The 288,358-nt window shown below is 42.9% G+C and overlaps 2 protein-coding genes across 7 annotated transcripts; both read right to left on the reverse strand.

Annotated features, from left to right (window-relative positions):
• Positions 1–1,201: 1,201 nt before the first annotated feature.
• On the reverse strand, positions 1,202–139,938 carry MPP6 (membrane palmitoylated protein 6). 5 transcript variants are annotated; one of them, XM_033930831.1, is made up of 14 exons: positions 139,486–139,938; positions 138,523–138,619; positions 138,252–138,298; positions 128,301–128,419; positions 111,240–111,392; positions 106,272–106,424; positions 101,267–101,494; positions 88,176–88,307; positions 42,449–42,548; positions 41,354–41,422; positions 28,220–28,381; positions 23,745–23,947; positions 14,220–14,348; positions 1,202–2,428 (listed from the first exon to the last, which is right to left on the reverse strand). In XM_033930831.1, the coding sequence occupies exons 4-14, from the start codon at positions 128,415–128,417 to the stop codon at positions 2,252–2,254; spliced, it is 1,623 nt and encodes a 540-aa protein (XP_033786722.1). In that variant the 5' UTR covers positions 128,418–128,419; positions 138,252–138,298; positions 138,523–138,619; positions 139,486–139,938; the 3' UTR covers positions 1,202–2,251. The 5 variants fall into 5 exon arrangements, with proteins under 5 accessions (XP_033786722.1, XP_033786721.1, XP_033786720.1 ...); XM_033930830.1 differs by having other exon boundaries at positions 128,301–128,422; XM_033930829.1 differs by lacking the exon at positions 138,252–138,298.
• Positions 139,939–221,729: 81,791 nt separating this feature from the next.
• NPY (neuropeptide Y) lies at positions 221,730–267,896 on the reverse strand. 2 transcript variants are annotated; one of them, XM_033935202.1, is made up of 4 exons: positions 267,812–267,896; positions 266,446–266,633; positions 240,596–240,676; positions 221,730–222,086 (listed from the first exon to the last, which is right to left on the reverse strand). In XM_033935202.1, the coding sequence occupies exons 2-4, from the start codon at positions 266,631–266,633 to the stop codon at positions 222,062–222,064; spliced, it is 294 nt and encodes a 97-aa protein (XP_033791093.1). In that variant the 5' UTR covers positions 267,812–267,896; the 3' UTR covers positions 221,730–222,061. The 2 variants fall into 2 exon arrangements, with proteins under 2 accessions (XP_033791093.1, XP_033791094.1); XM_033935203.1 differs by lacking the exon at positions 221,730–222,086 and having other exon boundaries at positions 240,592–240,676.
• Between the last annotated feature and the right edge of the window lie 20,462 nt (positions 267,897–288,358).

A 288,358-nucleotide genomic window follows, 5' to 3' on the forward strand; every position in this document is an offset into this window, starting at 1 on the left:
TGTGTCCTCTCCATTTGCTGGTTGACAGACAAATCCCTCAGATTCTGGATTAGTCTGGTCTGGATGCCAAGGACATACTGAGTAGTGGAAAACATGCTGAAATGAGAAATCATTGGGGAAATCCTGAAAACCCAACTGGGTTGCAGCCCTCAAGAACCAAAGTTGCCTATTCCTGATCTAACTTGTACGGATATGTTCAGTCTTATATCCCACTGAATCCTCACAAATCAGAGTTCTAGGCAGGTTACAAGCAGCATAATACTACACAGAGTACTATGTAGGATAAAACCTAGAAGAATATAGAACATCTATCTTTTATATAACAGGACCAAAGATCTGGAATGCATTGCTCTCCTCTAAGATCGATGAGGAATTTGGAAATAATTTAACCTTGAAAACTTGGTTTGGCATATTGATTCTGAAACTATGGTGAATTTGATAAATTAATGATACTATGATGTATTTAGTTTTCATGTATTTATAAAGGAATTAAAAATAAAGCAAGTAGCAGTTGTTCTAAGTAAAATGTGAGCCACTTACTTGCATGAGTAAGAAATATTTAAACATTGATTTTTTTTTTATAAAGATATAATAATGTTTATAACAATATAGGAGGTTTTTTTGACTAATGATAATAGCTAATACTAAGAAATTATTTCCTGAGTACTAAGGTCATTTTTTCCTGAAGTTAGTTCCAACAGCCAGCTATTAGATTAAAATCATAAACTTCAAATGTCATATAAAAAACTACAAGAGCTATAGTAGTTGATTCAAATACATGGGGGAGGGTGTTCATAGATAACTGAACAGAAATGCCATATTAGAAAGTGCAGGTCTGCGAACTCGTATTCTGATAAGTGACCATTAAATTGTTTTATAATTAAACAAAATAGTAATATTCATTCATCCAACCAAAAGGTGAAATTACGGGCATTACATGGCATGATGTGAAATTTCTCTTCCTTTATATCTTCTGTATTTTAGACCTGTTCACTAAAACCTTACATATCTTTAAATTTGGTTTCATTTTCCATGTAAACAATTGCAGAAAAGAGTTCTGACTTTTCTTCTATCACCGAAGCAGAATTTACATTTGAAGTGATGAAAAATATAGGATCTAAGAGGAGTTTTGCTATATGGAAACCCAGCACAATAAAATATTCTGATTATTAAAATATACAAATGTGTTCTAAAACAGGAAAAAAGAATACATAACATCACATTTATAGTATATAACAAAAAAACTTAAAAAGTTTCACAAAGAAAATACAGTTTTAACATCTGTGGCAAAAGACATTTTTTCTATATTACACTTCAACAGAGCAGAGCACTTACAAAGGAAGAGTAAGAGCTTCATATTGACAGGCGCTGAAGTCATGGAATATATAAATACAGATCCATGTCATAATAAAAAGGTCATTAAAGTTGTTTTTTTATATATTTATTTCCTTTCACTTGTGAAAACTGTGTTCTAGTTCCCTTAATCCTTACTGCAAGGCTGTCAGTTATAAGACTACTTTGCCTTAGGTTCAACCATAACATATAAACTTATTTAAAATCTGTTCCTCATTGTAATGTATTTAAAGGCTGGATCCCAAGGCATGTTTAATGAAGGTACAATGTATTGCTTTAACACTCCTTTAGTAGATGCTTTACACATTTGTGTAAAATCAGATTTTTTTTTTAAGTCAAACTTTAGTAATATACGTACAACATGGTACAGTAATAAAATTTGGAAGTAGTGGTGCAATGTGTGGGTTGCAGCATTCAATTTTACTGCCAGCAAGCACTGAATTTCAATGTTTATCAAGACTACAGTAATGTTTCTCTAATATGTATGTATATTTAATCAACTCCTTAATATAATACACTGAACAACTTTATGCAAATGATTCAAGTATCTTTTAAATCACAGTGAATGTTTAAGATCAAAATGCAAATGTTAAAAACCAAGGACGAAGACTAGTTCTTGGATGAAAAAGGCAAAGGTACTAAATCAAGATATACATAAAATGCTTCAACGCATTTCCTTCATATATATGATAGACTCATCATCTGTAAAAAGTTAGAAAAATTATAATAAATTACATTTTAAAGTATACTTGCCCTTCAAAAATTTTATATAAAATTCATAACAGTGTACCATTAACTCAAACTACCCAGAGTAAAAAGACTTGTTGTGGCAGATGCCTTTCCTCTGTCCATGTGGCTGAACCAGTTGAAAGCTTGTTTCCTTTCATTATTCATGGTTTCAGTATACCCAGTTTATGGGGACCCACTGCTGTTCCCGCCTCAGTTTCTCTATAGCGGTTTGCAGTTTTTCAAAAGCTTTGTCCAGGTTATCATTTACAATGCTCAGATCAAAGTAGTGGTTGTAAGCTCTCTGAATCCGAATACTTTCATCTACTGTTTTTTTCAAGTCCATGTCCTGTTGAAAAGATGAAAAGAAAAAACCCCAAAACAAACAATTTTAGGCTTTACCACATGGCTTTCCAAATCTGTCTTGGTAAGCTCACAATCAGTGAGATTTTCCAAAAAACAATCAAGAAAAATTCACATACATGAAAATTAAAACTTCTCTTGTATATTTTCATACTTTCCCCGCCGAAAACGGGGAAGAAAACTAGCAGTCGCTGCAGTGACGGGGACAAGGCCATTCACCGCCCGCGGGGCGGTGAATGGTCTTGTTCCCCGCAGTGAGGCATGAAGGATCGCGCGGTCCCCGCAGCTCACACCCGCCTGCCCAATCGATTCTAGTGTTTAGCCAGCTCTCTCCCTTCTCCTCACCTTAATTTGTAGATTTTCTTTTTCGGCGACCCGCTCGCTATCAGAGAGCCGCGCACCCGCTGCTGCTCAGTTTCATCTTCTGCTCTGACGCAACCGGAAACAGGAAGTTGCAGCAGAGCAGAAGATTGAACACTGAGCAGCTGCGTGTGCGCGGCTCTTTGGGAAAGCGTGCAGGTCGCCGAAAAAGAAAACCTATAAACTAAGGTGAGGAGAAGGGAGAGAGCTGGCTAAACACTAGGATCGATTGGGCAGGCAGGCAGGTAGTGGCTGCGGGGACCGTGCGATCGCTAGTGTTCCCGGCTCAAATTGGAAGGAGGGAGTGAAAGGATTCTGGGCCAAGGGGATGAAGTCGGAAAGAAAAACCCACAGCAGGAAAGAAAGGGAAGGACTGGCAGGTGAGTAATAGTACTAAGGCTTATATGGATGCAGCGGGGACGGTGACGGGGCGGTGAAGGGAACGGCGGTGACGGGGCGGTGCAGAGGATGGTGGGCCGGTGACGGGGCGGTGACGGGGACAGATTTTTTCCACGTGTCATTCTCTACACAGTTCCTCATAGAAGACTCTTGAACAAACTTAAACAGGCTGAAGTTAGGAACCAAAGTAGTGAACTGGATTAGAAACTGGTTGATGGACAGATGCCAGAGGGTGGTGATTAATGGAATTCACTCAGACGAAGGAAAGGTGAGTAGTGGAGTCCCTCAGAGTTCGGTGCTGGAGATGATCCTGTTCAATATGTTTGTGAGTGACATTGCTAAAGGGTTAGAAGGAAAAGTTTGCCTTTTTGCGGATGATACCAAGATTTGTAACAGAGTAGACACCAAGGAGAGAGTGGAAAACATGAAAAGGATCTGCAAAAGTTAGAGGAATGGTCTAATATCTGGTAAATAAAATTCAATGCAAAGAAATGCATTTGGGGATTAGTAATTGGAAGGAGCTATATGTGCTGAGAGGTTGATATGCATAGATGGGGAGAGGACCTTGGAGTGATAGTATCCGAAGATCTAAAGGCAAAGAAACAGTGTGACAAGGCTGTGGCTGTTGCCAGAAGGATGCTAGGCTGTATAAAGAGAGGCATAACCAGTAGGTGTTGTTGCCCCTCTACATATCGTTTGTAAGGCCCCACTTGAGTAATTGTGTTCAGTTTTGGAGACCGTATCTGGCAAAGGACATAAGATGACTTAGAAAAATGATGGCAGTCTGTCCATCCGCAGTAACCATTATCTCTTCCTCTCTCTAAGACAGGGGTGTCAAAGTCCCTCCTCGAGGGCCGTAATCCAGTCGGGTTTTCAGGATTTCCCCAATGAATATGCATTGAAAGCAGTGCATGCACATAGATCTCATGCATATTCATTGGGGAAATCCTGAAAACCCGACTGGATTCCGGCCCTCGAGGACCGACTTTGACACCTGTGCTCTAAGAGATCCCACTTACCTATCCCAGACTTTCTTGAATTCAGACACAGTCTATGTCTCCACTACCTCTTCTGAGAGACTGTTCCACGCATCTACCACCCTTTCTGTAAAAAACTATTTCCTTAGAATACTCCTGAGCCTATCACATCTTAACGTCATCCTATGCCCTCTCATTCCAGAGCTTCCTTTCAAATGAAAAACTTGACTCGAGCACATTTACATCATGTATTTAAACATCTCTATCATATCTCCCCTCTCATGTCTTTCCTCCAAAATATACAGATTGAGATCTTTAAGTATGTCTCCTTACGCCTTATAACAAAGACCACACACCATTTTAAGTAGCCTTCCTCTGGACCGACTCCATTCTTTTTATATCTTTTTGAAGATGCGGCCTCCAGAATTGAAATGGTCCAGAGGAGGACGATGAAAATGGTAGGAGGTTTGCACCAAAAGATGTAAGAGGAGAGACTGGAAGCCCTGAATATGTAAAACCTAGAAGAAAGGAGGGACAGGGGAGATATGATTCAGACGTTCAAATACTTGAAAGGTATTAACGGAGAACAAAATCTTTTCCAGAGAAAGGAAAATGGGAAAACCAGAGGGCATAATTTGAGGTTGAGGGGTGGTAGACTCAAGAGTAATATAAGGAAATTCTTCTTTACAGAGAGGGCGGTGGATGCACTCCTGAGGGAGGTAGTGGAGAGGAAAATGGTGACAGAGTTCAAAAAAGCGAGGGATGAACACAGAGGATCTCGAATCAGAAAATAATGGTAATATTGAAGGTTAGTACTGGGCAGACTTACACAGTCTGTTTCCATATATGGCCATTTGATTGAGGATGGGCTGGGGAGGGCTTCGACGGCGGTGATGGTTTATATAGTCTGGAGTGAGCTTTGACGGAGACTTCAGTAGATGGAACCTAAGCACAGTACCGGGCAGATGTTTGGGTCCTCCCTCCATCCCTGTCAGGCTCTGCACTCAGCCCCCCTCTCAATGTCCTGCAGGCCTCCACTGAACCTGTTATATGACCTGGTAGGCCGGAACTGGAGGGATCCCTCCTGTCTATTGTCCCGGCCAACTATCAATTTTTTTCAACCTCCCTCCTGCCTCCCCCCATGTACCTTTTTGAATCCCTGGTTGTTCAACAGTGTACTGGGTAGAAGCAAGCTTTCTGTGCTCCTGTCCCATGCTGAGCCCATCCCTGAATGGCCACTTCAAGTTCTTGCGGCACAGTGGTGTGCTGGGCATGAGTAAAGCTTTCCTCGCTTCTGCCCGGTGCTGAGCCACTCGCTGAATGGCTGCCGTGACTTCTCATGAGTCCTGCAACTCCTCACAGCAGCCATTCAGTGTGCGGCTCATGCCTGGTACACCGCTCGTATACTGGTCTAATTTTTATCTAACTCTGTACCATGCAGAGGCTGTGTCATATTCTGTTCACCCTACAGATTCACAAAAAATAATTTGCCCAGATTGCCTCAACCTTTGCTCACAGTTGTACCTAGAAACAGTATATGTAAAAGCTCTTTTTAATAAAGCTTGCCATAAATTTAGTGTAAGCTCTTCAAATTATGCCTACTACTACTTATCACTATATAGCGCTGAAAGGCGTATGTAGCACTGTACATTTTGACATTTATAGACAGTCTCTGCTCGGAAGAACTTACAATCTAACTTGGACAGACAGATACAACATATAGGGTTGGGGATGCAGAACCCAAGGTGAAAGGAGTTGAGTTGAAGAGATGGGCTTTTAACTGGGCCTTGAACACTGCCAGAGACAGAGCACACCGTAGGGATTCGGGCAGCTTGTTCCAAGCATATGGTGCAGCAAGGCAGAAGGGATGGAGTCTGAAGGTGGCAGTTGAAAAGAAGGGAAAAGATAGGAGGGGCTTACCAGCTGAGCAGAGCTCACAGGGGGGATCATAGGGGGAGATAAGTGAAGACAGATAGTGAGGGGCAGCTGAGTGAGTGCATTTGTAGGTCATTAAGAGGAGTTTGAATTAGGGTACAGTTCAAAGCTTGGGGACTGCTGTGTTAGTCCACTTAATATGTGAAACTAAGTAAGAATAAAATAGATAAAGGTGATTCCTTCTTATGGGACTAACCTAATGTGTTAATTCAGTAATAAGGCATCACACCTATAGATACTTTTTTTTTACCTCTTATTTCTATATTTGTTAAAGTGAACAAGTTTTAAAAGCACCCAAATAACAATAAAGTATATGGGTACTTTGCACTAAGTTTCAAAGTAAAAGTATGCATATACTTTGAAAATAGCATAATAAGAAAGTACACACAATACCACAAACCTTTTTCTGAAAATACTTTTTTTCTAACCAGTAATACACATGTTATTTTAGTCCCTCTCCTAACCCCACCCCAAGAATGCACCCTTAATTGAAAGTAGATCACATCTTGTTACAGAGGACATTTCTGAAAAGTTGTAAACGGTCCACCGTAAAGCCAATCTTGAAAAAGAAAGGTTTGGATCTTTCTTTGTCTGCTAGTTATCGACCAATCTCGATTGTACCTTTTTTTGGTAATGTGTCAGAGAAAATCATTATGAAGCAACTAGATGCTTTTGTTCAGGAAGTAGGATACTTGGATTCCATGCAGTTTGGTTTCAGAATGGCTCATAGTGTGGAATTATCATTAACTTCAGTTGTTGAGACTTTGAGGGTGGATCTCGATAAAAAAAAATTTCATATTGTGTTGTTTCTCTGGATGTGCCAGGGGCTTTCGAGTTTCGATACAGTAGATGTAAATTTGTTACTGCTGAAACTATTCAATCTTGGTTTGAGAGGGGAGGTTTATTCTTGGTTTGCTTCTTATTTATATGGGCGTTCTTTTCATTGTTCAGCATGGTCAGCAATTGTCCACAGAGAAAATAATGAAGAAAGGGGTGCCTCAGGGTTCTGCACTGTTTTAATTGATGTTTAATATATATATGATTACTTTGGGAAAGTTATTTTGTTCCTTAGGAGTAGAATACTGCCTGTATGCAGATGACATCTTGTTCTTTTTCCCCATAGGGAATTTGCAGGAAACGGAGATAAATTTGAATAGCTATATGCATGAAATAACAATGTGGATGGGGCAGCATGGCCTACAGTTAAATATGAAAAAATTTGAGGTTTTGATTGTGGGGGATATTGGGATTGCAGGTAGTCCTACAATTTCTCACAATACTCCCTTGAAAAGAGAAAACTGAGAGGGAACTAGACTTCTAGCAAATAATGTCAGGAGAGGACTAGATCGGGCTTTAAACTGAGAGGAAGGGGAAAGCCGACAGTCGACCAAGCGTCGACGATTCGGAAGAAGGTATCCCATGAAGATACTGAGGGGAAACAGGAGTCGACTAACCCAGAAGAAGAGGTTAGAAAGATTGTAGTAAAAGAGAAGACACTAAAGACCACAGCACAGGGAAAGGATATGAAGACAACAAAATACCAGGATCTAAATTGCATATATACTAATGCAAGGAGCCTAAGAAATAAAATGGGGGAATTAGAAGCCATGGCCAATGCAGAGGACATAGACATCATTGGAATCTCTGAAACATGGTGGAATGAGGAAAGCAAATGGGATACAGCACTGCCGGGGTACAAGCTCTATCGCCAGGATAGGTCAGAGCAAAAAGGAGGTGGAATAGCCCTATACATAAAAGAAAGCATACAATCGACAAGAATGGACACAGCAGAGACGACAAACAGGCTGGAATCACTATGGGTTAAAATACCGGGAAGGAAAGGGCCTGAAATAAAGTTGGGCCTATACTATCGTCCACCCGGGCAAACCGGAGATATCGATGAAGAAATGGAAGCCGAGATGAAGCGAGAATGCAAAAGCGGTAACACAGTTATTATGGGAGACTTCAACTACCCCAGGATAGACTGGAGTCTTGGAAGATCAAAATGCGCTAGGGAGACAGAATTCCTGGAGGCTACAAAAGATGGCTTCTTGGAGCAGCTTGTTAGGGAACCGACGAGAGGAAATGCCACTCTGGATCTAATCCTAAATGGGTTAGAGGGACCTGCAAAGGAAGTAGAAGTAGTGGGACCGTTGGGAAACAGCGATCATAACATGATCTAGTTCAAGGTTGAGGTAGGAATACCGAAAGGGAAGAGAACCATAGTGACAACTTTTAACTTCAGGAAAGGAAACTATGAAGCAATGAGGGATATGGTAAGGAAGAAACTTAGGAAAACTTCCAAAAAATGGCAAACGGTAGAACATGCCTGGTCTTTTTTCAAGGACACGGTGAGCGAGGCGCAAAATCTGTATATCCCCAGATTCAGAAAGGGGTGCAAAAAGAGTCGAACAAAAGACCCGGCATGGATAACTAAAATAGTGAAGGAAGCGATAGGCAATAAGAAAAATTCATTCAGAAAATGGAAAAAGGACAAAACTGAGGGGAACTGGAATGAGCACAGGAAGTATCAAAAAGAATGTCACCGTGTGGTTCGAAAAGCCAAAAGAGAGTATGAAGAGAGACTAGCCAGGGAAGCACGAAATTTCAAACCGTTCTTTAGATATGTTAAAGGGAAGCAGCCGGCTAGGGAGGAGGTAGGGCCGCTGGACGACGGAGAAAGGAAGGGAGTGGTGAAGGAGGAGAAAGAAATTGCAGAAAGACTAAACACGTTCTTTTCATCTGTATTTACAAACGAAGACACAACCAGCATACCGGAACCTGAGCAATTCTTCAATGGAGATCAAGCAGAAAAATTAACATCCATGGAAGTGAGCCTTGAAGATGTGCTCAGGCAGATAGAAAAACTAAAAACTGACAAATCCCCGGGTCCGGATAGAATCCATCCAAGGGTTCTGAAGGAATTAAAGGAGGAGATAGCGGAACTACTGTGGCAAATTTGCAACCTATCCCTGAAAGCAGGCATGATCTCAGAGGATTGGAAGATAGCCAACGTTACGCCCATTTTTAAAAAGGGATCAAGAGGTGACCCGGGAAACTACAGACCGGTGAGTCTGACCTCGGTTCCGGGGAAAATGGCGGAAGCACTGATAAAAGAAAGCATCGATGAACATTTTGAAAGAAGCGAACTTCTGATAACCAGCCAACATGGTTTCTGCAAGGGGAGATCGTGCCTAACTAACTTATTGCACTTTTTTGAAGGAATTAACAAACGGATGGACAGAGGAGACCCCATAGACATCACATACCTGGATTTCCAAAAAGCCTTTGACAAGGTGCCTCATGAACGTCTACTCCGGAAACTGAAGAACCATGGGGTGGACAGAGACGTGCATAGATGGATCAGAAACTGGTTAGAAGGTAGGAAACAGAGGGTAGGGATGAAGGGCCACTACTCGGACTGGAGGAAGGTCACGAGTGGTGTTCCGCAGGGCTCGGTGCTCGGGCCGCTGCTATTTAATATATTCATAAATGATCTAGAAACAGGGACGAAGTGTGAGATAATAAAATTTGCAGACGACACCAAACTATTTAGTGGAGCTCGGACAAAGGAGGACTGCGAAGACTTGCAGAGGGACTTGAACAAACTAGGGGAATGGGCGACAAGATGGCAGATGAAGTTCAACATTGAAAAATGTAAAGTATTACATGTGGGAAGTAGAAACCCGAGATACAACTATACGTTGGGAGGGATGTTATTGAATGAGAGTACCCAAGAAAGGGACTTGGGGGTAATGGTGGACATGACAATGAAGCGGCCGCTAAGAAGGCAAATAGAATGCTAGGCATAATCAAGAAGGGTATTACAACCAGAATGAAAGAAGTTATCCTGCCGTTGTATCGGGCGATGGTGCATCCGCATCTGGAGTACTGCGTCCAATATTGGTCGCCATACCTTAAGAAGGATATGGCGTTACTCGAAAGAGGAGAGCGACGCGTCTGATAAAAGGGATGGAAAACCTTTTGTACGCTGAGAGATTGGAGAAATTGGGTCTCTTTTCCCTGGAGAAGAGGAGACTTAGAGGGGATATGATAGAAAATTACAAGATCATGAAGGGCATAGAGAGAGTAGAGAAGGACCGATTCTTCAAACTTTCAAAGAATAAAAGAACAAGAGGGCATTCGGAAAAGTTGAAAGGGGACAGATTCAAAACAAATGGGTAAAGAAGAACTTCCTGGCAACGTGTGATGGACACCTGGAATTTGCTTCCAGAGGACATAATAGGGCAGAGCACGGTACTGGGGTTTAAGAAAGGATTGGACAGCTTCCTGCTGGAAAAGGGGATAGAGGGGTATAGATAGAGGATTACTGCAAAGGTTCTGGACCTGTTGGGCTGCCGCGTGCGCGGACTGCTGGGCACGAAGGACCTCGGGTCTGACCCAGCGGAGGCATTGCTTATGTTCTTATGAAATGATCAAAACATTCAAGATATTGAAGGGAATTGACTTAGTAGAGAAAGAGAGATTGTTCACCCTCTGCAAGGTGAAGAGAATGAGAAGGCACTCGCTAAAGTTAGAAGGAAAAAGATTCCGTACAAACGTAAGGAAGTTCTTCTTCACCCAGAGAGTGGTAGAAATCTGGAACGTTCTTCCAGAGGCTGTTATAGGGGAAAGCACCCTTCAGGGATTCAAGACATACGCACAGTAAGGCTAGACTCAAATAGGGTACTGGTCATTGACCAAAGAGCCACTACGTGAGCGGACTGCTGGGCACGATGGACCACTAGTCTGACCCAGCAGCTGCAATCTTATGTTCTAATTCTGGGCACACAATTACTGGTAAATACTGAGATGTTGGTTCTTGGGGTATGGTTAGATTCTCAGCTTTCTATAAAACAACACATAGTTAAAGTGGTACAAGGAGGATATGCACAACTTCACATCTTATTTAGAACCGCTGCTCCTGCCTGTAGATTTTCGCTCTGTTGTTCAAGCGTTATTGCTACCTCAAATTGATTACTGCAATCTTCTGTATCTTGGATTGTCAAAGAAAACATGTAAACCTGTGCAACTTCTAATGAATTCGGCGACTAAATTGATAATGGGTATTCCAAGGATTGCCCATATTACCTCGATCTTAAAAGCTCTACACTGGTTACCTGTTAAGCAGATAATTTGCTATAAAGCTCTGTCAGTTGTTCATCAAATATTGTACTCCTCTTCTCCTACTTGCTTTCAAAACTTGTGGGAAGTCTATCAACCTGCAAGATGTTTGAGATCTGAGTGGGGGATGTTGCTCAATAATTTAAAAGAAAATGGGATTCGCTATGTAAAATCTAGAATATCTATTTTCTCAATTGCCGGTAAGAATCTCTGGAATTCAATTCCATGTATAATGAGATTATGCAAAGATCGTATGTCTTTCAAGAAATTGTTGCTTTTCTCTAACTCTGTGATCATTATATGCCTCAGATTTGAATAAATCTGTATTAGGGAAATTTTGTGGGGGAGATTGACTGATTTATTTGTTTACTGCATTTTATGTTTGTGTTTGAAACTGTGGATGTAAATGTTTTTGTGCATTGCTTAGATTTAAGCGATTCATAAATTTTAAAAATAAATAAATAAATAAATACCGTATTTTTCACTCCATAAGATGCACTCTAGATTTAGAGGAGGAAAAACCAAGAAAAAAATATTCTGAACCAAATTGTGCCTCTGGATCCAAACCCTCTAGAAAAATAGACAAATATACTGCAGCAGACAGATTTTGATCACAAAATTGAAATACTACCTTTGTTGTCTGGTGATTTCTGGTTGCACTAGATAGCTTTCTTTCTTTCCTTCCTTACTTCCTCAGACCCAACAATTGTCTCTTTCTATTCTCTCCCTCCCTTCTTCCTTCCTATGTCCTGAGTTCTTGCCCCTCCCCCTCCCTGCCTTTGTCCTTCCTCCCTCCTGCATCGAAGCCTGCCTGCCTGCCTTCCTCCCTGCCAAGCTGATTCCTCCTCCCTGGTCCACCGCTCGCCATAACTTCACGAAGCCTGCCTTCCTCCCTGCCGCACAGATTCCTCCTCCCTAGTCTGCCAACAGGCACTGCCACCGCTGCAAAATGACCCCTCCCTCCCCTGGAACCAGACTTTTTAGCAGGCGCCATAAGCACAAAAAAACCCTTTACCAAACCCTGGTAAACCGCAACCTACCAACATCCTATTACCCCAAATAACCAGAGGCTCACCTCCCAGGCCCTGCCCCACAAGTGCCACTAGCACATCCGCACCAAGCTACACCCCCCCCCCCACTGAACACACACAAACCCCCCCCCCCAAACTTGCCACAGGAATGAGCTGTCACGATCCTCAAGGCCACATTGCAGGAACTGGAGCACTACTGACGTCTCAGGAGCCTGAAGATCCCTCGACGGAAGTCCAAAAAGCCAGCTTCTCTAACTAAAACAAGGCTCCTGCACTCCTGGACCACAGCGCACCTAACGCACACACCCAACGCCGCTGCTGACATGGCAAAGCGGCTGACTCCTGCTGCCGCAACTCCACGAAGGGCCGGCGGCATGCAATTGGGCTAGCGAATGCTGGCCTGGACCTTTTCTCCGATGTCAGAATTGACACTGGGGCAAGATTTGTGGACCCGATTACACGCCGCCGGACCTTCTCTTCCTTTCCTGTGGCATCGAGCAGGTAAGAGGGCGGCGAGCAGCACCAGCGGTGGGTCGGGGGGGGGGGGGAGACCGACGAGCAGCAGCAGAATGCCGGAGGGCGGAGGTGTGGCTTATGGAGCGAAAAATATGATAAATTTATTCGCTATAGTGTGGGCAATTTTTCCCTATGGAAATCACTTTGAAAACTGCCCGACCCTTAGACATCTCTGCTGGATGCATTATTCAGTCAGCATCCTTAATTAACATGTACCATATTTGGATTTTAAGCTTGCTTGGATAGGGAAAAATTATCAGGTATCTGACCTGGATTGGCCACTGTTGGAAACAGGATACTAGGCTTGATGGACCTTCAGTCCATCTCAGTATGGCAACTCATGTTCTTAACTCTCATTGAGTTTAGATTTAGAAAGGTATGTAATTAAAACTAAAATCCAAAAACATTCTATATTACACAGGAAACACAATTTACATATATCGTAAATACTCAAATATAAACAAAAAAAATGGCCCAAAAATAGGTGTCTCTTTATATTTGGGTCCTCAGGTCTGTGTGCTCCCCTGCCCCTCACCCGGACCCACTGCACGCCTCCCCCGGGCCTGCCTTATGCCCTGGTGGTCCAGTAGTGAGCTGGGACAGGAGCGATCCTTCCTTCGTCCTGTCCGGCCAACTGTTAACTACCCCACTTCCTTCCCATCTCCCTCTACAACATGACCTTTGAACCCTGGTGGTCTAGTGGTGAAGTGGGGCAGAAGCAATCTTCCTTCGTTCCTGCTCTGTGCATAGCTGCAATCAGAAATGGCTACTGCAAGTTCCCAGGACAGTCTCATGAAACTGTGAGAATCTGCGAGATTGCTGCAGGAACTCCCAGCAGCCATTTCTGATTGCGGCTCTGCATAGGATAGGAGTGAAGGAAGATCACTCCTGCCCTGCTTCACCGCTAGACCACCAGGGTTAAAAGGTATGTTGTAGAGGGGTCCGGGAGGCAGGAGGGAGGTGTGGTGGTTAACAGTTGGCTGGGACAAGACACAGTAAGATTGTTCCTGTCCTGGCTCATTGCTGGACCACCAGGGCTTAAAGTAGGTCTGCGGGAAGCTTGCAACGGGTCCGGGAGACAGGTGGGGTGGTTAACATTTGGCCAGGATAGGATGCGGGGAAGGATCACTCCTGACTCGGTTCACCACTGGACCACCAGGGCTTAAGGGAGGCCTACAGTGGGAATCGAAGGCTAGGTACACAGCAGGGCAGGAAGGGAAGGAGGTATGGAAAGAAGGGCTGGGTGCAAGAAGGGCAACTGAATATATTACCCCCCCCCCTCCCCAGTTTATATTAGAGTGAACCTTTTTCCCCCCTTTTTGGGGGGAGGAGGAGAGGTTAGTTCGGTTTATAATCAGGTCGGTTTATATTCAAGTATATATGGTATCAACTAATTTTTTCTACAAAAGAAGACACAGATAAAAAAGGTACTTACTGTCAGAAGCTTGGTTGTAATTCCAGCATCCACAACAGCCTTATGCATGGCACGCAGTGTGTCTAGCTCTGGAGCAGCAATAAATACTACATAGGGCATAAACTCTGATGTCCTTAATACTTTCAATGCCTGTATTAAAAATGACCAAAGTATAGGGTCTGTAGTTTCTACAAGAACACATTTTCACATTTTATTCATCAAATCTTGAAACAGTCCATCAGATCTAATTTTGGATGGGCTGTTTGTTCCAACTATCTTTTAATTAAAAGTATTCCACAGTATAATATATACAGGCTCTTTTAACATAATAGGCATTTCCAGTGCCCCTCTCTGTTGGATTTGCTTTGTTTCGAAACTTGGTACCTTCTCTTTCCCTATTAATATTTGAAGGCATAGACAACCACTCCATTCCTACACTTCACAAAATCACTCTATTTAGAGTGGTTGCAAAACAGCAGAGTAGAATTGGCAGAGTCTGACATCAGTATTATAAGGAAGTATCAAATGGTAGAGATACACCTGTTGAAAATGATTAAAGTGAGTAACCTGAAAAACATAGGTAAATAACACATTTTCACTATTAGAAGAATTACCTCAGGCACTATCTTTATAACCAAAAACAGCAAATAAAGATCTTCCCTAAAGCTCTCAAAGGGCAAACAGGAAGACTTTATTAAATGCAAATTTGAAGATCGTGCTTCATTCTCCAAGGCCTCCACCCAAGTACTTTATTTACAAAAGCTGTAAGACTGAAAAAAAATATACTGCATTTACGATGGGTGAGGATCAAGTCGGTTTTGTGAAGGGCCGTCAGGCGGGACATAATGTTCATAAGTTGTTACTGGCTAGGCCCATTGTGATTTCCACCTTCTCTGGTCATCAGTTTTGACTCAGAGAAGGCATTTGATCGGGCCTTTCTCTTTCCTTTGTTAGAACGTTATAGGATTACGGGGTAATTTCTGCATGCTGTGCAAACCTTATATTTTAATCCTGCGGCTGCGATACTGGTCAATGGTCATGTTTCTCCAGTATTTCGGTTGGGGGAGGGGGACGCAGCAGGGTTGCCCGCTCTCCCCTTTACTGCATATATTGTTTTTAGAACCAACCATTATTGATACAGATTCGACAGCATCCCGACTTGCTGGGGATGACGGTGGGTGAGTCTTCGATCCGCTGCTTGGCCTTTGCGGATGATATAATGATGCTTATCACTCGACCAGAGGGTGCTTTGTCCGTCTTATTGGATCTGTTTCATAGCTTTGGTGAGGTCTCTGGTTTAAAGCTCAATGTTTCTAAATCGGAAGCTATGTCTCTGCATCTTACCATACCCACAGTTTGGCCTAGCTTCCCTTTGAAGGAGGCGCCCATTCAGGTTAACTATTTGGGTTCTTACCCAAATAGTTAACCTTCGGACCTGGGGAAGTTATACGAGTATAATGTGGGTCCGTTACTCAAAAAGTCTATAGAAAGCATGCGGCTTTGGGGCTCTCTTCCTATATCGTTGGCAGGTCATATTTATCTCTATGATATGATGCTGGTTTTCCGCTGGTTATATCTATTTCAGACCTTGCCTCTATGGCTAAGACGGCATGATCTGGACACCTTATATAAAGAACTTTGTATGTTTCTTTGGGGGATTGTAAATGGTCCCAGTTGTCTTTACAAGTGATGATGCTCCCTGTGACTAGGAGGGGGTTCGGTCTTTTGGACCTTCAGATCTATAATTTAGCTTGTGGACTGCAGGTGTTGCAAGACTGGTGCCTTGAAACATCTGTTGCACTCAATTTCTCACTTGAAAGGGATTTGTTGGTGCCACTTTTGGGGTTATATATTCTTCATGTTCCATCTTCTCACTTGTCTGCCTTTCTGAAAGACCATGTTGTTTGGTCTTATATGCGTTGGGGCCGGAAATTGTTGTGTAAGGCCTTACAGGTGAATTTTAATGTGTCCCCTTTTCTACCCCTTGTGGGGAACCCGGATTTTGTTCCGGGGAGCGAAACTCATACTTTTCAAGTTTGGCATGCTAAGGGTATTAAACGGGTGGGTGATATGCTACATGAACACGGCCATATTCTCACTCCTTTGGAGCTTATGTCCATGTATCATCTGGATTCTTTGGATATGTTTGGGAATCTACAGCTTCAACATTATGTGTCTGGCCTGGCTTGTTCTGCTCTGACGACCACTATTTCTGAACGGCTGGGACAGTGTTTGACGATGTGGGAGCCGGCTGCTCCTCAGTTATGTTATTATACATCTTTTCTTTTGACCCTTAGTCCTGATACTCAGACCCATAAGTAGGCATGGGCTTGGAGTTTGGATTTAAATGTTGCTGTAGAGCCCGCTGCGCTCTCTCAAGAGTTTGTGTAAGTTGCAGTGGTGTCCTGTAGTAAGGCTCCTATGAGCAGGAATATAAGTATTTCATAGAGCTTTTATATCACCTTGGCGGACGTTTAAGGCTGGGTTTGCTGAGCAAGATGCTTGTCTCAAGTGTGGTCAAAGCCATGCCACGTTGAGGCATCTGTTTTGGACCTGCCCTAAAATACAACTTTTCTGGGTTAGGGTATGGACTTTTCTTGTGTACTTGTTGCCCTCCTTGCCTGTCTGTTTGCCTCAGCTTGCTCTTTTTTATGTTGAGAGTGACCTAGGTGGTTTGCCTGGTGGTCACCGACTCTTGGTATTCAAGGCATTCTCGCATTTTGGCCCTTTTATTTTATCAATAATTCGAAGTAGTTTACTTACCTCTACAGTTCCACCACAATGGAAATCTGCCACAATTACTCCAATAGTTAAAGATCATAAAATCAGTATTAACGAGTTATCCAATTACCGCCCAATATCTAACCTACCATTTCTTGCAAAACTTACAGAAAAATTGATCTTCAACCAACTATCTGATTTCATCGAAAAAACTAACGCTCTACACCCAAATCAAACGGGATTCAGAAAATTTCACAACACTGAATACTCATTAATAGGTTTAACTTCCAATATACAATACTTTCTAGACCATCATAAATCTGTAATCCTTTTTTCCTTAGATATCTCAGCAGCTTTCGACACCATAGACCATGACTTGCTTTTAAATAGACTGGAAGAAAAAGGAATAAACGGGAATGTTTTAGATTGGTTCAAATCTTACTTTACCAATCGTACTTCCTCTGTAAGATTCAACAATGAGGAATCCACTGCTAACACTTCAACATTTGGTATCCCACAAGGTTCCATTTTATCCCCCTTATTATTTAATAACTTCCTATCACCATTACTAGAAATCTGTCAGGCCATAGGATTTATCCCATTTTCATACGCGGACGACATACAATTGATCCATCCTTTGGATCCCGAAAGTAATACCGATATCTGTTCTATAAATCAAAAATTGGATCAAATACTAAACTGGTTGAACACAAATAAATTGGCCTTAAACATTAACAAGACCAAATCAATCCTTTTTAATTGGAAAAAAGATATTTCACTCATAAATCCGTTTTTCTTTAATAACACAATAATAAGTATGGTACCTTCAACTAAAATTCTTGGAGTAGTAATAGATGATAAGCTAACTTACCACGAACATATTTCTTCTATTGTTAAAAACTGCTTTTTCAAACTACGGCAGATACGATCAATTGCCAAATTTCTTTACCCATCATCTTTAAAAATATTGATTCACTCCTTTATTATAGCTAAAATCGATTACTGCAATGCTTTATTTTTAAACATTACCCAAAAAGAAAAAAGGAGACTTCAAATTATCCAGAATACAGCCATCAAACTGATTTATAATGCAAAAAAATTCGATCACGTTTCCCCATTATTGATAGATGCACACTGGCTTCCGATTAGCCATAGGATTTTATATAAACTTATGTTTTTAATTTTCAAGACCCTTTCCTCAAGCGAACCGCAATTTATATCAAAATCTTTGATCCCTTATAAAACTCAACGATCTCTGCGTTCTTCTGAACAAAGTTTATTAACAGTTCCTTCATTAAGGATTATAGGAACACGTAGGGCTGACATGTTTACTGTCGCGGGGCCACAATGGTGGAATACTCTCCCCCAATACATCAGAACAGAACAAGATATGGCAAAGTTTAAAATCTTTTTAAAAACTTACTTATTTAAGGATGCTTTTAATCTCTAAATAATAGATGATTAATTATTGTTTACGAATTGTGCTTTGGTAAATTTTATACCCCTCCTTATGTACTTCCCTTTTTTCACCATACCCAAAAATGTAACTTTACCTGCCTCCCTATTACTCATGTCAGTCAGAATTAGAAAACATTGTTATTTTACTAAGTTTCTTCATTGTATTTTATTGTACATCGCTTAGAAACTGAAATAGGCGATTAATCAAAAACAGAAATAAACTTGAAACTTGGCTAAAAAGGTGATCTTGGTGTACTGGCGAGTGGCAGCTACTCCTTCTGTGGGCCAATGGAAACAGTTTCTTTTTGAACTGGCTCTGCTTGAGCATAGCCCTGTCTCGGGTAGGTTGATGTGTGGATGGGAGAAATTCCAGGATATTTGGGAGGTGTACTGGGCTTCTTTACACCTTAGGAAGGAGTCTTCTCCTTCATTCGTATCTATTTTTTTTTTGGGGGGGGGGGGTTTGGACTTTTGTTCTTTTTTTCTTTCTTGTTCCTAGGTTAGGCCTCACACCTAACCTAAGTGTATTGTATTGCAAACCAATACACTTCCAGTGTCACACTTGGGGGGGGAGGAGTTGGGTTGGGATGGGGAGTTTGGTTGGATCTAGGTGGAAAACTGAAAAACTGATGTTGGACAATTTTTGTTTTGCACTCATCTTTATTTGCACAGTTGTGTGTGATGAACTGTGTTGATCATACTTGTTCTGTTTATGTGGCATAGTGCGATATACTATTGCATATTTATTGTGTATTTCCTTTTGAGCCTTTTGTGCTTGCTATGAGTGCTGCTATTGCTTGTTGTTTTACTTTTGCTCAATAAAGAGATTATTGGAAAAAAATGCATTTGCATAATCAAGAGGTAGTTACAATTTGTGGGGTATGTGAAAGAAGACAGAATGTATGAGTATACCAGAGATTGGGTGAGTATGCATGCCAAAGGGACTATAATATGCTTACATATTCCTGACAATTTCCATTCAATTCTTTTTTTTATAGTTTACCAGCAAAACCTTTCTTATTGGTCAGTTTACATGTATCAGTTTGACGGGATAGGAAAAATACATGCTTATGTTGACTCTGGCATAGAAATGGGCAACATTTTGTTGTATTTGTACAATTATATGAACATAAAAGAGAAGAAAATATCCCAAGGGAAGAAGGTAGAAGAAACATCAGGGATGACCAAAACAGGGAATGCGAAGAGACCAAATTTCTTAAGTCAAAATTCCTTTATCAAATCCAACAGAAGATTCTTAGGACTCAACATGGGTCATGTTCTAATCTAATCTTTGATGTTTTTATACCGATTCATCCAACAGGCGTGCTCGACTAGGTTAAAAAAATATTAATAAAATTATACAGGAGATTAGAACAGAAACTATATCTTTTAGGCCATAATTTTATCTTTTATGATTGATTATTTGAAGGATCATTAGTAAATTATATTATATATATATATAATTATGATTGATTATATTAAGGATCATTAGTAAATTTCTGAAATAAATATGTCTTCAGTGCTTTACGAAAAGTGGGTAGATGAGAGAGAACTCTACTTTTAGATCATTCCAAACTTTTACAAATAAAAAAAGAAAATGATCGACAAAAATTGGCCATAGTTTTTATTCCTTTAACAGTAGGAAAGCCAAGTTTATATTTCTGAGAGCTCCTAGAATTAGAGATTTCTTGTGAATTAAATGAGACAGGAACCAAAGGAGAGAAAATACCATACAGGAAGCCAGTGAAGGGATCTCAGTAAAAGTATGACATGATCATATTTATGTTTACCGTGAAAATGCCTTCATCAGGAACCCAAAATTCTTATGGAATGTATAAACCAACTACTGTATATACTCAAATATAAACCAAGATTCTGGGGCCAAACAAATGGCCTAAAAATAGGGATCTCGGTTTATATTTGAGCTTCCTTTAGATGATGGTACTTTTTTCCTCCCCTCCCCACCCGATGACCAATAATGCTATTTTCAACCCCTCCAGATGCCCAACACTGCTATCCCCCACCCCCCTCCTGATGACCAGCACTGCTATCCCCACTGATGACCATTGCTATTTCCTCCTCCCACCCCCGATGACCAGTACTCCTATTCCCCCTCCCCCCTCGACAGGCACTCTTATCCTCCACTACCCGCTCCCCTCTGCCCCAGACTGACATCGCACTTATAGTCCCGATGCTCCGGAAGCAGACACCAACGCTCTGTGTTGGGCTGAAGGGCCTTGAACATCTACACATGCTCAACGCCTACTGGCTCCCGCCTTCTCTGGGATTCTCGAAGGGAGTCTTTCTTTAAAAAATTAATTCTTCTGTTTTTTAAACTCCTTGATATTTTCTCTCTCCCATTTCTCTTCTTTTATTGTGGTCTAATTGGTAGTTTATGCCTATTTTATTTTTCCTTTTTGTATTTCTGGAAGTTTCTTCCTAAATCAAATTCTTGTGCTGCTTTGACAAGATTATCTTTTGTGCAGAATTGTTATTTAGTATAAATAAAAAGAGGAGAGAGATGATTAAATCTAGTTAGCAAAACCTACAATTTGGGTGACCTATAGAGAACATAATAGGTAAGATGGAAGCTCTAAATATAGGGGCCCTTGTACTAAAGCCATGGTAATGTGCAAAAGTCTTTGCTGAAAACTTGAGCAGTTGGAACCCAAGCTCAGTACTGGGTAGAGCTTTGAATTCTTGCCCAGAAATAGCTAAGAAGAAAATTTTAAAAATTTAAATTGAATCAGGTTGGGCAGACTGGATGGACCATTTGGGTTTTTATCTGCCGTCATCTACTATGTTACCATGTAAATAGGCTGATTTTCCAATTTTCCTAATTAATTTTGCTATTAGCATACGGCCATTGCAAAAAAATGACCAGTGTGCCCCTACTGCCACCTATTTTGTAGGCGGTAAAGGCCCCCACAATAATCAATTAGCATGTGGCAATGCTTCACATGCCGATTAGCACTGTCATACCCACTCTCCACCCTTCACTCTCTAACAGAAAGTTTAAAATATTTTTAACACAAAGTGTGCACGCATGCATATTGGCCATTTTACTATGAGAGGCCTGCACATGTCTTATGGTAAGCCTTTTTAATGTATGGTAGATGCGTACTAGAGCTTACCACAGTTTAGTAAAAGAACCCCATAACAAAACACAACATACTCCCTATAAGAGTTTTAAAACTTTCAGGTAATAGTAGGTCCTTAAGTCTTATAATCATTCTTAGTTTATTGAAAATATTTTGGATGGTAACTTTAAAACTGTGACCATGGAGATAAGAAAGACTGAACTAGGACACCAAGATGATATTAAAATTTTTAACATTAGAAAAATGCGTTATCAATTACTGATTTTCTCAGGAAAATTAGATGATGGTTGTCCTGAAAGGAATAATACTTGCGTCTGATATGTTTAATCTGAACCTATGTGCAATCATTCAGGTTTTAATTGATCTTAAACAAGCAAGAAATCTATTGTAGCTGATGTTGTACTAAAATATGAAATAAGAATTGTATGCCAGACATGTACAACCTATATGGAACATCAAAACAGGCTACTAACTGACAAACAGGAATCAAATCAAGATATTAAACAAGATGTATGACAGAATTTTCTAATGAGGAGGATATTATTCAGTGCTTGAAACAGTGAAGTGGTCCCTGTCTAGAGATATCATCTGGTAAGATAATGGGAGGAATTTTGTTTTTAGCCAAGTAGCACAAATCAGATCTCTTTCAGTGCAAACACTATCATCTTCATTTTGTCTCTTGGACATCTTCCCTCTCCTTTGTTGACTATCAAGGGCTACAGAAGCATCCTGTTTGATGGAACTAAAAATGGAATCAGAGTAATGACTGAGCCAGTGCCCTGAGATAAAAGAGGCATGGAATCTGACTTCCAACTCAGCCACTCTGGGTCTGAGTGGTCGCTGGTACTGGCAACTGGATCACTTGCCCCCGGAAGTGAAGACACTCCCTGGAAACACTGTGGCGCTCTGTCTGCACAGCATGGCCTAGGTCCATTAAAAATGCTCTCCACATGAGATGGACATATTCTGGGGAGAATCCATGTACAGGGGTAATCACCGACTCCTGACAGACCTCTGGCGTGGCTTTCATGGGTTCCAGTTTTGGGTGCTATCACCAGTTTTGGGTGCAAAGCGGGACTTTCCATCTTCCAGAGCCAGGAAGGTTCCCCAGCCCTGGAAGACCCGGAAGCTTCCTCCAACGTCAGAGGCTTGTGGGTCAGCTGTGGGCCGCACCAAGGAGCTGCTACCCATGACTTTGTGAAGAAAAGCGACTGCTGCTGGAAGAAGGGAGCCGTCCAAAATGCACCTGCGGGCAGGAGGCATGAACTTGGGAAACAGAATGGAGGGAGGAGAGGGGTGCATTGGGACTCAGGAGGGAGCACAAACTTCAGACAAAAGATGGAAGGAAAGAGGGAGGGGGCATGAACATGGGACACAGAATGGAGGGCGGGCAGCATGAACTTGGGCCAAAGGATGTAAGAATGGAGGAGTGAGGGAAAGAGATGCTGAGGTGGAGGAGGGAAAAGAAAGGGAGAATTGGGTGTCTGAGTGAGAGGGAAGGAGAGATGGTGCACATGGGGAAATGAAGAAAGAGAAGAACTGTTGGGCATAGGGAGGGAGAGAGAATTACTGGACATGGTGGTGGGACAGTGGTGAGGTAGAAATGCATGAGGAAGAGGGGGAGAAATGTTGGATATGGTGGTGGAGGGGAAACAGTGGTATGGGATAGAAAGGGATGCAAGAGGGGCCTTAAGGAGGTGGAGAAGGTGGGAAGAATACTAGGATCCGAGTTACACACAAATTCAACTTAAGAATGGTTTTAAAAACGGAACTCATTCTTAACCTTGGGACTGCCTGAAGTTTCTAGAACTGATGAAGGTATAGAGATTGTTCAAAATGGAAGATGCATGGCTTGAAATTAAATAGGGATAAAACAAAATAATTGAGTCTGAGTAATTCTTTCATTGTTATTCCAGAAGCTGTTAATTTATCAACAAACTATACTGCAAGTTGAACGATTTCCTACCCAAAGTGATGGGTAGGTAACCAAATCTAAAACAGCCTCATTGCAAATCCTAGAAGCAGAATTGTAGAAACCTGTGCATAATTCTTAAACTAGGATTCATGTAACTAATACTCACAGTTTCCTCATTATCATGGGCTATTCTCAGTAATGTTCTCGACAGTTCACCAATAAAATGCTTACTGTTGTTCAGCACTTTAATTAGCCATGGCAACTAACTTTGCAGCACTATCAATGTACAAACGCATGACTAGTTAGACCGCAATATCTTTCACACATTATTCAAGCTGTTCAAAAAGTTACCTGTGGGTTCACATCTAAGATGCATGTCCTTCCAGTTTGAACTACTTCATGGATCGAGTCTATTTTGGTACCATAGAGATTTCCTTCATATTCTCCATGTTCCAAGTACCTGCCTGCTTTAATGTCTGTCTCCATTTCTGTTCTTGAAACAAATCTGTATGCTTGTCCATCTTTTTCATCTTCTTTTGGTTTTCGTGATGTAACTATAGAAAATAATTTTGAAGAAATTGAACAGTATACCCACCTGGAATTTTGGGGAGAGGAGGGAAGAGTGGTAGGGAGTCTACAGAAGGCTTTCTACACAATACTATACAACAATGGTGTACCAAGGGGGGGGAGGGTGCAGTGCAGCCCAGTTGCAGCACATAAGGGGGTGCTCCAATGACTCCTTTGAGGGCTAGCGCCGGCATCAAGAACTTCTTCCTGGCAGCAACAACATTCACAATTCACTGCTCTTGCGAAGACAGAACACGGCAGAGAGGAAGGCCCGACGCTGGGAAGAGCAGTGAATTGTGAATGTTGTGCTGCCAACTGCAGGGTGACAAAGGGAAGGAGGAAGGGGAGGGCGAGAGAAAAGTTGCACCCGATTGGGGAGAGGGAGGGAGGGAGGAAGATCAGGAAAGGGAGAGGAGACGAAAGAGATGCCAGACCTTGGGGAAGGAAAGGAAGGAAAGAAAGGAGATGCCAGGCCATGGTGGGGGAGGAAAAGTTACCAGGCATGTGGGGAAGGGAAGGTGACAGAAATGCCAGACCAGAGAGGAAGGAGGGAGGGAGGAAAAGAGAGGAGATACCAGAGCATGGAGGGGAAGGGAGAGATGGAAGGGAACGCAAGGAGAGAGAGATGCCAGGGCATGTGGGGAGAAAACGGAAGGAGATACATGCCAGACTATCGGGAAGAAAGGGAGAGAGGGAAAGGCGATACCCAAAGCATGGAAGAAGAGGGTGAGATGGAAGGGGGAAAAAGATCGCAGGGCACATGGGAAACGAAGCAGATGCCAGACCATGGGGTAATTGAGGTGGGAAGGTGGGAAGGAAAGGAGAAGGGAGAGATGCCAGAGCATGGGGGAGGGAGTGGAGTCAGAAAGAGAAAAATGGAAGGGACAGAGAAAGACGGTGCATGCTGGATGGACGGAGAGTGAAAAGAAGATGAGGAAAGCAGAAACCAGAGATGACAAAAGGTAGAAAAAAAATTGGGGTGGGGGTTTCTTTAGAATAAAGTAGTATTGTAACTGTATTGATAAACATTTATAAACAGAAAATGGAAATAAGGTAATCTTTTTATTGGACTAATTTTAATACATTTTTTACTAGCTTTTGAAGACCAAACTCCCCCACCTCAGGTAGTAGCATACCAAGGGTAGGGGAGAAGGGTAGGGCAGGAGACAAGGCAGCCAGTCCACCCCAGGTGCAGTTCCTAGGCAGTGATCCTACAACCCTTTTTTATATTGAGGGGGTGGGGTGGTAAAAAAAATGATCAGCCCCGGGTGTTACATACCCTAGGTATGCCACTGCTATACAATATGGGGCTCATAATTAAAAAAAACCCCAAACATCTAAAAAGTGGCCTAAATGGCTACTTGGACAATCAAAAAGCCTGATCTTTCAAGTACCCATAATCAAAGCTGGTTTTAGACATATCTAAAACCAGCTTAGGCCTTTCCTCTGCCTCTAAACGCACAGAGAGAAAAGAGGCGGAGGGTGGGAGGTGGGCCGACCTAGACCTAGGCTTGCAGCAGGTATAACCAAAACTTTAGGCAGGTTGCCTAGTTGGCATTTATACGTTTTGACTTAGACCAAGTCAAAACAGGTATAAGTGCCGAAAAGGGGCCACTGCGATCAGCTCAGTGGCCCCAGCAACCTGCCTACCCCCTACAGCAATGATCGCGGCAGGAGAGATGGCTCATCTCCCCTGCCACGATCCACCCTTCCCCCCCAACAATCAGGGCAGGAGGGAGCCCAAGCCCTCTTGCCCCGCGGCACCCCGAACCTTCCCGACTACGTTCGGGGCAAAAGGGAGCCCAAGCCCTCTTGCCCAAGCGATACCCCGAACCTTCCCGGCCCATGTGCTTAAGGCCCCACCCACAGGAGGCGCCTAAGGCTCCTGGGCCTATTCTGGTTGGCCCAGGCGCCTCAGGCCCCACCTGTGGGCGGGGTTTGAGCCGCCTGGGCCAATCCGGCCCCATTCCGGAGCCGGCTGGCCTGCTGGACGGGCTTGGCACCTGTCCGTCCGGCCACCGTTTTCAAGGTATGGGGTGTGGGATTGGGCATGGGGGTGGGTTGTGGAGGTCACGGGTCGGCGGGGGGGGGAAGGGGGTGGTCGATTCGAGGGCAGGAGGGCCTGGGATCCCTTCTGCCTGTATTTTAGTGGGGGTGGGGGGTCCACCTGGGCAGGAGGGGTTGGGCTCCCTCCTGCCCTATCTTGTAGGGGGTGGGGGGTCGCGTGGCCAGGAGGGCTTGGGCTCCCTCCTGGCCGGATCGTGGGGGGGGTAAGGGGGGTTGGAAAGTGCAGGGCCAGGAGGGCTGGGGTTCCCTCCTGGCCCCATCGGACTCGGAGGGATTGGGGATCACGGGGCAGGAGGGCTTGGGCTCCCTCTTGCCCCAATCATTGTTGGCGGGCTCAGGAGGGCTTGGGCTCTCTCCTGGCCCGATCATTGTAGTGGGGAGGTGGATTCTGTAACCGGTATTGTTTTTGACAGATACCAGTTACAGAATCTAGCTTTTAGGCAAAGAACTGGCTCCTCCTTCGCCTAAAAGCCCTTGTTTTGGACGTTTGGGGCTTAGGCTTTTTTTAGGTTGATTATAGGGTATAAGTTTAGACGTGGTGGTGGTCTGGGCATTTAAACAGCTGAATGTAGAGGCAGGCCATTATTTTAAAAAAAACCTCTTTTTGGACTTTTTTTTGATAATGGACATTTTTCCTGCTTCTACTTTCAACGTTTAAGGCCTTAGGCCAAAAGGGGACTTAGACAGGGATTATGACAAACCTCCGCACGAACCAATTGTATGCAATCTTTTTGGTAGATCGATCGCTCTTCTACAATTAGCCAACAGTGATCAAATTGGTATTAGTGATTATGTTTAGTGCATTCAGGCCTGTCAAAAGTCAGCATCAGTGACCGGGTGAAATAAAAATTCACTGCTAAACAGGGTAGTTAAAAAAACAACAAAAAACCCTTAAAAGTGTGCTAGAATTTATGGCACTTCAAATTGAAAGTTTAGCACTTTTTTTGCACACTAAAAATGACTTCCCATTTCTGATTGGGAAGTCATTTAGCGCGCCAGAAATGTACACTAATCTTGAAGTAAATCAGTGCACTAATATAGTGCACTTTATTAAACTGTTATGCTATATGACTATCCCCCTCTTCTACGAAACCGCACTAGCAGTTTCTAGCGCGGGAAGAAGCGCTGAATGGCCTGTGCTGCTCCTGATGCTCACAGGAACTCAATGAGCGTCAGGAGCAGCGTGGGCCATTCAGCGCGGCTCTCTGCGCTAAAAACCGCTAGCACAGTTTCATAGAAGAGGGGGTATATACTTATATGGAGTACTATTTGAGCTTCTCCTTTTCTTATTTTTAAATTTGTTGTTTAAATGCTTTGTGTAATCAGCTGATGTGAATGTTTCATTACTGGTAGGAGAAAAACATGACAAAAATAAAATAACAAGTTGTACAAAATTTATATTTTGATATTGCTATATAATTTTTCCTGGTTTATTTGAAGACATTTTTAGTTTTGTTACAATGCATGAGGATGTTATTTTCTTTCACAAGAAAAACAGAATCCTGTAGACTTAAGACTGAAAATTAATCTTTCGAAACTTAGTCTTATTCTTTATGGTTTTTATTTGTTAAGTTAACTATTGTAAACCGAGTCGAGCTTTCTTGGAATGCTATCTCGGTATATAAAGCCAAGCCTTAGATTAGATTAAGCATAGAGCACTATCACAGGGTGGTTGAGGATCTATTGTTCCCTTTTCTAAAAATTTATTCAGATACATTCTTTTATCTCTGTATGCCCTAATTCTTATACTTTTTCTGCTCATTCTATACAGTCTGAAGAACAACCAAGATTCAGATAAAGTTCAACACAGCAATGACCTTTTTAAAATTCATATTGGTGGGCATAGCTAATTAATGGGAGCTTTTAAAAATGAAACGAGGAAGATGACAAAAATATAATACAAATTGGATTAAAAATTATTTTCTATAAACACATATTTGTACTAACATTTTTTTCCAAGAACTGCAGCTTTAAAATGATCACAATTTATATTAAAAATATACTGTAGTCAAAATAAATAGATTTAAAATGGTAGAGATTGTGATCTTCAACTGAACAAAACCTGAACCTTTTTTAGCTGTAACCAGTGTAATAGACTTCAGTTTGCAAATTTATATTAAAAAATGCACTCCATTGTATTAACCAGATAATTGCTGAAGATTAGACTGCATTATCATTAATAAAGAACTTACATGGTATGGTTGTTCCAAATTTAGAAGGGTAAAGTACTATAAGCCTGTTTTTCAAACTTCTTCGACCAACTCCCTGGGCACCAATTAATACTAGTGTCTTCCTCTGAAAGGGAGGCATCCGCGCTACCTCCTCATATATCTGAATTTCATGGCGATCAAATTCTGTATAAAAAGAAGTGCAAGCATTAAAACATAGCTGAAGTCACTACAAATACTAATTATAATGCACAAAATGAAAAAAAATGATGTGTGCTTTTTGATTGCTATATGAAAATCAGCTTCATCCTACTTTCTACCCAAACTCGTGAACTCTTAAGGTAAGGATGACAAACATGGATGAATTGGCAGTGTGTCCACAGATAGGAGCTAGTTTCCCAATTCTCTGAATAACATTGCAAAAGGGAGGTCAATTCACAGTGACAAGATATTTCAGCTTACAGGAAGCAAAAATGTCTCCCATTATTCTCTAAATTTTACTGAGTTTAGCCATCACTGCTTGGAGTAAAATGATTACATTAGGTTCAAAGGCTGTTAGAATAAGGACAGACAAGACTAGGTTCAAATCCTAAGGATAGAAGACTGGATGATGATTAATCAATTTTACTGCTCTGAAAAATACCCCAGCATTCTAGTGGGAGAATAAACTCCTACCTTGCTTTAGTCCTTTGAAACATGCTAAAGCTGCCACTTGTACCTTAAAGAAAGCGAGAACTAATCCCTCATCCAGTACATCCTGCAAGAATTCCAAAATGTCAGAAATGGACGAATGGAAAAACTAGACTCTTTTCTGCACACCAGACTTTAAAACAGGGGTGCCCAACACGTCGATCGCGATCGACAGGTTGCTCGCTCAGGCGACCCCAGTCGATCGCAGAGCGGGTTCCCTTCTTCCCTTCGCTTTTTTCCCCTCCTGACTGGCCTGCTCCTGAATTCTGCTGCTGCCTCCGCTGTTCAATATTTTAAAAAAAAACAAAAAACCGGCTTGGAGAATTTATGCTCCGGGGGCTAACGTGTGCTTGTACCGGCTTCCCTTCTCTTCCCTCTGAAACCGGAAGTTATGTCCGGGGGAGGGGGGGAGAGAAGGGAAGCCGGCACGCACATGTTAGAGCCCCATTCACCGGGCTAAAGCGGGAGACAGGCTGTGAAGCTTGCGATTTACTCTTCTTGCTGCCAGGTCCTGCCTACTTTCTGTTTCCTCAAAGGCAGGACCCGGCAGCATTTCTCCCAATAGGTCGATCTTGGGCCGATCAGCCTTCCTCTCCCCGATGTCAATTCTGCCGTTGGAGAGGAAGTTCTGGCCAGCGGAACTTCCTCTCCGACGGCAAAATTGACGTCGGGGAGAGGAATGCTGGTGGGCCCGAAGCAAGGAGAGCTTGGCCGGCGGCGGGCGGCTTTGGGGGCCTGTTATCCGATGGCAGCGGCAGTGGCTTGGGGGAGGGCAGGCAGGGAGACAGAAGGAAAGAAGAGAAACAGAAAAAAAGAAAGGGGGCATGAAGAGAGAAAGAAAGAGAGGGCAGGGAGAGAAGAAGAAAACGTTGGGGGGGGGGGGAGAATGAGGTCAGGAGGAGAGGAAGCATACAGGCTAAAAGAAGGGAAGAAAGATTGGATGCACAGTCAGAAGAAAGTGCAACCAGAGACTCATGAAATCACCAGACAAGGTAGGAAAAATGATTTTATTTTAAATTTAGTGATCAAAATGTGTCTGAATTTATATCTGCTCTCTATATTTTACAATATGGTCCCCTTTTACTAAACCACAATAGAGGTTTTTAGCGCAGGGAGCCTATGAGCGTCGAGAGCAGCGCTGGGCATTCAGCGCAGCTCCCTGCGCTAAAAACTGCTATCGTGGTTTAGTAAAAAGGGAGGGGGTGGGTATTTGTCTATTTTTGTATGGTTGTTACTGAGGTGACAGTGCATAGAGTCATCTGCTTTGACCTCTTTGAAAAAACCTTGGAATAGGAATGATAATTAACAATTCTATGCGTACAGTGTGCGTTGTGTTTTTTTAAAATTTTATTGTTGGTAGATCATTTTGACTTGGTCATTTTAAAAGTAGCTCGCAAGCCCAAAAAGTGTGGGCACCCCTGCTTTAAAAGTTCTCCATTTTTTAACGTATGCAAAAGTAGTGGACCTCTTTCTGAAAGACAAAAGGGTTAAGATCACTCTTCTTGAGAAACATTTCTTCTCTTAACCATGCCTTCTCAGGAGCCAAGACAAAATGGAACTGTGTCCTCCACGCAGAATGGATTTTGTACCAAGAAGGAAGTCTTGATGGAAAATATCAGGAACTCTTTCATATTTATCCTACCCATATCTATTTTCTCTAATTAGAAAACAAATGGTATAAATTAAAGAACTAAGGCCGGTATTGAACAGACTCATATAGGATGATTCAATGTAGGATGGGCTAGGGAGGGCATCAATGGGAACTCCACTAACGTGGAACACGAGGACATTGCTGACCAGACTTTACAATAGATATCCTGCAAACAATGTGATGGTTGGATAGGCTGGAGTGAGCTTAGATGGCAACTTCAGCAGTTGGAACCTAGGACAATACCAGGTGGACTCTACAGTCAATGACCCAGAAATATCAAAGGAGAAGCAAGTATGTATTTTTGATGAGAATAACTAATGAATTGGATGGACTGTTCAGGTGTTTATCTGCCGTCATTTACTAGGTTACTACATCTTCATACCAAGGTCTCCAGGGCCAGTTTGGAGACATATGAATTGCCAGTCCTGAATGCTTTTGTAATACCATGCCTATCAAAAACCATGGGAGAAAAGACATACGAAAGATCTGTCCATGATCAGGGTTGAATCAAAGCATATATCTCTGATGATTTTGGATCCTTTCTGCAATTGAAGAATGCTAGTACCTTTGTATTTTGTGATGCTGCCATTGAGGACTGGCAGGCCCCGGTGGTATACTTCTTGAGGAAAGGCCTCCTCTGAGACTCCATTCTCACAGATCCACTATATTTCTGCTGAGGAAGTCCACTTGCACATTTTGGATTTCTGCTACATGAGTCAACTGAAACTTATTCTTTCCTACCTATTCCATCAATAGTTTTACCTCTTCTGCAACTTGATGACTTCTTATTCCTCCTGGTTTACATATGCCATTGCATTGTCCTATAGAATTCTGACTTGCCCTGCAATATATTAGTTTAGTTTTCACAAAGGCTAAGTACTTTCTCTACTTCCCTCTTGACCAGCAGCAGCAGCAAAACAAACAGGTGCAGAGAATGTGCTGTTGGCTCCAACAGATCGTTGCCCCTTTTGATGTCAATTCTGTTCTGAAGCAACGGACCAAATGAAAAGAAACCAACAACAGCTGCAGTAGAAATAGCAACACAAAAGCAAATACAAAACTGCAGAAAATGTACAAGGTGAAGGAATTTATTCAAATAAAAATGTAAAAATCACTAAAAACAATCATGATAAAAATAATAAAAATCCAGACATGAGTTCTTGAAATAGAACATACCGGACCCAACACGGTCCATGTTTCAAAAAACACTTCTTTCTCAGGGGTCCTTTAAGGGAATTTAATGCGTGAGTTCACATTTGAATGAAATGAGGACTAAAGTATGAATGAATTTAAGATCAAAGGTGAAAAGTGTGGTGTGATGCTGGTGATATCAATGGAGTATCAATGGTGCAGATAAAGAACGTGTCAGTGTAAAGTGTCACTAGTGAATGACGTTTAAGTGAGCAAAATCTCAGGACCCAGCTTATCTTTGCTAAAAGTAAATTTGATCACGTCTCTCCACTCCTTTCCAAGCTTCACTGGCTTCCGATAACTTCCAGAGTCCACTTCAAATGCATCAGCCTAACCTTCAAGATCCTCCACGGCATCCTTCCTCCATTAATTCCACTTTCCTGGAATTCCTCAAATCTTAGTACCTCCAGACCTACCCAAAAATCGAAACTATCCTTCCCCTCACTAAAAGGCATTTCCCACCCAGGAAAACTGGGGATTTCCCTCCTCTTCAGATTCACCGAGCTCTGGAATAACCTCACCTCCCCCCTTCGGAACCTGAGTGCTCTCCAACCCTTCCGCAAACATCTGAAAACCTGGCTTTTCTCTAAAATCTAACTTCTCCCTCCTCTCTGACATCCTAGCTCTCTAACATTCTTCTTCCCTCCGATCTTCATCTAACCCTTTCCCTGGAGTTCCTTTCTTATTACAATCCCTGTAAACCGTGCCGAGCTCCACGACCATGGAGATGGCGTGGTATAAAAACCTAAGGTTTAGTTTAGTTTAATAACCTCCCCAACCCTGAAATGTCCTGTCTAAATTAGATTGTAAGCTCTTCTGAGCAGGGAATGTCTATTATATGTTAAAATGTACAGTGCTGCATACGCCTTTCAGCGCTATAGAAATAATAAATAGTAGTAGTAGTAGTAGGATGTGACTAAAATGAATTGGAATGAGTAATAGTGAAGGTAGAAAGCCAAGTGGATGAGAAAAAATACGAGGCATGTGCCATGAAGAGAATGCCTAGGACTCGAGAACAAAAAAGTGAAGAAAGATGTGCCTCCAGAGAAAATATACTGAGAAATACATAGAGAACATACATACCAAGTAATTCAGTATATTAATATTCAAGAACCGTTGGATAAAAATGACAAGGAATCTATAAGCAAAACATCAGTAAAGAGAATAAACTAAAATGATAAACATGATAAAAAAAACAACAACATATGCAGTATGGATAAAAACGTAAAACTACAGGTTCCTAGGGCCAAAATTAAAAGGGGATAATGTGTACCACACGTACTATGAAATGAGATCAAATTGACCGGATGTGAGAAAGGAGCAGGAGTTACATTGTAATGTATGCTGAAGGGCAGGATATATAAAAAGCCGCTAAACTGCATGGCATTATAAAAAGACAACCTGACAAACTATAACATAAATATATATGAATTACCGTATTTTTCGCTCCATAAGACGCACTCTAGATTTAGAGCAGCAAAACAAGAAAAAAACATTCTGAGCCAAATTCTCCCTGCCAGGCTCTCTACCCAACCCCACACTCCTTGCCAGGCTCTGCACCCTGTCCCCCCTCTGGTGGTCTAATGGTAGGCTGGGACAGGTCATAGATGTCAAGGCAGATGACTTTTTAAAATATGCAATGTCACCTCAGTAACAACTATAGAAAAATAGACAAATATAGTGCAAAATATAGACAGCAGATATAAATTCTCAATACTGACACATTTTGATTACTAAATTGAAAATAAAATCATTTTTCTTACCTTTATTGTCTGGCGATTTCTTTCTTTCTTTCCTTTCTCAACAATTGTCCCTTCCTCCCTCCTTCCTATGTCCCCCTCAATGCCTTACATAAGAACATAAGCAGTGCCTCCGCCGGGTCAGACCATAGGTCCATCCTGCCCGGCAGTCCGCTCCCGCGGCGGCCCAAACAGGTCACGACCTGTCTGAATCACCAGAAGGGGCTCCCTTGCCACCTTGGTTTCTCATTGAAGTCCTATCTTCCCATCGTAGTCCTAACCCTCCGGTCTTGCACATGCACGACCTGTTGGGTTTCTATACTTATTACCTGGTTAGCTTTCTATACTTGTGTTACATCCCAGCTCCTCCCTCAGTATCCCACGATCCCTTTATCCCTCAGGAATCCGTCCAATCCCTGTTTAAATCCCTGTACCGTACTCTGCCTGATCACTTCCTCCGGTAGCGCATTCCAAGTGTCCACGACCCTTTGGGTGAAAAAAAACTTCCTTGCATTTGTTTTGAACCTATCTCCCTTCAGTTTCTCCGAATGCCCCCTCGTACTTGTTGTCCCCTTCAGTCTGAAGAATCTGTCCCTATCCACCCTCTCTACGCCCCTCATGATCTTGAAGGTCTCTATCATATCTCCCCTGAGCCTCCTTTTTTCCAGAGAGAAGAGCCCCAGCCTATCCAACCTCTCGGCGTATGGGCAGTGTTCCAGCCCTTTTACCAGTTTGGTTGCTCTCCTTTGGACTCTCTCAAGTACCGCCATGTCCTTCTTGAGGTGTGGCGACCAATACTGAACGCAGTATTCCAGATGTGGACGCACCATCGCTCGATACAATGGCATGATGACTTCCCGCGTCCTGGTTGTTATGCCCCTCTTTATGATGCCCAGCATCCTGTTGGCTTTTTTCGAGGCTGCTGCGCACTGTGCAGATGGCTTCAGTGATGCATCCACCAGCACACCCAAGTCTCTCTCAAGTCTGCTGTCTCCCAACAATGCCCCCCCCCAATTTGTAGTTGAACAACGGGTTCTTTTTCCCTATATGCATGACCTTGCATTTTTCCACGTTAAAGCGCATTTGCCATTTGTTTGCCCAGTCTTCCAGCTTGTCCAGGTCCCTTTGCAGGTCTTCACACTCCTCCCTGGACCTAACTCTACCGCACAGTTTGGTATCGTCTGCAAATTTTATAACCTCGCACTTTGCCTCCTTTTCCAGGTCATTGATAAATATGTTGAAGAGTAATGGCCCCAGCACCGATCCCTGTGGCACACCGCTCGTGACTCCCCGCCAGTCAGAATATTGGCCCTTCACTCCGACCCTCTGCAGTCTACCCGACAACCAGTGCTTGATCCATCTGTGCACATCCCCTCCCACCCCGTGGTTCCACAGCTTCCTAAGCAGCCTTTCATGTGGCACCTTGTCGAAAGCCTTTTGAAAATCGAGGTAAATGATGTCTATGGGTTCCTCATTGTCCACCCGACTGCTTTTTCCCTCAAAGAAGTACAGAAGGTTCGTTAGGCACGACCTTCCCTTCCAGCCTTTGTTCTCTTCCTCCCCCCGTTCTCTGGTGATTTATTTCTTTCTTTCCTTCTTCAGGCCGAACAATTGTCCCTTCTTCCCTTCCTTCCTCCTATGTTCCCCTCACTGCCTTCCAGCCTCTGTCCTCTTCCGCCCCCCCCCCCCCCCCTCAAGCCTGCCTATCCAATTTAATTACCTCCCGCTGCTGCTGCTATGGGGACACGTTGATGAAGCAGCAACAGCGGCCGGGGGGGGGGGGGGGAGATTCCTGGCTCAGCAATACGGCACTGAAACTGAAGAAACGGAAGGAATTGATGGGAAGGGCCAGGTGGATACAGCAATTGCATGCCGCTGGCCCAGAAGCCTTAACCCCGATGCCAATTCTGACATCGGAGAGAAGTTCCGGGCCAGCCATTGATGTCGGGGGTAAGGCTTCTGGGCCAGCGGCATGTAATCGTTGCACTCGCCTGGCCTTTCCCTTCCTCTACTTTCTAACGACCATCAGCGGCGGGCGAGGGGCGGACTAAATAAGGTAACGGGGGGGGGAGAGGATTTGGGTATTCGCTCCATAGGACGCACCCTTTTTTCCACCCACATTTTTGGGAGAAAAAAGTGTGTCTTATGTAGCGAAAAATACAGTATAATGACTTGGCGAACCATGTGCACAAAAATACAAATATTACGAAAGTAGGGCATAAACAAGGATAAAAAGCTAGTTGACAGAGGCATGGATCAAAGTGCCATAGAATCGTGAAGACAAAGCGACAGGGCTGAAAGTAAGTGCAACTAATCCACTGGAATAAATTAAACGTTGGGTTAAAAACCACCCGCTACGCTTCTTCCTACTGTAGCCTTAGCATCGGATAAAAACTGGTTGCTTAGGCTATTCTTTAAAAATAAACAAAAATAATTTCTGGGATTTAAAATCTTAATGTTTCCAGATCTGGCACGGGACACACAAAAATGTAGATGTGAATTTTTGCTTTTAAAACCCGGGGTTATTGCTTTAGGGGTGACATTCTTCTTGTGTCATCCATGTAAATGTGTAATACATTATCGTATGAGAACATATATTTTCTTTGATCCTTGCCAACTAACAACCTTTTTGTCAGTATCACGCATGGAAGAGGGATAAACATGAGTGCTATTGAGGATATCAGCGCTCAGTTAATTAGTCCTTTGCTTTCCTTTGTTGAATCTTCTTAACTATCGGTCTCTTTTACAAAGCTGCGCTAGTGGCTGCCGCACGGCAACAGCCCTGAAGCCCTTTAAATCTCTATGGGCTTCGGGGCCATTAGCACAATGCGGCTTGGTAAAAGAGGCCGTATAACTCGCTAATTCTACTACTTGGATCCCTATTTGAGGACTTGAGCTGAATTTAAGCAAAATTTTTTCTTGTGATTTAATTTGTTTAGGGTGACTTATTCTTATGGTATTATATGAAATTTTGATAAATTGATTACTTGTTTTATTTTCAGCTTTCTGTACAAGTGGATTCTTGAAATGTAATTAGAAAATTCATAAATAAATAAATAACAAAAAAAAGCACACCCGAGGGAAACAAGGGAAAACCAAAATTCATGGAATGCATACAAAATAGCCTACACTATGGGCTCCTTTTACTAAGGTGCGTTAGGGCCTTAACGCGTGGAATAGCGTGCACTAAATTGCCATGCGTGCTAGACCTTAACGCCAACATTGAGCTGGTGTTATTCTAGAAGCACACCGTACAGTTTAGCGCGTGGTAATTTTGTGTGCGCGCTAAAAACTCTAGCGCATCTTAGTAAAAGGAGCCCTATAGAAAGCCGTTAAACTGTCCGGAAAGGGACCAGCAGAAATAATAGCACCCGACTGAACACTGCAGCCCTGCACCTGCTTGTTACTTTTCCACTGCTGGTTGGAAGAAGCAGTAGCGGCAGCATGGAACAGAAGATGCTGAACATTATTCCACCCTAATTAAAAAAAAAAAAACCCCTTGGAAAATAAGGTGATACCTTTTTATTGGACTAACTTAATACATTTCTTTTACTAGCTTTCAGAGACCAAAACCTCCATCAGGTCAAGATAGTATACCTTAACAGCAGCATATTGTCCTGATCTGTAGAAGGTGGTTTGGATTCTGAAATCTAGTTAAAAAAAAAAAAAAAAAAGTATCTTTAAGATTTTTGGAGTTCATGCAAATCAATGTTGGTATGAATGTGGACAAATTGATATTACATTACATTACATTAGGGATTTCTATTCCGCCTGTGCCTTGCGGTTCTAGGCGGATTACAATATAGAAAATATCTGGGACATTCCAGTAGAGTTACATTTCAGGATAAGAGTAAGTTACAGGAACAGTAATGAGTTATGATACTACAATTTCATAGAAGATAATACTTATTACAGAAGATAATACATATAACAGAAGATAATGCATTTTACAGAGGTAATACATGGTGATATGCACCATGTGTGGTGGACTTGCTCTAAAGTGCAGATTTTTTGAACAGTGATAATACAAAAATTAGACAAATTCTACTTGTTATTTATTTGGTGAAGGCAGAATATTTCTTATCGCACTTTAAGCCTTATGGGGGCGAGACCAGATCATCATACATTAGTCACCCATCTATTTACGGCTGGTCGGATACCTCTATAAGCAGCATGTAAACAACCTTGAACACCCACAATAGATATGGTTCTTAGTAGAATGGAATACTATTCAGAATGGTCAATTGTTTATCGTTTGCAAAATATGGAAACCTTATCATAACTGGAGGACAGCAGCTTCGAATGGACTGGTTACTATATTATGGATGATTGGCTTTTTTTGCAGGATCAAAATGAAACCTTTGCATCCCATATGTATTTCTTCAATCCCAATTCACTTTGTACCAAATATTTAAATTCTAGGAGTGATCCTTGACAACATATTATCCTTTAAATTTCAGATCAGCTCAGTGGTACAAAAATGTTTCTTTAAATTAAAAATTAGATCCCTCAGATCACTATTCAACCCTAATTCAATTTACATTCTTATCTATTCGTTAGTAATCTCAACCTTGGATTACTGCAATTTACTTTACCAAGGCATCACTCAAAAAGAGATTAGGAGATTATCTTAACTCTCTAGTAAAAAAATGCTTTTTTAGCCTCCATATGTTGAGGAAAGTTCAGATCCTGTTTCCACCAACAACATTTCGCTGTCTTTGTTCAATCAATCATTCTCTAGAGGTTGGACTACTGCAACTCGGTCTATTTAAGTCTGACCAAGAAAAGTCTTCAGCAGATCCAGTTAAGTGCAGCTAGGCTGATCTTTGCAAAGAGCAAATTTGACCATGTTTTGCCGCTCTGGCACCCAGTATTTCCAGGGTCTACTTTAAATGTGCCTGCCTAACTTTCAAGATCCTCCATGGCATTCTTCCCCCTTTAATTCCTCTATCTTGGAATGCTGCAAGATCTGACATCACCAGATCTATCCAAAAACTTAAATTATCTTTCCCCTCACTAAAAGACATTACCTATATTGGAAAACTAGGGAAATCTCTTCACTTCAAAACTACAGAGCTCTGGAATAAGTTCCCTGCCCAGCTGCGCAACCTGGGCTCTTTCCAACTATTCCGTAGACACCTGAAAACTTGGCTATTTTCAAAAATGTAAATTTCCTTTCCCCCTTCCACCAACTCCCACTGTACTTCCCTGTTAATTTTTGTAAACCATGTCAAGCTCTATATTTATAGAGAAGATGCGGTATATAAGCTTAAGGTTTAGTTTAGAGATTACAAGTCATTCAAAACACTGCTGTAAAAATTATCTTTAATGCTAAGAAATTTGACCATGTTAACCCTCTCCTCAGAAAAGCTCACTGGTGACCTATTTCACATAGGATTACTTTCAAAATATTACTTCTTGCTTTCAAAGTCCAATCTAATCATATTCCCTCATTCATAGACAGATTATTGATCCCCTATGATTCTCATAGGACACTACGTTCTTCCCAACAATATCTTTTAGCAGTTCCCTCAGTTTGTCAGTTATTTTATGGCACAACACGTAAAACAATCTTTTCAATAATTGCACCTACCACTGACCCTGAGACAAGAAAAAAAACGTACAACTTTAAGGGCTTTTACTAAGCTGCGTTAAGGCATTAACGCACGGAATAGCGTGTGCTACAATGCCATGCACGCTAGATGCTAATGCCAGCATTGAGCTGGCGTTAGTTCTAGCCGCATAGCGCAGGGTTAGCATGTGCTAATCTGCTGCAAGCGCTAAAAACGCTAACGCACCTTAGTAAAAGGAGCCCTAAATCTAATCTCAAAACATTTCTTTTTAGAGATGTTTTTGAGATTTATACTTAGCTTTCCTTATTAAAAAAACTCAAGACATTAGGCCTTATTTTAAAGATCCCCTTTACTCCTTTTGTATTCTGCCTCCCCTTTCTTTTATTTTAAGCAATGTATCCTCTCCATCTGCCCATATGTATCATGTTGTGTCTCTACTGTAATTGTGAATTTGTTCCCTCTATTTTATATTTTTTAAAAACTTCTAAATAATTTGTATAAATTGGAAACCACTATGTTTATAAAAGAAGTATATCAAGACCTAAATAAACTTGAACTTGAATAATGTTTTATTCAATTGTTGCAGGATTTCCTGCTATCTTTACTGATTTACTGGGCCATGTCTGTTTTAGGAAGAGAGAGGGTAGTGGGTTGTTCACTTTGACTATACTGTTGAGATATTTGAAGATCTATTTCTTTGGCTTGTATTAGTATGCTTTGTATTCTCTATTATATTATAAAAATAGGAAATAAAAAAAACCAAACAAGCGAGTCTTGCTTCTGTTGTTACTGGAATCCAGTCCAGTGTCACCAGATATTTCTTTGAGAACTGAAACTCTTCAACCACCAAATGAAAATTACCTGAGGTAATGGCAATACTCAAGGGCTCCTTTTACGAAGCCGTGTTAGCGGCTTTATCGCAAGCGACATTTTATCATGCGCTAGCCGAAAAACTACCGCCTGCTCAAGAGGAGACGGTAGTGGCTAGCGCGGCCGGCAGTTTAGCGTGTGCTATTACGCGCGTTAAACCGCTAACGCGGCTTCGTAAAAGGAGCCCTCAATTGAAATCCTGTGACTAAGGAGACCAGAAATCATAGCAAGGGGTACAAGTACATCCTGGCCCATGGCATAAATCCCAACATATGTAAGTAGTACCACATGGTTAGTTGGTGTCAGATTTCTGATTTGCGACTAGAATTTCCTCATTTTTTTCGAGAGGGAGAAACACTCTGCCAAAGATGGTGTTGAACCTGACTCCTAAATTTATAGCAAGATCAACTCGGATGTGTGAAAATTCAATAATGCTCAGATGTACACTTTCACCAGAAAGATACAAGAAATGTCATATAAGTGAACAGTGCTGCTGTAGTTTAAATAAAAGGAGTATCAAAAAAATGGAGGAAAAGCCTCAGACTGGAACCCTCCCACCACCACAATGGTGGTCCAAGGTGGTTGGGCGATCACCTCACTGGCAAAGAACCTCCATTTACTCTCCCACAATATAAAAACTTTAAGCAGGGCTGTTTGTGCAAAAATGCTAGAAGAAACTTTCAATTTATCTTCTAGCATTTTTGCACAAACAGCCCTGCTTAAAGTTTTTATATTGTGGGAGAGTAAATGGAGGTTTTTTTGCAAGTGAGGTGATTGCCCAACCACCTTGGACCACCACTGTGGTGGTGGGAGGGTTCCAGTCTGAGGCTTTTCCTCCATTTTTTTGATACTCCTTTTATTTAAACTACAGCAGCACTGTTCACTTATATGACATTTCTTGTATCTTTCTGGTGAAAGTGTACATCTGAGTTGAGCCTGACTCCTACATATTCAAGAGTCTGAGAAGTAAAAATGTTGATGTTGGAAAAACTCACTACTCAGCCTAAGACCTGCAGTAACTGCTTTGATTTTTCTTGGGATTGTGCACGGATTAACCAATCTTCTAAACAAGGATGATATACAGTAGATAGTTAAATAGCTTAGTAGTATAAATGTCCAGGAGGTGGGCCTATTTGAATTTAAAGAAAGCTCTAGAATGAGGAGTGATAGGATGAAAGTGAAAAGGACAGATTCAGGAATAATCTATGGAAAAATTTCTTTATGAAAAGGTGGTGCATATGTGGAATGGCCTCCTGGTTGAGGTATCGGAGAGGAGGATTATATCTGAATTCAAGAAAATATGGAACAAGCATGGAGGAAAGCTTATAGAGTTTAGTTGGTAAGAAATGACAAATCAGATAGGCTGTATAAATGCCATCATTTTCTATTTTTCTGCATACAAAATACACCATTGTGATACATGCAACTTCAAAACAAATGTTACCTGCATTTCTTGTTGTAAGATACATCATCTTTTTCTTTTTTTTATTAGCTATGGTTCCACAAAATGGCCCTGGATTTAAAAAAAAAAATAAAATAAGTATTTGGCCAGCACACATATTTACCCATATTAGGTTAACATAAGGTTTCAGTATAAAAAAAATATTACCACTGAAGTAAAGAATGTCTCCTAAAAGGGTTGGTTTATTTCTACAGTTTTCATTAATATTTGATTCTATAACAATACCAAGAGGTGAAAAAATGAGCAAAAAATTATATGTACATCTTTATTTTAAGAAATATTCAGTTCATCTCCACTCTCCACTGATGTTGTGGAATCAATATCTCTCTTCTGTAATCATTAATATTTACTTGATCAATGTTAAAAATAGTATGTTACAAAATAAAGTTGTATGTGAATAAAAAGCATTCTAACTTGCCAGTACAAGGAAAAAGTTATGATTGTGCTAAGGGGCAATTAAAAAAACAAATAAACCCTACACTGTAGTTAATATAACCAGGTAAATCTTCTCAATTATCTTTCAGCATATATTTAACTAAATCTCAAAATGCATCTGCCCAAAATAAGTATTTTAAGACAGTTATTAGAGCTGTTGTGGATACCCAATTAAGTTTAGCACTGAATACTACAAGTTTTCCAATCTTGCTAAACTTGAATTATCATCTGAACAAATCCAGCTATATTTTTAACCAAGTAAATTTACTCATGAAAATGTTTGAATATCGAGCCCTAAGAAAAACTTTAAATTTTCTTGAATTAAACAATATATTTGCTTTGAATATAACATCATAAGAATTTCCATACTGGGAGAGACTGAAGGTCCATCAAGCCCAGTATCCTGTTTCCAACAGTGGCCAACCCAGGTCCTAAGCACCTACTGTAACTAGATCCTGAGTAATAAAACAGATTTTATTGCTGCTTATCCTAGGAATAAGCAGTGGATTTCCCCAAGCCATTTCAATAATGGTCAACGGACTTCTCTTTTAGAGAAAATTATCCTCCCTAATGTCTTAATTTACATCATGTGGAAATGCTAAAAAGCAATTATTTATGAAAAGTGAACACATCCTTTGTTACCTGAATAATCCCAGTCTCTCCTGACGAAAGCTTTTCTCTTTTCTTCTAAGAATTGACTAGGAATAAGACCTGCACTTCCACCTTCTTTTACATGGCTGGCCTAAAATCAATTGATAAAAGTTTTCTATAAAGCAAATACATGTCTTATTCAATAAACAACCAAACAGTACGCCATCAAACAGATACTTGTCAGAAAATACACAGAATATAAATGATTTCCAATCTATGCCAAATGAAATATGTATATGACAGAAATGCTACTAGGATTCTGAAATAGACGCTTTCCAGAAAATTGGTCTTAAGCACTTGAAGGGCCATTCTATAAATAGGCACATGCAAGGGCTGCCTTAACCACTACCCACACAAGAGTATTACACACCATTCTATAAGACAGTGCATAAGTGCCATGGCACATAACTGCAAGGAGGGGGGGGTGTACTGGGAGCAACACATGTGCAGGTTATGGGCTTGGTGGAAGAGTAACCTCATAATTACTGCAGTGGGCTAAGAACCTGAGAAACCAGGTTTGATTCCCACTGTAGCTCCTTGTAACCCTGGACAAGTCACCTCCATTGCCTTGGGTACCAAAAACAACAGATTGTGAGCCTTCTAGGGACAGAGAAAGTACCTTCATATAATATGTGTGAAACTGCTTTGGTTGTATCCACAGAAAGGTGGTATATCAAATCCATGACCCCTAAGCATGTAACTTTATAGAATATTCTAAGTCAGTGGTTCCCAACCCTATCCTGGAGGACCACAGCCAGTCAGGTTTTCAAGATAGCCCTAATGAATATGCATGGAGCAGATTTGCATGCCTTTCACCTCCATTGTATGCAAATCTCTCTCATTCATATTCATTAGGGCTATCCCAAAAACCCGACTGGCTGGTGGTCCTCCAGGACAGGGTTGGGAACCACTGTTCTAAGTTATTCATATCACATGGTGTACTTGGACGCACTCACTTATGCATAATATTGGCCTGCCTTATGAGTGTGCCACTGTTTGCATTAGTATCCTGTAATGGCTTAGGTGTTCCCAAATGCTATTATAGAATTGGTGCTAGCACACATTATTGTTGCGCATAAAGTGAGGTGCCAAGCTACAGAATTGCCCCCTTGGTATCTCAGATATAATACAAATGGAATAAATATTGTCAAAAGAAGGTAAATTAATATCTCTTAATCAAATAATTAGATATAATTTTATACCACTTTGCGGCCTGGTGACCCAGAAAATCTGCCTGGAAACATAAGAATTCTAAGCTGTAATGATCATTTAAAGATTTCCATTCAGGGAACCCCACCTGAATAGCCTGCTTCAATTGCAACCACTTATAATTTTGTTTTTTATTCAGACCATATTTATGTTGCAATTGTGAAAATTCAAGCATCTTACCATTATCAATTACTTCCGTTAATGATCTTATACCTGCTTTAATCCAATCTTTCCAGACAACCTTAAACCCGCCTATTTGTATCTTGGAGTTTACCCAAATAGTCTGTTGTTTCGATTTTAAAATAGAATCAGTAGTTAATTTGTCTACAAACCTTAATGTTTTCCAAGTATCCATTAATACTCTATTGTCCTTACGTATTCTAGGCACTTTTATACCAAGCAAAAGATCAAGCCTAAGTGGAAAGATAAGTGATCTCTCCACCCTTAACCAATCTGGTAATTGTTCCAAAAGCTCTGGGAGGACCCAATACATACCTTGGCGCATGATATAGGCCTGATGATACCTATAAAAATTGGGAAAATTTACCCCACCCTCCTCAATTGGTCTTTGCAAAGACACTAAAGCCACTCTTGCAATTTTACCCAGCCAAATAAATTTAAACAGAATACTATTTAATTTTTTATAGAAAGACCCCTGAAAAAACACTGGTATCATTCCCAATTGATAGCAAACCAGAGGCAAAATCATCATTTTAACAGTTTGTACTCTTCCCCACCAGGACAAATGTAAAGGATTCCATTGCTCACACAACTCTGTAACTTTTTGTAATAAAAATTTTTCATTTATTCTCATTGTCTCTTCAAGTGTTTTATTCAGCCAAATACCTAAGTACTTTATTCCATCCTCTTTCCATATAAAAGGGAAAGAATCAAGTATACTTTAAGAGATATTTGGAGCATTGAGATTAAGCATCAGATTAATGCATCTCAATGGCCACGTATTTGGTCTTGGAGAATTAAAGGTAAGATGTCAGCATCTATTAGGCAAACATGGTTTTTTTTGTTGCATAGAGCATTCTGGACCCCTACTAGATTACAAAAATTAGATTGCTCTAAGTCTAATAGATGCTGGCATTGTAAAATTGAAGTTGGAACTCTAGACCATCTTTTATTTTATTGTCCATGTATTCAGGCATTTTGGATATCAATATGGGATCAAGTTAATATGTTGATGGAGAGTCATGTGGCTTTATCCTATGACACAGTGATTTTTGGAATGTGAATGAGGGCCAAATGCCAAATATCTGCAGCAAACAATAAATTATTGTTGATTCTTACGGGAGTGGGAATTCAACAGATAACAACTAATTGGAAAGACTGTTCTAGATTTAATTGTAATTTTTGGTGGAACTCAGTTTGTCATATGTATAAGATGGAAAGATTTCTTGCGATACAGAGGGGGTATTTTAAAAGATTTCAAGAGGTGTGGAGGCCATTAATTGAATATTATAACGAGTAAAGTTTATTCTTTTTCCTTAGGGGATAATATATAGAAATGGGATGGGATGGGATGGGAGGGATAGGGAGGGAAAAATATTGGAAATATGTTGTTATGAAAAATAAGGAGATATATGTAATAGGATGGGATATTTATTGTTGTGCATTACTGGGTATAATAAAAATGTTTAAAGTGTTTGAGGAAGAAGGATGGGGGAGGGACAGATTTCATGTCAGATTAATTGTATTATCAAAAAGGGATGTATAATTATATATAAATTTGGAAGGAATATTTTATTGATATGGAAAAGGGTGGGAGGTGGGGGGGGAATAAAAACATGTATAATAATATTATTTAAGAATGCCAAGTGTGTTATGTAAATTAATTGTAATAATACTGTACACTTGTTGAAAGAAATAAAAAGGAATAAAGATTTAAAAAAAAAAAAAAGAAGGTAAATTAATAACCTGAAATTGTCTCTAACAATAGTTCAATAACTTCTCAGGTATGAGGCAAAAGATGATGAAGAAGGGAAGACAAGTTAGATGGAAGGCTAACAAGTGGTTCTTATTAGCTGGTTTTTCCTGAAAGAACAATGGATGTCTATATACCGTATATACTCAAATATAAACTAGGATTTGGGGGGTTCCGAGTTTATATTCGTGCCAGCACCCTCTCCTAGAATTATTGCATGCCGCCGCCAGGCTCTGCACCCCGTCCCCTCTCCCTGCCCTGTCCTCATACCTCCTCTGCCGATCCCTGGTGGTCCAGAGATGCAGCAGGCAGGAGCGAGGTTTCCATGCTCCTGTCCCACTGCTAACCCAGTCGGTGGTGGCTGCCATGAGATCGGATTTCTTCAGTCACTGAGCGTCACCAAGCAGGAGCGCGCTTTGGTGCTGCTGCTCGGTGCCGAGCGGCTTCCTGACTGGCTCCCGCAAATTCTTGCAAGAATTTGTGGGAGCCAGTCAGGAAGCCTCTCCTCTCGGTGCCGCTCAGTAGCTGAAAAAACCCGATCTCGTGGCAGCCACCACCAACTGGGTTAGCAGCGGGGCAGGAGTGTGGAAAGCTTGCTCCTGCCCACTGCACTTCTGGACCACCAGGGATTGGCAGAAGAGGTACGAGGACAGGACAGGTAGTGGGGATGGGGTGCAGAGCCTGGCGGCGGCCTGCAATAATTCTAGGAGAGGGTGCCTGGAAACACGAAATTGTGCGACAGGTAAATCGGGGATGAACCCATTAAGGTTTTGAAGCAAAGGCAGGAGAACTTGAAGATGGCCCTTGCCTCCATTGGCAGCCAGTGAAGTTTTCTGTAAAACGTGCTTACATGATTTGACTTTTTGAGACCATAAATGACGGCAGTATTCTGAATGATTCTCAGGCGCTTGATGGTTTTCTTGAAAGATCCCAAATATATGATATTGCAATAGTCTAAGGTGCTTAAGATTAGAGACTAAACCAGCAATCGGAAGGAGAGGAAGTCAAAGTAGTGTTTAATGGTATGGAGTTTCCAGAGGGTGCAAAAGCATTTTTTAACCTGGGCATTGGTATCGTCTTCAAAAGTCAGGCATCAGTCCAGGATGACTCCAAGGATTTTAATGGTGGAATTGATTGAGTAAGTTAGCCCGTTTAATTTCAGAGAGGTATTCGTTAGTTTGTAGTTGGGGCTTGCGAGGAAAAGTTTAGTTTTTTCTGGATTTAATTTTAGTTTGAATTGTATAGTCCATTGCTCTACCATAGTGAGAACAGATGAGGTGAGTTGTTCAGTCTCTTGTGTCAGTGAGGTTATGGGGATGATAATTGTAATGTCATCTGCATATATGTATGATTTCAATTTTAAGTCGGATAACTTATATCCCAGTGATGCCATGTAGATGTTTAACAGAGAAGGAGAGAGAGGGGAGCCCTCAGGGGAACTCCGCAGGGAAAAGGTTCCATCACTGTGGACCTGGTAGGCGCGGTTTATTAGGAAGCCTGTGAACCAAGTTAGTACCTGTCCCGAAATGCCAATAGAATCGAGGCATCTGATCAGAATGTCATGGTCGACAAGGTCAAACACTGCTTAAGTCAAACTGAAGTACCAGTGCGCTTTTTCCCATAGAAAACAGATGGAAGAGGTGATCTGTTAACCATGCTAAGACAGTTTCCGTACTGTAGTTTGTGCGAAATCCTGACTGAGAGTCGTGTAGAATGTTAAACTTCTCTAGGTATGTCATGAGGTCAAGATTAACTAGACCTTCCATTAGTTTGAGGAAGAGAGGTATGTTGGCAATGGGTCTTTAATTGGAAACCGAAGAGACTGGTTCCTTAGTGTTTTTGATAATATGAGTCACTAGAATGTGGCTGAGTTCTAACGGGAAGTAGCCGCTAGACAGGCAAAGAAAGACCCAGGTGAAGAGTTCGGCCTTGAATGGGGAGGAGGCTGTTTTCATGATAATCGGAGGACAGTTGTCTAGTAGGCAGTTGGATTTTGCATATTTGGAGTAGAGCTTAAGGAATTGGTTCCAGTCTGGGTTTTCAAAATGATTCCAGATCATGTCAGCAGTTGAGCCTTCATTACCTAGAGTGGGTAGATTGATTGATAGGTCTGTGCTAGTAGCTACAAGAGACGTTTTCAAGTTGAGAATTTTTGTGGCGAAATGGTCAGCTAGGTTTGCTGTAGAGGGTGGGAGATCTGTATGGGAGCGTTTATGTAGGTTAATATCAAATAAGGAATTGACTATTTTGAAGAGTTCTTTGCTATTCAGTGAGGGAGAATTAATTGATTGGGAGTAGTGTTTACTGCGCTTATCTTTAATCATTGTTTTGTACTCTTTGACTTTTAGTCACCAAGTGTATCTGTCATCTTTTCCTGATTTACACCATATTCTTTCTAGTTTACGTACTTCTCATTTTAGTGCTAATAGATCTGCATCAAACCAGCTAGCTGATATACGGTGTCTTTTCCTACAGGCTTTCAATGGTGCAATATCATTTAGAAGCTGATTGCTGAAATTTTTCCAGCCTAGGATGAAATCTGGGTCTAAGTCAGGGATGGATATTAAGCTGTAGTGTGACCAGAATTCTGCAGGGTTTAGCTGTCCTCTTGTCCATATCATTTTCTCTTTAAGGGTGGTCCTTGGTTTCTTTTTGGGTTGTTTTTTGAGCCAGTGTAATTCAAAGTTGCATAGAAGGTGATCTGACCAGGGGGTGTTAGCCCAGGTTTCACTTTTAAAACTTACACTGGGGGTAGTTGGGGCATTGGAAAGAAATGTGAACAGATCTAAGTGGTGACCTTTTCTGTGAGTTTTGGTCGGAAGTGGTTTGGAAAAGCCTAGAGATGTAAGGAAGGAAAGTAGATCTGCAACCTTGGAATTCTCTTCCTGCTCAAGGTATAGATCGACATCACCGGCTAGAAGATTGTAGGGGCCGGTTGCCAAATTTGTAAAGAGGAATTCGTAGAGATCTTCTTTAGCTAGGTTCCATTTGTTAGGGGGTATGTAAAATACTGTAGCGATCAAATTATCTTTACAGTCCTCTTTGGATATTTTGCAGGTGAGGATTTCCAGGTCATTGTTTAGTTTAGAGTCAAGGATTTGAAACTGAAAATGATCTCGGAGGATTATTGCTAAACCACCTCCTCTCTTTGAGTTTCTTGATAGGGGAATAATTTTGTAATTTGGAGGTAATAGATCACCAATGATAGCATCCTGGTCGGAGATTAGCCATGTTTCGGTTAAGAATAGGATATCTAGGTGGGTTTCTTCTAGCCAATCTTTGACCAATTAGGCTTTGTTCCTAACCGAACGAATGTTCAGATAAGCACCGGAAATAGTGTGATGTTCCGAAGGTATTGAGGGCTCAGCACATTGTATGGTTTTTAGGAGTCATTTTCTTTTGTGCGATGATCTAGAGGAGTGGTGAGTGGCATTAACCACGGAGATAGGGAAGGGGCCAGATTCCCTGTCCTGGGTTTTTTTTTCATAAGTGCGCTGACTGGGCTGAATGAAGAGTTACAATTCGGTAATTTTAATGCAACATTCTAACGCAATTAGTAAAAGAAAAAAAAAAAAAGACTGAGTGCTCAAGATGTTACAAATTATATACTAGTGGCTTCTATTCCACTACTAACCAAGATAAAGCAAGACTGGGTTACTATGAAGCTAATGGATTATTTAGAGTAATTTGATCTATTACACCCAATACAATTAGGATTTAGATCTGGCTTCTGTACAGAAACTGATTTGTTCCCTGCAAAGGCGAAGTCATTTCTTAGGCAAGATCAATATGCTATATTAATTCAATTTGACTTATCAAGCACATTTGACTTCACTGACCATAGCTTACTTAAGCAAATTCTACAAGAATAGGGTATATAGATGGCCAGGGTATTTATAGGCCTGCCATATCTGAGGGTGCCATAAATGGTTTTCTTTTTGTCAAAATATTCACACAGAGTGAAGATGGATTACAGTCATCTATATAGAATACTGAACATGGCATTTCTCAGGGGCCACCCATCTCCCCTATATTATTTAATACTGTGACACAGTCTTTAGGGAAAGAATTGGAGAAATGCAATGCGTGTAGTTATATCTATGCAGATATTAGCATCCTTATTCCCGACTTGAAAAGCTTGATGTTTATATCCTGATGTACTGGAATATTTGGCAATTGCTCAAACTGAAAAATAAGATAAAACCACATTTCTATAGACAGGTCCTCAGAATAAGATCTGAAGTGATCTGTTACCTTTGGGAAACATCTGCTATAAACTTGATATTCAAGCATGGGTCTTGGGTATGCAACTAGACAATCTATTATTAAAGGATCATTAGATTAATAAAGTCATTGGTTTATTAAGAAAGCTCAGAGTTCTTTGTAGATATTTTGAAGAGCCAATCTTTGTGTTGTTAGTACAGTTATCAATACATTCCCATTCAGATAATTCTATTGTAATCTATTTGGGGTGTTCCAAATATCTTATGAAGAGACTACAAACAGTACCAAATTTGAAAACAGAAATTATTCTTATAGCAATGACCAATTGTTTATTTATTTTTAGTATTTATATACTACTTATAGCCTAAGTGGTTTACATTCAGGTACTCAAGCATTTTTCTATATCTGTACTGGTGGGCCCACAATATCTAATGTACCTGGGGCAATGGGGGATTAAGTGACTTGCCCAGGGTCACAAGGCACAACATGGGAGTTGAACCCACAAACTCAGGGCACTAAGGCTGTAGCTCTAACCACTGCGCCACACAAACTCTTTCCAAATTTGATAGAATTATTATTAGTACGCTTTTCAATCTTTCCCTAAGCAAGGGAAAAGTCCCCTTGGACTGGAAAACTGCTAATGTCATTCCACTCCACAAAAAGGGATGCAGGTCAGAGGCTGAAAATTACAGACCGGTGAGTCTCACATCAATAGTGTGTAAACTTATGGAAATGTTGATTAAAAACAGATTGGATACGATTCTGGATGATGAGAAGCTGAGGGACCCTCAGCAGCATGGGTTCACGAAGGGAAGGTCTTGCCAAAACAATCTGATAAGCTTCTTTGACTGGGTAACGAAACAACTGGACAGGGGGGAATCTCTGGATATCGTGTATTTAGACTTCAGTAAGGTTTTTGATAGTGTCCCACACTGTAGGTTATTAAACAAGATGAAAGCGATGGGATTAGGAGAAACTTTGACTGCATGGGTTAAAGACTGGCTCAGTGGTAGACTTCAGAGGGTGGTCTTGTCAATCCAATCTGATAAGCTTCTTTCACTGGGTAATGAAACAACTGGATAAGGGAGAATCTCTGGATATCATGTATTTGGACTTCAGTAAGCTTTTGACAGTGTCCCACACCGTAGGTTATTGAATAAGATGAAAACGATGTGACTAGGAGAAACATTGATGGCATGGGTTAAAGTCTGGCTCAGTGGTAGACTTCAGAGGGTGGTGATAAATGGTACCCCCTCAGAAACGTCGGAAGTAACCAGTGGAGTGCTGCAGAGCTCGGTCTTGGGTCCAATACTGTTTAATATCTTTGTATGAGACCTGCCTCAGGGACTTCGAGGTAAAATTACACTATTCGCCAATGACGCTAAGCTATGCAAAGTGGTCGACAGAGCAACCGTGCCCGACACTATGAGGCAGGACCTACTTTTACTGGAACAATGGTCTAATACTTGGCAACTGAGTTTTAATCCCAAAAAGTGTAAGGTTATGCACCTTGGTAGCGGTAACCCCAGCAGAACATACACCCTAAATGGTGAAACCTTAACAAGAACTGTCATAGAATGGGACCTGGGTGTAATCATTAGCGAAGATATGAAGACTGCCACTCAAGTGAAGAAAGCTTCGGCCAAGGCTAGACAAATGCTGGGTTGCATCCGAAGAAGTTTTGTCAGCCGAAAGCCTGAAGTCATAATGCCGTTGTACAGGTCCATGGTGAGACCTCATTTGGAGTACTGTGTTCAGTTTTGGAGGCCACATTATCAAAAGGATGTGAAGAGAATGGAATCGGTTCAGCGATATGAAGAACGTCTAAGCAGACTGCAGTTATATTCTCTTGAAGAATGCAGAGAGAGGGGAGACATGATAGAGATGTTCAAATATCTTACAGGTACCGAGGTGGAGGAAGATATCCTTTTTCTTACGAGTCCTACGGCAACAAGAGGGCATCCACTCAAACTCAAGGGTAGGAGATTTCATGGTGACATCAGGAAGTACTTCTTCACAGAAAGGGTGGTTGACCATTGGAATGGCCTTCCACGTCAGGTAGTTGAGGCCAGCAACGTGCTCGACTTCAAGAAACGATGGGATAAACATGTGGGTTCACTTTGGGGAATTGCTTAGAGGGAGTGTTCTTTTAAGGGGAGGGTTCTTTTGAGTGGACAGACGTGTTGGGCCGAAGGCCCTTTTCTGCCGTCATACTCTATGTTTCTATGGTTACCAGTAAATGCTAGAATTCAGTATAAACTGGGTGTCCAATATATGTACTATCACATAATAAATTTTCATCTGTAAAATCAATCAAACAATATAGTCAAAGGTGTTCATCTTTTTTTTAATATCTAGCTCCTTCTGATTGGAAGAATCTTCCTTTGATAAGTCAAAGTTGAAGACTTTTCTTTTTAAAGATGCTTTTGATGTATAACTTGTACAATTCTAATTCTAAAACCATTGGGGCCTCCCTCCTATTGTTCAAACCTTATCATGTTTTCTCTGTTCTGTCTAAAAATGGAGTTCATTCCCTTATCCCTACCTGATCCTGTACGTTAAAATGTGTCATTTGAGTATGTCTTTCCCCTAGAAATTTGATAGGCAGAATAACAAATCTTAAATAAACTCGAAAGCAATTAAATGCTATTCTGAAAGGTCTTGAAAATTTTTCTATTTAAGAAATTTGTGTTCGCAAATTAGGATAAAATTTCTGATATACAAACCGTTACCTATAGTTGAATAATGTGAGATTTGCAATTTTTGTTTAACTGGGTTTGATCTCAATAGATCAAAGTCTTTATTGTAATCAGCTATGAACTTAATTTTTGTAAAAGCAGAATATAAATCTTTATTGTAACGTAATATGTCAAAGGGGAACACAACAAAATAATTCAGCAGCAAAACTAATGAATTGTAATGTCTGAAAGGGAGAGAATACTTTTTCTTCTTAAGTCTTGCTGAGTACTTTCATATGGTGACCCTGTCGTATAATATTTATACCAAAGCTCAATAAGGTGACGCTACTATAAAATATGATAAAAAGGAAAAAGAGATACATATTAGCCACATGTCGCCCAGGATAAAGTGTGCCTACCTCTGGCTCATGCACTAGGGCTAATGATGATAATTATGCAAAACCTTCAGGGGAAAGTAACAAACCTGATGCAGTCACAGGCCATGTTGAACTTGTTTACGGATTCCACAACGGAGAACGACACAAAGTCCCCACGAAGATGCAAACCACAAACAAGAAAAGTGGGAATGAACAAGATGCTTCCATATGGGGTCTTTATTGATAGAGAATCATTCAGTGGTAAGACAACACTGCCAGTGTTTTGGTACATAAAAACAGTATCTTCCTCAGGAGTCTACAAACAAATCAGGGATTAAATTTTCATGTAAAATAAACACATTCTCCAGAAAGAACAGTAAGAGTATCATTGTAGAGAGTATATTGAATCGAAGAACAAAAGCAAAGACTGCAGTAATGGTGTACAAGACGCCAAGTCTTTAATGATCAAGCATAAATATAAATATATTCCTAAGACAGTTTATCCAAAAGGGTTGATGAAACAGGACCCGACATGTCCGTGTTTCAAAGAAACATTCCTTCCTCAGGGGTCCTAAAGTTTATCATATACAAGGACCTGATGGTTAACAACTGGAATCTTCAGTGTTGGTGAACAACTGAGCAAACTGTGTGAGCTCCTACATTATATAAATATTTTAATCAACAGAATTGAGACAAAATGTAAATACACACACATATATATAGTATAGGAAACAAGCCAGCCGGCAAAGGGAGGGTAGGGCTAATGATTACAGGATTTCCAAATCATTTTTGATGGAACTTGCCACTTTGATGTTGCAAAAACATTTTTTTGAAGTTGAAGGTGTTTTTTTTTCTCCAAACACATGGGGTAGCCATGGGCACTGCCATGGCTCCCAGTGTTGCTAATCTTTACGTAACAGCTTTTGAAGAAAAATTTCTATATCCATCTAGGTGGATGGCCTCTGTCTCATTGTGGTTGCGTTATATTGATGATATTTTTCTAATTTGGTCAGATTCTGTGGAAAAATTTCATGACTTTTTAAAATAGCTTAATTCGTTGGATATGCACCTTAAATTTTCGGCTGTGGTGGAGGAGTGTGTGGCGCAGTGGTTGGATCTACAGCCTCAGCACCCTGGGGTTGTGGGTTCAAACCCTGCACTGTTCCTTGTGACTCTGGGCAAGTCACTCAGTCCTCTATAGCCCCAGGTACGTTAGATAGATTGTGAGCCCACCGGGACAGATAGGGAAAATGCTTGAGTACCTGATTGTAAAAACCGCTTAGATAACCTTGATAAGCGGTATATCAAATCCTAATAAACTTGAAACTTGAACAGCCAAAAAGTTACGTATCTGGATACTGTGGTCAGTAAAAATGCTCATAAGCTGACTACTTCTGTTTATCGAAAATCCACTGATCGTAATACTTACCTCCACTACTCCAGCTGTCATCCTACTAAACTGAAAACCAGTCTATACCCATCAGCCAATTCCTTAGAATTCGGTGGATTTGTTCCACCATCGCCAAATTCAAGGTTCGAGCTAAATTTTTAACTCACCGCTTCAAGGACAGAGGCTACCCCGATTGGGTAATCAAACGTGCATATTACAGAGCACATTATGCTAATCCTGATTTATTGTTAGACTCTCACAATACATCGTCTGATGATCGTCAAGTGTGTGTGATTTCTTTTTCGAATCAAGCTCAAGATGTAGCTAACATCATCAGGAAATATTGGCACATTTTGAATATACATGACAGTTTTAAAGATGTTCCAAGAATTGCCTTTTCTCGCCCTAAGAATTTGGGCAACTTGCTGAGTCAAGCGTATGGTAATAACCCGCAGATGCGGGGGAGTCACAAACCTTGTGGTCATTGCAATGTATGCTTCAACTCTCTGTCTATTTCCACCTGGTGTCATCCCATCTCTCAGCGTCAGTACAAGTTAAGACCTGCTTGTCTCAATGGGTGGTTTACATTATTATTTGCCCGTGTGACCTGGTGTACGTGGGACGGACTAGCCGCAAAGTAAAAAACTAGACTGTCAGAACATAAGAGCCGGCTAAATACTTCTACCACCTCTGCCCCCATGGTTCCCCATTGTTTGGATAAGGGCCATGGGTTTGCTGATTTCACCTGGTTCATTATTGAACTCCCTTTGGATTTTAAAGGGGACAGACTTGCACGTATCCAGCTACGAGAATAATTTTGGATCTTTGAACTCAACACGGTTCACCCTTATGGCCTTAACGAAGGCACTGAACGGAACACTATTGTCTAGCTGATTGGCCAATTTTTCCGATTCTATGATTGGCTGTCCTTTTCCTTTTCAGTTTTTAGGTGCGTTTTGCCTGTCGCTCTGTTAGCTCCACTGTTAGCTTTGCCGGCTGGCTTGTTTCCTGCGCCGTTCATGGCCTTATGATTTATGTCCATCTAATGCTACAGGTTCCTGAGGAAGGGACCCAGAGTCTCCGAAACTGGGCTTGGTAGAACCTGATGTGGCAGCGGGTCTTGTAGCCCTGTCCTTATCTTCCGGACCATGTCTTCAAGCTAAGTCTGCTTTTTTTGATCTAGGAGTCGGTTGGGGGACCTTCAGTGTGTCCCACTCTGTCTTTATATTAGCACTTTAAATTTGTGATTTACTTTATCACTGTATTAATTTTCTCACCAGTTATTGAGTTGAGCACACAAGAGGGATTCGGTGATGGTGTGCAGGTGGAAGTTATTATATCTTCACCAGTATATGTAAGCGCTGGAGAATGTTCTCCCTTTGCTTTTCCTTCACACTGAGAATCCCTCTCACACATTTATTATTATAATTGTTATTTAGTTGAGTGCTTGAGACAGACTGGGTCACTCGGAAAGTCCAATAGACTTTTACTGCTTTTTGTGGTTGCTATTTAGTATATTTTTGCAGTTTTTGTTTTTGGAGTTATTTTTTGCTTTAAAAAAGGACTGCATAATGAAGGATAAACAACCCTTAAATATAATATTTGGGATGTAAACCATTGAAGAAATAAATAAATAAATAAAAACACAGACAAATGTAAGCTAAAGATAAAAATTAAAAAAAGTACATAATATAAACCAAGAAAGTATACTGTATATAATAATCATGTACATATAACCACACTGTATAAAGAATTACAAAATGTAAAAGAGAAAAATGTCCAATAATCATTTCAAGTCATACAATTCATAAAAATGGATTAAAATATATTTCAAGATTCAGACCTTTAGATGTAACAAAGTCTAAATTAAAGATAGTTTACTGTTCTTCTTGAAGAAGAATTCACTCTATGTGCCCACCTCTTTGTCTCCGTTTAATAAACTTAAAAACCAGGAATCTCAGATCAGATGTATTGTGGCTTGTCTGGTTCCAATGTTCAACAAGGGATGCAGAAGTGATATTCCTATTAATACAGCTATGGTATTCAATGATCCTAGTTCTACTGTATATACTCAAATATAAACAGACCCGAATATAAACTGAGGTAACCTTTCCCCCCCCCAAAAAAAAAAGGAGGAAAAAAGGTTGACTCAAATATAAACCGTGTGTGTGTTAATATTCAAGTGCAGTACCATGCCAGCCTCTGTACTCTGTTTCCCCTCACTCACTGCTCTGCCAGCCCCCTCATTCACTCCCTCCCCTGCCAGTCTCTGCACCCAGCCTCACTCCCTCCCTGCCAGGTTGTGTACCCTGTCCCCCCTCTGCTGACTTGCAGGCCTCCACCGGGCCTGCTGAGACCTGATAGTCCAGCGATGCCTGGGACAGAAGGGATCCCTTTTGCCTCAGCTGATTCTAAGAATTTTTGCCCGCTTCCTCTGCGTACCTTTAGTGTCCCAGGTGGTTCGGCGGTGATCATGGTAGGAGTGACCTTCCTTCGCGCTTACCCACACAGAGCCACTATCTGATTAGCTGACGTAAGTTCTCGTGGGAACGTGAGAACTCACGGCAGCAAATCAGCTAAAGGCTCTGTGCGGGCAGGAGCGAAGGAAGGTCGCTCCTGCCACGATTCACCACTGGATCACCAGGGATACTAAAAGGTACACGGGGGAGGTGGGAGGGAGGTAAAAAAATCCTTAGAATCAGCTGGGACAGGATGCGAGAGGGATTCTTCCTATCTCAGCTATCACTGGACCACAAGGTTTCATGGCAGGCCCGGCAGAGGCCTGCAACAGATTTGAAAGGCAGGGGGGGGGGGAGGCAGCGCTGACCTGAATATAAACAGACCCCCCTATTTTGGAGCCATTTTTTGGCCCCAAAATCTCGGTTTATATTTGAGTATATATGGCAATCATCCTTTAAGTTTTTCCTACATAGATGAGCTGACATGTGAACTATATGATATAGATAACTTTACTGGTATTACAGTCAGAACTATGTTTCAAAGCATATTCTTTGTGAGTGTGTGGATGAATAAAGATCTTATTGGACTGGTGGAATAGGTAACATTAAATGGACCAAAATATCTTTCAAATTCTTCTCTCTAGTATATTCAACTATTAATTGTTTATCTTTGAAATATTCATGGTTTTCCAAGACCTGCCAGACCTTTTAAATAATTTTTTTTATTATCTCTTGCCAAATATGAGAATCTCAAGTTGCAGGTGATGCCTTATTTATATATTTTTTAATAATAGTTTTCTATTTCTATTTGCAGTCTTATTGAAATTTTTTTGAAGACATTCACATGGGTAGCCCCTTGACTGGAATCTATGTGACATTTCTTTAGCTCGTGTTTGAAATTCCGTGTAGTCTGTACACAGTCTTTTCAATATAAGAAATTGACTATAAGGCAAATTTTCTTTTAGAGAGGTGTTGTACAACTCTCTTTCCAGATTCGTGGTTTCACTACTTGCGAATTTGATTATTTGCGATTTTTTGCAGGCTATCCAAACCTCCCCGGGCTACTTTTTGCAGGCTGCCCGAACCTCACCTGGTAGTCTAGCAGTGACGCAGGGCAGGAGCGATCTTCCTATACTCCTGCCCCGTGCAGAGCCGTCATCAAAATGGCTGCTGTGAGTTCCCATTGTAGCCCTTGATTTATTGATAAAATATCCCTTTGAAAATAAAATAATTGCTTAAGGCTATAGTCGTAAAGGCCATTATCAAGTAATTTGGTATTTTACGACTGATGGTTCTATTGTCCAGTGTATTCTCAACTACAGTTAATGCTTTTACTTGCGGAATATTAATATATAATGAGTCATCTAGAGTTACTAATACGGTGTCAGCTAGATCACCCTCAAATTCTTCCAATACATTAATCATATGCATGGAATCTCTGATGTATGACTCAATTTTAGGCATGTAAGGACGCAAAAAATGGTCAACAAAGATACACAAGACTTCCAAAATAGAGTCATTTTCTGACACTGAAGGTCTACCTGGGGGATTAACCAATGATTTATGTATTTTGGATAGTGCATACAGTGTGGGAATTATAGCATGTATAATACTGAGAAATTCAGTAATTTTCTCCATACATTTTTTGTTCTTGTTATCTGGCACCCATGAGGATTGGTGGATGCTGGATAATAATAGTTTCTGGTTGTTCAAGGCTTACTCTAAAAATAGTTTTGTCTCTCTTCTCACCTCACTCTCTTCCTCTCTCTATCATTCCCCCACCCCCACTTGTAGGTCAAGCATCTGTTTCTCCCTTCGGTCTAAGTCACTTTCTCTCCTCCCCTTCTTCCCCCACTTATGGGTCCAGCATCCATTCATCCATCTCCCCTGCACCCTGATGGATCTCCCCCCACTTCAGGCCCACCTCTCCCCTCCCCGGTCTTTCCTCCCATCCTCCACATGGGTCTGGCTTCCTGGACTCCCTTCACTTACCGAAGCAGCAGAGGAAGTGCTGTAAGCAGGTTGTTTGTGGTAACCAAAACAAAGAAATTGACCCTGGGAAATCCACAGAGATGAAAATCCAAGAGAAACAAAACAAAAAAAAAACCTCTGTGGAGTGACGATGTTCCTGAAATGGACTTTATTGAAACTTTCAATAAAGTCCATTTCGGGAACATTGTCACTCCACAGAGTTTTTTTGGTTTCTCAGCAGGTTGTTCGTGGCTGGAAGGAGGGAAGAAGGTTGGCAGCTAAGGACTGCTGCTGGAGGGATGTTGGTGGCTCAGGAACACTACTCTTTGGAAACTGGAGGAAGGACAATTTCTTTTTTTGCCAGCAAAGGGTGAGTGTGCCAGTTTTCTTGAGTACCGGTTAATTATATATTTAGATTTTGTCTCATTTCTGTTGATTGTAATATTTATATAATGTTTATTTTAATTTTTTTAATATGTTTTTGATATACTCTCTATAAAATGTTACTCTTACTATTCTTTCTCAAGAGTATTTTACATGTAAATTTAATGCCTGATTTATTTGTAGACTCCTGAGGAAGGTACTGTTTTTATGTACTGAAACACTGGTAGTGTGAGTCTTACCACTCAGTGATTCTCTATCAATAAAGGTTCCATATGAAGTATCTTGTTCATTCCCACTCTTCTTGGTTTATGAACTTGTTAAAGAACTCACTGCAGCAAGAGAGAAACCACAGAAACCACTGAAAAAGTTGAGAGGACTAAAAAGAGATTAGGTTCTTACCTTGCTAACATCTTTTCTAGTAGATAGGAGTTTCCTTCTGGACAATATTCTCTCCATGCTCACAAGTCATGCAGAAGGAATCCACTCTAGGTTTTCAAATCCTCCTCCTTCTACCGAAGGTTCTGCAGCCTTCTTCAGTTTATACTAAAGCAGACGATAGCCCTATATAGAGACATTTAAGAAGGAGCAGTACAGGGAGACTCCCCAAAATACAGTGCTGTTCTGCTCTGAAAGTATAACAAACATGTTAAATATTTCAATGGAACAGTCCAAACTTCGGAATAAATATACCAATCAGAAACATTTATGGAGTTCAAACATTCTCCAATGTGCTACAGCATTACATTATTCTTCATACTCTTGAGGGCTGAGTGGCATCAAAATTTTAGTAGGCATGCAGAAAAATAACTGAAAGGGCGGGGCTCCAGAATGACACACCTATCTACTAGAAAAGATATTAGCAAGGTAAAAACCTAATCTCTTTTTCTAGTGCAATAGGTGTGTTATTCTGGACAGTAGGGACATATAAAAGCAGTTCCCCAAAATCTAGGGTGGGACTGCTCGTAACACTGGGGACCTAAATACGGTGTCTTCCTGTGATGCCATGTCCACCCTATAGAACTTGGAAAATGTATGCAGAATGGACCAGGTCACTGCCCTATAAATCCCCTCAGGCAAAATCATTTGAGCTTCCGCCCACAAAGCCATCTCACTTCTTGTTGAATGTGCTTCCAAAGAGATCAGTGATTGCTTGCCACAGGCAATATATGCTGTTGAGATGGCCATGCAAATCCATCTTGAAACAGTACCCTTGGACGTCAGTCTACTGTGTCTAGCCTGACTGTTGAGCACAAACAGATAATCTGACACTTGGAACTCATTAGTAACCTCTAGTTACTGTAAGAGAACTCTCCTCACATCCAGCTTTCTCAGAGTCTGATCCTTTATTGTTGACCTTGTGGTATGGAACGCTAGTAATCTTACTTTTGACATGAAACGCTGAAATAATCTTCGTCAAAAAGGATGGGACTGTGCTTAGGAAACCTCCAGCCTCCGTGATCTTGAGGAAGGGCTCCCTGCATGACAGCCCTTGCAGCTCCAAGACTTCTCACTGATGTAATGACCACGAGGAAAATGATCTTGATGGTAAGGTCTTGAATAGACTTGCACAAAGCTTAACCGAGGCCGTGTAGAACCATGTTAGGGTTCTATGACAGACATGGCTGCTTTACCAGTTGTCTGAGCCTTAGCGCCCCTTTTAGGAATCTGGCTATGTCTGGATGAGAAGCCATGGGAGCTTTGCATTCTCAAACTCTGAAACATGAGAGGCCTACCACTTGGACCCTGAGCGATGCCACCTCAAGGCCTTTGACTAGACCTGCTTGGAGGAAAGCTAGCACCATTGAGATTGGAGCACTAAATGGATCCACCTTTTCTGTTGTGCGCCAGTGCTGAAAAGTCTCCCATACCTTAAAGTCCAAGTTTCCAAGTTTATTAAAATTTTTGATAAAACGCAAATCAAGATTTCTAAGCGTTTTACAAATTGTATTAAAATAAGGGGAAAACACTGAACATATAAATACTGACTAAACAATATATCACAAACGTGAAACGATAGGAAAGTGTGTGTGTGTGTGGGGGGGGGGAACTACAGTTTAAAAGTAAAGAGAACATAAGGGGTAAACTACAATCGGGAAGTAGGAGAATGAAGATTGATAACCTTGGCTATTTCTAAGTCTATTTAGCAGTTGTAAGCATCTCGGAAGAGGTAGCTCTTTAGGTTTCCCTTAAATTTGTCTAAATTTTTTTCCGCCCTAATATGAAGTGGCAGGGAATTTCATATTGTAGGGGCCTTAATTGCAAATGAAGTGGCCTGACACGTGCTGATGATTTTCAGCGATGGTGTATAAAAAAAGATGTTGAGATGAGGATCTTAAGACTCTTGAAGGTTCGTGTGGAATAAGGAGCTTGTGAATAAAGGCCGGTTCATTAGTGTTTGGGAATTGAAGGAAGAATAGCTATTTTATATAAAATTTGATGTGGGATTGGTAGCCAATGTGCACTTTTAAGCAGAGGAGTAACATGGTCAAATTTCTTCCTATTAGTAGTAATTTTTATGGCAGTGTTTTGTATCAGTTGTAATCGGCGGATATCTTTTTGGCAGATACCTTTATATAATGTATTACAGTAGTCAAGTTTGGATATAATAAGACAGTGAATAAGAATGTTGAGAGATTGGGGATCCAGAACGTTCGCGAGAGATCTTATCATCCTAAGTCTAATGAAACAGTTCTTTACCACTAAGCTGATTTGTGGACGGTAGGTGAGTTTGCTATCTATAATTACTCCTAGGACTGTAATAGCATTTACAGAAATAATGGTGGTATCATTTATGGCGATAGAGGATATGAGTTGTAAGTCTTCTTTCCATGGTAATAGTATGCATTTGGTTTTTGATAAGCATGTTTTCATGAAGACATTGACTTATTTTGTCTAATTTAGAATTGAGTAAACTAATATCGACAGAACTGGAAGCATCGATAGGGTAAATAATCTGGTATAATCTGTGTACGCTTAAGCAGTAAGGCCAATAGATTGGCAGAGTGTCAACAGGGGGGGCCAAATAAGTATTGAACAATAAAGGAGACAGTATGGATCCTTGGGGATGCCGAAACTATTTTAGATAATTGATGATGTAGAATTATTGAATGAGACAACGGAGGTACGGTTAGTGAAAAGAACTAAACCATTCAAGAACCTGTTCAGAGATTCCTGCCTCAGCTAGCCTTAGAAGTAAGCAGAAACTGTCGCCGCTTCTTGGCTCTGAGGAGAGTAGAAAATAACTACCTCTGAATATCCTTTGTGCTCTAACGTCATGTGCTCAAGAGCCATGCCGTAAGACCAATGTCATCAGAATCTTCTATGACCACTGGTCCCTGAGAAAGAAGATTGGTCTGAATCTGCAGTCTGAGACCTTTGTCCCTCTGAAGACGCACTAGGTGTGCATAACCATGGCCTGCGCTGCTAATCCAGAGCCATGAGGACCATTCTCCCTGTGCGGTTTGCTATTTTGTAGAGTATCCTTGGAGAAAACAAGAGCTAGTTCATTGGCCAAGACTGAACTAGAGCGCTCAAACCTGTGCCTCCAGGCTCGGATCTTAAACTGAAGAAATGGTCTGCCTTCTTATTCCTTGTCATAGCCATCAGATCACAAACTGGGTGGCCCCAGTGAAGAATGATGGATTGGAACACTGCTGCAGACAACATCCATTCTCCTGGGTCTAAGGTCTACCGGCTAAGGTAATTGGCCTGGATATTGCCCACTCCTACTACATGCGATGTGGAAATTGCTTGTAGGTGTATTTCTGCCCAGTGGAACAATAAATGAGTCTCTCAACTTAGCTGTGAACTTTAGGTACCTACTTGGCAATTTCCATAAGCCACCGCTGTAGCATTGTTCGGGAAGATTCAGACAGCCTGGCCTTCCAGAATCTTCTCCAACTTCTGTAAAGCCAACCGAATGGACTACTTTCTCTGGGAGGCCAACCACTTTCCCAAGAATGGACAACCATTGCAGTGGTCTCCCCAGCAGAACAGGCTGGCATTCTTTGTGAGAATCACCCACAAAGCTATTCTGAGGAAAATGCCTCGTAATAATGACTGAGGATGAAGCCACCAACTCAAACTGCTTCGGGAATCCGGAGTCCATGGGAGTGTCATTTGAAAGCAGTGCGAGCCTTTGCCCAAGAAACCACATCTATAGTAGCTGCCATGGACCCCAGCATTTGGAGGCAGTGCCACGCTGACAGAGCTGGCTTGGCCATCGTGTCCAAAATTTGAGTGCAAAACTTCTTGTTTGCATGCCTCCGGAAGATAGACACGGCCTTCCACTGTGCTGAATAGAACTCCAAGGTATTCCAATGATTGTGACTGAACCAATTAGCCCTTTCAAAAATTTACAATACAGCCCAGGCTCTATAAGACCTGGACCACTTGAATCACTGCCTGCTCTCCTTCTAAGAATGACAGAGCTCTGAGCAGCCAGTCATTCAAGTATGGATGCACTTGCAATCCTGCCCTGCGGAGATGCACTGCTACCACCTTGGTGAATGTGCAGGGTACCGCTGCCAGACCAAAAGGAAGCGCCGAGAACTGATAATGTCTCTCCAGCACGTGGAATCTCAGGAACCTCCTGTGCTCCTGAAAAGGAGAATATTCAGATAGGTTTCCGTCAAGTCTAGGGAAGCTAAAAAAAATTCCCCTGGAGCGACCACTCCAAATACTGACCGCACTGTTTCCATGTAAAAGTGAAACTTTCAGGGCCTCTTTGATGTGTGTGAGATCTAAGATGGGTCTCCAATCTTCTGAGCTTTTCTTGGGCACTATGAAGTATAAAGAGCATCTGCCTGAGCCTGATTTTTCTGGTGGCACTGGTTCTATGACCTGAATTTCTACAAATCTCTGCATGCCTTTTCTGGGTACTCCAACCAGGGAGTCCACAAACCAGTCTGAAAAGGGATAGGCAAAACTCCCAAATGATCTCCAGCACCCAACGGTGCGACGAGATCTGAGCCCAGACCTCTGCATACGCCAAAAGCCTTCAGTCTATTCTCATGGTGAAGGCTTTGGCCCTAGCATCATTGTGCTTTGTGGAGGTTGAAGCGGGAGAAGAACCAAAGGCTTGGCTTCACCTAGGTCCTGTGAATCTCTGCAGTGATCCCTGATAGCATCTCTGAGCTGAGGCTCCTCCTGAGTACTGTTGAAGATGCCTGAAATTACAAACATTAAACCACCCAGAACCACTAGAGGCTTGTAGTCTGCTATCAGGCAGAGATTTGGGCCAGCGATCTGCCATGCTGGCCTTTAGATTGTCAAGACCCTTTCCAAACAACATTTGTTCTTTGAAAGGGAGCCTGCTGAGGTTAGCCTTGGAAGTAGAATCTCCTGCCCACTGCCTGATCAAGAGTATTCTGCGGGCTGAAATACAATAAGCTGAGACTTTACTCATGACTCTGATGATGTAGAGAGCATCGTCCACATAATCCACCACTGCTAGCATAGTTAGGTACCATCGACTCATGTTCAAGTCCTAGCGACTTGATAAATTACAGCTCTAAAGAGAGATCGGTTTTGTGCTAGACTACTACTTATCATTTATATAGTGCTGAAAGGCATAAGCAGCGCTGTACATTTTTACATTTATAAATGGCCCCTGCTCGGAAGAGCTTACAGTCTAACTTGGAGACAGACAGACATGATATATAGGGTTGGGGATGCAGAACCCAAGGTGAGAGGAGATAGGAGTCAAAAGTACTCTCAAAGAGGTGGGCTTTTGACTGGGCCTTGAACACTGCCAGAAATGGAGCCCACCCATAGGGATTTGAGCAGCTTGTTTCAAGCATAGTCCAGGAAGGTTTTCCAGTGTCATCCCCCATGGTTGTTTTCAATGTGCCAGTCATTTAATTGCAGGTTGCCCTCTTCACCTGGTTCCTTCGATCTTCCAAACATGATATCCTTCTCCAATGATTTCTCTTTTGGACAGTGCGACCAAAATAAGACAGTTGTAACTTCCATCATTTGGGCTTTCAGTGACATAGCAAGTTTTATCTCCCAGAATTGATTTGTTAATTCTTCTGGCGGTCCATGGCATGCATAAAACCCTTTTCCAGCACCAAAGCTCAAATGAGTCAATCTTCTTTCTGTCTTGTTTTTGTTGTATCCAGCTTTTGCAGTCATAATTGACCACTAAGAATATGTGTGGACATGTCTGATCTTCATTTGGAGTGTTATTTCCTTGTCTGTGAAAACTTTGTCAAGAGCCTTCACTGAAGAGTGACCCAGTGCTATTCTGCAGAGTATTTCTTCCCTGCTAATTGCTTTTTTATTTACAAAAGAGCCCAGGAGACTAAAATCCTTTACAACTTCTATTCTATTGCCTTCAAGCTCAAAATCTTCATCATTTTCTGTATTCATGATCTTTGTCTTATGTTCAGCTCTAATCCCATGTTATAACGTTTGGCTTTGACTTTTCTCAGTAGATACAGCATGTCGTCTTTGCTGCTGATGACAAGCATTGTATCATCTACATAGCGCAGGCTGTTTATATTTCAGCCATCAACTTTGAAACAAATTCTCTCTTCTTTCATAAAGGTTGAACAGGTAAGGTGAAAAGATGCAAACTTGTCTGCTAGTATAAGATAAGGCAAAAGCTCGCCCTCTGCCAGGGTGAGTCCCTGCATCTTGGCATGCCACAAACGAGGCTGCTGTAGCTGCTTTGATTCCTAAAGCTAAAGCTTCAAATTACTTTTTAGGACTATATCCACTTTGTGATCCTGCGTATCCTTTAATACCACCACATCTCCAGCAATTGGTTACTTGAACTACCAAGGAATCCACCTTAGGCTGAGCGAACATCTGTTAACATTCCTGTGCCATAGGATACAGCCAAGGCATTGTTTTGGCTACCTTTAAAGATCTCTTAGGAGCATCCCAGTGTTCCGTGACTAAACATGGATGCCAGAGAAAAGACATGGGCTGTGCTCTCACTGCATTAAGGATAGACCACTAAATGGAAGGAGCCTGCTGGGAGTCTAACCGTAACTCCTGCAGAAAATTGATATTGATCTCTAATAGTGCCAAAGGCTTGAACAGCCGATGTAAAGTGGGATCTTCCTCTTAGTAGGAAGCCCTCACTGCATCCTGTGTACTCACTCCTAAATGTGACACTATATCTTCCAATAGGGAAAACTCGCTCTGTGAGAGCAAAAGCATACAGGCTGACCCCTTACCTTCTGAATCTGTCAGAAAGGTCCACAGGATCCTGATCAGCATTTGGCAATGCCATGGATGCACCCTAGCAGCCCAAACTCCCTTGCCCAACCTCTGGCTTGCTGCCAGACTTCATATGAGTATCCTGGCTAGGAAAATAAGCTCTCCACATCAAATTAACGAATTTAGAAGAAAAGGCTTTACTAGGCTGTTACCCTCTAGGTAACTCCATCTTATGTCTCTTGGGCTCCGTGGCTTCCAAGCTCTTACGCTTAGGTACCCTGCTGTTTCAGGGCTCCGGAAGGAATTTTCTCCTGGCTGACTGGCCCCCCAACTGTTTCTCAGCCCTAGAGACAAAGGGGAGGCTAAGCCAGATGCTCCCATGCCCCCCCCCCCAATGCTGCATGGCATGTGGTGCAAAGGCATTCTTCAAGCGACCATCTAGTGCAAATCTAGTATGAATTAGCCTGAGGATGCCATCCCTGCTAGTTTTGAGGTAAAACGAGGTGATTTCAAGGTTCTGGAGAACTTTGAAAAAAAATCAGGAAACCCAAAATGGCTACTGCAGCAATGTTTTAGCGCCAAAAAAAATCTCAAAAATGACTTAACTAAAAGTAACACCCCCCCACTCCCCCCTGACAACACGATTTTAGAGGTGGGGGGAGCCTATAGGAATTAAAAACAGGGTTTCAGAACCCCCTATTTTACCCATGTGCTCTGAAGGTGCTACAGCCTGCCACAGCTCTAAGCAGTAGCTGAATTTAGGAGAAGAATTTATGCCTCAATCAGCTAGTCCTCAAATGCCGAGATATTTGGGCTGCAAGTCGGACTGAAGTTGGACTGATCTTGAACACGAAGGGGGAGGTGCGGGATGAAATTATACCCGACACCATGAAGAGCCTGACTGAGCCCCCTGCAGATGCCTAACAGCCTGCGCTCAAGCCTCTGAAGTTCAGCAGGCGAGCTAAGCTACTAGGGTACAGATCCTGAGCTCCACAAAGATTTCTGCAGGCTGACTAAACAGGTTCCCAAGGGATTAACCTACTAGTTGTAGACCCAATTCTGCTTTTTCTCCAAGCAGGCATTCCCCCCCCCCTCACTGGGGAGCTCTGGTGCACCAGTAGCCACAAAAAATGTGGAAAAATACCAAAAATAATATAAAGAGCAGATTCGTATGCAGAAGGAAAAAAAAACTTAAAGGGGCAGCAGAGCCCTCAGCAGAAGGAGGAGGAGTTAAAACCTGGAGTGGATTCTTTCTGTATGGCTTGTGAACATGGGGAGAATACCCTGTCCAGAATGGCACATCTATTCCGCTAGAAAAACTGTTAGCTGGACTTGAAGATACAAAAGGAGATAATGTGCTATGGCTATTACACTATAACTTCTGTACATGATTATAGAAGGTGTACAGAAAATAGAGGCAACGATCTGCCACAAAGCTAAGCACAAAAATCAAGAAACAGAGCAGTCCTAATAAAAGAAGTCCAATTTATTTATATCAATCAGACAACATTGCCATTTTTTGCCTACAGGCTGTGTCAGGGGTAACAATTATAAACATAAAAGAATCACAATAAAACCAAATTCAAAACCATGAATCAAATCATAAATAATTTTAAACAAATAAATATACAAATACATAATTAAAATCAAAATCATGCATTAAAATATACACTGAACTTCTTTATAAAAGTGTAAAACGTGCTCACGGATAAATAGCAAAAATAGTAAACAGATAGTTAAAAAAGTAGTGACATGCTCAAGTGATTTATTTAGGCAGCGAGCTTAGGCCGTCTTTTACTAAGCCGCGGTAGAGGTTTCTACCGTGGCTCAGAGTGCTAAATGCTCCAATAATCATAGGAATTCTATGAACATCGGAGCATTTAGTGCTACGGGCCGTGGTAGAAACCTCTACTGCAGCTTAGTAAAAAAAAGGGGGGGGAGTTAATTAGGTATAAGTACAACAGTATATCTTTAGTGAACAAGCTGATAACATATATCATGCAGTCTCGTATGGCAAGTCTAAAAAAATGTGACATTGTGCAGGAGTTACAGACTACAGATAACTACTAAGCAAAATTTCATGCTTATTCAATCCATTTGCATAGGCAAACACATACCTGCAGTGGGAAGATATAGCACCTGCCCCTGCTAGTCAGCACTTCTAATCCACAATTCCTAAGGATCAAAATGTAAAACTCAAAAAAGCTCAGTAGAAATATGCCTGACTACCAAAGAAGTTCAAAAGGCAATTTCAAAAAAACAGAAAAGCAATTACACATAAATCAGTGCTTTTTCCTTTAGACTGGCAGCATTTCTTGCTCAAAGACATTGAAAAGAAGTAAGACAAATGTGTCCATATCAACGGATGACTAAATGACTTAGCTGAGGTCAGAGGTCAAAGGTAAAATTACAGAAACACTCAGTTTTTACAGAAAAGTTTTATAAATTGGTATTTCTACTGGGCAAACTTAAAAAGAAATTCTACTAAAAAATAAAAAGGAACTTGTAAAAAGTGTAATTAAACTTTTTCTAAATCATGACTGCTCTAAAAAAAAAATCACAATCTTTTTAAATTATTTAAAGATTTATGGCATACCGCATGATGTATGTTATTAGCTTGTTCACTAGAAGAGATATGTACTTATGCCTAACTAAGTTTACTGCCTATGTAAATCACTTGAGCATGTTACTTATTTATCTGCTTACTATTTATCTGCGAGCACATGTTTTACCATTTTATCTGGAAGTACAGTATATGTAAGTATTTTAATGCATGATTTCCATTTCAATTTAATTATGTATTTGTTTATATTTATTTATGATTTGATTCATGTTTTTGACTTTGGTTTTATTGTGATTCTTTTATGTTTATACCCCCGATGCAGCCTTTGGGTGATGACAATGTCGAGTCATTAATATAAATAAATCAGATTTATTTTATTCATTCAGGCTGATCTTCTTCTTGGTTTTGTGCTATGATTACAGAGGGTACACAAAGAGAGCTCTCTAGAAAATGGAGAAAAGAGGAAACATATCAAAGGAAAGGCTGCAAAAGGCAACCAATGCCAATCTAAAATCCCCAAGTGGACAAATTAAAGAATGGCAAAAAGATACAGAAATACTTCCATCATTTGGATGCCACTGGCTTAATAGCAAAACATAGAAAAATGAAGACAGAAAAAGATGACATGGTCTATCTATTCTGCCCAACCATGCCATCCACTATCCCCTCCTCTCCCTTAGAGATCCAAAGTACTTGTCCCAATCTTTCTTGAATTCAGATACACTCCTGTCTCCTCTACCTCCACCGGAAAGTCATTCCAAGCACACACCACCCTTTCTGTGAAAAAGTATTTTCTGAGGTTACTTCTGGATCTATCTCCTTTCACCTTCATTCTACGACCCTCATTCCAAGATTCCTCTCAGTTGAAAGAGACTTGCCTCGTGTATTTATGCTACTTAGATATTTAAACATCTCTATCATATCTTCCCTCTCCAACCTTTCCTTCAAAGTATACATATTGAGATCTTAAAGTCTGTCTCCATATGCTTTATGCTGAAGACCCCCGACAAGTTCAAGTTCAATTTATTTAATATACCATAAATATAAAACCAGAAGGGAAATCTAAGCGGTTTATAATAAAAACTAAAAATTAAATAAGGTAATAACAGAAAGAAGACAAAACATAAAGGAAAACAACTGAGAACATGGGGAAAGAGGGAATCAGGAATTACAATAAAAATAAAAAGGTTAGGGAAAGGGATGAACAGTATGGTAAGGGAGGGAACAAAGAATTTAAATCTGTCCACACACAAGAAAAGTAGCCATCAGGAAGGAAGTTAAGAGCTAAAGGTCAAAGAGAAATAGTATGCCTTTAATTGTGCCTTGAAGGTTACAAAAGGTAAAAAGGCAAAGAATTCCAGAGAGTAGGAGCCATAACACAGAATGAAGAATTTCTATGGAAATCCAGAAAAAGTTGTCTAAATGAGGGAATGACTAACAATGTTGTGAAGAGTGTAACGTTCTTTGAGGCAAATATGGGACCAAAGACTATATAAAAATGAGGGAAGACCACTCGAGAGAATCTGGTGGGAAAGGATATTATATTTAAAGGGGATGCAATCTGACACCGGAAGCATGTGGTCTGATCTTAGAAGCGGTGAGATGTGATCGAACTTAGAACAGTGATGCAGTATTCTGGACTAACTGCAGACGATGTACAGTCAAATTTTGGATTGCAAGACAAGCAAAACAATTTATTACATTTTAACAATATACAAGCAATGTCTTGCAATACAAGTACATACAGTATACATGTGTTACACATTATCACAACTGCAAGAACGTAGTGACTGTTCTAAACAAGCAAAGTCTTGCAATACGAGTACATACAGTATACACATCACAACTGAGCCGATGGTTCTTCTCTCTGACGCTGCAGGAGTGTAGTGACTGTTCTAAATGAGAGATCTTGCAATACAAGTATGTATTTTGAATTAAAGTTTTTGGGTTGTGGAACGAATCGTCCGAGTTTCCATTATTTCCAATGGGGAAATTCGCTTTGATATATACAAGTGCTTAGGATTACAAGCATGCTTCTGGAACGAATTATGCTCACAAACCAAGGTTTTATTGTAATTGGTATTTCAGGAGTCCAATGAAAACAGAATTGCAATAATCAAGTTTGCTCAAAACAGGAGAATGTATTAGAATACGGACTGAACTTTGTTGAACAAATTAATGAATAGATCGAATAGATGAGGAAACCAACTTAGTAGCATAGTAGATGATGGCAGATAAAGACCCGAATGGTCCATCCAGTCTGCCCAACCTGATTCAATTAAAATTTTTTTTCTCTTCTTAGCTATTTTTGGGCAAGAATCCAAAGCTCTACCATGTACTGTGCTTGGGTTCTAACTGCTGAAGTCTCCATCAAAGCTCACTCTAGCCCATCTACACCCTCCCATACATTGAAGCCCTCCCTAGCCCATCCTCAACCAAAAGGCCATATACAGACACATACCGTGTAAGTCTGCCCAGTACTGGCCTTAGTTCTTCAATATTTACTATTATTTTATGATTCTAGATCCTCTGTGCTCATACCATGCTTCTTTGAACTCTGTCATCGCTTTCCTCTTTACAACCTCTCTCGGGAGCGCATTCCAGGCATCCACCACCCTCTCCGTAAAGTAGAATTACCTTACACTGCTCTTAAATCTACCACCCATCAACCTCAAATTATGTCCTCTGGTTTTACCATTTTCCTTTCTCTGGAAAAGATTTTGTTCTACATTAATACCTTTCAAGTATTTGAACGTCTGAATCATATCTCTCCTGCCCCTCCATTCCTCTAGGGCAGGGGTGTCAAAGTCCCTCCTCGAGGGTCACAATCCAGTCGGGTTTTCCGGATTTCCCCAATGAATATGCATGAGATCTATTAGCATACAATGAAAGCAGTGCATGCAAATAGATCTCATGCATATTCATTGGGGAAATCCTGAAAACTCGACTGGATTGTGGCCCTCACAGAGGGCCCTTGACACCCCTGCTCTAGAGTATACATATTCAGGGCTTCCAGTCGCTCCTCATACATCTTCTGATGCAAACCTCCTATCATTTTTGTCACCCTCCTCTGGACCACGTCAAGTCTTTTTATGTCCTTTGCCAGATACAGTCTCCAAAAACTGAACACAATATTCCAAGTGGGACCTTACCAACGCCCTGTATAGGGGCATCAACACCTTCTTCTTTCTACTGGCTACGTCTCTCTCTTTATACAGCCCAGCATCCTTCTGGCAGCAGCCACCACCTTGTCACACTGTTTTTTCGCCTTTAGATCTTCGGACACTATCACCCTCAAGGTCCCTCTCCCCATCCATGCATATCTGCCTCTTACCTCCCAGCATATACGGTTCCTTCCAATTATTAATCCCCAAATGCATTACTCTGAAAGCTTAGGTTATTATTTATTGTTACACCTAGAATTGTTTTAGATGAGAATTGTAAGGGGACTCCTTTCATAGTGAAATGTGAAGTATTTTCAGATAAATTCTTTGAAGAGAAAAACCTTCCTGTGGACCAACTCCATCCTGTTTATATTTTTGAAGGTGCAGGCTCCAGAACTGTACACAGTATTCTATATGAGTTATCACCAGTCTTACACAGGGGTATCAAGTCCTCCTTTTTCCTACTGGCCATGCCTCTCCCTGTGCACCCAAGCATCCTAGTTTTAGCCATCACCTTTTCAATCTGTTTGGCCACCTTAAGATCATCACATGCTTTCATTTCACCCCCTAAACTGTATTATTCCCTTGGGTTTTGGCTGCCCAAACGCATGACCTTGCATTTCTTAGCAATTCTGCGATCTCCTGCTGAACGATGTCCTGAAGGGTGAATCTGCAGCACCAGGACAAGACCCACATCAAATACTAAATTTAATATACTAAAAGTTAGGAAAATAAAACAAGAGCAGAAGAGATGAGCTCCTACAGTATGGCTATAGGAAAAAAAATGATCTTCAAGGAGCATGTCACAGAAGATGGACCTAGGGGGTGGGGCTCAAAGATGTTAATTGAGTTCCCTACAGATTATGGCTGGATAAGATACATAACCCTACCATACAGACTACAGATGTATTGTACAAGAATATTGGTATAAATGGCTTTTTGCCTGGCAGTCACTATTAAAGGGAAAATTCTGCAGGTAAGAACCACAGATGGTGCTGTGAAAGGGGTTGGGAGGTAGGGGTCATACAATATTACTGGAAGGACCAAAAAGGCAGTCATCAGTAAAGGTGGCCTTGGCTAAGTGACAAAGAGCGATTAAAGAGCTAGGGAAGTATCTTTTGTACCTATCAAAGGGAATCATGATGGGAGAAGTGTGCCCTTAGTGGAATCAGTGCCATAAGAAGACTAAGGTATATACTTCTTCCCTGAACAGGTAATGAATTCATGGCACAACCTCCTGGTGAGGACAAATAATGTAACCAAATTCAAGAAAGCTTGGGGCAGGCACATAGGATCTCTAGGGAAGAAGGGATAGTAGATGACACAGATGAGCAGAGTGGATAGGCCATGCAGGCTTTTTCCATCTTGATTTATGGCTTTCTTTATCTGTCTTCATTTTTTCTATGTGATTTCTAAAATCTCATAGATTTAATTTTCAGACTAAAAGTCTAAACTAGAGGTTCTCAATCCAGACCTCAGGACATATGAAGCCAGTCTGGCTTTCAAGATATCTACAATGAATATGCATGAGATAGATTTGCATATAATGGAGGTAACGCATTTAAATATCTCTCATGTATATTCATTGTGGATATCTTGAAAGCCAGACTGGCTTCATATGTCCTGAGGACTGGATTGAGAACCTCTAATTTAGACTGTTAGTCTGACAAATCTATGGGATTTTAGAAATCTGGTCTGTTCATTCATGCCATACACTGGATTAGGGATAAAACAAATAATTACAGAGAACAAAAGATTAGGTTCTTACCTTTGCTAATCCTCTTTCTTGTAAATCCATGCTCTATTCCTGGACAAGCGGGTTATGCATCATCCCATGCCGCAAGACTGCTTGTAGTAAGCCTCATCTACATAATTTTTTAGACCTTCCCTCTTATCTCAGTTCATATAAAAGCAGTCAAACAAAAGGGAAGGGCATGGGGAAACTCCCCGACACCTCAAGTCTAATCTGCTCATAACATGAAATATAACAATCAAACAATTTAAACAGGTTATTAAACAGTACTGTATAAACGAAAGAAACCGTGTGACCTCACCTGGAGTATTGCGTTCAATTCTGGTCCTTATCTCAAGAAAGAATTAGCGGCATTAGAAAAAGTTCACAGAAGAGTGACCAAGATGATAAAGGAGATAGTATGCCTCTCTTATGAGGAAAGATTAAAAAGCTTGGAAAAGAGACTGCTGAGGGGATATATGACTGAAGTCTGCAAAATCCTAAATAGCACAGTTACTTACCGTAACAGGTGTTATCCAGGGACAGCAGGCAGATATTCTTGACTGATGGGTGACGGCACCGACGGAGCCCCGGTACGGACAATTTTAGAGTGATTGCACTCTAAGAACTTGGAAAGTTCTAGCAGGTCGCACCGCGCACGCGCGAGTGCCTTCCCGCCCGACGGAGGCGCGCGGTCCCCAGTTAGGATAAGCCAGCTAAGAAGCCAACCCGGGGAGGTGGGAGGGATGCAAGAATATCTGCCTGCTGTCCCTGGATAACACCTGTTACGGTAAGTAACTGTGCTTTATCCCAGGACAAGCAGGCAGCATATTCTTGACTGATGGGTGACCTCTAAGCTAACAAAAAAGAGGGATGGAGGGAAGGTTGGCCATTAGGAAAACAAATTTTGCAAAACAGATTGGCCGAAGTGTCCATCCCGTCTGGAGAATGCATCCAGACAATAGTGAGATGTAAAAGTATGAACTGAGGACCAAGTAGCAGCTTTGCAGATTTCCTCAATAGGAGTGGAACGGAGGAAAGCTACAGATGCTGCCATAGCTCGAACACTATGGGCCGTGACAGAACCTTCCAGTGTCAGTCCGGTCTGAGCATAACAGAATGAAATGCACGCTGCCAGCCAATTAGACAACGTACATTTAGAAACAGGACGTCCCAATTTATTCGGATCAAAGGACAGAAAGAGTTGGGGAGCTGATCTGTGGGGTTTAGTATGCTCTAGATAGTAAGCTAGAGCCCTCTTACAGTCCAAAGTATGCAGAGCCTGTTCACCAGAATGAGAGTGAGGTTTCGGAAAGAAGACAGGCAGAACAATGGATTGGTTGAGATGGAATTCAGAGACAACCTTAGGGAGAAACTTTGGATGTGTACGCAGAACCACCTTGTCATGATGAAAGACCGTAAAAGGTGGATCTGCAACTAGTGCATGTAGCTCACTGACCCTCCTGGCAGAGGTAAGAGCAATAAGGAAAAGTACCTTCCAAGTGAGAAACTTGAAAGGAGTGGTAGCCAAAGGTTCAAATGGAGGCTTCATTAAGGCGGAAAGAACCACATTGAGATCCCAGATTACAGGAGGGGCTTTAAGAGGTGGTTTCACATTGAAAAGACCCTGCATGAACCTGGACACCAAGGGATGAGCTGAGAGAAGTTTTCCATGAACCGGCTCATGAAAAGCAGCAATAGCACTGAGGTGGACTCTGATGGAAGTAGACTTAAGACCAGAGTCAGACAAAGAAAGCAGATAATCCAACAATGTCTCAACTGCCAGGGAAGTGGGATCAAGATGATGAAGAAGACACCAGAAAGAAAATCGTGTCCACTTCTGATGGTAACATTGCAGAGTGGCTGGTTTCCTGGAGGCATCTAGAATGGAACGAACGGGCTGAGACAAAAGAGTATCATGAGAAGTCAGCCCGAGAGATACCAAGCTGTCAGGTGCAGAGACTGGAGGTTGGGATGTAGAAGGGTCTCCTGATGCTGTGTAAGCAGAGAAGGAAACAGTGGAAGAAGAAAAGGTTCCCTGGAACTGAGTTGAAGTAGAAGGGAGAACCAATGTTGCCTGGGCCACCGTGGAGCAATCAGAATCATGGTGGCTCGTTCCCCCTTGAGCTTGAACAAAGTCCTTAACATGAGAGGCAGAGGAGGGAAAGCGTACAGGAACAGATTGGACCAGTCGAGGAGAAATGCATCCGCTGCCAGACGGTGAGGAGAGTAGAGTCTGGAGCAGAATAGGGGCAGCTGGTGATTGTGAGGAGCTGCAAAGCACAGTTACTTACCGTAACAGGTGTTATCCAGGGACAGCAGGCATATATTCTCACATGTGGGTGACGTCATCTACGGAGCCCCGATGCGGAAGCATTTTCAAGCAAACTTGATTGAAGATTTAAGTTTGCTCTGCTGCTCCACGCATGCGTGCCTTCCTACTCCACTAGGGGGTGCATCCCCTCGTGGTCTCCAGTTCACTTAACTAGCCAAGAAGCCAACCTCGGGGAGGTGGGCGGTTTGTGAGAATATATGCCTGCTGTCCCTGGATAACACCTGTTACGGTAAGTAACTGTGCTTTATCCCAGGACAAGCAGGCATGATATTCTCACATGTGGGTGACCTCCAAGCTAACTGAAAAGGGGTGGAGGGAAGTTGGCAATTTAAGCAAATAGATTTCGCAATACCGATTGGCCAAACCGGCCATCGCTTCTGGACAGTGAGTCCAGACAGTAGTGGGAGGTGAAGGTATGAACCGAAGACCACGTGGCAGCCTTGCAGATTTCCTCGATAGGTGTGGACCTGAGGAAAGCTACGGAGGCTGCCATCGCTCGGACTTTGTGTCCCGTTACTCGACCATGCAGCGCGAGACCAGCCTGAGCGTAGCAAAAGGAGATGCAATCGGCCAACCAGTTGGACAAGGTGCGTTTGGAAACTGGGTGACCTAACCGGTTTGGGTCGAAGGACAAAAACAGTTGTGGGACTTTCCGGTGTGACTGAGTACGTTGGAGGTAAAAGGCCAACGCTCTCTTGCAGTAAAGAGTGTGGAGCGCCACTTCTCCGGGGTGAGAGTGGGGCTTGGGGAAAAACACAGGTAAGACAATGGACTGATTGAGATGGAAATCAGACACTACTTAGGTAAGAACTTCGGGTGGGTGCGGAGTACCACCTTGTCGTTATGGAATACCGTGAAGGGTGGGTCCGCTACCAGAGCTTGTAGCTCACTAACCCGCCGGGAAGTGAGCGCGAGTAGGAAAATTACCTTCCAAGTGAGGAATTTTGGATGGCATTTGTCTAGGGGCTCAAATGGAGGTTTCATTAGTTGAGCCAGAACCACGTTAAGGTCCCAAACCACCGGGGGAGGTTTGAGAGGGGGGTGGACGTTCAGCAGACCCTTCATGAAGCGAGAGACTAAGGGATGGAGCGAGAGGGCTTTCCCTTCCAGGGGCTGATGAAAGGCCGCAATCGCACTGAGGTGTACTCGAATGGAGTTGGTCTTTAGGCCGGAATGAGATAATTGAAGTAGATAGTCCAGGACCAGGGGGACGGGGACCGACACCGGGTCCTGGCTGTGGGAGGAGCACCATGTTGAGAATCTGGTCCATTTTTGGGAGTAGCAGGTTCTCGTCGAGGTCTTTCTAGAGGCCTCCAATATCTCCTTGACTGATTGAGACACGGGGAGAGCAGTCAGGGGGAGAGAAACCAAGCATTCAGATGAAGAGATTGAAGATTGGGATGTAACAGTGAACCCTGACCCTGTGATAGTAGAGAGGGAAACCAAGGCAGAGGTAGTGGATCTCTGACGCTGAGTTGAAGTAGAAGGGAAAACCAAGGCTGGCGTGGCCAGCGAGGAGCAATCAGGATCAGGGTGGCTTGCACCGTTTTCAGGTGGACCAGCGTCCGCAGGATCAGGGGGAACGGTGGAAACGCGTACAGAAACCTTCCCTCCCAGTCGAGGAGGAAGGCGTCGGCCTCGAGTCAGTCCAGGGAGTAGATCCGGGAGCAGAAGAGAGGCAGCTTGTGGTTGTGAGGGGATGCGAACAGATCTATTTGAGGCGTCCCCCACCGTTCGAACACCCATCGTAGGGTCTGAGAGTGTAGTGACCACTCGTGTGGCTGGAGGAGGCGGCTGAGTCTGTCCGCCAGACAGTTTTGTTCTCCTTGTATGTACACCGCTCGAAGGAAGGTGTTGTTGGAGATTGCCCATTTCCAGAGGCGCAGGGCTTCCCGACAAAGGGACCAAGACCCTGTCCCCCCCTGTTTGTTTACATAGTACATCGCTACCTGGTTGTCGGTTCGGATGAGAACCACTCAGTCGTGGAGCAGATGTTGGAAGGCTACAGCTGCGAGATAGATGGCCCGAAGCTCTAGCACGTTGATGTGGCAGCGACGGTCTTCTGCTGACCACATCCCTTGGGTGCGTAGGCCGTCCAGATGGGCTCCCCAAGCGTACTCCAACGAGTCCGTGGTGAGTACCTTGCTGTGGGGTGGGGTGAGGAAGAGCAAACCTTTGGAAAGATTTGAAGAGTCGGCCCACCAGCGGAGCGATCGTTGCAATGAAGGAGTCACTGTCACGGGACGGTCGATCGGGTCCCGGTCTTGACGCCATTGAGAGGCCAGGGTCCATTGAGGGATTCTCAGATGGAGGCGGGCGAAGGGTGTGACATGGACGGTGGAGGCCATGTGGCCCAGGAGAGTCATCATCTGTCGAGCTGATACCGAGGTCAGCAGGGAGATCCTTCGACTCAGACTTACTAACGCCTCTAGGCGCGGAGGGGGGAGGAAGGAGCGGAGGCGAACCGTGTCCAGCGCAGCCCCGATGAACTGTAGGGACTGCGAGGGGCATAGTTGGGATTTTGGGAAGTTTATTTCGAACCCCAGACTTTGTAGGTAGGTAATAGTCTGTTGGGTCGCTGAGATAACCCCTTCCCTGGACGGGGCTTTGATTAGCCAGTCGTCCAGGTAGGGGAATACCTGGAGGCCCTGGGAACGTAAGGTTGCTGCGACCACCACGAGGCACTTGGTGAAGACCCGGGGTGATGATGCTAGGCCGAAGGGGAGGACTCGGTATTGTAGGTGCCAGTCCCCTACCTGAAAACGCAAGAACTTGCGGTGAGCGGGGTGCACTGGGACATGTGTGTACGCCTCCTTCAGATCGAGGGAGCAGAGCCAGTCGCCCACGTCGATCAGGGGGTAGAGGGTCGGTAGGGAAAGCATCCGAAATTTTTCCCGTACCAGAAATTTGTTGAGGCGTCTCAAGTCTAGTATTGGGCGTAAGTCTCCCGTTTTTTTCGGTACCAGGAAGTAACGGGAGTAGAAGCCCTTTCCCCGTTGGTCGGGGGGAACCTCCTCCACTGCTCTTAGGCGAAGGAGGTCTCGAGCTTCGGAGAGGAGCAGGGGTAGCTGCCTCCGGTTCGGCGGGCAATTCCTTGGAGGGTTGTCTGGAGGAATGGCCCGAAAGTTGAGAGAGTATCCTGATGAGATCACGCCAAGGACCCATGCGTCCGACGTGACTTGTTTCCAGCGAGGGTAAAAGGCTTTTAGGCGACCCCCGATGGGAAGGGGGCTTGGGACTATGGCGGAGGGGGCTCGCCCCCTTCCGCGCATCTCGTCAAAAGGACGGGGATGGTTTGGTGGTCGCAGGCGGTTGGGACTTGGGTAGAGCCCGATGGTGGGCCTGCGGGCGCCTGGGTGGAGGCCGCGAGAAGGCGGGAGTGGATTTTTGTGGGTATCGGCGCGGAGGGGCCTTGAACGGCCTGGACGCGGTCGATTTAGGCTTTTGCCGGATGAGGGAGGCGAACGAGCGTTCGTGTTCGGAGAGGCGTTTTGTAGCTGCCTCGATAGTGTCATCGAACAGTTCTTTTCCCACGCAGGGGAGGTTAGCCAACCGGTCCTGTAAGTTGGGGTCCATGTCGACCAGGCGCAGCCAAGCTAGTCGGCGCATGGCGATAGCAAAGGCTGCCTCTCTGGAGGAGAGTTCGAAGCCATCGTAGGCCGCGTGGAATAGATGGAGGCGCAGGTTGGAGAGGGACTCTAAAAGCAGGCCAAACGCTCCTTGCCGGGAGGCCGGTAGGTCAGTCTCAAAGGCTCTCAAAAGTCCAATGAGGTGTTTGAGGTAGGATGTGAAGGTGAAAGTGTAGCTTTGCACCCTAGAGGCCATCATTGCGTTTTGATATAGTCTCCTGCCGAACTTGTCCAGGGTTCGGCCTTCTCGGCCTGGGGGGACCGCTGCTGAGACCCGGGATGGGTGAGCCTTTTTCAAGGAGGATTCTACTAGCAGCGATTGGTGGGAGAGCTGTGGTTGCTCGAATCCCGGGTAGGGTACTGTGCGGTACTTGGCCTCCATTTTGGAGGGTACGGCTGTGACCATGTAGGGGGTCTCCAGGTTCCTGAAGAAGGCCTGTTGGAGTACCGGGTTAGGTGGTAAGCGAAGGGACTCTCTGGGCAGTGATGGCATATCCAGCTCCGCCAGGTACTCCTTAGAGTATTTGGAGTCGGACTGGAGGTCTAAGTCCAAAGCGTGGCCCATGTCCTGGACAAAGCGAGTGAAGGATGGGCGAGATGTTCCCGGGGCCCTGTGCGGGGTCGGTGAACGAGACCTTCGTCGGGTGGAGAAGGATGGGGAGGCTTCCCTTGAGTATCGAGGTTCCTGCTCCGATCCATGCTCCGAGGCCGGGGAAGCACTGTGAGAGTGTTCCGGGGTTGTCGATCTTCGGCGTCTCGAGGAGCCCCTCGGAGACGATGCCGGGGTTCGGGGTACTGATTGATGTCGAATCGGTGACCTCGACCCGGACTCCCTCGGAGAATACCTGCGACCTCGGGTCGGGGTCCCGGTCCGAGGGGGAGTTCGGAGGATGCGCGGGTTGGAGAGTGATAACTCAGCCACCCTTAGTGGTCCCGTACGAGGTGTGGGAGAACGGCCTCGTAGAGTTGGTGAACCTCGGGCCTTCTTGGAGGTACGGCGGTTCGAGGTTTCTGTCGTTTTAGCACGACGTTTTGCCCCTCGGCGGTCTGCGGAGGGAGAGTGTCTCGGGCGCCTCGGCGAGGAGTCCGAGGAGGATGGGATGCGGCGAGGATTGCGCACTTTTCCCCGAGGTTGCTCGATGCGAGGTTCAGGCTGGTCTGGCACATGCGGGGTCGAGGTGGAGGCCGATTGAAACTGGGCCATTGCAGCGGACAGCTCTGATGAGATCATCGCTCGGAGTAGGTCCTGGAAGACGGGCACGGACAGCATCGAAGGCATGTCCACTGCCTCGGTGCACTCCACCGGGGGCGACCTCGTATCAGAGTATTCCCGTGTGGTGGAGGCACGGCCCGAAGGCTTGGAGGGCTTAGCCGGGGCTGTAAGCATGGGGCTTCCGCCATGCGTCGACATTGTCCCCGAGGCTGGCTTCTTCGATGTTACGGAACCTGAAGAGGGAAGAGGGGACTTACCCGGGGTGGAGGCTTTCTGTTGTCCCGAGGACTTCGGAGTCGAGTCTCGAGGCGATGCCGAGGTATTCGGGGCCGAGGTCAAGGCCGGGGCCGAGGCCGGGGCCAACCTCGAGGCCGAGGTGGAGGGTTGGTCCGGGGTGAAGAGGTCCGCCATGCGGGCTTTTCTTCGACGGAGGGCCCGGTTCTGGAAAGTAGCGCACTGGGGGCAGGAGTCGGTTGGATGAGCTGCCCCCAGGCAGAGGATGCACCGGCGATGCGGATCTGTGAGGGAAAGAAGCCGCTCACACCGGGTGCACTTTTTAAAGCCGGTCAAAGGCCGGGACATTAAATCGAAAGTAGCCGCGGCTCGATTAGCCACGCGGCCACGGGGACCCGGAAGCCTCCGGGTCGTCAAAAACGAAGCAGGAATCAAGTTAAAAGGTAAAGAATTCGCGCATAGCGACTTAATCGAGGAAAAAACAAGAAAAAATCGCGGTGCTAGAAGGCAGTTGGGGCAGAGCCTGAAAAACACGACTTCTAGGCTCAGCGGAAAATTTTGAACTGGAGACCACGAGGGGATGCACCCCCTAGTGGAGCAGGAAGGCACGCATGCGTGGAGCAGCAGAGCAACTTAAATCTTCAATCAAGTTTGTTTGAAAATGCTTCCGCATCGGGGCTCCGTAGATGACGTCACCCACATGTGAGAATATCATGCCTGCTTGTCCTGGGATAAAGAGATCTATCTGAGGAGTGCCCCACTGAGCGAAGATGGATTGTAGAGTGAAATGGTCGAGTGTCCACTCGTGAGGCTGGAGAATTCTGCTGAGCTTGTCCGCCAAGGAATTCTGTTTTCCCTGAATGTAGATAGCTTTCAGGAATAGATGGTGATCTATGGCCCAAGCACAAATCTTCTGGGCTTCCTGGCACAAGAGGCGAGAGCCTGTCCCACCCTGCTTGTTGATGTAGTACATCGCAACTTGATTGTCTGTGCACAGCAAGAGGACTTGAGGAAAGAGAAGATGTTGGAAGGCCTTGAGGGCATAAAACATCGCTCTGAGTTCCAGGAAATTGATGTGATGCTTCATTTCCTGGGCTGTCCAAAGTCCTTGAGTTTGGAATTCGTTCAAATGAGCTCCCCAGGCGTAAGGGGAGGCGTCGGTGGTGATGATAAGGTGATGAGGAGGTAGATGGAACAGAAGACCTCTGGAGAGATTTGAGGATATCAACCACCATTGTAGAGACTGACGAAGAGACGATGTCACAGATATGTGTCGTGAGCAGGGATCCGTCGCTTGGGACCACTGGGTAGCTAGGGTCCATTGAGGAGTGCGCAGGTGAAGACGTGCGAAGGGTGTGACATGAACTGTGGAGGCCATGTGACCCAAGAGTATCATCATTTGCTTGGCAGAGATGGAACGTTGTGGAAGCACCTGCTGACATAGAGACTGAAGAGTTTGAAGATGGTTGGACGGCAGGAACGCTCTCATGAGGACTGTGTCCAGTACCGCTCCAATGAATTGAAGTCTCTGAGTGGGGATGAGATGAGATTTGGGTAGATTGATCTCGAACCCCAAAAGTTGTAGAAACAGGATGGTTTGGTTGGTGGCCAGGAGTACTGTCTGAGATGAATTGGTCTTTATCAACCAATCGTCCAGGTAAGGAAACACCTGAAGGTGGTGGGAACGTAGAAAGGCAGCCACCACAATCAGACATTTGGTAAACACTCTTGGAGAGGAGGCAAGACCGAAGGGTAGCACCTTGTACTGGTAATGACAACGATTGATCATGAAGCGTAGGTATTGTCTGGAGGCCAGATTGACCGGTATATGAGTGTATGCTTCTTTGAGATCGAGGGAACATAGCCAGTCGCCTTGATTGAGAAGAGGGTAAAGAGTGGCCAGAGAAAGCATTCTGAATTTTTCTTTGACCAAGCATTTGTTGAGATCGCGAAGATCTAAAATGGGTCTGAGATCTCCTGTTTTTTTGGGAACTAGAAAATAACGGGAGTAGAATCCCTGCCCCTTTTGATCTAGAGGAACTTCCTCTATGGCGTTCAGAAGGAGGAGGGATTGAAGCTCTTGAAGAAGGAGGGAAGACTGAGGAGTGTTCAAAGCAGACTCTTTTGGTAGACTTTGGGCAGGAAGAGTCTGAAAGTTGAGAGAGTAGCCGTGGCGGATGATGTTGAGGACCCACTGATCCGAGGTGATGGTTTCCCAACGGCTTATAAAATGAGTAAGGTGTCCTCCTATAGGCAGCGGAAGATGGGCAGATGGAGGGATACTGGCTATGTCCTGGAGAACCAAGTCAAAAGGGTTGTGAGGATTTTTGTGGAGGAGGTGGCTTCACCTGTTGCTGCTGCTGTGTCGGTCTATTGTTTTGCCTCTGCTGTTACCTCTGACGCCTGGGCTGTTGAGGTGCCGGTGGCAAAGGACGAGCCACAAATCGACGTTGGTATGCCGATTGCTGACGAAAGGGCCTGGTAGGTGGGGTCTTCTATTTTGTTTTGAGGAGAGTATCCCACCTAGTCTCATGAGCTGAAAGCTTTTGGGTAGTGGAGTCCATGGATTCTCCAAACAGCTCATCCCCCAGGCAAGGTGCATTAGCCAGTCGATCCTGATGATTGACATCAAGTTCTGAAACTCTGAGCCAGGCCAGTCGACGCATGGCCACCGACATAGCCGTGGCCCGAGAGGTCAGCTCAAAGGTGTCATAGATCGATCTGACCATGAACTTACGAAGTTGTAAGAGCGATGAAGAAGTTTGGCGAAAGGCAGATCTTTTACGGTCAGGGAGGTATTTTTCAAAAGATGACAAAGTTTGAATGAGATGCTTAAGGTAGAAAGAAAAATGGAAAGCATAGTTCCCTGATCTATTAGCAAGCATCGCATTCTGATATAACCTCTTGCCAAACTTATCCATGGCTTTACCTTCTCTGCCAGGAGGGACAGAGGCGTACACACTAGCCCCCGTAGATTTCTTTAAAGTGGATTCCACCAATAAAGATTCATGAGGGAGTTGCGGTTTGTCAAAACCTGGAATAGGTATGACCTTATATAAGGAGTCCAGTTTTCGAGGAGCTCCTGGAATGGTCAAGGGCGTCTCTAGATTTTTGTAGAAAGTTTCTCGCAAAATATCATGGAGAGGTAACTTTAGGAATTCCCTTGGAGGCTGGTCAAAGTCCAGTGCATCGAGAAATGCCTTGGATTTTTTAGATTCAGCCTCCAAGGGAATAGAGAGAGAGTCACACATCTCTTTGAGAAAAGAGGTAAAAGAAGTTGCATCAGGTTTGGAGGACGGATCTAAACCAGAAGGATCCTCGTCCCCTGACGAACACTCTCCCTCAGAGAGGAAAGGCTCCTCTGAATCACCCCACAGATCAGGGTCCCTCACTTGAAAGCTGCGGTCCCGTGTCTCCGGTGTGGAGGGTTCCAGGTGTTGAGTTTTGTGAGTCGACTTACCAGATCTCTGTGAAATGGTATCGGGAGATGTTGTAGGGTGTGCCGGTGCCGAAGTATGTACGGCCTGGTGTAAGGACCTCGGTTCCGGTGCTAAGATCGGCATGGATGCTGATGAAGCCGTATGTACCGGTACCGACAAAGTGGATACCGATAAAAGAGGTTGCTCCACTGCCGGTACCAGTGGCTCAGACTGGACCGGGACTGGAAGGCTCGGAGTCAAAAGAGCAGGAAGGAGCTGTTGTAATTGCTCCTTGAGCTGCACTTGCAGGACGGCGGCAATTCGCTCGTCCAGCGAAGGCACCGGTACCGCTTTTTTCTTCTGCGGTACCTTTGGTGCCGCTCTACACTCCGAAGAGGAACCCGATGTCGAGGGGCTCACCTCAATCGGAGCGGAGCGCTTTCGTGGGCGCCTCGAGGTCGGCAGGATTGGGCTCGCTGCCACTGAGACCGGAGGGCGCTCCAGCGGGGAAGGCTTCTTAGCCGGCTTACCTGAGGGATGCGACGCCGGCGCGGTGTGGCGCGGCATCGATGAGGTAGGTGCCGACTGTGTCGGGGCCGAAGTCGGGGCCGGTGCTGCCGAATCCGACTTCTCGGTACCAAATAAAAGCCGCTGTTGAATCTGGCGGTTTTTTAAAGTTCTCTTTTTTAGAGTGGCACAGCGGGTGCAGGTGGACGCCCGATGGTCAGGACCCAGGCACTGTAAGCACCAGTTGTGCGGGTCGGTGAGGGAAATGGGCCTTGCGCACCGCTGGCACTTCTTAAAACCGGGTTGGGGGGCATGAACGTAAAAACGGCATCTGCCAAATCGAAGGCCGAGGCCTCGATGGTGGCAGCAGGCCCCGCCGGGGCGAACCCGAAAAAAAGAAGAAAAAAAGAAAAGAAAATTCTTTTTTTTTAAGAAAATAAGAAAAAGAAGGGAAATAATTCCGAAAAGGTTTACGCGAGCGGGAAGGCGTTTGAGAAAAAAATTTTCAACAGCCGTTGAAAGTTGCGTCTTCTTAGCTCCGCGGAAACTAAGAAACTGGGGACCGCGTGCCTCCGTCGGGCGGGAAGGCACTTGCGCATGCGCAGTGTGGCCTGCTAGAACTTTCCAAGTTCTTAGAGTGCAATCACTCTAAAATTGTCCGTACCAGGGCTCCGTCGGTGCCGTCACCCATCAGTCAAGAATATGCTGCCTGCTTGTCCTGGGATAAAGAGTAGAATGGGTACAAGTGAATCGATTATTCACTCCGTCAAAAATGACAAAGACTCTCGATGGGGACACTCGATGAAGTTACAGGGAAATACTTTTAAAACCAATAGGAGGAAATATTTTTTCATTCAGAGAATAGTTAAAGCTCTGGAACGCACTGTCAAAGGTTGTGGTAAAAGCGGAGAGCGTAGCTGGTTTTAAGAAAGGTTTGGACAATTTCCTGGAGGAAAAGTCCATAGTGCATTTTTTGGACCCAAAATTAATATGTCACTGTCTTATTTTCAGGGAAACATGGTAGATAAAAAACCCAAAATGAAATTTAAAACAAACATGAGCACAAATTACACAGACTCCTTGGTGTTATGGGGAGTTGGGTCTCCTGAATGTCTGTTATCTGATTGCAGCTTGTGCTATGAGGCACATTACTGATTGGTATAGAAATGCACAGGATTTTACAGTTACTCCTATTGAATTGTCCTTGATCAGCCCTTGGAATTTTAGTTGTTATTTTACATGTGATGGGACTCGCTCTGCCTCCTACACTTCGGAGTTCCGGTATTTTGCTGCAGCAGTCTTTACATGGCGCTGGCTCTGCAAGAGGCAAGGCTTTTCTTCACTGGTAACCCCCTATCTTACTATTTGTGGTAATCCAGCTTTTTTGCCGGGTAAGACTGGGTCTATGTTTCACCACTGGAAAGTTAAAGGTATACATTATTTGTTTCATGTGCTTACTTAGGAGGGCAAACTGAAGTCTTTCAACAGTCTTCGTGAGGAGTTCTCCTTGGCTCCAAGAGATATATTTTCTTATCTGCAACTTCAACATTATGTTCGAAGTCTCCTGTGGGAGGACTTGACCGAGGATGAATTGATCACTTGCTACACCTTGGGGGCGCAGCTCAGAGTACCCTTGTGGTTTCAACATTGCTATTTACAGAATTCCTCTACTGAACTTTATTATCCCAAGTATGTTGAGGCCTGGAATGAAGACCTTCATATTGCTTGTCCCATCAGGATTATAAAACCTGTGTGTTGACTTTTATTAAAGTCTCTGACAATGTATTGCATTGGGAACAAAACTATAAATTTGCGCTCCGTCTTTACATATCGCCTAAATGGGCTCTTCATATGGGCATGTCTTCTGATGGTGAATGTCCCAAATGTGGATTTTTGCTTGCCTCCATAGGGCATCTGTTTTGGCACTGCCCCCTTGTTTTGGCTTTTTGGAAGACTCTCCTTGCTTACATATCATCTTTATGGACCAGTGGAATCAAGTTGGATGCTCTTCTGTTGTTTGATATATATTCGTTGCAGATTCCTGTGCCAAAAGGGTTTCGCAATTTTTTGCGGAAGGCATTACATATGGGGAAAAAAGTGATCTTGCTTAAATGGCTTAGTGGGAGCCTGCCTTCTCTTAGTGAATGGAGGATGCAAATGATCACCTTGCTTAAAATGGAGCGGACTCAGATTAAGGATTTGACTTCTTTACAGGGGCATCAATTTAAGAGAACTTGGAGTGTCTTTTGGGATTCTTTAACCCCACGGGTACGGAGTTGTCTTTTGAATACGTAGCTTGTATCATATGCCTCCTTTCATTCTATGGCTGTATATTGCACTATGTTGGAGGGTGGGGAGGGGTGGGAGGAGGGATGGGATTCTGTTGTATCTGTTCAATGTTTGCTGTGATGTGTATTGTATTTTCAATAAAAAGATTATTCTCAAAATAACAAGCTCCTACCATCTCGCATGTAGAGAGTAAAACTGAGGTATAACAGGACAGCCCAGAGGGATGGGAGGTGAAGCATAAAAATGTTAGAGGCTCTCTACACAGGATCTCAACCACAGATAAACAACCCAAGTGTTCTAGAATGATGTGCCTATTGCACTAAAAATATTATTGCATATATGGTGGAACTGTTTAATCAGTAGTGAGAGCAAATCAGCAGTATAGGAAAGAAATGCTGCAGAAAGCCATACAGTCTCACTGTATGTGCTGCATTAACCAATAATCAGATTTTCCCAATAAGAATTAACTGGTAGCTTTTTGTCATACAGTTGTGCTGTCAAAGTGGTGTACATGCTTGGCAAGAAAAGTGGTATATAGCAAATTCATAATAAACTATAATTCAAACGTTTAGTCAGGCAATGTATGAATTTTGAAGTCACATGCATGAAAAGGATTTACAGTAGATCAAAAAATATGCTCATCAGTCAAAGTCAGGAACATTCCTGTGTTTGTAGAAGTGCACACTAGAGATCAGACAAAAGCCCTTCCAAACTAAAGAAAGTGAAGCAAGCCAGAAGCAGGGTAATAGATCCAACCCAATAAAATGTAAAAGTGATTTGTTTTATGTTCATACTTCAACATGCTCTTTTAAATGAAAAGTTGCCAATTGATACACACCTGCCACCAGTTTGGATCTTCTCTATTTACGATTTGAAGAACTTCTCCTTTCTGAAATTTCAATCCTGCTTCCTTGCATGGAATCAAGTTGTCATTGTATGGGTCATAATCAAAATGGCACTTTAAAAATACCTAAAACAAATTATGGAAGGCACAAACTGTCAATGCACTGAGCACTACAAAGAAAAAAAAATCTTAAAAGGAAAGTGGATATTAGTCTTTCTTATCTACAATAGTAGCACGGAGGACAATTATATTAAGAGGGCACCTATTCTATAAAAGGAAAGTAGATATAGGTACCGCCTTTCCTATATAGAATACCAGGGTAATAGGGCATAGGGCACATGTGCATGTGGGTTAGGCACACTTATGCCAACTAAAGAACTGATATAAATTGTTGCATCTAAATACTGGAGATATGTGTGAAACATAATATTGTATAAATTATGCATGGTAATGTGCATCCCACCCACAAATATACCTACCTGTAAAACAAACATTATATAAAATATACTAGTGTTTTAGCCCGTTACATTAACGGGTGCTAGTAAAGCCTCCTTCCCTCACATGTCCCCTATTTTCAGCCCCAAACCCATTTTTACCCCCCAGCTCCCTACTTAAGCAGTCAAAATTACCCCCCTTTTTTGTTCTTTCCTTTTATGTTTTTTCTTCTCTCCTATCCAAACATTGTAACTTTTTCCCCACTTACCCACACAATTCTTGTGAGTTTTAACCCATAACAAAAGTTATTTTATATGTATGTATTTTGTATGTTAAGTTTTAACCCATAACAAAAGTTATTTTTGTTAACACCTATATTTTATTTGTATATTTTATTATGTTGTACATCGCCTAGCAATTTAAATAGGCGATTCATTAAGAACAAATAAACTTGAACTTCTCCCATCTGTTCTCTTTCAGCCCGAGCCCCCTTTTCTCACCAGCAGCATTTCCCTCCCAACTCCACTTTCCTGTCCAGTAGCACCTCTTCCCTGCTCCCCCTGTCCCTCTTCATTGCTCCCCCGACCCAGTAGCATCTCTTCCCTGCTCTGCCAAAAACACCTCAACACCAGAGCCTACACCAATTCAAACCCAACCCCCTCCCTGGCCACTGCACTGAATCTTTGGGCAGGTTGCCCATCCCCAGCCCTTTACCCTGATGGACCCTCCACACACTCGCACCTGGTCCACCATCCTCACAGGTCTCTCCTCCCTCCACTTCGATCTGTTTGCTTGTCCATTATTTTGTCGCATTTCGTTGAGCAGCCAAGGAGGAAGCGTTGAAGTGGCTAGTGTGCAGCTGCCTATTTCGGGAGTCGGTCATCCTGCCCTGCTCACACAATGTCTGCCTTCCGTGCGCCCCCACCATCGCATTGCAGACCCCAGATGCCCGGCCAGACAAAGTTCATTTTTTAGTTCAAAGCCGACGCTGCGTCTCCTCTCTCGATCCCCGCCAGAGTCGGAAGTCTTGTCACATAGGGATCATTTTTTAATAGCACATATTAATACCATTAGCACACATGTGCCACAAAGCCTATTTGGGCCTTACAGAAAATAGTGTGTTAATGGTGTTAGTGTGCACTGTTAATAAATAACCCTGATGAAAAATATCCTATAAAAACTGGCTCTACATTTTTCCAATTTATTCCTCAGATTGTTACAATATAAACAGACTACCAACCTATAAATGTTTGGAATTTTAATAAGTGAAGAAAGCTGATTAGCTAAGAATTAGCATTCTTTTATGCCAAGATTGCTAAAAGTGTTTGATATTCTATTGTACCTTGCCAAAAATGGAAACAATGTGCCTCACTTAACACAATGGTCCCTTCAAACTGGGATTTCTCTATTTTAGCTATCAGTGGAAATGTATTTCATTTTCTAATAAAAATTTGCCTTGCATAACCTCACGACATTCCATGTGTTTACAAAGTTCTAGAAGTTTCTTACATTTGATTAAAACACTTTGGTCACAACCTAAACGTATAATATCAATACCTTAAATATGTTTTGGTATTATAGTACTTTGCCAACTGTATCACAAGAAACAGAAAACTCCATGCATTGGTCCTTTGGGAGGCGCAGGAGGAAGGGGGTTCTCTTAAACGCCGCTGATATTTTTTGCCTCTCTGGGACTCTTATTTCTGCTCTTTGTCTCCTAGGGGACGCAGTCTTATACTCAACACCCTTGTTTAATGGCTGAATGCACCTTGGTTTGTGTTCTGGATCTTCGTATCTCTCTGCTCTGGGGGGCTGGGGGAGGGGCATGGAGGGGTTGTTTATAGGCAGGAGTGCCCAGACCTGGTGTGTGCCCTAGTTCATCAGAGTCCAGACCCTGGGGGAACGACCATGTTTCTTCTTCTTTTCCTTTTATCCTAGGACTGGCTTGTCTGGTCCTGTCTTGAGTTCTCCATGCTCAGGTCACCGGACTCCCGGGCGTTACAGTGACAATCTTACTCTCCCCCCCCCCCAGGGGGAGGGGGGCTTTCTGGGATACATGGGTGGTTATAACTGACATGTGACTTTGCATTGTTTTGCCTTGTTCTAACGGATTTCCCACCACTGTTTGTTGTCTTTTATATTTTGCTGTTTTCTTATGATACCGCCTTTTTTTCAGTCAATAAAAATTATTTACAATCTAACTTTCATTAAAAAAAAAAACAGTACCTTATTTTTCACTCCATAAGACACACTTTTTTTCCACCCTACATTTCAAGTGCCTAGGGCAACTTAAGCTCACCCAAGGATACTTCCGGGTGAAATCATGCCCAGCCTTGGGCAAGCTTAAGTGTCCCTACGTGTCTCCCTCAACTGTGAGAGATGCCTACAGTGTAGGTGGCCTGCCTCTGGGTGGTTTTTGGTTTGTTTTTTTTAAACATGCGTCCCAATTGGCTAGTTAGACAGCAGTAGGACGCCTACCGCCACCTACAATCGGGACGCTGCTTGTAGAATTTGGCCCTTAGTGTATGCTCTGATGGATCCTCCTCCACTGTTATACCACTATCGGTCAGTGTACCCCAGGAATCTTGTCTTGGGTCCTCTTTTTTTCCATCTACATCTATTCCTTCGGTGCTCTGATCTCATCCTATGATTTTCAGGATCACCTGTATGCTGATGTCTCACAGATTTACATTTCTACACCAGACATTTCTAGAGGAATCCAGGCCCGAATCTCAGCCTGTGTGTCCGACATCACTGCCTAGATGTCTTGCCGCTATTTAAAACTAAACATGGCCAAGATTTAGCTTATCTTTCCTCCTAAACCTACCTCTTCTCCCATTCTCTATTCCTGTGGGTAACACTCATCCTCCCTCGTCATCAACTCACAACCTCGGTGTCATCTTTGACTCATCTCTCTCCTTCTCCTGCACAAATCCAACATACAGCTAAAGCCTGTTGTTTTTTTCTCTAAAATATTGCCAAAATCCAACCTTTCCTGTCTGATATCCCTCTCATACTCCCCTGGGGTAAATATCTCCTAACCGTACCCTTATCCTCTACTGACAACTCTAGAATCCATCCCTTCAATCTTGCTGCCCTGTATACCTGGAACAGACTGCCTGAGTCAGTACATTAAGCTCCGTCTCTGGCAATATTCATATCCAAGCTAAAAGCCCACTTTTTCAATGTTGCTTTTAACTCCTAACTCCAACCCACTTGTAAAGTACCCCACATCTATTTTGTCAAGCCCTTTGTAGTTTCCTACCACAATTGTGTTTGTCTGATTAGATTGTAAGCTCTCTTCAGCAGGGATGGTCTCTTCATGGTCAATGTAAAGCACAGTTACTTACCATAACAGGTGTTATCCAGGGACAGCAGGCAGATATTCTCACGTATGGGTGACATCACTGACGAAGCCCCAGTACGGACCACTTTAAAAGTGCATCGCCACTTTAAGATCTTGGAAAGTTCGCGATAGCCTGAACCGAGCATGCGCGAGTACCTTCCTGCCCGACGTAGGGTGCGCGGTCCATCAGTTAAGATAAGCCAGCTAAGAAGCCAACCCAGGGAGGTGGGTGGATTGTAAGAATATCAGCCTGATGTCCCTGGATAACACCTGTTATGGTAAGTAACTGTGCTTTATCCCAGGACAAGCAGGCAGCATATTCTCATGTATGGTGACCTCCAAGCTAACAGAAAAGGGATGGTGGGAGAGTTGGCCTTAAGAAAATAAATGTTGTAATACAGTTTGGCCAAAGTGCCCATCCGGTCTGGAAAAAGATTCCAGACAACAGTGAGAAGTGAATATATGAACTGAGGACCACGTGGCAGCTTTACAGATTTCCTCAATAGGAGTAGATCTGAGGAAAGCCATAGAAGCTGCTATAGCTCTAATTTTGTGGACTGTAATACGACTCTCTAGTGCCAGGCTAGTCTGACCATAAGAGAACGAGATCTGAAGAATTGGGGAGATGTTCGATGAGGCTTTGTCCAGTCAATGTAATAGGCTAAAGCTCATTTACAGTCCAAAGTATGCAAAGCGGTTTCTCCAGGATGAGAATGAGGCTTAGGAAAAAACATTGGTAGAACAATTGACTGATTGAGATGAAAGTAAGTGACAACTTTTGGAAGAAACTTAGGATGTGTATGCAAAACCACTTTGTCATGATGAAAAATAGTGAACGGTGGATCTGCTACTAATGCTTGTAACTCACCTTGTGGCAGAGGTGAGAGCAATAAGGAATACCACTTTCCAGGTAATAAACTTAAGATGAGCTGTGGCCAATGGTTCAAATGGTAGCTTTATTAAACTGGAAAGGATTAAATTAAGGTTCCAGACGACAGGTGGAGGTTTGAGAGGTGGTTTCATACTGAAAAGTCACTTCATGAATCTGGAAACCAAAGGATGAGCAGTAAGAGGTTTACCCTTGATTGGCGCGTGAAAAGCTGTAACAGCGCTGAGATAGATTCTGACAGATGTAGATTTGAGGCCAGAATCAGAGAGATGAGGCAGATAATCCAATACCAAATCCACTGATAATGAAGTTGGATCATGATGATGAAGAAGACACCAGGAAGAGAACAGAGTCCACTTTTGTTGATAACATTGCTGAGAGGCTGGTTTCCTGGATGCATCAAGAATTTGACGAACAGGCTGAGAAAGATGTAAGTGAGATGGATTCAGCCCGAGAGAAACCAAGATGTCAGGCGTAGAGATTGCAGGTTGGGATATAGAAGTGATTCCTGATTCTGAGTAAGCAGAGTAGGAAATACGGGAAGAGGTAAGGGCTCCCTGGAGCCGAGTTGAAATAGAAGGGAGAACCAATGTTGCCTGGGCCACTGTGGAGCAATGAGAATCATGGTGGCTGCTTCTCTCTTGAGCTTGAACAGAGTTCTCAACATGAGAGGAATTGGAGGGAATGCATATACAAACAGGCCCGTCCAATCCAGGAGAAAAGCATCTGCTTCCAGACGGAGAGGAAAGTCTGGAGCAAAACTGGGGCAACTGGCAATTGTGAGGAGCTGCAAAAAAGTCTATTTGAGGAGTGCCCCATTGAGCAAAGATGGACTGGAGAGTTGCAGAGTTGAGAGTCCATTCGTGAGGCTAAAGAAAATCCTGCTGAGGTTGTCTGCTAGGGAATTCTTCTCCCCTTGAATGTAGACAGCCTTCAAGAACAGATTGCGAGCTGTCGCCCAAGTCCAAATTTTTTGGGCCTCCTGACACAACAGGAGAGAGCCCGTGCCTCCTTGCTACTTGATTGTGCGAAGGAGGAGGACTTGAGGGCAGAGTAGATGATGAAAAGCCTTGAGGGCATAAAACATTGCTCTGAGTTCCAAGAAATTGATGTGAAATTTCCGCTCCCTGGCAGTCCAAAGACCTTGAGTCTGAAGATCGTCCATATGAGCCCCCCCCCAAGCATAAGGGGATGCGTCTGTTGTGATGACCTTGTGATGAGGGGGTAAGTGAAAAAGGAGCCCTCTGGAGAGATTGGAAGAGGTCATCCACCAGTGAAGCGACAGCAGAAGAGATGATGTCACAGATATATGTTGAGAGAGACGATTCATCGCTTGAGACCACTGAGAAGCAAGGGTCCACAGAGCAGTGCGAAGATCCAGTTGAGGCCATGTGGCCTAAAAGAACCATCATGGGTCTCGCAGAGATAGATTGAAGAGGAAGCAATTGCTGACACAGACAGATGAGAGTTTGAAGTCGATCTTGAGGAAGAAACACTCTCATGAGAGTGGTGTCTAGGATTGCCCCAATGAACTGCAGACATCGAGTCGGAATGAGATATGATTTGGGGAAGTTGACTTCGAATCCTAGAACCTGAAGAAAAGAAATGGTCCGAGATGTTGATTGGACCACTTCCTGAGATGAGACAGCTTTGATTAACAAGTCGACCAGATAAGGAAAGACTTGAAGGCTGTGTGATCGGAGAGATGCAGCTACAACAATCAGACTCTGGAAGAAGATGCCAGGCTGAAGGGAATGGCATCGATTGATAATGGCATCGATTGAGTTGAAAACGAAGGTACTTCCTGGAAGCCGGATGAATTGGAATATGTGTGTAGGCTTCCTTTAGCATAGCCAGTCGCTCTGATTGAGGAGAGGATAAAGCAGTGCGAGGGATAGCATCCTGAATTTCTCCTTGACTAGAAATTTGTTGAGAGCTCTGAGATCCAGGATGGGACGGAGTCCTCTAGTCTTCTTGGGAACCAAGAAGTAACGGGAGTAGAATCCCTGATTCTGCTGATTGAGGGGAACTTCTTCGATGGCACTCAGGAGAAGGGATTGAATCTCCTGTAGAAGAAGGGAGGACTGTGCAGGGTCCAAAACAGACTTGCTTGGCGGATGGTCTGGTGGTAGGGTTTGAAAATTGAGAGGATAACCCTGAGGAATGATATCGAGGACCCAGAAGTCGGAGGTGATGAGCTCCCATCGAGCTATGAAAAACTGAAGACGGCCTCCGATTGGCTGAAGCAAAGGATGCAAAGTGGTGACACTGACTATGCTCCGAAGAAATACGTCAAAAAAGCTGTGTGGATTTTGGAGGGGCAGCCTGTTTCTGTTGTTGCTGACATGCTTGTTGCTGTTGTGGCTGCTGCCTCCTAGGTTGAAACACAGTTGGAGTCATAAATCGTCTCTGGTAGGAGGATTGTCTGAAAGTACGAGAAGGGATAGGTTTTTTTCTTAGGTTTTACAAGAGTATCCCATCTAGTCTCATGGGCCAATAATTTTTGGATAGTTGTGTCCAAAGAGGCTCCAAAAAGCTCATCCCCTAAGCAAAGAGCATTAGCCAACCGATCTTGATGGTTGACATCATGCTCCGAAACTCAGAGCCAGACTAGGCGTTGCATGGCCACTGACATGGCTGCAGCAAGTGAGGAGAGTTCAAAGGTATCATAAATGGAGCAGACAAGGTACTTATGAAGTTAAAGTAAGTCAGAGATGAAATGCTGAAAAGCAGGGAGTTTGCAGTCAGGCAAATATTTATGAAATTTAGCAACTTGGTTAACTAAGTGCTTTAAATAAAAAGAGAAATGAAAAGCATAGATTGCCAGACCAGTTGGCCAGCATAGTGTTCTGAAACAGTCTTTTGCCAAACTTGTCCATGGTCTTACCTTCTCTGCCAGGAGGTACTGTGGCATAGACGCTGGCTCCCACAGATTTATTCAGGGCTGATTCCACCAGTAGTGATTCATGCGGAAGTTGGGATTCGTCAAAGACTGCAATGGGAACCACCCTATAAAGTGAATCAAGTTTACGAGGAGCCACTGGGATGGTTAAAGGAGTTTCAAGATTTTTATAAAAAGTCACTCTTAAGATGTCGTGAAGAGGTAGCTTGAGGAACTCCTTAGGTGGCTGGTCATAATCTAAGGCATCTAAAAACTGCTTAGACTTTTTGGAATCAGCTTCAAGTGGAATAGAAAGAGACTCAGACATTTCTTTCAAAAATCTCGAAAAGAATGTGTCAGATTTGAAAGTAGGCTCCTGAAAAGATGATAAATGAGAATTCTCATCCGAAGAAACCTCATCATCAGATACTAGAGGTTCTTGATCAGAATCATCCCAGAGATCTAAATCTCGGGTTGGTGGAGGTCGGTGCCGAGAACTGGGTGCCAAGGCCTGGAGATGTTTCATTTTTGTTAATATAAGTTGGGCATGCCCTAGGATATTGCAGGAAAGTTAACTCCCTAGACTCCACCAAAAATATATAAACCTCAAATCTAAATTTTTAAGATAAGGAGTACCCTCAGTGTGAGTTTGAAAGCTTTAAAGAGCGATTCAAAGAGTAGCTCTGGTGCTTAAAATAGCAAAGCCAGCAAACACTGAGTAGAGAGTACCACTCACTGCCAGCCGCACACCATCATCTGGGTGCTCCTGGGTGCTTTAAAGTGCAAGTCAAGTGCAAACAGTGCGTAATAAATAAATATATATAAAAGTGGAAGACAAAAAGTTCACTGTCCTGCAATGCCCCGAATGTCCTCAAGTGCAAAACCAAGGAAACCTGAAGAATTAGCTCATGAAGCTCATTATGCTGAAAAATGCGCACCACAGACGTATCTTCGCCAGCTTGGGAACGCTCAAACCCCTCGCTGGCAGAATCCGACCCCCCAAGAGGAATCTGGAAATCTCCCCAAGGGTCCAGGACCTCCTCAAAAACATCTTGCTCCTCTGGGCAAAAATCCTCATCCCAAGAGACTCTCGGGTGTTTGGATGAGAGAGGAGTAGAAGGGGGCAAAACCGCCACTGTGTGGGGCTGTGCCGCCAGCACATAAGCTTTACAAAGTGCTAACATAAATTCAGGGGGAAAGACCCCCAGCAGCCCCAAGGGACTCCCTGCCCCTGCAGGGGACCCTGCCATACCTTGCCCCTGCAATTTCAGAACAGGAGGAAGGTCACCTGAGGTAACTGAGATGAAGGAGGAGGTTCCCGACGAAATTGGACCCCAAACCGCCAAAATTGGAGCTCCTGCGGCCTGCCGCATCTGAAAAGCTTGGAACTTTCCTGATACTGAGGCCGAGGAACCGACCAATGCGAAAAGGGAATCCTCAGCCGCTCCGGCGGCAAGGGAATCCTTTTCTCTCTGACCGTCGGCGGCTGAGGAACCCTCCATGTGGGCATCAGGGGAAGCTCAGGCTTCCCCGCGATCCGAAGTCGACTCACAAGGCACCATCAGCGGGGTGCACTGGCTGCCGGCATCCGATGCCGATGAGGCTGCCCCACTGCTCCAGCCTGCACAATGCTTGCATAGGCCAGCCATGAGTACCTCACGTCTGGAGCACAATGAGCACTTTTTCCCTTTAAAAGTGCTCATTATGCCGGAAAACACCCTAGCTGAAAGAAAAAAGTGCCGGTTAATTGAGAAAACACAGAAAAACAGGCAGTTTTACAGGGAAATGAGCCCTGCAGACCAGCACACCTCAGGATTTTTTATTTATTTTTTTTGCTAAGTCAGAACAGACTCCACGGCTCTCAAAGCTAGAGGGCTGACCAACCAGGGGGCCAGGCCGCCTGCTGAGGCACCTCTACAAAAATATGGAGAGGTGGAGGAAGGTTGGGGGAGGGACTCAGCACGAGACCCGCCGGGTTTAACACCCCCGAGGTCGGACGGATCCCCAAACAGGACCCGTCCAAGCTCTATTGGGCACAAAAAGGGGAACCCAAGAGTCCAAAACAAAGTTCTAACAGTGCTAAGAAGGGAGCCGAAAAACCTTACCACCTGCTTTGGAGACTGAGATAGACTGGATTTCTAGTGGGGAAGCTATACTGATATACAAGTTTGTTCTCAGTCTCCACCTGCTGGTAGCAGTGAGATATATAACCCATTCGTAAAGACTATACCAGTCTACCAGGAGCTACAGTAATGCAAATATGTGTCAACAATGTCAAAGTACAGTAACAGAAAAATACAGCAAATATATCAAGACAAACCAGTTTTTATTTTCACCTCACCCCTTCCACCCCATCCCCTCCATCCTCTAGAGTCCAAGTGTATTCTCGCTTGCTGTGATAGAAATACTAGATTGTTGGTTAATGTTACAAGTTTAGTAATCTGCTTCAGGCAGTCGGTGTTAGTGAATTCCAAAAAGGCCTCCTATTAAACCGTAACTGTCTGTCACCTGAAGTGTCTAAGTTGGATATTCTCCACCATTCCATTTGTAAATGCTGTATAAGAAGTGCACTCTATTGTGCCAAAGTAGGAGTCTCTGGGATTAGCTATTGCAATAGTATAGCTTTAAAGCTCAGGAGAAAAGATATTTAGGCCCTTAAGTACCGGTGTGATTATCGAACATTGGGAAAACATTATCAGAGGGGTTAAGATACAACACACCTGCCACAGGATAAAGATATGCTGTAATATCTTTTTCTAAAAACACTGGACAACTGGGTAAAGGTAATACAGGGTAGCATTGGAGTTAACACATTTCAGACACTTGGAGTCAGTATGTAGGGTCATGGCAAAGTCTTGTGTTTTATGTCAAAGGGTACCTGCATCATCTCAAAACACCAGAATATATGTAGTACTCTGCCAGGTTTTTATAATCCTGACCAGTAATCTTCCTGGTCTATTACCAAATCGGTAAAAATTATATTTTTCATGCAATAGTTGCTTTTTCGTACGCTCATGGATCATAGCATTTAATGCCACTTTGGTGGCTAAGTAATTTTCTCTAGTAAGATTAGAAGGATTACAGAGATATTGATATTTCGCTTTTTGAAGTTGCTTCTCCAATTATATAATACCTTGGGAGAGACAACAGACTCGGGCAATCATGTATTGTATAATATCCCCTCTTATAACCACTTTCAGAGTCTCTCAATATAGGGTGGAATTATCCTTATGCTGGTCATTATGAAGGGCGTATTCATCATGCTTAAGATTGTAAATAATAATAACTTTATTCTTCTATACTGCCACAGTCGAAAGACTTCTAGGTGGTTCACATCGAAGAAGGCTGGACAATCAGCAAATTACAGAATGCGAGAAGTGAGGGTACAACTTATTACATAAGAAATAGATAAAAGGACAGCATATTACAACGAGATTGATAAAGTAAGTGGTAAGGCTTCTGTTTAGGAAGTGGTGAAAGCTTGAAAATGCTTGACTGATAGATGTAGACAGTATTTTAAGTAGTTTTTGTGTGGAATAGACAAAAGGAATTCTTCCATTTAAACCCATAAGACCTTCTAGTGGAGTCTCTCCTAGAAGCCACAAAAGATTTGTGACATATCAGGCAGACTCAAACTGAACATCACCCTTTCAACATTCAGGCAGTGGATGGCTGGGGGCTTAATGCTAGAATGTAGCAGAAATGGTAAGTAGTAGTAACAGAATTCCCCATTTCTGTACGATTAAGGCTGGGGAAGATCAAATGTCTGCTTCTATCATTATGCTGATACATTGCCTGCACTTTCAGGTCTTCAGCTTCTGAAATACGAAAATAAATATATCTGAAGCCAAAAATAAAAATGACTAAGGGGCTCATAATCGAAAGAGAAAAACGTCCAAAAACCGGTCTAAGTCGGCACTTGGATGAACATTTCCCAAATACATCCAAGTGCCGATACTAAAAACAGATTTTGGACGTATTTTTAACAACCTAGGCCTTCATAGTGCCGCTGAATGACCAAAGCTAAACAGGGCGTTTCGGGAGGAGTGTCGAAGGCGGAACGTGGGCCAGTTTACAGCCCCCAGGGTTGTACAGCAGGAATAACCGAAAATTATACAGCCTACGATAGACGGAACATGGATGTTGTGACTTAGACCATGGAATGTAAAACATGGTCTAAGTCACAAAAACCCACCTAAGTCACCAGATAAGCACTGCAAACACTTAAAACAGACCCCCCCCCACACAAACTACCCCAGTGATCCATGACCCCCCCCAAAAAATATTAATCACACCTTTAAAATTCAGCCTCCAGACTATCATCATCTGGCCACCTGGCATCGGAAAGCCTAGTCGTCCAGCACAGAGGCAGCTTAAGTCATCTTGGGGGTGGGTTAGGGACCCATAGAGAGAAGGACCCATACCCATAAGCCCCTGCAATCACTGCATTGATACTGAAACATGTGCACTCTCCTATACACCCCCCAAACCCTTTTGTACTGGCATATAAGTGGCTCCTGCAGCCATAAGGGCTATTGGGGTGGTAGATAAGTGGGTCTAGGGGATTCTGGAAGTGGTTTGGGGGGCTCACCGTGACCTATAAGGGAGCTGTAGTGAGGAGAAGACATGGCACCCTATTTGTGAAGTTCACAGCAGTGCCCTGTAAGGTACCCCACTATTTAGGTGGCATGTCTGGGTGTTTAGTCCATCACTTTGCAGACCCCTCCCACGTCCAACAGGGCTTGTTCTAGGCGTTTTGGACTTGGACGAAAAGTTGGACGGAAATGTGGTATAAAGATGGACGCTTTAGCGACTTGGACAATCAGAACGGCAGGATGTATAATTAGACGATTTCCGAAAGTAAAAAAATTTTGGACATATTTTTCTAAAATGTGTCCTAGGCTGTTTTTTAATTTGGACGACTTGCAAGTTGGACGTAAACGGATTTAGACGTCCCTTTCGATTATGCACCTCCATGTGTTTAAAAAGGTTACATCCTTGTGTGATACACCTTGTAAATCATGCAATGAATCAACAAAAACACTAACACTTATGGAAACACCTAACTAGGAACTTTCTAAGGGGAGAAAATGAAATGAAACTGTGGTGAACAAACCTTATTATAATTTGGTCAAAGACCTGCAAAAAAAATGGCAATTGTTGGTCTCCAATTCTGGGTGCCGTTGGTACTAAACAAGAGACTAGAACAAAGCAACTATTTGGTTGTCTGAATTTCTCTCCTCTGTATGATGTAACATTTTCTGTTAATTTTTGCTTATTATTCTCTTTCAATTTTATTTAATCTAGCATTGTAAACTGCTCAGATGTATATAGCAATGAGCAGTATATAAAAACACTGAATAAACCTTAAACTTGACATGAAAGACCTGAGGTAGCCCCATATGATGCTGACAGGAGAAATCTCACAGTGTGCAATGCACTGCTCTAGAAATCTCAGGGCCCTATGTTTACATTTCTGCAACACAGTATTCAACAGAGACATTCAACTATTTGTGATGACTGCATATACCAACCTGTTGAGGTGTAGTTGGCTCTTTATAGCTAGGAAGAATTTTCAAAGTGACGCTACCACTAAAGCTTTTCAATAAGTCTTGCAGCTCCTTTGGATGGTTTCCAACTTCATGGCCATTGACTTCTTTAATGATGTCTCCTACATGAAGAAGACCCTGCCGATCTATCATTCCCCCATGAAGAATTCGAGTTATCACCAGATCATTCTTCTCAACCCTAAATGTCACACCCTAAGATAAGTAAAATTAAAGTTAGTTTACCTTATTTGATTATCTTCTCTCCAAACCATATACCATAATCATGTGCCTACACGAATACAAACAAAAGATACTTATGTCATGTACCCTAATAAAATAATGTAAACGCTGAACATGACCAGGCTCTTCTAAATTGTAATTGTCTTAGAAATCCATAAATACTAATGCAATGTAATATAATGTTCCTTATTTTACTACTAATTTTAGATAGATAACCAAAACATTTCAGTCATATCTACCGTATTTTCATGCATATAACGCGCGCATTATACACGATTTTACAAACCGAGTATAACCATGCGCGTTATATGTGTGAGCGTGTTATACAAATTTTTTTTTTTCAGTGCGATCCAGCATCCCCCCCTGCGATCCTACATCCCCCCCAGCACCGCAAAGACATCGGTCGCTTACCCGATTGGGCACCGGCACCAGCACCAATGCACAGGACATGCCAATGTCAGTGCCCGAAGATCCTCCCTCATTGGGCTGGGCTGGGCTGGGCGGTGCGAGGGAGATCCTTCCTCTTCCCTGTGCCGGGCTGGACTGGGCTTTGAGCATTTGCGCATGCTCAAAGCCTTCTGGTCTCACTCTCTCCGAGATTCTCAGAATCTTCGGGCACTGGCACGTCCTGTGCATTGGTGCCGGTGCCCAATCGGGTAAGCGACCGATGTCTTTGCGGTGCTGGGGGGGATGTAGGATCGCAGGGGAGGGGGGGTGATGTGAGCGGGGGGGGGGAGGATGCTGGTTCGCAGGCCAGAAGAGGGAGTGGCGGGAGGAGGTTATAGCAGCATGCAGGGTATACGCGTGTGCGTGCTATATAAAATTTTTTTTACACAAATGGTTTTGACCTGCGTGTTATACACGTATGCGCGTTATATGCGTGAAAATACGGTACTCAAGTTATGTTTTGTCTAAGTTACTAGTCAAAGTTTGGACTTCAAATCATGCCTAATGTTAAATGAAGATTTGTACTTAAAAATAGAAAGGAAGGAGAGAAGACGACAGACCTGTTAGTACATATTTTGGCAAAATTTAGCAACTACTGATCTTTGATCTTTTTTCAGTTTTTTTCCTTTTTATTTTCTATTTGTGTTTGCTCTTCTACCAGTAATGAATTAAATGAGATTATGCAATGTTATAAATATGTGGAAAAGATGATTTTGCTTGGTTTTACAGTATTTGTACAACTTATTTAATTTATTTTGTATTGTTTGTTTCTCTTTTGAAATTTTCTATAAATATTACAGTTTTAAAAATTTAGCTACAGATACAAATGAATTCTTGCTCATTTATTAGAGGTTGCTAGAGGTTGGGCATAATCATAGGTGTGTTGCAAGCTATGGCACAACATGTAAAATATCTAATTATAAAATAAAAGCCTTTTTATACAGTAGTCAGATTTAAAAGGGTCTCTGATCCCTGGTGGGTAGTGGACTTGAAGGCCTACTTCTGTCCCTCCCATTTGTAGAAAGCCCTGCCCCTTGCTTATGTTTCTCAGCATTTTGTGCTTTTCTACATAAAGACTTCACAAAAATATGCATATCATGCTTAGGTACATAAGGCCCTAAGGACTGATTTTTTTTAAATTTTTGATTGAGGCATTAGAATTAAAATTACTTTAGCTAGCTTAGCTGGGCATCCAAGTGGCAGATGAAATTTAATGTGGACAAATGCAAAGTGATGCTTATTGGGACGAATAACCCAAATCACAGTTACTGAGTGCTAGGGTCCACCTTGGGGGTTAGCGCCCAAGAAAGGAATCTGGGTGTAATTGTAGAAACACAATGAAACCTTCCGCCTAATGTGTGGCGGCAGCCAAAAAAAGCAAACAAGATGCTAGGAATTTTTAATAAAGGGATGGTTAACAAAACTAAAGATATTATAATACCTCTGTATTGCTCCATGGTGCGACCTCACCTGGAGTATTGCATTCAATTCTGGTCTCCTTATCTCAAGAAAGATATAGTGATACTAGAAAAGGTTCAAAGAAGAGCGATCAAGATGATAAAAGGGATGGAATTCCTCTCGTATGAGGAAAGACTAAAAAGGTTAGGGCTCTTCAGCTTGGAAAAGAGAAGGCCGAGGAGAGATATGATTAAAGTCTACAAAATCCTGAGTGGAGTAGAACGGGTACAAGTGGATTGATTTTTCACTCCGACAAAAATTACAAAGACTAGGGGACACTTGATGAAACTGCAGGGAAATACTTTTAAAACCTATAGGAGGAAATATTTTTTCACTCAGAGAATAGTTAAGCTCTGGAACGCGTTGCCAGAGGATGTGGTAAAGATGGATAGCATAGCTGGTTTTAAGAAAGTTTTGGACAAATTCCTGGAAGAAAAGTCTATAGTCTGTTATTAAGACATGGGGGAAGCCTCTGCTTGCCCTGGATCGGTAGCATAGAATTTTGCTACTATTTGGGTTTTGGCCAGGTACTAGTGACCTGGATTGGCCACCGTGAGAACGGGCTTGATGGACCACTGGTCTGACCCAGTAAGGCTATTCTTATGTTCATAGTGTTTTGTCTAAACTGTTTCATTAATATTTACAAAAAGGAAACTTCTTGCAATATGAATACATGAATATACAAGGGTAAATCAAAAAGTAAAGGTAAAATACATTTAATGGCTTTAATGGAAATAAAACTGTGAGCAACTGAACATATCACTTTTCCACAAGGACTCTGAGGAAGAAGTTTTATTTGAAACACACAGACCGTGTCTTACAAGAGCACTTATCTCATTAAGTTTCACAATAGGACTCCTGAGGAAGAAGTGTTATTCAAAATACAGACCGTGTCTTACAGGAGAACTTCGCCACCTGTTTCCATCAAATTTTATTTTCCACTCTTAAATTATACATGGATCTTGGCACATGAAACATAGAACATCTTGGACCCCTGAGGAAGAAGTGTTATTCGAAACACGCCCCGTGTCGAGTCCCGTTTTCTAACCAATGAGAACCATCCTCTGGAAAGCAACATTGTAATCGAGTTCTGTGAAATCCTGGGCATGTATTCTGTATATAGTGTATTTTTCTGGAAGCAACTTGTACTAATAGAGGAAACTTCCAGTTCTTAAATAAAGTATCCTTCATGACTTTGTATAATAGCACTTTAATTCATTTGGTGGAGTTTCCAAAGTCAGCAACTTCAAACAGCTCAGATCAAGGTTCCTTCTGTTTCTAGCTTGATGGATAGCCGTCCAGCAGGAGAGTGCGCTGGACTACCGCAACTTTAAAAAGGTACCGGGGGGCTACGGGCGGGCTCCTTCAGCTGTGAGTGGGCTGCTTCAGGCTTCGCAACACCAGACCACCAGACGCACCCCCCTGTAGAGGAAATTTTTTTTCCTTGGTTTTTCCTCCTCTACAGGGCGATGCATCTTATGGACGGGTGAGTGTTATAGAACGAAAAATACAGTACCACTTAAAGCCTAAAGGTTTATATTCAGGTACTCAATCATTTTTCCCTAACAGTCATGGTGGGCTCCTTGGGTTTTGGCCAGGTACTAGTGACCTGGATTGGCCACCGTGAGAATGGGCTACTGGGCTTGATGGACCATTGGTCTGACCCAGTATGACTATTCTTATCTAACATATACGGGGCACTGGGGATTAAGTGACTTGTCCAGGGTCACAAGGAGCAGTATGGGATTTGAACCCACAACTTCAGGGTGCAGAGGCTGTAACCACTGTGCCACATACTCCCCACTCTTCAAAATCTTGCATACCTCTGGTTGCATTTGAACATATTGCTTGCCTTTTTTGTTTGGTTGTTACATACATACAAGATTTCTTCCTCTCTTTGCCTAGCATCATCCACATGTGAAAATATAATACCTGCTTGTCCTCAGTGAAACCACAATTACCAGAAACCTTGTTTATTGAAGTTTACAAAAAGCAAGACAATTAGATTTGGAATCATCACAATCATTACTTAAATATATAAAAGGCATAAAATATAAACATATATAAAATTATTTACTCAGAAATTCAGAGAAAAGTTATTAACTCTTGATGGAAGTTCAAGTAGTTAAAATCACTGTTTGGATGGATGATAAGAACCGCAATAACTTCTTTGGTATCTTATGCCCTTTGAGGAGGAGACATGGAAAGTCAATCTCCCCGATGAAAACATTTTGTTGCTGAGGACTGAAACACTATTTTGGACATGTCAGAGCAGAACCATAGAGAATTCTAAATATTAAAGTGCACAATTTGAATTTAATTCATGCCTACATTAGCAACTAATAGCTAGCTCTCATGTTTTGCAAAGTCTGTAACCATTTCAATGACTTATTGGAGTAACTGGCATATGATGTTACAGTGGTTCAACTAGGAGAGAATAATGATTTCAGTTATCATTTGGAAATGACAAAAAAGGAAATATTTTCTGATTCAATTTAATTGACCAAGTTTCCAAAATGTTTTCTTTGTTAGACTGATATGAGTATCAAAGGACAGAGAGAGTCAAGAGTTACTTGCAGAACCTTTAAGGATGATTTCATCTTTAAGAGCTATTGAGTTAGAAGCATCCAAGCCATAGCTAACGAGTTAGGAGAGCATCCTAGCCATAACATCTTCGTTTTGTCAATATTTAATTTCAGGAGATGTGTAGAAGCTCAGGTTTCTACTGCTGTGACATAATCATGGACAGTGGCTGGAATATTGTTAGAAAACAGGAATGAGCAAACAAAAGGAGTTTGAAAAGAGATAAAGCTCCAGTTCATAGAAACCGTAGTTCCTTACTTACCAGGGGCTCTCCTGCTCTTTTATGAATACCAACCATACGAATGGCATCAAAGGGTGCTATTTGGTTGTTCACTGAAGTATTATTAATCTCTGGGCTAGCAGGTGGAGCATCATAACACTTTGATGCCACAATGTCATGCGTTTCCAAGAGTGACTTTAAAAAGGAAAAAAGTATTACAATGTCATTTTCTGGAAAACCAAACTGATTAAATGTTTATTCAAAGATGAAAGGTGCTTTCTTGTTTCTCATTTTCTTGGTGACCATGTGTATGCAGAGGACAGACAGGATTATGAGAATGCTAAAGTGGCATATAGGATACATCTATGACCTATTTCTTATCATTTCTATAGCACTGCCAGATATATGTAGCACTATAATGTAAGAGAGCCCCTGCTCCATAAATTCTTACACAAGAAGAACATATTAGACTACTATATAGAGAATGACACGGTGGCTGTTACCCGTGGCTAGCACGCCAAAACGGTGGGGAAAAAACTGTGTTCACCGTGGCTATGGGGACAAGGCCATTCACCGCCCCGTGGAGTGGTGAATGGCCTTGTCCCCGCAGTTAAGGGAGGGAATGCGCACGTTGACCTATCGCGCTCCCTCCCTCCTTACTGATTGCTGCTGCTGCTGCCGCCGCCCAGTCCCAATATCTCCCTACTCCCTCCCTGCCCCTTAGCTTTGTGGCTGCGATTTCTAAACAGCCTTCTAAACCGGAAGTTGCATCAGAGACGACCTTTCCAGCAGCCATATGCAACTTTAACGCTCCGGCTGCTGTAAGAAGGCAGTTTAGAAATCGCTGGCCATGAAGGTAAGGGGCAAGGAGGTTTATCGGCACAGTTGTGCGTTGCAAGCAGGAAACACTACTTCTGCCTGTAGGACCAGGGCCTGTTATCCGGGGGGTGGCGGGTGCATGGCGGAAGCGGCTAAGAGGTATTCTCCCTGCAAGGGGGGGGTGAAAGCACCACGAAGGTAAGGGGCAGGGAGGATAGGTGGGGTGGAGAGGAACAGATGCTGAAGGGAAATGGGGAAGAGAGAGTGGGGAAGAAGATGCTGAAGGGAAATGGGGAAGAAAACGCTGAAGGGAAATGGGGAAGAGAGAGTGGGGAAGAAGACGCTGAAGGGAAATGGGGAAGAGAGAGTGGGGAAGAAGACGCTGAAGGGAAATGGGGAAGAGAGAGTAGGGAGAAGATGTTGGCAGGGAAGAAGACAGAGATGTCAGACTATGGGGGGAGCGGAGGGAAGAAGATAGGTGCCAGACCAATTGGGAGGGGGGAGAGGCACATAACAGAGCAAATGGAAGACGCAGAGAGAAGAGAGACAGTGGATGGAAGGAATTGAATGAGAAGATGAGGAAAGCAGAAACCAGATAACAAAGGTAGAAAAAAAAATTCTATTTATTTTTCTTTCTTTTTTTTTTTTTTTTGCTTTAGGATAAAGTAGTATATTAGTTGTATTGATAAAAATTTATAAACAAAGCCCTGCCAGCTGAACATCTCTTTCGCTAGTTCAGCAGCCAGAACTTTGATTTATAAGGAAGGAATAAGCTAAACATTGCAGTACTGAGGCTTGTATGGATGCTGCGGGGACGGGGCGGTAAAGGGGTCAGCGGGGTGGAGACAGGGCAGTGAAGGGGATGGCGGGGACGGGGCGGTGAAGGGGATGGTGGTCCAGGGATGGGGCAGTGACGGGGACAGATTTTTCCCCCGTGTCAATCTCTACTACCATATACCATACCAGTCATTAAGTTTAACCAATTTTATCTATCTTTACAGCAATCTTTTACATTAGAAAAAAAAAGTTCCCCTCAGAAAAATCACCTTGTAGCAGAAGCCACAAAACTTCTAAAGTTGTCAAATCTGGACTGAGGCATAATCAAAGTAGACATGTGCCTGGGTCCCAAAAGTTTAGGACTCAGTAAGTTAGATTTCCAACCATCTTGATTTTTTCCAGCATTTCACAGGTTAGTAACTATCTGGAAGACAGAAGGTTGGCTGAAGTGTTTTGATATTTTTCAGAGATTAGCCCTCTACAGCTCTCCAATGCTCCATCCTCCTTTCAGTGCAGAGACTATGGCAAGGTCAAGCCATTGGAAAAATTGCTCTAGTCGGGGGGGGGGGAGGGGCGCGGTTGGAGTAAGCTGCAAGTGCTGGGGGAGATTAAGCTGTGCAATGGACTTTCCAGAAAGCCACTAGAACTAGCAAGTATCCTGGGTGGAAAGAGGTAAGGCAAGAGGAATTTAGAAGAGGGGCAGAAGTATAAGGTGGCTAATACAGGCTGAATTATACAAAATAATCGGTTAAGCTGTCTAGGGATGGGGCACTGAATGAATGAGCCCATAAACAGCAGCACAGAGAATGTGTGTGTGCACATGTCTCAAGAACAACAGTGTCTGGTAGGAACATTCTCATAAGTTTCCCTTAGAAAATCTGGGCTGGTGTGGAGAAGTCCGCTGTATCCCTAGCAGACTAGGTACTTTAAGGCTCTTATGTGGATGTTTTACTTTTATGTGGATGGAATTATTTTATGTGGATGATTTTAGTGTACCTTTGGAACTTTGATACTTTCAAATAAAGTCCATTTGGGAACATCGTCACTCCACAGAGTTTTTTTGGAAGTTCGCTGGTATAAATGTACCTGTGCACATATTAATTATTTTGAAAACTGTCCCAGCACTGCCTCCACTCTGCTATATTCTTCCAGAAGCACCAAAGAAAGCTAAATATGTTGTTTGCTTATTCCATTTGTGAAGCTTTCTTTACATAGACACTTTGTAAATGTACTGTATACCTCAGACACACTGCATGTAAATCTCAATCTTTGAGGCAGTCTATCCTTGGCATCTCTGGTTTGTACAAAGGCAGTGGAGGGTGAAAATAACTTGTCCAGTATTCCTGGTTCTCATCCTATTGCTCCAAAAATACCAAGTTGTTAAGTTCAAAGAGGGAGATTTTGGGGCCAGCCCTATTTTTGAACTTGCATCCCACTTCAGTGTGCTACCGTGTTTCCCTGAAAATAAGATAGTATCATATTAATTTTGGGTCCAAAAAATGCACTAGTGCTTATTTTTAGGGGATGTCTTATTTTTTTCATATACAATGATCATCTCTCCCTTCCTCTTCTCTACCCCAATTCCTCCTCTTCCTTTCTTTCCTCCACTTGTGCAGCATCTTTCCTCCCCTCTTACCCATCCCCTTGTGCCTTCCCTCTGCAGCATCTCCCAGAATGCACTGGGAGATGGGCCTAAAATTCCAGTTGGCCCAGGTGCCTAAGGCCCCTCCTACAAGGAGGGGCTTTAAGCACCTAGGCCAATCATGCCCTTAGGCCCCTTCCCGGTGCATCCCAAGATGAACTGGGAAGGGGAAGGCTCGCCATTCCTTCAAAGGCAGGCTTGCTGGCCTGACGCAGACAGGAGCTGTTCAGCCAGCCAACCAAATGAGGTTAGGAGGGGGTCCGGGTAGGGTCCTGGTGGAGGTTCGATTGAACTTTCTTGGGGGTGTTGGCAGGAGGGACTGGGCATCCCTCCTGCTGCCGATCATTGGGGGGGGTTTGGGGGGTGTCAGCAGGAGCAATTAGGCATCCCTCCTACCAAGAAACATTGCGGGAGGGTTCAGGGGATTGCAGCAGGAGGGATTGGGCATCCCTCTTGCCAGCGATCATTATAAGGGTGAGGGGACGGGTTGCCTGGGCCACTGAGCTGACTGCGGCAGCCGCGATCAGCTCAGCAGCCTGATCCAAACTTATACCTGTTTTGACTTGTTGTAAGTCAAAACGTATAAATTCCGTCCAGGCAACCTGTCAAATTTTTTGATTATGGCCACTAGACGACTAAGTGTAGGTCGGCCCACATCCCGCCCACCTCCCGCCTTACCCACTCCTCCAAAAATGCCCCTGTTCAATTATTGGTACTTGGATGACATGTCTTTTTGATCGTCTAAGTGCCGATTTAGGTGGGTTTTTAGACTTTTAAAAAAATTATTATTATCAGCCCCTTAGTGTGTGCTAGGCAGACTATTATATATATGGGCGTTTTAGAATTTAGTGTGTACTAAGCTTTTGTAAAAGAGCCCCCAAGGATATGTTCTTAAGACAAATTTCATTTTGAGGAGGCCTTTCAGATCCAAAATATAGCTCTTATTTGTATCTATAATTTTATTGTAAGTTGTATTATGATTTGTGGGATATCAAAAATTAATAAACGTGAAACTCTCTAGTCACTCTGTAATAAAGACAATAATCAGCAGGCATTTCTTGCAATCTTCAGGTATATCAACCTGAAGCATTTCTTAATATTAAAGTTCCCCCCTGTATTCTGAATGGTGAACATTTTGAATCCCTCATGAAGACAACAAATGCTAACGAGAGACTTCTGAAAAGCCACAAAAGAAACTGGCAGGATTTTTTTTTTTTTTTAAAAGGTGTTACTTGATAGTGTTAGATGGCAGGGAGTTAACCCCATAATACTCCAGTTCTCAATCATTTGATTGAGACTGAGAGGTAGGGATAGTATTAGGTTTGACTCAAAGCTTATATTTCCACTATAGCCAGAGACTATAAAGCAAGTCATGGTGCTGGACCCTAGGTGAAATGGAATATTAAGTTTCAGAACTCTGAAATTTTAAAAGTCTATGAAAAGTAACTACGCTACTACACCCATTGACTGATCAGGGTGAATAAATGGAAAACTGATTTGTAGAATAGTTGTTATGGTAGCAAAAACTCAATTTCCATTTTAGTTATGATTTTTTCTATCAGACTAAAAATATTTATTGATCTCTCTCTCAAATCAACTGATTTCCAAATAAACTTTAAAGCATAAAATCAATACTGGAATAAAATATTCCCTTGCATGTGTTTCTTCCCTAAACTTTAAATGGTGTCAGATTTCAGAAACCGAAACATGAAAAAAAAAAACCCCAAAAACCCCACACCTGCACTTTGTATGTTTCAAACAGAAAATATTACCTGAAAATGAGGTTCCTTTAGTATGCCAACCAGCTCTGCAATATTCTCATTTGCATTTACTAAAGGTCCAATGTCCTCAAGTATTTCATTCACTAGCTCCACATTGTTTTCACTTACAGCCTCTAGTTTAGTATCTTCCAGTCGTTCATGTGCCTGCAATACATTCAACAGTAATTCAATATGGAAAAAACAGTAAATGATGGCAGATAAAGACCTGAATGGACCATCCAGTCTGCCCAATAGTTACACTCAACAATACACTCAATAAATATGCCTAAAATCCTATAATAGTAACAACAAAGAGGCACAACCAGTCACAACAGGGTTTGGATGGGGGACGCTCAGAATGAGTAATAGTACTAGCCTGAAGCAACTCCACTGAAGAAGTAAAGGGCGCTCTCAGTGTGAACCATCAGCAATGGGAGCAAAAGCTCCGATGCTTCACTTCCGGGCTGAGGCGGGAAGCCTCCACCACCACACCATCATTGAGCCCCCTATGTGTATGTAATAATGAAAACACCTACAATAAGGCCCTAAATAAATAATATAATCCAAACAAACCCGTGAGCAATTTAAACTCAAACGGTGGAGATACAAACTGAGCGACCCCCACACAAACCCTGCCAGCCGAGACCCGCCAAGCTAACTACAAAGCAATATCAAGTCCTAATTAAACTAAATCAAAATTATACTTATCAAACCAAACTGCCACAATGAAAGCGCCAGGAGCCGAAGTTCAACCAAGCTGGTTTCGGGGAGGAGCCCTTCTTCAGGAACCAAGCCCCCGACCACAAACCAAAAAATGAAAAAAACGCCGAAAACGAAGCGGGACGGCTGGAGGGAGGGTTTACTGAATAGTCTTTTTTTCTTTTATGTTAATCATGTTCCAAATTACTGGAGTTCATGTCGAAGACTTCCCCAGCCCATCCTAAACCAAATTGCTATATAAGGGAACACAGAGCATTTGAGTAACATTCGTTGCGCGAGACAGACCGCCCCCTTGGTTAATAATAGTTTATTTTTATATACAGTGGTGCCTCGCATAACGGCCGCCTCGCACAGCGAACGCTGCGCACAACGAACTTCTTGTCTTGATCCGTACAACGGACTTCGTTTCACACAACGAAGTCGCCCGAGCTGCATCGCTTAACTGGCGCTACATATTTTAAACCTCCCCCCGCCGCCACCGCATATTTTTAAACCTCCCCCTGCCGCCACCGCATATGTTTAAACCTCCCCCCGCCGCCACCGCATATTTTTAAACCTCCCCCCCGCCGCCTGGGCCTGCGCTGATCTCTGAATGGCTGCAGTCAGCTCTCGCGGGACTCACAAGAACTAACTGCAGCCAGCTCTCGCGGGACTCACAAGAACTAACTGCAGCCATTCGGAGATCGGCATGGGCCCACACAGGCGTGCAGAGGAATTGCTCCTGATCTCTGCGCTTCTGGCCTGTACGCCACTGGCTGGGAAAGATGGGAGGAATTAAAAAAGGTACTGGGGAGTATGTGGGGGGTGATTATAATACACAGCAAGGATCAACAAAACCCCTGTCTCCCCTCCCCTTCACATATATCCCCTCTATATCATGCTAACAGCTCTAACAAGGTAAATTTATCTTTTTTTATGTCATCTTAGCATATTTTATGCTACAGAACAAATTATTTTTTTTTACATGTATTGTTATGGGAAAATGCGTTTCACATAACGAACTTTTCGCATAACAAACTTGCTCCTGGAACGAATTAAGTTCGTTGTGTGAGGCACCACTGTACTGCCAAACCATCAGTTCATGGTGGTTCACAATAATAATGCACTGGGCATTAAGGCCCGGATTCTGTATAGGATGCCCGGGAGGGGCATCCTAAACAGAATTGAGCCTACACTAACCCCGATTCTGTAACCGGCATCCATGTTACAGACGCCGGTTACAGAATCGGGTTAGAGTAGACTTGGCCACTACACTTATCGCGGCATAGGATCTCCCTGCTTCAAGAGGTATAGCGGCCACAGCCGCCAGTTCCCTCCACCCCAGATTGCTGGCAGGAGAGTACCCAATCCCTCCTGCCAGATTGCCACCCACCCAAAACCCCCAAATGCTGGGAGGTGGGTGCCCAACCCCTCCTGCCGGAGTACGCCCCCCCTCTGGACCCCCCCCCCACGCTAACACCTCCTGATGACCCCCCTAACCTTCCTCCCCAACTAACCTCTAATTGTTGGCTGGCCAGGTCTTGCTGCCATCTGTCTGGCAGACCGGCCTCGTCGAAATGAGGCGGGCCTGCCCCTTTCCAGCCCATCCCCGCTAAGCCTAAGTCCTGATTGGCCCAAGCTCTAGGAGCCTGGACCAATCAGGCCTTAGGCTTATCGGGTCCGCCCATCCCCACTAAGCCTAAGGCCTGATTGGCCCAAACTCTATCACTTGAGGTTTCGTTGTGGGTCTGAGCTTTTCACATTAACATACACGTCTTGTATTTATTTGGATTTTTCAAGGTGAATATATATATATATATATCTGCGGAAAATGAAGAACTGAGGTACCACAAGTGGGCATCAGGCAGGAAAGCACTCACGGATGCATGGTGCAGGCAATCGCAAAGTTTCTTAAAATTTAAAGTAACAGTACACTTTTCATACTGTCCATACCAGGCTCCGTGGAAGACGTCACCCATATGTGAGAATATGCTGCCTGGTTGTCCTAGGATACATTTTGATACGTTTTTATATTTGAACAACCCTCCAACTGACATAAAACAGTCTAACAAAATGTCCCACTCTATGAGTTCTAAAGAACAAACCATAATGCCACCCCCCCCCCCCAGCAATTCCAAATGTCAGTAGGAGTCACTTGATCCAACCAGCTCAAAATATTGTCCCAGAGAGAGACAAATGAGGCGAGTTCCAGTGTTGCAAAGAGGTAAGTCTCTCCGTATCCACTAGCAATTGAAAACAAGATTTCCAGGCATCCAATGGTGGAGAAACAGCTTGCTTCCAAAATTTAGCAATAATACATTTAGCAGCTCCCAATACTAGGTGCTTGACTTTCTGCTAGTAAAATGTACACCAGCATTGTTAAGTTCCAATAAGCAAGTGAGGGTTGATAACAGTCGTTCAACATTTTGGAAAGCATCACCCCCACCTGCCCCCAAAAGTGTTGTATTAAAGTACAGGACCACCAAACATGTAGGAAAGTACCTCTCTCAGCTTCATACTGCCAACACATATCAGACACTGAAGGAAATATTTGCTGCAATCGAACAGGAGTACCATTGTGTGACTATTTTATAAGCATTTTCTTGGACCAGCACACACACACAGGCTTTCTTGATTTCCAAAAAAATTGTGGACCTGTCTTGTGCACTAAGAACTACTCTCCAAAGCCTGATTCCAGTAAGCTATATAGGCCAGCCAAACAACATCCAAGCCTCTAATATATCTATACAGTATAGAAGTGGATCTAGGCATTCTCCCTAGGACTACTCACATATTCTCCAAAATGTTCCAGAGACACCAGATTAGCCGTCAGCCAGCCCTGGGAGGATATAAAGTGTCTCAATTTGGAGGTAGGGATAATAGTTGGCTTCCCATAAGAAGTAACAATCTCTTAAATAATGAAATTCCCCCAGGCTTCCCTCCAGAAAGCAGCAAAACCTACTAAGGCCTTTCTCCACCCACCTTTTAAAAACTGGGTGCTCATAACCCACCTGAGAGGCTCACTTGCAATCCCTGATAAAGTAGAGACCTTCCCACCCAAACCCCACCTTTTTTGAAATACTCCCCAAAGTAGTTTTAAATGCTGTTTAATCTCTATTATGCCTGTCCTGGATATAGCCCACAAACACCAAATCAAGATTCACTCCTTTGCCAATATTTGTCCAACTATACCTACTGCTAGGAGACAACCGCGATTCCCAGATTACAAAACTCCAAAAGTCTTAGTAATCAAAATCTGGATGTCCGCAAATAACTGAACACCTTTGGATCCGTTGGACAAAAACTGAACTCCTTTGTAAAGACATTGCGCTTACAACTGCCCTTCTCTCCTCTGGGAATCATCTATCATAACCGCCAAAGACAAAGTCCACAGCCTAGGGTACTTCTCGATTCTAAACTTATTACTTACCTACCATATCTCGCAAACGGTCTTGTCTTCGTTCTACTATCTATGACAACTAAGGAAAATAAGAAACCATTTCTCTGAACCGGACTTTTCACAACTTCTCTATGCCTTCGTCCTCTCCCGCAAGGACTACTGCAACACATTATTCAACGGACTGAATGCAAAAAATATTAAGCGTCTCCAACGTGTACAAAATGCAGTAATCAGACTACTGCCCGCGATTCAGTATCCCAAGTGCTAGCATTGGTCTACTGGCTACCCGTAGCCAAATGTTGCATCTTCAAAGGCTTAGTATTTGCATTCAAGTCCTTACACGACATGGAGCCTAGCTACATATCAGCCAAACTCCCACCTTATGTCCCAAACAGATCCCTCTGCTCCCAGGAGGAAATGAGTCTTCAAATACCCACTGGTTAGAGCCTCAAACTTGAAAGTGTAGACGATCATATTTTCACTTCTTACCAAAGCAATGGAATCAACTACCTCCTAACATCAAATCTCTTAATGGACTTTTGAGCTTTAGGAAAGCAATAAAAACCTACTTCTTCACCTGACTCCTCAGGACAAGCTAGCATTCAGACGGATATTCCCAAACCATAGTATTCTTAATAGATATTTAACTGACTCTCTCCCTTTGTACGCACTGACTCTCTTCCTGTGTATGCTTCAGGCTCCAAGTGTCTGCTAATCCAGAACAACTGAATTAGACTCATCTCACTGTACCCTATTGCCTTAGTCTTCTGTTCCTTGTGTGTCTTGTCTGCTGTTATGTAACTTGTTCTGGGCTCCTCGGGGAGGACAGGATATAAATTGAACTAAATAAATAAATAAATAAATAAGACCTGAAAGAAAAAAAAAAAAAACCCCCCAGAAAAACAAAGTGGTGTAAGATATTCATTTCTAAAACTGAAATCCTTCCCCACCACAAAAGCTAGAGGCCACTCCATCGGAAAAGGTCTTTATAAAGAAGTTGCAAAAGGGCAGGATAATTACTTACATAAAACTTCTCCAGGGCCCGGGTCAACCTTATTCCTAAATAGTGGATAACACCAGGTGCCCACTGAAAGGGAAAGGACCCTCCTTCAGGTAGGCCTCCTCTTGTTCCCTAGTGGTCAATCCCAAGAACTCAGACTTCCCCAAATGGATTTTAAATCCCGAGACCTACCAAAACACTCAAATTCTCAAAGAAGCACAGGCAATATTAATCTAGGAAAGCGAAAATATAATAAATCATCATCTGCAAAGGCGATCTTATGAATGTCTCCCCCTACCTACCTTTTATATCACAATGCGGGATGGTTGATTTATGGCATGAACTATATACTCAGGATAAGGATTGTATCTTTCACTTGCCTAAGTAAGCACCAGTCCTATTCACGTATGACCTTTGGTTGGGGGGTAGTCTCTGTTCTTCACAGGTTGAGTTCAGCAATAGAGAGTTGCGCGGGGACAGAAATCCCACCCGTCCCCACCCGTCCCCGCCAAAGTCCCACCCGTCCCCACCCGTCCCCGTGAGGAATCCCTCCGTCCCCACCCGTCCCCGCGAGGAATCCCTCCGTCCCCACCCGTCCCCGCGAGGAATCCCCTCCGTCCCCACCCGTCCCCGCGAGGAATCCCCTCCGTCCCCGCCGGTCCCCGCGAGGAATCCCCCTACATCCCCACCTGTCCCTATAAACTACAGAAATAGTTATTTCATTTAATTATGCTACTGAATTAAAGGCTCTGGTAGAAACCCATTTAAAAATAAGCAAAAAGACTTTATTAATTTGGAAATATTAATTGGGAAGAATACATACTTTGTAAACGGGTTTCTACCAGAGCCTCTAATGTTTATAAATTTTTATCAACACAACTAATATACTACTTTATCCTTAAGCAAAAAAAAAAAAAAAAAAAAAAAAAAATTTTTCCTACCTTTATTGCCTGGTTTCTGCTTTCCTCATGTTCTCATTCAGTTCCTTCCATCCACTGTCTCTCTTCCTTCTGCGTCTTCCATTTGCTCTGTTACTGTGCCTCTCCCTTTCTCCCCCCCTCCCAAATTGGTCTGGCACCCATCTTTTTCCCTCCACTCCCCCCATAGTCTGGCACCTCTTGTCTTCTTCCCTGCCAGCGTCTTCTTCCCATTCCCTCTTCCCCATTTCCTTTCAGTGTCCTTCTCCCCCACCATCTTTCCCATGTCCTTTCAGGCAGCATCCTTCTCCCCTCTCTGCCTTCCCCATGTCCTTTCAGCGGCCTTCTCCCCCCTCTGTCTTCCCCATGTCCTTTCAGTGGCATTCTCCACCCCTTTGTCTTCCCCAGTGCTTTCAGGGTCCTTCCCCCCCCCCTTCCTCCCGTTTACCCCATGTCCTTTCAGCGTTCTTTTCCACCCCTTTGTCTTCCCCAGTACTTTCAGCGGCCTTCTCCCCCCTTAAGCGTCTTTTCTTTTCCACTCCACCTTTCCTCCCTCCCTGCCTCCACCTTTGTGGCGCTTTTGCACCCGACCGACAACAGAACAGGCCCGGTCGGACAAATCTCCCTGTCCTGTAGCCGCGATCTAAATTACCTTCTTACAGCAGCTGGAGTAGTGAAGCTGCTGTAAGAGGTAATTTAGATTCGCGGCTACAGGGCAGGGAGGTTTGTCGGCCGGGCCTGTTGTCGGTCGATCGGGGGACCTGACCGGCTGTGCACATTCTTCGGGGCGGACCGCCCCCTCCCCCCTCTTTCGTTCGCCATTGCCTTCTTCCTACCTGCCCTGCCGCAGCCGCACACAGCCGACCGGAAGTCTTCCTGATGTCAGCGCTGACGTCGGAGGAAGGGAGGGCTTTGCTTAAGCCCTCCCTCCGACGTCAGCGCTGACATCGGGAAGATTTCCGTTCGGATGTGTGCTGCGACAGGGCAGGTAAGGAGAAGGAGACTACCCTCGCGGCTCGACCAACCCCGCTGCGATCCAACCCCGCAGGAACCCCGCTACCCTCGGAGGCGTCCCCACGGGATCCCCGCGACCCTAGGGGGCGTCCCCACGGGATCCCCGTGACCCTAGGGGGCGTCCCCACGGGATCCCCGTGACCCAAAGGGGGAACCCGCGGGATCCCCGCGGGTCCCGCGGGATTCCCGTCATCCCCGTTCCCATGCAGCTCTCTATTCAGCAACTAACCACCTACAGATGTGGTCTGACCATGCCCCTGTAGTCTTAACTATGTTAGGCCCTCCTAGAAAGAAACATTGGAAATTACAGGATATGATATTTCCAATATCCAATGAATATATAATAGATTGAAAAGGATATTATGCAACATCTAGAACAGGGATCTCAAAGTCCCTCCTTGAGGGCCGCAATCCAGTCGGGTTTTCAGGATTTCCCCAATGAATATGCATTGAAAGCAGTGCATGCACACAGATCTCATGCATATTCATTGGGGAAATCCTGAAAACCCGACTGGATTGCGGCCCTCAAGGAGGGACTTTGAGACCCCTGAACTAGAACTTAATGATACAGATGAGGTTACGTCCTTGAAATTTTGGGAGGGTCTGGGAAGTAATAAGGGTCTAATTCTCACTATAGGCACAAATCAGGAAATCTAGGCTGGAGAAAGAACATCATCTCTGTGCCACTTTAAAAGAACTACAATATTAGAAAAAAAAAAGCGGGTAGAGCCTCTCCCCAGGATGATTACAAGATTCATTAATGTTCAGCTACATACTTAGAATTGGCAGGCATGAATAAGGTCATTCAGAAGACTCAAAAGACATATTTTGAATTTGGTAATCGGGAAAGTAAACTATTAGCCCACCAATTAAAGAAACAACAACTTTGCAATCAGATCTCCCAAGTGGTCAATTTAGACAGCTCCCTTTCTAGGGTAGAGAAGGAAATGCACTTGGCTTTCATACATTTTTATAACACACTCTATATGCCTGACCAGGTACCCTCTCTTGATTATAAAAATCAGTATCTTCAAGACATATGCTTACCTGGCTTGAAGGACATTGATACGGTAACATTAGATAGACCAGGGGTAGGGAACTCCGGTCCTCGAGAGCCTTATTCCAGTCGAGTTTTCAGGATTTCCCCAATGAATATGCAAGGGATCTATTTGCATGCACTGCTTTCAATGCATATTCATTGGGGAATCCTGAAAACTCAACTGGAATATGGCTCTCGAGGACTGGAGTTCCCTACCCCCGATATAGACCTCTTTCAGGGAAGGAGACACTTCAGGCCATAAAGGACCTTCCCCAGGGTAAGGCACCCAGATTAGATGGGTACACTAACAGATTTTATAAAAGTTTTACCAAATATCTGGCACCAGTATTAACTAGAGTGTTTAACTATATAAATGATCAGGCTAAACTCCCCTATTCTTGGAGACTGGCTGCAGTGACCCTTACTCTTAAACCTGGGATAGACCCTCATTAATGTGCTTCGTACAGGCCACACTATAAGATCTTTAAGAAAATATTGTCAGCAAGGCAAGATTACTGCAACTCTCTTCTACAAAATATTACTCAAAAGGAAAAAAAACGTTTACAAATTATACAAAACATAGCAATTAAAATAATCCATAATGGTAAAAAATATGACCACGTAACACCTCTGCTAATTAAATCACATTGGCTGCCCATCAATAACAGAATAACGTATAAAATAGCTCTACTGATTTTCAAAACACTAAATACTAATGAACCACAATTCATAGATCGTTTATTAATCCCCCATTCTTCAAATCGTTCTTTACGTTCTGAAACCCAAGAATTATTAATGGTTCCCTCCTTAAAAATAGTAGGAACAAAACGCCACGATATTTTCTCTGTAGTGGCTCCTCTTACTTGGAACTCTCTTCCTTTATATATCAGAAAAAATAAAAATTTAAATCAATTTAAAACTAATTTAAAATCATTTCTTTTTAAAATCTCTTTTGACCTCTAAATTCATTTCATTGCTAATTTCTATCTTAGAACTTTTAATCCCTTCCTAATGTTTCCTCCCTCCCCTCTCAGACCACTTTTTCTCCCTCTCGGGAAAATATTTTTGTAACTTTAAGCCCTCATGTTCACTCCATATGTTTCATAGTATGTTAATTTTGTTTTGTATGTCTTATTCCTTTTAGTTAAAGTAGTACTAAGATACTGTTATTTTACCCCTTTAATGTTCAATATTATATAATTTAACAATGTTTGTTATATTTTGTTAATCGCTTAGTTTGTAATAAGCGATACATCAAATAAAATTAAACTTGAAACTTGAAACTTGATTTAGTAAAGGAAGCTCAAACAGGCTTTAGACAGGGAAGATAGACCATTGACAAGGATAAAATACTGGCATCGATACCAATGCTGTCAAAGCCTTTGATAGCGACCTGGCTTTTTCTCTTTGCAAGCATATGGGAATATCAGAGAGATATATGGCCTGGATTGCCTCGTTGTACCACCATCCCCTAGCTAGTTTAAACTCAAAAGTGAAGGGGAGGAATATGTAGAAGCTGATAATGAAAAGTCTGAATTGCTTAATGAATATTTCTGTTCTGTGTTCACGGCTGAAGATGTGGGAGCGGGACCGCAGAAGAAAAATGCAAATAGGGATGGTGAAGTTGTAGACATTGATCGATTTTCAGAGTGTTGTGTTCGTGAGGAGCTAGCTAAAGGTAGACAAAGCAATGGGGGTCAGATGGTATACATCTGAGGGTGCTGAAGGAACTTAGGGAAATTCTGGTGGTTCCGCTGACTGATCTTTTCAATGCTTCTCTAGAGTCGAGAGTGGCACCGGAGCTCTGGAGAAGGGAAGATGTGGTCCCTCTACACCAGAGTTTCTCAACATGTAGTACACGTATCCTTAAGGGTACACAAACTGTTTGGGGTAAACAGTGTGGGTCTCCCATCCCCCCTTCCTGCCCGAAGCGCCACCACTGGGGATCCCATGTCCCTCTTCCTGCATTCCTCCATCCGCCAAAGCCGACCTGAAAAGGCTTCCCTCTGATGTCAGAGCTGACGTCAAAGGGAAGCCTTCCGGATCAGCGGAAGATCCCAGGTACCTCCTTCAAGGTTGCTCCTTCTGGCCTTCAGCCACACAGGGAACATCGCGGGCAGCGGCTTTTGCACACTGCACATGGATGACCCAGAAGCCTTCTCTCTGGCTTGTGGGCCAGCCACATGAAGCATGTAAAAACCACTGCCCGCGACACATCTCTTATGGTATCTGTTCAATGCTGGTTGATGTTTGCAATGCAATGTTTGGTTTGTATCTGATTTTATTTTTCTTAATAAAAAGTTAAAATTTAAAAAAAGACTCTCCACAGACTTTGCAGCAAAGACCAATATTTCTGTTGCACTAGAACTTACATTAACAATTGGAGTAAATTAAGAGCTAGCCATAATAATTTAAATACAAATTATGTTATTCAGCAATATTCAATATATATATATATATATATATATATATATATATATATATATATATAAATGCACTCAGAACCACTACCATTATCCATTCAGCTTAAGCTTGTTCTTTAGCAGGCGTAAACTAAACAGTCAGATTACTGGGATAACAACTGAATATTCCTCTCTGCCCCTTCACTATACAGATGGTCTGCTTTAAAAAGGCCAGAACTAAGACAAGTTTTTTAGAATTAAGAAGATCCTGAATATTTAGAAGCTAGACACTCAAAAGTCTAAAGTTGCCCATTCATATTGTGCCCAAGATGATATACAGCAAGCTAGTTATTACAAAAGCAAAAAAAATGTAAAAATACTTAATCACTAGCAAATATATACATTCCCAGAAAGTACCCTGGAATAACTTATTTAAATAAAATCTTGAACATATATACACACCAGCCTTCCACTGCATAAATGTAAAACAATAAGAAACAATACCAATGAATCCAGTTGCTTGACTTTTTCCTCTGTGGTCATTTTTCTTTTTTCCAGCTCTCAAAAACTCCAAAGGTAGATTTAAAATATATATAGCATTTAGACCACTTCCTTCAGAACTATTTCTCATGAAGTCTCTTGTAATCATGCACGTCTAGTAATTTTTGAACTGAAATATCACTGGTCCAAAGCCTCTCAAGGATCAAATTCCATCACTGAAGGGCCATTCACGTTAATCATCAACAAGCCATTTAAACTTTCTGCTCCCATTGATGATCTGAATTTGTTTTTCATAAAATTCATTAAGTTAAAACAGGAAACACGGATACTAAGGACAAAAATTTCCTACTAATGTATTTAATCATTGCTAAATCCAGAAGTTCATAAATTTCCTTTCTCCCACCAAAGTCTTTGAAACTATACTACTCGTAATGGATGGCTTGTATACATGAACGCTTAATGGTGAAGGTTGTTTCTAGAAATCCTGAACCAAAATAGTTATTTCACCAGCACTAAACCCTTCAAGAATTCGTGTCGGCCAAAAAGTATCAAACTAGGGTGTACCTTTCAATGCTTTCAGGATGAGTGAAAAATCGTTTTTCCAAATAACAGGCAGCAGGTTGGATCAGGTTTTCCTTCTCAACTTTAGCAAAACTTGCAGTTATTTAGTCCATACAGCTGTACATCTTGATGCATTCCTGTTAACATATTGCCCTGAAACATCTTTCATTGATACACTTCTCCCTCCGCATTCGCTGTGATAGGGGATTAACAGAACCACAAATACAGAAAAACTGCAAATAACTTTTTCATATGTTATTTGCTGTTTTGTATTAAAAACCATTGTGAATATGGTGAAACCGCGAATAACATGGTGGGAGACCTGGCCTTTTCCTGAAGGAGAGGCAAAACACAGTGAAGATAGTGCTGGGAATCAGCAATTTTCTCTGTAAACGTTTGGAATCAGCGATTTCTCTATGCAAGCTGATGTAATTTGGGGGGGAGGAGCCAGCAAGCTAAAAACCGTGAATACGAAGGGAGAAGTGTAAAGTCATTGTGTTTTTAACATGCAATTCTACTGTGCTGAGAAAAAGCTCCTCCCTCTGAAAAAAGGGAAAGGTTTTTAAATGTTCCATGGATGTCCAAGATAAAATGTAAGACATGAACAAATGTGAAATCAGCTAGTTTTCTCAGCAAACTCTTTAAAACTGCTGAAGTATTGTCTTTTTCTGCAGAAATACTTTCAAGGTATTCTATGACATACTTTCAAACTTTTATAAGGGCAGAGAGAGCACCAGCTTTGCTGGCCAACCATCTTACATTGTGCAGGTATTGGAATTTTTGTATTTTACTTTCCAAGACTTTCCTCTGCTTTCTTCAGATGACACATTCTCTTTGGGGAATGCTGATAGAATTTGACAACTTTTTCATAACTGAATCAGGATCTTCAATGTTATGTTTCATTTTTCATTGCACTTAGAATACTTAAATACCAACCGCATGGCTCGTGTTCTGCTGAAGTTTTGGTGACTGCACTGTCAGTACTGATACCAACCAGGAGTCTGGGTGACAGCTAGTTCAAAAAGTCCATAATTTGCCAATTCTTGCTGAATGGTTTCCAAATAGCCATATGTTTTATTAAATTTGCAGAATGTGAAAAAGTGCACCTTTTGCTATTTTAATTCTCGTCTCTTGCCCCAGCCCTTAGCTCAGTGTTCCTCAATGCAAAGCCTGTAAGCCTAGGGCAGCCCCTATTGTCACCACTCCTCATTTTCCATTTGATCCAAGCTGGTTAGCAGTATTTCCTAGTTAGGTAACCACATAGCTGCAGAAGCAAACAAACTATGTGCATGACCCACTCCTTGTCACAAGCAGAGAAGGATTGAGTAGCAGTGCACTTGCACAGACTAGTGCTGCTAACCCAGTTTGTGGCTACAACCTTATTGCCTACTTTAGTGTTTGGAATATGTCCACTTTGGTAATGTGCATCATCTTTTTCTGATTTCACCCATGCCATAAGTAGTTTCTGGATAAGGATTTGCAAATATGTGTGCCCTCTCCTTCACCTTGCCCCTGCTCCTCAGCTCTTTTGTTATGATTCTCTTTTCTCTGACTACTCCAGACTTGACGAAGCTCTCCCTTAGGCCATTACTTGAAAGAATAGATCACCTAATTCTATCAAAAAGAACATGAAGAATGAAGGAAGAGAGCAATAAGTTAATGTAACAGTAGAAATTAATAAAATAGGTCTTCAACAAAAGAAAACAGGAAGGCTGGAAAAAGTAGAAGCCATGAGAGAGAGAACACTGCATAGCTAAACAGGAGTCAAGATAATCTCAGTTTTTAAATAAGACTTCCTTCATAAGAGTATGGCGTGGAACCTTTATGCAGTCTGTAGACCACTTTTTATAGGCTTCAGCTTCCATGAGTTCTCCTCAAGGCTCTGCCAGACTCCATGTTGATTGGAAGCACCTCTCCCATCTGACTGATAAAATCTGTAAATGCAGACTCTCAGGAGGTGATCTTCGATGAGAAGGTGAAGGAGATGGATAATATGGTATTCCATAAAAGCCATCTGCACTCAAGTCAGGACCGTTGCTGGAAAAGCATGGTGATAAGTCTTGAGTGATTTTAGCCCCTACAGATGTTGACTGTCAAAATGAGTGTCAAGGAGAGCACTGAGAATGTGAAGATGAATTCTATTCTCTAGAAGAGGATGTATGGGACCTGTGTCTTCTCGACTTGGATGCTCAACATCATGGTGTCCGAGAACGATGCCTCAATGGAGTTTGAGGTGGTGCTTGGACCAGGCCAAGACAATGTGCGTCAATGCAGAAATCTGCACAAGGTTGTAACTGCATCCACTGCACAAAAAATCTTAACTTTTTTTCTGAGGCAAGAAGAAAATGATTATATTAAAAAAATTTGACCTCCTGTGTATCAAAATAGCCTCAGTTTTCTCCTATTATGTAGTTTTTGAGCAAATTGCAAATATTTATAGCATGAGAAGTCATAATGTAACGTATTGCGTTGATTTAAGAGTTCCTATAAATATTATTTTCTAGAATCATTTTGCTGTTGAAGTGCGTTTATAAACAAGATTCGGAGCATCTCTAATTAATGTCCAACAACAGTCAGCCAGCATTGATAAATTCCATCTGCCCTAATACCGTTTCTCCATTGTAAAAATGTTCAGGTGAAACCTTTCCCCGTGCTCATCACTAACACTACCAAAGGTAATATTTAGTGCTTCTCTGCATTCTATTCATGGAATATATGAATCGATAACACATGTGTTGATTTTATGATTTGACAATATTTGTTTCGATATAGTATTATTTTTCTTTGGGGGATGGGAAATTTATGTTTGTCCTTTGTTTGTATTAAAGGTATAGAGGGGCATAATAAAAAAAACCCGTCTAAGTCCCTTTTTGGCCTAAGTCCTTAAACGTTCAAAGCAGAAGCAGGGAAAGTTGCCCTCTTGCCCCGGCGATCGTGCCCCCCCCCCCCCCGACTCGATATGGCCAGGAGGGAGCCCAAGCCCTCCTGGCCCCAGCGACCCCCCCCCCCCCTCCGACACAACGGGCCAGGAGAGAGCTCAAGCTCTCCTGGCCCCGGCGATCCCCCCCCCTCCGACACAACGGGCCAGGAGAGAGCCCAAGCTCTCCTGGCCCCGGCGACCCCCCCAACTGGATTGGGCCAGGAGGGAGCCAAGCCCTCCTGGCCCCGGCGACCCCCTACCCCCCACTACAATATGGGCAGAAGGGATTCCAGGCCCTCCTGCCCTCGACACAACCCCCCTCCCCCAATGACCGCCCCCTCCCAGAACCCCTGATCAGACCCCCCCAGGCAGACCCGCGACCCCCCCCCGGCTGACCTCACGACCCCCCCCACCCCCACCCCGTACCTGTAACAGTTGGCCAGACGGACGGGTGCCAAGCCCGCCCGTCCGGCAGGTCAACCGGGTCCAGAATGGGGCCGGATTGGCCCAGGCGGCAGAAACCCCACCTACAGGTGGAGCCTGAGGCGCCTGGGCTAATCAGAATGTTGTACGCCTAGGTGTAGGTCGGCCCACCTCCCGCCCACTGCCTGCCCTTTCCCCTCCTCTAAACACGCCTCTTTTCTCTCTGTGTGTTTAGAGGCAGGGGAAAGGCCTATGCTGTTTTTAGATACGTCTCAAAACCAGCTTTGGTTATGGGTACTTGGACGATCAGGCTTTTTGATCGTCCAAGTAGCCATTTAGGACACTTTTTAGACTTTTTTTTTTTTTTTATTATTATGAACCCCTTAGCGTCTAAAGTGTGATCAGGATAATATGTATGTAGCCAATATGTATACCGCATAGTTTTATGTGGTATATAAATTGTTAAATAAATAAATTATCGGGGGAAAAATCCAGATGCAGATGAAGAAAATGAATTTTTAGTGACATATTGCATTTGAGATCACAAAATGCTTTAAGCATTATCTCCACTATTTGGACATAGTCTGGTGCCTTCCTATTCCCCAGAAAATTCTCAATTACATTCTTCGATGCTATCCATGCACTTTCCTCACATCCTTGCAAGACTTCATCAAAGTGTCTGTCTCTCAATAATTCTCTTATTTGTGGCCTCACAAAAATGCTTTCCTTTAACTTCTGAGCACTTATGAAAGGACATTTTTCATGTAAATAGTGAAATCCTTCACCTTTCTTATTCATAGCCTTAACAAAGTTCTTTATAAGTCCTAGCTTTATATGAAGAGGTGGCAGTAGCACTTTGTTTCGGATCAACAAGAGTGGTGAATTACATTTTTTATTCCAGCAGGATCAAAATTATTATGAAGTGGACAGTCTTTAATAGGATCCTCTTTCTCAGCTATCCCACTCACAGATAAAACAGCAGTACTTTGTGTATCCTAACTGCAGACCACGTAACAATGCGATGATCTTCAGATCAGCACAAATCTGCCACTTGTACTCGTTGTACTTAATATGTTCTAAGAGAGCTGAAAATTTTCATAAGTTTCCTTCATGTGGACAGCGTGACCAATAGGAATAGATGGATATGTTTCCGTTATGCAAAAGCATTGCCTTTAGACTTAGCTTTAACGCAGTGGTCTCAAACTCATGGCACAAGTGTCAAACCTTAAAAAAAGAAGTCATATTGAGCATTGGAAAATAATAATAATTAACTAATAAAAATAGTAGACATTTAAGGCTCCTTTTACTAAGCTGCGATAATGGGCTTAGTGCACGCAGAATTGCCACGCACGCTAGACGCTAACGTCAGCATTGAGCTGGTGTTAGTTTTCCCACGTAGAGCAGGGGTTTGCGCACGCTAAAAATGCTAGCGCACCTTAGTAAAAGAGGGGGTTAATTTTCACCACCACCAAATTTCCCCATCCCGCCCCACCCGGCTACTTTTTCATGCCACCTGGCTGGAAAAAATTTCTGGGGAGAACACTGTTATATTTCAAAACAATCATGCTTTGAGGCATAACAGGTCTGCATCATGGTTTCAACAAGCACTCATTCATTCCATTTGTACCCCTATGCTCTCTTATGCATTCTTTGTTGTAAAAATTGTCTTTTTAAGTGGCCTAGTGGTTAAAGCTGCTGCCTCAGTACCCTGAGGTTGTGTGTTCAATTCCAGCACTACTACTTGTGACCCTGGGCAAGTTACTTAACCCTCCATTGCCCTGGGTACTATAGTTAGATTGTGAGTCCGCTGGGACAGACAGAGAAATATTTAGAGTACCTGCTTACTATTCAATGTATTGTAAACCACCGATATCCATGGAGGAATGGCAGTATATTAAATAAACATAACCATAGATTCAATGATATATTTCATAATGTACATGAGGCGTTTCTGGGCAGATTATAATTTTGAAAGGCAATAGAAAGGATTACCCCAGAACTCAAAAGATACTTCTCTCCATTGAGTAAAGAATTTTTTTAAGTGATATGGAAATATTTGTGATATTTTTTGGAAGCCTTTATACAATAGGCTTAAATAGACATCTTTTAGAATGTTCCATATAGTTATTGAGGATTCATTTTTTTAACAGATATTTTCACTATAAAAACTTTCTAGCCAAATGATAAGCCAAAGTACCTTAGCAAGAGATCTAACAATAGGGTTCTCCATAAGTCCTTTGAGAAAAATAACGTCTATTTCTTCAGCACCTGTTGATGTAGGCAGTTCCGTAAGGTTGTCCAACACTTGCTGCATTGCTGCTGAAATTAAAGGGCAAATACATTTAAACAACAACAAAACCAATTAAATACATCAAAACATTCTATAGTACGCAAGTTGAATATAGTACATCACTATTTTCCTAAAGATCCATTAGCTGGAAACTCTAATGATCATGAAAACAAAAAAACAACAACAAAAGATGTCAGTCTTTGATCCACTGTCCAAAGAAGCAAAGATGATTACCTGTAGAAGATGTCATCTAAGGGCAGCAGGATTTAAGTCCTCACTATTGGATTATGGGAAAGATTCTTAAATGTTTGCAGTAAAATCCAACGGGCCACTGTTGTGGCCGCTACTGTAATGATTTCAGAAAGGTGACTCATTCTTTAAAAAAACATGTATGCAAATGAGGTTCGCAGAGGATTGCTACATTTGCATGTACCAAGTGCTGGTAATAACGATCGGCACATGCGCAGAATACATGCACAAATTAAAAAAATACCCCGAATCGAAGATTGGCAGGAGGGATGTCCACTCCCTCTTACCATTGCCACCATGCAAACCTCGTCCCTAGGCAGTGGGAGGGATGCCCACTGCTTCCTGCCGCCAACAACCCCCCTCCCCCAGCAGCAGGAGAGATGCCCACTTCCTCCCACTGCCAAGAAACCCCTCCCCTGGCAGTGGGAGGGATGTTCACTCGCTCCTGCCATCACTATGCCCCTAAATCCCCCGTGCCTCCAACGACCCCTCCACACCCATAACCTTGTTTACAAAGGCTGGCCAGCTGAAGAGATGCCTACTTCCTCCAGCCAACAGGCCCGCCTCTTCAAAATGGTGGGTCTTCCCCTCCCGATGCATCCTGAGATGTGCTGGGAGGGGCCTCAGGCTCTGATTGGTCCAGACACACAAGGCTCCTCCCATGGCCTTAAGCAAGGGGGAAGGGAGTGGGCATCTCTCCCGCTACCGGTGGGTGAGGGCTGCTTGACGGCGGCAAAATTTTTTGGCAGGTCTGAGTTGTCAAGCTTTACTTTCAATGCCTGAGCTAATCAGCGCTCAGGCACTGACCAAAAAGTAAGGCTATAATAACTCAGACGTGCCGGAATATTTTGCTCATAAATGTAGGACAGCAGGGTTGGGGCATCACTTGGTGATAAAAGAGAAACACCCAAAGTGCTCGTTTAAATATTTATGACCTCATTATAATACATTTGCATGGTAGAGTGGTAGACTGCTTGGAAGCTCGGAAAAGACCACAGTAAGCCCTTTTGATAATCCGTCGCTAAAATACATGAATGCTTAACTGGCTGAAACTGGTTTAGCAACCACGTTAAAATTTTGAGAATCTTCCCCTATGTCATCTGACACAGCTTGGTGCAGTACAATAAAAAGCTCTACATGTTTCTAGCACACAGTATCACACATTAGAGGGACTTCTCACACTGGTGTCATAGAGGGGCCCACCTGTTTTTACATGTATGTCACACTAAATAGTTTCTAAATTTTTTTTAGATATCTATTAAGATAAGATTGTCCTGCCCCCCACCCTTAGTTAATCAACCAATTAACCAAATGTAATTAAATTCAGCAGATAGAGTGAAATTTAGATTCAGTAGAGTTGACTGTAATCAGTTCAATCAAAACTTACCATGAGAGTAAAATTGTCACTGCAAGGTTTTTACAAGATTGCTATGCAATGATAAAAAAGAAATTCCAGAGCAGATGAGAAAGATAGTTGTTGAAATATCAGCCATTTCTAAAGCTCTATTATCTCCACCGAAACACAGTGAGAGCCTTCAACACAAAATGGAGAAGACTCAGAACAGTATAAATGTTCCCAGGAGTAGCTGGCCTGTCAGAATTTCTCAAAGGGTGCGACAGCAACCTATCTGGGAAGTCACAAAACAGCCAAACAACTATAGGCCTCTCTAACCTCAGCTAAAGTCAGTGGTCATAACAACACAAAAGAAAGACTAGGCAAAAATGAGATTTTTTGGGTAAAGAGCAAGGTGGAAATTATTTCTATCCAACAATGCACGTCTCACATTTGCAAACACACACCTAAATGATCCCCAAGCCTTTAGGAATAATATTCTACAGACAGACAGTAAGATCATCATACCGACAGTCAGACATGGTGGTGATAATGTTGATTGTGTAGGGATGGATTTGCTGACTCAGGACCTGGAAACTTGCTGCATTGAAAGACTTCAGATCTAGGATTGGTATCCAGTCATCTGAATCTTTCTGGGGTATTATGTAAAGCAGGAGTGTCCAACCTGCGGCCCAGTGAAGTATTTTGTGTGCCCCGGTCGAGAGCGATGCAGTGTTTTCCTCTGCTGACCCTGGGTGTTTACCATCTTGCCGGCTCCCTCCTCTGTCTTGCTGCAGTGTTTGTGCGGACCCAGAAACATTTTTTTCAGACAATGCGGCCCAGGGAAGCCAAAAGGTTAGACACCCCTGATTTAGAGTATCTACCAAAGCCCGATTCTTCAGGAGGCACTGGCTATATGGCTCAAATTTCTATGAGCCTTGTTAGTTGCCCAGAATTTGATTGCTTTATCTGGCTTCCCATCTGTAGCATTTACAAACAGATCTGGGGGCGAGTGACAGAATTCAAGCTTGTAACCTTTATGAATGATGTCCAGTACCCAGCAATCCAAGCACATTGGTTCCCAAGCCTCCCCATAAGCTGACAACCTCCCACTTATCTGCGGGGGGCAGGGTGACTGACTTGGCATCACTGGGATTTCTTGGAGGCTGTTGTTTATAGCAACTCAGAAAATATAGACTCCTCATACTCAGCAGTGCTATCACACTTAGCCCTTGTTTCTCTGCATCTACCTCTAGGGACTATGTTGCTTATCCCACAGAGGTTCTAGGAAACCCACCAATTCAAGCCTCTCTGGATTTCAACCCCCTCTTCCATCTCTGCTTGAAGTGCCATTTTTGGGTCTTCTATCACAAGTGAAAGTCTTATTGCACTCAAGTTAGGCCTCCTCCATAAAGTCAGTCCCATAACTCCCAATTCTCACTCCTTCAAACCTTCTCCCCCCCCCCAAAAAAAAAAAATAAAGCATGCCAGACAGTTCTGTCCCAATCATCCAAAATTTGCTGTGTTTTAATCATAGGTTGTAGTCCTTCACATGCCTGATGCCTTGACAAGCATCCACTCCCCCCATCTCTACAATCTCTGCTTATTGCTGTGTGGGGCTATCCTATAAAAGCCTTCGCCTTCTTACATGCTGTGGTTTGATTTTCAAGACTTACTTGGTATTGTACCAGAAACCTTATCCTATGATTGCAGAACACTTTACAATACAGTACGAGGGCTTTCCGTAACTCTGGCAGTATGTACGTACCTCTATATTCTGACTGTCTGATCCTCTTGTAGAACCCTATTGGTTTCTCCTTTTCCATTAGCTGAAAATTCTTGCAAGGACTCTTCTGGGCTGCTCTCATTCTTCCTACACATGCCCCACTTTTATAGGGATTCTTGTTGGATTCAGGTCCAAAGTCTCTGTAAACCATTTCTAATCTATTTCACAGAGTTTTGTGATCCATAACTTGCTCAGATTTAGATTTCAATGTCTATCAATCTATTTGAATGACTATCTATTGTTTTGGTCCTCCAGCCATTCCACCATCTTCTTGTAGCCCTCCTCTGTGTGTCTCAACCAGGCCTTGCATGTCTTAGCTGCCAAATGTCAGACCATTCTTCAAGCTTCGCTAGGTCTTTCTTCATGATATTCACACCATCTGGGGTATCTACTCTATTGCAGTTTTTGGCATCAACCACAAAGAGGCAAATCTTACCCGAGCCCTTCAGCAATATCGCTTATAAAAATGTTAAAAAGAACAGGCCCAAGAACAGAACCTTGAGGTACACCACTACTAACATCCCTTTCCTCACTGTGATCTCTATTAACCATTACCCTCTGTCATCTTCCACTCAGTCACTTTGGGGCCCATCCTGAGGCACTCAGTTTATTTATTAGACGTCTTTATGGAACACTGTTAAATGCTTTGCTAAAATCTATTAGAGCCAATAAAAACATTTAAAGAACGTCCTACTATGTCTGCTTCACTTTGTCAGTGCACATTTTTCATTGTACATAGATCTTACTTACCGATTAAACTTGTCAGAATTGCATCACAATCCTCTTCAAATTTATGCCTATAAAAGTGAACCCGGTACACTTTCTCATCTCTTAATGTATTGCTCCAAAGTACAAATTTACTGGAACTTAATATGGCATAGAATTAAAACAGTATTGAAAATTGACAATTCCATATCTTTCACCTATGAAAACTCTTATCCTGCATTCTTGAAATCCTAATATTATCATTCCTGCTAATCAAAAGAAACTTTTTAACATCCTCTTCGCTGCTGCCACTCAACTTATAATTTGTAATTGGAAGGATGACACTCAACTTTAGTGAATGGTAGAGTTAAGTGTGTTCTATATGTAAATATAAAAAAGTGTTATCGCTATAAAATCTTGTAAAATAACACACTTTTGTAAAACAGGCACCATTAGATAAATATTTTAACCGTTTATGAGAACTTATCTTTATATATCAGCTTCTTTATATATTTCAGTATACACATTATTATAGGTTTGTAATTGTTAAATATTGCTTTGTTTATATTTTTATGTACTTTTTGTTATTAACTTTTTAAATACAATGAAATTTATTGGTGAAAAAACCATTTAAAGAATGGAAAAAGGATTCAAATGAAGAAAATAAGAGGAGACATAAGCCACTGACAAGTTAGATGCAAAGCATTAATAAAGAAAGCTAAAAAAGGATATGAAGAGAAACTTGCAAAAAAGATAAAAACAAATAGTAACAATTAAGAATAGCCTTACTGGGTCAGACCAATGGTCCATCAAGCCCAGTAGCTTGTTCTCACGGTGGCCAAGGAGTAGCAATATTCCATGGTACCAATCCAGGGCAAGCAGTGGCTTCCCCCATGTCTTTCTCAATAACAGAATATGGACTTTTCCTCCAGGAACTTGTTCAAACCTGTGAGGGAAATCTGTAGGTCTGTAGGACTGATAGATAATCAAGGACCAAAAAAGGCGCTCAAGAGAGGATAAGTCCACATCAGAGAGACTGAATGAATTCTTTGCTTCGGTCTTTACAGATGTAAGAGATCTAGTTGAACCGGAACCAATTTTCAAGGGTGATGATGTGGAGGAACTGAAATAAATCTCAATGGACCTGGATGACATACTAAACCAAATTAACAAGTTAAAAGAGTAATAAATCACCTGGACCAGTATAAATCACCTGGATGGTATATATCCAAGGGTACTGAAAGAACTTAATGAAATTGCTGATCTGTTAATGATTTGTAATTTGTCACTAAAAATTGTCTATAGTACATGAAGATTGGAGGATGGCCAAAGTTACACTGAACTCTAAAAAGGATTCCAGGAGAGATTGGGAAATTACAGACTAGTAAACCTGACTTTGTTGCCGGGCAAAATAGTGGAAACAATTATAAAAAAATAAAATTGTGCAACGTGTAGACATACATAATTTAATGAGATAAAGTTAGCATGGGTTCAATTGAGTCTAGCCCCACCAATTTGTTTGACTTCTTTGAAGTTATGAATAAACATGTGGATAAAGATGATTGATGTAGTGTATTTATATTTCAAGAAAGCTTTGACAAAATTCCTCATGAGAGGCTCTTGAGAAAATTAATGGGATAGGAGGCAATGTTCAGTTGTGGATTAGGACTTGATTTTTGGACAGAAAACAGAGGGTAGGGGTTAAATGGCCATTTTTCTCAATGGAAGAAATGAATCAGTGGTGTGCCACAGGGATCAGTACTGGGACCTGTGCTATTTAACTTATTTATAAATGATCTGGAAATTGGAATGACGATCGAGGTGATTAAATTTCCAGATGACACTAAACTGTTCAAAGCTGTTAAAAAGCATGTGGACTGTAAAAAAATTGCAGGCAGACCTTAGGAAACTGGAAGAATGGGCAACAAAATGGCAGCTGAAATTTAATGTAGACAAATACAAAGTAATGCACATTGAGAAGAAAAACCAAAAATCATAGTTACCAGATGTTAGGGTCCACCTTGGGGATCAGCGCCCAAGAAAAAGATCTGGGTGTCATTGTAGACAATATGATGAAACCTTCTGCTCAATATGCAGTCGCAGCCAAAAAAGCAAACAATATGCTAGGAAATATTAGAAAAAGGATGGTAAACAAGACTAAGAATGTTATAATGCCTCTGTATTGCTCCACGGTGCAACCTCACCTTGTTTATTGCATTCAATTCTGGTCACCTCATCTCAAAAAAGATATAGCGGAACTAGAAAAGGTTCAAAGAAGAACAACCAAGATGATAAAGAAGAAGGAACTCCTCTCGTATGAAAAAAAAACTAAAGAGGTTAGAGCTCTTCAGCTTGGAAAAGAGACGGCTGAGGGGAGATATGATTGAAGTCTATAAAAACCTGAGTGGTGTAAAACGGGTACAAGTGGATCGATTTTTTTACTCCATCAAAAATTACAAAGACTAGGAGATTCTCAAAGTTACAGGGAAATACTTTTACAACCAATAAGAGGAAATATTTTTCATTCAGCTCTGGAACACATTGCTGGAGCATGTGGTAAGAGCACCTAATGTAGGTTTAAAAAAAGATTTGGATAATTTCCTGGAAGGAAGTCCATTGTCTGCTATTGAGAAAGACATGGGGGAAGCCACTGCTTGCCCTGGATCGGTAGTATGGGATGTTGCTACTCTTTGGGTTTTTTACAGGTACTTATGAATTGGATTGGACCCCGTGAAGATGAAATATTGAGCTAGATGGACCACTGGTATGACCCAGCAAGGCTATTCTTACTACTAGTACTACTAATTATTTCTAGAGTGCTACCAGATGTACACAGTCATGAAGGAGACCATCCCATCTCAAATGAGCTCACAATCTAATCAATCAAGGTAGATAAACAGGATGCAAGGGCAGGTGGTGCCGTTAGCAGGGAATAGTTAATCTGATAGCTAGGGTGATGAGCAGCAGGAGAGGGTTACCGTATTTTCACGCATATAACGCGCGCGTTATACGCGTTTTTACCTACCGTGCATACCCCTCGCGCGTTATACGCGTGAGCGCGGTATACAAAAGTTTTTCTACATAGTTCCCACCCCGCCCGACGCCCGATTCACCCCCCCGAGCAGGACCGCTCGCACCCCCACCCCGAACGACCGCTCGCATGCGCTCCCACCCGCACCCGCATCCACGATCGGAGCAAGAGGGAGCCCAAGCCCTCTTGACCGGCCGACTCCCCAACTCCCCGACAATATCGGGCCAGGAGGGAGCCCAAACCCTCCTGGCCACGGCGACCCCCTACCCCCACCCCGCACTACATTACGGGCAGGAGGGATCCCAGGCCCTCCTGCCCTCGACGCAAACCCCCCTCCCTCCAACGACCGCCCCCCCCAAGAACCTCCGACCGCCCCCCCAGCCGACCCGCGACCCCCCTGGCCGACCCCCACGACACCCCCACCCCCCTTCCCCGTACCTTTGGTAGTTGGCCGGACAGACGGGAGCCAAACCCGCCTGTCCGGCAGGCAGCCAACGACGGAATGAGGCCGGATTGGCCCATCCATCCCAAAGCTCCGCCTACTGGTGGGGCCTAAGGCGCGTGGGCCAATCAGAATAGGCCCTGGAGCCTTAGGTCCCACCTGGGGGCGCGGCCTGAGGCACATGGTCGGGTTGGGCCCATGTGCCTCAGGCCGCGCCCTCAGGTGGGACCTAAGGCTCCAGGGCCTATTCTGATTGGCCCACGCGCCTTAGGCCCCACCAGTAGGCAGAGCTTTGGGACGGATGGGCCAATCCGGCCTCATTCCGTCGTTGGCTGCCTGCCGGACAGGCGGGTTTGGCTCCCGTCTGTCCGGCCAACTACCAAAGGTACGGGGAAGGGGGGTGGGGGTGTCGTGGGGGTCGGCCAGGGGGGTCGCGGGTCGGCTGGGGGGGCGGTCGGAGGTTCTTGGGGGGGGCGGCCATTGGAGGGAGGGGGGTTTGCGTCGAGGGCAGGAGGGCCTGGGATCCCTCCTGCCCGTAATGTAGTGCGGGGTGTGGGTAGGAGGTCGCCGTGGCCAGGAGGGTTTGGGCTCCCTTCTGGCCCGATATTGTCGGGGAGTCGGCGGTCCTTCGGGGTGGGGGTGTGAGTGGTCCTGCCGGGGGGGGGTGGATGTATCGGACGTCGGGGGGGGGGGGCATCAGGCTTTCAGGATGGGGACAGGCAGACCTTCAAGGGGGGACAGACCTTCAAGGGGGACAGGCAGACCTTCAAGGGGGACAGGCAGACCGAAGGGAGTGAAAAAGCTATAAAATAAACCCACTAGCGTGTCAATGTGTTGAGAGGAAGAGGTGGTCTGGGAAATTCTGCTGAGAAAACTCCGGGGGGAGTCGGGGAGGGCGAAAGGAGAGTCGGGGTGGCCAGAGGAGAGTCGGGGCGGGTGAAAGGACAGTCGGGCTGCATGCGCGTTATACCCGTGAGCGCGGTATACAAAAGTTTTTATACATAAAATCGTGGTTTCTGCGCGCTATACCCGTGTGCGCGTTATACACGGGTGCGCGTTATCTGCGTGAAAATACGGTAAATGTTGAAGGCAGTCTTCAAAAGGTGGGCTTTCAGTCTATTTTTGAAAAATAGAAGGTGTATGACACACAGCTTCAGGAAGTTTATTCCAGGCATACGGGGCAGCGAGGTGAAAGGAACAAAGGGCTAGATTCACTAAGGCCACAGATCCGAACCATGAGCGATCCAATTTGATCTGTGGGCAGGGGGAAGGGAGGGGGGCTGATTCACGAAGCATCCTCATGCAAATGAGGGTGATCGGAATAATGCCCCCAACCAACAGCAGGGATCGCCGAAGAGCAGACCATCTTCTTTGCCTGTAGATGGTTTGCGAATGCTTACAGAGCTTGAAACTTTTTTTTTTTATTTCGCGAGCCCATGGTTTAAACCCGCAGGCGAGTCAGGGCAGAGAGCAGGGTAGTCAGAAAGTACCTGAGCGACTGGTCCTCAGTCACTTATTTTTTGATCAGCCAGTCAGTGTTCATGAAATTTTTTAGTGAATGGCTGCCCTCCTACATTTGCATGCCATTCCCCCTCATTTGCATGCATGGATCGGATAGGGCACGGATCAGATTGGGAGTAAGGTTAGTGAATCGGGTCGGGACACGATCGGTATCCTTAGTGAATCTAACCCAAAGTCTGGAATTGGAAGTGAAGGAGCAAAGGTTCAGATAAAAGCAATTTATCTGAGGAATAGAGTTCTCGGGGAGGTGTATAAGAGACAAGAGAGGAGTGATACTGAGGGGCTGCAGAATAAACACATTTGTATGTTAATAGGAGTTTGAACTTTATGCGAACTGTATTGATAGGGAGCCATTAATGCTGTACAAAATCAGTAATACTACAGGTTCTGTTTCAATTAATATATCATGTTATAGTTTTAAGTATCTTATTTATTGGTAATTACTTCTGCCCTCGTATTATTGTATAAATTTGGCATAACTGGGATTATAACCTATTGTACCCACAGCTATTTTAACCATGCTACTCCTCCTAATAATGCAACACACCATTAAAGTTCAACCTGAGGTAACAGAAAATATTCATGATAAAAGACAACTGCAACACCGGAAAACATTTAATTCTAATTAAAGATGTTAGAAATGGAAACATGCTGCAAATTTCATTTAATAGAAGTAAAACATTAACTTGCATTGAACATTAGAGTTAAAGAAAAAAAGAACATCAATTAATATTTAAACAAAGATGGTTAAACTGGTTAAACAGAAAAAAAACATGAAAGATTTTTCTAACCTTTTATGGAAATGGCACAATGCTTCTATCTCATCCTGTAGTCACTACTACAACACAAAATCGTAAGTAAATGATTGAAATTATTGAACAATATATAATGTTTAACATATATCCTATGGATAAGAAAATAATGCAATATGAACTAAACAAACATGCAGATTTAAAAACCATCTGTTGTAATTTTAATTTTATCAAACCAGCACAACAGTAGCAAAATAATAGCAAAAAAGGCAAATAGATCATTTACATGGAAAGGTTCTGACAAACTCACTTGTACCAGAAGAACTGGCCACAGGCATCTTTCAATCTGTGATGCTGAAAGCTTTAAGTGTGTGCAGTTACTGCAGACTCTTACCACCAGTATATAGCTGAAAAAAAAACACACACACAATTAAGCAAAGCTCTAAAATAGCATGTTGGAAACCTACAACCCAATTTAAACATACATTCTAGATCTAGAAAGATATTACATTACATTACATTAGTGATTTCTATTCCGCCACTACCTTGCGGTTCAAGGCGGATTACATCCAAAATAAAACAAGAATTACATTCAAAATTTGAAGGAATAGAATAAGCGATGACATAAAAACAAGATAACCAAAATATATGTAAAACTATAAAAATAACGTTTGTAGAGAGTTTGTGAAGAGATTCACTATAACCCCTCCCCCCAATCAAATGACAATTATGTTCCATTCACAGAGCCAACTCTTATCAACAAAGCAATTCACATGGTTTGTATACCATTTTTGAAGGTTCGGTTATAACAGGCTTATCCATCCTTTTTCTATGGGGGGCTACTTTTTATATATTGTAGCTTAAGAAGGGCCAAAACACACATGCACTCATGCTTTCATTTTGAGAATCACACAATTACACACTCTGAGAACACCCAGCCTCTCTCTCTCATTACTATTACTACTACTACTACTAATCATCTCTCTTGTACCCAGTCTCTCTCTCTTGACTCTCTCCAGCATCTCGTTTTGCTCAGCTTCTGATCTACTGCTTTAGTCTCCGAGAGTGGTTAAAAAAAAACAACAAAAAACGAAAACAAATGGAGGAGTCGGGGAAGCTTAAATTGTGCCATTACAGGTAGCTGGGCTGTTTCGCTAAAGAAATTCAATTTCGTCCAGCCTTCACCCAATCTTGGTCTCTCTTTCTCAAGCCTTCACCAGCTCTCTCTCATCAGCCGCCTCCCAAGCTTTCACCCGCTCCTCTTTCCCCTCACCTGGCTCCAACGACAGCAGCTCAGCAGAGTTCCTGCTTTTCCGTCATTTGGGCTACCTGCAGGCTCGAGCCGCGTTTGCTGCCAGAAGTTTCAAGTTGGTCTCGCACTTTCGGGTCTTGCAAGTAATCCAGCTAAGCGTCTGAGGGCTCAGTAAATCCTTACGGGCAGGGCCGGATTAAAGAGTAGGCACGTGCCTAGGGTCCGAAAATGTCAGGGGGGGGGTGTGGGGGTGCCGGCCGCCGGTGCAGTGCTTTAGGGCAGTGTGGGCCCTCGCTGTCCGGGCATTTCTCTCCCCGACTGGCCCATCTCCCTCACCTTCGCGGGTCACCTTTTCCGATGTTTTCTTTTGTCAAAGGGTCCCCCGGCACGAACGGCTAATGTTATCTTGCAAGCGGTGCTCGGCCCAAAGCTTTCCCCCCCTCCAACCTGACGCAGCTTCCTGTTTCCGCCTTGGCGGCTTGCGTCAGAGGTGAGGGGGGGGGAAGCTTTAGGCCGAGCACCGCTTACAAGATAACATTGGCCGTCTGTGCTGCTGGACAGGGGGAGCAGGGAAGAGGGACAAGGTGAGCACGGAAGAGGTGCTGCTGCTGTACAGAGAAGTGGGTTGGGGGAGGGAAATGCTGTTGCTGCTGCACAGGGAAGTGGAATGGGGAGGGAAATGCTGCTGGTGAGAAAGGAGGGCTGCAGCTGAAAGGGAAAAGATGGGAGAAGGGGGCTGGGGGGGGGGGGGGAAATGGGTTTGGAGCTGGGGATGAAAATAGGGGACATGTAAAGGAAGGAGGCTTTACTAGCACCCGTTAATGTAACGGGCTTAAACACTAGTATACAAATATTCTTTCTCCTAAATAAGTAACTTGCTTTAAATTATAATAAAGCCTCAAAATCAAGTCTTTATCCTGATGAAAGACCAAGGAAACTATTAGTGTAGCCCGTCCTGATAACTCAATATCTGATGATTCCAAGATCACTGATATTTCTTGATCTGTAGTTACATTCATTTTTTTTAAAGTTCTCTTTAAGAAGTAAATCTTCTGTAAAGGGGGAAGGTTCACTTCTGATATTTGCAATGGGGAAATTAGAAAATCATTAAAAATCTCCCTAGGGGTTTTGAATTTAGGCATAGGAAAGTTCAAAAACCTAAGATTTAGACTCCTATTTTAATTTGCCAGATTTTCAATTTTACGCAGAAGAAAAATTTTATCCATTGCTTGTTGTTTAGTTGAAGACTTTATCTCCACCATAGTTTTCTGAATCTCCCCATCTTCTTTTTATAATCTTGTATATCAGTCTTAAGTTGTTTGACTTTAGTTGAAACATTAACCATAAGAGAAATGAAGCCAGTACATACCAATCGCAGGTTTTCTATGGCTCCCCAAAGTGAGTCCAGAGTAACCACTGCTGGTTTAACGAGGGGCTTGAGCTCAAGTATCTAAGGGAGTTCTTGCTCAGGTGTCCTTCCCACTTCCCAGATCCCATCTCCCCCGAGCTCACCACCACTCGTCTGCAGTGCTCCTCCTCCACTCGATGTTCCCCCCAGGGTTGGGGTTACTGGCAATGGTATCGCCTCCACACTCGGTTGCTCCAGAGGTCCCTCCTCACGAAGGTCAATCGCCACTGCTACTCCCGGAGCTGGAGGAGGGTCAGGTCCCAGCGGGCTCAGCGACGTCTCGCCATCCATGCTAAGTCGCTCCTGGGGCTCAGCTGAGGATACGCCCGACGCCGAGGCTAATGGGACTGCATAAGATGTAATAGCAGTCTGTCGCGTTGTTGAAGACGCTGACAAAGAAAGAGGGATACTTCTCTGCCTTCCCCTTCTCTTAGGCATCTCCAAGTATGTAGTAATATCTTTTAAAGGAAAAAATGTGCTACTGAAGTGGGAGCTTAAACACACGCGTCCGCTCAGATCGCCATCTTGTCTTGTTCTCCTCAATAAAATTTTTTAAAACACAAATCACACTGTACGCAGAGAAAATGTTAATTATCATTTATATTTGGAGGGTTTCAAAAAGATCAAGGCAGATGACTTTAAAATATGCAATGTCACCTCAGTAACAACTATACAAAAATAGACAAATATACTCCCTCCCTTTTTACTAAACCGCGATAATGGGTTTTAGCGCAGGGAGCTGTGCTGAATGCCCTGCGCTGCTTCCGACGCTCATAAGCTCCTTGTGCTAAAATCCGCTACTGAGGTTTAGTAAAAGGGGTCCATAGTGCAAAATATAGACAGCAGATATAAATTCTCAAAACAGACATATTTTGGTCACTAAATTGAAAATAAAATCATTTTTCCTACCTTTGTTGTCTGGTGATTTCATGACTCTCTAGTTGCACTTTCTTCTTCTGACTGTGCATCCAATATTACTTCCCTTCTTTCTGCCTCCTGCATGCTTCATCTCCTCCAGACCTCATTCCATTCCCCAACCAAAATCTCTGTACTTCCATGAGTCCAACTTTTTGTTCTTCTCTCCCTGCCTGCTCCCTGCCACCCGACACACTCCCCAAATTTTTTCTTCTTCTCTCCCTGCCCCCTCCCCTTTCTTTCTTTCTGTCTCCCTGCCCCCTTTCTTTCTTTTTCTCTCTTTCTTTCTCCCTGCCCCCCTTTCTTACTGTCTTTCTTTCTGTCTCCCTGCCCCCCTTTCTTTCTTTCTCCCTGTCTGTCGTTCTGTCTCCCTGTCTTTCTGACTCCCCTTTCTTTCTCCCCAAGCCACCGCCAGGGCTGTCGTCTGGGAACAGGCCCCCAAGCCACTGCCGACGCCTGGCAACAGGCCCCCAAGCCACTGCTGACGATGCCGTTGCCGCTGAGTTCTCCCTGTTTCCCGACACTGCAACAGGCCAGCAGCCTTCTCTCTGACGTCAATTCTGACGTTAGAGAAGAAGCTCCGGGCCAGCCAAGCAGCGATTGGCTGGCCCAGAACTTCCTCTCCAATGTCAAAATTGAAATTGGGGGGGGGGGGGGAAGGCTGGCGTGCCCGGCGCTTCTGTAGTCACTGCTGGCCTGTTGTGGTGTTGGGGAACAGGGAGCCTAGAATGGGCTCCGCGATTGACTCGTGTTGCCTTTGCAATTGACTTTTTGGGCACCCCTAGTTTACTGTATTAAACTACACCATCTGGTTATCACTGGATGTGATATGATCACCCACTATAACGCTCTCCCCATTAATAAGTACTAAGTCCGGTAAGGCCCCATCCCATGTGAGTTCCATTATCAACTGCTAAAATAGTTCCCCTGTAGAGAATCTAGGGTCCCTCTACTTCTAGAAGATCCTGCAATAAGGATACTCCAATCAACATCTAACATTTTAAATCATCTATTAGTACAGGGATCTCAAAGTCCCTCCTTGAGGGCCGCAATCCAGTCGGGTTTTCAGTATTTCCCCAATGAATATGCATTGAAAGTAGTGCATGCACATAGATCTCATGCATATTCATTGGGGAAATCCTGAAAACCCGACTGGATTGCGGCCCTCATGGAGGGACTTTGAGACCCCTGTATTCGTAGTATTTCAGTATTCATAGCTATAGTTTGAAAGTCCACATAGGAAATCAAGGAAACAAAGCCCCACAAAAATCAACAACAAAAACCCCCCTAGAAAACAAAAAGTGGGGATGGAAAAGCAAACAACAACCAGGGATATACCGTATTTTCAAAAAAATATATATTTTAGATGTATTTTTTGAGAATGGGCATATTCCTGCTGCCGACTTTGGGCATCTAGCGCCATTCGACCAAATTTGACTTAGACGTTTGTTTTGATTATGCCCCTCCACCTGTTTAGATGAATTTAGGAACAAGAGTTCATAGAATGAAGGAGAAAGGGAATAGGCACATGAGTACAGTAATCTTCCAAAAGGATAATGGAACAGACCCCAATTGTAAAAAGTATCCTGAATACTTTAAGAAATCAATATGTAGTCAAAAGCTTAGATGGTATTTGTGTACCTCACTAATTTAAAGATACCTAATAATTTCTAAAAATCCAGTTTATATGGATATGTGACATTTCAGAGGTATGGTCAAAATTTCATGGTCAAGTCAGACTTAATGCATTCATCACCTACTCCTGGCAGAATTTTGTGCAAAATTTTTGAAATCCCCTCCTTGGCTCCCATAGTCTGTCATCTCTCTCTCTCCACTAGCTAAGAATCTCTTACTCCCTTTCCATCCCCTTTCTGATCTTGGGTCACTCTCTCATCCTCTCTCTACCATCCCCACTTGCGGGTCCAGCATCCATATCCCTCACCCCAACCTCCACCTCTCTCTCTCTTGCACCCTGAATCCCTTCCCTACTCTCCCATGATCTGGCAACTCTCCCTATGGTCAGGCTTTCCCCTCTACTTACAGGTCCAGCATCCATGTCCCCTCCTCTCCCTCCAACTTGCAGTCCAGCATCCCTGTCCCCTTCTCTCCCCCCACTTGCAGTCGAGCATCCATGTCCTCTCCTTCCCCCCCCCTAAAAAAAAAATTGTGGTATAGTATTCATGTCCTCACCCCCTTCTCCCCCATGCAGGTCTGGCCTCTCACCAAATGACTAATACCCCTCCCCTTGAGATCAGACATAACTGCGGGCCTCCCAGAGCAGTAGCGGCAGCCAGACAGCAGAGGTAGTGCTCTGAACAGGCTACTGTACTTGCAGCAGACCCTCGCAGAGTCTTCCCTCTGCCACATCATCTATCTATAGAAAGTAATGCAGCAAAAGGAAATGCTCTGGTGGGACTGGCTGCAAGCAGCATATGCACAGTGCTGCCTCTGCCGGCTAGGCCCGCAGGTGTGGCTGATCTCACTGAGAGGTGGAGGGGGTCAGTTGGAGGGAGAGAGGCCAGACCTGCGCAGTGGAAGGAGGGAGGAGGAGGGGTTGGGAACAGGGACAGAATCTCTGAGAAGGCAGGAGCCAGCAGGCCTCGAGCATGCACAAATGTTCAAGGCCCCACACTGAATCTGCATCCACCTGCGGAAACAGCTTTATTTGTCATTGTGGCATCAGTTGTCGGGAACGCCAATTGCCTGGCAAGGAGAATGCAACAGCGGAGTAGAGTGCAGGGTAGTGCTGGTCTTCAGGGAGGGGGGGGCAGTGCAGGAAGTAGCTCTGCTCATCAGGAGGTGGCATGCAGGAGACTGCTCCGGTCATCAGGAGCATGCAGGAGAGCAGTGCGGTCATTGGGGGGGGGGTGCAGAAAAGCACCACCTGTCATTTTAAAGGGTACACAGAAGGGCCAGCTACTAGGTTGACTCAAATGGGGGGCCATTTTTTTGTCTAAAAAAATCTCAGTTTAATTCAAGCATATACTTATGGTAAGTCCAATCTCTTCATCACTCTCCCCCACCATAAACTAGGCAAAGAATACTCCAACAAAGTCTTTCTACCAGAATGACCTTGGTCAACTCTCTGGTCTTTTCCCTTGAACTTTTGAAGCCAGCTTCTATCTAGATTTGGTTATACCAGACAGCCAGGCAAGCAAACAAGGAGTCTAGCTTAGCTCTCCATGCCCATTCAGCTTGCATGGCTACATCATGTGTAGAATTCACATAAAGTTATACCACAACCTTAACCTATTCTATTGTTGAACGCTGCATGATTATCTAAGGAATAGTAGCAAAACCCAAAATGGATGGGAGATGAAAAACTATGAAAAAAACAAAACTTCCAAACCCCAAGAAGTAGAACTGGATAAGGGGGAGAGACAAGTCAAAGAATAATTACACTTCTGTAATTAAGACAGCCCAATAATATGGTTTCAAGAGATTGGGAGAGCCCTCAGTAACACAGCCTCCCTCCGGGAGCTCCCAGAAGTGATGGCTGTCCCAAAAGGGTATTAACTGTGAAACATCCCCGGGCTCTCTCCGTGCAATTTTTGTGATAAATGTGCACACAAATAGTGCTGAAAGTGCAAAAAATAAATCAAAAACACACTCTACAATTCAATAAAATTGTCTCTACCCCTTATCCAGGGGGCCAAAGCACAAGGTTCAAACGTCCAGATCCAACTAAGCAAAAACCAACTGGAAGTACTTAGCTTCTCCGTGGATGATACAGCCAGCAAGTAACAAATTCGTCCAACGGGACTCCGTTTCGGGGGTGAACACCCCCTTCTTCAGGAACAGCTGGGCTGCGCTGTAACTCCCAGATCATCAGGCACAGCAATTTGGCAAAGTAGAAAATGGCCATCACTTCTGGGAGCTCCCGGAGGGAGGCTGTGTGACTGAGGGCTCTCCCAATCTCTTGAAACCATATTATTGGGCTGTCTTAATTACAGCAGTGTAATCATTCTTTGACTTGTCTCTCCCCCTTATCCAGTTCTACTTCTTGGGGTTTGGGAGTTTTGTTTTTTTCATGATTATCTAAGAAGGCATCTTTAAACACTTTGGACAACATCTGAAGCTGCTATCTTGCTTTTCAAAATATGGTGCTGAAAAAAGTCAATAAAATCAAATAAATTTTCACAGAATATATGAGAGAAATGAAAAGCATCTCTGATCAAAAAGTAAAGAACTACTTCTTATCAACCATGGTGAAAGAAAGCACAGAATAATTAAAATTTTTTTAAAAATGCTGAATAACTAAACTGATGTTAATGGAAAGAAGGGACGCTTAGCTTAAAAAAACAGACTAGCATTCCTTTCAGATTAATATTCTGAGACAAAAATCTGCTGTGAGACTCTGATGTACATTAGCACCTCTAAATTATTTAAATTCAAATTACATGGTGTATTTAAGATGTCAAACATGAGACCTTCCACATGAATGAAACAAATGGGAACTAATAATATCTTGCTTCAAATGTTGTCTACAGTTATACAGTATTTAAAAAAAATGTACTCTTAAATGCCAAACAAAATAGTTTAATTAGCCTACCTTTAAGAGAGCAGCCCTTTTACTTTACAATTTGTTTTTCTATAGTAATCTGTCCCAGAGCCAAACAATACTGGCAAATAAAGAGCAATTAGGTTTTCACAGTAACTGGCAGCTGACATGTCACAGAAAAACTGCATCAGGATTATTGCTTCATTAGTATTATGATCTCAGAATTTTTGTATTTTTTTTGTTTAATCACTATAGTGCTATTCAGGCTAGGAATCCAGGTTTAACACTACAATTCAGCAGTCCCATCACCACTATTAGAAATGAATGTATAGTTGTGCAGATGGTTCAGCTATCTGGATCATAAGATGATTTTCCAATGGCTACTGAACAGCAATACTATCTTATCAATCAGAAGGGAAAAAGAGAAGATTAGGTTCTTACCTTGATAATCTTTCTTGTAAGGAGGGGTCAGGAGTCCTAACTAATGGGTTCTTTCCATTTACCCACGAGGACTGCAGAAGGCATCATCTACATTTTTCAGCTCTGCCTCCTTGTGTAACTGGACAGTTCCCCATCTCCTCAGTTCGTACCAAAGTAGTTGATCACCCCTAAAAGAGGAGAAATAACAAGGAGGGCACGGGGAGCTCCCCAACCAAATCAAGTCTTTTCTGCTCTGAAACAAAGACCTCCTTTTACAAAATTGCAATAGAAGTTTCTAGCGTGGGGAGCCGCGCTGAATGGCCTGCACTGCTCCCAACGCTCATTGAGCTGCTCCCAACGCTCATTGAGTTCCTATGAGCGTTGGAAGCAGCTCGGGCCATTCAGCACAGCTTCCTGTGCTAGAAACTGCTATTGCAGTTTTGTAAAAAAGGGGGAAAGACAATTAAACAGTATGAAACTCAGTACAAACAAAAGTGGACCCAAATACATCACCTACCTGCGTGTAACCAGCACTAACATTTATACAGCTGTTATAGGCTGTCCCAAACAGGAACCCGTTTCACAAGCTGCATCTTCAGGAGATCCAAGTGCTGCATTGTGGTCCAAGGAATCAATAATAAACACAACACAGCACTTGGATCCCCTGAAGAAGAAGCCAGTGAAATTGGGATATAAGATAAATGCTTGCTTAACTTGTATTTGAAATTTTGATTAACACGTTATTCTTTAACACTAAAAAAAAATACAATATGAAAATAAGTTCTCTCTGGCAAACTTCATTCTGGCCTTGATGATTCTCTTAGAGAGCAAAGGTTTCCTCCTTGCACACCTCCCATGCAAGTTAAATCTGATTGTAGAGGCATGCATTTTCACATCAACAGTAGCAAGAGCCTACTGTAGGTCCCGTGATGACATTTTAGGGTTTTAGGAGACTTCTTTTAGCATTTTGCGGTCTGCTCTGGGGGTCAACCTGGGCATGTTGGCAGTGGTATTTTCTGGACTGTGGAATGACTAATGTCAAATTCTTTTGAGATCTTTTAAAATCGGCAGACTTATAAGCTGCTATAATCTTCTTTCTGAAGGCCTCAGACAGCTCTTTTGATCTCACCATGGTGTTCACTCTCACTGCAGCAGTCCTGAGCACACCAAACTAAAGGTTTAAGTAGGGCAAACCTTCAAAATGCTAAGTAACGATGTTCTAATCATGTGCATCTGATGTTATACACCTGTGTGTGATTTGAGCCACTTTAAGTGGGAGGATATGTAGGGTGCCCTAATTTATTCCTCAGTTAGAATACACATTTTTGTGGATATATTTTGTTTCATGGAATCAAGGAAAATTTTTGTTTACTTGCAATTACATCACTTTCTTTTCCAGAGATAAATTTAAAAAAAGATTTGACCTCGATATGTGAATATTTCTTAAGAAAGAACAATATTTCATGGGGTCCTAATTTTTTCACATGACTGTATATACTGGCGGAATTCTGCACAATTTGCAAGTTTATTTGACAACATTTAAACAATATTTTTGCTAATTATTATCACAAATTTTGGATAATAGTGAGACTCTCCCAAAGGGAGAGAGTAGCACAGTGATTAAAGCTACAGCCTCAGCACTCTGAGATTGTGGGTTCAAACCTACACTGCTCCTTGTGACCCCGGGCAAGTCACTTAATCCCCCCATTGCCCCAGGTACATTATAGAGATTGTGAGTCTACCAGGACAGACAGGGATAAATGCTTGTGTACCCGAATAAATTCATTTAAACCATTCTGAGCTCCCCTGGAAGAACAGAATATAAAATGTGAATGAATGAATGAAATTCAGTATGTCCATTAAATTATACTAGAGAAAACAAAGAGCCTTCAAGCTTTTCTTACTTAGTGACTTTCTTCTAGCAGCACACCTTTGCAAAATCCCAATTTAGTGAAGTTTGGTTGGTATGTTTTCATAGTACTTCACTTTGACTTTATGTTGTTGAAAAACATTTCTGAAAGCTGACATTTCATTTAATTCAGAATAAATTTTTTTTTCTATTTTTGGTGTCTGAGCAGTTTATTTTTCCATTCACTTAGGTCCCAGAGTCCTTTTTATGCTTTTCTTTGATTTTTTTTTTTCTGTCTTCTCTGGATTGCCTGTCCATTTTACATTAGGTCCCCATCTGTCCTGTCCAGCATCTGCCCCTCCTGAGCTTCTCTCCTCTGTGTCCCTCTCCATTCATCCATCATCCCTCTTTCAGAATCACCCCTTTTCAAGCAATGTCCCTGTGTCTAGTAGTCCTTCTATACTCCTGTCTCAGTGCTCTCTCCCCATCAAGCATGAAGACATTATGATGCCATGATCAGTGACGCGACAGAGGGAAGGCCTGGCGTGGAAGGCTGCAAAGCAGCTTGTTCAGAGCACTGTCACTGGTTTTGAGATTTCAGAAGTATGTAAGGCGGTTGGTGGTGTTCCGGTGCACAAAGGGATGGGAGGAAGAGATCATAGCTAGGGCTTATTTTGAGGGTAGGGCTTATATTAGGACCTACCCCAAAAATCATTCTAGGTCTTATTTTTTGGGGAAACATAGTATTATTTACAGAAACTGAGAAAGGAGGGAGCCGAGTGGAGGGTTTAGAAGGAAAGAAGAGCAGTTCAGTCTTAGATATATGGCAGCGTGACATCCAGGCTAGAGAATGACAAGGGGACATTCTCTAATCCAGGCAGCAAAAACCAGGCCTAAATGCCTGCACCTAAATTGTGCACGCATTGGGGATATTCTGTACATTGTGCGTAACTTTTAGGACTGTCCATGATCTACCCCTGACCAGGCCCTCTTTTCAAATTATTATAATACATAAAGAAGAAAAACGGAATCGTAGACCACAATCAGAGGAGATCCGAGAAAAAACAAAAGCGTGTTTTTACAAAGCAAAAAAAACCCAGCTTAGAAGAATAGACTATCATCCGTGTCAATAACAATATAATAATATCTTCCCTAAATTATTGGATGATCTATCCAGAAAAGCTTGCTTAAAATGTAAGCTCTTTGGGATTAGGGGCATATGAATTACTTAATCATTTATCAGCACTGAATATATGCAGGAATGTTATAAGAGTTACAAAGTTTTTTTACATGTGGAACACCAGTTCAAATTTCAGGATATATGGCTTTTGGTGGTATCAGTTTAGTTCCAGGAACATGACAAAAGTGTCCATTTTGCACTTCTTCTCAGATTCAACTGAATGTGCATGCTGTTGAACATCTAATTAATAACAAAAAAGAGACAAATGTCTTACTCTTTATTGAAAACTACAGTACTACGGTAATGGCAATCAATGTATACAAAACTGCCCAGTACAGATGATGAAACAGGAAGGAAGTGGAACTTGCTTAAAAGCACATGAATGTATAAATAAGAGAAAACCAATTAGCAAGTTTATAAAACTGTACTCTAAAAAGAAAGTATATACTCAGTTTGGAGAAGACCATCTAATATAATAAAGCGGTAAGCCGCGCATGCGCACTTCCTATGCGTGCGCCGCTTTTCCGTGAGCTGTAGCGACCCATAGGAAGTGCGCATGCGCGGCTTATGGTTCTGTTTTTTGGTCTGGCCTGCTCCCTGCCGTATTGCATTTTTTAGTTGAAAGACGCAGCGGTGGCTCCTCTCACAATCCCCGCATGAGAGGAGCCACCGCCGCGTCTTTCAACTAAAAAAAAAATATGGCAAGGCGAGTAGGCCAGACCAGACCAAAGCTGAAGACCGCGGGAAGGGAAGGGAAGGGGTGCCGACAAAGAAGAGGACTCCAGCCGCGAGGAGCCGAACGGAGCAGCCAGATCGCAGCAGGCCAGAATGTGGGGGAGGGGCCAAACGGAGTAGGCAAGATCGCGGTAAGAGAAGGGAAGGGGTGGGGGGAATGCTGCAACTGCTGCACAGGGATCTGGAGGGGAAGACAAATACCGCTGCTGCTGCACAGGGAAGTCCGGGGGAGGGGGGAGGGAAATGCTGTTGCAGGGAAGTGGGGTGGAAATACTACTGCACAGGGAAATGGAGGGAAAGAATGACAGACAGACAGCAGGAGGGAGGGAGACAGACAGAAAGGAAGAAAGACACAGGGGCAGGGAGAGGGACAGAAAGACAGACAGAAAAAGGGAGTCATGGAGAGAGAGAGAGACATCGGGAGAGAGAGAGAGTCAGAAAGAAAGAAAGACAGATAGACATATATATATTCTAGCACCCGTTAATGTAACGGACTTAAAGACTAGTGATCAAATAAAATATGCATATCTGCCCTGAAAAGGGCTGGTTTTAAAGTTCCAATTCTTGCCTGAATAGGTCTTATGTTTGCCCTGAGTGTATTGTTTGATGACACCTGTAACAGGCCCCTGTACATATGAAAATGATTTCCTGTCATGCTTCTGAAAATACAAATTTCAGCACTTGCTTAGCTCTTTTAATGATTGTGATGCATTATGTCCGCTTTTTAACCTGACCTCTGTGGTCACTGCTAGGTTTTGTCCTTGCTCTTGCTCAAACAGTCCCATATGGATAACATTACTTTTCTCCCTCCGTATTCGCTGCGATAGGGGATTAACAGGCCTGTGAATACAGAAAAACCACGAATAACTTTTTCAAATGTTATTCGCTGTTTTCGATTAAAAACCATCGTGAATATGGTGCAATTGCGAACAACATGGTGGAAGGCCTGGCCTGTTCCTGAAAGAGGCAAAACACGGTGAAGATAGTGCTGGGAATCAGCGATTTTCTCTGTAAACGCTTGGAATCAGCAATTTCTCTATGCAAGCTGATGTAATTTGGGTGGAGGAGCCAGAAAGCTTAAAAACTGCGAATAATCGAAACCACGATTGCTAAAATCACGAATACAGAGGGAGAAGTGTATATCTATCCATATGTGCATATGTACCTTGCAGTCTTCTGTTTTTCAGCAATAAGCATAGCAAATAGTGGTATCTTCTGTTAACGATGTTGTTTCATTAAAATTGTTGCTATAGCAAAACTTTGGAACTTATTTAGCTATCAATGCCTATAATTCAAGTAGCATCTCCATTTAGAAATGGCAGAGATTACTTCACACACACTGGTACTGGATGATTTATGCAGTTTTGCATATTGTTTAGAAGAACTTGGCCAATAAAGACCACACACATCCCACACGTATGATATCATGCTAATGTGTGCGCCAATAGAGCATCCTGCAAGCAATTGTTTGTATGAGTAAAAACTCCTTGCAGAAAAATAAATTAGATACCACTTTATTACACTACCGTAGCGGAGAGAGTTCATTTGACATTTTAGCATCACCATTCAGTCTAATGCCTTAATGAGGCTCTCATTTTTATCTGAAAAGTGATACATTAAGAAAATTGCTAAGTTGCAAGTATCTTCAGAATTCAAAAAGTCCTGGCTGCTATTGCAGATGCTGGGCCAGGAAGAGAAAAGGAGGAGGCTGCACTGGCAGATTGGAGCGAGAGGAGGAGGAGGAGGAAACCTGGGGAAGAGGGGTGAGTGGGAGGAAGAAAGTGTCTGCACAGTAGCAGATTGGAGGCATGGAGGGGTTTTCATGCACTGGCAAGAGACAATTAAAAAAAAAAAAAAAAAGCAGAACATACCATATTTTGACAAGTGAGTATGACAGTTTGTCAGTTAACATTCATTGCAAAAAAAGTGCAGTTACAGGTATTCATTTGCGATACAGAAATGTGGGGAAACAGTGTGCAATGGCAGCTGAGCAGCTGATATGCACAGAGCAGAAAATTAATTGGGGGTGGGAGGGATGATATTGTCTGTTGAACTCAAATATGTATGATAACACTGAGGCAAGGGCCAGAGCCAGAGGCATGCTGAGGTTTGAATGTGTAACTTTTCTCCTTATCCTCATTCTACCCTAAATCGCTCCCCTTTTCCAGAAGGATATATTTCACCATTCTGCATATTCTGGTAGTATAGCAAAATTTATCCACAGATTTGTATATTTGTTATTTTGTCAAGAGGGGGGGGTCAAGGGTCATGAATTTGATATACACTCTTTCTATGGGTACAACCAAAGCGATTTACACATTTTACATGTCATGTTTAATTTTATTTTTCAACTTATATTTCTTGTTTTTATACTCTTTAATGCCTCTTCACTTTCTCCCACTCACTGACCTTTTTGGCGCTTTGGTTCCCCCCAGTACCTCATTTTTTTCTTGGGATCATTGCATATCCCACCTGGATCAGTAGTTAAGCACTATTTTGGAGTTTTAGCACAGGGAAAAATGCTTGAGTTTCTGAATAAAGTCATGTAAATTGTTCTGAGCTCCCCTGGGACAACAATCTAGGGAAGGAAAGGGGAAGTGAATGGGGACTTATATACCACCTTTTTGTGGCTTTGGCATTCAAGGCTGACATTCAAAGTAGTGGGCACTGGAGGATTAAGTGACTTGTCCAAGGTCACAAGGAACAGTACTGGGATTTGATCTCACAACCTGTGGGTGAAGAGGCAGCAGCTCTACCAGTGAGCCACACCTTCCCACTATAGAAAATTGATTAAATAAATCTAGCTACAAAGACTAAAAGAAAATCTTCTTTGAAAACATTTTGACTGCTGGTTACACTGTTGTTAAAGACACTTAAGGAGAGGATATTTACATACTGTATTCTTACAAAGAGTAAAGGATACTAGGGAGATAGAGAGACTTTGTTAACCCTTGGTTTACTGCTTCTTCCAAAGTATACTGTCTCTGCTATTATTATATGATATTACTAGTGTTTAAGCCAGTTACATTAACGGGTGCTAGAATAGATGTGTAAACTTTTAGCACAATAGGGCGCTGAGGCCTTTCTTTCTTTGCTTCCTGATCCCCCTGCCCAGCAGTAGCCCTTCTCCCTTCCTTTTACCTCCCTCCTGTCTAGCAGCACCCCTTCCCTGCTCCCCCTCTCTAGCAGTAACCCTTCTCCTTTTCTTTTACCTCCCCCTGTCCAACAGCACCCCTTCCCTGCTCCCCCTGTCCAGCAGTAGCCCTTCTCCCTTCCTTTTACCTCCCCCCTGTCCAGCAGTACCTCTTCCCTGCTGCCCCTATCTAGCAGTAGCCCTTCTCCCTTCCTTCTACCTCCCCCCTGTCCAGCAGCACTACTTCCCTGCTCCCCCTGTCCAGCAATAGCCCTTCTCCATTCCTCTTACCTCCCCCTGTCCAACAGTAGCCCTTCTCCCTTCCTTTTACCTCCCCCTATCCAGTAGCACCCCTTCCCTGCTCCCCCTGTCCTGTAGTAGCCCTTCTCCCTTTCATCTACCTCCCCCCTGTCCAGCAGAACCCCTTTCATGCCCCCCCTGTTCAGCAGTAGCCCTTCTCCCTTCCATCTACCTCCCCCCTGTCCAGAAGAACCCCTTCCCTGTTCCCCCTGTCCAGCAGTAGCCCTTCTCCCTTACTTTTATCTCCCCCCTGCCCAGTAGTACACCTTCCCTGCTTCCTCTGTCCAGCATCCACTAGCCCGGGCAGCCTCGGGGCTTTTGCTAGGCTGGCCCACCTTGCATTATCGAAGTGGGCTGGCATAGTAAATGCCCCACGGCTGCTGCTTGAAACCGTGACTGCTGCTGGTCCAGGAGTGAGAAGAAGAGGCGTCCCAGCAGCGGCAGCGTAGTCAGATGGCGTCAGAGATCAGGGCAGGAAATGCAGCTGAGGCAGGCACTGCGCATGCGCAGCACAGCACCACAGAGGCACGGAACACGGAGTTTGAAATGTGCATGCGCACTAAGGGTTTTATAATAGCGGATATATTATTATTATTATAATGTACAGTGCTATAGAAATGATAAATAGTAGTAGTAGTAGTAATTATTATTGTCTAGTTATTTACCAACAAGCTTTTAAGTAATGTAGACTTTGGAGAGGTCTAACTTATTGACCGAGTGAAGAGTACAGCATGTGTAGCCTCCCATTCTTATCCGGTTCTGGCCCAGGTCCCAAATAAAAAAATTACTTATGTGAGTAATCCCAATAAGGAAGGAACCCACTTTACAAAGTATTTATCTAAATAGAAAATTTCCACTATGGTAAGTGCTGAGAAGGAGGAAGTCCAAATTTGCTTACTGATACTCGTAATACTGGCCCAACTGGCAGAGGAATGAGACAAGTTAAGGGAATCTTGGACAAAGTTTTTTAAATTAGAAATTCCAGAAAGAGAGGAATACCAACTCCACAATCTGCAACAGCAGAAGAAAAAAACTGGAGATGACTAAAAAGTATACACAAAAAAGGGCTTATTAATTGTACTTATTAACTTGAAACAGGCCTGTGTCTTGGCTCAATTGCCTGCATCAGGAGTCTGAAGAAACTTGACAACAATGGATCAAAAATCCAAAATGTAAATCTGAACTATTCAAAGGAGTTAAAATCCTGTTTTTGCAAAGTGTCTCCACATAGGCAGCATTGTTAATACAAAAACATGAGTAGATGAAAATTTGGGCAACCAGAGCCATGCACCATTCACCTTTGAGCAAGAGCTGCTGCCATTGTAAAACAAGAAGTTTTGATTTGCTGTGTGATACAGAAGTGCTGATTAGCAGGGATTATTTCTTGTTGCTTTTCCCTGCAGTCACTACCCCAACACAGCCTGTGAGCAAAACATGGCCATGTCGGATCATTGATATTAATAAATCAAACTTGTTATTTGGACTGATCTGTTTTAGGTTTTGCATCAGTCCTGGATTGGCCACTTGTTAGTAACAAGATCCTGGGCTTGATGGATAATTGGTCTGTCCTAGTATGATAATATGTTAGAAAAAATTCCACTATTACTTATTCAGAGAAGTGCACTCATTTTTTAACTTTTAATTTAAATTACAACGGGAAAAGGCCTCAGATATGGAGCCTACCCACAGTCATTGGCTGAATTGATCAAATTGATCAGCGGAGTTGTCACGCTCCTTGCTCCAGTCATCGGCCAGCAAAAACCCGTCTTTTTAACTTAACTTCAAAAAAGCTTAAATCTTATTTTTTCATAATAAATTATTAACTTAGTGTTCATTAAAACTTAGCTTATATTCTAAATCATTTTTATGGATTTTTTCTTTTTTATAGATTTTCATGCACAACTCTATATTCACTGAAAACAGTACTGTAATGGTAACTTAGCTTCACAGTGGTATGAATGCCTCCCACATATGCCAACGCGGCCAGCGTTTCGCGAATCTGTCAAAAAATCGCTGCGTCAGGGCCGGATTGGTTTTGAATTTTGGACAAGAGGAATAATTGAATATGCTTGTTCTTTTAGATAAACATTTGTTGGAATGCCCTGAATCCGGCCCTGACGCAGCGATTTTTTGACAGATTCGCGAAACGCTGGCCGCGTTGGCATATGTGGGAGGCATTTATACCACTGTGAAGCTAAGTTACCATTACAGTACTGTTTTCAGTGAATATAGAGTTGTGCATGAAAATCTATAAAAAAGAAAAAATCCATAAAAATGATTTAGAATATAAGCTAAGTTTTAATGAACCCTAAGTTAATAATTTATTATAAAAAATAAGATTTAAGCTTTTTTGAAGTTAAGTTAAAAAGACGGGTTTTTGCTGGCCGATGACTGGAGCAAGGAGCGTGACAACTCCGCTGATCAATTTGATCAATTCAGCCAATGACTGTGGGTAGGCTCCATATCTGAGGCCTTTTCCCGTTGTAATTTAAATTAAAAGTTAAAAAATGAGTGCACTTCTCTGAATAAGTAATAGTGGAATTTTTTTCTAATATATTATTGGAATATATACTCCACTAGGGTAGGTTTATTTAGGTTACAATACTATTCTGTCCTAATATGGCAATGCATGTGTACTTACGGTGCTTGGAATTCTTTTATGTGCCCAAAATCAGCATCACGCCATTTAAGTAATGTATCTTCAACAGATTACTCTTTGGAATTTCAATTACTTAAGTGTTGCAAAGGAAAATGACTGAACTCTTACAGCACATGACACTTAACGTGGATGATAATTTGGCGTATAGCTACACTGAAGAGGAAGACAACAGATTATCCAAGGTCATGATAATCATGGAAGCAGCTGGTTTAAAACTGAATAAAAACAATTCTCTTGTATCACCAATATCCTATAACACCACTACCACTATTTAAAAATGGGTAAAGTTATGTTTGTGTTTGACACATTGACTTGTGTGCAGGTGAAGTACATGTGCAGATTTATAATTAGGTGCCCTACTGGAAACTGACCCTCTATTTACAAATTAAAAGTACCACAACAAAAATGTATTCGCAATCGGTGATTTTACTGAACATTTTTTCCTTGCTGTGGGTTGTAACATGCATTCTTCTGTAATACTATTTTATACAGGCAATTCTTTTATTTTACCACTAGATGGCACTTTAACCATGCGGATTAAAGCATCTAGCCCATTCAGCTATGCCTTTTAAGGACAACTTTAATCTAAAGAAATTAATTTAGCATTTTTATTTCAAGATTTTATGAATGCTTAGTTTAACCTGTGTAAATCTAGACAACTATTTGATTCACTTCTGCATTCCGAGAATGCCATTTTTTTGTTCTGGGCTGCTCATTTTGTTTCAGTCTAATGAAAAGAAATGTGGTTTGTGAGCTCAATAAAAAGGTATTACATCAAATTTTTTATTGACTTATTTTCAGGGAAATAAAAGAAAAAAGAATATTGCATGTATCTGAACAAGAAGTCATATGTATTCCTACAAGTGTATTGGGCCAAAATTGTGGAATTTGTTTACATTATCTTCACAACATCTTGTATTCTGTAAACATCTAAAGGCTTTTTTTAAAAAATAAGCTTTTAACTAGCGCTCTGTCTTTATATTTTAATTCAGTAATTGTAGCTTGTGTGTTCTGAAGCCTATTTATACCCATTGAAGATGCCATTCATTGACAGCTGCCTATGTGTACTAAATGGTATTCTACAAGACAGTGCCTAACTTCAAGGGGGTATTCATGTGGGCAGAGCAGGGGCAGGCCTTGAGTAAATTCTCCCAGTTATGTACATAGTTTATGGCAAAGATTTTTGGATGATGTTTTTTTTTCCTATGGGAAGGCTCAAAAGAGGAACTCGATAAGTTTCTGGAATGGATTAACACCTTGGACACATACTTACAATTTACAGCAACCTGCAATTTAGAATCTCTGGAATTTTTGGATATTTTAATAACAAAACAGGGGTCACAGTTGACTACCACACTGTATAGAAAATCTATAGCTCGAAATGCATTACTACACTTTTCAAGTTACCACCCGTACCATCTTAAATTTAGCCTCCCCATTAGTCAGTTTTTGAGGGTGAGGTGGATTTGTTCTAGCCTCCAGGAATTTAAAACTGTAGCTAAAGATTTAGAACAACGATTCTTGACAAGAGGATATCCTAAAAAATCGATTCAACAAGCATATCTGAGGCAAGATTTGCACAGAGAGATTTACTGCTACAGGAGAAAGTTGTGACATCAGATAGTGATAAATTAGTATGTGTGATGCCCTATTCTGAAGCCTCCAGAATTATGATCTCTTCAATTAGGCAGTATTGGCATATCCTGAACTTACATAAGGGATTTTCTGAATTACCTGTCTTTGCCTTCAAGCGGGGCAGGACCATTGGCCAGGTGTTACAACGTAGAGACAGAGGAGAGCAAGATATGGTAAGGGGAAATCATGAAAGTTGCCAATGGTGTAGCTCTACAATTGTAGGGACCCATTGGAAAGATCCCCAAACAGGTCAGATTATTAGATCTAAAACAGTCACCAATTGCAAATCTAGGGTAGTTTATATTATAACATGTCCATGTAATATGGTTTATGTAGGATGCACTAAACGCCCCATCCAGATCCGCTTGAATGAACATAAATCTCGTATATCTACAGGTGCCCTGCAAGCTCCATTAATAATAATAATAATTTATTTTCTTATATATCGCCCTACCAATAGTTCTGGGTGGTTTACAACAAGAAAAAACTGAAACATTTCAGTGAAGAAATACAATTCAATACAGCATTGGATGGTAAAACAACATACTATAACCCAGCTACGCTGGCGAGTCATAGATAGTATTCTGGTAGGGAGGGAGGGAGGTAACTGGGAAGCAAAACTCAATTATTTGGAGCAAAGATAGATATATTACCTTAACACTGTCCAACCGAAGGAACTGAATTTAGAACTGGAATGTGAGTTGTTGTGGGGGTCCTCTTCGTCATAAATTATAAATCATTAAACAAATAGATCTGGTAAATAAGAAAAATAAGATCTTGTAGTTAACTTTTCCTTTTTTTGGCTAAAGTTTTGTATACGTGTTGTGTCCTGGCGAGGTGATGGCATGAGTTAAATGTCACCATCAGCTGGTCTGCATCCGGATACATAAGTAGCGTAAAAACACACCGCTACCATCTTTGGATGATGGTTGTGGTCAAAATTAGTAGCTGTAAGCAGGAAGATAAGCTTTTCAAAGTACTATTTATAATATTGATACTTTTCTAGTTATAGCAAGATATTGCTTAGCATAGCAGTTTGAAGGTGTAATTTGAATATCTTATATTTTCAGGGATTATCGCCTTTGAAAAACCATTGTAGATGAAACATGTCAGCTTAATAGCCCTACTTCCCGACCACAAAGCTAAGTACTTTTTAAAGTCTAATATTAAATGAGAAAATAAATAAGTTTTGAAATAATAGTTTGATGAAAGCCTTGGACTATGAAAATGTTTTGAATCCCAGGTGGTGCCGCTGAGAACCAAATAACTATTGTTCTGAGAGTTGCAGTGAGAAACACAAATGGGTACTGTTTTAAAAGTTCTCTAATGTTCGATAGTTTATAGAACAAACGTGGCTAAAGGTGAGACAGTTGATAGTGTACATCTTGATTCGCAGAAGACATTTGATAAAGTACTTCATGAACGACTCTTCAGGAATTTTGAAAGTCACAGACTAGGAGATAATGTTCTATTGTGGATTAAGAATTAGTTAAAAGATAGAAAACAGAGAGTAAGGTTAAATGGTCAATATTCTTGGTGAAGAAGGAGAGAGAGTGGGATTGCCCAGGGGTCTGTACATATGAATATTAGAATTGCTATACTAGGACAGACCAAAGGTCCATCAAGCCCAGTATCCTATTTCCAACAGTAGCCAACCCTTGCTGGATCCCGAGCAGTAAAAGATTTTATGCTGTTTATCCTAGGAATAAGCAGTGGATTTCCCCAAGCCATTTCAATAATGGCCTATGGACTTTTCTTTTAAGAAATTATCCAAACCTATTTTAAACCCTGCTAAGCTGATTTCACCACATTCTCCAGTAATGAATTCCAGAGTTTGATTATACATTAAATAAAGAAACATTTTCTCTGGTTTGTTTTAAATCTACTACTTAGTAGCTTCATTGTATGCCCCCTAGTTTCTAGTATTTCTGGAAACAGTAAACAAGTGATTCACATCTACCCTTTCCACTCCACTCAGTATTTTATAGACATCTTATCATATTTCCCCTGAGCCACCTCTTCTCCAAGCTGAAGAGCCCCAACCACTTTAGCCTTTCCTCATAGGGAAGTCGTCCTATCCCTTTTATCATTTTCGTTGTCCTTCTCTGTACCTTTTCTAAGTCTGCTTTATCTTTTTTGAGATATGGCAACCAGAATTGCACACAATATTCAAGGGGTGGTCATACCATAGAGCGATACAAAGGCATTATAACATTTTCATCTTTGTTTTCCATTCCTTTCTTGATAATTTCTAACATTTTATTTGCTTTCTTAGCTGCAGCCACACATTGAGCTGAGGGTTTCAATGCATCCTCAGCGATGAAACCTAGATCCTTTTCCTGGGCGGTGACTCCTATGTGAAAACCTACATCACATAGCTATAGTTCGAGTTCCTCTTTTCTGCATGCATCACTTTGCACGTGCTCACATTAAATATCATCAGCCATTTTGATGCCCAGTATCTCAAGGTTCTTTTGCAATTTTTCACCATCCTCTTGTGATTTAACAAGTGGCCTGAGATTCTGATTGGCTAGATCCCTTATGCCACTCCCAGTGCATCCCAGAATGCACTGCAAGAAGGGCCTAAGATTCTGATTGGCCCAGGTGCCTAAGGCCCCTCCTATGGGAGGGGCCTTAAGCATCTGGGCTAATCAGGGCCTAAGGCCCCTCCCCAGTGTATCCCACATGCACCGGGAAGGGGCAGGCCTGCCATTCGTGAGAAGGCAGACCAGTCGGCTAGAGGCAGGAAGAATGCCTCTGGCCGGCCAACATTATAAGGTAGGGGGAGGTTTCGGTGGAGGGGTGGGAGTGAACTGATATGGGTTTGGGGGTGGAGGAGGGGTGGGCTGGGGGGTCTGGCGAGGGGCAGTAACCTTACAGGGTGGGTGGGGTGGTTCCGGCAGGAGGGATTGGGTATCCCTGCTACCGGGGATGATAGCAGGGTGGAGGTGCCAGTAGGAGGGAGTGGGCATCTCTCCTGCCAGATGATTTGAGGTCAGGTACAGGGGTTCCTTGCTGTGGCTGATCTCAGCCGATCACGACGGGGGAATTTCCCCTCCAATATCAGCTGAGCGGCAGGGACTCCCTAAAGCCCTGAATCTGTAACCAGCTGCCAGAACTTGGGTGCCTGTTACAGAAGCGTGGCTTTGGGGAATCCCTGTTGCTCAGCTGATGGGGGAATCCCCTTACTGCAATCTGCTGCTGCAGTCTAGCGGCAAAGATAAGTGGCTGAAATGTAGCCCTTGCCTACAATTCAGCCACCTATCTTGGAGCGATTCTGTAACCGGCGCCCTGGACTGATTGACAGGCGATCAACGGCCTCTTAAGGTGGCTACCGACTTGGGCGCCGGTTATAGAATCCGGGCCTAAGTGACTTGCCCAGGGTCATAAGGAGTAGCATGGGATTTGAACCCACAACCTCAGGGTGCTGAGGCTGTGGCTCTAACCACTTCACTACACCACACACACACAGCCATGTTAGAAATAGTTGCTGATAATTTGGTTGCATGGCTGAGAGAAAAAAAGAAGCAGACAAAACTCTTCAAGCAATTGGAAGTGATTCCTGTAATGTAAACACTGTTTGAGAGGGAGGAGTGATGCATTATATTGAAGAAAAGCTGGTAAAAATTGTCTGTAACCTGCACACAGACAAACTACCATTCAGGCACTAGGTGACTGCTTTTAGATAGCAAGTCGTTAAGCAACAACAATGGCAGGTCCCTTTAGAAAAATGCTGGATTCCTGCTACCGAACTGGAAATTTAATTCCTGATTTTACTAAGATCTCTGTTGGCCCTGATCTTCCTCAGCTCAGTGATGAAGTGATCAAAGATTTAAGCACAGATCAAAGCTACGGCTATAGAATTATAACTATTCACCCAAACAGGAGATTCTATCTCTTCAAGGCAGAACAAAGAAAAGCAAAAGAGGCAACCTTTTTATTCACTCAAGACCCGACACGTATGTGTTTCAAGCGTAAGCCTGCCTCAGGGGTCCAATCAGCTGTGTGTAAAACAATTCCGTATCTCCACTAAACCGAACGTGGAGATACAGAGTTGTTTTACACACAGCTGATTGGACCCTTGAGGCAGGCCTTACGGCCGAAATACGTACGTGTCAGGTCTTGAGTGATTAAAAAGATTGAGCACCACAGGTCGCCTTTTTTGCATTTCTTTGTAGAATTGTAGCTACCAGATCCTTGCCAAAGGATCTGGCTATGTTGAAAATAGGATCGGAGATAGCTTACAACAGTTCTAAAATTCATGAGCATATGGATTTCCGAGCATAATTTGAAAAACTTAAGAATGATTGAAGAGTTCTGTGTTGGGGTTTACACTATAAAAATAAATAGCAATTGGTCTCAAGGTCCCAGGCATCTCTTCTTCCACCTGTAGCTGTTGAAGAAACAGTGTGAAAAGGTAAGGAAGGAAGAAGTTATGCCTAAAGTGAGAAGGTCAGCTTGGCATGGTTACAGCGAGTCTGTTCTGCAAGCTATGTTGTGCAGTGAATAGGAACAGGAGAGAAGAGATGCAGTGGAGAAAATATTGAAGATCAGAGGAGAAGGAGATCAGAAGACACAGCTCGGAGACAGGTTGAAAACCAGGAAAACACCATCCATCAATACTCAGGCAACTACACTCACCCAAGTACTTTACTGGTGCTCCGGAGTCTGAGTCTCCTCTTATGTACCTGTACCATGACAGCAGCAGAGATCAAAGCATTTCTGAGCAAGCCCATGATGGTTCCAGACTGGCCATCACATATCCAGTCCATAGAAAGGTATATAAAAATACAACAGAGACTGCTCATGAGCTGAAACAGAAGTTTGGTTTGCGGGGACGGGGACCGAGCTCGCGGGGATGGGACGGGGACTGAGGGGATGGGGATTGAGCTTGCAGGGACGGGGACAATTTTTTTCCTCGGGTCATTCTCTAATAATCTAAATGGGAAAATACCGGGATAAGAAGGGTGATGTTATCAGCATAAGTATAAAACTAGTCTCTAAGTGAAGTAACTGTTGCCCAAAGGACTCATTACATACAGCAGGAGTGCCCAATACGTCGATCGCGATCGACCAGTCGATCACTCAGGCAACCCCAGTCAATCGCGGAGCCGCCTCTCCTGCTTTAGAGGGCAAGGGGGGAGGGTCAGTTGGGAAGTGCTGCCAGCTTTCTCCCTGGTCTCCCACACATCCCTTTACCTAATTATAGCAGGGAGCAGCCTGCAGAAAGGATCGCCAGTACTTTAGCAATCCTTCAGGAGCTGTCATCCCTCTGCCATGGTTCCGCCCCCTCCTCTGATGTCAGAGGCAGGATCGCGGCAGAGGAAAGACAGTTCCTGAGGCCTATGGCAACCTGCAAGGATCGCTAAAGTACTGGCGATCCTCTCTGCAGGCTGCTCCCTGATAAAATTAGATAAAGGGATGCGTGGGAGGCCAGGGAGGAACATACAGGCCTTCCAGGGGGGTAGTCCTTCGGGGAGGGGGACAGGCCTTCAGGGGTGGTGGTGCAGGCCTTTGGGGAGGACAGGCAGGCCTTCAGGGGTGGGGTTCAGGACTTCAGAGGGGACAGGCAGGTCTTCAGGGGGGACAGGCAGGCCTTCAGGGGTGGGGTGCAGACCTTCAGGGGGTAGTGCAGGCCTTCAGGGGTGGGGTGCAGGTCTTCAGGGGGGACAGGCAGGCCTTCAGGAGTGGGGTGCAGGCCTTCAGGGGTAGAGGGCCCTTGTGTAGAAGGGAGGGAGGGAGGGAAGGGGGGTTCAAAGAGACGTGCATATACCGGACTTTGGGGGGGAAGAAATAATGGGTCTAAAAACAAAGGAGTGGGAGAAAGATGGTAGACAATTGGATTTAGGGAGGGATTGAACAGAAAGGGAGACAAGTTGGACACAAGGGATGATGTGTAGAGGGGATAGAGTTACTGGATAGGAGGGTAGTTGGGAAAAGAAAGGGAGAGATTGTAGACCCTGGGGTGGTGGGGAAAGAGGGAGAGATGCTGGATGAAAGGGTAGTTAAGAAAAGGTGGATCTGTGGAGGGAGACAATAAAAAGGAAAGATGCCAGACTTCCAGGGGAGGGAAGGGAAATGGAAGGGGAGGACAGAGATAGAAGATGGATGGTTAGCACGGAGAAAGAAGAAAGAAAGAGACCCTGGCAAGCAAGTTATCAGAAGACAACCAGAGCCGGAGACCAACAAGATTTGAATAATGGCCAGTCAACAAAGGTAGGAAAAATGAGTTTATTTTCAATTTAGTGATCAAAATGTGGCCATTTTGAGAATTTATATCTGCTGTCTATATTTTGCACTATGGGCCCCTTTTACTAAACCGCAATAGCGTTTTTTAGCGCAGGGAGCCTATGAGCATCAAGAGCAGTGCAGGGCATTCAGCGCAGCTCCCTGCACTAAAAACTGCTATTGCGATTTAGTAAAACAGGGAGGGGGTATATTTGTCTTTTATTGTATAGTTGTTACTGAGGTGACCTTTCATAGAGTCATCTGCCTTGACCTCTTTGAAAAAGCTCCGGAATATAAATGATAATGAACATTTTCTCTGCGTACAGTGTGCTGTGTGTTTTTTAAAATTTTATTATTGGTAGATCATTTTGACTTGGTTATTTTAAAAGTAGCTCGCAAGCCTAAAAAGTGTGGGCACCCCTGCATTACAGTATAGAAAAGAATTGGCAATATGGGAGATTCTTGAGGGACTCCATATTTCTCAATCTATAGCTCAGATATGGAGTCCAGTGCTGGGTCTGGGCTTTCTCAACTGGCTGTCTCTCGCCGTGGCTCTATCAGTGTGCCTCTAACAGACTCGCATTATATCTGCATTTGCTGGCTTACCTCAGGACACACATGCAACTCAGGTCACCCACTTCTGACAGTCTGTCACTCACAGTGGATTGCATTTCACTCTCACCTCTGCAGCTGGCTCTCTTACTCAGAGCCAGCACCTCTATAGCACAACATAGCCTTGTTGCTTCTGATTCTGCTGTGTGGGCTCTCCTGTTTGTCACTCAATCTTATTCTCTTCTGCTCTGGGCTTCTCTGAGGAGGAAAGCTGAATTATCTGAGGAGGAAAGCTTATTTTCTTCCGTTTACCTCCTCCTTTCTTCCTTGTGCTTTTTCCTCCACCTGGAACTTCTTTGGTATTCAACCTGTGCTTTCCTTCTCCAGCGTGTTCCTTTACTGCAGTAGGAAGGGGAGCTTTGGATGCTGTCTAAACTTATCATCTTCTTTCTTATTTGGACTGTGTTTCTTTCTCTTCTGAGGAGGGGATGTTCCTGCTATGTTACTTCTTCTGGCTGCTAAGCAAGGAGCTCTTCCTCTTCTGTTGCCTGTAGGGCATGGGGGGGAGGGGGGAGATGTCTCTTCTTCCTATTTCTATCTCAACTGTCCCAAGAAGATCTTCCTCCCTTTTCACGTACTGCTAAGGGGAGTAGGTGGGTGGTGTGGCTTTCTGATGCTATTTTCACTGGTGTGTGTGTCATCCTCCTCTTCTCTTTGTCATCTACAGCTGTTGCTCCTTTAAGATTACCAGCCAGGGTGTGGGGCTTCATCCTGACTGTGGCTTTCCACCTGGGGAATCCCTATATTCCATGGCTCTGCTGATCCTGTTGCTTCTCCTAAGCTCTGTTGCAACAGGGGTGAGTGTGCTTTGCCTTCAGCATCACTTTAATTCAACATCACTTTAATTGTCACTGCTTCTTTCGGGATCCGGAAGGTTCGCCCCCCACATTTCGCCCCCAGCAATTCGCCCCTCACATTTCGCCCCCCACATTTCGCCCCCAGACACATTTCGCCCCCACACATTTCGCCCCCGCACATTTCGCCCCCCGGATGTTTCGCCCCCACACATTTCGCCCCCGCACATTTCGCCCCTGAGTGTCAGACTATTCCTCTCGCAGGCGATTTCTTTGCCGACACGACGGCAGGCTACAAATTCAAAGTGCACAGCTGGCTGTTCTCACTGCCTCTAATGTCGGCCCTGCAGCTCCGGACTTCCCCACACCTGCTCTCTCCCCCCCCCCCCCCGATCACTATTATTTTAAATGTTATGGCAGCCACGGCGCTGTATCCATCGGAGGAGACTTCTAACCTCGGCCTGCCCCGGAACTCTTCCTGCAACAGCAACTTCATGTTCCTGCCTAGGCGGGTGGTGGCTGCAGGAAGAGTTCCGGGGCAGGCCGAGGTAGCGTGCACTGTCTGTCAATTCCTCCTGCTGGAAGGCCGACCAACCCCCCCCCCCGATCACATGCAGGAGGGTGCCCAACCCCTCCTGCCAGAGGACACTCTCGACACTCCGCCGATCGCTAGCAGGAGGGTGCCCAACCCCTCCTGCCAAAGGCCGACCAACCCCCCAATCACCGGCAGGAGGATGCCCACCCTCTCCTGCCGGAGGACGCCTCCCCCAATCGCCGGCAAGAGGGTGCCCAACCACTTCTGATGGAGGAGGCCCCCTTCCGGACCCACACATGCTAACATCCCCCCCTCCGGACCTCTCCCCCACTAACCTTTAATCGCTGGCCGGCTGGAACTCTTCCTGCAACAGCAACTTCATGTTCCTGCCTAGGCGGGTGGTGGCTGCAGGAAGAGTTCCGGGGCAGGCCGAGGTAGCGTGCACTGTCTGTCAATTCCTCCTGCTGGAAGGCCGACCAACCCCCCCCGATCACATGCAGGAGGGTGCCCAACCCCTCCTGCCAGAGGACACTCTCGACACTCCGCCGATCGCTAGCAGGAGGGTGCCCAACCCCTCCTGCCAAAGGCCGACCAACCCCCCAATCACCGGCAGGAGGATGCCCACCCTCTCCTGCCGGAGGACGCCTCCCCCAATCGCCGGCAAGAGGGTGCCCAACCACTTCTGATGGAGGAGGCCCCCTTCCGGACCCACACATGCTAACATCCCCCCCTCCGGACCTCTCCCCCACTAACCTTTAATCGCTGGCCGGCTGGAACTTTTCCTGCAACAGCAACTTCATGTTCCTGCCTAGGCGGGTGGTGGCTGCAGGAAGAGTTCCGGGGCAGGCCGAGGTAGCGTGCACTGTCTGTCAATTCCTCCTGCTGGAAGGCCGACCAACCCCCCCCGATCACATGCAGGAGGGTGCCCAACCCCTCCTGCCAGAGGACACTCTCGACACTCCGCCGATCGCTAGCAGGAGGGTGCCCAACCCCTCCTGCCAAAGGCCGACCAACCCCCCAATCACCGGCAGGAGGATGCCCACCCTCTCCTGCCGGAGGACGCCTCCCCCAATCGCCGGCAAGAGGGTGCCCAACCACTTCTGATGGAGGAGGCCCCCTTCCGGACCCACACATGCTAACATCCCCCCCTCCGGACCTCTCCCCCACTAACCTTTAATCGCTGGCCGGCTGGAGAGGAAGGGGCAGGAAGAGTTCCGGGGCAGGCCGAGGTAGCGTGCACTGTCTGTCAATTCTATCAACCAATTACAGTTAAGGGGGTGCAGATGAGCCTGTTCTTGCCACGTCTCCTCCTCCCCTTCCCAGTCTTTTGAGCTTTGAATCTAAAAGGAGCGACACGCTTACTTAAGCACAGCGTCTGCCTAGCCTGTCAGCCAGTCAAGGTAGAGGGGAGGGGCGGGACCCTGTGGCACCATCCCCCCCCCCCCAACGCGGGACCCTGTGGCACCATCAGCTCTTACTCCCTCTAACGCCGGCCCTGCAGCTCCGGACTTCCCCACACCTGCTCTCTCCCCCCCCCCCCCCCCGATCACTATTATTTTAAATGTTATGGCAGCCACGGCGCTGTATCCATCGGAGGAGACTTCTAACCTCGGCCTGCCCCGGAACTCTTCCTGCAACAGCAACTTCATGGCCGAGGTTAGAAGTCTCCTCCGATGGATACAGCGCCGTGGCTGCCATAACATTTAAAATAATAGTGATCGGGGGGGGGGGGGGAGAGAGCAGGTGTGGGGAACTCCGGAGCTGCAGGGCCGACATTAGAGGCAGTGAGAACAGCCAGCTGTGCACTTTGAATTTGTAGCCTGCCGTCGTGTCGGCAAAGAAATCGCCTGCGAGAGGAATAGTCTGACACTCAGGGGCGAAATGTGCGGGGGCGAAATGTGTGGGGGCGAAACATCCGGGGGGTGAAATGTGCGGGGGCGAAATGTGTGGGGGCGAAACATCCGGGGGGCGAAATGTGCGGGGGCGAAATGTGAGGGGCGAATTGCTGGGGGCGAAATGTGGGGGGCGAAACTTCCGTGAACCGCTTCTTTCTTCATTCTGCCTCCTGTGGTAGCCAGCCAGCCCACTTTCAGGTTCGTGGCCTGGCTGCTGCCTCAGGGGAAGTGCCAAATAATAGCCCTGTGGGATCAGATTTGAATCAGGGTAGCCTTCTCATCCCCCCTTCTTGATAAATTAATATTTCCTTTTTTTAAATCACTCTCTACAATTAGAAATAGAATCATCAAGTAGTGATAGAAAAGAGCGTGGTCCAGAGGGGTTTTTGGCCACAATGTTAAAAACAAAAAAATCTCCATGCCCGTGAAGTTTCAGGAACTTAAGATTCCATAGACAGAAAACATAATTTAATTCATCAAGCAGACATTACTGTATTTGGTAAGATTAATGTTCACAAGATAGAGTTAAATGGTGATCCGCCTAATAATTTTATAGGTTTAAACTCCAGAAACTATTAAAATGTAAAATCCATGTTTTGGATCAGAAAATTAGGATAATTACAAGCTGGAAACAATTAATGTTTTGAAATTGAAAAATGTATTAAGCTGTACATTTATTGTTTCTCCATGGGCTCTTTTCTTAGACTTGAACAGAGAGTACATAGTTGAATACACATGATAAATTATTCTCAGTGAAGGATGTTTCATAATTTAGCTCAAGTATATGTGTTACTATAACTGATGACAGAGAAGGCTCAATAATTAAACAAGATTGCAGAGAGAATAAGGAGAAGAATAGAATAAAAATATTTGAATTATGTCCATGTTATGATGCCTTTTATAGTAGAGTACATAGTGTGTGGGGTGGAATAGTTTGAAAGAAAACCATTCCAGATTACAAATTTATCTAAATAATGGACATTCCAGATGATGGAATTTTTCTGATAGTAGAATTTTGTTTAATGGGCATTTTCCAGACAAAAGAGTGTAACAGATGTTTTCCATGGACAGCAAATTTGAAAAGACACACATGAGGTGTAAAGTTCAGGGCATGTAGAACCCTTGTGTGCAGTACTATCCTGAGCTCCTCACTTGATTCCAAAGCTCTCGGACAACTTTTTTCTCTTAGGCCTAGATGCACTAAAGTCAGTGATCATCGCTAAACCAGTTGTGACTGCTTTAGCGACGTTTGCATTTACCAACCCGATGCACAGAGTGGCTCACCACATGTTTTTTCCCTCAATTGCCCATTTTCTGATCCAGCCATGCAAATTAGTTATTTAATATTAAAACACCAAGCAAATTACTCAAACAACTGATGCACTAACATCACTTGGTGATGCACAAAAAAAAATGATTAAAAATGTGACTGCTTAAGACCAGTCACTTGCCTGTCTTACCGGTACTTTTTTTTACTGGGTACAGATGCTGAATATCTGCCCCATTAAAAAAAAAGAAAAAAAGCTCTCCTCCCACCCCCACTGATGACGGCCCTCCCCAACATCTTCCCAATGAACCGGCACTGGGGACTGATCCCCCCCATGCCAGTGAAAATGATCACTCCCTCCTGCCTTAACGACTCCCCCACCCCATGCCAGCAAAAATCGGCAGAAAGAAAGCCCATCACCTCCTGCCTTACCGACCTTCCCTTCACCAGCAAAAATCAACAGGAGGGATGCCCACTCCCTCCTGCCTTGCCAATCCCACCCACTCCCCACCCGAGTGAGAAAAAATTGGCAGGAAGGATGCACTCTCCCTCCTGCCAATGGAGGCCCCCACACCAGGCACCACCCCCTGAACCATCCCCTCCCAAAAAGGCAGGAGGGATGTCCACTCCCTCCTGCCACTGGATGCTCCCCTGAACCCCCCTCCCTCCCAGTACCTTTGTGTGAAGAGAACAGGAGGGAGGCTCGGTCCCTTCAGTTTTGAGGCTTGCTGATCCAAAATGGCAGGCCTTCCACTCAACGTATCATATGGTGCATAGGGAGGGGTCTAAGGCCTTGATTGGCTTGACTGAGCCAATCATGGCCTTAGTGTCCTCCCTCTGTGTATCCCCGGGATACAGAGGGATGAGTCTAAGGCCCTGACTGGTATAGATGCCTAAGTCACAATCCCTTGGGAGGGGCCTTAGGTGTCTGAGCCAATCAGGGTCTTAGGCCCCTCCCTGTGCATCACATGATGCACCGAAGAGGGGAAGGCCCACCATTTTGGATCAGTGGGCCTTGTCACACCCGTGCTCTAAATGAACACACTGAGCAGTCAAGTAGTGACACATTGCTTGCTTCTGGCGTGGTCCATTTAGAATTAGGGTATCCTTTCAAGTTGGCCACCACTAGGCAAACACCTAACCTAACTTATTTCCAAGGTCTTTAAAGAACACTCTGTAGTCAGAATGTCCTTGGTACAAAACATAAGCTTTATTCGGCACTTGGCTGCAGGATCATAGTGCAACCCAGGTTTCACTGGTAGCATGAAAACAATGCAAGAAAAGAAAAGGTTCATTCAGTTTACTTGAACTCAATTACCAGCTCTGGGTTTGCTAGATAAATCATATACATTCCTCTATACCAGAGTCTTACAGTTGGGCATACCTGATGCCAGAACAAAATACAGTCCTTTAGCTTTTAATAACTCTCTGTGGTAAAACAGTTGGAATAAACAGCTCTTCAAGTCAGAGCTACAGGAGAGACATTTTTAGCAGTACTTAATAAAGCAGTATTGCTGAGCTACTGGTCCTAGTAGCCTTAAGAAGGAGACAGCAATATTGTTGTGGAGCTAGTTCTTTAATAAGCTACTCAGTCCATTTGCTAGCAGTACTCAAGAGACAGTCTATGCTGTTTTCCAGCAGTGAAATCACTCTCCAGCTGGGCTGGTCTTTAACCAAAAGAAACGGAACAGGTTTACACTCAGAGTCTTTATCTCCGTTTCTAGGAGGCATGCAGGCTAATTGTATTAAACAGTCACTATGGCAATCAGTTCACAGCTGGGCTCTTTCACGGAGTCCTGAAACCAGGGAGCCTTAGAATTCACCAGGCTGGAACTACTGTCCAGCATTTTGGCTCAGTTAATCACAGTCTCATGCAGAGAAAAATACTGTCCCTTTTCTTAGAGCATAGCAAAACACCATGTGGAAACATTGCAGTTCAGGATTACACTCTTCTGATAGCACACCGTCAGTTTTCCAGATAAAGGGGAAAAACACTCTTTCATAGACTCACGGGTGACCCAGCTACTTCCTCTAGCCAGCTTTCAACTACAGTACTACTATCTTCCACCACCATCGGCTCTGGAGGGAAGAATTCTGAAGGTAAGTTACCAGCCTACTCTTCCTTCATTTCCCACTCAGTGCTATTAAGCTATCCCTGCAGGGTCTGAGGCAAGCACAGCCCCATTCTGGACTTCCTGCCTCCACTCTCGTCCTACTGTTCCTGCAACTCCTTTCTCTCCCCCTCCATGCTCTCTGAAGAGCCTCCCTTTAAGCTGAGGGAAAGAACCACACCCCCTTGGCTTCTGTGGGGGGAAGGCCATTCCCTCCTCAGCATGTGACGTCTCTCTGAGGGGAAACTGTCAGATTTCTGCCTTACAGGCACTGGATAATAGAAAGGCAGATTCTTCTTGCTTGGGTTTGGTACTGCTTTAGGTAAGTCAAAGCTTTCCTGTTCTATCTCCATTTCTTCTTCACAGCTCACAGGGTAGTCAGCTAAATTATTGTCCTGGGCACTGACCTGGTCAGCCCTTATGCATGGGGTTTGTATGCTTTCTTATATTTTCCTGTGAAAAACCTTGGGACTGCAGTAGGTTTGTCACAGCCTCAGAGCTGGTGGGACTGAGCCTCCCTCCTGTTCTCATCATTCAAAGGTATGGCGGGTTTGAGGGTGGGGGAGGTTCTGGGGGAGCATCCGGTGGCAGGAGGGAGTGGCCATCCCTCCTGTTTTTTTGGAGGGGAGGGGAGAGGATGGTTCGGGAGGGTGGCACCTGGTGCAGGGAGCCTCCATTGGTAGGAAGGAGTGAGCATCAATCCTGCCAATTTTTTCTCATGTGGTGGTGGGGGGGGGGAGAGTCGGCAAGGCAGGAGGGAGTGTATATCCCTCCTGATTTTTTCTCATGCGAGGGGCGGTCAGCAAGGCAGGAGGGAGTGGGCATCCCTCCTACCATTTTTCACTGGCATGGGGGGTTTGGCAAGGCAGGTGAGATTCGGTATTCCTACTGCCGATTTTCGCTGGTTCAGGTGTGGTCGGCAGGACAGGCGGGAATGAACATCCCTCCAGTTGCTTTATTTGATTGCTTTTTTATGTGCATTACCAAGCGATATTAGTGCATCAATTGCTTGGGTAGCTTGCATAGGGTGTTAATATTAAATAGCTAATTTGCATGGCTGGATCAGAAAATAGGTGCTCAAGAGGAAAAACACACGGTGAGCCATTTTGTTCATCAAGTCGTTAAATGTGATCGTAGCTAAAACAGTCAAAACTGGGTTAGTGACGATCACTGACTTTAGTGCATCTAGGCCTCAAAGAAATGAGAGAGACTATGCGCCTTATCAATTCTGCTGTCTACAGAAAACTTCTGTTCCAGGTGACTAGTACAGCTTTAACAAGTAGGACTGTGGCAGATTATCAAAACTAAAAGCTGCCTTTAACATGCTCACTAAACTGGTTCCAGCCAGTTTAGCATGCATGTATTTTAACAGCAGATTATTAAACAGCTTGCCATGGTCTTTTCTGAGTTTTCTAGCAGACTTCGATACTGCCATGCAAATGTAGTACAACAAGGTCATTAATATTAAAATGAGCACTCCAAGTAATTCTCTATAATTGCCAAGTGATTCTCTAACCTCGTTGTGCACATTTGCGACTAAAATGTGCCAACAGGTCTGAGCTGTTGTTGCTTTACTTTCTGATCAATGCCATAGGAGGGACCTTAAACAACCTAGGCCAATCAAAGCCTTAGGCCCCTCCTTGGTGCATCCCAGAATATACCAGGGATGGGAAGGCCAAGCATTTTGAAGAGGCGGGCCTGCAAAGCTTGTTGGCTAGCTATATTTTTGGGCCAGGTATATTAGTATCTTGATGTACTTGGCTACTGAAAAGTTCTAGCTTCTGGTTCTTTTTTCGCCGAGGGGAAGAGTTTGAGTCCCTTTGCTTGCTCAGATAGAACATTACTAGTTCACAAACCTATGCATTATAAAAAAAAAAAAAAAAAAGAGGGACACCACCTGGCAACAATCTTGGACACTTTTGGGGGGGAGAGGAGGGAAGGGGAGATCCTATAGGAGGAGTAGCCTAACTGTTAATGAAGTGGCTTATGAAACAGGGACTTTGTTCAATTCCCACTACAGCCTCTTGTGACTCTGGGCAAGTTATTTAACCTTTCACTACCCCAGGTACTAAATAATTATCTGTATATAAGATGTAAACCATTTTGATTGTAAGCACAGAAAGGCAGTGTTATGCCCCCGGCTCCAAGATATGCCTTATGTAATTCAGCTATTTCACAGAACTTTATTGCTTTAGATACTTCTGGTCAGGATATGTGAGCTAGGCATTGTGGGCAATGTAGTCTTACACATGCTGCAGTCACTCCTGCTTACCTGAAAAAGCTTTTCTGCCAGTGGTCTTCCTCCTAAGACCACCTCCCCCTTCTCTCACCTAAGCTTGAATCCTATGTCTCACTTCTAGTTCACCTTTAATTCCTGAGCTACCTGGTGCCAAACTCTGTTGCTACTAGCCTCTGACACTGCCCTTCTCATGGCCCTTCTCATGGGAACTCTTTGTCTGGAGAGACAAGCACTGCCCTTCCTGCTCTTCTTATCTCCTAACAGAACTATCTTTTTGCCTCTTGTGATCTATCTGAGCAAATGCATGGATGCCTCAACCCCTAGCCTTGAAACCTTCTTAATTTGCTGGACTATTTTCCTGCTTTACAATTTCTCATCCTCATCTACTAGAGCAACATTCTGAAATTAAGAAGCCTGAGCCCAGGGGATCAAATCTCCGAAAACAAACTGCAAAATGTGAGTAAACCTATTATATTTGTTCAATAAAGTATGTGTATCGGTGTCCCAAGGTTCAGCTTTCTGGTAGATTTAGCACATGTCTGGGACAGCTTGCTAAACAAGACAGAAAAGGCAGTATATCAAATCCCATCCCCTTTCCCAAGACACCAGAAAGAAGAGAAGGATCTTGAGCTGACCCTGTGAGGTGGGGTGGGGGTGGGGCTGGGGCTGAAGGTTCACCTAGTCCTAGGTCCTAGAACATTAGATAACCTTAGGCTAGCTATAAGTGCTTTAAATCTGAAAGCAATGAAATTAAGTGCTTGGTTCCTGAGAATTTTTGCTCCTTAGGCTGGCCAGAGCTGATGATATTGAGGCAGAGGGAATCCCAGCCTTTTTAGTCAGCAAATACATCTACTAGCCGAATCAGGGGGCAAGCCCAGCTTACAGAGAAAGCTGCTTTCTATGACTCCATCTAAGAACTGTTACTGCAGTGGAAGAAAGGTTATCATGGTGAAAGAAGCTTGAAACATCTCAGCCTCAGCAGAGGCCAACTTTGACTGAGCCAGAACTCAAAAGAGACAGATACCTCTTTCCAAGCCTCCCCATTTCTCAAAACAAAACCATGCCATGCAAACTTCAAAGCAGAGATTATTTGATGCAATGTTATCTAGAAACGTGATGAGAATTAAAGGCTGCTACATATTATATCGCCATAGTAAAGTCATTCTCAAACCTGTCCTGGGACTCCCACAATGAACATTCATGAGAGAGATTTGCATGCAGTGGCAGCAAATTTCTTATGAATATTCATTCTGGGTATCCTGAAAACCTGGCTGGCTGGAGAACCCCCAGGACAGGTTTGAGAACCACTGTACTATGGTGATATGTATAATGTAAATTACTGAAACAAAGAGACAAAGAAGCAGCCATAAAGGTTGATAAGTGTCAGAGAAGTGGTGGAATATCAGGTGGCCAATAGCCAAAAAGTTTTTATTATTCAGAATTATAACAATAAACTAAAATAAGATATATATTCCCATTGGGCTGTTGTGATCTAACTGTCCAATAGAAATCAGTGTACATTAATGAGGAGGTATAGGATGAAGGTGAAAGGGGATAGAAGTAACCTCAGAAAATACTTTTTCACAGAAAGGGTGGTGAATGTGTGAAATGGCTTCCCGATAGAGGTAGCGGAGACAAAAAATTTGTCTGAATTCAAGAAAGTTGGGACAAGTACATTGGATCTCTAAGGGAGAGAAAAGATAATTGATGGTATGGATAGGAAAGACTAGATAGGGTCTTTATCTGCCTTCATTTTTCTCTGTTTCTGTTATTGTGCATGTTTCAGCACTCCTGCTTACCTCAGAGGCAAGTAATTTTATTATGTCAAAAAGTGGACATAAGTCAAAGTCCTTGAAATCTAAAGGACCATACTAAACAAAAATAATGATTATTTAATAATCTAATCAGGCTGCCAGATGCCTTAACCTAGGATGGTTAAAATGAATTGCTCCTGTAGAATAGAATTTTTTTGGCTATTGATAACCTGGTACTCCACTGCTTTTTCGGACTCTAAACAAATTGCTGAAATGTTCTAGAAGCATTTTAAGCATCTTCCAAAAGATAATATTACTCTGACAGCTCTGCTAAACTGCTGTACAAAGATATAATGATACTGTCATAATCATTATTACACTCATTAGACAATGGGATTCATCATCTCCTCCCAGGCTTTTAGATTGAAATCTGAAGTCCTGCTGCTAAATCGAATTTGTTTATCATATAAGAAGGCTATTTCATCATATTCCACTGAGTTCTATGGACTTTAAAAACATGCTAGCAATTAACACAGGATTTCACTGTCGTGCTTTTAAAAACAACCTTCCTCTGAATATGAGGCCCTTTTTGATTTTAGAAGCAAAAGCTCAAGCAGTGCTTCCCAAATCTGGTCCTGGAGGCACACTAGCCAGTCAGGGTTTCAGAATCTCCACAATGAATACAGTATTCCATGACTAGAATATAGTTATACTGTACTTCAGCACTGGAGAAATAAAACCAGAAAGGCATTTCATATTTCTTATGAACACAATACAAAGACATCTGCTATACAGTATATATTTCCCAAAGCTAACATATTTCAGTCAATAAATTCAGGGGTTTTTTTTAACCTTTGTTGTCTGGAGATATATTTTTCCATCAAGTTTGTTCCAGTTTCTTTTTTTCTGTCTTCTGCAAATTTTTCTTCATGCAGTTGCTGTCCATTGGTTCCTCCTACCATGGTCCAGTATTTCTCTTTTCCCTCCCTCCCATTGTACAGAATTCTCACTTCCTTCTATTCTGGATCATTCTCCTTCCCCCCCCCCCTCCTCACTCCTGCACAGGAGCTTCCTTCTGCTTATAAAACAAGACAAAACCAGTTATAATTGAAAGACTGATGAGAAATCCTCTCTACAAAACCTTCTGGACCAGGGGTACCCAGACTTTTTGGGCTTACGAGCTATTTTTAAAATGACAAAGTCAAAATGATCTACCAACAATAAAAATACTAAACATATACCCCCCTCTTTTACTATGGTGCGCTAGCCAATTTAGCACTCGCTAAGTGCTAATGCGCCTATTATATTCTATGGACGCATTAGCATTTAGCATGCGCTAAATCGGCTAGCACACCTTAGTAAAAGACCCCCCATATTTATTTATTATATATACTGTGTGCACCTCCTCTGTCCTCCAGACCTCGGTCCGTTCCCCAACCAACATCTCTCTCTGTCCCTACAGGAGTCCAACTTTTCTTTCTCTCTCCTTCACCCCTATTGGCAACATGTCTCCCTCTCTCTCCCTCCTCTGTTATGATTGTGCATCTCTCTGTTCTTCCTCAGGGTCTTTCCCCCTCTGTCTGCACCTTCCATAGTCCAACATCTGCCCCCCCCCCCTCTCTTCTGCCTCCCCTTTGTTTCAGGTTTCTCCTTCTCTCTAACTTCCTTCTACTAACCTTTTGAGTCCTCCCACCTTTGGTTCAGGTCTTTGTCTCTCTCACTCTGTCTTCACCCTCCCCAGGGTCTGGCATCTCTCTTTCCTCTGTTCAGGGTGTTTCCCCTCTCTAACCCCTCTAGTAGTCCAGGATCTGCCCTGTCTTCCTTCTCCATTTTGGTTCAAGGCTTTTAGTTCAAGGCTGCTTTCCCCGGTCCCCTCCTTAAGTTCTTTTTGTTTCCCCCCTCCCCTATGATCCAGCATCTCTAAAGCAACCCCCATCCCACCGGGGCCCTCGCGATGGGCACAGCCTTACCTCCACTGCTTCCCGCACACAGTGACTGTCAGGACCTCAGACCTCTTGATTGCAACTGTCCCCGTCTCCGTTCTTCCCTCTGGGCCTATCACAGTTGAAAGTTCATTACGGCAGCCTGCAGAGCAAACATAGCAGGCTGCCATCGGCCTCTGTAGGATGGTCTCGGGGCTCAAGGATCTCTCGTACGAGGAGAGGCTGAATAAATTGCGGCTATACTCCCTCGAAGAACGTAGGGAGAGGGGAGACATGATTGAGACATTTAAATATATCACAGGTCATATCGAGGTGGAAGATGACTTTTTCTTTCTTAAAGGACCCTCGGTCACAAGAGGGCATCCACTGAAAATCAGGGGCAGGAAATTTCATGGCGACACCAGGAAGTATTTCTTCACTGAAAGAGTGGTTGATCATTGGAATGAGCTTCCAGTACAGGTGATCGAGGCCAGCAGCGTGCCAGATTTTAAGAATAAATGGGATGCACATGTTGGATCTCTAAGAGGGTTCAGTTAAGGGGAGGGGTCATCAGAGTGGGATCTCCAAGAGGGCAGTGAGGGGGAGGGTCAGTTGATTGGGCAGACATGATGGGCTGTGGCCCTTTTCTGCCGTCATGTTCTATGTTTCTATGTTCTCTCTGCCACGGTCCCGCTCCTCCTCTAACATCAAGGACAGGACCGTGGCAGAGGGAACGTGCTACAGAGGCCAATGGCAGCCTGCTACGTTTGCTCTGCAGGCTGCCATAATTAATTTCAACTGTGATAGGTCCAGAGGGAAGAACAGAGGACGCTGAGGGGGAAGCGTGTCATCTGACCGCAGAGCACCCAGCTAAAAGATGCTAAAGACACTAGGTAGAACACTGGCATATGCATAGCCCTCTGTGCTGGTATGACGTGGTATATGTCCTATCATTAGGAAAATAGCATGGGTGTGAGGGTAGCTTAGTTATTCCAACTCCTACTGTAGGGTGATACTAGTCCTGATAAAAGACTCGTTGGGTGGAGGCAGGAATAGGCTATCTATATTTCCCCAGGGTGTTGGTTCCTCAAGAATGAAAAAAGACCGGATGAGCATCTGTAATGGGCTTGATGAACTGATTTAAATACTCATTTGCATATGAGTGAAAATAGAAGAAAGGACTGTTTTGGAAGTGGAGAAGAGACTCTTAAAAAATTGTTTTGACCTAGGGGCCAATGGGGAATCTCCTGCCCCAATCTTTGTTGTCTAAGGGATGTTTGGACAGACTGAGTGTGGTCTCACCCTGAGAATACAAGGAGGCTACTTATATGACTTTCAGGGAAAGAGTTTCATTGATGAATGCTAGCCTTTGGACCTAATCCTGGTAAGCCTACCTGTTGTGGCCTTATTGTGGCTAAGGGCCTTATTACCTGTAATAATTGGAAAATCTAACAGGACCAGTGTACCTCAGTAATCCATGGTGACTAAAGAGTTCAACAGATCCAGTGCACCACAGTAACCCACGGTGTCAAGTGGGACCAGGAGGCTAAAGACACCAGAAGTGACTGGCAAGACCAGAATGACCATGAGGACTTGGTCTACACCCTCGGGTAGGCGGTGAGTGACTAGAGTTACCATGAAGATTCAGCCTACACTCTCGAGTAGGCAGTGATGATGGTCACCACTGGCAATGTTTCATTTAGGCTAGTTTTATCCATAACAAAGATGTCAGAATTTTGGATGGACTGGAGCCCAAACTGGTGAGCCCAGGCCCACCCAAGTCTATGCCACTGGTTTCTAGAAAGCTCAGAATTATTTATAAAAGAAGTTGAAGTGGGACTTGAATCTGGGTCCTTTGGTATACAGTCTACTACATTAAACATTAAGCTATTCCTCTATGCTTGTTGCTTTGTTCAGAATGGACATAATACTTTCAGCTGATGTAGTGCCAGTGGCGTACCAAGGGGAGGGCGGTATGCCCCGGGTGCAGCCTTAGGGGGGGTGCACAGCTAGCCCGGTCCCTATCGCGCTCCCACCCTCCCAGTGAGAGCAGCAAACCTCCCTCCAGTAGCGTCGGCTGCTTCGCGGCTTTCTCCTCCCTCTGCCGCGTCACTGATGACGTCATCACTGATGCTTCAACGGCAGGAGAAAGCCGCGAAGCAGCCGACGCTACTGGAAGGAGGTTTGCTGCTCTCGCTGGGAGGGTCGGAGAGGTTCACTGGGGGGGGAGAGATAGGAGGGTCAGTGGGGGTTCGGCTGGGAGGGGGGAGAAGCAGTCTGCCTCAGTGCTCTATTACCTTCTTCGGGCAGCAGCAGCTTTTACAATTCGCTGCTGTTGCCGGCTTCAGGCCTTCCTCTCTGCTGGGTCCTGCTTACTTCCTGTTTTCATGAAGACAGGACCTGACAGAGAGGAAGGCCTGAAGCGGGCAACAGCAGTGAATTGTGAATGCTGCTGCTGCCCGATGAAGTTCAGGACATCAGGCCTTGGGTGACAGAAGGAGGAAAGAAAGCAGAGGGGGAGAGAATTGGGGAGAGTGTGGCTGTACCCAACTAGAGGGAATGAAAGGAGATGCCAGGGCTTGGAGGGAAGAAGAGACGCCAGGGCATGGAGGGAAGGAGGAAGGTATGCCAGATCAAGGGAAAAGGAAGGGGGAAAGGAAGGAGGAGATGTCAGAGCATGGAGGGGGAGGGAAAGATGGAAGAAAAGGAAAGGAGAGAGATGCCAGGAATCAGGGAAGGGATGATGCCAGACCGTGAGGTGGGAAGGAAAGAAAGGAGAAGAGAGAGATGCCAGAGCATAGGGGAGGGGGTGGTGACAGAGAGAGAAAAACGGAGAGGTGACAGAGTTGAAATCAATCATGTACAAAGGAGAGAAGAGGCATGGGATAGATAGTTTATGGAAGGAGCATAGAAAGAGGGAAGATGCCATATGGAAGAGAGAGAGAGAGGATGCACACTGGATAGAAAGAGCGCAGAGGGCAGTGAATGGAAGGGGCGAGATAGAGGATGAACAGTAGATGGAAGGGGTAGAGAGAGGGAAACAGACACTGAATGGAAGTGTGGGGGAGAGGACGGACAGCTGCTGAATGGAAGTGTGAGGGAAAGGGGGAGCAGATGCTGGAAGGAAGTGGGGAGGAGAAAAAAAAAAGGGCACATGCAGGATTGAGGGAAGAGGATAGAGTTAGTTACTGGAAGGGATGAGGGAAAGAGGTGGCAAGCTATAGGTAGACACAGTGAAAGAGGGAAATTGAGGACTGAATAGTAAAAAAGAATTTAGACAGAGGCAGAAAATAAATTGAGAAGGAAGACCAGGGAAGAACAGGAGGAAGGGAGCGGAGAGAGAGATGCCAGAGCAGGGAGGAAGGAGAGGAGAGAGATACCAGACCAATGGGGGTGAAAGGAGAGATGAAAGGGGGAGGCATACAGTTTCTGGAAGGGGCATAGAATGAGGGAAGATGCCATATAGGGGCAGAGAGATGGCAGACTTCTGTGTTCTGTGTGTTCGAAAGACATGGTTTTTTGTTAGGATTGATTACAGGATTGATCTGTACTAGTCTGGCTTGTTTAGTTTTACAATGGGTGTATTGATGTACTTCTCACTGCAGTATGTAAGATGCTGCCTTTTCCTAGATACTCATGTGTGACGTGTGGCTTGTTACTAAAAATCATGTTTTTCGTACAGATGTGGAGGGAGGGGGGGGTGCCAAAAAATGATGGACCCTGGGTGTCACACAGGCCATGTTCGCCACTGTGTAGTGCCTGGTTTTATTTTTCAGTTTCATTTTCAGGGGAGAGGGAGGGGGACAGCAACTTGCAGGGCTGCCCAAGTCCGGTTCTCGAGATCTACTGGCAGGCCAGGTTTTTAGGATATCCACAATGAATACTCATGAGAGAGATTTGCCTGCATTGTCTTCTTGGTATGCAAATCTCTCTCATGCATGTTCATTATGGATATCCTGAAAACCTGGCCTGCCAGTAGATCTCAAAGACCGGACTTGGGCAGCCCTGCAAGTTGCTGTCCCCTTCCCTTTCCCCTGAAAATGAAACTGAAAAATAAAACCAGGCACTACGTCAGCTGAAAGTATTACGGCCATTCTGAACAAAGCAACAAGCATAGAGGAGTACATAAGAACATAAGAACATAAGAAGTTGCCTCCGCTGAGGCAGACCAGAGGTCCATCTCGCCCAGCGGTCCGCTCCCGCGGCGGCCCATCAGGCCCATTGCCTGAGCAATGGTCCCAGACTATCCCTATAACCTACCGCTACTCTTATCTGTACCCTTCAATTCCTTTATCCTCTAGGAACCTATCCAAACCTTCTTTGAAGCCTTGTAACGTGCTCCGGCCTATCACAGCCTCCGGGAGCGCGTTCCATGTGTCCACCACCCTCTGGGTGAAAAAGAACTTTCTGGCATTTGTTTTAAACCTGTCTCCTTTTAATTTTTCCGAGTGCCCCCTTGTACTTGTGGTTCCCCGTAATCTGAAAAATCTGTCCCTGTCTACTTTTTCTATACCCTTCAGGATCTTGAAGGTTTCTATCATGTCTCCTCTAAGTCTCCGCTTTTCCAGGGAGAACAGCCCCAGCTTTTTCAGTCTGTCAGTATATGAGAGGTTTTCCATACCTCTTATCAGTTTAGTTGCTCTTCTCTGGACTCTCTCAAGTACCGCCATGTCCTTTTTGAGGTACGGCGACCAATATTGGACACAGTACTCCAGATGCGGTCGCACCATTGCACGATACAGTGGCAGGATGACCTCCTTTGTCCTGGTCGTGATACCCTTCTTAATGATACCCAACATTTTGTTTGCTTTTCTTGAGGCTGTGGCGCACTGTGCCGACGCCTTTAAAGACGTGTCCACCATCACTCCCAGGTCTCTTTCAAGGTTACTTACCCCTAGCAGTGATCCTCCCATTTTGTAGCTGAACATCGGGTTCTTTTTCCCTACATGCATGACCTTGCATTTCCCTACATTAAAGTTCATTTGCCATTTTTTGGCCCATTCTTCTAGCGTCGTTAGGTCCCTTTGCAGATCTTCGCAGTCTTCCATGGTTTCAACCCTGCGGTAGAGTTTGGTGTCATCCGCAAATTTAATAACTTCGCAATTTGTTCCCGCCTCCAGGTCATTAATAAATATATTGAACAGGAGCGGTCCCAGCACCGACCCCTGCGGAACTCCGCTCGTGACCCCATGCCAGTCTGAGTAATGGCCCTTCACTCCAACCCTCTGTTTCCTGTCTGCCAGCCAGTTTTTGATCCATCGGTGGACCTCCCCTTGCACCCCGTGTCTCCACAGTTTTTTAAGCAATCTTTCGTGCGGTACCTTGTCAAAGGCTTTTTGAAAGTCAAGGTAAATGATGTCAATGGATTCTCCTTTATCCACCTGTCTATTTACTCCCTCAAAGAAGTACAATAAGTTTGTGAGGCATGACCTACCCTTGCAGAAGCCGTGCTGGCTCGTCTTTAGCTGTCCATTGTTTTCTATGTGTTCACAGATACTGTCCTTAATCAGTGCTTCCATCATTTTTCCCGGGACCGAGGTCAAGCTCACCGGCCTGTAGTTCCCTGGGTCCCCCCTTGAACCCTTCTTGAAGATGGGCGTGACATTTGCAATTTTCCAATCCTCCGGGATCTCTCCAGTCTTTAAGGATAGGTTACATATTTGGCGAAGTGGCTCTGCTATTACGTTCCTTAGTTCCTTTAGTACCCTTGGGTGAATGCCGTCCGGACCTGGCGATTTGTCGCTCTTTAGTCTGTCTATCTGCCTGAGGACATCCTCTTGGCTTACCTCTAGTTGGACCAGCTTTTCATCCCGATCCCCATTTACGATGTCCTCCGGTTCCGGAATATTGGATGTATCCTCCCTCGTGAAGACTGACGTGAAGAACTTATTTAACCTGTCTGCTATCTCTTTTTCCTCTTTTACCACTCCTTTTTTGTCTCCATCATCCAATGGCCCCACTTCTTTCCTTGCCGGTTGCTTCCCCTTCACATATCTGAAGAACGATTTGAAGTTTGTTGCTTCCCCCGCCAGTCTCTCCTCATATTCCCTTTTAGCTTTTTTAACCACACGGTGACACTTCCTTTGGTGTTCTTTGTGTTCCATTTGGTTGTCCTTTGTTTGGTCCTTTTTCCATTTTTTGAACGATGTTTTCTTGTCACTTATCGCCTTTTTCACTGCAGTAGCCTAATGGTTAATATTATGTGGAGTCGGATGACAGCAGCGCCCTCGGGAAACCCTTGATAAAGCACGGGAGTGCGAAACATGTCGGGTCGTTTCTCCCGAGTCATGTTAGCAAAAAGATAAGTAACTTAAATGACATAAAACGTTATATTTGAGTTTTTATTAAAATTTGAGAGTTTAAGAATAAAATAAAAACTTAAATACACAATAAAATACAGCGGAAGCCGGTGATGAGAACCATGTAATTCTTCCCGCTGCTAAAACTAACTAGAGGTGGAGTGGTGGGGCTGAGACTTCCTTAAAATCCCAGTTAAGGTTTAACATAAGGTTCTATATTCGGGACCCAAATATTGAAAAAGAATCAATTATTGGTATTAATGGGCACCTAATTGGCAGTGGATATGTCCTATTCTATAAAATGTGCGCTTAGATTTTATAGTGTGCAACTCAAAAGAGGTATGGTCATGGGAGAGGCATGGTGGTTCAGGGGAATTCCCAAAAATTAGATGCAATGTTATAGAATACCGAAGGTTACCAGACGTCCAGGTGCCTGGAGGGATTTCCAAAACCCGGCAGTTTGAGTTTTGGAAGTCCCTGGGCTAGGAGATGTGTCTGGAAGCTCTCTTGCAAGTGCGGATGTTGATGTGATGATATCATATGTGCACGTGACATCATCGTATTGACGTTCATTCATGCGCAGAGGCCCTCCCAGAGAAGGAGACAGGAGGTTTGGTTGGTGACAGGACTGGGGGGAAGATTTGGAGGCTGAATACTGCAAACTCGGGGAGTGGTCCTACTGAATGGCAGTGTACAGCACTTGTACCATGAGTCATTGCTATCTATAGTATGAAACAGGAATATGTCTTAAATTTTAATTATTATGCATTTCTGTTCATTTGAGTGGAAGTGCCCAGTTAAACATTGAAACTTTTAACCGCAATAGCACGCTGAAGGATAATAAAAGCATCAGGTAAGAATGACAGACCCTGTTAAATATTTTTCCTTGAAAGTAATATACATTTTGACAGCATTGTTGAAAAAGTTAATAATCTACATCACCTGAAAATGTTGAAATGAGAATCTGTCCATCCAAATGAAAATATGGTTTTCTATTATACAGTAAAGTTATACAATTTTAGTTTTCTAATGTCAGATAAAGCTCTTTAATGAGATAACTAAGATTTGAATTTTATAGGATAGGATTTTATAGGATATAGATATGTTCTTATGATTTCCATGGCAAAATCCCTCATTTTGACTATCTAAAATTGTCCAAAGTTCATTTATGACTGGATAACAGATTCTGGAGAGTATGACACATTTTGGTGTCAGCAGTGCCACTCAAGGGTCCCAGGATTACAATTTGTTGTTAAGCACTAAGTTTGGTGAGAGTTGCATATTAGCTAACCTGCTTGGGAGTCAGGTATTTGGGCTGTGAAATAAGAGATGCAGCTCTAGGTATTTGGTACTTGTGCAAGGGTGTTGGGGGCTTGAAGTCATGTAATGCTGACAGCTGGAGGCAGGGCAAATGGGTTGCCCACGTCCATCAGAAGCTGGAGCTGGGGGGGGGATGAGAAGCCTTGGGAGATAGCTGCACAAAGTTCAATAGGAGAGAATTTGTTATCCTATTTTCTCATCCTCTATAATAAAACCCTATGCGCACATGTGTGCTTAGGGTTTCGTGATCCCTGCCACCGTGCTGTGTGCCTTCGTGCCGAATTCGATTTGCAGCACATGGGGCAGCTTGTGATGGCTTGCGGCGCGTGGAGAGATTTGAGCGGCGGTGGCGGTTTGACTCCTGCACTGCCGCTGCCGGGACACCTCTTCTCACCCCTGGACCAGCAAATGCAGCAGCCGCAGGGCATTTGCTAGGCTGACCCACTTTGATAATGAGAGTTTGGCCAGCCTAGCAAAAGCCCCGAGGCTGCCCGGGCTAGCGGATGCTGGACAGGGAGAGCAGGGAAAGGAGAAGGGGTACTACTGGACAGGCGGAACAGGTAAGGGGTACTGCTGGACAGGGGGGGGAGGTAAAAGGAAGGAAGAAGGCCTACTACTGGACGGGGGGGGGGTAGGGAAGAGGCGCTGCTGGACACGGGGTAGGTAAAAGGAAGGGAGAAGGGCTACTGCTGGACAGGGGGAGCAGGCAAGGGGTGGTGGTGGACAGCCGAGGAAAGAGAGAGACAGAAAGAAAGACAGACAGACAGCAGCCAAGGAGAGAGAGAGACAGAAAGCAAGAAAGACAGACACACATCTATTCTAGCACCCGTTAATGTAATGGGCTTAAAGACTAGTAAGGTTAATATAAATAAGGAGTTGCAGGAGGGTTTAGAGCTCAGAGTGGGAGAGGACATCCAGAGTGGAATCCCCTGGGTTGAAAGGGATTGTTCCCTATCTAAGGTACTAGAACAGGCTGAGGGGCATAAAATGCTTGAGTACCTGAATAAACTCATGTAAACCGTTCTGAGCTTTCTGGGGAGAATGGTATAGAAAATTGAATAAATAAATAAATAAAAATAAAATCAGCCCTTGGATAGTATAAGGGAAATGAAGATGATGTTTCTTTAAAGGCTGGGGAACATTGTAAAGGGAGATTTAGGAATCTGGGATCAGTTTCCTAATAATAGTTTAAATGAATACCGACCTTTGGGTGAAAAATATGTGGTTCACACATTTGGTAAAAATTACTCAACACAGTTTTTTTTACCCTAACACCTTGAAAATTAATCCCTTCCCTCATTCCACCTAGGGCAAAGACCACTGCTTGTCAGAATGGCTTTTTTCTAACTATGCTGCCTTTCACTTCTCGCTCTTTGAGAGCAGTCTTCTATCAGTGCTGTATTGGAGTACCGAACAGGATTTCCAGCACTAATGTTGAAAGGAAAGGATGAAGCCTTGGGGTTCATTGGCTTGTTCTTGCTCTTAGTCTGAAGTAGAGAATGACACGGTGACAAAATTCATCACCGTTCCCGTCCCCACGGATAACCGTGGGAAATAATCCCATGTCATTTTTTAGTGTCTATTTCAGCCTCAGTCCTTCTACACCAGCATTCTTCAAAGCAAAGCTTGCGGGTCAGTGGTTGTGGCCATTCATACTCTGATTCTTCCCTCTCTCCTTAAAGAATGACATGAAGATTGTTTACCGCGGTTATCTGCGGGGACGGGAACGGTGATGAATTTTGTCACCGTGTCATTCTCTAGTCTGAAGTTTCTGGTCCAGAAGAGGGAGAATTTTGGGTGTGCGGGTAAGAGATTGTGTTTGAGGTAGGAGAGTAGGGAGGGTTGGGTTTTTGTGTGTGCTATGTGGATGCTTATATACATGGGTGAAAGTCATCAGCTGATCAGACCTCCTGACTCTTTTGCTGTTTTCAAGTTTATTTAAAATATTTGATATGATCGCAATATCCAAATCCAATGCGATTTACAAAAATTAAAAGTGGAAAAAATAAAAAATCCAACAAACAGAACATTAAAAACAATTATGATGTAAAAATGCAATTGAGAGGGGGGGGGCGCTAAAAAAAATTGGATTAAATACAATTCCAAAACAAATGAAAAAGGGTGGGTAAGGAGACAAAAGGTTGGGGAATGTTACCTGCTTAATTTCTACTTAACGGTGTTCCTTGTCCAGATAAATTCCAGAATGAAGTCATATATTAAATGGGTCAGTTAAAGGCGTCCTTAAACAGCCAACTTTTTAGTAGGCCTTTAAACTTAATAAGTAATTTTTCTTCTCTTATATTGGATGGAATCAAGTTCCAAACTTGAGGAGCTGTAACAGAAAAGATCATATCCCTCCTTGAATAAATGATTTTTAATGAGGGAATTACTAACAGAGATTTTTCTTCTGATCTTAAAGATTTTACAGGGATGTATGGTATTAGAAATCTTTCTAAAAATGCTGGGGCTTTGTTTACTAATATTTTATGTGTGAGTAAAGCTATTTTGTAAGTAATTCTATGGTTTACCGGTAGCCAGTGATTTTCCTTTAACAGTGTAGTTACATGATCTAATTTTTTTTTGTGATAATTTTTATTGCGGTGTTTTGGAGAATTTGTAGTCTACGTATTTCTTTTAAGGTAGTCCCTTTGTATGGGGCGTTGCAATAGTTTTCCATGTTTCGACAAAATAGAGCAAGAAACTTCGTTATTCACATTGTCAAAAGTGACTCGAACAAGAGGTCATGGACTGAAATTGAGGGGCGGCAGACTCAGAACTAATGTCAGGAAGTTCTGCTTCACACAGCGAATGGTGGACGCTTGGAATGCTCTCCCGGAGGAGGTTGTGACAGAGACCACCATTCTGGGATTCAAGGGCAAGTTGGATGCACACCTTCTTGCAAATCACATTGAGGGATACGGGTGAACAAGGTGTCCATCAGGGAACACCTAGCTTAGCCTCCGCGTGTGCGGGTCGCCGGACAAGATGGACCTAAGGTCTGATCCAGTGAAGGTATTTCTTATGTTCTTATGTCTTTCCCATATGATTCTTTCCATAGGCAGTACAATTACCGTACACAAGATTTTGTACATTGGAAGGTGGAAAATTGCACAGAGAATTGGAAAGCATGGGGTATCAGCAAGGAGCTGCAAATATTACCCTAACCATATTTTCAAAGTGATTTATAGATACATAGACAAAAATCTGTTAATTTTTTTTTTATATATCTCAATTTCATTGTCCAATTTTCATTTTATTCTCTAAACTAAGGGCTCCTTTTACTAAGCACTAGCGTGCGCTAAATTGCTGTGTGCGCTAGATGCTAACGCCACCATTGAGCTGGCGTTAGTTTTTACACGTAGCGCAGGAGTTAGCGTGCGCTAATCGGCAGCACGTGCTAAAAACGCTAGCGCACCTTAGTAAAAGGAGCCCTAAGAGTGCATATAGGATGCCTAACTGAACATTTTTATGTTGCACACCTATTATATGTATTTCTAGTAAATGCATTATTTGTCCTAACTACATATCTATATTTTTCAAACATATGTGTGTGAGACGTTTGAAAACCATCTATGAAGTTGCAGTCTGATCTTTAAGTTTGGCATAATTTCCACTAACTAGAGAAAGGAGCATGGTTGTGTAGTTCCATTTTTATTTTATTTTATTTTTTTGTAATTCTTTATTGATTTTCAAACTAAAACAGTGCAATACAAATAAAAGAGCAATAATTATTTCATACATTGCACTATTAACTGTACAGGTAACATGTATATCATTCAAATTTTTCCAGTTCTACTACTTTTATTAGTAACATAACCTACCATAGGTCATAATATGTAATGAAAAAATTAAGTTATCTAAGTGTAACCATCAATATTTATTTCCCCTCCTCCAACTCCCCCCCTCCGCCGGATGTGTAAAGGTAAATGAGCAGAAGAAATGAACAGATAAATAAACAATATTATAATTTCACAAATTAAGTCAATAGGCTACACACTTTATTAAATGCACTACTAAATCCCCTATATTCCATGTTAATTCTTTCATATCTGTACATAGTATACACATTCACCTACCAAAAAGTGTAACTTACTCTGTCATGGTTTTTCCAATTACTCGTAATCAATTGAATAGCTATGCCTGTCATAATCATAAAAAGATGACTCTTATACTTATCTAAAGTGGATTTGATATGCAGGGGCTGACAAACCAGTTCAAGGATAGATTAGCCAAATTAGATCTTCCAGAGAATCTTGAAGCATTAATTATGCAATTGTAACATTTAAGCCAACACAGGCTGGGTCAGTAGTTTGTGCTGTCTCTTGTCACTAGTGCTGCCCGATTCAGGAAAAAAAATTTCGATTCAATTCGATTCAGCCCACTGAATCGATTTTTCGATTTGATTCGATTCGATTCAATTCTATTTTCCTGCCCAATTGGATGTTTTTTTCAAACATCCTGGTGGGTTTATTTTATAGCTTCTTCACCCCCTTTGCCTTCTCCTAACCACACTGGCGCTGTGGTCTAAACAAAATTAAAAAACAAAAAGGACTTTTCCTCTCTCTGTTAAATCCTAGCTCACATTTGCGGTCTAACACCAGCTCTGGCAGGATACACGTTTCAAATCTGACATATTGTAATCACAAAACAGAAAATAAAATTAGTTTTTCTACCTTTTGTTGTCTGGTCATTATTCAAATCGTGTTGGTCCCAGGCTCTGGTTGTCTTCTGATAACTTGCTTGCCAGGGTCTCCTTCTTTCTTCTTTCTCCGTGCTAACCATCCATCTGCCATCTCTGTCTTCCCCTTCTGTTTCCCTTTCCTCCCATGGAGGTCTGGCATCTTTCCTTATTTTCGCCTCCATCCACAGATCCACCTTTTCTCAACTACCCTTTCATCCAGCATCTCTCCCTCCTTCCCCATCACCCCAGGGTCCACCATCTCTCCCTTTCTCTTCCCAACTACCCTACTATCCAGTATCTCTATTCCCCCCTCCACACCATTCATTGTGTCCAACTTCTCTCCCTTTCTGTTCCTTCCCTCCCTAAATCCCATTGTCCACCATCTCTCTCTCACTCCTGTTTTTAGACCCATTATTTCTTCCCCCCAAAGTCTGGCATATGCACATCTCTTTGAACCCCCCTCCCTCCCTCTGTGTACTTCTACACCAGGGCCACCCCCTGAAGGCCTGCCCCCCACCCCTGAAGGCCTGCCTGTCCCCCCTGAAGGCCTGTGCCACCATCCCTGAAGGCCTGCACCCCCCTTCCTAGGCTACCCCACCGTGCCCTGCCCGCATGTACCCATTTTATTATTTAATTCTTTTCCCCTTCTTGCTTCTCTATTTCTCCTCTTCACTGTTCTCTTTCTTTCCCTTTCTCCCACCAGACCTTTTTCTCTGCTCACTCCATCCCTCTCTCCAAATACTCTTTATCCTCTTTCCAACCCTATATTTCTCTTCCTGTCTCCTTTCTCATTCCCATCCTTCATTCAGTACTTTTTCACTCCTTTATAGCCTAGTACTATTGGCTCTTCAACCCTTGCCTCCTTCCCCTCAGCTCTTCTCTCAGGCTGCTTACATTTGATCTCTCTCTCTTTTTTTTTTTTTTTTTTTAAATCGTGCAGCAGTCTGATGGCAGATCTTCCCTTCTTCCCCCGAAGCCTGCCTGCCTTCCCCCAAGCTGACCTGCCACCAATTCCACCTCCCACCACTCACCCCCTGCCCGCCACCGCTAGCCGACTCCATTTAACCCCCCCTGCTGCTGCCGCAACTCTAAAAGGGCCAGGCACATGCAGCGATTGCACCCGCCGGTCCATAAGCCTTCCCCTGACTTCAATTTTGACGGAGAGAAGGCTTATGGGCCAGCGGCGTGCAATCGCTGCACGCGCCTGGCTTTGGAGTTAGGGCAGCGAGCGGAATTAAATGGAGCTGGTGGGCGGGTCACAAGTAGGCAAGGACCAACAGTAGCATTGTCTATTGAGGCCTGCAGTCATCGTAGCAGCGCATCGGGCCCACCCTTTAATCCGGCCCTGGATGCGCGGGAGGCTAGGGAGGAAGCTGGACACCAGCACTTCTGACTGACCCTCCCCCCTCGCCCTCTAAAGCAGGAGTGGCAGTGGCTGGCCAGCAAGAAGCAGCACTACTGCTCCTGCTTTAGGGGGCGAGGGGGAAGGGTCAGTAAGCGAATTGGGAGGCCGATTTTTTTTTTGTTTTGAATTGATTCGAATCGATTCACCCGAAGTGAATCGGTGAATCGATTCGAATCGTGAATTGGGCAGCACTACTTGTCACTGGCAGATGAATTCAGACTTCAGGAAGCCAATCCACTGGCAGGGCAAGGCAAAACAGAATACCAACTCTACATGATCTTACTAAAGACAACTAGGGACCAAATTCTCAAAACTTGCCAATAAAATCTGGTGAGTCAAAGTAGTGGCCGTAGTGGGAGTGATTTTTATTTTATGGGCAATTTTTCAGCATATGAACATGCAAATTATATGCACGCTATTTGGAAAAAGAACCGCCGGTGAAGAGTGGGAGGAACTGTGCCTGACGCTTGCCTTGCTAAGCACAACTCCTCCCTTTTGTCAAAGCTGCTCTCCCTGCCCCAATTAACTGAGCCACAGGTCTCCCCGGGTCCTGCTGGCTTAGCTAATTGACCAGCAGGGAGAGCAGCAGAGGGAAATGTTCCCTCCTCCCAAATACACTACTGTCTGGCCCCCCACACCCTGTACAAGATTGGCAGGAGGGATGCCCACTCCCCACTGCTGCAGGGGTCCCCCTCCCTGACAACCCCCAACATCCCCAGCAGGAGGGATGCCCACTCCCTCCCACCACAGGGGTTCCCTGCCACTCTCTGACAATACCCTGCCACCCCCTGACACACCTGGCAGGAAGGATGCCCACTCCCTCCTGCCACCATGGTCTCCTGTCCTCTTGCCAAACCCCTGACAGCCCCCCAATACTCCCAGCAGGAAGGATGCCCACTCCCTCCTGCTGCCAGGGTCCCACGCTCTCCTGCCAATCCTGGCAGGAGGGATGCCCGTTCTCTCTCCTTCAGGGTTCCTCACCCCCCTCGTACTTCTGCAATGAAGGCTGGCCGTAGGGATGCCTACTCCCATCAGCTGGCAGGCCTGCCTCTTCAAAATGGCGGGCCTTTCCCTTCCCAGTGTATTCTGGGATGTACTGGGGAGGAGCCTAAGGCTCTGATTGGCCCAGGTACCTACATTTGGGATGCTGTTTTTAAAATCTCGAATGATTTATAAGTTGCCTGTACAGATAATAGTGCATTGTATGTAATATCTACTGTTCTTTATTTGTTTGGCACTGTTTTTAGTTTAAAAATCAATAAAGATAAAAAAAAAAAAAAAAATCAGACCCTGTATGTGTGTGCATGAATGTCTAATGATGAATAAGCCATTCATTGGCTTTGATGCTGGTGTTCCTTCATTGAAAGGCAGTCAAGGACTTTGTAATTATAAAAAGAAGAAGAGGGTATTGAGTTCAACAAGGGCTTAACTGTAGTATATTCTTAGGGTCTGATTACTAATCTATGCACTGTATTGTTCTAGTTTCGTAAACTGTGTTCCACAGCGAGATTCTGGGTGTGCCACGAGACACCAGTGAGGAGAAGAGGCACCGGTTCCAGCCGACTGCTTATAGGACATGCCTCTTGCATTGTTCACAGCTTTTCACCATTTGTATATGAACCAATATGTAAGGCAAATTTGGTGCCACAGACTGAATGATTTTTGTAGGTGGATGTTAAGCCATGTCATAAAGGTTACATCTGTCCATTATTAAGATACGAAGGATGATTATATAGTCTTAATTATCAGTGTTTCAGGGAAACAGTTTGACTTTGCTTTGCTTAATTCAGTCAAAAATGCTTGGGGATTTGTCTTTTGTGTGGGTCTGACACTGCTAATTACCAGTTACTTTGAAAAGTTGATCACCAAAAAAATATGTGGCAGCTGAAGACAGTAATGACATAGTAGGCAACAGTGTTTGTGATTTTCAGGGTTTATAAAATTTGAGTTTCAGTATTGTTATTTTACCGTATTTTCACGTAGATAACGCGCACCCGTGTAAAACGCGCACACGGGTATAGCACGCGAAAAACACAAATTTATGTACAGAAATTTTTATATACCGCACACACCCGTATACCGCGCATGCTGCCCGACTCTCCTTTCGCCCGCCCCGACTCTCCTCTGGCCACCCCGACTCTCCTTTCGCCCGCCCCGACTCTCCTCTCCCCCTTGAAGTCCAGTCCCCATCCTGAAAGCCTGATGCCCCCCCCGACGTCCGATTCACCCCCCCACAGGACCGCTCGCACCCCCACCTCGAAGGACCGCTCGCACGCACCCGCACCCCCACCCCGAAGGACCGCTCGCACGCACTCCCACCCACACCCGCACCCCCACCCTGAAGGACCGCTTGCACCCCCACAGCCTCCCGACCCCCCCATCATGTACAAGCTCCTACCGGTGTCCTGCTGCTTCCTCTTGGCAGTCCCGACTCCCCGACACGATCGGGGCAAGAGGGAGCTCAAGTTCTCTTGCCCCAGCCAACCGCAGCACCCCCGACACGATCGGGGCAAGAGGGAGCTCAAGCCCTCTTGCCCCAGCCAACCGCGGCACCCCCGACACGATCGGGGCAAGAGGGAGCTCAAGCCCTCTTGCCCCAGCCAACCGCGGCACCCTCGACACGATCGGGGCAAGAGGGAGCTCAAGCCCTCTTGCCCCAGCCAACCGCGGCACCCCCGACACGATCGGGGCAAGAGGGAGCTCAAGCCCTCTACCCCAGCCAACCGCGGCACCCCCGACACGATCGGGGCAAGAGGGAGCGCAAGCCCTCTTGCCCCAGCCAACCGCGGCACCCCCGACATGATCGGGGCAAGAGGGAGCTCAAGCCCTCTTGCCCCCCCAACTCCCCGACACGATCGGGGCAAAAGGGAGCCCAAGCCCTCTTGCACCACCTACTCCCCAACTCCCCGACAATATCGGGCCAGGAGGGAGCCCAAGTCCTCCTGGCCCTGGCGACCCCCCCCCCCTAGTTGTTCAGGCCAGGAGGGAGCCCAAACCCTCCTGGCCATGGCGACCCCCTACCCCCACCCCGCACTACATTACGGGCAGGAGGGATCCCAGGCCCTCCTGCCCTCGACGCAAACCCCCTCCCCCCAACAACCACCCCCCCTTGGCAACAAGATCGACAAGGCCCTTCCCCCCACGACGGCACTGAGCGGCATCGGTGCCCCCCCCTCCGCAACAGCATTCAACAGCATCAGCGACCCCCCTGCCCCGCAACAGCACTCAAGTTCGGCCTCCTTCTCCCGGCATCAGCAGAACTTCAGATCGGCAACAGGTGCTCAGTCAAAAGCTTCCCCTGACTGAACTGCCTGGGCGGAAACAGGAAGCTGAGTCAGGGGAAGCTTTTGACTGAGCACCTGTTGCTGATCTGAAGTTCTGCTGATGCCGGGAGAAGGAGGCCGAACTTGAATGCTGTCACGGGGCAGGGGGGGCGCCGATGCCGCTGAGTGCCGTCGCGAAGGGGGGGGCGCCGATGCAGCTCAGTGCCGTCGCAGCCCAGGAATTTTCCGGACCTGTCCAGCTGTGCATCCCCCCTAAGGCTGCACCCGGGGTGGACTGCCCCCCCTTGGTACGCCACTGGGGCGATGAACTCCTGGCTAAGTCCGATGATTGTTCAATCTAATTCTTACTTCACATTTAGGAAATTATTAAAGACCTATTTATTTGACAAATAAGAATATTAATTTTGATATATTTAAATGAGGTCTTTTGTTTCTATTCTTATTGTCATAGTATGTTTTAATTTTTTAAATAATTTTTTACATTGTACTTGAATGTATTTAACAATTGTATTACTTTTATTATATAATTTTAGATTGTACATAGATAGTGTGTTCTATGAAACTGTACCATGTGTTGAAATGTCTCAGTATTCTCCTGTTGTGAACCGCCCAGAACTACTGGTTGGGCGGTATACAAGAAAATAAATTATTATTATTATTATTTTATTTTCAATTTAGTGATTGAATTGTGTCAGTTTTGAGAAATTACATCTACTGTCTATATTTTGCACTGTTCAGGAAGAAATGCATTTGTTTCTATTTCTCTGGGGTTGCAGTCTTGCATCTTAGGGTTTTGTTTGTATTTATTAGTACTTTTAATTTGTGGTCCTGTATTTGCATAGGGGTTATCTGCATGTGTGACCAAGGCCAGGTGTTCTAGTAGGAATGAATGTTGAGAAATATGTATGCTTTGCGTAGTTTAATTTTGTGGTTAACCATTATGTATTGTTAATAAGATTATATTGTGTGTATACATGAAAAATGAATGGAAAAAATGGTATTACAATTAGTACTATTATGGGGCTGGAGCTTGCGGGCCTCCCCAAACAAAAAAGCATTCCACTGCCTATGACTAAATGCATGTTCTTGAACAAATGAAGGATTCTGGATGTCAGTCCTTTAATTTGGAAACTTCCAGTGGTAATGAATTTGCTAAAAAGAAATAAAGCTCCTTTAAACTGATAATAATTTTGCAGACTCCCAGAAATATACCACTTTTCAGTTCCATTCCCCTGAACTCCAATTTCTCAGCTGGCAGTGCTGTGTGCTGTTACTTTGCCCCAGGCCAGCATTATTTCTTGTTTCCTGACAATTTTATTATTACCATGCTTAATTATTAGTATGTGACTGCTCTATGTGAATCTAGTAGTAATGCATCTTCTCATGGCTTTTGAGTATAGTGAGACAATGATATCTAAACACCTTATACTGAAAACCATAAACCATTTTATTAGCCTTCTTCTGGTCTGAATCAATCCTGTTTATGTATCTTTTTGAAGGTGTGGTCTCCAGAATTGTACATAATTTTCTAAATCGGGCAGGATTCCTGGATTCTGAAGGACTGGAAAGTGGCGAATGTTACGCCGGTCTTCAAAAAAGGTTCAAGGGGAGATCCGGGAAACTACAGGCCGGTGAGTCTGACCTCTGTACCAGGAAAGATGGTAGAGGCACTGATAAAGGATCGCATTGTTGACCACCTTGATGGACACAATCTGATGAGAACCAGCAGGGCCGCCATCAGAAATTTCTGGGCCCCTTACTGAGCAATCCTATTGGGCCCCCCACGCACCCCTTCCCCCCCTCCCCTCCCCCTTCTTCCATGGGCCGAATACACACATACTTTTCTCTGTCGCCGCACTCTTTGACCAAAAGATTTGTAAGCCTGCATCCACGTCAAGGTAGACTCTTTCAGCAGGGCCCTAACCTTACCTAAACTAAACTAATCTATACCTATCTATTCTAAACTAACATATGTCTAATACTGAACTAATAACAAACTAACAAACATCTGCATAATAAATAACTAATAAATAATAGTGCTAGTAGCTATAATTCACTTTTGAATGTAAAATCTCAGTTAAGGATTTCTTTTGACCTTTGTAGGCCAGAAGTAGATCACAATTGCACAATATTTTTTGTAACAAGTATTAAATGTGTTTTTATAAATACATCAGCTTAATAAATATATCAGAAAAAACTACACATCTGAGTGCATATCTGAATATACACATCTGTATGATCCCATCATCCTCAGCTTGCCTATAGCTGCATCACGCATGTTAAAAATGTACGATATGTTGATATGTGCACCTTCCTTCCTTCCCATCCATCCTCCTCAGCCTGTCCTTACACATCCACAGCTGCATGTTAATGATGATGTATATGTTATGATGATAAATAAGTGCATATGAGCACATCATTAACATGCAGCTATGGATGAATATAAAAAAGAAACAATATTCAGTACAATTGTCAATTTATAAATCAGCGTCTTCTCCCCACTCTCTCTTCCCCATTTCCCTTCAGCGTCCTCAGCCCACTCTCTCTCCACTTGCCTTCAGCGCACGCACATAAAAACAAGCAAGTAATTTATATCATTTTCATTCTATTCATTCATAGAAATTAAAGTCTAAATAATGCCAGTCATATAACAAAACATGATTTTACAAAAATAATTCCCTGCACAGTCAAACCTGCAAGGATTACTAGATGTCTTTCAGCAGCTCCCCTCCCTCCCACCCCTTACCTTTGTGGCCAAGTCAAAATGATCTACCAACAATAAAATTTTAAAAACACAAAGCACACTGTACGCAGAGAAAATGTTAATTATCATTTATATTCCTTGGGTTTTCAAAGAGGTCAAGGCAGATGACTTTATGCAATGTCACCTCAGTAACAACTATACAAAAATAGACAAATATTCCCCCTCCCTTTTTACTAAAACGCGATAGCGGTTTTTAGCGCAGAGAGCTGCGCTGAATGCCTCACGCTGCTTTCAACGCTCATAGGCTCCCTGCACTAAAAAACACTATTGCGGTTTAGTAAAAGGGGGCCATAGTGCAAAATATAGACAGCATATATAAATTCTCAAAGCAGACACATTTTGATCACTAAATTGAAAATAAAATCATTTTTCCTACCTTTGGTAATTTCATCAGTCTCTGTTTGCACTTTATTCTTCTGACTGTGCATCCAATATTCCTTCCCTTCTTTCAGCCTCCTGTATGCTTCCTCTCCTCCAGACCTCATTCCCTCCCCAAACTTTTTCTTTGTTTCACCCTGCCCCTTCTTTCTTTTTCTCTCTCTCCATACCCCCTTTCTTTCTGTATGTCTGTTTTTCTCTCTCTCTCACCCAGCCCCCTTCTTTCTTTCTCTCTCCACACCCTCTTTCGTTCTGTTTGTCTGTCTTTCTCTCTCTCCGTGCCCCATATTTCTTTGTTTCACCCTGCCCCCTTTTTTTCTTTCTGGCTTCTTGTCCCCCCCCCCTTTCTTTCTTTCTCCCTGCCCTCCCCTATGCCACCACCATTGGGAAAATGCTGCCACCGCCACTGGGGAATAGGCTGCCACTGCTGCCATCGGGAACAGGCCGGCGCCAAGTTCGCCCTGCTTCTCTTCCCCGCGGGGCCAACCAACGTTCGCCCCCCAACGTCAATTCTAACGTCGGAGAGGACGTTCTAGGCCAGCCAGGCAGCGATTGGCTGGCCCAGAACGTCCTCTCCGACGTCAGAATTGACGCGAGTGGCGAGAGTTGGTCAGCCCCACAGGGAAAAGCAGGGAGAACTTGGCGCCGGCCTGTTCCCGATGGCGGCGGTGGCACTCAAGTGGCTAAAGAGCCGCAGTTTGCCGGCCTAGGGAGAACACTGGAGGGTGGCCAGCTGTGCACCCCCTTGGGACGTAAACCCGGGGCGGGGCGGACCGCCCCTCCACCCTCCCCCACCTTGGTATGCCACTATCTGTACCTCACTCCCTCCCTATGACCAAAAATTCTCCTTTCTTCTATTCCCCGTGTACACAACCATCTCTTTCCCTCCCTTCCTCTCTCCCAAGTCCATGCCTTCTGTGTCCAAAAACCCATTCCTTCCCCACCTCAGCATCTCTTTCCCTCCCTTCCTCTCTCCCAAGTCCATGCCTTCTATGTCCAAAAACCCATTCCCTCCCCAACCTCAGCATTTCTTTCCCTCCCTTCCTCTCTCCCAAGTCCATGCCTTCTGTGTCCAAAAACCCATTCCACCCCCCACCTCAGCATCTCTTTCCCTCCCTTCCTCTCTCCCAAATCCATGCCTTCTGTGTCCAAAAACCCATTCCACCCCCCACCTCAGCATCTCTTTCCCTCCCTTCCTCTCTCCCAAGTCCATGCCTTCTGTGTCCAAAAACTCATTCCCTCCCCACCTCAGCATCTCTTTCCTTCCCTTCCTCTCTCCCAAGTTCATGCCTTGTGACCAAAACGCACTCCCTCCCCCTTTTTGTGTTCCAACTTTCTCAGCAAAACGGAGCTCGAGCCGAGAGGCTTGTCTCCTGTTTCCTGCCTGCCCTGCCGCGCACAAATAACCGACCGGAAGTATTCTCCGACGTCAGCACTGATGTCGGAGGGCAGGCTTTGCTTAAGCCCTCCCTCCGACGTCAGCGCTGACATCGGGAAACACTTCCGATCGGCTATATGTGAGCGGCAGGGCAGGTAGGAACAGAAGACGAGCCTCGCGGCTTGAGACGTATTGAACTCCGCGGGTCCCCCGTCCAGCTCTCTCCTGTGCACTTGGGGCGGACCGCCCCCCCTAGGTACGCTACTGTGGCCTAGGACCCTGGGGGAGCCTGGGCCCCATGTCAGCTCCGGGCCCCTGAATGCAGGACTGGTAGTACTGCCCTGATGGCGGCCCTGAGAACCAGCCAGCACGGCTTCAGCAAAGGAAGATCTTGCTTGACGAACTTGCTGCACTTTATCGAGGGAGTTAACAGGCAGATAGACAAAGGTGACCCGGTCAACATTGTATATCTGGATTTTCAGAAGGCGTTTGTCAAGGTCCCGCATGAACGACTACTTCAAAAAATTGCGAGCCATGGGATTGAGGGTGAAATACACATGTGGATCAAAAACTGGTTGGCAGATGGAAAGCAAAGAGTGGGGGTAAATGGACAATACTCGGACTGGAAAAGCGTCAGCAGTGGAATGCCGCAGGGTTCGGTGCTTGGGCCTGTGCTTTTCAACATATTTATAAACGGCCTGGAAATTGGACGACGAGTGAGGTGATTAAATTTGCAGATGATACGAAGTTATTCAGAGTAGTAAACACGCAGGAGGATTGCGAAGACCTGCAACAGGACATAAACACACTCGAGAAATGGGCTACGACATGGCAAATGTAGTTTAATGTGGACAAATGTAAGGTGATGCATGTTGATAACAAAAAACTTGTACACGAATACAGGATATCTGGTGCAGTACTCGGAGAGACAACCCAGAAAAGAGACTTGGGAGTACTGGTCGACAAATCAATGAAGCAGTCCGCGCAATGCTTGGAATGCTTAAGAATGCTTGGAATAATTAAGAAGGGGATCTCAAACAGATCAGAGAAGGTTATCATGCTGCTGTACCGGGCCATGGTACGCCCCCACCTGGAATACTGCATCCAGCACTGGTCGCCGTACTTGAAGAAGGACACAGTACTACTTGAAAGGGTCTAGAGAAGAGCGACTAAAATGGTTAAGGGGCTGGAGGAGTTGTCATACAGTGAGAGATTAGAGAAACTGGGCCTCTTCTCCCTTGAAAAGAGGAGACTGAGAGAGGACATGATTGAAACCTTCAAGATAATGAAGGGAATAGACTTAGTAGATAAAGACAGGTTGTTCACCCTTTCCAAGGTAGGGAGAACGAGCGGGCACTCTCTAAAGTTAAAAGGGGATAGATTCCGTACAAACGTAAGGAAGTTCTTTTTCACCCAGAGAGTGGTGGAAAACTGGAACGCTCTTCCAGAGGCTGTCGTAGGGGAAAACACCCTCTAGGGATTAAAGACAAAGTTAGACAAGTTCCTGTAGAACTAGAATGTACGCAGGTAGCGCTGGTCTCGGTTAGGGCGCTGGTCTTTGACCTGGGTGCCACCGTGGGAGTGGACTGCTGGGCACGATGGACCACTGGTCTGACCCAGCAGTGGCAATTCTTATGTTCTTATGTTCTAGGTCTCACTAGGGTTACTATATTTTTCTCCGGTAAACCCCAGAGACATAACCACTCCATTCCGCTTCCAGCCCTGCCCCTACAAAGCCTCCTCTCTTCCAGATGAGCTCCAGTCGCATCTGGAGGACCTGGAGCATACACGGGTATGTGTGACATCATCCACACATGCTCAGAGGCCCTCCAGATACGGCTTGAACTTGTCGGGGCTTTCCAAAACCCGGAAAAATGACGGGTTTTGGAAAGTTCAATGGAAGCTTTTAAGAGGACATGTCCAGGTTTTCTGGTATGTCTGGTAACCCTAGGTCTCACCAGAGTCTTATGTCCCTGTCAAGGTTTTCTGGGATGTCTGGTAACCCTAGGTCTCACCAGAGTCTTATGTCCCTGTCAAGGTTTTCTGGGATGTCTGGTAACCCTAGATCTCACCAGAGTCTTATATCCCTGGGGACTGCACCTTCAAAAAGATATAAACAGGATTGAGTCGGTCCAGAGAAAGGCAACTAAAATGGTCAGTGACCTTTAGCAGATCCCAATATGTACCTGTATACTTTGGAAGGAAGGTGGAAGAGGGGAGATATGATAGAGATGTTTAAATACCAACATGGCAAAAATGTGCATGAGACAGGTCTTTGAATTGCTAGGAGGCTCTGGAATGAGGGGGCATAGAATGAAAATGAAAGGGGATAGATTCAGAAGTAACCTCCAGAAAATACATTTTCACAGAAAGGGTGGTAAATGCTTGAAATGGCTTCCCGGTGGAGGTGGAGGTGGTGGTGGAGATGAAGATGAAGATTGTATCTGAATTCAAGACAGCTTGGAGCAAGTAGGTTAGATCTCTAAGGGAGGGGAGAAGATGGTGGATGGCATGGTTGGGCAGACTAGAGAGGCTGAATGGTCTTTATCTGCCTTCATTTTTCTATGTTTCTATCTATCCATCTGTCTATATAGATATAAATATATATTGGAAGAATGCCTTTTGGAAATAACAGGATTTCAGAGTTTAAAAATGTCATGGTGCAGGCCATTCTCTCCCAAGGATGGAAAATATACTGAGACTTCAATGAATGAGACTTAATCGTTTATTTATTCAATTTTCTATACTGTTCTCCCATGGGAGCTCAGAATGGTTTACATGAGTTTATTCAGGTACTCAAGCATTTTTCCCTGTCTGTCTTGGAGGACTCACAATTTCTCTAATGTACCTGGGGCAACGGGGGAATTAAGTGACTTGCCCAGGGTCACAAGATTTGAACCCACAACCTCAGGGTGCTGCAGCTGTAGCTGTAACCACTGCGTCACACACTCATGTGCAATGCATACACATGATACACTTAGCCAAGATCGTATGGCAAATTATGTAAGGTATCTGGGTTTAGTTTACTTTTAACAATTTCTTGTTGTGGTTCAGAAGCCATCTACCTTATAACTGCACTGTCTGAATTAGATATCATATGAGTTACCTGTGTTACGTTATCTTATGCCCCAGATCATAGGTAGCTGAATGCTCTTTGGTTTGGGAGGGCTGAGGAGCTCCGCCCTAGTCCCAGCGGAATCCTGCAGCACGACCCGTCACCAGCTCCCGACTCCAACCCCTACCTTCTCCCAGCGTTGTACTTTAAATCTTCGGGGCAGCTGCCACACAACATCAACAAGCAGGCCTATCCCTGGAAGTAGAATGAAAGGTTCCAGGGCAGGCCTGCTCATTTACGCTGTACGGCAGCTGCCCTGAAGATTTAAAGTACAACGCCAGGAAATGGGTAGGAGAGCGGGCACCAACTGGTGTTCTTGATATTTTATTGACTATTCAGTTAATAATTGGAGTCTATTGAACCTGTTTTGGGTTACGAGCTATATCCTACCTATCAATACCAAGTCACGGATTTCATCTCACTGCTGATCTAGATATTCAAGTATAGTCCTGTTTAAAAAAAATTGTGGAAATGCCCAGGTGACTTTGCTAATATCTTGTTGTTATTTCAATGCCAAGTCAATAAATGCACAGCGCTAATCATACAGAGGCATTAAATATACAGTGCTACCCATACAGTGGGCATACATATGTAGTGCTAGCCATATAGAGTTGTCTAGAGCAGGTTCTGGTAGCAGCTGAAGTAGTAAATCTTCTGATCTGTGCAGTATGTAGATAGTTTTTCCCAGCAATACTCAGGGCAGCCATTAGGTGGCGGCTACAGCTGTGTGCACGTGGGCCAGGCCCAGCAATATATACAGCAACAATTATCAGGACCTGCCACAAGCAGACAGTCTCTTTAGGGAGGACAGACCATGGTATCCCAAGCATCTGCAAGAAGGGTCTGGGAGGAGATCTGGAAGATCCTGGCAAGGTAAGGAATTACATTGCCAATAAGTCCCTTGAAAGAGCGTACAATGCCCCTTGTACAATGTATGTCCCCTATGCGGCATACAACTGATCATAAGCCAGCCACATGGCTGGCCTCTCACCTGGGACATAGTCTACCAGTCTGGGGGCTCCAATTGCAGAGATCAGTGATGTGACTGATGATAGACATCTGATGTCTGTGACTGATGATGAAGTATGTCCCAAAAGAGAATAAGAGTCAATGTGGATATCCCCAAACCTGAAATGCTGATGTATGTAAGCAGTACTGACTGACAGCAAATGTATAATAAGCGATCTTAGGGTGATGGAATGGGCAGCGATGAGGCACAACAGGATAGCATTTCGGCCCAATAATAATTATATACCTTCTAATCACGAAGCTCAAAACAGTTTACATAAAAGGGTGAGAAAATGCACAGAATAATTTGCTTAATTCAGCTATTATAGTAACTAAAAATGAAGACCTAAAGTAAACACTTCACAAATGGCTAAGTTTTCAGAGCTTTTCTAACTGCCTCTTTTACAAAGCCGCGCTAGCGGCTGCCGTGCGGCAACAGCCCCGATGCCCTTTAAATCTCTATGGGCTTTGGGGCCGTTAGCGCAGGGCAGCCGCTAGCGCGGCTTTGAAAAAGAGGCCCTAAATCTCAAATAATCTAATTTACATCTCAGTTCACATGGCATAGAATTCCACAAATTTGGTATCACTGCACCTAGGAGCCTCTTATGCATTACTTGACTTCTTGACTTCCCAGGTGTACAGCACTGACAAAAGCATAGCTGGTCAAGGGGTTCTTTTACTAAGCTATGGTAAGCGCTAATGCACACTTAAAATGACCTACCTTGGGAAGCACTTAGGCAACCTGAGGTAAGTTTTTCTATGTTGTTTAATTTTCTGGGATGGAGTATGTCTGGGGGAAGAGTGGGTATGTCTGCTATAATGAGTTATTGTGTAAGTTCTTATGTTGTAATTGTTTTTAATGGCCGAGCTCTGTTGTTTATAGAGAAGATGTGGTATATAAGCCTAAGGTTTAGTTTAGTTTAGTAACCTGGCCATTAATTAAAAAAAACAAACCCATAAAATTGCCCATTTTAATGCTGTGGTAAATATGGTCTTAGCGTGAAAGAAAAACCCGCATAAGAGCACACTAAGGCCTCTTTCTACTGCAGCTTAGTAAAAGGACTTGTTAAGTGTGGCATTCAACACTTAACCGGCTTTGGCAAACCACATCAAAGTAGGACTGACTTTTATGTGGTCCTATTTATGGGCTTACCTTGGACAGTTAAGTACTTTAATGGCACTTACCGTATATACTTGAATATAAACCACCGCTCGCCTCCTATCAGGAGCCTCCTGCCTCCTGTCCCAGCCCGATTCTAATTATTTTTATTTCTCTCCCGCCTTCCCTGCGTGCCTTAAGTATGCCTGGTGATCCAGCAGTGAATCGCGGCAGGATTGACCTTCCTTCGCTCCTGCCCATGCAGAACTGCTAGCTAATTGGATGCCATGAGTTTTCTTGGGACCGTGAGAATTTGTGGCAGCCAATCAGCTAGCGGCTCTGCACGGGCAGGAGCAAAGGAAGGTTGTTCCTGCTGCGATTCACCACTGGACCACTTGGGATACTTAAGGTACAAGGGGGAGGAGGGAGATAAAAATAAATAGAATCGGCTGGGACTGGAGGTGGGAGGGTTCCCTCCTATCCCGGCCACCGCTGGATCATCAGGTCTCATGGCAAGCTCGGTGGAGGCCTGCAAGGCATCGGGAGGGAGGGGGAAAGGGTACAGAACCTGGCAGGGAGGGAGGGGGAACAGATTGCAGAGCCTGGCAGGGCATGGCAAGACAAGGCACTGCACTTGAATATTAACCCCTCCTCCCCCCCCCCCTCTCTCCTGGTTTATATGTGAGTCAACCTTTTTCCTTCCTTTTGGGAGGAAAAATGGTTACCTCGGTTTATATTCAGGCCAGTTTATATTCGAATATATACGATAACCAGCCAAGTGCTGACTTCATCCCTGGTATTCCCACAGAATAAATGGTTTCATTCTGGTTGCAAACTGGACATTTCCAGTGGCACTATCTGGTCAAGTGTTGCTGAATATGATTTAAGCAGCCAGGAGCTGTTTCTTGCCAATTGAATTGCTTTGGATATTTACCCCACTGTTTTTTTGTTTTGTTTTGTTTTCTGCCTTGAGGTATGGTTCTCTACAGACAAATTAAACAATAAACCTCAATAATCACTATAATTGTAAGAGAAGTTTGTCTTCTATAAGACCCCTAAGGGATACTAAAGTATTACAAGTTAGACACCCTACCTGCAGAAAAGTTTTATTCTAATGACTAAGGATAATGCTGTTTATTTTCATATTAAAAATTATTTCAAGGTAATAAATTTTTCCCATAAATCAGAACTATTAAATGAAATGGAAACTATTCCTATCCAGTTGATATGATGCATTAGTAATAATACCTGATTCTTATTTTGGTGGAAATGTATTTCAGACTAAATGTGACTGGTTAGCCCCAAACAAGTGATTTAACCAGCCAGGAGCTGGTTCTCATTCTTTTTATGTCATCGGCAACAGGAAGTGATAATAGACGGGACACTATCTTGTTGTAATGAGGTAAAAATGGGTGTTCCATACGGATCGGCGCTCTTGGCTGCCTTGCTTAATCTTTATCTTGTCCCCCTCTGTAAGCTGCTATGGGCTATGCAAGTCTCTCATAGACTCTATGCAGACGATATATCGTTCTTCTTCCCCATAGAAAGGGATTTTGAAGGCCTGCTCATTTACGCTGCATGGCAACTGCCCTGAAGATTTAAAGTACAATGCCAGGAAATGGGTAGGAGAGCTGGCTGCAACTGGCAACCCCCAATTTTTGGGAAGGCCATGGCCCCTGTGGCCTCCACTGTTCCGATGCCTATGCCCCAGATTAAGAAACAGGTTTGCTATAACATTTGTTCTTGATATTTAATTGACTATTCAGTTAATAATTGGAGTCTATTGAACCTGTTTTGGGTTATGAGCTATATCCTATCTATCAATACCAAGTCATGGATTTCATCTCATTGCTGATCTAGATATTCAAGTATAGTCCTGCTTAATAAAAATTGTAGAAATGCTAATACCTTGTTGTTATTTCAATGCCAAGTCAATAAATGCACAGCGCTAACCATACAGAGGCATTAAATATATAGTGTTACACATACAGTGGGCATAAATATGCAGTGCTAGCCATATAGAGTTGTCTAGAGCAGGTTCTGGTAGCAGCTGCAGTAGTAAACCTTCTGATCTGTGCAGTATGCGGCCCAGTGAAGTATTTTGTGTGGCCCTGGTCTAGGGTAATGCAGTGTTTTCCTCTGATGCCCCTGGATGTTTACTGTCTTCCCGGCTCCCTCCTCTGTCTTGCTGCAGCATTTGCATGTTTGTGTGGCCCCAGAAACTTTTTTTCAGCCAATGCAGCCCAGGGAAGCCAAAAGATTGGACACCCCTGATGTAGATAGTTTTTTCCAGCAATACTCAAGGCAGCCATTAGGTGGCGGCTAAAGCCGTGTGCACGTGGGCCAGGCCCAGCAATATATACAGTAACCACTATCAGCAGTTACAGAGGGTAATGACAAAGATTGAAGGCTGGACACGCAGCTCCTGATTGGTAAGCCCCAACTTCGTGCAGGAAGAGGCGGTCGGAGCATACAGCGAGTGATTTCTTGCACTCACCGGCGCTCTGACTGCTCTCTCCTGTCTCTCCCGCTGCCCTCTCCAGTCTCCCCCATGAAAAACCATATTTGCGATTTTTCAAGATTCGTGGGGGTTCCTGGAACGGAACCCCCGCAAATGTCGGTGGAGTACTGTATACAAGTCCCAGTCCCTTTCCCTTTTGATATCTGCAAAAATCATGGCTGGACAAAACAGATAAGTCAATCAATTTATACTGTTTTTTTTATCTAGACTGGATTCTTTTTCAAAAGGAGATTTAAATTAGGTTCATAGGTTAGCAGACTCATGCTAATTCCTTTGCCATCATAAGAATATGTTCTTGGAACCCGCTTTGTATAAAGCTGGACATAAATAAAAACCATAACCATAGTAATAAATTCTCCATGGTGCTGTTTTTTACCCAGAAAGTGATGCTACTACAGGTGAAAGTTTGAATTTTTTTCATCATTAAAAGTAAATAGTTATCATTCTGACTGCTCTGTGCCCCAGCACTCATAAAACTCACCTTCCAGTCAAGGGTTAGATTTGCTTTAGGCAAATATTGGTGGTGATGAGTGTTAAAAGCTTGCAGGTCAATCCAAACATGCCAGTAATGAAAGTGTCAATTTTTTCTGTTTGGAGCTTCAGGGAGAAAATACCACAGAAAAATTATGCAAAAACATGTTTAAAAACCCCCAAATGCTGTATGGAGTGATATTTTTGATAGAAACTTGCTAAATCTGAGACTTGTGAGATCCTTTTAACCTAATCTAATCTAATATACAATTTATTAATCACACTATACCAAAGGTTGAAAGTGATTTACATCCAATATCTACAGGAGAATACAAAAGCAATCAATAATTAAAATATCAAATTTTTATGAAACCTTACGTAATTAATATCAGTCCTAATGTGAACAGGTAGATTATTCCAACTTCTAATAGCAGCATAAGCACTGGTACAATAAGTTCTTGATAGAACATTGATCTATGTATCCGTATATTAATCTGACTCTGCCCAGCCTTTAGATCACTGTTCATGTACTATGTGCTGGCTATGTTCACCCTTTAGACAATTCTGTTAATCGCATCGAACAACCAAGTGAATGGTGTTTTAGGTTATGTTAAAGTGCATTAAATTATGCAGTAACTAATCCTGATGCAAGAAATTAATATGCAGTAAGTATAAATCTAATGCAACACCTATTAGAGGGTGTGCCTAGCATTTATTTTCCAGGTTGTGTGTTAAAAATGTCTATTAGTGTGTGGTTGCAATTAGTGCAGATGCACTTAGCCCCAAATTTTATATATGGCACCTTAAATTGTGCACACAACCAATTTGCGCACGCAACTTAATTGTTTAACAAGCCTAATTGGTGCCAATATTTGTCAATTAATACCTATAATTAACACTAATTGGCAGTAAGTAGAAGTAATGCACACAACTTGGTAGATCTGGCCTGTTTGTATTCGGTGGTTTTTACCATTAATCATTCTCGACTATTTTTTTGCTCCCATCTGCTAACTTTAAACTTGTGCAAATGTTTTTTTTGCCTTTGATGCTTGGGTGGTACACCTCTCCGTTTGTCTGAGGCTTTTCTTTCGCTTAAGTAATAAGCTAGCTTTCTTGTGTGGTGCTTTTCTTTTGGAGTGATATTTTTGAATTTTTGCACAACTTGGTAGGTTCATTCTATAAAGTGATGCGTGTCATTTCCTGTGCATGAATCTGAAAAAACACACATGTCCAGGGGTAGAGCATGGGCAGATCTTGGGCATTCCTAAAATTTGTGTGCTCTTTTATAGAATACACCCTATCTGCACACAACTTAGGTGAAGTTGATTAGGCCTGGTTTTCCTTGGCTTTAATGGGTGTGCCAAAAGTTATGACACACTGATACAAAAGCGTGGTTCTATTTATAGTAAATGCCTTTTATAGAATCACGCTATGTGCCGTTCTAGTAAACACCAATTTTTTTTTAATGTAGAATACTTTTCTACTGGAAAGATTATCAAGGTAAAATCCTAATCTTCCGTTCCAGTGCAAAACCTGGATCCTGAATCTGTGAGATGTATCTAAGCAGTCCCTTGAGCCTATGGTGGGATAGAAAAGTCTACTGTGAGCACTGCAGACCCAAAAGTCCTTTTGTGCAGCCTCTAAGGCCTCAATTTCCAGATGGAAATTGGCAGATGTTTTCCACATTTGATGTATGCAGAGGAAATAGCTGCCTGTATCCATCTGGAAATTGAGGCCTTAGAGGCTGGTCTTCTTCTCTGGCCCGGACACATGAGGATAAAGAGACGATGTGAAAGTCGTAAGTCATATGTCGTTTCCAAATGGGCATCTATATGATCCATTCTACATACCTTTACAGAGTGGATGTGGCAGCACAAAAGGACTTTTGGATCTGCAGTGCTCGCAGCAGACTTTTCTATCCCACCATGGGCTCGAGGGACTGCTGTGGTATATCCCACAGGTTCAGGACTCATGTATGTTTTGCACTGGAATGGAAAATTAGGCTTTTACCTTGATAATCTTTTCAGTAGAAGCCCCGCCCTATCAGTTTTCAGTGTAGCCTGCTTTTAGCCTCAGACAGGATGTTTCTGCATAGGCTTGTAGACACTCAAGCAATACAAAGCAATATGAAGCTACAGATTCAGACATACTGGAGGGTCTATATAGGATTGCTCTTGACAAGATCAGAGTCAAACAAGTGTTAGTGCTAGTTGCATGCAGGTAGGTGGTTTTCATTCCACCTTGTTGATGCTATGTTGCATTTGATAATGAATTGTGTTTTCTTGCAGAGCAAAAGTATGTGAACGGGGAGTTCCCTGTACCCCTCCTTGTTGTTTCTTCTCTTTCAGAAGTTATCTCTCTTTGATACAAACTGAGGAGAGGAGGCAGTGCCCAGTGATGCAGGTAGGTGGAGTTGAAGAAGTAGATGATGCCTTCTGTATTCCTCACAGGTGAAGATGTGGGACTCGTGTTTTTCTACTGGAAAGAAAATTATCAAGGTAAGAACCTAATCTTCCATTATTAAGGGCCCCTTTTACAAAGCCACAGTAGCAATGCTGCCATGGTAAATGCACCAAAGCTCATTCAATTCCTATGTAAGAGGCCCTAAATCATGCAAGTTTGTAAGCTCTCTTCAGAATGCTTTTTGGATATCCTCTGTTTTGTAATTTCCTCATTAATTCTTTAGCTTGTATCATAAAAATGTCTTCCTCCCTGACCAGGACACATGAGGACAAAGAGATGATTTGAAAGTTGGACATCATTTGATATAATTCCCTATTATCCTACTAAATCTCTTCATTCTACATCACATAATCTTCTTGTTGTACCATCATTAAAACTAATTAACACATTGAGATCCAACAACTTCGCTGTCACTTCACCCTCTCTTTGGAATTCACTGCCCAATCACTTACGGATCGAATCCACGATAAAGCAATTAAAAGCAAAACTAAAAACATTCTTATTCCAAGATGCTTTTGGATAAAAACTGTCCTTTTAAGAACTAAAACAATTACAGCTTCTACCCTCACCTATTGTTTTACCCTAAGTGTGCTTTCTCTCAAAGATTGTAGTTCTACCCTTCTTCCCTAATTGTGCGCAGTTAGTATTTTATGTTTTTGTATGTGTATACTAACCTAATCCGGTTCTGTATAGTATTTTAACTCCAACTTGTTTTGTTTCTTTTAAGATATTCTTTTATTACTGTACACCGCCTAGAAATTTGATTAAGCGGTATAGCAAATTTTTTTAATAAACTTGAAACTTGATGAGCAAGGTTTCTGCTTTTTCCATCTCTGCTCATAGAATGCTCTGGATCAAACAGTGGATGGTAGATTCACATTCCAAGGCAATGCTCAGCAGGCTTCCTTTTAAGGGGCAAATGCTGGTGGTAAGAGCTTAGATGACCTTATGGCCAGTATGGTAGATTGTCGTCGTAAACCTTTACCTGACAGCAAACCATGAGCCCCTAGAGAGTCAGGTTGGGCTAATTTTCAAGGATCTCAGCGATTTCATCAGAATTTGGGAAGAACCTCTACCCAGAGATCATATCAAGGATCTAGACAGAGCTACTGAAGTGCTGGGTGACCTCAATCCTCTGGTTGTCACTCTGCAGCAGCCTCTAAGAAATCCCAATGATGTCAAGTCAGTTGCCCAGGCCCCATGGATAGTCAGGAAGTTAGCATCTAGGGAGGCTTGGAAGCTGATTTGCTCAAACTGCTGGGTACTGGACATCATTCGAGAAGGTTATAAGCTCAAATTCTGTCACCCACTCCTGAATCTATTTGTGAACTTTACGGCCAGGAGGCCAGAGAAAGCAATCAAATTCTGGGCGACAGTGACAAGGCTCTTAGACATTTGAGTCATAGAACCAGTGCCTCCTGAAGAATTGAGCTTATGCAAATACTCTTTATACTTCATAGTACCCATGAAAGACTCAGATAACTGGAGAACAAGCCTGGATCTGAAGTCTATCAATACAGCACTAAAGGTTCTGCAGTTCAGCATAGAGACAGTTTGGTAGATCATTGCAGTGGTGGCTCCAGAGACTTTTTAACCTTCCTGGATTTAATGGAAGCCTATCTTCATATTCCAATATTCCCAGAGCACATAAAGTTTCTGAGGTTTCATGTTTAGAGAGCCATTTCCAGTTCTCTGCGCTTCCCTTTGGCCTGGCAACATCACTGCGCACATTCACATCGGTGATGGTGGTGGTAGTGTTGCATCTCTGCTAGAACTAGGGGGCATGCAATGAAGCTACTAAGTAGTAGATTTAAAACAAACTGGATAAAATATTTCTTAACTTAACGTGTAATTAAACTCTGGAATTTGTTGCTGGAGAATGTGGTGAAAGGAGTTAGCTTAACAGGGTTTTAAAATATGTTTAGATAATTTCTTAAAAGAGAAATCCATAGGCCATTATTAAGATGGCTTGCGGAAATCCGCTGCTTATTCCTAGGATAAACAGCATAAAATCTGTTTTACTCCTTGGGATCTTTCTAGGTACTTGTGACCTGAGTTGGCTACTGTTGGAAGCAGGATACTGAACTTGATGGACCTTTGGTCTGTCTTAGTATGGCAACTCTTATGTTCTTATATAATCAGCTGTCTGAAGGTCCATAACACTGGGTCCATTGGACCTGCATGTGTCCAATCACTTTTACTATAAACCTCTGAGATATTCAGTTGTTGTATATCAATGCTTCTTTAAAAAAAACTGTGTAGACCAGATGTATGGACTAAACTTGGACAGAAGATGGATAAGAGATTCAGTAGATGTGGAAAATGCTGTATTTGTGCTATCACATTGGACGGAACATCATTCTGACTGGTGAAGGGAGGTAGGATTATCACCCTTGCTGGTTCAACTACCTGTTTTTCTAAAAATGTGGTCTATGTGAACTTATTTATGTAGTACAGACATCATGTTCATTTTGTACCTGGATGACTGAACGTAAATTTTCTGTGTACATGAAGAAACTTGAGGCCCTATACATTGCATAAGTCAGCAGCACAGCATTGAAGATCTACGTTGCATGATTATTAAGCAGTTGGATGTTTTAATTCGAGGAGACACTAAGAAGAAATGGCTCCATCAGTTAGAGGAATGACTTACCATATTTTTCACTCCATAAGATGCACTTTTTCCACCCCCAAAAAGGGGGTGAAAAAGTGGGTGCATCTTATGGAGTGAATATACCAGACAACGGCTCTGAACCTGACAATGTATCTGCCTATTTCTCTCTCCCTTCCCTCCATCCCCATCACTTCCCTGCCCACACTTCCCAGCGAGCGAGTGCTGCCTGAGAACAAATGCGAGCCTCCCAAGGTCAGCTTAGTCTCACGGTGCCGTCAGCTGCCGTGTCTCTCTCCCTTCCCTCCATACCCCTTCCTCACTTCCCCACACATGCTTCCCAGCGAGCACGTGCTACACGAGAGCCGCTGCGAGTCTCCCCGGGTCAGCTCAGTAGTGTGATACCGTCAGCTGCCATAGCCATGCATCCTCATTGCAGCTAAGTTTTGGAAGCCCATGGCTATTCTAAGCATGTGTCTGAAAGCAGGGTAGTGGCTAGACCTGTGCACTATAAAATCCCTAAAGTGAATGACATTGGCTAGGTTTTGAAACTATCCAGGGAAATGGTTAGCTGAGTAATGAGGCTGAAAAGAAGCAGCAGAGGAAGTTAAATGGTATCTTGAGGGAAGCTGCATGAGCTCTTTTTCCTTTATAAAAAATTTTTTGTATTGTATTTTTTCTTGCCAGAATGAGATGAAAAAGAGGATGAACAGATGTAGAACATATGTTTCCTTTAAGCTGTGCATGTGTGTGTTAGGGCCCACCCAATTGTGATACACCTATAGAAGTAGCTGGCAGGCCTCCCTAAGCCCCATCACCTGTAGACCTTCCCCCGATGGCGAGCAGGTATGCTGAGGAGAAACACCACGCACCCCTCTTCTTCCCATTGCCCAGACAGGAGTGGAAAGGGATGTCATTGAGAGGCGGCAGCTGCCTGTCAGGGGATCCACTGAGTCTCTTGCAGAACTGTCTCTCTTGCTTGGGATTATGGCTCGGGACTTTTGCTTCAGGTAAATATTTCTTTATCATGGTAAACAGCTTTGGAGATTGTCCTCACAAATCAGTATAGTACAGGCATCAGATTCTTGGAAAAGATAAATGCATACATATTCAATGTACAGGAAACTGGGCAGAACATGGGAGTTATATAATAGGGAAAAATTGTTTTGTTTCACTTGTGCTGGATCCATTTTTTCTCATTTGTTTTGTTCTACAAAAGTCTCTCTTGGCATGGGATTTTGGCCTGGTATATATTAGTACACAATTTGGTTCAGTATGTTTTTATTCTTGTTTTCCTACTCTAAATCTAGGGTGCGTCTTATGGTCAGGTGTGTCTTATGGAGCGAAAAATACAGTATCTTTCAACTTTGCACTATTGAACCCCATAGGCTGAATAGCTCTGTGGAATGAAAAGCATTCTCTGCTTGTCCCTTTTAGTGAATATTTGCTGGTCAGGTGATATGTATGTTGTCAGTATTGGTATCTTTTTGAGTGTTTGGCTATTTTTGAATTTTTAGAGTTGTGGAATTTGTGGTTCTCTCCTGACACAGTGATATGCAAAACAAGGACTCTTGTCAAGAGGAGCAAAAGGTTTGAGAGAGGAGCTCAAGGACTGAAGAATTTCTGGGGTTTTGTAGCTGAATGTTTGATGTGAATGGCACTTTTTTAGTGCTGCCCATGGATTACAAACATCGATTACACTAGCCAACACTCATTTTGGTGCCTCAAATGTTAGACCTGTTTCTAGGTATATTTGACCTGCAGATTCCAAAAATGGCACAAGTTTTCTCCTACCAGCTCTAGTTTTTGAGATATGCATGTGCCATATACCACACTTCACTCTGTTCGCTCATTAAAAAATCAGGATATTTTAATCTAATGTTTAAATTAATATTTTGTAAGCATGAAGGAAACATTAAAAATTAAAAGAAAAGTGTACAACATGAAAATCTACTTATTTCATACCAAAAGCACAAGTTTATGATACAAACTTTCCAGTCTTTCGACACACAAGAAGCTCCTTTAGTAAGATTTCCGAGAGTGGGATCTGCCAGGACAATCTTGCATAAGATTCCAACAATAGTCAGCTATCATGTGTGCATCCCATCTTCCTTGGTATCTGGCTTCTATTGTTTTTATGTCTTGGTGAAATCTTTCACCTTGCTCTTCGCTTAAGTCACCAAGGTTCTCTGGAACGTGATCTAAGTGATTGTACAGATAATGGACTTTAACATTCATGTTACAGCTAAGCCTGTTGAAATGAAAGCGCATAGCCTCTATTAATTGTGTGTAGTTGTCTGCCTTCTTGTTGCCAAGAAAGTTTTTCACAAGGACAAATGAAAACCAGGCACATGATTCGATTTCATTCATTGATGCTATGATATGTGGGTCATTTATAAGTTGTCTGATCTGTGGCCCATTGGAAATTCCTGCCTTCAGTTTTTCCATGGTAAGTCCAGGTAACATATGTGCTATGTATTCAATGCACTTACCGTCTTTATTCAAAGCCTTTACAAATTGTTCATCAGGCCTAGCTTTATATATAGTGATGGCAGTATGATTCTATTTTATGCTACCAAAGGTTCATTGATTACATTTTGTCCTCCAACCACCATATATTCCCTCGGAGGTAAATATTTTTTGCCCAATGTTCATGTTTAGCTCTTTTAAATAATGTAAAAAAAAAATAAATAAATAATAATAATAATAAATTCAACCATATCTGAGAAACTAGAGCTGATGTGGTCTATCCAATGCAATCTTCTGTATCAGCGCCCCAAATAATTTTTTTTTGGCCTATATTATCTGGAATGATTACAGGAAGTGGGTTGGATACTTGCAAAAGTTGGACTACCAAACAGGTTTTTTGAATTTGAAGGTTTTTGCCCCATGTTGTAGATATGTTGTGTATCCAGTGATTTTTGTTATTTTTTTGGACTGGGAATGGTTTTTTTCTGATTGTTTTTTAGGGGAGTTTTATTCTTCCCAGCCCTTTTTCCAGATTAAGTGGGCCAATGAAAATAGAGTATACGAGACTAAAATAATCAGTTGAATTGATAATGCCTGTTTGACCTTAGCTTTGAGGCCTTATTTGCGAGTTTTTGTAACAATATAAAAGTCACTGCACACAATACAAATTAGTTTATATTGTGTGACTTGAAAGGCGATATAGTCTGTTCCTTATGTTTTGGTGGTTAAGGTAATATACTCCATCACATCTGGTTACTATCCCGATGTATGTTGTTTTTTTTAATTTGTAAACCTCTGTGGTTTGGAACAAAGACCTCAACTTTGGACTATTTTTTGAGTGACATACAGAGGAGTGAGTGATCCACTAAATACAAGACTCCCCAGCTACTAATGGTTCCATTCCCAAGAATTAGCTACAGCCTCTGAAGATGAACTCTTACACCTTTCCGTGGCATGTTCCCCACTAAACTAGTTTCAGAATTAGTTATTGAATCTGTTTAAGTTCTTTGTTACACATTGGATCTTCCTGATCTTATTTTTTTTACATTTACTAAATACTCTGTCTGTTGAATGGTTATATGATATTATGCTATAAATTCCCTTATCACAGTGTGTGTTAACCTGCAAAATCAGTTTTGATATACTATTATGAATACACTATCTCCCCTTTTACATTAATTGTGCAAGGGTAACACAAGCTGCAAAAACCTTTTTTTCCCCCCCTTAGAATTAGTACATTTCTTAAAGCTTTGCTCTACACTGTCTCTGAGCTTGAAAAACTTGAGCTACTGTTAAGAACCCAGGGCAGAATTTGAAGCATAAATGAAGCAGTAGCCTTGTTATGATGTATCAGAAACTTGACAAAATTTGTAGGCAGATTATTTTAAAAAAAATCTAAATTTATAAAGAATATTTGGAAAAAAAATTCAGGCTCTTCATTGGGGGGGGGGGACCCTTATTCCTAGGGGCAGACTTGAAGATTACTTACTGAATTGATCATCAGACATTTTCTATAGAATTTTTATTATATTAACATATATGTTGCATTGCATAACTCACTTAGCAGGAAGCATCAGCATGCCTCCCATTGATATGACATTGAAATTAGAAATATCCTTCAAAAATTAGAACATAAAGGACTACAGCTTTAACAATAAAAGTGAAAGATTAAACATTGCTGGTACTCTAAAATCACAGATACTTTTCTGTCGTTGTTGATATGGTTATCTCCATTTAAAGATACCTCTGTATTTAAAGGGAGAGGGGTCATTTAAGGATAGCTCACTGGTTCATACCAGACAGAAGACACAATGGTGGTAATTATATGTACTAGTGCCTCATTGTAAGTGGCACAAAGGGGACAATTAGCACCAATTCTATAAGGGACGTAAGCTATTGTAGGCGGGCTTTTATGCAAGTGTTCTGTCTAGAAAGTGCATGCTAAATGCTGAGCTGCCCATAGGAGTACAATGGGTGACTCAGTGTTTATCATGCATTGCTTGGCAGTAGAGAATAACATGGGGGCAAATTTGTCCCCGTCCCCGCAGAAGCTAAATTTCCCCATCTCCACGGGTTTTGTCACTCTCCCTGTCCCATTCTTGTAAGCTCTGCCTTAACAGCACAAGCCTCGAATACTTATGATTTTAAAGTGTTTGAAGCTTGTGTAGATGAGGGCAGAGCTTGCAGAAACGGGGTAGGGACAGGAAAAGAAGTCGCAGAGATGAGTTCCCGCGGGGAAAAATTTGTCCCTGTGCCATTCTCTACTTGGCAGTTCATCTTTGTAAAAGAACCCTATAGAGAGGTGCCCCGCAAACGTTTCTACTCAGTGGCACAGTACACTCCGGGCCGCAGCTGAAAATGCGCAGACGTGAACGTGATGATGGCGAGGTGCCGGCGAGAAGAGGCGTGGATGCTGGCTAACTGCCTACAGCATATGCCTCTCGCTGTGGACAGTCAGCTGGCACCAGCACCTCTCCTCCTTGCCAGCGTCTCACGGCATGCCGCAGGGCACGGTTTGCAATACACTACTATAGAGCATTAGCGCAAAGCCACATTGATGTGCCAAAAATGAAGTGCACCTTCTTACACTGGGCCAAAGGTTGGTGTAAATGGGCTTGCAAAAGTGCATCATGCAACTCACACAAATGATGGTATTCTATGTTGTGCACATCGATTAGTGACAAGCCCGTGACATGACCCCTGTCTGTGAGGTACTAATCAATTTTGGCACACTAATACTGTAGTGCAGGGGTGTCCAACCTGTGGCCCCGTGAAGTATTTTGTGCGGCCCCGGTCGAGGGCGATGCAGTGTTTTCCTCTGCTGCCCCCTGGTGTTTACCGTCTTGCCGGCTCCCTCCTCTGTCTTGCTGCAGCGTTTGTGCGGCCCCAGAAATATTTTTTTTGGCCAATGTGGCCCAGGGAAGCCATAAGGTTGGACACCCCTGCTGTAGTGCATAAATGCCAGTTATTGGTGCCACTCTTCTATAAACTAGGCACACAAAGAGTTCATAAATTTAGGCCCCAGCTCATAGAATTGCCTTCAAGATGATCATTGTAGTGAAGTGTCCTCAATGTTGCAGTTCAAAAAATATCAGAGGCACTCTTATCAATCAAGGGACATTACAGGTGTGGCATGATGATCCGTGAGCTGGCAGCCACCAGCCAAGCTGAACAGCTCCAGGTTTCTCAAAATCTGATTAAAGAACCAGGATTTTAAGAAGAGCATGTACAAAGCATATCGGACTGAACTAGAAACAAGATACACCCAAACCCACTCAAAGACAGAAATAAACCAGGAATATTTCCATTCTGATATGGTTCACAGTACAGTGGATATTGTTCCATTCAAATTGAAACAAAAAAAACCCCCAAAACAATTGGCAACAAAGTATCAATCTTACTCAGAACAAACACAGGTGTCTATATTAATATAAAGACTTCAGTACTGGGTAAACCAATCTCATCGGTTTTCAATTTTTTATTTTTTTATTTTTTTTTACCCTGGGCAGACAATGTAAAAACATTGAAAACTGATGAGTTTGGTTTACCCAGTACTGAAGTCTTTATATTAATATAGACACCTGTGTTTGTTCTGAGTAAGATTGATACTTTGTTGCCAATTGTTTTTTGGTTTTGATATACAGTATATATTTTGGCAAATTATAGGTTCTTTTTTTGCTCCATTCAAATTGGCCACATAGAACAATAAAGTATTAGAAGTCATACAGCTCTGAAAATGAAAATTTCTACAACTGTGTCAGTGATTTAGGAGGGCATTTACTAAATGTTAACAAACCCTTCATGGACAATGGTAGCAGTACAGAGTAAGCAGGAGGACCAATCACAAAAAAATAATGTGCTTCTTTCGAAAACTATATTCCCTGTTAGTCTTATCTCCATTTTCTTCATTTTGTCTTCAGCAGGAACATGGTGAAGCCCCTATGGAATGACATTTTTGGTCTTTACCTCATATGATGAAACAGATGCATTTGGAAAGCAGTCTGTACAGAAAGTTTGTCTTAAAGATAGGATTTTCTATAATATGTATTTTATTTTGCAACAGATTAGGGCGGGACAAGAGAAATATAGATATTGGCATGCACCTTGATGATATTTAGCCAGCGGTGATCAGCATTACACCCGGAAATTCAGTGCTGGGCCACGTCCAGGCTCCAGCATTGAATTTCCAGTGAATGGAGCCAGCAAAACGTAGTTGGTTAAGTGCCACGTTCTCCTTTTGAGGGCATGTCTGGGGGTCTGGACGGCTTTTCAAAACCCAGCACTTTGGGTTTTGAAAATCTTGGAACAAATCACTGTCAGGCAGGAGTGCATCCACGTATGCATGGATACCACGCGCGTGCACGTGATGTCATCACGTTGCTTCTGCGCATGTGTGGATGCCCTGCCTGATGAGAGCAGGCAGTGGGGGGTGAGGTTGGGGTGGGATTGGGGGTGGGACAGGGACGTAACGGGGCAGGGATGGGTAGAACTGGGCGGGCCTGGGGGTCTGGATTATCCAAATGGAAAATCTGGTAACCCTAGTTAAGTGCAATATTCATTGCTTAACCAGCTACAATAAACTACATAAAAGGCCCCTTTTACAAAATCACAGAATTGAATGGGCTTCGGTGCATTTACCAGGGCAGCATCGCTACCACGGCTTTGTAAAAGGGACTCAACAGGACTGAGTTTTATTTGGTCCTATTTTTGTGGTTCTCTTAGCCAGTTAAGAAGCCTGTGCTGGCTGTTTAAATCATTTTGAATATAGGGCTCATGAATTTATGAAGTCATTCCCACACTCCAGCCCCTGCATGACCTTTCTGCTATGACACAGTAGGATACATTAGGAAAAATGTGGGGGCCCCTTTTCTACAGTGTGGTAAGATGTTGCATCAGCAAAAAATGAACATGTGCTGAGTAATCGGTGCCCAGCCTGTCTCCTGTAGATACTGCACAGAAAAGTTCTTTACCGTGCATTAATGATTGTTCACAATTAGCACAGATGTATTAACCACCTCCTCCTGAGGAGCTCATAAGGCACCCATGCTAACTGCACAAGTTTTAGGGTGCAGGAAATAACATGTGCTGGTCATGCCCGCTCTCCGCCCTAACTCACCAGTTCCCAATCCCCCAATATGGCTTGCAATTAATGCATGAATTCGCAGACACTAGCTCTCATGCCAGCACCGTAGCAACTATTGAACTTGAACACGAAGGCCCACATTCTATAAACGGTGCCTGACGTTCGGTGCCTAATTTAGCGCACCTAGCCGATTGAGGCACTAACTTACCCCCTCTTTTATAAAAACCCTTTTCCAAGAGGTTTTCAGCACTGGCTGGTACATAAGAAGCGCCATCTCCAGATCAGACCATCGGTCCATCAATTCCGGCGATCCGCACACACGGAGGCCCCGCCAGGTGTACACCTGGCATAATTTTTAGTCACCCGTATCCTTATATGCTCTGTACTGCTCTGAGGGTCATAGTTCCTATGAACCTTTTGCGCAGTTTTGTAAAAGGGGGAGGGTGAGGGTTAATTATCTTACCCCCTCCTTTATAAAGCTGCGCTAGTGTTTTTAGTGATGGCCATCGCGGTAACAGCTCTGACACTCATAGGAATTCTATGAGTGTCGGAGCTGTTACTGTGGCGGACGGCGCTTGAAAAGAACATAAGAACTGCCATCTCCGGATCAGATCTTTGGTCCATGAAGTCCGGTGATCCACACATGCGGAGGCCCAGCCAGGTGTGCACCTGGCGTAATTTTAGTCATCCATATCCCTCTATGCCTCTATGGCTTTGTAAAGGAGAGGGTTAAATAGCTCAATCGGTGCCATTAATTGAAAGCACCATTAAAAAAAAAAAAAAAAAAAGATAAAATTAATTATCTGGTAGGCGTCCAACTCGGTAAGCACCTACCACTTCAAGGTAGGCGTCTACTCTGAGGCACCTACCAGAAAGTAGTCATGGTTGGGGGCAGATTCTGGACATGGTTTGACTTAGGCACACTCATTTAGGCCAAGAAACCCCTAGCCGAAACAGGAGTGCATCTAAGGTTTCAACACCTACTGGCGGCTAAGACCACATAAGCACTGATAGGCATGATTCTATAAACAGCGCCTACAAGTTAGATGCCATTTCGAGAACCAATTTACCTACATTATTATCCCCCTCCCCCCTTTTATAAAACCACAATAGTGGATTTTAGCGCAGGCCGGTGCACTGAATGCTCTGTTCTGTTCCCAACGCTCATAGAAACTCTCTGAGATTGCATTCAGTGCGCTGGCCTGCCCTGAAAATCGCTATTGTGGTTTTAAAAAGGGGGAGGGGGCATGTGCATTAACTGCTTAATATACATTAGTAAAAGGGCTCCTAGGAGAAGACAAAGGGGTCCTTTTATCAAGCCGCGCTAGCGGGGTTAGCGCATCGGACATTTCATCACGCGCTAACCCCCGCAGCCGGCTAAAAAACTAACGCCTGCTCAATGCAGGCGTTAGCGGCTAGCGCGGCAGGTAGTTTAACGCACGGTATTATGCGCATTAAACCCCTACCTCAGCTTGATAAAAGGACCCCAAAGAGCCTAAACATGAACATAGCATCAAAATTAAATATATGTAACTAAACAGGTTACTAGTTTTGCACATAAAAAAAGGTATGTGATCTTTACATACCAACTAACGAGGAAACAAAACAAAATCCACTACCGTTTCTTTAAAAGTTAAATTGCATTAGTCAAAAATATTTCTGACTTGGAGTATTTTTTGTAAATTTGACTTTATATTGTGTTATGAATGTAGAATATTTTTCAGTTTCATTGTGCTAAATGATGTAACACATAGTAAACACTACCATTCGTAATTCATGTTTCATAACTGAAAATAAATAGATTTATTCCATTAAAAGGCTGAAATAATAATATGAATCATTCGAATATCTGTGCAATTGTACTAGAATGGAAGGCCACTGAAATTCAGCATACAGATGGAAACCTAATCTTGCTGTACTAAGGGTAACTTCCCTCCTTCCCCCTTGTTCAGACTGTTACATTTTCAAATGCACAAATAATTTATTTAAATTAATTTATGTACAAATATCATGGAGAAAAAATTCCACAGAATTCAGTGTGATGCCTGCATGCTGTGGCTGAATTTGGAGGACTGAGAAAAACCCAATTTGTTTTATCGAAATTAAATCCGGACAAGGAAAAATCAGAAAAGGTTGAAGACGAGTCTCAGTTTCCATCACCACATTGAAGGATCTTCAAACCTGCAACATATTAGGAACAGAAAAATTAGGTGATCGGTAAATGGGATCATTCCCTCCACCCCACCCCCACTCGCCAATAAAGGTGAGTTGTAACTTATTTCACAGGTTGAAATCCATAAAGTAACAGAGGACCAAGACTGTCTCGAGCCGGAAATGTGCCTCCGTGCAACTCCCCCCCCCCCCCCCCCCTTGAGCTCCTATCCTGCCCACTGAGTCATAGCCAAGCAGAGAAAGCAATGGACAGGAGGTAGAAACTTCTACTGTGGATAACCCCCTCTTTTACTAAGGTGCGATATGCTTTTTAGCACGCAATAAATATTAGCGCGTGCTAAATGCTAATGCGTGCATGTTATCCTGTGGACGCATTAGCGATTAGTGCACGCATTGATTTAACATGGGCTCAATGCACGCTAAAAGGCTTAGTGCACTTCAGTAAAAGAGAGCCTTAGTTGTTAAATGCTGCTGGAAATGAGTGGCTAGTCCTGACCAAGAAATTTAACCTATCAGTGACTGCATACATCTCGAACTAGAAGGGCATGGATGCAGTGGTGTAGTGAGCATGAGAGGTACCCGGGGCGGTGGCACCCTTCCCCCACCTTCTTCTCCGCTCCCCCCCCCCTCCTGCCACATGCGCGTGCCCCTTCCCTTCCCCCCAAACCTCTTTAACGTTCCCGGCGCAAGCAGCAACCCAAACCTGCTGCTCACACCAGCATCGGCTCTTCCTCCGACATTTCCTAGGCGTGGAAGTGATGTCAGAGGAAGAGCCGACACTGGCGCGAGCCGCAGGTTGGAGTTGCAGCTCACTCCGAGAAGGTTAAAGAGGTACTGGGGAAGGGAAAGGGCGTGTGCATGTGGTAATGGGGGGGAGCAGGTAGCAGAGAGGAGGACGGGTGCCGGTGCCATCGCCGGTGCCATCACCTCCACCAAGATGGCGCCAGGGTGGACTGCCCCCCCTTACTATGCCATTGCTTGGATGACTGAACATTTGGCGCTAGGACAAACACTGTCTAGAAAATGGGGAGTCATTTTTCATCAAGAAACAAACAGTCTCTTGTATAAGTCAAAGATTGATAATTAAATTGGAGGAAAAAAAGAGTCTCAGACACCGAACCCCTCTCAAATATGAACAAATGTTATCTCATGTAGATGGTTCGCAGGGTTTCTATCATTGACTCAATAAACTCCAAATAATTTGCTATTTTTTTATTTTTTTGTGTTGATTTTATCTTTCTGTTATCTTTCTTTTGTCAATAAATATTCTTACTTGGGTTGACTTAATAACCGTCATAACTATGGCAGCAAAATAGGACTTATCTTAGTCTATGACTGTTCCGTCTAACAATCCCCATCCCCCAAAGTTACAGGGGAAAATTTACTGTGGAAAATCCACTGCTATACGCCGAGATTGTTTGTTTCTTGGTGATAAGCTTCATATTATCTCTTGATCCTCTATCAGCACGTTATTGAGTCATTTTTCATCTCAAATTTAAAATCAGCGAAGTTTCATAAGCACCGCCATCCTTTAGGGGGGTTCCTTTTTTAATTAGAACAATAGCTAGCCTCGTTCTGCATGAATGCATTGTAAGTTTTTCCCAACTAAATTGCACACCGACATTAGGCTTTGAACTCCATACACAACACTTTGAATGTCAGCTGGTATAAGTCCATGACATGGAAAGGAGTGTTTTGTGATATTATTAATGTATTTTGTTCTAATAGTGCTTCACACCTCAGATTTATTTTTTGTCTGTAATATTAGCTTTAATATGCACATAATTCAATCCATGTAGGTTTCTAGAAGTCTATCTATGTATAAAACCTATTATCTCTAAAAAAATTCTTTCTAAAATTGCCACTGTGTGTATATATACACAGGGATGCACACAAATATTCATACATAGATTTTCCCCTAACAAAAAGGTAGTATAAAGAAATTAAAAACAAAAAAATCCCCAAAGGAAATAAGGTGATACCTTTTTGATTAGACTAACTCGATGCATTTTATGATGAGCTTTCGAAGGTAACCCTTCTTCAGATCAGAAATAAGCAATGTAAACAAATATCAGTATATATGAGGAAAATATGAAACACATTTTAGCAATAGGAAAAGGAAGGGGAGACAGAGAGACACCCACCCACCCCCTCCCTCTTCCTATCCCTGAAATGCTTTCATGTTTTCCTTATATATACTGATATTTGTCAACATTTGCTTATTTCTGATCTGAAGAAGGATTACCTTCGAAAGCTCATCATAAAATGCATCAAGTTAGTCTAATAAAAAGGTATCACCTTATTTCCTTGGTTTTATTTCTTTATGCTACCTTAGAAAGTGGACTAAAATAGCCGCCACACCATTTCACCCCTAACAAAAGAAAGATAAATAGTCACTTCTTGTATCAAGTCATATGTACAATGCATCTTCTTTGCATCTTTTCACCTATTATGGTGCAAATGTTACTTTCAGGTATAGATGTACAGAACACTAATGGATTGTCAGATCTGCATTGTTTCCATTCTCTGTGGTTTGCAGGGGACAGGAGTCCAAAGTGGATGCAAATAAAACAAAAAAAATCTGCAAATAAATTACCTGGATAGCAGGAGAGCAGCTTAGTCAGGAGAGGTGAAGGAAGAAAGTACAGCACCTTGCCATAGTCCAGGGCAGATAAGGGGAAGAGGTAGTGCAGAGCAGCAAGAGGCCACGGGAAGGAGAGCAGGGGGGAGGAAAAGCCATAGGAAAGGAAATCTGGAAGGACTGGCTGGAGGTAAGGACAGCAGAAGAAGAGGAAGGGGCAAAAACAGTTATTTGTATAATACCAAATGCTAGGCAAAATGTTATAGATAAGGATGTACACACAAACGCACCTGCCAGGCTTCTTATGGACATCCTTAAACCACCGGATCTTTATTCTTGAGGTTTATTGTGATGTCACAAAAATGCCTTGATGTGTACAGTGCTGTGTATGTGAAAATAGTGGTTCAAGGACCTGCAGAACAGGTACATTTAAAGCAGGGGTCTCAAAGTCCCTCCTTGAGGGCCGCAATCCAGTCAGGTTTTCAGGATTTCCCCAATGAATATGCATGAGATCTAGGTGCATGCACTGCTTTCAATGCATATTCCCTGGGGAAATCCTGAAAACCCGACTGGATTGCGGCCCTCGAGGAGGGACTTTGAGACCCCTGATTTAAAGCAATGAATGTACCGCAGAGCTCTGCTTCTTTTCTAATACTCAGCAGTGCACAGTACAAACCTTATCAGTTGCCTGGCATTTATAGTCTCTTGTATTAGGTTTAGGATGGAACCATTGAGAAAATGATGCCATCAAATTAGTTGGGCTCTCAGTTCTCTAACTCAGTGGTTCCCAACCCTGTCCTAGAGGACCACCAGGCCAATCGGGTTTTCAGGCTAGCCCTAATGAATATGCATGAGAAAGATTTGCATATAATAGAAGTGACAGGCATGCAGATCTGCTCCATGCATATTCATTAGGGCTAGCCTGAAAACCCGATTGGCCTGGTGGTCCTCTAGGACAGGGTTGGGAACCACTGCTCTAACTAGATATACAAGGCCGGATTTAAGGATCAGGCAAAATTAAAGCAAAGAAATAAAATACAAATAAAGCTTTAAATAAAATCATTTAAACAAAGATAAAGGGACATTTTTGCCCAAAGCATACATCCCTAGGCTCACATCACATATTATAGATCCACCCGTCAACTACCCTCTACTCTTTCTACCTGTTACCCAGCCAAATCCAACCTACATAGAAAAATAGGTAACAACATTAAAAATATAATTCAACAACCCAAATGCTGTACCTTAAACTTATAATAATCTTACCCATCATGTGCTTTCCTATCCCAGTCATCATCAACCAGGGCAGATAAGCTGACCCAAAAATCTCCCCTCAGAAAAATTCCCTCCCAACATCACCCCCACAACCTAAGAGGAATCCACATTTTTTTTTATATACCCCACAATTAAAACCTATCACCCTTATAAATTCCAGATCAGTACATAACATACTAAATGGCCTCACAGATCAAAACTGGGACATATTCCTGATTACTAAAACCTGGCTTAAAGACAATGATGATGGGGTTACACTAGGTATGATATGTCCCTTAGGCTATCAAACTTTAACATGCTCCCATACACACAAAAAAGAGGCTGAGTAACAGCCATTAACTGCCCATGACCAGTGGATTACAGAGAAATATTGGTACTAGATCCCAATATGTGTCACTTTAGAATAAAAACTTGTATTGAAATATCTAGCACTGTAACTATGGCAAATTTAACCTATAAATTGTACATTATGGGGCTCATAATAAAAAAAAACAACCCCCCCCAAAAAAAAACATCCAAAAAGTGGCCTAAGTTAGTTCTTGGATAATGAAAAAGACAGATTGTCCAAGTACCAATAATCAAAACTGGTTTTGGATGTATCTAGAAACAGCATAGGCCTTTACCCTGCCTCTGTACGCCTAGAGCAAAAAGGGGCATTTTTGGAGGCATGGATAGTGCGGGAGGTGGGACGACCTAGACTTAGTCATGTGGCAGCCATAACCAAAAAGGTTTTACAGGTTTCCAAACATACGTATTGACTTAGACCAAGTCAAAACAGGTATGAGTTCTGAATCGGGCCGCTGAGCTGATCGCAGCTGCTGCAATCAGCTCATCGGCCCAGGCAATCCGTCTCCCTGCACCAGTAACGATCCCCTATGACCCCCTCCCCCCGAATATTTCCCGGCAGGAGAAATGCCCAATCTCTCCTGCCGGACACAACCTCCCCACTGCAATCGGCAGGAGGGTGCGCAATCCCTCCTGCCGGACACAACCCCCCTTCCCCCCCCACTGTGATCATCAGCAGGAGAGATTCCCCATCTCTCCTGTTGGACACCCCCCCCCCACCACGATCATTGGCAGTAGAGATGCCCAATCTCTCCTGCCTGACACAACCTCCCCCACCCCCACTGTTATCATCATCAGGAGGGTGCCCAATCCCTCCTGCTGGATAATCCCCTGAATCCCCTTCCCCCTGACCACACACCCACCCCCCTGGACCCCCCCAGACCCCTCCTCTAACCTTAACAGATGGCGGGCTGGTCAGGTTCTCCGTCCGTCTGGCAAGCCCGCCTTCCTCTGAATGGCGGGCCTGCCCCTTCCTGGTGCATTGTGGGGCGTGTGTGGAGAAGGGTGTGTGTGTGGTCAGGGGAATGGGATTCGGGGGGTTGTCCAGCAGGAGGGATTGGGTACCCTCCTGGCAATGATCGCAGTGGAGGGGTTGTGTCCGGCAGGAGAGACTGGGCATCTCTCCTGCCAGGGAAGATTTTTTGGGGGGAGGCCACGGGGGTTCACAGCAGGAGAGATTAGACATTTTTCCTGCTGTGATCTTTGCGGGGGGGGGGGGGGGACGGACGATTCCAGGATTCTGTAACTGGCATCGCTTATGACAGACGCTGGTTAGAGAATCCTGCTTTTAGGTGAAGGACTGGCTCCTCCTTCGCCTAAAAGGTCTGTTTTGGGCATTTGAGACTTGGGCAATTTTTTGGTTGGGAATGTGTTGTAAGGATAGACATAGTGGCAGTCTGGGCGATTAAATTGCTGAACATAGAGGTAGACCATTCTCAAAAAGAACATCATTTTGGACCTTTTTTTTTTTTTTTTTAGAATGGGCATTTCGCTGCTGCCTACTTTCTGTGCCTAGGGACTTAGACGTTTCTTTTGATTATGTCCCTCCACATATATTGCTATTAGATCCCTAGTGTGTGTCTAGTTAGAATAAAAACTAGTATTGAAAAACATGCACTGTTAAGGATAACTATGGCAAATTGTATTCTGGAAACTCTATATTTCTTGGTGCCAGAGCCCCTAGTTTGAATCAAGTTAGGATACAACCTTGTATCATAAACTTGTACTGTAATTATGTCAAATTGTAACCTCTTAACTATATAATAAGCATGTTTAACCTGTAACCCTTTCTGAGCTCTTTGGGGACAGCGGGATAAAAAGTGAATTAAATAAATAAATGTTAAAATCAACCAGAATGAGGGAAGGAGTGGGCATCTTCCCTGCTGATCTTGAAAAAAAAAGTACAGAGGCTTGGGAGGAGTGCAGCATTGAAGGGGCTCAGCAGGAAGGGGGACAGAGGGCATGGACAGTGGGGAATGATGGGAGGGAGGGGCAGGAATACTGCATCCAGCACTGGTTGCCATACATGAAGAAGGACACGGTACTACTCGAGAGGGTCAAGTTTCAAGTTTTATTGTGTTTAATATACCGACCATCAACATGTATCTGGCCGGTTTACAATGCTAAAAAATAAAATAAAATAAAAGGTAAATATACGAGGGGGCGTGAACATTGGAAAAGACGATAAACAAGAACTTACATGAATTTGAGGGTAATAAGGGAAAGGAAAGGTCAATAAGTACATTATTAAAACAAAATTTAAAAGAAAGGGAGGAGGGGACATAACATATCAGGGATAGGATCGTTTTGTTAAAGCGTTTGAGATGATTTTACTGGTTAAGGGAAGGAGGTATTTAGAGGTTATGATATGCATCTTGAAATAGGAATGTTTTTAGTTTAGTCTTGAATTTGACGAGAAGATTTTCATGACGGAGTTGAGGTGGTATGGCGTTCCATAAGGCTGGAGCAACTACAGAGAAGTTAATTTTCCTAATGTAGTAGAATTCTTTGATGGAAGGAACGGCCAGTACGTTTTGATCTACTGATCTTAGGGCCCGAGAAGGACAGAGAGGGATGATAAGTTTGTTGAGAAAACATGAATACGTGAGAGTTTGATTTTAAAAACCAGCATTAAGGTTTTATAAGTGATACAGTGAGTGATGGGTAACTAATGGGCTTCTTTCAGGAAAGGAGTAACATGATCATATTTCCCTACTTTATATATAAGCTTGATTGCTGTATTTTGTATGAGCTGCAAACGACGTAGTTCTTTTTGTGGGAGTCTATTATATAGGGAGTTACTGTAGTGGTCCAGAGAAGAGCAACTAAAATGGTTAAGGGGCTGGAGGAGTTTCTATACAGTGAGAGATTAGAGAAACTGGGCCTCTTCTCCCTTGAAAAGAGGAGACTGAGAGGGGAAATGATTGAAACATTCAAGATAATGAAGGGAATAGACTTAGTAGATAAAGACAGGTTGTTCATCCTCTCCAAGATAGAGAGAACGAGAGGGCACTCTCTAAAGTTAAAAGGGGATAGATTCCGTACAAACGTAAGGAAGTTCTTCTTCACCCTCTTGGTGGCTACTGCTGACGATCGGCAGCAGCCATGGAGAACCCTTTTATGCATTGGCAGGAGAGTTTCCTTGTAAGGAAATATTTTGTGCATTGGGGCTTTAGACTTACAAAGTAACCTATGGAACTTTGTAAGTCTAAGTGCTATGAAACTGAGCCCCATAATTTTTAGGTTTGTCCTGGCTTCACTGATACAATAATTTGACATATACTATGGTGTTTATTATAGAAGATAAACATGGATTTAGACATGCGTAGACCAGAACTTAAACATTTAATCTTGCATAAACAATTACAGTTAAAATTACTTATATTCTGCTAATTACTGTATAAATTCTAAGCAGATTACATGAAGAGTAAACTAGATCATACGAAGGCATTTCAAAAAGTAAGGCACATTGACAGGATTTCATGAAACGAACACTCCTGGCATTTAAAACTCACACACAGGGAAAATGCATTCTTTGAGGCATGGCATGCTTAATCGATAGGGCATTGTATATAAAATGGTGGCACCCTTAGCTGTTTGCACACTAAAGAAGCAGTGAGCAGTCATCAGATTTTTGTGGTCAGAGGGTGTGAGACCTAGTGAAATTCATAGAAAAATGTTGCAACAGTATGGAGATACCTGCATTGGTGAGAGAAGAGTGTACGAGTGGGTAGATGCATTTAAAAATGGGTGAACATCGATCCCTGATGAGGAATGCTACAGTTGTCCCAACATGGAAATCATTGTTGAGAAGATAGGTTGTGCTGATGCTATTATTCATGAAAACAGGCACATTCTTTAGAAGTTCTGACAAGGGAATTGGATGTCAGTATAGGATTTGCACATACCATTGTCACAGAAGTTCTAAAGCATCACAAGTTGGGTGCAGGGTGGGTGCCTAGGATGCTGACTGATGAGCACAAGATGATTCATATGCAGACTTCCACAGCCTTTTTGGCACAGTATAACGATGAAAGAGAAGGCTTCTTGGTACGTATCATTACAGGGGACGACACCTGGGTGCATCACTATGTGCCTGAAATCAAGAGGCAGTCTTCATTATGGCGTTACACATCATCTCCAGTCAAGAAGACGTTCAAGTCTCAACCCTCTGCTGCAAAGCTCCTGTTCACTCTCTTCTGGGATATGAATGGACCAATTTTTGAACACTATCAGGAAAAGGGCCCAACAGCAGATACAGTGCAATGTTGAAGGAGGAGCTGAAGCCAAAAATATGACGCCATCGCAGAGGACTTTTGTCTAAAGGCATTCTTTTCCTTCATAACAATGCATGTCCTCACACGACCACTGCAACTCTTGACACCATTTGGAGAAAGAGATTTTAGATCCTACAGCATTCTCCATACAACCCTGATCTTGTTCCTTCTGATTATCGTGTGTCTTGATCCTTGAAGGACGTTTTGAGAGGATGAAGATTTGGAAGCGATGACGAGATCAAAGAAGCGGTGCATTCCTGGTTGAAGGCATAAACAAAAATGTTTTCTTCCAATGGAATAAAGAAGTTGGTGCAGCAGTGTGAGAAGTGTGTTCAAAAGGAGGTGATTATGTAGAAAAATGACATATATAATTCAATTAGAGATACAAATTATATCTCAAAACATTCAATTTGCTGTTACTTTTTGAAATGCCCTCGTATATAGTATTTCACATCCAGATTAAAATACAAAGTACATTAAAGAGATAGGACAAAACACAAGCCCTCTTAGTAAGCTAGCTGTGGTAGAGGTTTCTACTGTAGCCCAAATGTAATGTAATGTAATGTAATGTAATTTATTTCTTATATACCGCTACATCCGTTAGGTTCTAAGCGGTTTGAAGAAAATATACATTAAGATTATAAATGAGAAGTAAGAAGGTACTTAAAAAATTCCCTTACTGTCCCGAAGGCTCACAATCTAACTAAAGTACCTGGAAATTAATAAAGAAGAGAAAATAAAGATGGTTGAAAAAAGCGCTACATACTCCGACTGATAGAAATTCAGATAATTTTAAAGAATAGATTAAATGAACAGATATATTTTAGGTTGTCTATAATTGTTTCATTAAGTCTTTAGATATACCCAAGTACACCACATTGCAATTGTAGCCCTAGGTGGATATGTGCAGCCAAGTACATTAGCAAAGTATATGCTGTGGGTTCACTTCAGATAACATCATTTGTGCCGTGTTCCACAGCATGTGAGGAGAAGCATCCCCCCTCCCCCCTTGGGGCTGCAGAGATAAGACATTTGGTTTAAAAACTATGGGAAATAAGTGAGCAGGGCGGGATTGGGGGCAGAATGGGGCAGGGTCACATGTCCTCTTTTTTCTTTTTTTTTAAGAGGAAATCTGGTAACTCTACTTCTTTTAAGTCTACAAGCCAGGTCTATACCAGATTAATAGGCCTGTGTTGGGACTATACTATAAGATCCTTCCAACACGGAGGATTACTAAAGTTTAGAGTGAAGTACACCTGATTCTGGATATCTGTACCGTTGTGTTGGAGTTGTTTATGAAACTGTTGCTGTTTAAGGATATTGCCTCTTCTGGATTTACCTAAGAAGAAGAAAAGGTTCAAGTGATTCAGCAAACCCTCTGGTATGGTCTACAGTTATTGAAGAGAGAGAGAGAGAGGAACATGTTTGGTTTATGCTTGCTCCGGAGCTCAGCTTTGAAAGTTGGCTCCTGCTTTGGGTCCTCAAAATACACACTTACAAAACTTTATGTGCCCTCTGCCAACATCCAAGAAACCAGAGGGTTACACAATAATCGTATTTCCTAATATAAGTTACTGTACTACCAGTTCAAACTGGTTAAGGTGTAAGTACTTCTGGATCCTTCTCGATTTCTGCATAACCCCCCCTCCCCCCAAAAAAAAAATTTAAGTAGAGTATTAACTTGATCAGTCATAGCCTATAATTTAGAATTATTCCTAGAAATTTTATTGATCTCTCCAAACTATACTTAATATTCCCCATCTGGAAAACCCAAATCAATCTGGTTGTCAAATACAGTCTTATTACCATAATGTAAAAATTTGGTTTTCTCTTTATTAAACTTTAAGGAGTTTTTCCTCATAAAAATACTAATCAAAGACATAAACTATGTTTGTTGAGGTAAAGTATTATAAAACGTGAACTCAGTTATAGATAGGATGGTAATCTCATCTGCATAAATGTAGACCTGGAATCCAGCTTTCTCTAATAGAATTCCCAAGGAAGATACCAGCACAATAGACAAAAAGGGGGAAAGGGGTGACCCCTGTGGAACCCTGCAAGTAGGTGTCTAACAAACTGAAAACTGTCCATTCATCTTAACCATATAGGATCTATACCGAAGAAAACCCCTGAACCAATTCAATACCCTACCAGTTATTCCCAATGCTGCTCAGTCTAGATAACTAAATTTCACAATGAACTAGGTCAGGGGTAGGCAATTCCGGTCCTCGAGAGCCGGAGCCAGGTCAGGTTTTCAGGATCTCCACAATGAATATGTATGAGATGGATGTGCATACACTGCCTCCTTGAGATGCAAATCTATCTCAGGCATATTTATTGTGGATATCCTGAAAACTTGACCTGGCTCCGGCTCTCGAGGATCGGAATTGCCTACCCCTGAACTAGGTTAAACACACTAGATAAATTTAGTTGCATAAGTATGACCTCCTTACCCTGACTGGTTATTTTCTTTTGATTCCCGTGTAGCAAATGGGATGCAGTCCATTTGCTGTGCCTGGACTCACTACTGCGGCTTTGTAAAAGAGGCCCTTAATTTAGGTGATCAGAAAACACAGTAAAGCCTCAGTGCTGTGTAAAATATTAAAGCCAGACTGTGAGACATGCAGAATATTAAACTGATTCAAGTAATTTTTCAAATACAATCTGACTAATCCCTCCATAATCTTAATGAGGTAGGGCATGGAGGCAACTAGTCTGTAGCTGGTAATCTGGGAAGAGTCTAAAATTATATTTTTACATTACATTACATTACATTAGTGACTTATATTCCGCCTTTACCTTGCAGTTCTAAGCGGATTACAGTATAATACAGCTGGACATTTCCAGGAAGTTACAATTTAGGGGATGCTTACAGTTCTAAGTGGGATATAGTGTAAGATAGCTGGGATTTTCTGGAAGTTACAATTGGGGGATGCTTATACAATAGATACATAAGAACATAAGAATTGCCACTGCTGAGTCAGACTAGTGGTCCATCATGTCCAGCAGTCCGCTCACGTGGCGGCCCTCTGGTCTAAGATCAGCACCCTAACTGAGACTAGCCCTACCAGCGCACGGGGAATTACAATTAAGGGGACGCTTACATAGTAGATGCAGGTGGATTACAGTTTAGGGAAGGTTTAATGGAGGAGGCAGAGGGGAGAAGTAGGGGAAGGGAGAATTGAAGAACACTAGTAGGGAAGAAGAGTTTAGGGTTGGTTACTTGTTAGGGTCGGTGGGGAGGTTGTATAGTTTTTTTGAATAGTAGGGTTTTGATTTCTTTTCGGAATGATTTAAAGTCACTTGTAGTTGACAACAAGTTGGAGATATAGGGGTCCAGTTTCGCTGCCAGCGTCGCTAGGAGTAAGAAATTTTTCCCATACATTTTAGGAAATTCACCAAATTCTAAATGAGAATTGAGCCATGATAACAATACAGATTTAAATGTATCTGGAGCAAACCATCAAATATCAAGCTATCAAGAATGCAGTGTGATTGGAAAATTTAATCACCAGCTTTTTAAGAACTAATATAGGTATTGAAGGAAATGAGTGCCATATTCTATTGGCCAAAGAAAAATCTGAACCAGAGTTAATTTGAAAAGATATATAGATAGATTTATCCTTCTCTATCAATGTAGCCTGAAGATTTTCTATCTTTGATTTGGAGTAGCACGTTTTAAGTTCTGATTTTGCACAGCCAGGATATACTGTATATATCTAAAACTGAAGAACCTGAAAATAGAAAGGGTTGGTGGTGGAATAGGGGTGGGGGGTGGGGTGTCTGGTATATTTTGGGCAGAAAGAGGGCAGGCCTAAAAAGTGACATTTTTTCACCATTTTAGAAGGAAAATGAATGTCTATGTTCTAGATTGATGTTGAGATTTATACCTGATGTCTAGGAAATCTAGCTATGGAACAGCATCCCACTGCATAGATTAGGGGGGGGGGGGGTTGCCCCATTATTCCCCCAGTATGTGATTGTAACCCCCTCCCCGAAGCTAAACTGGTAAGAGCTACCGGAATTTGGGACAGCTTCAGGAAAAATAAACATTTTCATTTCTAGAATGGTTAAGATAAACATTTATGTTGTTATTCCACGGCCATAAATGTTTGTGCTGTCATCACTTTTGACCCTATGATATTTTAGACTTTTTTTTTTCTAAACTAGATGTTACCACCTCATGTAACCAGCACATAAGCATCCATTTCCCCACGAATTGTAAAACAAGCTGTAAGTCAGCAGATCCTGTTTCAAGTGGAACTTGAGACACGACGATCTGGTTGTCTCAATTCTGATTTGAACATCCTTTTTAAAATGCCACTCCAGACATATAACAAGAAATAGGCTTTAAGTTCACCCCACGACGGTCAGCATTTTTTAAGCTGCTGAGAGCTGCAGGCTGACTTTAGCCTGGAGATTTGTTGCTGGGTCATGTTCAGGCTCTGGAACTGAATATCTAGGTAAGTGTAATAATAATAATAATGATAATAATTTTATTCTTATATACCGCCAAAGCCATGAAAGTTTGAGGCGGTTTACAACAAGAAGCGCTGGACAATTGTCACCCAGAAGTTAACTAGGCATCAACCAATATTCAGACCGGTACCTGGTTGGTTCAGCGGATAAAGTTAGGACTGCCTTTTTGCTGTACTAACTTTATGTGTTAACTGGTTAGCAGACTAAATATCACTGCTAAGCAGTTAAATGCCAGCACTGTCCAAGATGAGCCCCTGAACTGCCCTGGCACTAATCAAACAAGTGTCATGCCAGTCAGGCCATTCCCAATATCATATCCAGAGGATTTATGCCGTTGCCAGCTGCTGGTGTCCACATAAATGCTTTTTGATAAATTGACTCACACATACACAAAACATCTCTTGTAGACTTGACCTTTGTATGGTTGCCTTTGTACAGGGGTAGGCAATTCCAGTCCTCGAGAGCCGGAGCCAGGTCAGGTTTTCAGGATATCCACAGTAAATATGCATGAGATAGATTTGCATCTCAAGGAGGCAGTGCAAGCAAATCCATCTCATACATATTCATTGTGGATATCCTGAAAACCTGACCTGGCTCCGGCTCTCGAGGACTGGAATTGCCTACCCCTGCCTTAATAGTACTTCAGTTGAAAGACATAAAAATCTTGATCGTTTTAAGGGTTTACTTAAAAGTCATTTGTTTAAAGAAGCATTCACATTATGATGCCCTGCATTTCCTGACTCCGTTTATTAACTAGCAAGGAAACACAGGTTGATTTCCACCCCTTAAATGTTCTTTCCTTAAATGTTCTTCTTTTCTTTTACAATTGTATTTCATACCCTTTAAACTTATGTTTCCCGTTAGTCAAAATATCCTAGTTTTAGTTTTATCTGTGTTGTATTTTTTAATCCCTGATATTTTTTTTCTTGTAATTCGCTTAGAAGTCTAGATAAACAATTTTATCAAATTTTAGTAAAACCTGACACTTATAGAAATTACTTTTTTTCCTCATTTTTCTCTTTGTGTTTCTTGATCTTATCTTATAAGTTAAGATGAAAATGATATTCTTGCAAGACACATGTTACTTCTAGCGCTCAGTTTTACTTTTTTAGTTTCCCTTAATATCAGGCGAGAGTGTGGCGCAGTGGTTAAAGCTACAGCCTCGGCACCCTGTGGTTGTGGGTTCAAACCCACACTGCTCCTTGTGACCCTGGGCAAATCACTTAATCTCCCCATTTGCCCCAGGTACATTAGAAAGATTGTGAGCTCGCCAGGACATACAGGGAAAAATGCTTTAGTACCTGAATAAAATGCATGTAAACCGTTCTGAGCTCCCCTGGGAGAACGGTATAGAAAATTGAATAAATAGATCAGTTCAAATGGATAGGGTGGGGATTATGGTATTGATGTGTATTTATATGATTATTGGTTATGTGGTAGGGAGGGGTGGGAGGGGGGAGGGATAAGAAGTTATGTAATAAACAAATGATAGAATGTAAGTGATAACTGTATTGTTAATGTGACTGAATATATACTTACACTTTATGTAATTTTGAAAATGAATAAAAAATTGGAAAAAAATAAAAAATAAAAAATTGAATAAATAAATAAATAAATAAACTTAAGCATCAGGCAGTCTAGGTTGTTGCCTGGGGTAGCCCTGATATCTGGATGATGACAAAAACAGCTTCACTCAAAGAAAATAATAGGTAGTGACAACTGCACAAAGTCAAGGGACTCTCACTGCTTACTTGTACTGGCAGAAGGTGTGGGTGATTATTAATAGCTCATGTACTCATGTACTGTAAGTGGCTTAGAAAATTGCCTTACTTTAATACATATATATTGACTCAGTACGGCAGTTGTTACTATCTTTTATTTTCTTTTGAGTACAGCTGTTTTTCTTATCATCCAGATATCAGGCCTACCCCAGGCAACAACCTAGACTGCCTAATGCTTAAGTCAGCCCAGATATTGAGGGAAGCTAAAAAGTAAAACTGAGTGCTAGAAGTAACATGTGTCCTGTAAGTAAAGGAGTTCCCCCCACCCCCTCCCATTCATTGGTGCTTATTTCCTGTTCCAATTTCAAAATAAATAAGGGTTGAGGCTTCTGTCAATAGTGGCACATATATGTATAGGTTTGCAAAATGGCAGTCGTACACATGTAGGTGGAGGTGTAGCCTAATAGTTAGAACAGGGGCGATGAAGCAGCAGAGCCTGGTTCAAGCGGCTCCTTGTGATCAAGGACAAGTTAACTTAATCCTCCTCCCCCCTTTGTATCTGAAAGTGACAACAAGTTGAGAGTTACACATGTAAATTTTGGAATATCAGTTTACACGTGTAAATTGCCGTGTTTTTCCATTCAGGTTACCAATGTGTTTCGTTGTAAAATGGCTGCTCCTATTCCATGTGCAGGCAAACACACATGTATTTCAATCATAGAACAGGCTGTTTGCCGGCAAATCCAGTTCTATAATGTTGCCAGAATTGTGGAACTATGCACATCCCAACCTGGACATATCAATTCTGACTTCTACATTCTATCTCGAATGAGGCTGATAATTTTCTGAAAGGCAGTTCTTATATGCAGATGTTGTGGAAATAGGCATTTACCTATAGAAGCTGCCGAGGGATGCTGATCTTTCTCTGAATTGGTAGTTTTTATAGAATAGTTGCTCCTGCTGCATTATAGGGAAATATACATGTATTCCCTGTAGCACTAACAAGTCACCCTATCCAATAATAGATGGACTTTTCATGAATGAATTCCTCTTCCTTCTTATATTTAATGCATCAATTACTAGAATGGTGGTTTAAAGAAATAATTAAATATAAGGAAGAGGAATTCATTCATGAAAAGACCATCTATTATTGGATAGGGTGACTTGTTGGTGACTTTTTTTGTGAAGGGAAGTTTTTTGTGAAGAGAATTCCCTGTTGCACTATACATATGTTATAAATGTCTTCCTGTTTGATAGTGAACTTCCTAATTTGGGCTATCCATTTCTGACTTTGATAACCTACATAAAATTGGGCTTCACACGTACTCACTGCTGTCATGCAGACAAATCCCTTCTGCTCTATATTCTAAGATGCTACGAAAGCCCTTTTTAATGCTGAGTTATCTGCCCACTGCCAGAAAACGTTGCCGAAAAAAAGCAAGCTCGGAAGATAGGAGTGTGTACATTATTACACAGGAGAGCATGCAAGCAACAGTTATATTGTTTTTTCACAATTCAAATGGGTGGAAAATTCATGTCATTAACTCTTTGTTAGAAATCAATAATACATAGATCCCAGAGGGAACAGCTCATGTGCCTAGAACATCTCAGAGCACTGAAGCTCATTGCTTGGTATCAGATGCTGAGGGAATCAGCAGTCTATCACAGAGCAATTTATCAAGTGTCGAAAATCTAACACGGAAGCTAAATGCTGACTTAAAATGACTAATGCACTGTGTTTCATCCCAGTGATCTACTTTAGGCTATTTGCCACAGCGTTAGAGAAAAAGAAGAAAAATGGTACAAATCTCATGCCCATATCCATGCCTTATGTCAGCCCTGAAATAGTGGATAAGATGTTCTGAAAATGATTTATTTCTCTTCACAATAAAATCATAAAAATACAAATGTAATAGTCCAACCAGACCCTACACGGTCCGTGTTTTGGCGAACACACCTTCCTCAGGAATGACAATCGATACTCTGCTTGTCTCCAGTTAATTTTGACTAATTGCTCAAGACAAGTCTTTTGCCTTAAGTTCTTTTTATTATTATTATTTTTATTATGTTTTAACATCAATTGGACCCCTGAGGAAGGCATGTTCACTGAAACATGGACCGTGTAGGGTCCAGTTGGACTATTACATTTTTATTTTTATTATTTTATTGTGAAGAGAAATAAATCATTTTCAGAACATCTTATCCACAGACTTTTTTGTTTTTTCTTGTTGGATTCATTTTACTATGGTCTGCTGGGTCTTTCTTTTGTTTTTTTTAGCCCTGAAACAGTCTCAATACCATCCCACCGAAATGCCTGCATCCAGCTGCAGCCAAAAGACTGGTTTACTAAGACATTCTCCCTCAGATTCAGTAAACAGGGCCCAAATTTGGCCACAGATCCCAAATCTGTGCACAAACTAATTAGATAAGCCATAAATAATCAATACAGTTGTTAAATGACACTAATTAGGATTTGCGTCAATATCTGCCTATGTGCTATTATTACATTGGTTGCCTAAATTGTCTAGTGTGAAACTCAAAAAGGGGGTGAGGCCATGGAAGGGGCATGGGCGGATAAAGGGCGGACATTCGTGCATCCTACTGCCATTAGTGGAGTGCCTGGGTATGAGGATTTACACCAGGTTTCAGCAGGTGTAAATCCTCATACCCAGAATTGGGTGTGGGAATCAACATTAAGCGCTGTTTTATAAAGGCTGCTTGGCACAGGGCACCCTTTATTTTTATTGTAAATGATTATTTTAGGAAAGGCATAATTAGTAGAAAAAAGAGAGAGATTCTACCATTCTACAGATCATTGGTGAGACCTCTCATAGATTTCTTCAGCTCATTCTGTTTTTTGAGGAACAGGCATGGATAAAAATTATCCCCTCCCCTCCCTTTTACAAAACCACACAAGAGGTTTTTAATGCCAGCCAGCATGCTGAATGCTATGCGCTGCTCCGATACTCATAGGAACTCTATGGGCCTTTTTTACAAAGCCGTTTAGCGCGGGCCGCTGCGGTAACGGCCCCGATGCCCATAGAGATTTAAAGGGCTTCGGGGCTGTTGCCGTGCAGCAGCCGCTAGCGCGGTTTTGTAAAAGAGGTGGTATGACTGTCAGAGCAACGCAGAGCATTTGGTACCTTGGCCAACGTTAAAAACCTCTTGTGTGATTTTGTAAAAGGGGGGTATATTTTGGCTTGGCAGTTTCATTCTGCTCCATTGGGCTTCTACCTCAGTCAGCATGAGAGATGGGATCCAGTGCATGATCCTTTATTTACAGATATATAGAGGTTTCCTCTATTTCTTACTCCTCTTATCTCACCTAGCCCAGTTATCACAGTGATGGTCCTTCTGGAGCTCTGCAATCATAGGTCCTAAATGCAGCCACTAGATGTCACTAGTAAGTAGTGACAGACTCCCCTCAGGAATCATCAAAGCTACCTCTGCAGTTTTACCCTTCTAAAACCAATTGTGTACAGCCCAGAGAGGAGATTTGAGCTGGAAGCTGAATTTTGGTCCTCCGCATAGCAGTGCTTAACATCTCCACCTAGGTAACTTATGTGATCCATGGATTGACACTTTAAGATCTAAATAAAAGCTTGTCCCTGTTTAGTGAAAACGCTTCCAGGACACAAAAACACATTGAGCATTCAACTTCAGACAACTGCCTATTCATCAGATCAGTGAGTAAGAGCCATTAATGCACAGCAGCCCCTATTCATAAGAAATAGCAGAAGAAATGAGGTTTCACCCTATGGGTTTGAGATGGAGCATTCATATTTATTTTTGAAGTTGTACAGTAAAGTAAAAAAAATCACAACACATTTGCATGCTTACCTAGATCTAGGAATATTTTCTGTGCTTTCCCTCCACCAAACATCTGAGACCATTGTCTCTGGGTTCGATCTTTTTCCATATCTGTTGAACCGGAAAAGGTCATGTCAATTTCTAAGAGTGTGACTACATTCACAACATTCAAGTGTTTTAAGACAAGGTTTAAGACAAAGAGAAGAAGCTACTAGTGGAAAAGCTTATAAATTATAACTTTGTGCAATGCAAACCCTGAGCCCGGCTATACAGTCCTGCTTTGGAGTATGCTAGTAAGCATAGGTTCAGTATCACATAAGTGAGGTTTAGCGTCACCATACTCTGTGTATTACAAATGAAAATACAACAGCATCATCAATGTGTCTGCTCTGTTATTTGATTCTTCTCCTTAACATTTCTTTTTTTTTTTTCTCATTCCTTAAGTCACCTTCCTATGTCTCCTCTCATTTCTTTTTCCTCCTTATATTACGTATTATCCCACCTTTATTCTTTCCTTTTACACCACATTTTCCATTTCATTGCTTCTGTCATTTTCTCACTGTTGCATGTTTTTTCCATGATTACATTTTTCTGTGCTCCTTTTTTCTGCAGCCTCTTTGACCGTCGGTTTTCTGTCTTGTTATGGTCTCTATTTTGTTTTATCATTTATGTTTTCCAAATATTTTATGAATTGCCTTTTTGCTCATTTCAATTTTTTTTAACCTCTTTTCATTTATTTCATGGCGAGTATGTGGCACAGCGGTTAGAGCTACAGCCTCAGTACCCTTAGGTTGTAGGTTCAAATCCCATGCTGTTCCTTGTGACCCTGGTCAAGCCACTTATTCCCCCATTGCCTCAGGTACATTAGATAGCGTGTGAGCCCACCGGGATAGATAGGGAAAAATGCCTGAGTACCTGAATATAAACCACTAGGCTATAAGTACATAATAGCCTTCCTGAGTCAGACCAATGGTTCATCAAGCCAAGTAGCCCGTTCTCACGGTGGCCAATTCAGGCCAAAACCCAAAGAGTAGAAACATTCCATGCTACCTATCCAGGGCAAGTACTGGCTTCCCCATGTCTTAATAACTAACTGTGAAATGTCCAAACCTTTCTTAAAACCAGCTGAATACATTGTATGCTGAATCCATTATATATTAATTTGCTGCCTTGCCCTTTCTCAAGTCCAATACCTCTTATTTGTCTGTTTCCTCTCCCCAGCTTATTTGCCTCATCTCATGTCTCTACTATTTCCTCTTTTCCCATATATACTTTTTCATTTGTCTCATCAGATTCATCTCGCTTCTCTGAATGTGCTACTTCATTTATCCTTAATTTTTCCCCTTTCTCTGTAATTAGTTGCTCTTTCTCATTTGCATCTTTCTTCACTTCCAAGATCATCACTGAACTCATTCGTTTTCCTCTTTCTCAATTGGTCTTTCTGCCCTCCTTTGTCTTCATCTTCTGCCATTCTCCCATCTATCCTGCTGATGTCAGTTACATGTGATTTCCTAATAATTTATAGCTCCATGAAACTAGTATGAACAGTGGAAGAGGAAACAAAATTATGAAGGAAGCATCAGAAAAACCTCAATACGAGATGAGCTTTTTCTGATGCTTCTTGCTCTGTTTCCCCTCCTATCTTTTCTTGTAGAGATGGGAGAAGGAGTTTTCAGGATAAAATGGGTTGACCATCTCATTCTTTCTGTGAAAAAGAATGCAGAACTACATAGTACCATAGTAAATGACGGCAAGTGAAAACCTGTATGGTCTATCCAATCCACCCAACAAAGCGACCAGCGTTGTGCCTGCTGCTCCATGATACTTACACCCCTCTAGACTCTAAATTAAAACTGTCCACTTGGTCCTGGCCACAGTGAAGCAGTAAAAATTTTCAACCTGGACTCTTTTTAATTCTTTATTCATTTTCAAAATTACATTAAGTGTATATATATATTCAATCACATTAACAATAAATATATCACTTATATTCTATCATTTGTATATTACATAAATTCTTATCCCTCCCCCTTCCCATCCCTCCCTACCATAAATTCCATAATCATATAAATACATATTAATAAAATATCCCCCCCTTACCCAATTGAACTGATACATTTAAGGGAAACAGTTTCATCTAATCCGTACAATATTTTGTTAATGGTTTCCACACATCCTGAAATTTCTTGAAGTTTCAACCTGGACTCAACATGAATCAAATTCTAAACGAGTCAACATGAATTTACATTAGAATATGACTTCTATTGTTATTTCCTGTCCCCCCTAAGTAACCAAATTATAGCATGCTGAAGAGTGAAACCTTCACCATCATAAGAGTTCAGACTTTACTATGGGAAAATATGTTAGCTTTTGCTGTACGTTCAACAGACAAAAATATCAACTGGTAAGAAGTTTATGAGAGAACAAAGGAAATCAGGCTAAACAGAGAACACTATGGCAAAAAAACATTACATGGCTTATCCAGTCTTCCTATCCTCTGTATCTGTCCCATTATATCTTGTATTTTGATACTGTCTTGTCTCCAATCCTCCACTGGGTGGTTGTTCCATAGAACTGCCACCCCTTCTATAAACAAATATTTCCTTGCATTATCCCTGAATTCACCTTGTTTCACCTTCTTCCTATGACTCTCATGCCATATCCTCCTCTTCAGTAGAAGAGATCCATCTCCTGTGCATTTAAACCTTGGCTATATATCTATAGCTATCAATCTGGATATAAATAAATAGCTATAGCTATAAAGGGGGGATGAGCTCTGAAACAACCTTACCTCCCCTCTTCGGAACTTGAGCTCTCTCCAAGTTTTCCGCAAACATCTGAAAACCTGGCTTTCTCAAAAAATGTAAGTCTCCCTCCAACTTAGGAATCAAGGAAACTCTTATATCTTGGCATCCCAAGTCCTCGAAATTTTCTTCACACTTCTACCTCTAACCCTCTGTTGTAGTTCCTTCCTATTTCTCCTACTGTAAACCGCGTCGAGCTCTACGAACGTGGAGATGATGCGGTATTCAAACCTAAGGATTAGATTAGATGTTACCAATATGGGCCAATATTAAGACAGATTATTTTACTGTTAAGCCCCAGTTATAAGTAACTAGGACTCAGTGCATAAAATGGGACCTGCACCAAACTAGTAGACGTTAGTGGTAAAGTACCATATTGATAACTATGCCCACGTTGGTAATTGCACCCCATAATGTCTTTATCACATCTCTTGTTTTATTTATTTATTTCAAATATTCATATTCCGCATATCCTACAATTCTATGCGGATTACAATAAAACGTCCAAAACTGGTAAAAGACATACAAGTAACCATAGGCAGCGGAACACTTTTTGTTTGGGGGGGACCCATGAGTTCTGCCCCAGACCCCACCCCCATAATAGTACTAATTGTAATACCATTTTTCCCATTCATCTTTCATATATACACACAATATAATCTTATTAACAATGCATAATGGTTAACCACAAAATTAAACTACGCAAAGCATACATGTTTCTCAACATTCATTCCTACTAGAACACCTGGCCTTGGTCACACATGCAGATAACCCCTATGCAAATACAGGACCACAAACTAAAAGTACTAATATATGCAAACAAAACTCTAAGATTCAAGATTCTGCATGCAGTACAACCCCCAGAGAAATAGAAGCAAATGCATTTCTTCCTCAACAAGATAGAGCAGGACAAAAAGTTATTTACGATGTCAAATGTGATTAGGACAAGAGGTCATGGACTGAAGCTGAGGGGGGACAAGCCAAGGACAAATGCAAGGAAGTTCTGCTTCACACAGCGAGTGGTGGACACCTGGAACGTTCTCCCAGTGGAGATTGCTGCGGAAACCACCGTTCTAGGATTTAAGGGCAAGTTAGATGCACATCTCCTCGAAAGGTGCATAGAGGGATACGGATGACTAAGTTTTCACCAGGTTACACCTGGCTGGGCCTCCGCGTGAGTGGATCACCGGACTTGATGGACCCAGGGTCTGTTCAAGAGATATCAGTTCTTATGTTCTCTCCCTTCCCACTACTCCACCTGTGCAGCATCTCTCTTTTCCTCCTTTCCTAACCTCCACCCCCTCCCCTTGCATATGTCCTTCCCAACCCTCTCCCAGTACGTGCAGTATCTGTCTTTCACAACCCCCTAAGCATCTGTCCTTCCTGTCTTCCCAACTCCCTACCCCCTGCACCCAGCTTCTCCTTGACAGGCTCTGCACCCAGCCACCCCCTCTGTCAGACTCTCCACCCAGCCTCTTTCCCTCTCCTCCCTGACATACTCTGCACACTCCCTCCCTCTCTCTGCACCCTGCCCCTGCAGCTTCTATGACTCGCTCCTGCAAATTCTCACGATTCGTGAGAATTCGTGGGAGCCAATCAAAGAAGCCTCTGAACGCTGAGTAAGAGCGTCAAAGTGTGCTCCCACTCATAGCCGCTCAGCACAGAAGAAACTAGCTGTGACTGGCCGGTTAGCAGCGGGACAGGAGCAGGAAAGCTCGCCCCTGCCCGCTTCACCCCTGGACCACCAGGGATAAAAGTGGCATATAAAACTAGCAATTTTTGAAGAGGCCACAGCCCCTGTGGCCTCCCCCATTCTGGCGTCTATGCAAGTAACAAATTCCAATCTTATACTACAAAACATATTACAATAATTAAGAAAAAAAAACACAAAAAGAATAAAATAAAACAATAAAACACTAGGGGTCCTTTTTCTAAGGCGTGCTAGCCATTTTAGCGCACGCTAAATATTAGCGCGCATTAAATGCTAATGCATCCATAGACTATAATGGACGCATTAGCGTTTAGCGTGCATTAAAACGCCTAGCGCACCTTAGAAAAAGGACCCCTAGATTTCTCCACCTTCTCCCACTTTACTGAGAAATGACTGTTGGCACATAATTCCCTTCTTCAATTTGAAAAAGTGTGCAAAAAAGTATATACATTTAGATCTTTAATTTTGCTTTCCCATATGCTCTCTAACAGTGTTTTTCCGCAGGAAAAAGGCGATAGTGCCTATATATAGGTCTCTGATGAGACCTTATTTGGGGCCCCTTTTACAAAGTCATGGTAGCGATGATGCCATGGTAAATGCACTGATGCACATAAGAACTGAATGGGCTTTGGTGCATTTACCACTTTGTAAAAAGGGCCCTTGGTGAACTGTGTGCAGTTCTGGAGACTGAATCTTCAAAATTATCTTAGGAGAAATTTATATTAAATTACTTTAAATGTAAGCAGGTTGTTTATGACTTAGGTCTAGATTTGTTATGTTACAGTATATATATATATATATATATATATATATTTGTTCAATACCTTCTCCTTCTCTCTTGATATGGACTAGACCAGTGTTCTTCAACCACAGAAATCTCCTGCATGTGCATCAGGCCCAAAACAGTGTTCTTCAACCGTCGGTCCACGGTGCGATCAATGCGGTGTTATCTTCGAGCCAGCTCCCTCTTCCTCACTGATTCAGTGCACAAAGCCACAGGCAGTGGCTCCTATGTGCGTTCTGCGCTTGAACCGGAAACCTTCTCTCTGACGTCGCAACATCAAGGGAAGGCATCCAGATGAGGCGTGAGATGCGCAAGGAGTCGCTGCCCGCAGCTTTGTGCACTTCATCAGTGAGGAAGAGGGAGCTGGCCTGAAGCTAACACCAAGGGCGGCATAAAATGGCCAGGCGGGAGCAGGCTAGAAGGTAAGGCATAGCATGGAGTGAGGGAGACAACAAGGTAGGGGGGAATGATTTTATTTTTGAATTTAGTGATTGAATTATGTCAAGTTTGAGAATTTACATCTGCTGTCAGTATGCTTTGTGTAATTTAATTTTATGATTAACAATTATGTGTTGTTAATAAGATTACATTGTGTGTATCTATAAAAAATGAATGGAAAAAATAGTGTTTCAATTAGTACTATTATGGGGCGAGGTCTGGGGTGGAGATTAGGTAGAGATGGGCAGGGTCTGGCCCACAACTTAGCCCAGTGTTCTTCAACCGCTTGTCTGCAGACCGATGCCGGTCAACAAAATAATTCTTTTATTTCTGCTGGTCCATAGGTGTATAAAGGTTGAAGAACACTGTTCTAGATCATTTATAAATACATTGAACAGCAGCGGTCCGAGTACCGACCCCTGTGGAACACCATTCATGACCCTCCTCCAGTCAGAGTAGGGCCCTTCACTCCTACCCTTTGTTTTCTACCCGCCAACCAATTTTTGATCCATCCATGTACATCTCTTTCCACCCCATGGTTCTTCAGTTTCCGTAGTAGGCGTTGATGGGGTACCATGTCAAAGGCTTTTTGGAAATCTAAGTATACAATGTCTATGGGGTCCCCTTTGTCCATCCGTTTGTTAATTCTTTCGAAGAAGTGCAATAAGTTTGTTAGGCACGATCTTCCCTTGCAGAAGCCATGTTGGCTTGTTTTCATCAGTTTATTCCTTCCTAGATGCTCGTCGATGCTGTCTTTTTTCAGAGCTTCCGCCATCTTCCCCAGAACTGAAGTCAAACTTACCGGTCTGTAGTTCCCCGGGTCACCTCTCGATCCTTTTTTAAAAATGAGCCAGATGGTCCCTGAGGACTGGGTTGAAAACCACTGCTCTACATACCGAGGATCATTTTAGTAGTCATTTGCTGAGCTGACTACTTCCTTTATTGAGTTCAAATTATTTTAATTCAAATTAAAGAATTAATTATAAATGCAGTAAAATACTATATGCCCCCTACTCAATAAGGCACATATAAGAGCCAAGTTCCCACAAAAGTTACTAAATAGTTAATAAGAATCTATTAAACACCAAACTTTACGAAAATGTGGCAAATATCTTTTCACTGCTGCTACCTCTTCACACTCTCATACCAAACATACAGGATTTCTTTTTTTTTTTACTGATTTTTTTAGATGAAAAAGTACATCAAGCATGCCTCAAAGCAGTCTAGTCCATATCAAGAGAGAAAGAGAAGGCATTAAACAAATATATATACTGTAACATAATAAATCTAGACCTATGTCATAAACAACCTGCTTACATTTAAGGCAATCTAATATAAATCTCTCCTAAAATAATATAATCTCTTTTCCCTATTTAATAGCTGTCTTTCTAGCTGATCCAGTTCAAAGAAAACATAATTGATGTCTGGAAATGTATTCAAATGCTTGGAAGGAAAATTTTAAAAAAGAAACACCAAGAGCCATAACTCTTGCTATTAATAATAGAAATTGCTTACATCTAACTTATGTAACTCTTGACACATCAAGAAAAACTTGAACTTTTCCCCACAGAAGAAAAAAATTACACTTTCTAAAGTAATTTTTCAAAACACAAATTTTATCATTTTCTGAAGAGAAGGAGACCAGGAGGGTAGCAGGAGATGAAATATTATTCAGAGTAGTATCTCCTGAGTAGTCAAATTCACCATCTCATCTTTCCTAATGGACAATTCATCCACTATTTCCACACCCTCTCCTCCTCTCAAAATCTTATTAGGTAAGTAATAACATTTTATGATAATAATCATTTCAACATTCATCAAAGCTAATAGTTCCTTGAAATATTTTCTCAAAAGGATCTTACCAGATAGTAAACCTCAAGTTGGTAGCCCTAATCTGATTTTCCAGCATCTCCACCTGTCTATGTAAAAACAGGCTGCCCATAATTCTCCATTTTTTGTAGCATACCAATTTGCGACTCATGCTTCTTACAGATACCATGTAATAGACTCATTTTGTTATCCACATCTCCCATCTTGGAGACCACTTGCTGAGAAAATCCACAGAGCTGCTGAACTAGACTATGTAGCATTGTATCTGTCTTCTTAGCCATCAAACAAATAAATTTCCACTGAGGACTCCTTCCAATTTATATTTTTGGGGAGGTACATTCTCCATAATTGCACATAGTATACCAAATGAGGCACTATTCCTTTTTTTTATAATAGAGGAACTATTCCTTTTTTTTTCCTGTTGACTATTCTTCTTCCTCTGAAACCAAGCATCTTTCCGGTTTTTGCCATTACTTCTTATCTATATATTTGGTGACCTTATAGTCAGATAAAATCACTTCCAGATCCCACTCTTATTTTGTGAACAAAAGAACTTTACACCCTGTACTGTATAAGAACATAAGAATTGCCTTACTGGGACAGACTGAAGGTCCTTCAAGCCCAGTACCCTGTTTCCAACAGTATTAGCCAACCAAGGTACCAAGCACCTAGCTACATCCCAAGTAGTAAAACAGTCTCCTGGGTTCTTGCATCTAAATGCATGGCCCTATATTTTAACAATAAATCATAGTTACCAAATTGTAGACTGTTCTTGAAACTTTGCTAGATACCTTCCCATTTTCTACACCTTTCAGGAGGGCAAATCTTTCCTTAAAATCCTGTTTATTAGACAGCATTGGTATCACAATACAAGCCACAAATAAAACAATGTTACAATACAAGCAAACAAACAAAGCCCCATGGTAGGCTCTGATCCACAAAGAGCAAGTCTTTCCTGAAGGTGTTCTACCATATTGCTTATGACAATGTTGAGAAGTTCTGGACTGAGGACCAGATCCTGCTAATTTGCATGGTATAGGTATCTGAAAAATTAGATTTGTCATCACTATCCTAGTTCTCTATTCTAATAATATATTTTGTTTTGTATATTGCTACATACTTTAGCATGAAAAGTTCATACCTGTTTTCATAAACAGGTTGATTTTAAAACGCATTGCATGAGTTTACCCTTTATATCTTTGTATGTTCAATGATTCAGGGTGCTCCATGCTTATAGCTGGACAAAGGTAAGCCCAGCAGAGCCCTAAAGTATCATGATTCTTAACGACTCTTCCACTTCCTTCCTCCATATTTCTAAAATGTTTTGTAAATATTTTTGCAATCAAGTGTCCACTCCAAAGCTCTTGGAACAGAAGAAGATGGCTAGTAGACTACTGCATAGAAAAGTATGCACAGACTGAGCATGTCACCTTGCAGGGGGTTAAATAACAGTGAAGCATTTACATCATTCAAGAAGATAAGTTCAGAGATGGGCAATATATTATTTTTCACGGTAATCTATATAGACTAGTAACTATAACATATTCCTGTTTCCTAAGGAAACTATTGACTGTTTTAAATTACTTTTGGAAAGTAATTTACTCAACAGTTGTTACTTGTTACTTTCTCATATATTACCAGGGATATGTTGTCAGTAATATATTGCTGGTACTATTATTTTTACCCTTCAGTTTATTTTCTTTCATTTGACAACTGACATTCTTTTCTCTCAGATTTAGATTCATTGTCTATTGTTCACTGCTTTATCTTCTCAGGAAAGATGGCATATTAAATTATAATAAGCAATAAACTATAAGATGTTATTTAGTAATATATTACTTGTCCATCATTGTGTAAGCTACATTGAATTCCCCATGCCCAGATGTTGCCAGTAATGGGATGAATAACTATCTCCTCTACAAAGATGCCCTGCCTAATCTTTTGCTGTAATGGGGAGAAAGGGTCAGGTTTTATCCCCACAGAGGTCCAGGCTGCTTCAAAGCCTCATCTGTATTGATACTATGATGTTCAGCTGGAAGAAGAAGCACAGGAGATGGGGGGAAGGAAATACTTTCCTCCCTCCATTTCACTCCAGTTGGACACATGTTTACCTAGTTTTTCAGAACAGAATGTAGCTGGGGCCACATTGTCAAGCAGCTACTTCCAAGAAAATCTAGTAGGATGCATAATCCAATGTAAAAGTGTACTCATGGCCAGACTTCCCAATGTCATCTGGAGTAGGCTGGCTACAGGTATTATAAAGATGTTCACAGAAAGAGACAGACAGCAGGTTTATAGGGAGAAGACAGAGCTCTGCCTTCCACTTTCAGCTCTACCTGCCTATACCAATATCAGCTTCCCTGCCCTCCTACCTCTAAATTTACTGTCATTTAGGTCTAGTGGTCATTTGTATCTATCATAGGTAAGTTATCATAGGTAAGTTATCTGTTAACAGCGGGATCTGGATAGTCCCAATTGTCGCCCATAAACACCCCCTCCTATTCTTCTGTCTCAAAATAATAAAGAAACAATACACGTAATTTGGAATATAGCCGCAGCTCAATTTATTAAACAAGAACAGCAAATAAATTAATTTGCATATATTAACATCCTCAACACCTTAAACTTCAATAGAACAACATCTGCAAGCTCCTCCCGAGCTACCCGGTGTAAGCATCAATAAATTGCCCCCGACCCCGCCATAAACAGCAAGAGTCTGGGGGTGGCATGGCCTTATGCCCCTTTAACCGGGTCACCAGACCCCAAGGCACGGCTCCCAACCGGCCCACCGCTCATCGCCGGATGAGCCCCAGCACCCAGTAGCTCAGGAGATCCGCCTTCCCGAGCTACTGAGGCCACCTTAATGGGAGGGTGGGTGGGAGAAAAGCCGCCCTGGAGGACTCTGGAAAAGCCGAGTCCTCCAAGGTCCCGGCTTTATTACCTCCCCCATGCCACCCTACCTTCAACCTGCCAATCGTAAGCCTACCTTTTGGCGCTAACCACTCCCCCCCCAACTATATCACTAGCTCTTTCCTAGACTCTTCCCTCCCCTCTAACAGCCTGCCTCGCGGGCTATATATGGGCCTCCCAGCCCCGTGTTAGCCTTCACCCGTCGAGACAGGCTCTCGGGCTACTCTAAATAAACTAGTGACAAAGCAGTTTGTGTATCTTTGCTGATAGTGACCCGTAGTTATTTCATACTTCTTAAACTAGAAGCATAGATGTGGGGAAACTTTTTGGAACAATTAATGTAGATCGTAGTTGAATGCTTATACTGCAGTAATAAGAAATAGGTAACGAGGGGGGGAAAGAAAGGGGAAGGGAATGGTGACTTGTATACTGCCTTTTTGTGGCTTTTGGCATTTCAAAGCAGTGGGCACTTGGAGGATTAGGTGCTCAGGGTCACAAGGAGCAGCACCAGGATTTGATCTCACACTCTGGGTGCAGAGGCAACAGCTCAACTAGTGAGCTAAGCATCCTAGTGTCCCGGCATGCATTAGATTATGAGGTTAATTTGAAAAGTTTGGTAAAATAGCAAGTTAAACATTGAGGGCTATATACTTAATCCAGGAACAATAGGTTAAGTCTGAGCAGACAATTAAGATTCCCCTCTCAGGCTATTTAATCAAGTCATGGTCATTTATCTAATCCCCATGAGCAGTTGCAAATATCAATCTTCAGAATGGTGGGCATGAACATAAATTCCCCTTCTGAAATGGAGAATACACATGTACGGTATATATTTTGGTCAGGCCCCCAGTCCTGCCCTAACAGTACCCAAGCCACGCCTCCTTGCAACATGCACATAGTCACGATTTGCATACGTAAATCCAAGCTTTCTAAAATCGGAGCTTCTATATGTATTTGAATAGTGTGTGTAAAGTGCCAGAATTTACATGTGGAAAGCTCAACTAGGGTTTCTTAAATAAATACTTTAATTTCCAGTGTGACACCTCTCCTTTTTACATAGATCCATCAAGGTTTTAATTTTTCCAGTAATCCAAAGAAAAGTAATTTTCTCATTTAAAGCTTCCACATTTAAAAGCTTGTTATACACAGAGAAAATAACTTATAAAGGTATACACATGAAAAAACAGGCCACCAGAAGACAGAACCTTTCTTTATACAATCTGGATATATATATATGGTCCCGAGGGCATAGTCTAAGTGGAGCAAGGGCACTGTTGCAATGTAAAAGGCAGGTTATAAATAATTTTTTTAAAAGGAATTTTATAGACTATGCACAGATATATGTAAACCACATGTACACATATACACCTTCTTTGCAGCAGAGGAAATATGTGTAAGAGAATTTGTACACTACTGAGGTCACTGTAGAGTACCTACAGCTCAGTATTCAAAAGCCCTAATCCAGGTAGCAGCACCTGTTACCCACATAAGCACCTCTGGCCAGGGCCTGCCACTGATTTTCGGTACATTATCTGGAAGGTCTGGGAGGGAGATTCCCCTCCCAGGCTATCTAATAAAGTTTTGGTCATTGATCCAGCATAATAAATTGTCAAGATATCTACCAGCTAGATCCTTGTGTTCTTCGCATAGGGATCTATTTGAACTGCCAGGTTTGAAATTAATTAAGTTGTCATCTACAGGAAGTAGGGCTTTCTCGTATGCTGGCCCAGCTCTTTGGAATTCATTATTAAGCAGCTTTCATGGTGATTGCACTTATTTAACTTTTCATAAGATGATTAAATCTATCTTATTTCAGCAGCATTTTATGTAATAACTATTTTGAGGGCTGTTTGACTATGATCTAAGCTGTAGACTGATTTTTATTTGTTTGCTAGACTAAGATCTTTGGGGTTTGTATATGTATTTTACTGATGTAATACTTTTTTCTTTTAGCTTGTGAATATTGTAAACCGCATAATACTTGGTTGTCAATAGCGGTATATCAAATTGATAGATCCAATCCAATGCCTTATTGTTCTTTGGGACAGAGAAAGATATATCATTGGAGGGAGGGGAGGACGAGGATTTTAAGCTGGCCACTGCCCTGTTATTACCTTTGGCAGGTTTCAGGCAAACTCAGATTCTAACTCTCACTTATCTTCTACCTGAGATTCCCAAAGCTGTCCTGGGGATCCCACAGCTAGCTGAGTGTTCACAGTATCCACAGTGAATAAACACAACAATCAATTTGCATCCTAGTATATGTTAATTTACCTTATGCATATTCAGTTTGGATATTGTAAAAATGTGAATAGCTGTGGGGTATCCAGGACAGCCCTGAGTTACACAGCTTCCAAGCACTGAATGACAGATTGATGGTGCTTTCCTTACACAAACTAATTTGCAAAAACAACTTCACACTGTAACTCTCAAGCGACATAGCTGACAGCTCAGTCAAAGTTTTTAACGGAGGAAAGAGCCTCAGGTTTATCCCTCCACTTCCTTTCGTGCTTTCCTTAAACTAAACATAATCTAAAAAGGTTCATTCACATCACAAAGAAAGGAGAGAAAGAGGAATCCAAAATTACATAAGAAAATAAGAAAGGCTAAAATCTAATTCCTGGATTCTATATAGGTCATCCAAATTTGGGTGCTTAGAGCAGATGCACGCGCAACTTAACGGGTTAATAAGGTGTCAACAATCAATAATTGACATTAATTGGCAAGAATTCAGATATGCACATATATCTACCCTAGGCGCTTTTCTAGAACAACCATGTCAACATTTTACAGCGTGCAACTCATAAAGGGTGTGGCCATAGGAGGGGCCTGGGCAGATCGGGGGCATTCCTAGAAGTTAGGCATGATGTTATAGATACTGTCCTTACACTGGAGAGAAAAGCCAGAGAGGCCTGTACGATGGGGAGAACAATCCAGATACAAGAGTCACGAGGAAAAGATGTCAACCATGCAGCAGTGGGCAAAGTTTGCTTTGGATTGCCCACTGCTGCACAGTTGACCTCTTTTCCTCACAACCCTTGTGTCTGGATACTGTCCTTTGCATGGCCAACTGGCAAAAGCTAGGCATCAGCATTTACAGCAGGTGTAAATGCTGGCACCCAAAGTTAAATAATATATGAACTGACTTCGCATTCAACACAAACCTGTCTATGAAGTGTAATCAATATGTTTTAAGTTGCTCAGAAATGTGAAACTCAACAAGGGGGGAATGCACCCCCCTAGAATGGGAACAGAGTTTACCTCCCAGTCATTGCAACTGTTTCTGTAGAGATCACACTTCAAGCCAGGATGTTAGTTAATAAAAATTGTTACAGTCCTTGAAATGATATATAGGATTTTCTCCTTTCTTCTTATGCTTGTTTTATACTTGTCAGAACATCACTTAAGCATGATTAATAGAGTCATAACTTAGCTCAATGAGGAGTTTGGGGTCCCGACGCGGCCCCGTTTCGTGTCCTTCGTCAGGAGACCCACTCACGATTGCTGGAAAACTGGCTGTAGTCTTTTAAACTTCAGTTATGTTAAAGTTGGTGATACGACAACATTTCAAAACTGAAAAGCTCTCACACCACAAAGTGTATTCAAACTGCCAGACAGGGATGGGCAGCCAAATAAATTTTGTGTCGGTTTTATTTTTCATTCTGTGGTGAATGTCATTGAGAGGGAAATTCTAGAAGCAGCGCCTTACTGGTGCCTGTTAATTAACAGACATCATTTAAAATGGCAACCCCCCCAAAAAAAACACAAAAACAAAAAAACCTCCCCCAAAAACAAAACAGTGCCTAAATAATACATAAAGGAATCACACTTATATAGGTGCTTTAGGCTGCCTAGCACTACTATGGACGTGGCTAATGACAGAAGTGGTGTTAGGCAGCCTAAAGCGCCTACATGGGTGCAATACATGACAAAGATAGGTGCTGGCCTACATTTCTGGCACCTTTCATGGAGACACGATTTTCTATAGAGTACCGTCGCATGATTGACATGCATTCGGCGGCCGCTTTTTAAGCGGCCACCAATATTGGCACTCTGCAAAGAATTTACAGTATGGGGTGAATTCAGTGCATGGTGCCCAAAATTAAGCAAAGTAAAAAAAAACCAAAAACTACCAAGGGCCTCGCAGAGTTGGATAGTAGAATTCTCTTTATTAAATGACCCAACATGGTGCAAATATGTATGCTGCAGAAGTACAAACCAAGAGGAATCCAAAACATTTTGTCTATGAAGATTGTTTTAAGAGTTCTTTCCTTTGATGCATCATCACTGATGAATTGAAAACAGTCGACTTCTGATGCAAGCAAGTTTGCACATATGGGGCCATGTCAGGTCATCTAATAAAGAGAACTCTACTAGCCCACGCTGCAAGGCCCTTGGTGCTTTTTATCTCTTTATTGTAAACCTTGATTCCCTCTCTTTGCTGCTTTACACAAAATTAGGCACCAGGATGATCTGTATTAGTTTGGTATTCTGTAAAGGGCACAGAACACCCTTTATAGAATTTTAGCTGAGCTTGAATTTCACACCTAACTTTGGGCACCAGCATTTACACCTGCCAAAACCTGGTGAAAATGCTAGCCCCCAATTTATAGCAGTTGGGCATGCAATTTATAGTATTCTATAATATCATGCTTAACTTCTGGGGATACCCCTCTTCCACCCGTGCTTTTCCCATAGCCACACCCCTTTGGAGTTGCGTGCTATAACACCGAGGGGAGAGTGTGGAGCAGTGGTTAAAGCTACAGCCTCAGCGCACTGAGGCTATAGCTTTAACCACTGGGTATAACTAATGGGCAGGTCTTTATATGCTGTCATTTACTATGTTACAAACCCACACTGTTCCTTGTGACCCTGAGCAAGTCACTTAATCCCCCTATTGTCCCAGGTACATTAGATAGATTGTGAGCCCACCAGTACAGACAGGGAAAAATACTTAAGTATCTGAATAAATTCATGTAAACTGGTCTAAGCTCCCTTGGGAGAATAATATAGAAAACAGAATAAATAAATATTATAGAATAGTGCCTAGATGCAGGTGTAACACCACATTGTTGCAAATTTGCATCAATTACTGATTGTTCATACCCCATTTACTAATTTATTTGCATGCCATCTCTCCTAGGTGCTCAAATTTAGATGGCCAACTTTGAGAAACCTATACAGAACTGGGGGTATGAGGGAGCCCTGAAAAGTTCTCAGTCCAACCAATCAACTTCCTAAATTTTGAGTGTTATAAGAACATAAGCAGTGCCTCTGCTGGGTCAGACCAGAGGTCCATCATGCCCAGCAGTCCGCTCACGCGGCGGCCCATCAGGTCCAGGACCTGTATAGTAATCCTCTACCCTTCTATCCCCTTTTCCTTCAGGAAATTATCTAATCCCTTCTTGAACCCCCAAACCGTACTCTGTCTTATCACACCCTCTGGAAGCGCATTCCAGGTGTCCACCACCCTTTGGGTGAAGAAGAACTTCTACTGAAGCTGAAAAGAGTGTTATCTTATTTCATTAAGTGCTAATTTTCAGAAACAAAAATCTATGTTTTGACATTGTTTCAAACCATTGATTGAACCATATCCACGTCATTCTCTTCTTGGCTGGGCTGAGAACTTTTCAGCACACCCCTCGTATGTGTAAACAGTCCATCTTTTCCTAATAGAGCATGCAGGCACAAACTATCACACACGAGCAAGCCACTTAGCGTGTATGCACCCTCAGGAAAGAGAATACATTCTTTGAAGAAAAGGGTAGCATGTGCTATTATTGACAAATGACATTTTGGCCATTGTTGGTGGCCACCTTAAAAGCAGCTGCCGATTGTGGGTCAATCACATGATGGCATCGGTTAGAGAATTGCACCTCCGGCAAAGGTAGGTGCTAGAAATGTAGGCCTCAGTTTTCCAGGCCTACATTTCCGATGCCTACCTTTGATGTGAAATGTGCCTCCATAGGTGCTTTACGGCCCCTAATGCCCCTTCCAGTGTTACTGAATATCAAATTATTTGTATGTACCTCAAATAATAACATGATTTAGATTAGCACAGATGTATATCAAGCTGTCATGAATGAGCTTTAATACACACTAGGGATCTTCAGAATACCACCCGAATAAATAGATCAATAAGATCAAATAAATCGGTGTGGCAGCACTCCTCACAAGTTCCCCTTTTCATCAGTGTGTAATCTTATTAAGATCATTCGTGCTATAGTTAATTAAGTGCTTTAAATATGACAAAGTGCTCAACTATATTTCATCTTTCATTCTATTAATACATAAATATAATTTCATCCTTTAGTTGCATAAATATCATCTCATGTCAAAGACTTAGCTTAGTCAAAGTCGTTGCTGCACCATAAAGAAAGATGAAAGATGATAAGGGGCATAGAGAGGGTGGATAGGGACAGATTCTTCAGACTGAAGGGGACAGCAAATATGAGGGGGCATTCGGAGAAACTGAAGGGAGATAGGTTCAAAACAAACGCAAGGAAGTTTTTTTTCACCCAAAGGGTCGTGGACACTTGGAATGCGCTACCGGAGGAAGTGATCAGGCAGAGTACGGTACAGGGATTCAAACAGGGATTGGACGGATTCCTGAAGGATAAAGGGATCATGGGATACTGAGGGAGGAGCTGGGATGTAACACAAGTATAGAAAGCTAACCAGGTAATGAGTATAGAAACCAAACCAGGTCGTGCATGTGTAAGACCGGAGGGTTAGGACTTCGATAGGAAGACAGGACTTAAATGAGAAACCAAGGTGGCAAGGGAGCCCTTCTGGTGATACAGACAGGTCGTGACCTGTTTGGGCCGCCGCGGGAGCGGACTGCTGGGCAGGATGGACCTATGGTCTGACCCGGCGGAGGCACTGCTTATGTTCTTATGTTCTTAAATATAGTTAAGCACTTTGTCATATTTAAAGCACTTAATTAATTTATTACACTACTAGTGTTTTAGCCCGTTACATTCGTTACAGTAACGGGTGCTAGAATAGCCCCACCTATACCGTGACCCTGACCCCACCCATGCCCCGCTCTACCATGCCCGGACCCTACCTCCCACTGATCCCAGTCCCACCACCTCACCTTTCACCATTTCCTTAGTCCTCTGTACCCTTTTGGCCCTCATAGATCCTCCACTGCATTTATCACCTGACAGGGCCTTTCCCAATGTATGGGTCTGTCCTCCTGGAGCCCCATTACTTACTCGAGGCAGCAGCAGCGGTCCTGACATACCAACCCCTCCTTCCTCTGTACCCCAAAGCAGCAGCGGTTCTACCATTTCCATCTCTCCCTTTTCCCTTTTCACACCCTCTATCATCTCTCTCTGACCCTGTTTCACCCCTTTTGCCATATTTCCCTTTCCTGTCCCCTCCATCCTTCCCCAAGGCCATCTCTCTCTCTCTCTCTCTCTCTTGGCCCCTCCATCTTCCCTGAAGTCTATCTCTCCCTGTCCCCCTTGTAGCCCCTCTGTCCTTCTCATCCATCTCTCTCTCTCTCTCTCTCTCTCCTTTCCTCACTTGAGTCCAATATCTCTCCCTTCTCCCAATCCCTCTCCTGAATCCAGCACCTCCTGCCTCTGTGGAGCTCTCGCAGATCTTCCTCCTCGTCCTCCTCCAGCCAGGCTTCAGCCATCTACACTGGCTTTGGGCTTACAGTGTTGCAGAGGGAGGGCGATGTGAAAACCACCGCAGGCTCCTTCTTGCAATGGGGAAGCAAGCTCCTTCTACTGCGCATGTGGAGGCACGGAGGCACATAGCATGGAGGCACGGACGCACGGAGTTTCAAGTGCGCATGCTCGCTAAGGGTTTTATTCTAGCAGATAGCAAGAATTAACTTAAGATTACACACTGATGAAAAGGGGAACTTGTGAGGAATGCTGCCACACCGATTTATTTGATCTTATTGATCTATTTATTCGGGTGGTGTTCTGAGGATCCCTAGTGTGTATAAAAGCTAATTCCTTCCAGTGTTAGCCATGCCTACAGTAGCATTCGGCATTGTAAAGCGCCTACAGAGTTACAATTCTGGTGCTAATTTTTTAGGCACCAGTAGGTGCATTGAAAATCAGTGAAAAACATTATTTAAACATCGTTTTTCACTGAGCTTGGGTGCCTAATGGCACCTTAAAAAACAGTGCTGTTTAGAGAATCTCAATCCATCCTCCCTAGTTATAACAGCTTTGCCACAAAACATTGTCATAGATTTGCAATTGGAATTAGACTTCAAAATCCACACCTTGGCTTGAATTTGTGCTGGCTTAGGTTTTTATACAGATTTCTGAATTGCTCATAAATCTGATTGAATTGACACCTGAATTCATATCACTGACTTGAATTTAAGTCTCCACTCATTTTTAAATAACTTTTAAACACATTAGCTTGCATTGAATTGCATTAAATTTAGATTGACTTGTGAGCCAGCTTGTACTTTTAATGCACTCCGTAAAACAGAGATATGAGATCAACATTTGAAGCAACACTTCCATGTAATCTGAGATTTATAACAGCAATCTGCTAGCAGTTACACATTTAGCCAATAGTTATTTGTACCAACATCACTTTACCTAGATCAATGAGTTTGATTAGAAACTTAGAAGTAGTAATTAGTTTAAAATGTGGGGATAAAAATGATGCCACTGAACAGGTGTAAGAAGATAGTTTGTGGGGGGAAGGGGTAAAACGCGGACCTTACGGACCTCGCAGATCTAAAACTGCACGTCCTTACAAATCTGAGGTCTGTGCATTGACAAGTGCGCCTTTTAGCTTATTCCACCGCTTTCCCTGCACACTCAGCTCAGTCCCCCGGCTCTGCCTTCCCTAATGGCTAAGGAGGGAGGAGGCGCACCGTGGCTTTTGCTAATTAGCCCAATTGTCCCTTCCTCCAGATCTCTCCCTCCGTGCTGATTCTGAGAGCCCCCGCAATATGACACTGGATGAAAAATAGCTGGGTTTTGGGGGAGGGAGGGTTAAAAATGTGTGCAAAGGTCTGCAGTGAATCTGACCTCGTGGACCTCACAGATCTGAACTGCACATCCTTAAAAAGCTGAGGTCCGTGTTACTTTTAGTATCTGGCTCTGACAGACCTCTATGACATTTTAGCGCTGACGGATCCTAATGCTTTACCCTCCCTATGCGGAGACTAAAAGTGGCACAGACCTCAGGGCAAAAAGTTTTGCCACTAGTCTCAACATAGGGAGGGAAAAGCATTAGGATCCGTCAGAGCTAAATTGTCATCGAGGTCTGTCAGAGCCAGAAACTACAAGTGGCACGGACCTCAGATTTTTAAGGATGTGCGGTTCTAGATCCACGAGGTCCGCATTTTACTCCTTCCCGTTTGTGGGATTATTCAGAGACAATCTCAGATATACACTACTAGGAGTTATCCAAAGAATGGAGGATAATGGGTCTCAGAAACCAACCTGGCTAAAGAATTAAGTCCAATGCCAGGTTCCAATAGTTCAAAATTTCCATCACTGACCCTCTGACCTCCTCCTCCTATTTTTATAAACTTTTCAATCAACACTGTTGTATTTATATATTATGGGGTTAATAATAATTTAATAAAAACATCTAAAAAGTGTCCTAAATGGCTACTTGGACGATCAAAAAGCCTGATCGTCCAAGTACCCATAACCAAAGCTGGTTTTTAGACGTATCTAAAACCAGCTTAGGCCTTTCCCCTGCCTCTAAACGCACAGAGAGAAAAGAGGCATGTTTAGAGGAGGGGAAAGGGTGGGCCGATCTACACTTAGGCGTACAACAGGTATAACCAAAACATTAACAGCTTGCCTAGTCGGCACTTAGACCATTTTGACTTAGACAAAGTCAAACCAGGTCTAAGTGCCGAAAAAGGGGCCACTGAGCAGATGGCCGCTGGCACCATCAGTTCAGCAGCCCGGCAACCTACCCACTGCAAGCATCGTGGCAGGAAAGAAGCATCATCTCCCCTACCGCGATGCCATCACTCCTCTACCCGAACTGCCGCGATTCACGGCAGGAGAGATGCCCCTGGCCCTTGCAACCCCCCTACCCCCCACCCCCCACTACAATATGGGCAGGAGGGATCACAGGCCCATCTGCCCTCGATACAACCCCCTCCCCCCAATGACCGCCCCCCCAGAACCCCCAATCGGAACCCCCCCACTGACCCGCAACCCCCCCGGCCAACTCCACGACTCCCCCACCCCCACCCCAACCCAGCCCATGTGCCTAAGGCCCCATCCACAGGAGGGGCCTAAGGCTCCAGGGCCTATTCTGATTGGCCCAGGCGCTTCAGGTCCCACCTGTGGGTGGAGTTTCTTCCACCTGGGCCAATCCAGCCCCATTCTGGACCCAGCTGGCCTGCCGGATGGGCGGGCTTGGCACCCATCCGTCTGGCCAACGTTCAGGTACGGAGAAGGGGTGGGGGGGGTCGTGGAGTCGGCTGGGGGGGTCGTGGGTCAGCGGAGGGGGTCCCATTGGGGGTTCTGGGGGGGCAGTCGTTGGGGAGAGGGGGGTTGTGTCAAGGGCAGGAGGGCCTGGGATCTCTCCTGCCCATATTGTAGTGGGTGGGTGGGGGGTAGGGGGTTGCCGGGGCCAGGGGGGCTTGGTCTCCCTCCTGGCCCAATCCTGTAGGGGGGGTCGCCGGGGCCAGGAGAGCTTGGGCTCTCTCCTGGCCCGTTAAATCAGAGGGGGGTTGCCGAGGCCAGGAGAGCTTGGGCTCTCTCCTGGCCTGTTAAATCAGAGGGGGGGGGGGGGTCTTCGGGGCCAGGAGAGCTTGGGCTCTCTCCTGGCCCGTTAAATCGGAGGGGGGGTCGCCGGGGCCAGGAGGGCTCGGGTTCCTTCCTGGCCAGATTGAGTTACGGGGGGGGGCACGATCGCCGGGGCAAGAGGGCTTGGGCTCCCTCTTGCCCCGATATCGTCGGGGGTGCCGCGGCTGCCGCAGGGCAAGAGGGCTTGGGCTCCCTCTTGCCCCAATGTTGTCGGGGGGTCGCGGTTGGACAGGGCAAGAGGGCTTGAGCTCCCTCTTGCCCCGATGTTGTCGGGGGGGATTGCGGTTCGACATGGTAGGAGGGCTTGGGCATCCTCCTGCCTGGATCGTTGTTGGGGGGGGGGGGTGTTTCTGTAACTGGTGTTGTTTTTGACAGACACCGGTTACAGAATCCAGCTTTTAGGCGAAGGACTGGCTCCTCCTTCGCCTAAAATCCCTTCTGTTGGACGTTTGGGGCTTAGGCGTTTTTATGGTTCATTATGGCCAAAAAGTGTAGACGTCGTGGGGGTGTACTTTTAGACGTAGTGGTGATCTGGGCGTTTAGTAGAGGCAGGCCATAATCAAAACAAGGACGTTTGTTTTGGTTATGGACACTTTCCCTGCTTCTGCTTTGAACGTTTAAGGACTTAGGCCAAAAGGGGACGTTTTTTTTGATTATGCCCCTCCACCTGTCAAAAATTATTTATCAATTGAGCCTAAAGGATTGAATACATTCATTGACTAGAAACCTTTTTTTGATCTGTGGTCCACATTTTTCTTCCTTTCCTTTTCCTTTTATGATTCTTTTACAAGATAAGGTCCTGATGTTACAATGAATAGGATCAATAGTTTAATGAGTGGTGCTATAGGTACAGATTAATGTTATTTGTATACAGTTTTTCTGATTATTTTTGCACTTTAGCTCACACTTTACATTTAATCACATGGAGATGGTTAGATAAAAATTTCTTAGTGGTTGAGATAAAAAATTTTAATATTTCATCATGATAAATCTACATATGTGTATTGATAAAAACCTAAAATGATCAAATAGGATTGTTTTAATGACAAATTAATTAATTTATTACATAACATTTAAATAAGATAGAAGTTAAGAATAATTATTTAAAAAAGAAAGAACAATTGGCTTCCCACTAATGTGTCAATAATGTTCTGTGCATGCGCAGAATTTTAGGATGAATGACAGAGGAATGTAAGTGAATCTTGAATGGCGTCAAAATTTCAAACATGGAACACGCATGCGCTGAGTTCATAAATGAACTACGTAGAGGCTTCAGTTGATCTCTAAGGACACTGCAGTCAGTGGTAGAATGGCCCTGAATATGGTGGGACACACGACTAAGATCCTGCGCATAGGCAGAATTTCTATATAGATGGTGCAGGAATGCAAGTTAATTTTAATAGCGTCTAATTTACAATATGGAAAGTGCATGCACTGAGTGCATAGATCAGTGGTTCCCAAACCTGTCCTGGGGGACCCCCAGCCAGTCAGGTTTTCAAGTTTTCCCTAATGAATATGCATGAGAGAAATTTGCATATAATGGAAGTGACAGGTATGCAAATCTCTCTCATGCATATTCATTAGGGATATCTTGAAAATCTGACTGGCTGGGGGTCCCCCAGGACAGGTTTGGGAACCACTGGCATAGATGAACAGCGCAGGGGCTTAAATTAACCTTTAATGATGTCGTAGTTTAGAACGCTACATTTAGGGCTCCTTTTACGAAGCCACGTTAGCGGTTTAACACGCGTAATAGCATGCGCTAAATTGCCGGCCGCGCTAAACACTAACGCCAGCATTGAGCTGGTGTTAGTTCTAGCTGCGTAGCGCGGGTTTAGCACATGCTAAAAAGCTGCGTGCGCTAAAACCACTAACGCAGCTTCATAAAAGGATCCCTTAGTGGTATACTGGCCCTAATTAAGGCGTGATGCATAATTAATTAAGTGCTGAATGTGAGCTGTGCTTTTTAAAGCTTTTAGTATGTATTTAGGAATATTTAAGGATAGATACTTGATCTTCTTAAATTATATTTATTGATTGTTTGAGATGATATATGAGAGCCCTTTTACCAAACCGGCCATGAATATGGGTTGGTTTTGAAATGTTAGGTAAGGAAAGTAGTTGAAACACAGTCTGGGGGTGTTATAGAGTACTTTAAAATAAATTCTCAAATGGGCGATTAAATGCTTGTATAGTAAAACCTTGGATTGCAAGTAACTTGGTTTGCAAGTGTTTTGCAAGACAAGCAAAACATTTTATTCAATTTTAACTTGATATACAAGCAAGGTCTTGCAATACAAGTACATACAGTATACACGCGTCACATCATCACAACTGAGCCGATGGTTCTTCTCTCTCTGACGCTTCGTAGATCCGGTTGGTTTTATTTTCCTTCCGTTTTAAGAAATTCTTAGGACTCTGACATTTCAAGCAGGAATAATGAATTCATGTTTGAATGCTCTTATCTCTCCACCCCTCACTTATTATCAATCCCAGAAAGATTTTTAAACTTATCTATTTAAACAATACAATATTTAATTGATTTCAAAATTATCATAAGTGGATGTCTTATTTTTATGGCACAATGTTTACAGTTTCTTATCTATTTTAGTATAAATAATTTGTATTGGGCATATTTTACTTTGAATAACTTAGGGTCGAATTTTGTTAGTCAGTATCTTATTGAATTGTGTTACTTTCTTTTATAAGACATTGTTATTTGGATCTGTATTTTAATTACTTGTAATTACTATTGTGTAAACTGCCAAGAACTGATGGTTTGGCGGTATATAAAAATAAACTATTATTATTATTACTGTTCTAAACGAGCGAGGTCTTGCAATACAAGTACGCATAGTATTTTGTATTAAAGTTTTTGGGTTATGGAATGAATTGTCTGAGTTTCCATTATTTCCTATGGGGAAATTCGCTTTGATAAATGAGTGATTTGGATTACAAGCATGCTTCTGGAACAAATTATGCTCGCAAACCAAGGTTTTACTGTATTTTGTAGATTGGCAGAGTATCCTGAGAACCCTTGAAAAAGCTATGTAATTGGCGAAACGGGTGCCCGTCGGGCTTGTCAGCAACTCTGCTATTTTAAGATAAGTAATTTTTGACAGATAATATATAAATACAACAGTGTTGATTTAAAAGTTGATAAAAATAGGAGGAGGTCAGAGGGTCAGTGATAGAAATTTTGAACCATTGAAACCTGGCATTGGACTTAATTCCTTAGCCAGGTTGGTTTCTGACTGAGGCCCATTATCCTCCATTCTTTGGATAACTCCCAGTAGTGGGGACTCCCTTGATTATTTGATAAAAATTATGCCCCATCTAATTGAAATCATGCGGTATTGGGTCAGAGATATCAGGGATTCAAAGGCTTATTCCAGACTAGTTTGAAGGTGTCAGAGCTAATCTAAACTGGTACACAGTCACAGTTTGTAATTATATTTTCTTACCACTAACAAAGGTGACTTTTTAAGTAGGCTGTGTACTGAGGCAGCTCATTATGATCTCTGTCATTTCAATAATCATGTTTGGCAGTGAACCTTAGTGTGTCCAGCAATCTAATCAATCAGTAAGGACCCGGTGGCATCCATTACCAATTGGATTAACAGCTTTAGCTCTCTAAGCCAATAGTTATCTATTACTGGCTACATGAATAGTAATTAGTCACATTTATCCTTCTGGTTCTGTTCTGCTTTGAAAACTGTTAACAACCTGTAATTAACCGCACATTTCTGTGGATATCAACTCTATAATTTGACTCACTCTCTCTTTCTCAAGGTTGTTGCCCTGGCTTCCTTTTTTTGATAAGACACATTACTCCTTTTCTAGAGAATGACTAGCTGAAAAACACTAGGGCTACTGTATCCTGCCCTCCCTTGTTATGTTATGCAACACTCCACCTGACTCAAAAATATTAATTTTAATTTTCTTGGACTTACATCAATAAAAATTTCCAAAGAACACCTGATCTTTACTGCCGCCGTACTTTCTCACAGCCTGTACCTTCCTCCGCTTTTTAAAACCAATCACTCAGGCAATCAAAATTGGTCTCTTTCTATTTCTTCTCCATAAGAAAATATTTTTCTACATACCTTCCTCTCTAGACAGCCCATTCTGCTCTTTGTATAGCTTAATTGTAATACTGAAACATAAAACAGCAATGTCCTGCTTCATAGTGTTGCAATAACCTGGGGTTGTTGTACTGTCAGCTTTTTTAAATAAAGGGTCTTTCTTTCCTAGGGTTACCAGATGGCTCCAGAAAAAGGAAGACGGATTGAGACTTCTGGATTTTACTTCCATTGAAAGCAGTGGAAGTAAAAGCCCGGATGTCTCAATCTGTTCTCCATATGGTAACTCTAGTTTTTCCCCCTCCTCTCTTCCACTTCTTATTGTTACAAAATAATATAAGGAAGGAAGGATGTGACTATATTATCCTGAAATCTAAAACCACAATCTTCAATAACTCTAACCCTTTCTCCCTTACTCCTCTAAAGGTTGAGAAGTTTTAGTAAGAATGAGTTTCAGAGTCTGAAAGCACCGCAGGCATGAATAGGAACAGGAGGGTTTAATTGGGATGTAAGTGTTACCGGGCTGTCATGAGAAGACCATGACCCATGTTGTACCTCTGTCTTGTGATGAGATTGATGTAATGCCTCAGTGCTGAGTAATATTTTGCCATGTCCTCTGCCGGTGCGTCCTCTCCAGGATTGTCCGGTTTCGACGGATACGCATCTGCCAGCGTTCCCAAGCAGATCAGCAAGCTCAGGGTGAAAGTCAGGAAAGACAGCCACAACCTCATGCTCCCCTGCATCTGCACAATACACACATGGAGGAGGGATCACCAAAACAGATGAACTGTGCATGCAGTGACAGTCATGGGCAGCACAAACCGATACATCAGCCTTCCTAACTGCACTTGAAATTATGGTTAGAGGTAACAATCCGATTTCCCAAAAGGCTTTCCCATAGCTATTCTGGGACGCTTTCGTTTTACTCAGCTTAAGAGAGAGCAGTATTAGTGCTTTCCTTGTAAAATTCAAGATTTAAGTGTTCAAGACTTTTTGTAGCCTCTCACTGCACTTGGGAGTCTCAGGGTCAGCTGAATTTTTCAGATAGGAAATAGATATGTACAAAATTAAAAGTGACTTTGTCTCAATAACTTTGAATTTATTGTTTCCATTTGAAAACATTGCAATCTGGAAATATCTATCTATCAAAGTTAACGTTTCTGATCCAAAAGAAGGGTGTCAGTGTTTTACTTTGGGTAAAATTGCACTTGTAATGGCAAAAGCCACTGCTTTATACCAGGGGGTGCTGAAAAGTTCTCAGCCCAACCAACCAACCTCCTAAATTATGAGTATTATTGTGCCACTGTAGCTGAAAAGAGTGTTATCTCATTTCTGTTAAGTGCCAATTTGCAGAAACGAAATTCTATGTTTTTTACATTGTTTCAGATCATTGATTGAACCATATTCTCCTGGCCATGTTCTTCTTGGTTGGGCCGAGAACTTTTCAGCACCCTCGGTACATTTAAAACACACTAGAATGAAGAGCACGGTACTTCATGAAAAACAGAAGCAAAGCAGTTCTGAATGCATAAAAAAGTTTTTACGAAGAAAACAATTGTCCCCTTTTACTTACTTTCAAACTTTACCTAGCTGCTATGCACTGCCAAAGTTATCCGTGTTAAAACTCACCACACATTGGTAGAATTAGCATTGGAAGCTACATGAAACCAGATGGAAGAATAGCAAAGCTATATCTCCTTTACAAAGTTGCTTCCATAGTCACTATAGGGGCTCAACCCACTGCAGCCCTATTTTAAGTCAAAGGAATAAAGGAGAAACGTCTCGGAAGAAATGTACCATAGCTGGAAAGGCTGCATGTTTTTAAAATATAGGTTTCATGTTATGTCAACAGGGGAAATAACATCTCACCATCACAGAAAACGTGATGGCGTTTGAAACGCTAGCTGGGCGCAAAAGGTACCTTGGACAGCTCCTGGCGCTCGCTCTCCGCTGCTGCCCCGCTCTTCGCTCTCCTTCGCACTCAGCCTCGCTCTCTCCCTTTCGCTCTTCAGGTTGGGGCGGCTCAGCCAGACTCCCATTTATACAGAGCGGGGCTGGCTGAGGGGAGGCGGGGCCTCGCCTGCCGCTGTTCCCTTGCGCCCGGAATACGACTGAGCAGGGGGGGGGGACGGGGGGGAGGGCGCTGCCGAGCTCTCCTTGTCCTAAGAAGATCTCAGGGTGCAGAGGTAACCCCCCCACACACATATGCCCGTGCCCTTTCTTCCTCCCTCCTTCATGTTTATCCGAACCCCCGACTCCCCCCCCCCCCATCTCCACTCCCTCTCCCCCATCCTCCTTTGCTGGAAACTATGGGCTGTCACTTTCCCCAACTTTTCCAGAGGAGCTCTGACGTCTCTTCTAACGCAATAGACCTCCGGAAACCTCGGAAGCGCCAGTGGCGATTTAGTCTAAGGGGGGGGGGGGGGGGGGGGAGAGAAGGTGGCTTTTAATAGGGAAAAAGAAAAGCATGGATGGAAGTTCTCCAGTCTCATTAAGAGTTTCGAGACGGTAATTGGAACTTTTGGTCTTTTCCACAGATATTCCTATGGCACATGTCTCAGTACTTAAATGTTATGATGTGATTTAGGGGAGGGGGAAGCTAAATATTTTATTTTCAAAGCTATATGTGTCATCTTCCTTAAAGAAAGCAAACAAAAGACAAGAGTTTAATAAAATATGTGCACCGCTGGGGGGGTGGGATTTTTTTTTTGCTCTTATTATTATTGATTAACTACTTTCTGTTAGATGTATTCCTTCTCCTCAGGACGGAGGTCAGTGTAATGGAATGTGATGAAATACAAATGGTCCTAATCCGACTCAGAAAACCAAACAAAAACTGCAGACCATGTACACGATGTAGGCAAGAATTTATTGTACCAAAGTTAAAATGCAGTAATATAAAAACCTTTTAACCAACCAAGAGATTTCATGCACCTTATCCTTTTCACCAAGCCTCTTTAAGAACCTACGGATTAGGTTGGTTGGGGGCAGTTATTAGTACAACTCTTGATCCATAATCTCACCGGCACATGTGGTTAGATAATTATAAGGAACACCTTAAACTGAATGGAATGGAAACTTTCTCAAAATAAACCCTTTGCTCAATATGGTGCATTTTTTCCAGAGCTCTGAAATTCTAAACATACAGGTATTCTCTTGTACGTACGGTATTTACATTTCATTGTGTACATTTTAGGATTGTGACTTCACTTCTTTATATGGCTGTAGTTATAGGGGGGGGTGGGCGGTTCTGAAAAGTTAATCCAGCCAACCAATTTACTAAATTTTGAACGTTATTTTGTCACTGCAGATAACTGCTAATTTGAAGAAACAAAATTCTCTGTTTTTGACATCGTTTCAGATGTTTGAACCATATCCAGGTCATTATCTCCTCGGTTGAACTGAGAACTTTTCAGCACCCCTGGCAGGAAGCTAATATTTCCACGAGATGACATCAGTTGTCTATAGCAGTGGTTCCCAACCCTGTCCTGGAGGACCACCAGGCCAGTCGGGTTTTCAGGATAACCCTAATGAATATGCTTGAGAGAGATCCGCATATAATGGAGGTGCCAGGCATATTCATTAGGGTTATCCTGAAAACCCGACTGGCCTGGTGGTCCTCCAGGACAGGGTTGGGAACCACTGGTCTATAGCATTCCCCTTTACTGGAGATTCAAGATTCAGATTTTGGATTTTATTAGACTATTTATTGGCCTCCTTTCTTTGTGACTGCATTAGACTAGTAAAGCCACCTATTGAGGGTGAAATTATCCAAACTGTAACTATTTCACAAACTATTTCTTTAATCACCACACTATTGTTCAAATACCTAGTGCAGAAATGTGCACATTCTGATTTCCTTATGTTTTTTTTTACCCGTATACCCCTATTTTGTTTCAGCTATTATGCACATATAAGGCATTTCCAATATTTGCTCATTTGCCAAGTAGAGGTCTCTTAACAACTAATTAATGCAATCCAGCAACTGGTAGCACAAATAGCTGCCATTCTGCCGTGATTCTCTGGCAGAATCACTTCAAAGTCTAATTGCACACCTCAGGCATCACACTTTAGGATTCAGATTGACCTCGAAGTCAAAGTGAAAGAGCTTTCAAACTTCTATGACATGGTAAATTATATATGTATATATCATGATAAGAAAACGTCCTTTCTAAATACTGCATTATGAAAAGTGATTTTAAAAAAATCACATTTCATAAACTATTTAAAGATAATGCACTCCAAAAGCGTCATTAGTTAGAAGATCATAATTACTCTATGACGACCGAAAATGACATATGGGACCTCTGACGACATTTATATGACTTATATGAAAATTAAATTGCTTGAAATATCAAGTAATGCAAAGGATTTCATATGGAAATATTAATTTATTATAATGATAGGGCAGTAATTTCTCTTATGTCCATCTGCAGGAGAAAATTGCCTTTTAGTGCGGTAAGGGCATTGTAAATGTAATGCTGACAACTCAGTGCTTGCTCCTTAAAGCCTCCGTCCCTCATAACAGCAGAATTTAATCCAGTTTTTTTGGCTGGTGCCAAAGTGCCTCAGATTTAATCAGATACTGCAGGGCCTCCTTTGGCTGCCTTACTGTCCTTGTTACTGCTCTAATCTGTTTTCCCTAGCTAGCACATTATTTTGAATGAATGTTTTCCTCATATTTACCAGATACATGATGTTTCTCTTAATAAATGTAGCATCTCAGATCACAGGGGCTCTATGAGCTCATAGCACATCCCTACACCCAACTATTGAGGCTTAGCTTTAGAATAAGTTGATAAAAGCACCCTCTCTATCTCTGAATGCAGCAAACACTCTCTGCTGAAGTATTGCCTGGGAAGTGGGAAATGCCTTGCTCAAACTTTGCTGTAGGCAATTCCAGTCCTTGAGAGCCGGAGTCAGGTCAGGTTTTCAGGATATCCACCATGAATAGAAACATAGAAACAGAAATAGACGGCAGATAAGGGCCCACGGCCCATCTAGTCTGCCCACCTTAATGTCCCTCCCCTACCTTTGCCCTGTGAATAGATCCCATGTGCCGATCCCATTTGGCCTTAAAATCAGGCACGCTGCTGGCCTCAATCACCTGTAGTGGAAGACTATTCCAGCGATCAACCACTCTTTCAGTGAAAAAGAATTTCCTGGTGTCACCTCGTAGTTTCCCGCCCCTGATTTTCAACGGATGCCCTCTTGTTGTCGTGGGACCCTTGAAAAAGAAGATATCTTCCTCCGCCTCAATGCGGCCCGTAAGATACTTGAACGTCTCGATCATGTCCCCCCTCTCTCTGCGCTCCTCGAGCGAGAATAGCTGTAATTTGTCAAGCCGTTTTTCGTATGGTAGATCCTTGAGTCCCGAGACCATCCGGGTGGCCATTCTTTGCACCGACTCCAGTCTCAGCACATCCTTGCGATAATGCGGCCTCCAGAATTGCACACAGTATTCCAGGTGGGGCCTCACCATGGATCTATACAATGGCATAATGACTTCCGCCTTACGACTGACGAAACCCCTTCGTATGCAGCCCATGATTTGTCTTGCCTTGGACGAAGCCTGCTCCACTTGATTAGCAGACTTCATGTCCTCACTGACGATTACCCCCAAGTCTCGTTCTGCTACCGTTTTTGCTAGGATCTCGCCATTAAGGGTATAAGACTTGAATGGATTCTGGCTGCCCAGGTGCATAACTTTGCATTTTTTGGCATTGAAGTTGAGTTGCCATGTCCTAGACCATCGCTCCAGTAGGAGTAGGTCATGCATCATGTTGTCGGGCACTGAATCTTCATCTGTTGTGCATTTGCCCACTACATTACTCAGTTTGGCGTCATCGGCGAATAATGTTATTTTACCTCGAAGCCCTTCTGCCAAGTCTCTTATAAAGATGTTGAATAGGATTGGGCCCAAGACTGAGCCCTGTGGTACTCCACTAATCACCTCCGTCATTTCGGAGGGGGTGCCGTTCACCACCACCCTTTGGAGCCTACCTCCAAGCCAGCTCCCAACCCATTTCGTCAATGTGTTACCTAATCCTATAGAACTCATCTTGCTCAGTAACCTGCGGTGTGGTACGCTATCGAATGCTTTGCTAAAGTCCAGGTACACGATGTCCAGGGACTCCCCAATATCCAGCTTCCCCGTTACCCAGTCAAAGAAGCTGATCAGGTTGGATTGGCAGGATCTCCCCTTAGTAAATCCATGTTGTCATGTATGAGATGGATTTGCATGCACTGCCTCCTTGAGATGCAAATCTATCTCATGCATATTCATGGTGGATATCCTGAAAACTTGACCTGACTCCGTCTCTCGAGGACCGGAATTGCCTATCCCTGGAATAGAGTATATGGTTCATCAAAGCTGGCAAAGTACAATCATTAACAAATGAAATTCTAACCCTGGGTCACACTAAAATTATCTGTGCATAATTTCATACCAAAGAACATTAATCAAAATTTGGGACTTGTGCAGGGACAGGACAAAAAAGGAGGCACTTCAATAACAGATGGCTGGATTCAGTAAATGGCACCATGATACTCCATCGAACCAGTACCCTGGTCTGACCACCATATTATCACATCCAACCACTCATACACAACAAATCAATCACCACCTAAGAAACAGCTCTAGCAGAAGAAAGTCTATATCAGTGACTCAATCAACCTAAAGCATCTCTCCTTGGGCCTTTCTAACCTAGCAAGAACACTGAATTCTAATCACTTATACAAGACTATGTGGACAATGGTTGAGTGTTATTGAAAGAATGTATGTATTTGTATGGATGTTGATATGGTTTTTCACTTTCTGCATATGAGGAGGGGTGGGTGGTTTGGGGATAGTTCATTCTAGAAACTTGATGATATAGTTTGTGAGCAGTCTTTTCAGAATTTATATTCTCTCCTGTTTGAATGTATGTTTATTATACAAAATTTTGGAATTGGAAAAAAAAACCCATCGCTGAAGCAGCCACAACCTGGCACACCCAAGTAAAAAACCTCTACAAGGGCCTAGCCTCGATCAAAGAAATTAAATGCTACCCCTGCATATTCTCCTCCCCTTGGTTCACTGACAACCTAAGAACTAAGAAAAGAAAACTAAGGAAAGCAGAGAGGGAATGCAACATATTCAGCCCGAAGGGTGAGAAATCCAACTGGAAGAAACTGCATGAAGTATACAAACTAGCTATACTCAACGCAAAAAAGGCCTACTACTCCCAACAACTACTAAAACCCCGCAACAGATCAAAGAACCTCTTTACATTATCCAAAAAGATACTCTCAGCACCACAAGGAGGCAATCAACATCTGAACACCAGCCTCGACAGTGAATCACTCTCCGACTACCTCACGGAAAAAAACCAGACAATATATGTTCCCATCTGGACACTGTCACACAACCGACAACAGTACCCTTCTGCCGAAACAGAACCCTCAAACCCATAACTGAAAAACCAACCCACTTCAACAATGTCTCACTTGATGACCTTCCAAGATTATTGACTCCCTTAAGCCATCTGGTTACATCCTAAACCCCTGCCCATCACATCTCCTAGTTGAGGTGAGGGATGCTTTTACATACTCAGTCTTCCTTCATATCAATGCCTCACTGCACACAGGCTCTGTACCTTCAAGCTGGAAATCAGCAATCATTAGACCACTCTTGAAGAACACTTGACCCAGACACACCCAGCAACTTTAGGCCTATCTCCAACCTACTTTTCATTTCAAAGATCCTGGAAAAAATGGTACTTAACCAACTGCACCCCTTTATTGACCACAAAAAAAGCCCTATTCCACTTTCCAATCAGAATTCCGGAAATTTCATAGCACTGAAACTGTCCTCTTTGATATCATTGACGATTGCTGGAAACTAAGTATTCAACACCATTGACCATGATTGATTTATATTATTTTTATTTATTTTATTATTTATATACCACTTATATCCTAAGTGGTTTTACATTCAGGTACTTTATCATATTTCCCTATCTGTCCTGGTAGGCTCAAACTCTATCTAGTGTAACTGGGGCAATGAGGGGATTAAGTGACTTGCCCAGGGTCACAAGAAGCAGCGAGGGATTTGAACCCATAACCTTAGGTGTTGAGGCTGTAGCTCTAACCTCTGCGCTTGGCATCCAAAATACAGCACTACTTTGATTTACATCCTTCCTAAGCAACAGATCCCAATGCGTGCTACTTGATACTACCCTATCAAAGCCAAAGCCAATCAAGTATGGGGCACCACAAGGAGCACTACTATCCCCTTTGTTGTTTAATCTCTACATTACTCCAGTCCTGGATATAGCCCACAAACACCAAATCAAGAGTCACTCATTTGCCAATGACACCCAACTATAACTACCACTAGGAGAGAACGGTGATTCTCAGATTGCAAAACTTCAAAACTATCTCTCAGAAATCAAAATCTGGATATAAGCAAGCAGCTCACAGCTCTGTAAGCATGCGCAGACCATCTATAGATGGTCTGCGCATGCTTCAGGATCACTCACTAGCGATCCATGTGGTTGGTGGGGGCGTTCCTCTGATCACCCCCATTTGCATGCTGGCCTTTAGTGATTTTGTCAGCCTGCCTGCAATCGCCCACGGATCGGACACGGATTGGTTAGTGAATCTAGCCCTATTTCTCTGAACCAGACTTTACACAACTTCTCTATGCCTTCATCCTCTCCTGCATAGACTACTGCAATGCATTATTCAATGGACTAACAGCACAAAATATAAAGCATCTCCAATATGTATAAAATACAAGAATCAGACTACTGAAAAACCTACACATCTGTGATTCAGTATCCCAAGCACTAGCATCAGTCCACTGGCTACCCATAGCCAAATGCTGCATCTTCAAAGGCTTAGTACTTGCGTTCAAGTCCTTACACAACATGGCACCCAGCTACATATCAGCCAAACTTCCATCATATGTCCCAAACATACCCCTCTGCCCCCAGGAGGAAACACATCTTCAAATACCTCCTGGTTGGAGCCTCCAACAAGAAAGTGGTTGCATTTGAAGCAAGCCATTCAGAAGGGGTTCCCCGATTGGCGAAATCTAAAAAATCAGTATAGCTTGCCAGGCCTATGCTTCTGTGGCATCAGGCAGCCAAGTGGTATAAATTAATATCTGGCTATATGAATAATAAACCAAAAACAAGTTTGAGAGATATTTGGAGCATTGAGATTAAGCAGCAGATTTCTGCTACTCAATGGCCACGGATTTGGTCTTGGAGGATGATGTGTACAGCATCAGCATTTATGAGACAAACCTGTTTTTTCTTTTGTTGCAGAGAAGTTTTTGGAACCCTGTTCGTTTGCAGAAATTAAATAATTCTAAGTCAAATAGATGCTGACACTGTCATCTCGATATAGGGACACTGGATCATCTATTGTTCTATTGTCCTTTGATACTCAGTTTCTGGAGATCTATATGGGGACATATTACTCTGATTCTGGAGACTGTGGTTCCGCTGTCATATGAAGCGGTATTATGTGGGATGCTGTTATCTCCTGCATCTCTAGTAGACAGGCATAAAAACAGGTTATTGGGTATAATGACTGGGGTAGCCATCCAAATGATTACAAAAAACTGAAAGAATTATGACCGCTTAAATTTCACTTTTTGGTGGAATTCGATATGCTTGTGTTATCATTATGAAAAAATGATATCTGAACAAAGTGTTAATATTAAATGGTTTAATCTGATTTGGGGTCCATTGACCAATTTTATTGATTCTAATTGAATGGTTTTTCCCTTTACTTTTGGTTATACTTTTTACATCCAGGTAAGGGGGTGGGTGGGAGGGAGAAGGATAATGTATAAGGACTGGTTTATTTATGAGTTATTAGTACTATTGTATGGGTATCTTGAATATATTGAAATCAGGGGGGAGGGCTGAAAATTATTCTTATGTATTTCACTGTTTTTTCAGGTAACTTGTTATGCAATTTTTGTATGAAAATGAATAAATAGATAGATAGATAGATAGATAGATAGATGGATAAGAACATAAGAACATAAGCATTGCCCCTGCCTGGTCAGACCAGGGGTCCATTGTGCCCGGCAGTCCGCTCCTGCGGCGGCCCCCCAGGTCTATGGCCTGTAAGTGCTTCTAACCTAAAACATTCATACCCTATTCGCCTAATGTCCTGTAAGTAACCCTCTATCTGTACCCTGCAATCCGCTTCGCTTCCAGGAAGTCATCCAGTCCCTTTTTGAACCCCAGTATTGTAATCTGTCCTATCACCTCTCCTGGAAGCGCGTTCCAGGTGTCCACCACCTGCTGAGTGAAGAAGAACTTCCTTGCATTCGTTTTGAACTGTCTCCTCTCAGTTTTTCTGAATGACCTCTTGTTTTTGTTGTCCCCGCTAGTCTAAAGAATCTGTCCCTATCCACCTTCTCTATGTCTTTCATCTATATATATAAAATCGGAGGTATGTATGTGTGTATGTATGTATGTGTGTGTGTGTGTATGTGCCGCGATCACGCAAAAACGGCTTGACCGATTTGAACAAAACTTGGTATGCAGATCCCTCACTACCTGGGGTGATATGTTCTTGGGGTCTCGCGGCCCACCTGCACATGTGGGCGGAGCTACAAACAGAACATCAGATTTCACCCATTCATGTCAATGGTAAAATTGTAAAACGCTGCCATTCTCACAGTACTTCAAAAACGGCTTGACCGAATTGAACGAAACTTGGTATGCAAATCCCTCACTACCTGGGGTGATATGTTCTGGGGGTCTCGCGGCCCACCTGCACACGTGGGCGGAGCTACAAACAGAAACTGAGATTTCACCCATTCATGTCAATGGAAAGGATGTAAAAAGCTGCCATTCTCACAGTAATTCCAACTATAAAACACTTTCTATGACACTATAACCACTAGAGACATCGTTTCTATTCTACCACGGACACCATACATATAGAGTTTGTATGTTCTAACTGTGTTTGTAACTATTTCCTTCATGCACCCCAGTTCATAATGTTATTACATTACATGAGTACTCACATATGCTGAACTAGGAACAAAGGTTCCATTCTGAACCGGGAAAAAACTGCATGGAGTTTCTTTTCAACCTGAGTTTCCACATATTGAGTTGTTTAAATCAATACTGAAACTTTTGGATGCCACTTATTCCAACAGATCTTCCTTTTCAGTTTAAGAGATTGCAAATTCCAGTGAGACTTGCATTCTCTATCACAATCAACAAATCACAGGGACAGACTATTACATACTGTGGAGTGGATTTAAAATCCCCCTGTTTTTCCCATGGACAACTCTATGTTGCTTGCTCAAGGGTGGGTTCACCCAAGAATTTATATGTTCTTGCTCCTGGAAGTGAAACTAAAAATGTTTATAATCAAGTTTTGTGTTAGTTGTATTGTATTCATTTTGTCAAATATTTCACATTATAATTTGAATATTGTACTTTTTATAAAGCTGTTAAAAAATAATTTCATTCACCACTATAAAGTATCTTTATTTGAATCCATTTACAGTGTTATTGCTATAATTAAATACCCGTGCAACGCTGGGGCATCAGCTAGTGATTTTATAAGTGTCTATCATGTCCCCTCTCAGTCTCCTCTTTTCCAAGGTAAAGAGCCCCAGCTTGTCCAACCTTTCAGCATATGAAAGGTTCTCCATGCCCTTTATCATCCTTGTTGCTTTCCTCTGGACCCTCTCGAGTATCGCCATGTCCTTCTTAAGGTACGGCAACCAGTATTGGATACAGTACTCCAGATGTGGGTGCACCATTGCTCGATACTGTGGCAGGATAACTTCCTTCGTTCTGGTAGTGATACCTTTTTTGATAATGCCCAACATTCTGTTCGCTTTCTTTGAGGCCGCTGCACATTGTGCCGCCGGCTTCATTGTTTTATCCACCAATACCCTCAGGTCTTTTTCTAGGTTGCCTTCCCCCAGTACTCTCCCTCCCATTGTATAGCTGTACATGGGGTTCCCATGTACATTTCTCCACATTGAAGCTCATCTGCCATCTTTTTGCCCACTCACTCAGTTTGTTCAGGTCGCTCTGCAGTTCTTTGCATTCCTCAACAGTTCTGACCCTGCTGGAGAGTTTTGTGTGGTCCGCGAACTTGATAACTTCGCACTTCGTCCCCGTTTCCAGATCATTAATGAATATATTGAACAGCAGCGGTCCAAGTACTGACCCCAATGATACAAATGTTGTCGTTGGTTGGCAGTTGGCAACATTTGTATCATTGGAGATATGACATTCCTTTCCAATTGAATTTTGATAAAATCTATCTGGGTGGCAGTACATTTCGAGTATCATCATTTGTGACTTTTAAGACTCCTGAGGCAGGCCTGTTGGCCGAAACATGTACATGTCGAGTCATTGAGTCATTGAATGTATCATTGTGCCATTGGAGAAATAAAGATCTTCATATCATCAGATGAATTGGAGGACACTTTTTAGTGCACATTATTCTGATTTGGACAACTCCACTTTGGCTTTTATAACTTTAAAGGAATACACCCAATATGCCCTTGACCCTCCCATCTTCATGCCCCCTGGTGCTGCCCTGGTGCCCCCTGGGTGTGTGTAAATTTTAGGTACTGATCGCATGCCTAAATTTCTGCACATAAATTTATAATAAAACCAATTAATGCTAATAATTACTTGTTAAGAAGCCAGTTATCAGTGCCAATTATTGAATTAGGTTGCATGTGCAAATTGGTCCCTGTCCAAATTTGCATGCGCAACTCAAAACACCATTTATAGAATTCAGAGGTTAAGGGCTGAATATCAGCCCTTAAGTGGCCATGCTGGCTCTGCTTCTGGAATGCCCCCAACATAGCAGACTTTGATTTCAGCACTAATTGTTTAATTTCACTGGCACTTAGCCAATTAATATTAGTATCTAGCCTTGACTAAGCAATTTAACCAGTGAGTGGCTGGCTAAATCACTTTGAATATCAGCCCCCTTGAGGTTCTTAGGACAATGTAAGTCACCACTCTTAGAAACCAGGAGCTTTTTCTTCAAAATGCACATATTTGCTTTCATGGGATTGGGTGACCTTGGCGGTAATGCATCAGGAAGAAGCAGACCAAATGGGCAGGTACTATGCTCCATGTCACTTTCTCTGTTTCTGAGATACTATACTACAACTACAGAATGAAATTCCTCTACTGCTGTTTCAGTCAAATCTCTGGGAACTGGAATCACCCTAGAGCAGTGTTTCTTAACCCTGTTCTGGGGGACCTCCAGCCAGCTGGATTTTCAGGATATACCTAAAGAATATGCATTTGAGAGATTTGCAAATAATTACATTACATTACATTACATTAGTGATTTCTATTCCGCTTGTGCCTTGCGGTTCTAAGCGGATTACATTAGAAGATGGCTGGTCATTTCCAGGCGATGACATTACAATTATTTGTATAACTTTACAAACTTTGCATACCTAACTTTACATAACTTTTCGTACATAACTTTACATAACTTTACGTGGAGTTACTTTGCGTTACTTTACATTATCCTTACCGTGCTTGCATAACTTGCATTAAGTTTACATAATTTATCTTACATAATTTATCTTACATAACTTTACAAGACTTTGTGTTATTTTACCTTATTATTCCAGTACATTGCATAACTTACATTACATAATATTACAAAGCATAACCTTATGTTATATTACAAAGCATAACCTTATGTTACATTACATAATATTACAAAGCATAATCTTATGTTACCAAAAAATCGTCTGTTCCTAGGTTGTTATATCTGATTTTTCGGTATTTGGGGAAACAGTGTTTCTGGATATGAGTTGGCTTATCGCCCGTTGCAACTAGATTAGATGTTGCCTATGGGGACGAAATTGCAGTTGGGTGTGAGTTGCAGGAGGTTATGAAGGGTGAGAAGATGAGGGTAGATTATAATATTGGGATGTGTTTTTTGAATAGTATAGTTTTTATATCTTTTCGAAACGCTTTGTAGTCCGTAGTTGTGGTCAGCAGCTTGGATATGATGGGGTCAATTTTCGCGGCCTGTGTAGCAAGTAGGTTGTCATATAGCTTTTTGCGTTTTGTGCCTTTGAGTGAGGGGTAGGTGAATGGGGTCTGGGTTCTCCTTACTCTAGTTGAGAGGTTTCAGATTAGGCGGCTGTTTAGGTAGAGAGGTGCTGTTCCGTTTAGTGCTTTGAATAATAGACAGTATAGTTTGAATTGAGTTCTTGCTTGTATTGGTAGCCAGTGTGAGTCGAGATAGGCATTAGTGATGTGATCGTATTTTCCTAGCGAGTAGATAAGTCTGAGTGCTGTGTTCTGTACTGTCTGTAATTGTTTGGTCATGTAAGCGGGGCAGGGTAGATAAAGGCTGTTGCAGTAGTCTACAAGTCCTAGTACAAGTGATTGGACTAAGATCCTGTATTGTAATTTGTCAAAGAATTTTCTTATTTTTCGCAGGTTGCACATGGTGTAGAAGGCTTTTTGGATGGTTTTGTTAGTGTGAGTCTGCATTGTGCATCTCCTGTCTATCGTTACTCCCAGGATTTTGAGTGCTGGCTGTATTGGGTATGTGATTGCAATGGAGGAGATAGGCAAATATGTCTCATGCTTATTCATTAGGGATATCCTGAAAACCCGACTGGCTGGGGGTCCCCCTGGACAGGGTTGAGAACCACTGCCCTAGAAGCTAACCAAAACTGCCTTTTTCAGTTTTGGCCAAAACTGGAACTGCTACCAAAACTGTCTAAACACTTTCATCTGAAACCAAAATTGCAGCCGAAACTTATTACCTGGTTTTGGCCAAAACTGAAACCAAAACCAACAACTAAAGTTTGGTTGTGTGAATGTGAAGCAATGAGGCCCACTGGGATTGTCAAAGCTTGCAGTCAGCAGTTCTTTGCTAAACCCAGAGGAGATTACCCTCCAGTCTCAGGAGCTGCAAGCACAAGCTGACCAACTGGTAGAGCTATTTTAACAAGGGTTCCAGGGGGATGCCATCTCTTTGAGGGTGTCGGCAGGAGGGAGTTGGCATCCCTTCTGCCAATCACAATGGGGGGGGGGGTCAGTGGCAGGAGGGAGTGGGCATCCCTCCTGCTGCTTTTGGGGTACTTGTCAGAGGTTCCCCTGCTGCAGCCGCTCAGCTGATCATGGCAGGGGTATTTCCCCCCGATCAGCTCAACTGGCAGGACTCCTCAAAGCCACAGTCTTAGGCGTACTACCATTTAGGCCAGGGTTTTCTTGGCCTAAATAGTGCACCTAAGCTAGGTGCCTGAGTCAAACCATGTTCATAATTGACCCACAATCTACACCTAACCACATCTACATTCTGGTAGGTGCCTTGGGGGGTAGATGCCTAGCTTAAAGTGGTAGGCACCTACCGAGTTAGATACCTACCAGATAATTGTTTTTAATGACACTTTCAATTATCAGCACCAATTAAGGCTGATGGAATAATTAAGTTAGGCACCTAGATCAACTAGGCACGTCAATTTAGTCTAGTTTAATAATTGTTTACTCATGTACTTTAGCTAGATTGTGAGCCTTCAGGACAGATAGGGAAGTTGTAAGTACCTGTATTTTATTGTAAACCACTTAGATCTGTAATATGCTTAATCAGTATATCAAATGTTAATAAAACATAAACCTACTTTAGGCGTCTTTTATAGAATCAGAGCCTGAACACATTGACTACACCAGCACTATCAAGGTCATTTTATAAGGTGGGCACCTACATTGATCTTTAGAATTCCAGTGTATATGTGCATTCGTGTGCACGTTCACAAGTATAGTATATGCCAATATGCTGCCTATCTGCTCTTTTTAAACTATACACATATCTGCAATAACGTGTAGTTTATAGGTAAGCACATGGATGGCATTTGGACAGGATTTAGGTGGGGCACAAAGTTTCTCACATGATTTATTAGAATATTAGAAGTTATGCATGTATCTCCAGAATATAGGCACACACATACTCTATGGCTGGTGTACATGCTCATGCATGTGGGTGAATATACTGCATACCTGGTAATGCTAGTATTCTATAATAGAAGGAAGGCACCTACTGTCCTTTATTGAATATGTGCCAATCAGGTGCCCCTTGGCTACCTATATATTGGTGTACAATTATAGAATTTCCCCTTGCTGTGTAGTTTAAGCCTGCTAATCGGCAGGCCTACAGTAAACATACAACTTATCTTGACAGTGGCTGAATATCCAGACAGTGGCTGGTCCACAAATATAAGGCTACTATCTGGTCATTTAGCGATGGAAGCAGCTTGATGTCTTCAGAATATTGAAAATACATGAATAGGCTAATTATGTGTTCACTGGTGAATGCTTAATTGCTTTGAATAATGGTCCAATATAGCAGTGTTCTGCAATGTAAGATCTTGTGACCAACAGCAGTTCTAGGAGACCTCTAGGGCAGCTCCCATCATCATTCTGTTTTGTTTTTTTCCACTACTTTCTGCCTCTCTACTCAAGCTCATGGCAGAAAGGGGACATTTTTGGCTGATGATTTGTGATATCTGTGAACATTTTGAGCAAATATTAAGTCTGCCCATCAGTGCTTAGGTGGATAGGAATGTATTGTACAGATAAGATTATTACTGACATGCTCATCAAATTTCTTTGCAAGACGTGGAGTTATGACATTGATGGCAGAAGTGTAAATTATAATGCAGCATGTGCCTGAAGTAATGTAATCTACTGCGGAGCTCTCAAGACTTCTCACAGGTTGCACAATTCAATCCAATGTTACGTTTGTTGTCTGACCGAGAGGAGTGTTCTTCTTCCAGAGTATGACAAACCTATCACACTCCCATTGTCTGTTTTGACATGATATGAAGAGGCGTGAGACTAGCTGGAAATTATCTTTCATACCCTTCTCCTTCAGCTTTGATTCACTGTCTTTTGGGCTTGAGTTATGACTGGAAAAAGATATATTCTCTTTGATAACTTTATAGAATGTGCATGTCTTCATGACCTCTTTGCAGGCTGATATTCTGAAGTGTTGCTTGTTGCTTTTTGGGGGGATGTATTACTGCTTCGAAGACTTGTATATTATTGGTGTCCTCAGTACTTTACATGGGCAACTGGTGGTTTAGATAGACTTTTTCAAGGAAATTTGTCATGTAAATAGTTCCTGTATACCAGTAGTTCCCTCCAACCCTGCCCTGGAGGACCCCTGGCCAGTCGGGTTTTCAGGATAGCCCTAATGAATATGCATGAGAGAGATCTGCATATAATGGAGGTGCCAGGCATGCAAATCTGCTCCAAGCATAATCATTAGGGCTATCCTGAAAACTCGACTGGCCAGGGGTCCTCCAGGGCAGGGTTGGGAACCACTGCTATATACTAATGGCTGGACTATTATAGTTTATAAGTTTATTAAAATTTGATTAAATGCTTAACCTAAAATTTCAAAGTGTTGTACATTAAAATCTAAAATAAACAAAAACCTTACAAGACAGACTAATTTAGGGGGGGGGAAGGGTATAATAAAAAGGATAGAAGGGGAAAAATTACAATTCTTAAAAAAAATAAAAACAGGATAAAAACAAAAGGGAAGGATTGGGAAATATTTAAATTTTAAAAAGTGAAGATAAATTAAAAAGGCATGGGATAAATCAATCGTAGGCATTTTTAAAAAGAAAGCATTTTAAGCTACTCTTAAATTTATCCAGACTTTGTTCTGCTCTTAAGTATAAAGAAAGTGAGTTCCAAATTGAAGGTGCCGTTACCGAAAAAATGTATGCACGGCAAGTATCAATTATTTTTAGTGAAGGAACATTAAGAGTGTGCTGACATGTGGACCTTAGAGTTCTGGGAGGATCGTATGAGATAAGAATTCTATCTATAAATGCTGGAGCATTGGTCTGTCAGATCTTGAACGTAAGAAGGGCGATTTTATAAATGATCCGTTGATGAATGGGCAACCAGTGAGCATTCTTTAGCAGAAGAGTGACAGATGTTACCATGTACCTATCAAAAGATATGTAGATTGTATGGCTTTTGCTATTCCTCACTTGGGCTCTGAAAACTGAGCTATTTAATATGGGTAACACAGTCTTTTATATTAATTCTATCCAGATGGACTTAAATGTTCACTCTTGCTTCATGGTTTGCACTGCTTCCTCCTCATGTCTCACTGTAGTATTATGTGGTAGGACAAACTTGGTGGTTGTGATTCCTTGGTGTAAAGCACCCCCCCCCCCTGTAGTACATCTTCCCCCCGGGAGACACCCTCCAGGAATAAAAAGCCTTTTAATTCTTCCTAACACAGCAATTAGCTGGGGATTTGTACTGGCAAATTTTTAAGTAGCTTCTTGAGTGCACGAAAGTGTTTGATCCACTTCATGGTGTCCTAATCCTGATCCTTCCTTCTCATTTTTGATTCTTTGTTGATTTATCCCTTGTTTTCTTCTTTTCATTTTGAAAATGTTTTGTATTTTTTTACACTTCTGTTGGCATTTTTATCATAATGCAGGGCACACTTTATATTATCCATAGGTTTCAAAAATAAGCTTCGAGATGTTCTTGCCAGCCTATTCCAGGTTTGCTATAATGTCAGTCTATAATTTGTAAAATATCCTAAAATTCACAATAGCAAATAATTTCCAGTGTAGAACACTGCCTATGAGAATTTTAGCCCTATATGAGAAATCCAAGAAAGCCTATGGGTTTGATTTAATTTGATTTATTGACTTAATATACCACGTAACACATATTTGTTCTAAAGTGGTTTACAATATTAAAAATTCATTACAAATTAACACTGGCTTTTACAAAGCTACAGTAGAGGATTCTACCATGACCCGTGAGGCAAATGCTCTGAAATTCATAGAATTCCTATGATCTTTAGAGCATTTACCTTAAAATGATATTAAAAAAAGAACTGCAAACAAAACAAAATGAAAAGAGATGGCTGAGGAGAGATATGATTGAAGTCTGCAAAGTCCTGAATGGTGTAGAATGGGTACAAGTGGATAAATTTTTTACTCCGTCAAAAATTATAAAGACTAGGGGACAGTCAATGAAGTTACAGGGAAATACTTTTAAAACCAATTGTAGGAAATAATTTTTCACTTGGAGAATAGTTAAGCTCTGGAATGCATTGCCAGAGGATGTGGTAAGAGCGGATAGCGTAGCTGGTTTTAAGAAAGGTTTGGACAATTTCCTGGAGGAAAAGTCCATAGGCTGTTATTGAGACAGACATGGGGGAAGCCACTGCATGCCCTGGATTGGTAGCATGGAATGTTGCTACTATTTGGGTTTTTGCCAGCTACTAGTGATCTGGATTGGCCATGAGGATGGGCTACTGGGCTAGATGGACCTTTGGTCTGACAAAGTAAGGCTTTTCTTATGTGCTTACATAAGCACAAATATTGGTATCAACAAAAACATGCATAAAGCATTCAATGCAAATCCAATTCATACCTCTTCTCAAACAATTAAGGGCTCCTTTTACAAAGCCGCGTTAGCGGTTTTAGCGCATGCAGCTTTTTAGTGTGTGCTAAACCCACGCTATGTGGCTAGAACTAACGCCAGCTCAATTCTGGTGTTAGCATCTAGTGTGGCTGGCAGTTTAGCACACGCTATTATGTGCGTTAAACCGCTAAACGCGGCTTCGTAAAAGTAGCCCTAAGTTTTTAAAAGTTTTTGAAAAGACAAATGACTAGGAATGCTACTCAGCTCTGATGGTAATGAGTTCCAAAGAAATGCACTAGCATAGGAATATAGCATAAGACATAACATAAAAATTCACTTTTATACTGCAGTACCATTAAGTTCTATGCGGTTTACAGAAAAAAAAATATATACAAAAATGCAGTGTCTTTTAAAACCTTTTTAGTTCTGGCACACTTAAGAGAGCAAATTTTTTGGGGGGTACACTAAATGGAGCAAATGTTTTTTTACGGCACATTATAATTTAAATGATAAAATTGCAAAACCAACAAAAAATTAAATTTGAGAGTTATTATTTAAAGTTCATTAAGCTAGTTTCACTGTTGTTACAATCACCCATACATAAAGTAGATAGATTAGAATTGTTAATTCATGTGATGGATGTGCTTGCTTTTGAGTGTAAATTAACTCAAAATGTGGTTCGGTAGTTGACAAGCCAACAAGCATTTCATCATCCACCATCTGCAGTCGTTCTCTCTTTTTAAAATTTAATTTCTGTCAGAGCTGAAAATCCAAGTTTGCAAAGATAAGAAGATTCAAAATGGTAACAAAGCCTCGTTTGCTTTATTGCTCAAGCCGTTAGTTTTCACGGACCAATCGTGTCAAAGAATGATGCTTGACAAAATTCTGTAATGAGTGACTATTGATTTTAATTTTAGCCCTTTGAGTATACACGTCCAGGGGGGTGGGGATATACCATTAATTTAACTTGGGAAAGGTTATTGAAGGAATCTATGTATTTGTGTTTTTCTTGATTAGTCATTTGGGTGGGCGGGAGGGGTAAAAATGATTGCTTATGTATTTCTGCAAGATGAATGTGCATTTCTTGAATTATTATATGTACATCTACTTATTTATTGCACTATTGATAGTTGGAAAATCAATAAAGAATATAGAAAAAAAAAGAATTTTGCTTATCTGGGTGGTTGTATCCTTACGCACACAGACGCTCATAACATTGACAGACTCATGCGTATGTGATGTACATGCCATCTTATGAAGTGAATTTTTAAAAATAAAGTAAAATTCTGGAATCTTTCATGGCACATCTGGAATTTCTTTGGGGCACACACCACTGTGCCGTGGCACAGAGTTTGAGAGACATTTGGTCTAATGGAACTCAAAGAAGGAAAAGGGATCAGACTCTTCTGTGAAGAATATAATAAGCACTGAAGCTAAAATTCTACAGTAATAATTTGTTGGAAAGGTAAGCAGAAGCACTCATATGAAAAGCTTTGTAAACCAAACAGCAGTTTAAAAGAAGGCCATGCAGTAACATGAAGCCAGTGTAACTTAATGAGTGTTGGTGAAATATGATGAAATTTCTTGTATCCAGTAATCAGTCCAGCTGCTGTATTCTGGATTAATTGCAACCTCTTTAGATTATTGTTAGTTAACCCTTAATATAAAGAGTTGTACTGTGGTAATCAAACCAACTGTGTGACTGGTGCATCTGGTTCTTACTCTGTTTGGCTATCCAGCACCGACAACTAACTGGACAGTGGCATTTAAAATCTAGATAGTTTTTGAATGCTGCAATCAATCTTAAAAAAAAACAACAAAAAAACCTGACTGAGGCAGCTGAACATTGGCCTGGAAATGTTTTTTGAACTGGAGGATTTATCCTGCCCTTTTCTTCTTTCAGTTTAATCAAAACCAGAGCTGGGATCTGGCGCCTCTACCTTGCATTCACATCTGCCCCTTTCAGCTCCTACGCTCCAGTGTTGGTCCTTCGCCAGGGGCATGTTCTAGGTCTCTTTTTACAACCATGAATCATAGGCCCTAAATCTGAACAGTAGCTATTACCATTGTAGGATAGCCATAACAGTTCCCATCAAGGATTGTGAACACTGCTTTGGCAGCTATTCTAGAAACATAGAAACATAGAAAGAGACGGCAGATAAGGGCCACGGCCCATCCAGTCTGTCCACCCTAATGACCCTCCCCTACCTTTACCTTGTGAATAGATCCCACGTGTCGATCCCATTTGGCCTTAAAATCAGGCAAGCAGCTGGCCTCAATCACCTGAAGTGGAAGACTATTCCAGTGATCAACTACCCTTTCAGTAAAAAAGAACTTCCTGGTGTCACCTCGTAGTTTCCTGCCCCTGATTTTCCACGGATGCCCTCTTGTTGCCGAGGGACCCTTGAAAAAGAAGACATCTTCCTCTGCCTCGATGCGGCCCGTGAGATATTTGAACGTCTCGATCATGTCTCCCCTCTCTCTGCGCTCCTCGAGCGAGTATAGCTGTAATTTTTCTAACCGTTCCTCGTACGGGAGATCCTTGAGTCCCGAGACCATCCGGGTGGCCATTCTCTGGACCGACTCCATCCTCAGCACATCCTTGCGATAATGCGGCCTCCAGAATTGCACACAGTATTCCAGGTGGGACCTCACCATGGATCTAGTGCCAGCAAGCTGGACAGTGGAAGACCCAGTGCTTTTTTTTTCTAGCAAAAAAGGTGCTGGTGCTCAAATACCAGTCCATTCTTCAGGAATGGGGTGATCACTGAGGGACACAACTCATAGTAGCCAGGCCCCATGCAACCTGCCACAGAATGCATAAAAATGCAGCACTGCGTGGGCAGATTGTAAATTTTCTTTTAATTAATACTTGGGGATTGTAGGTCATTTTTATCAAGCAATGGAAAGGTGTCAATACTCAGTACCCTTGAGTACTTGTTCAAATATGTTACTGGCCGTATTGAGATGGAAGAAGATATCTTTTTCCTTACCGGACCTAAGACAAGGAAGAGGGCATCCGTTAAAAA

The sequence above is a fragment of the Geotrypetes seraphini genome, chromosome 2 (genome assembly GCF_902459505.1).
Source record: "Geotrypetes seraphini chromosome 2, aGeoSer1.1, whole genome shotgun sequence".
NCBI lineage: Eukaryota > Metazoa > Chordata > Amphibia > Gymnophiona > Dermophiidae > Geotrypetes > Geotrypetes seraphini.

What these genes read in the sequence shown, in the direction of transcription:
- NPY (XM_033935202.1), bottom strand. Translation starts at nt 266,633, where the DNA reads ATGCAGGGGAGCATGAGGTTGTGGCTGTCTTTCCTGACTTTCACCCTG. An exon ending in AATCTCATCACAAGACAGAG is followed by an intron (nt 240,677 to 266,445) that starts GTACAACATGGG and finishes CCGGTTCAACAG; the next exon opens with ATATGGAAAAAGATCGAACC. An exon ending in GAAAATATTCCTAGATCTAG is followed by an intron (nt 222,087 to 240,595) that starts GTAAGCATGCAA and finishes AATATGTTGCAG; the next exon opens with GTTTGAAGATCCTTCAATGT.
- MPP6 (XM_033930828.1), bottom strand. Translation starts at nt 138,550, where the DNA reads ATGCCTGTGGCCAGTTCTTCTGGTACAA. An exon ending in TAAAGGAACCTCATTTTCAG is followed by an intron (nt 106,425 to 111,239) that starts GTAATATTTTCT and finishes TCCTTTTTAAAG; the next exon opens with TCACTCTTGGAAACGCATGA. An exon ending in AAGATCCAAACTGGTGGCAG is followed by an intron (nt 42,549 to 88,175) that starts GTGTGTATCAAT and finishes AATTGATTTTAG; the next exon opens with GCCAGCCATGTAAAAGAAGG.